General features: G+C 38.1%; 1 protein-coding gene across 1 annotated transcript; it reads left to right on the top strand.

Moving 5' to 3' along the window:
* Positions 1–118,755: 118,755 nt before the first annotated feature.
* On the top strand, positions 118,756–283,205 carry P3H2 (prolyl 3-hydroxylase 2). Its single transcript, XM_060099290.1, has 15 exons — positions 118,756–119,465; positions 233,046–233,198; positions 234,871–235,060; positions 245,306–245,437; positions 247,248–247,390; positions 247,724–247,813; positions 260,101–260,141; positions 261,918–262,012; positions 268,381–268,508; positions 269,066–269,161; positions 269,929–270,079; positions 270,945–271,062; positions 272,022–272,097; positions 276,427–276,567; positions 282,157–283,205. Exons 1-15 carry the CDS (start codon positions 118,992–118,994, stop codon positions 282,247–282,249), a joined length of 2,121 nt encoding a protein of 706 aa, XP_059955273.1. The 5' UTR covers positions 118,756–118,991; the 3' UTR covers positions 282,250–283,205.
* The last annotated feature ends 5,153 nt before the right edge of the window (positions 283,206–288,358 follow it).

Here is a 288,358-nt window from a genome sequence, read left to right as displayed (position 1 = left end):
CTGACACCACCTTCCTATCCTCATACCTTACCACTCTCCTCCTAAATTATCCTGCTCCTTCCACTCTAGACTCCTTGCTATTCCATGACAGAATAAACAAGCTTCTTGAATTTATTGTTTTCTTCCAGAGTCACTTTTCTCCCAGAAGAATCACAAATATCACTGTATCAGAAAAGAATTTTCTGATCACCATATACAAAATAGGCCCTATCACTCTCTATTCCCTTGTCCTGCTTTATTTTTCCTTAAAACATGACAAGCATGGCAGAAAATTACATATTTATTCATGTATTAGTGTATTGCCTAGCTGTCCCACTCTGGAGGTGGGGTATTTATATATTTACATATTTTTTTATGTTTGTTCATAGTTGTATCACAGATGTCTAGGACCACAGTACCTATTCCATTGTAGAGCTCAAATAATAATTAGTAAATAAGTTAAACAAATAAATTGTGATTAATTTAAGGCAGAGCATATGAAACAAGTTGGACCAAAGAGATTCCATCTTTTTATTGTAATTATTATTAGGAAAGGAAACTCTCTTTCTCTAGAAGTTGCTAGATGAAAAGAGTAAAGCCTACAGCCAAAAATAAATGAATAAATAAAGCCAACTCTATGAGGAAAGTAGGGCAGCAAGATGTAGAAAAACAGAACCTGACAACATTATTCCAGCCCCTAGATCCAGCCATACCTAGAGCTAGTTGTAACTCTGGACTTTTCAGTTATGTGCACCAAAAAATTTCTTATTTTCTAAATGCACTTCAACTTGAATTTCTGACATTTGCTTCTGAAAAAGTCCTAACGAGTATAATCCTCAATCTCCTCATACACAAATAGGTAAACTGAGATCTGGAAAAAGGAAGAGTTTTAACCAAACTCACAAAATTACGTTGAAGCCAAGACTTAACTTTGGATCTTCTGAACCCAAATCCTGGTCTTTTTGCACTCTACTGCTTAGCTGCTGCACAAATATATTCAAACCCTCCCACGATCTTAGGTTGTTGTACATTTATAAAACCGCCTAGTATTCAGGCCAGGAATCCTAGGAAATTAAGTAGGTTGAGATGAAGTTCCTGGGCTATTTAATCTTTTTAAATTTAAACTGCTACCTCACTGTAGGGGAGTCCAGCTCAGAATAAAAAAAGAAAAAAATATCTTCTAAAGAAAATATCAGGATTAATCCTCTAAATCTAACTTAAGTTATAGGTTTTCTAGAGAAAGAAAAATTACTTTTATAAAGATTTGTTTTTTCTCATAAGGCTTGTAGCATTCATGCCTTTCCTCCCACAGTTTATTGCAAGTCATAAATCTTTTAATTCCCTGCAACCTGGTGAATGTAACCCAATCATTGTTTCTGTGCACTACTGTGGACCTGACAAACCCCATGAGCTCAATCATGGGACTGTCAGAAAATTATAAGAAAATGTCTAGCTCAGTACCTGGAACACAGCAGATATTTGATATCTTCTATTCCTTACATACAAACATTAACGTGTCTTGTGTAGAGTACTGTAAAATATTGTAGGGGAGTTTTCTTAATTTTTATAATTTTCAAGATCTGAGACAATCACCTCTATTGGATTCCCATGTTTTTAAAATATATCAGAAGATGATTAAAATAAAGTTAGAAAAGAGCAGCCTCCACATTATATTTTGATTTTACTGGAGAAGAGAAAACATGAAATTTTCTGATAGACTTTATGTTTTTATTCTCATATTTATTACTTTTTAATGATTTGTTTAAAGATTTTCAAAAACTTTAATCCATTTTTATAAGCAATGGGCTTTATGGTTTATATTAAACTATTTATTATGATAGGAACAATGTGAGTAAATCCTGAATCTGTAAGAACAAATGACTTTCTCCTTGGGATAAAATTAGATTAAAAATATGTTCTTCAGATGGACATTAGAGATTTTTTAAAATTAAGAGATAAAAGTAATGTTTATTGAATGTATCATTTGTATGAAAATGGCATTATTTAACTCTTGAAGGAGCTTATTTATTCACCAATTTCAACAGGGTGTGTTGAAATTTGTTTTTACTATTAATGGCTTTTGAACTCTCTTTCTTTAAAAAAAACAAAACAACTTAATTTTGTTGAAAGCTTTTTCTGCATCTATTGAGATTATTGTATGGTTTTTATCCTTCAATTTGTTAATATGGTGTAACACAATGACTGATTTGCATATACTGAAGAATCCTTGCATTCCTGGAATAAACCCCACTTGATCATGGTGTATGATCCTTTAAATGTGCTGTTGGATTCTGTTTGCTAGCATTTTGTTGAGGATTTTTGCATCTATGTTCATCAGTGATATTGCCCTGTAGTTTTCTTTTCTTATGACATCTTTGTCTGGTTTTGGTATCAGGGTGATGGTGGCCTCGTAGAATGAGTTTGGGAGTGTTCCTCCCTCTACTATATTTTGGAAGAGTTTGAGAAGGGTAGGTGTTAACTCTTCTCAAAGTGTTTGATAGAATTCACCTGTGAAGCCATCTGGTCCTGGGCTTTTGTTTGTTGGAAGATTTTTAATCACAGTTTCAATTTCAGTGCTTGTGATTTGTCTGTTCATATTTTCTATTTCTTCCTTGTTCAGTCTGAGAAGTTTGTACTTTTCTAAGAATTTTTCCATTTCTTCCAGGTTGTCCATTTTATTGGCATATAGTTGCTTACTGTAGTCTCTCATGAACCTTTGCATTTCTGCAGTGCCATTTGTTACTTCTCCTTTTTCATTTCTAATTCTGTTGATTTGAGTCTTCTCCCTTTTTTTCTTGATGAGTCTGGCTAATGGTTTATCAATTTTGTTTATCTTCATAAAGAACCAGCTTTTAGCTTTATTGGTCTTGCTATTTTTTCCTTCATTTCTTTTTCATTTATTTCTTCTCTGATCTTTATGATTTCTTTCCTTCTGCTAACTTGGGGTTTTTTTGTTCTTCTTTCTCTAATTACTTTAAGTGTAAGGTTAGGTTGTTTATTTGAGATTTTTCTTGTTTCTTGAGATTGGGAAAACTAGACAGCTATATGTAAAAGAATGAAATTAGAACACTTCCTAACACCATACACAAAAATAAACTCAAAATGGATTAAAGACCTAAATGTAAGGCCAGACACTATAAAACTCTTAGAGAAAAACATAGGAAGAACACTCTATGACATAAATTACAGCAAGATCCTTTTTGACCCACCTCCTAGAGAAATGAAATTAAAAACAAAAATAAACAAATGGGACCTAATGAAACTTAAAAGCTTTTGAACAGCAAAGGAAACCATAAACAAGATGAAAAGACAACCTTCAGAATGGGAGAAAATATTTGCAAACAAAGCAACTGACAAAGGATTAATCTCCAAAATATATGAGTGGCTCATGAAGCTCAATATCAAAAAAAAAACAGTCCAATCTAAAAATGGGCAGAAGACCTAAATAGACATTTCTCCAAAGAAGATATACAGATTGCCAACAAATACATGAAAGGATGCTTTACATCACTAATCATTAAAGAAATGCAAATCAAAACCACAATGAGGTATCACTTAACACTGGTCAGGATGGCCATCATCAAAAAATCTACAAACATTAAATGCTGGAGAGGGTGTAGTGAAAAGGGAACCCTCCTGAACTATTGGTGGGAATTTAAATTGATACAGACACTATGGAAAACAGTATGGATGTTCCTTAACTAAAAATAGAACTAACATACGACCCAGCAATCCCACTACTGGGCATATACCCTGAGAAAAACATAATTAAAAAAGAGAAATGCACCATAATATTCATTGCAGCACTATTTACAATAGCCAGACATGGAAGCAACCTAAGCGTCCATCAACAAATGAATGGATAAAGAAGATGTGGCACATATATACAATGGAATATTACTCGGCCATAAAAGGAAATGAAATTGAGTTATTTGTAGTGAGGTAGATGGACCTAGAGTCTGTCATATAGAGTGAAGTAAGTCAGAAGGAGAAAAACAAATACTGTATGCTAACACATATATATGGAATCTAAAAAAAAAAAAAAAAATGGCTCTGATGAACCTAGTGGCAGGACAGGAATAATGACAAAGATGTAGAAAATGGACTTGAAGACATGGGTGGGGAAAGGGAAGCTGGGAAGAAGTGAGAGAGTAGCATTGGCATGTGTACACTACCAAATGTAAAATAGATAGCTAGTGAGAAGCAGCTGCATAGCACAGGGAGATCAGCTCGGTGCTTTGTGACCACCTAGAGGGGTGGGATAGGGAGGATGGGAAGGAGGCTCAATAGGGAGGGAATATGGGGATATATGTATACATGTTGCTGATTTACTTTGTTATACAGCAGAAAATAACACAACATTGTAAAGCAATTATACTCCAATAAAGATGTAAAAAGAAAATTAAAATTAAAAAATTTAATAAAAGCATGTGTTGTTCAGAAAATTTTAAAAAAATAAATTAATTTACATTCTATGTTGAAATTTTGAAGCACATGTTTTCACTTTAACTATTAATACATTGTCCTTTTATACCAATCAGCCTCTCATTCAGCCAAGATTATGAATTAAGTGATCACAATAATCTATGTATAGTATGCGCTGAACACTTACCTAATACTAGCAACTTTTTTTTAAAGTTTTTTTTTAAAGTGAACCAATGTCTACTCTGGCACAGTCATAAGGCCAGCACTTAGCTTTGTAAAGATGGTGAGACATGGTTTGAAACTTCAAGTATCTTAGAGGGCAGTGTTTTCAGCTGAAAAACTGCCTTGGCTAAACAATCCCCCAGACTGGGGTAAATCTTAACAGGAAACAACTCTGAAAACAATATGCAGCTTCCTTTGGTTCTCCTTCATGATTTGCTGTTACTTCCCTCTCAACTAAAAGCCATCTCAAATTTAAAACTCCAGGCTCAATGTATTCCGAGAACTCCAGACTTGATACACAGCTACTTACCCAATAATAGGATGTCTAACAGGAATCTCAAACTACAAAATGGAAAAACCAAATTCTTGATACAAAGCAAACAAAACAGAAACTTGAGAAGGTCTCTGTCTCCTCAGTTTAACTACAACTCTGTTTCTTCAGTGCTCTGGGCCAAAGCCTTGACAATATCAGTGGCCTTATTCTTTATCTCATCCACTCCATCCATCCATTATCAAAACCTGTCAGCTGTAGTTCAAAAGTTATCTCAAATCTAATCACTTCTCACCATCTTCCTCCAAGTCACATAGTCTCTCATTTGGATTACTGATATTTCATTGGTCACTGGGCTTCAATCCTCGTTCACTCACGGTCTAATTTCCACACAACAGCTTGATTATTTAAAACCCAATTCATATGACGTGACTCTTCTGCTCAAAACCATCCAAGGCTTTTACATCTCACTCAGAATAAAATTCAAATCCCACACCTTGACCCATTGCCTGTAAGGCCCTACCATATTATCTGACCCTCATTTACCTGTCTGATATCATCTCCTCTCCCTGGCATATTCTTTGTCAGCCACAATGATCTCCTTGCTAGTCCTCAGTTATGAAAATCATATTCCCAATTGAGGACATTTGCATTTGTCATACCGTCTGAGTAGATAGCTCCTCCCCCAGATACTCACATGGTTTATTCCCTCACTGCATTCAGATTTTTGCTCAAATGTCACCCTGTCCAAAAATCCTCCCTGACCAACCTAAATAAAACAACATATAACCCAACCCCTCATTACTCTCTAACATCTTACCTGCTTTTTATTTATAATTCTTATCATGACATATAATATATATAATATATATAAATATACAATGTGCATATTACATATTTCTATAAAAATAATAATATCTATTTTATATATTATACATATTTGGGGTTTCTTTGTTTATGTGCATATCCTTCATCTCTGCAGTGGAATATAAGCTCCATGAAAGTGGAGAATTTTTCTGTTTTGTTCACTGCTGTATCTCCAGTTTCAATAACCGTGCCTGGCTCAGAGCAGACAATCAAAAACTTCTTGATTAATTAATAATAAACTTTTCTTCTTTTACTTTAACATTGTCATTACAGTGTGCTTCACAGCTTCTTAAAAAAGGAGAATTCTTTATTTCTCATTTTTCCACACTCATTGTAAGGCGGCAGAGATGTAGAATAAAAGATGAAATACCTCCTTAGTTACACCTTTGTAGAACTCCAAGGATGAAGGCTGACAGGAAAGGAGCTGTAGAAATGAAAATGTGAGGACAAAGACAGTGTTTTTCCTTTGTTCAAAATTCTCTTCCACCCAGGACAAAATAAGGTCCTAGAAGTCAAATGGGACAACCCAGCCTAGGCTGAATCCTTTTTCTAGCATCCTAGACAAGTGGTCACCCTATCTACATCCAAAAACAAGATACTCACTGATGCAGGGCCACAGATTTCATAAGTCATATACTTCTCCCAAGTAAGCTCCATCCTCTGGAGTATCTTTCAGAGTTTATATTCCATTTATCACTAGAGAATTTTTCCTGTTAAGTCCCCCAAAGAACTAACTTCCAGATCCTCTTTCAGTCTCAGTCCTAACCAAGTGTAAAATCTGTTATAATTTCTGAAGCTCAACATCAGGTCCTGTTTTCTCTGGCAAGCCTCCAGACCTTGGGGCAATGTTGTCAGGCTTTCTGTAACTGTGATTCAGCTCACAGATCATAGCAAAGAGAGATTGAGAACCTCCCAAGAGAGATTCTTTTATCATGAATTTATACCAGGACTAGATTATGTGAGAGACTTATCAGTGCTGATGAATAGTAAAGCCACTTAACAGTTCCAAAAATGAGAAGCCACCTACTTTAACATGAGCTTTCTTGACTCTAACCAATCAGGGATTCACACTGACACTTAAATAGCTTCATGATTAAGTTGTCTTTCACTTACTACTTCTGTGACATTGGTGAGGTCATTAATTCTCTCTAAGACTTAATTTCCTCAGCTTTACTTGGGAATAATAACTACCTAATTCACTGGGTTGTTGTTAGTATTAAATAAATAGTTATACTTCCTGGTCCTTGTAGTCACTCAGTGACATTACCTACTATTAGTTATTCTTTTCTTGATAATGATATGGGAAAAAAAATGGGATATAGGTTTATCTTCTAGAATTCTTTGCTATTTATCCAGTGAAAGTTCTCACTTAGAAGTGAAAGTAAAAGGTGAGACTTCTTAGAATTAGTATAAAATTTTGTTATTGATCATTCAAATAGAATTTTTATAAAATAGTTTGCAAATATATTTCTAGTAAAAGGTAATCAGGCACTTGAAGACATTCCACTTAAATAATAGTACAATAATCAGATAAAATATTTTTATTCAATTATCTAGACAATTTGATAACTTCAGTATTAATAAACATTTTATTTATTAATAAACATTTACCCTTCATGGGTATCTCAGATATGAGATTGGATTTGGGGACAAATGGGTTGGGTCTTGTCAATGTGATAGAGGGAATCATAAAATTAATTTTTTCCAGCTCTGCAACAAAATCACCAAATTTAGTGTTTTTCAAAGTTTGATGTTCAATCTTCTGGGGAACACTGAGACTTATTCCGGAGTTTTCTGAAATCAAAACTATTTTTATAATACTACTCAGATGTTATGTGCCATTTCCACTGATGGTGAAAAAGCACTGGCTGGTGAAACTTCTGGTACCTAAACATGAATCAAGGCTTTGACACCACAGTGTATTTGTAATTATATAATATTCTTCTCTGCCACATCAGTGTAACTAATTCATCAAAGAATGTCCTTCATGAAACACTAAGAATTATTAATTTTATTAGATCACAGCCCTTGACTACAGGCTTTGTCAATATTCCCTGTGACAAAGTGAGACATATGCATAAAGTACTTCCCTGTCATACTGAAGTGTGATAGCTGTTTCAAGGAAAAGTACTTGTATTATTTGAGTTGCAAACTGAACCAGCTGCTTTTTTCATGGAACACCATTTTTACTTGAAAGGCTGATTGAAAGACAAACTATGGTTAATAAACCTTGGGTATTAGGCAAACATTTTCTTGAAAATAAAAGAAGTGAGGCTGTCACTCCAAGGAAAACAGCTGAGAATATTTGTTGCCAATGGTAAAAATTTGTACTTTCAAATGAAAATGTATATCTATTTGCAACTTGGAAAACATGTATCTGCTATTATGAACTTGATAACTTTCTAGTGCTTAAAGATTTTTTAGGATGTTACCGACAAGGGCTTAATTTCCAAAATATACAAACGGCTCATACAACTCAATAACAACAACAACAAAAAAAAACCCACACCTTAATTTAAAAAATGGACAGAAGACTTAAATAAACCTTTTTTCCAAAGAAGACATACAGATGGCCAATAAGCACATGGAAAGATGCTCAACATCGTTAATTTTTAGAGAAATGAAACTCAAAACTATAATGAGATATCACCTTACACCAGTCAGAATGGCCATCATTAAAAAGTCTACAAGGGCTTCCCTGGTGGTGCAGTGGTTGAGAGTCCGCCTGCCGATGCAGGGGACACGGGTTCGTGCCCCGGTCCGGGAAGATCCCACATGCCGCAGAGCGGCTGGGCCCATGAGCCATGGCCGCTGAGCCTGCGTGTCCAGAGCCTGTGCTCCACAACGGGAGAGGCCACAGCAGTGAGAGGCCCGCGTACCGCAAAAAGAAAAAAGAAAAAAAAAAGTCTACAAATAATAAATGCTGGAAAGGGTGTGGAGAAAAGGCAACCCTCCTACACTGTTAGTGGCAATGTAAATTAGTGCAACCACTATGGAAAGCAGCATGGAGGTTCCTTACAAACCTAAAAATAGAGTTCACATATGATCTAGAAATCCCACCCATGGGCATATATACAGAGAAAATTCTAATAGAAAAGATACATGTACCCCAATGCTCATAGTAGCACTATTTACAATAGTTAAAACATGGAAGCAATCTAAATGTCCATTGTAACTGAATCACTTTGCCATACACCAGAAAGTAACACAACATTGTAAATTATACTTCAATAAAAAAAATTTTAAAGAGTTTTCTTTTTGAGATTGGTGATGTTAACAAAGCTGATTTGTTAATATTGTGGAAAGATGGTACCATTCATTTGGAAAATCTGTATAACTTAGTGAACTAATATTTTACAAACAATCAGTGCATAATATTACAAAATCATGCATGGATAAAATACTGATTCAAAATGCAAGATAGTTTTGATACAATGAGGTTATCACCTCACACCGGTTAGAAAGTCCATCATCAAAAAATCTGCAAACAATAAATGCTGGAGAGAGTGTAGAGAAAAGGGAACCCTCCTACACTGTTGGTGGGAATGTAAATTTGTACAGCCATTACCAATACAGGAACAGCATGGAGGTTCCTTAAAAAACTAAAAATAGAGCTACCATTCCTTAAAAAACTAAAATTGATCCAGCAATCCCATTCCTGGGCATATATTCGGAGAAAACCATTATTTGAAAGGATACATGTATCCCAGTGTTCATTGCAGCACTATTTACAATGTCCAGGACATGGAAGCAACCTAAATGTCTATAGATGGAGGAATGGATAAAGAAGATGTGGTACATATAAACCATGGAATATTACTCAGCCATAAAAATGAACAAAATAACGCCATTTGCAGCAGCATGGATGGACCTAGAGATTGTCATACTCAGTGAAGTAAGTCAGAGAAAGACAAATATCATATGATATTGCTTATATGTGGAATCTAAAGAAATGGTACAAATGAACCTATTTACAAAACAGAAATTGAGTAACAGATGTAGAAAACAAACTATGGTTACCAAGGGGGAAAGTGGGGGGGATAAATTGGGAGATCGGGATTGACATATACACACTTCTGCATATAAAAGGTAACTAATAAGAACCTACTGTATAGCACAGGAAACTCTATTGGGTGCTCTGTAATGACCTATATGGGAATGGAGTCTAGAGGAGACTGGATATATGTCTATGTATGGCTGATTCACTTTGCTGTACAGCAGAAATTAACACAATATTGTAAATCAACTATACTCCAATAAAAAATTAATAAAAAACACAAAATGCAAGATATTCCATTTTATGTACACACCATACGTTCTTTATCAATTCACCTATTGATGGACATTTTGGTTGTTTCTATCTTGAGTATTATGAATAATGCTACAATAAACATGGTAGCGCATCTGTCTCTTTGAGATCCTGATTTCAGCTCCTTGGATAACTACCAAAAAGTGGGATTGCTCAATCAATCTCAATAGTTTGGTCAATTTGCCATTATATATTTTCTATAATGTTATTTGCACCCTGCTCTTCAGGTCCCCAGCTCTGGCAAGTCATCTGATTGTTTCCTAACTGGTTTTCAATTATTTTCCTATGCAGAACATTTGATACTTTTCTTTTTCTTTTCTGCACTGTTACTTTATTAGTCCTGTGATTTTTTTTATTCTTGGTACAGGAATGTAGCTTCTAATAGTTTTCTTGTCAGTTTTCAGAGATTGTATGTAGGTCAAGATGACACTTGGGGGCTTCTCTGATACAACCTGTTTAATAACTCTTAAGTCTATATCAAATTCTCATTCCATACTAGTTTGATAATATTCACATTTCAACTATCTATTCAAATCCGATATATTAACTTTTTCTTTTTCTTGAAGTAAACTTTTTCCCCACAAATTTAGTTAGAGGTTTTAGTGTATGCAAAATGTCAATATGTACCAGGAAAGTGAATTTGCTTGGAATTCAGTGTTGCTAGAGCTAATTAATTGTGTTACTAAAATTAAAAATGAAAGGATCTTGTGATTGTGCTGAAGTGTGCCCTATATTTCTCTGTAGTCCTTTCAGGAACTAGCACAAAGCCATACATATGGTAAGCACTTAGGTAATGTTGATTTATTGGGCTGCAGAGGTACTTTATCATTATAGAGTTGGATTATTTTTAATAAAATTGATTTTGCTATCTTTTTCTCATATTGTTACTAAAGTTAAAATGTTATAAACTAATGGTAACAGAAGCATCTGGTGTCAAGGTTCTGGCTCTGTGTTAATGGTTTACAGGCAACGGCTGCCAAGGGCAGGTCTAGTGACTACTGAGCCCTCTTGTCCTCTCCACTTCACCCCACTTTAATGCAAGGGCAACTGCGTTGGACAAGTCAGCAGCCATTTGTTTTAGCTCAAGAATTCCTCTATACCACACCTTAGTCTCCACCTTCGTTCTGATATGTTGAATTTAAAGCCTTATTTTTGGACTGGCTAATTGTCTCTTTGTAGATATCCTGAAAGTATTTTTCAAGTACTTAACACACACACACACACACACAAACACACACACATACACACACACATCTGGCAATTATTACCATAACTGCTTACTATAGTAGCTGTCTCATTTCTCTAGTGAGTTAATCTTTGTAACTGAATACTGTAAAACAATACTCCTTTTCAGCCTCAAGTGATATCAAGAAGCTGAGTTATTCCATAAATCCTCTGTTCCTTGGTTATATAACTTTCTGTTCTCTCCTTTGCTTCCTGATAGCAATAACCAACAACAATAACCATGGCAACCCATGGCAGCAGCCAATCTCCTTCGTTCTCTGTTGTCTAACTTCTAGCCAATTGCTGACTACCCTTTCTTACGTATTAATAATTGGAGGAACAGTTTGGCTAAACACTCAGGGATTATTTTAAGCATCAGCCTTATCGTTCTGCAGAAACTACAAAACTAACCCAGTCTATGAAAATGGTTGAAGTTGTTCACAGTACTTTCTTTTCCCTTAATTCTCAAACCTAATCTGTCACTAAGTCATGCTGAGGGTTATTTTTTCCTAAATACACCTCAAATCATCTGTTTCTCTCCATTTTCTCTGCCACTATCTTGGTCTAAGCCACTGAACTATTTCAATGTCTCCAAAAAGATCCCTCCCTTCCATCTATTTCCATGTTCCTTGCCAGTCCTGGGCCTATTCTCCTCAGATCAATCCCTCTCTCTTCCCATGTGCTGCTTGACATTGTAAGGAGGCTAACACTTGCAGACTGTGATAACCAGGTTATGGGTCTGCAGACTTTTTGCTAATGGGGGACATTGGCAGGAAATGGGAGGATATAAGAAGGGAGACACCAGCTATTAATATTCCCTGTTTCCTGCCCTACCTTGTGAATCATCTCTGGCATTATCTCCATCACTTCTGGGTTTTAGCTATCATCCCCCATGGTTCCAGCTTCTGCTAGGAGACCCTGGACCCCAAGCACAAGTTTGCCACCTCCTTCCTTGGTCCCTCCAGCCTTGGTGTGTTAGAGAATTCCAGCTGTTACTAACTCTGGGTTACTTTGCTGTTACCTGTTGACTTTTAGTCCACTCCATTTGTTAACTGTCAGCTGACTCTTACCAGACAGGAAATTGTTAGAGAAAAAAATTATACAACTATAGCCAAGGAAGTTTAGGGTTCAGCACTGCTCTCCTACTTAAGACCAAGATTAATTCTAGGGGCACAAAATAACAAAGCTATTATCATAGATTTGTTGCTGAATGTTCTTTGCAAGAGCTAAGAATACAAGCACACCACTGACACTGAATAAGGACTGTTTAGAAGGAAAAATTGGCAACATACACCAAAAACAAACAAATAAATAAAAACCGTGATATGAATTGTTTCCTCCACACATAGACCACTAATGATTGTTTATCATGTGGATTCTCTCTAGCTGTTTAATTTTTTCTTTTTGAATATTGTAATTGGTGGGAGCACCTGCCCCTGGCTAGACAGATGACATGAGGGTAGGTACAGATGCAGCAATACACAAATGCTGTTAAGATGAAAGTCTCCAGGGAGGAGACTCCTTTTTTTGTTCTGTGATTGTACAATTACTGAGCTAAGGGTACCAGTATGTGCTTCATTTTTAATTGCCAGATTTCTCTGCAGTACACACAATTCCTTTTCTGCAGTCTTAGCAGTTTCTCAACAATGCTGGTGGTCAAAAATCCCTGTACAGTCCAAACACTTTGAACCACAGCATAATTTTAAAATATGCAGGGTTTTATCTTATATCCCATGGAAAGCATACTTTGGATCTGGCTAGGTCTCCCTTCCTTACAGACTTAATTTGCTGTAAACTCATTACAACTAAATTAGAAAGAAGCAAAAAGGCCCCAAACTGTATTCAGTTAGAGTCACCATAATGTTTATAATTTGATACTTATGAGGGGAAAACAGTCTTTTTTTAATTGAGGCTCTGATTCTACCACTACCTATCTTCATTTCAAGCTGAGGTTTTCAGAGAAAGAAATGATTTGTCCAAGATGTGCTTTTGCCATAACTTTTCTAGGTACAAGTAAATCAATCTCAGTGTTGCCTCTGGTGTGGTAATACAGGAGAGTGGTTAGAGCATGACCTCTGAGTTTGAGAGATCTGGATTTGAGTCCTGGCTCCAACACTGACCAGCAGTGTAAACTTGGGTAAATTGAATTCTCAGTGCCTCAGTTTCTTCCTCTCTACAGCAGGAATAACAATCAAATTATTGTAAGGATTAATGACATATTTTTGTGAAATCCTTACCACAATGTTTGGTACCTAAGGAGTTTGATATATGCTAGTTATTCTCTTCTCATTATCATTTTTATTCATAATATGTCTACTTATGTTCTATGACTTTTATTAGAAAATGTCTTCCCCCATATCAAAAATATTCCTCTGTCGAGTACGAGGCATAAAATGAGAATCAAGCTTTCTATAATAAATAACTGAATATGTAATGATTTCATTAAGGTCATATGTATAGAATCAAACAAGGAAGAAATTATTAGTCCTCTTCTGCAAATACAGAAACCAAGTTTTCAGGAAGGTATGTTGTTCAAACCAAGGTCTTCTGCTTCCAAAATTCAAGTTCTTTCAAGTCCCCTTTGTGATCTGATATACATGAGAGCAGCCAAGAAAAACTAAACTTTTCTTTCTCATTCTCCCTCCCCCACACCAGGCAAACTCCACCCTCTCAACCAGCCACATGTTTTTTCAACGTTTTTTTCCTCACCATCTCCCATTTGCTCACTTCTCATTTACTGTCTCTTTAGTTCCAAACAACTTGATTCAATTCAGTGAAAGTCATGATAATAAAGATATAAATATCTTGAAGACACAGTCCAGCCCTTAAGAAATTAAAAATTAGACAAGTTCTCAAATGATGATGTCCAATTTAAAAAAAAAACAGTTACCCAAGAAATATAAGAAAGGTATTATAATGTTGCAGAGTTGAAAGATCACATCTTGTTAGGGAATTAAGGAAAGAGATTATGGAGGAGACTTGAAAGATAATATGGTTTCATCATGAACTGTCTGAGCAAAGGTATCCCAGGAATGTCAGAGATATTGGTGGGTAACGTGGAATAGTCTGATTGTGCTTAGGATTCTTGTAAATAGTAGTAGTAACTAAGAGGGAGAAAGGGATTGGAAATATTTTGTGGAATGTTTAGAACATCAGAATGAACAATGTACACCTGATTTGATAGCCAATAAGGAAATCTTTGACAGCAGTGTTTACTATTGTATTTTTATATCTTTCCATATATTTTGCTGCCCAGTTTCAGATTCTAGAATATTTAGACAAAAAACGTAACGACACTCAAAATCCAAGCATAAGATCTATCCAATTCCTCTACTTAAAGTACAGATACTTAGGTTATTACTAAAAGATTTCAGGAATCATTGTTTCTTATGCTTTAAATTCTTTGGGCACAAAAGTAAACATATTCATAAGAAGTGTGTTTTCATAGTTGCTTGGTTTCATTACAAGCCACAAGACATGTCAAAACAAATAACTCAAATCACACCCTCTTGCCTATTGTAAACATAGAGAGAAATTCAAGTGTTTTGGTTCCATTCACCTATAGAGTTGAGGAATTTTTTGTATAGAACTTCAAGGAGGAAAAGAGGCTATGCTCTGCATTGCGTTAGCACGTTAGATACAATACCTATTTTTTTAAATCAGCAATTGAGAGTTTTATAAGTAGTCTCATAAGGAAAATCCAGCTGGCATAGTAAATCCCTGTGGATAAAAGTGGATCATTTATAAACAGCTGCTTTGCAAAGTACAATCTCTTTTCTTCATTCTACCGGCACTCCATCATTAAAGTGAAACAAATCTGTTTTCCTTCTTGCCTTTTTCTTCCCTTGATAATTTCACCAAGAATTTGCAATTTTATTTGCCTTTTCCAGCAATCAACATTTGACTTTTTTTTGGATCTTCTCTACAGGATATTTGTTTATTTCATTGGTATCTATATTCTCTATGTCTTTCATTCTATTTTATTTGAATTTAATTTGCTGTTATTAAAAAAAACTTATTGAGATAGATGAGCTAAGATTGAGTTTTCTGTCTCATTTCTTTTCTCAAATATGAATTTAAAGATAAAAATTTTCCTCTAAGAACAGCTTACCCTGCAATCTGTAGGTTTTGAAATGTCATACTTGTGTTAGCATCCAGTTAAACGCATGTTCTAACTTCCGTTGTTATTTCATTGATCCATAGGCTATTTTAAAGTTCATACCATAATTTTTAAAAAGTAAACATTTTTGTTCTATCTATCTTTTCTTTTTTTTTTTTTTTTTTTTTTTTTGCGGTACTCAGGCCTCTCACTGTTGTGGCCTCTTCTGTTGCGGAGCACAGACTCCGGACGTGCAGGCTCAGCAGACATGGCTCATGAGCCTAGCCACTCCGCGGCATGTGGGATCTTCCCGGACCGGGGCACGAACCCGTGTCCCCTGTGTCGGCAGGCGGACTCTCAACCACTGTGCCACCAGGGAAGCCTTATCTTTTTTTTTAATCATTAATTTCTATTTTAATTGTGTTTTGGTTAAAAGACACAAACTGTGATCTCAGTCCATTGAAATGTGCTGAGATTTGCCTTATGGTATAGAATTGGTCAATTATTGTAAATGCTCCTTCAGTAATTGAAAAAAAATGTATATTCTAAAGTTTGGAGTATAGTATTTTATATGTCAATTAGATCAAGTTTTCATTTATATTTTTCAAAGATTCATTGAGAAATTGACTTTTGTTGTTTTGTTATGTAACTTTTATTTTATCATATGTAGTTTGAGTCTGTGTTATTAGTTGTCTGCATTATTATTTGCATACAATTTAGAATTATATCTTCTTTATAAATTAAGTATTTAATCATTTTGAGGTGACCCTATTTATTTCTAGAAATTCTTTTGTTAAAAATCTTGTCTGATATTACAATAGCTACACTGGTTTTCTTTTAGTTATTATTTGCCTGGTATATTTGTCTCTATCCATCTGCTTTCATTCTTTCTATATCCTTATGTTGTAAACGTGTCTCTTGTAAACAGAATAAAACCTTTCTGAGCTGCAGCATTTGCCAGGTTTTCTTTTTTTTTTTTCCTTGCCAGGTGACTGGAACTAGCCAGCCTGATTCCACGGGGGCTGGACAGAAGCTGGCCTAGACTTTTCTGAAAGGACAGTAACAAGGTGAAAAGTTTTACTAAGCTGTAGAAAGGATTCCATAATTCCATACCTTATAATTTCCATGGATCAGACATGCACAAAATTATTTTCTAAAAATCGTGGTGGAGAAAACCTTCCGTGATAAGTATCAGCTAACTTCAGCACTACTCTATGTTAGATGTATAAACAAACTGATGTTCCGGTTGGAATATTTCAAACATTGAATGCCTCTTTCTTTATAGTTTAGTACTATTTAAAAAATCCAACTTCTCAGTAACAGCTGGTAGGATAAGAGGAGAGTGAAATCAACTATAAAAAGCGTGGCAAAGTTGGAAAATTTCAATGCATCCTAATTGTCACTTATGCTGAGTGCTTAGTCCCTGTAACTTTAACACAAGAGTATTTCCTAAAAGGTCCTTGAGAAAATGCTAATAGGTGTTTTTATGAAAAAATAATGAAAGAAATATCTCCTTCCATAATTTAATTTTATTATGTTAAGAAATATCAAACATATTTTGTATCCTTTCATTATTTAAAATGCAATGCCTTACATGTTTATTTTGAATAACTAAGTTATACAAAAACAGATTCTGTGGCTAAGAGGATAAAACAAAACAAAACAAAATCTTGAGGTTCTCAAACTATGACTGAGTGAAATAAGCAAAAATTCAGATTTCCTCAAAATAAATTAAACAACCATAGCCTTTATTTTTAAAAAAGTGATAATCTTTCCAAGATATAAGCATTAATAATGTTTAGAATATCCTAATTCAAGATTGTCAGCTTATTACTGGGTGGTTCATCTTCTGTTTACTACAATGGATATGTATAAAATAGGATTTTCATGTTAAGTCGTACTCAAACTAAAATACAAAATATAAAATAACTTGAATTCTCTATTCTTATCTGTTATAAAGTTAAAAGCAACTCATTAGAAAAATGAATGTGTATCATTGCTGGCAAAAATTCAGTTGTGAAATCATTTTTAGTTATCCATTGTACCCAAATTGCTTATTATTGCTCATGATTCTCTGTTGGATTTCCATTAATACATTATAACCTTACAAGCATTCCTGTGGTCTGATGAGTTAAGAAAATATCTAAAGTATTGGGAGGCATTTATATATAGGAAGGAAAATAATTATGCATATAATTTGGAATCAGAACAAGATTTAAATCTCAATTCTACTTACTAGCTATATGACCTTGGACAAGGTCCTTGGCCCTTACCCAATGATCTTTATCTTTACAAAGAACACAAAGATGCTACAACTGGGAGCACTTCCATGGATGCTTGGAATTGGAAAGATTATCAAGATAACTATTCCAACACTTTGATGTTTGAATTTTTTTAATATCTACACTTCAGGCAATGCTGCTTGAAGTTCACTGATAGACACTCAAGCATCTATTGAAAGAGATGTAAAGAATTGAAAGAGATGTAAAGAAGAGAGAATATTTATACGTGTCAAAGAGCAAGGTAGGTATTCAACATATTATTCTGCTTTGACAAAAATATAAAATTTATTTTTATTATTATGCTCTGAAGCTCAAGTAAACTAGATAATTGACAGAAATCACTAAAGTGAGAGACTGGATATACAAATAGACAATGGTTAGACCATATATAAAAATAGAACTCTGACCCACTACCTGAAGCAACCTGCCCAGAAAATCAACTTTTTATTTACAAGAAACAGTCCAGGAAGCCAGCCTTCTATAATTAGGACTTGTAGGAAGCCAGATTTTTTCTCTAGTAACAATACAGTAAGCTGAACAGTAATTCTTATAATAATTGACTCCAAATGATCAGGACTTGATTATTAACTGACAACCTCCTTAATACTCCCCAATTCCAACTTAGGATCAACAAGAGAAAGTCAAATATGCACCCCTATATCTTCCCCACACCAACAGCCTCTAATCATGGTACACGTGTAGCCTTTCCTTTTTTTCTACTGTAAAACTTTCCCACTCCTCTGCCTGCCTTTGAATCTTTGCCAAAATGCATGTGACAGTGACTGACACTTTTGCTGTAGCAAGTTCTCGGTAAACAAGTTTTGCTTTTCTCATTTAGCTGGTCTTTATTTATTTCCATAAAATCTAACAAAAACTAGGATTTAAGAAATTATTACATGTGTGCAATAGGCTACATGTACAAGAATATTAATTGTGACACAATTTATGATAGGCAAATGTCCATCAATAAAGGATAAATAAATTGTGGTATAGTTATACAATGGAAAACCTTGAAACAATGAAAAATTAACACATTATAGCTATAAACAGCAACGTGGATACATCTTCCTTTCAGGAAAAGGGGATTTATAATTATTAGAAATGGGCATACATGGGGATTGTAGCATGCCCGCATTTGGTATTATAGACCTGATTGGAGTTACATGGGTTTTTCTCGATTCTCAATCCAGACTCCTCTGCTATAATATATTCCTTTCCCAGGATAAACATCACAATTATTTACTGAACTTAAAGTCTGAGTGTAAGAGTTTTGGAATACGTACAATTTCTGTGTGATTGAGAAAAAAATTCTTTCCTGGGAGCATGAGGTCCCTTTAAAATCTACTCCTAGGGCTTCCCTGGTGGCGCAGTGGTTGAGAGTCCGCCTGCCGATGCAGGGGACACGGGTTCGTGCCCCGGTCTGGGAAGATCCCACATGCCGCGGAGCGGCTTGGGCCCATGAGCCATGGCCGCTGAGCCTGTGCGTCCAGAGCCTGCGCATCCAGAGCCTGTGCTCCGCAACGGGAGAGGCCACAACAGTGAGAGGCCCGCGTATCGCAAAAAACAACAACAAATAAATAAATAAATAAATAAATAAATAAATAAATAAATAAAATCCACTCTAAATTCCTACCTCCAGCCAGGTTTGTGCATCTCCTACAACTACAGCCAGGTTTTTCTGCTCCACAGCTGCTGGGAAAGAATGACCACTTAGCATACTTGCTCTGAGACTCAATTGGATTCCTAATGGAATTCTAGTCCATGAATGCAGCAGGGAAGGAATAAGGAGTTACTTGTTAGAGCGTTACCAGGTTTCTCCTTCACATCTAACCTCTTTCTTAACTCATCCCATTAGGAATAAGAAAAAATATCTCTGAAATTGTATCATAGATGTTCAAGTCTCTAGTCTTATGGGGTAAAGGACAGATGACTTCTGGGGATGTTGGTGAAGATCACGCTGACTTAGGCTTTAAAGTCATAGCAAGTTTTTTAGTTTGTTTAAACATTTTTACATGTTATATGGACTCTTAGAGCTCTTCTCTTTTCCTTTATTTATATTGAAATAATTTTAGACTTACAGGAAAGTTGCAAAAATAGTAGACTTCTCACATAACTACATTCAGCATTCCCTGATGTTAACACCTTAGAAATATATGTATATAAACTGACCAAGTGTATACACACATCTATTTTCATTTCTGTATCTATTTGTGTGTCTGCATGAAAACCAGGAGTTTATACTAGTATCTCTGATTCTAATCCACTATCCCAAGGTTTATTCTAATCTTCCTGAAAAAAAATGGTAAGATTTTAATGGCAGAGGAGCTCTTTACATTAATGTAAAGAAAAACATAGAGCTTCAAAAGTCAACACTACTGAAGGAAATGGTCAGGTTTTGCATGGCTTGGGTGGGAAAAGGATAGTTATCCTGTAAAAAGTTTGCCAGTAGAAAAGGAAGGCAAATATAAAGCAGAACCACACAATTAAACCCATATAAAATATTTATTTGATTTATTATTGAACATAGGACTATAACTTAAACCTACATTCTATTAATGAGTACTTATTAAGAATTTAGTCTCAATCATATAGAAATTTTCTCCTCCTCACCCATTGTTCTCACCTCCCAACTCTACATTTGCTAAACACTCAGAAACGTACAATCTTGCCTCCTAAAATTTGGAATCAGCTAGGTTAAGACTAATTTCCTCTTTCACAATCTTGGCAGCATCTGGGATGTTCTCTGTCAAAATTCCAGGCAGCTGTGTAAAATCTGGTGCTTGGGAACCAGCAGACATGTGAATTAATTGTGTGGGTGCTATTGTTTGGTGAAAATTTACAGGTTTCCCTTTTAAGTTTCAGATTTATAAGCAGCATGAATAATAACCTGCTTGGTATAAGATGGTAATTTTATTCAAGAATACACGTCAACACTGCAAAATATTATTATGCCTTTGTATTGTACATCTCTTCTATGATTTATGTAATTATTACACTTAGGAATATTCACTGACTCTGTTAAGTATACTAGTTTCCTGATGTTTGAGACAGTTTGTCCCTTTCTGTTGACTCAACACTAATACTTTACAATCTGTTGAGCTTCCTACTCTATTCTCCAGGGCTTAAAGCTTAAGGCAAAGTTGAATAAGGTACAGTATATATATGTCTCTTTCTTTTACCATTTCACAGCCAACTTCTGACTTCAGTGCCAATGGTGTAAAGAGCTTAGAAGTCATCACTCCTGTCCTTACAACAAGAAGAAGCTGAACAAATTGAAAATCAATGACTTTTCTTTGACCCATCAGAGAAGTGAGATTGCAGGGCAAACCACCACCCTACAGAGACAGAGGAATTCAGAGAGACACAGCTGAGATCCACTTACCTAGAGCAAAAGGCATTAAAGATATAAACTGATAGGAAAAATTGAATGGTGATTTTGATGAATGCTAGAGGCTGAGTACAGACTACCATGAGGATGTGAAAAATTCAGGCTGCAGTCTTAGAAAGATTCCCACAGTTTTGTGGGTTTTACCTCCAGGAGTCCCATAAAATTATAAAATTAAAGACCCAAGAAAATGGTTTCATGTCTCTGGTGGGGAAGGGGGAAGCTAGGGTATAATCATTGTGAAATATACAAGTATTCTCCATGACAGAGGCCTACTCTCAAGGGAAAAAGACTACCAGAGTTTTATTTCAATTGGGGGAAGGACATGTCTCCAACTTCAGTTCCCTCTAACCTTCCTGTATCACCTGAGGAAATGATGGGCTATATCACTGAAGAAACTATTGTGAAGGTCATCACCAGAGACAAAGACACACTGAAAGACCGAGATTTAATCATAGGATTATAGAATTCTTCCTTTCCCCCACACTTTCCCACTGTACCAACAGTTTCCAGCATTATAACAGATTATAGCTGAAAGAGCTATAAGACAGACCTTCTTGGAGAAAGAGTACTAAGGGAAACCCAAAGTCAAGACAGGAGACAAAAACAAGGATGGTACAGGAATTGGAAGCCTCTGACACCTACAACTACAGCAAATATTAAAAACAACCCAATTCTTAGGCAGATTAACATAAATCATTACAATAAAGTCCTATTTACCTTAATTCCTATTATGTGATATGTCACATCCAGCTTTGAAAAAAATGATATGCCACAATGAGGAAGTGCACAGGCTAAAGAAATAAAGCAAGTATCAGAACAGACTCAGATGTAACACAGATTTGAAAGTATCAGAGAATTTAAAATAACTATGGTTACTATATTAGAAATTTAATGAAAAAAGTGAACAACATGAAAGAACAGATAGGTAATGTAAACAGAAATATGGAAATTCTAAGAAAGATTCAAAAGTAAAAACAGTTATGCCTCAGTATCCATGGGGATTGGTTTCAGGACTCCCCATGGATACCAAAATCTGTAGATGCTCAAGTCCTTTGTAAATGGCATAGTACAGTTTGCCCCCCATATCCACAGGTTTTGTATCCACAGGTTCTGCATTTGTGGATTCAACCAACTGCTGATCAATTCATGGTTGGTTGAATCCATAGATGCAGAACTGCAGTTATAGATGGCTAACTGTACTAGAAATAAAAAAAAATGCTGTAATGGAAATGAAGAATGTCTTTGATGGGCATATCAGTAGACTGGACATGGCTGAGGGAAGAATCAGTGAGCTTGAAGATAGATCAATAAATAGAAACTTCCCAAACTGAACAGAAAAAACAACAACAACAACAATAACAACAACCCCAGAATATCCAAGAACTGTGGAAATTTTTCAGAAGGTTTAACTTGTAATTTTAATACCAAAAGGAGAAGTAAGAGAAAATGGAGTTGAGGGGTTCAAATTATGATCTAGCAGGAAAGGTACAAGTACTTTATGTCTGAGGAAGTATATGAAGATCCACTGTGGAGCCAAGAGGAAACCACAGGACCTTAATGAAACGAAATAAGATTTAACAGATCAGAAATAAGATCAAGAGAACTGATCAGATTTCTTCATTTTTCAGTGTATTCCAAGATCTGAATTTTCCTGTAACTGGGTGGCTGTAGGATCCTCTTACAGTAAGAGTCAGAAGCTCTCATCATGATATTTAAAGGTCATCTCAGACAGGTTAGGGCCACAGCTTTGCAGCTCTGTTTGTGCTACCACCCTGCCATCCACAGTATTCTCTTCTGTTTCCCTTGACTTTTCCCTATCAAACCAATCTTCTCCAGAGACAGAATCACAGCAGGGATGAGGAATAAAAGAAGCTATAGCAACAACAATCTTCTTTGGCCCTTTCTCAAGCATCTTCAAAGTCCTGTGCTTGGTTTATAACACAATCCTGTGCCATACTGTCCAGAAGAGCGCATAAATTTTTCCAATATTATTATGTTCTATATAAAAATTTTCTGTATCCAATCCCCAGCCTGGCTTTCAAGGCCCACTAGGCTAAATGTTTTTTGTTTGTTTTGTTTTGTTTTGTTTATCTAGAAAGTTAGTATAATTAAAAGTTTTTTTTTTATTAGCATTATTGAGAGTGGCTTTTAGAGAAACAAGACTGCAGCAGAACATTCAGGAAATATATAATTAATTCATTTGAAAGTGATGAGGGTCTGAACTAAGACTATGGTGATGTCAAGTAAAAGAGTATATTGATGAACAGGTAGGGACATGGGGCCAAAATGAATGTAGGTGAGAGATAAAGAGAGACACTCATATTTGAGGACTATAAAAACTGAATATGTTCCCTAACAAGGACATATTAGTATTATTGTTTCTACTCACAAATATGAGTAGGACAATTATAAGTCTAATAGGAATAGAGTCTATATTTTAAAGAGTCAGAGATAAGTTTGCAAAAGGTAAGGGAGGCAGGTTACAAAAAGTCACAAAAATTTGACATATTTAAACATGATGCCACAGACAAGGAGAAGCCAATGGAGATTCTTGAATGACATCATGCAGCAATCTAAAGGGTGAGTGGGAGGGGAGAGAGGTTGGGAAGAGAGATAAAAAGCCTTTGCAGGATCTCAGGCTTGGAGTGAGCAGCACTAGAACCAGGTAGGGGCAATGGGGAAGTTGCAGAGGACCCCATATTGATCAAAAGTACATGACATATAACACCTCAGTTTCTCATCTATAAAGAAAAGGTAACAATCCTATTGTCACACAGTTAAACCTCAGAGCAGCAGTATAGAATGGTGGATATGAGTAGAGTCAAAAAACAGACTCTAAGGGTTAAAATCCCAACTCTCCTACTTACTAGCTGAATATCCTTGTGCAAGTTGCTGAACCACACGTGCCTCAGTTTCCTCAACTGTAGGATGAAACTTAAAACAATACCCACTTCATAGGCTTGTGTGAAGGTATATGAAATACATATACACAAAGAACTCTATTCAGCACATAGTAAGTTCTATGCAACTGTTGGCTATAATTATATATATAATAAGTACCTTGCTCAGTACCTAACACAATGCTCAATAAATGATATAGCTTGTATTTTTTAAATAGTTGGAAAAACATATAATAGGTAAGAACTAAAAGCCCTCCTGATTCAATTCTACCTAAGACTCAGCATCTAAGTTTCCCCCTACAGCATCCCTGCCCTGCAGGTATCTAGCCACAGCAAGGAGCCCAGAAAAGCATGTCATGGAATGTGCCAGGACTCCAGGTTAAGATTTGTTCTCTGCTTCAACCTCTCTCTGTCATCTGGCAAATAACCATGAGTCATTGCTCAGTTATTCTCAGTACAGATCATAAAACCAAGGCAGATAGCAAAAGGGCCCTGCCCTTGCATCAGTGGTTGCAGCCCTACTTTCTTGAGTCTGTGGCTCTCCCAGAAGCTGAATAGAATCTGCTTCTTTTCTTTTCCTTGTGCATGTCTTAGGGACACTAGATCTTCCATTCCCAATTATAACCCTATGAAAAATATAGAATTCCATTTTCTTATCTAGATTAAGCAACTTCCTGCTATACTAACTGGGGACAATAAATGTAAAGAGCCTAGAACTTGATAGTTTAAATAATTCAACAAATACTCATTGTGCATGCACCAAATATCAGGCACTGAGAAGATGAGACTAAAAATAAATCAAATATCAATCTTTTTTTCTAGGACCTCAAATCTAGTTGGAAGGATCAATTTATATGAATAAATAAAATGTAATGCAGATAAATACAAAGTATAGAGAGAACACAGAAAGAGGAGCCTGATTTCCTGAAGGTTTGTCAACAGAAATGATATCTTCCTCAGGGTAATTCCCAATCCTGGGCCTCTTACCTCCTCTTCCTTCCCTTTTCCCATCCACATTAAGCTGTATCACTGTGGGGTAGCAAGTGTTGTTCCCATACAGGTGGAAAGATGTCATTTTAGGACTGTGTCCTGATTCTCTCAGCTTGCCAGTTAATGCATGATCTGACTCATGGTGCCACAGGTATTTATTGCTCAACAAGCCAGGTGTGATAGCTCTGGGACATCCAAATCCCACAACCATAATGAAGGCCAGAATTTTCATTTAGTAAACACCTGGTCTGTAATTTGGTTTTGTTTTCTTACTTGATTGAGCTATTGCCTCAAAACTACAGGCTTTTAAAAATACTTATTTTAATTTACATTTTTCTCTAGAAATTGTGTCAGCTTAACTGGCAAAATTTGGAATAAATTTTCCCTCTCTATTTTTTTGAGTGTCTAATTAGATGGGGTATTGATTAAAATCTTCTAATATCTACACAGAAGCAGATCTTGAAATGATTTAATCTGGACCTCCTATCTGATTCTTGAATCAACTCTTCGTCATTCTTACCATGTGGATATCTAGTCTTCTGGTTGCACAACAGTGGCATGCAACTATACTTATGATCAGCCCATAATACTGGGCTTTCTTTATGAGGGAGACTTAGTACTTATTTTGTGTGTTAACTTTTCTCGTTTTTAGAGCAGAGGCCTCATCATAACCATCCTATCATTTTAGTGTTGCACAATTTTCAGATTGTTTTTTCTTGCATTTCCATGATTCTTACATTCCTGTGAAGACAAACTGGTATTATCACATATCACCAGGAGAACAGCCACCTGGATCCCTAGTCCAAGATTATGTTTACTACTTCAAACCATGATGACTACCAAAATATTTTTCAATACCCTCATATGACTGTCTCAAAACCCTTTATCAGCACTTGACTTACAATGTGACAGTTTCCTCAAAGATGAACGTATCATGCCCTGATGTCCAAATTGACTTGTTATACTTCAATGCAGGTTTTTGGAGTTGACTAGAAAAAAAAGGCACAAACTCATTGTACTGTTGTGCTTCACCATCATTGTGAAGAATTTATTTTTTGTTTCCACTATTATTTTTTTCATCTCAAGAATAAACTTGGATCCTCCAAGATGTCAAACCTTTTAAAGAGTTGCCAGAGTTTATTTAGGCATGGAGTCATGTCAAATAATAGCCACAGTTGATTTAATGCCTACTATGTGGCAGACACCGAGCCAAGTTCTTTATACTCCACCTCCCATAGTTTTATAGTTGAGAAAACTAAGGCTTAAACAGTTGAGCAACTCATCCAATAGTAAATAGCAATGAACTTCAGGCTCTGGGATTTAAAACTAGATTTTTCTGACTTGAAATCTTGAGCTCTTAGATCCTATGTTAGTATTTCTTGAAGTAGGGTGTCCAGACCACCTGCATTAGATTACCTGAGGTATGTATCAATAAATCAGTTTCCTGGACCTTTCCCCAAGACTACTGAATGGGAATTTCTGGAGATATGGCCAGGCATCTTCATTTGGAACAAGTTTTCATTTGGACCACTAAGGTTTGAGGACCACTTCACTCTTCTATCCTCCCTCTCAAACACTTGTATAAGGGGGAAGGAAGGCTGTGGAAAATCTTTAGTTTCACTGCACACCATGAGTGCTGTCACATGGTGACAACTGCAACCAAAGGTTATTGGGGCTTGTATACTTTGAGGGGGTTGTACTTGGCTATTTTGACACTGTACAGGATGGCTTGAATCAAGTTTTTGGTACAATTGGAACATGAAGTGTTTTTGCTATTTTCCACATTTATGTTTAGAGATACTGAGGATACATGAAGATTTAAAATCTCAGAACTTCTTGTTTTGTAGCAAGGCTGCCCAAATTTCTAAATAACATCTCTTCTCCCTGTTCCAAAGTCTCTGCAGCTATGTTGTTACCATCCTCCTGGGCTATTCCTGCCATAAGTGCTTTCTCCAAAACTAGATCAAGGGGAACTAGTATACCTCACTGAGCCACTGAGGAACGTTTATTGAAGAGAACAATGTCAGTAAAAAAACCATCACCTTGATCAGTGAGGAAGATATTGCAATGTAGAAGCCATAAATCCTCAAAAACTCTCTGAAATGTACAAAAGGAGGTGCCTATGGGATGAGACATAGGGGGCCATAGTGTCTTCAGGGTCTAGAAATGAATCCAAAATCATACATGAGGGATGTTCATAATTAAGATATTAGGAGTTTACACATTAATTACTCCTTCCTGCCTGACTCCTGCCTCTCCAGCTAGCCCATCTTCCATTACTCTTTTGTGACTCTTCCAAGCTCTAGTGTAGTGAAATACACTAATTTACTTGTTTTGTTAATGCTGATTATGAAAATCCAGTTGCATTTTGGGTAAAGTATACTTTAAAGTAGAGAGTCTTAATTTTCAAAAGCTGAATTAAAGTGGGATATAACTCTTCTGTTTTCATGAAATTCTTCATGGCTTTTGCAAAATAAGCAGAGTGATAGTTGATAGTACAATTTACTTTTCCAATTATTTAGTTTAATATATATATATATATATATATATATATATATATATATATATATATATATATATATATATATATGAGTGTATATCATATATGTGTGTGTGATTAGCCAGTCATGAGGGCTGCCTTCTGTGGGCAGTATTCTCCTCATTTTTGCTGAAGAGACAATATGGCTCAGTTAAGTTAACTGCACAGATAAGGTAATTGCACAAAGTAATGGAGCTAATGCTAGAGTCAAAACAGTAATTCAGGTCACTCCAAACCAAGGGCATTTTCTTCTGCAAGGAATCTCCATGAGAAAAAATTCTTCAAAGAGGGATGTAAAGTATGAATTACCATTGTTATTGCTATACACTATTGATATTATTATGTCTCATGTTGACTTAGGTTCCCTCCTTCTAAAATGCTGATGCCTGTTCCAGGGACTTCATGATAATAAACTGTAAAAGATTTCCAGCTACTGAATACTTTGAGATTAAAAGTTCAAAACCTGCTTGAGGGGCTAGATATTGTTTTCATTTCTTTTCTGTGTGGGTGGTCTGCTGTGATCCCCAAGACCACCAGCACTGTGGGGCTGGAACACCAGCTGATGGTGCACTAGGGAATTAGGCTGTTGTTTGGCCCTCCCAAATAACAGCTGAGCTAGCCAAGCCCAGGTCAGCATACACACACGCACACACACATGCACACACACACACCTGCACCAAGAGAGTTAGCCTCCAACTTCAACTCCACCCACTGAACCCCTTCATCAAAAAGAGCTTTCCTTGCCTTTCCAATGCTCCCAGTCCCATCCGCAGATATCTAGATGTAGACATGCAGGTTTCGAGACCCCAAGGACAGGCTTATAAAAAGTATTCCCAATCCAGCGACCCAAGTTTTTCAAACAGCAGCCTGAGCTTAGGTTTAGGGAATGTACGTGTTCCCCACTGTCTGTCTCTTATCTTGCGAATACATCTACCCCAGAATTAACCTCTGCCTCTCTGCCCTGGGGCAGCCTGTACGTATTACATGCAAAAAAGAATTCCGTCACTCATAATGAAATGCTTCTGTCTGGCTATTTGATATGTGTCAGGTGTATTCAGCAAATCAGAGGCAGGCCTGGGATCTGCCCAGCCTCTGGACTCTAATTTTCATATTTTAGTGTATAGTCTGTGCAGCGATTTTGAGAGAAGTTCTACTTCTAAATACCCATAGAAGTTTTAAAGCCTGTTGCTTTAAAGCAATCCCCTCGGTAAATAATATTTCACAGTCCCCAGAGGGCATGTCAGATTGTTGTACGAGTTATAACCATATTTCAACTTCCCAGGTGAGGAATAACTAGCTAAAGACCGGAGGAGGCACTTCTGACATCTTGGTTTTAGACAAACTTGAATTGAAAAAGATGCAGTTGTATTTCCCTTCCTTTGTTTGCCCCAGTGAACTTTTGTTCCATCAGAACTGTTCTTTCTTCAGAATCTGGCATCTGCTGCTCAAACCACCCCCTCATGCTTGGACACGTTTATGAACTTTTCTCAGAAAGTTCTAACAGTACCTCTCTGGGACATTTTGTCAGGAGCTTTTCCTTGCAGCCAAGTCAATGAATTCACAACTACTCTTTTAGGCATCAGGTCCTCCTTCAGACACTTCTGTGATTGGGGTCAAGGTGATCAATCTCCACTTTTTAAAAAGAACTGGAGGAATTAGGAAGACCTTGAAAAAATAGTCTGGAGCTCATTCCTAGGGCACTCTCCCATAAAAGGTGCAGCTTGGGACCTACATAACTCCATCCTAGGATTCAGAAATTCCTCTGGGAATGAACAGAAGAGGCAATTAGCCTCAACAGGTCATAATAGGAGGCGAAGGGTAAAGGTAAAGAAAGAAAGAATCATAGCAAAGAGTAACAGAATGGAGTGTTTGGGGAAAAAAATAACAGTAAGGGTTTCATCATACAAAAGGAAGGAAACTCTGCCTGTTAAGTAACTATCATGTCTTAGTTCCTCAGTAAAGCACTTTAGTATAGAATCTCATTCAAATCTCCTCTTAGAAAGAAAGTTGAATTGTGTCCCCCCCAAAATTCATACGCTTAAGTCCTAGTCTCCAAACTTCAGAACGTAACTTTATTTGGAAATAAGGTTATTGCAGATGCAATTAGTTAAGGTGAGATCATTTAGGAGGGGCTCAGTCAGGATTTGCTCAAATGAATGGCATTGAAATATTTTTTTATTATACTTTCCGACTTTAGAGGAAGCTTATACCTTGAGAACTTCTTTAAAACAGCCTGTTCGTGATTCCCTGATAGAGCACACTGACCCCATTAGAATTGTATCCTTTCCATAGTCAAATCTGGAATAAAATAAAATGCTGAGGTTTTTATTTTTTCAACTTTAGACATGATTGAGCCCTGAGTGTTTTCCACTACCAAGAATTCCACATAAGAACTTTGATCTGATACATGCACCCCTATGTGCATAGCAGCACTATTTATAATAGCCAAAACATGGAAACAGCCTAAATGTCCATCAACAGAAGAATGGATAAAGAAGATGTGGTATATATACACAATGAAATATTACTCAGCCATAAAAAAAGAATGAAATAATGCCATTTGCAGCAACATGAATGGCCAGGGGTCATCATACTAAATGAAATAAGTCAGACAGAGAAAGACAAATACCATATGACATCACTTATATGTGGAATCGAAAATATGACACAAATAAACTTATCTGAGAAACAGAAACAGACTCACAGACATAGAGAAAAGACCTGTGGTGGCCAAGAGGGAGGGAGGTGAGTGAGAAATGGAGTGGGAGTTTGGGGTTAGCAGATGCAATGTATTATATATAGAATGGATAAACAACAAGTATAGAACAGGGAATTATATCCAATATCTAGTGACAAGCCATAATGGAAAAGAATATGAAAAAGAATATATATATATATATACATATATATATATATATATATATATATATATGTATATATAAAACTAAATCACTTTGCTGTACACCAGAAACTAATACAACATGGTAAATCAACTATACTTTACTTTAGAAGAAAAAGAAAAAATAATTTAAAAGAATTTTGATCTGAGGCTTTTCTACTGTAGGTTACAGAACTCGAGTTTTCCATAAACTTCAAAGAGAAATGGTAAACTCTTCACTATTAAAATATTAGTAACAGAAAATCTTTGCCAAAAACAGAAAAACCCAAAACAAACAAATGAACAACAACAAAAAATACCCATCTCTCCATCCACAATTGCTATTACCCAGAGAGGTTTTAAATCATATTTGGGGGCAATATCTTGCTTTTAGAAATGCCAGTTACTGTTTCAGGTTCTAATAAAATTGTACATGAGGACATTTACCCCAGGATTACAGCAGGAAAGACCCTGGTCTAACACCCTCCTTCAGCACAGGAAAACCTGAGGCCCAAAGAGGGTACCACTCAAAGTCAAGACCAGACCCAGGTGGTATTATTCGTATTCCAGAGGTTTCTCCACTATCTAAACTGCCTTTATATGCTTCTTTTTTTCTTTTTGCAACCCCAGTTTTCATTATGAAAAATTTCAAGAAATGAATAAAAAGAAGAAAAAACAGTATAATGTTATATATCTATAACCCAGATTGGATTGGACAATTGTTAATATTTTGCTACATTTGTATCATCTTTCTTTTTTACTAAAGTAGTTTAAATTACAGATAGCGTGGCATTTTGTCCCTGTTACGCATTTCTAAAAAATAAGGATATTTCCCTATGTAAGCACAATACCATCATACCAATCAAAATCAGGAATAATTTCTTAGCATCATCTAATACCCAAATCATATTCAAATTCTTCCAAATACTGCCATAATTTAAGTTATAGCTGTTTCATCTAACTAGGATCCAGTCAAGGCCCATACATTGCCTTTGATAGTTATGTCTCTTAAGTCTCTTTCAATTTACGATATTCTTTCTCCTAATATCATATTATTTAATTTTATTTATTTAGTTTTTTCATAATATTGATTATTTGAAGAGACGGGAAAGTTATTCTATAAACTGTTCACCTTTTGGGTTAGTCTAAATCCTTCTTTATGGGTATTTGTCTTGTTCTTCTACCCAGCCCCCACCCCCACTCCCTGTGAATTGGAAGTAAGATATAAAGGCTTGATTACATCAACATTAAAATGCCTCTATTTTTGAAGATAGAAATTGGCAGCCATTTCTCTAGTATAATTAACTTCACAAAACCCTGAAGATTGACTTACAAGAGATGGAAGGGAGAATACAGGTAATGCCAGCATGTGGTGTGGAAAGAAGAATATCCCAATTACATGACTGCATTCCAGGATCTGTTATTTAGCTGTGATCCTCAGAACTTGAGTGGATCTAGAGACACAGAGGAATGAAATAAAAACCAGAATATTACTTTCATAATTTGTAATGAGATATGAAGCATTAAACTAACTAAAATGTTTTCCTTGACCAGCCAGTGGTTTCCAAGCCTAGCTGCATTTTAGAATTATCTGGGACTCTTAAAAAAAATACCACCCCCAGAGATTCTGATTTAATTGGTCTTGGGTGGGGACTAGACATTGGTGGTTTTTAAAAGCTCCCCAGGTGTTTCAAAAATGCAACCAGGGCTGAGAAACACTGCTGTAGGTAGATCTAAATCAGAAGCCAATTTCTCATCAGAAAGTTGTTTTGGACACACAAAACCAGAATTTGCCATGTCAGTGATACAAATAAAGAACATCTGCACAATCTGTATCAGTCAGTGGTGTTCAAACTTCTGCATACATAAGAGAAATTGGGGTATACATACTTAAAAAAAAGAAAAAGGAAAACACTGGACCCCTGTTTTCTACTTCACTCTCATCTTTCCCATCCCCTATAAGATTCTGATTAAAGAACTCTAGGGTGGGCCCCAAATGCTGCTTCAAGAAACAGCCAACAGGAGTCTGATGTAGATAATTCATGGTCCCCACACTAAGGAATACTAGTCTACATCCTCTGGGATACAGTTGCTTGGAGGAGTAGATAAGACCTGTGTTGTTCTCAAACTTAAGCTGCATCAGAATAAACTGCAAGACAGGCATGTTAAAACACAGATTGATTGCTGGTCCTCACCCCTAGAGTTCCTCATTCAGTGGGTTTGGGCTGGAGCCCACAGTTTACATTTTTAACAAGTACTAAGGCAGTGGTTCTCAGCCAGGGAGAATTTGCCTTCTAGAGGACCTTTGGCAGTGTCTGGAGATTTATTTGAAGGCGTTATTTTCTTGGAGCAGTTTTAGGTTCACAGCAAAATTGAGAGGAAGATACCTAGATTTCCCAGATACCCCTTATACCACTATCTAATCTCCTACCCACAATATTTTGTCATCTAAAATTTCTCTTTCTAATTTTTTTTCATCTGCCTTTCAAATCTCAAGATACTATAGATCCCTTAAAAAATTATACCTCCAGTTCTTTCTCATTGGAATCTTTACAGATTTTTTACACATTTAAGAGTTTTGCTTTGAAGGTACCTACCCTAAAGCCATCCTCCTTGTAAGTCTCAATCATGGAGTAATTACTAGGTTTTTTTTTCAGGATTGTTTGAAATGTCTTTATTTCTATAGCAATATAAAAATAAGCTAAGGCATATTTATTTGGAGACAATAATAGACTTTATAATAATATTTATTCTTATAATGTCCATGATTTTTTTCTTATGCTCCTTATGTCACAATAGTAATTTCTTAAAGATTTTTTAAAAACTTCTTAAAGTCTAGTGCACATATCTGTGTTATGTTAGAAGAGGATATTAGGTTTTCTGAAACGAGAAAGGGTGGAACCTCATTTTGAAGTGAAGATGTATTTTCATCCAGGCTGGAGAACAAGTTCTACGGGTTTGGATTCAGCCCCTGGGGCACACAGGTGACTTCAAAGACCCACAGGGTTTGAGGGTTATAAACATAACTTACTTACTCCAAAGGGCAGGAGCAAGGCCTGTCATTTCTTTCTAAACCTGAGAGAGATGTTCCCATTCAAATGGTGATTTATTGTTGCACTCATGTGCTTCAGGATCAGAAATAGGTATTATAAAATCACACAAACAAGAAAAACATGATCTAGTAAAACAGACTGAGATGTGCCTAGTAGGAGAAATTGATGATTACACAAATAACTCTAAAACAGGCAGAAAACCCAAGTGCTCTAGTAGAGATATAAGTTGTGATCTGTGGTTATTTGAACAATCACGGGAGGATTCAGAAAGGAATAGCATTGAATGATGCCTGGGATTTGAAATAGTTGAGTTGATAAGGAGCATTTCAGGCTGAAAGAACAGTATTAGCAAAAATCTTTGGACATCTGTAGACAGGTGTAACAATAGTGCAAGAGTTAAAGGTACATCTTGTAGAGCTGCTGGGGATCCAGTGATGAATAGAAAGACTTATGGGGAATAAACAGGGAATAAATAGCTCACTGACTTGAGCTAAACAGAAACAGCCATCTGGGTATAAGTTCTCATTTTGAGAATTACTGACTCTTATCTTAAAGCTCTCTAGAATCTGTTGGTGTCTTTTGTGTTACATCCTAAGGTCGACAGGAAGCGGGTAATATATAGTAAGCCCAGGTCTCTCCACCCTGGAAAGCCCATTGAGTTCACTCTTACGGAAGACAATAAAAGCCTCAACTCTGTATAGGACTACAGTTAGCACACTTGGTATTAGAAAGTTTCCAAGCACAATCTTAGTGTCTTTATTATTCCTTGAATTTTTCATTTTTGGTTTGTTTTCTTTCATTTTTAAATTTTTTGCCCATAGATATTATATTTCATGGAGTGTAGTTAATTCCCCAGTTCTCAGCTGTATATAAATCACTGTTGGTGAAACTTTTCAAACCACTACCTGTTGACTGCTTACCTTATGATTTCTGTGACAAGGTTGGGAATCTTTTAAGAAAGGGACAGCTGAAGGACATCCAACAGCATATTTCAAGCACTTCTAGTACCCAATTGAATCTTATAGTACAAGCAAACTCTGTACTCCAAGGAGCTCCATTGAGACATCCAAAAGAAGCCCAGTCAGCCACTGGGTTTGAGCAATTCCAGGGGTGGCACCCTATAATAGTGGTATCCTGATGATGGCATCAGCCAAGAATGAGCTCCCAGAAAGATCTCAGAAAGTCTGATGTCATTTAAGACCTCAATTATCCAAGTAAATGAAGAAGAATTTCATTTACTTGGATAAAAAAATATGTAAATGTAAAGACTAAAGAATATCCTTCTCTGAAAACTTTTTGAAATAGGCTAATAACAAATTCCCTGATGACAGGGAATTTCCCCCATCATCAGCTTGGCACAGATCCAAAAGGTCTTACTGTGCTACAAAAGGAAGCAGTTCTTCCTCTACTAGTGTGACGTTTCCTGCATTATGAGGCAGGGTTTCATGAGTGGGGTACCGTAGATAAATTAGTGGATCTTTAAGTCAAAAAGGATTGCTGGAGGTCATATCCAATTTCAAGGTGGGTCCTCATATAAAATATCAGAGAGAGAGAGACATGCAGCAAAAGAGACCTATGGTGGGAGAAGCACAAGCATTAGAATCAGGAAGTCCACACTTAAATCCCTCAGCTACCACATCTAGCCATGTCACTGCCTTAACTTCTCTGAGTTACACTGGAATATGGGGTTTGGGAGGACAAGGTACTAACACTGTTTTTAACACAACAGTCTCAAGAATCAAATGCTATAATGTATCTGAAATTGCCTCATAGGCTAGTGAGTCTCGAATTTTAGTATGCATACAAATCACCCAGGATCTTGTTAAAATGCAGATTCCGTGGTAGATCTGGGGCAGGGCAGGGAAGTCTGCATTTCTAACAAGTTTCTGTGTGATATTCCCTTGTGGTTGGTCCCTAGAGACCCTTTCTAATAGCACAGTGGTAGAGAGTGAAGTGTCACATAGTAATTGGTTGTTGTTATTAGCCTATTTCAACAAGTTTTCAGAGAAGGATATTGTTTAGTCTTTACATTTACTTTTTTTTTAATTCACTAAATCCTACCAGAACCCTCCACATCAACCCACACAGCTAATAATTCTACAAAAGCTCACTTAATATAGTGAATCCTGCTCAAAATAGCAATCAACAGTTTCACTGAAGAGTAGACTTATGGGAAAATGATTTTTTCACTCAGTCTTTATGTACAATGATTTCACAGTTATTTCTGTGTACATCAGATATATGGGAATTGTGATGACGCAAAAAATTAAGTGCTTGCTAAGTTGCAAAAGAAAATTGGAGGGGATTTTATTAAAGGATCCCTTGGAAATCAGTATATAATATTTGCATATAGTGTATGTCTGTATAATGTGAACATTTGTGTAATATTTTATATAATTTACCATTTTCAGGACACTTCCACATGTGTCACCCCATTAATCCTTTGCAGAAAAGTAGGCTGGGCAGGTATCATTTGGCCCATTTTACTGATGACGAAACTGGAACACAGAGAGATGAAGGGAGTTGCTCAAGGTCGTGCTTGTACAGTTGCCGCAACACTAAGACAAAGCCCAGTTTTTCTGATTCCTAATTCAGTGATCTTTCCTTTGTCTCCCTGTCCACAGTGCTTACCATACTGACAAAAAAGTTATGGTTTGGTTTGTTGAAGCCTGGTTTTTAGTAAGGTAGCAGCATGTAAAAAGTACCAGACATCACAGAGTTGGTTATTGTGGGTACATTGTCAGCAGGGAGCCCATCAACGTGGCTATCTCTCATAGTGATCAGATGAAAACCTGCTGCAACTCTGAATTTTCACATGATTCATTTGCTTGTTTAATTTCCAGCCAAGAATGCAATGTCTTACTCCTTTTGGAATGTTTACAGATGAGAGTTAGAGCTTTGGGGTGGAGGACAACTTGATTACTACAGTCATCCCAAATGGGTGCTTTGTTTTCTACTCTCAGAAAATATTCTTCTTGCCTTTCTTACTTCCTCTACGATATACCCCTGAGCACTCCATCTCATAGCGATCTCAATCTCTCTTTCCCTGTTTGTGTTAACAAACCTGTGAGTAATGAGGCATTTGGCATCTGGCAACATATACTGTTTTGCCTGTAGTGATGTTTCACTCAGGGGTGTGTGTGTGTGTGTTCCTTGCCAAATGAAATTGAGAATTCTTTGAGGGCGGGGACAAATATGTTTCATGTTTCATCTTATATTAAATGGTGGAAATAAGAAATGGAGGTACAGAATGAAAACTATATTGAATTTGGAGTCAGATTATCTGGATCAATTTCTCATGAGCCATATGACCCTGAACAAGACATTGAAACTTTGGGCTTTTGCTGCCTCATCTAGAAAATTAGAATATTAGTACTTATACTATTGTCATGAAAAGTAAATGAGTTAATATGTGTGTAAACACAAGTACTTTGCAAACTCATAAGAGCTGTATAAATGTAAAGCATGTATTTGTATTTACTTTAAAAATAATGTAGATTAAATCTGAGGAGTCTGCTGGTAAGACCAGTCATATACAAACGTATTTGTTTCACCCCCAAAACATTGTATAACTCTATGTCTTGCTATGCAAAGAAATATAGCCACATGGAAGCAATATTATTAATTTGCTTTTGCAAAAGTGGGAAAGATAAAAGATTTATGAGTCAAGGAAAGTTGATATAATCCAGATGCTAAAAATGTTCATTAAGAGCTGTCAGCACCGTAGTTTCATGGAATCCAGATAGTAGGAGTTAAGTTTTGGCTTAGGAAATTCCCTTTTAAATTCTCATTATTTTGCAGAAATATTAAGTGAAACAGCATAACTGCCAAAACCTCTAAGGGTAGGAAAATGATTCACTCTCTAGAATGAGGATGCTAATGTAAACAGTACTTGCATATCTACCAGCTCTTCTGAAAGTGATTGTAAAACCCAAACCCATCATTCTCTTCCTACTTATCCACTTTCTGCTGGTACCACATCAAAATACTTCCGGTTTCTGGCCCCAAGACCGTTCCATAGCATTCCTTCTCCTCTTTCTTACCCTATCACACACTTAATAATAACTGTTACCTATTTAATACCTGCTAGTTGTTGGGAGCTGCATCAGTGCTCTTTATTGTCTATAACTTTCAAATACATCTTTTAAGAAGGTTTTTGTTCCCAGGTTATAGAAATCAAGATCCCAAGAATCTTAAGTGCATTGCTTACAGTCCTTCTGTGGATCAGGGGACCAGAATTCAAACTGGTAGAATTCTAGTTTGAATTCAAAGAGGCATTTGTCATTCAAAGAATTCAAACTGGTAGAATTCAAAGCACTGTAGTGCTTTGCCCCTGCTCTTACCAATCAGCAGCACTGTCCAAGTCTCAACTTTTTTTCTTTCAAAATGTTTTACATTAATAACCTAGGCAATTTAAAAAAGGTTTTCAATCACTGGGATCTACCTGTAGACATCTTGCAAACAGGTAAAAGATGAACATCTTTTGTCTGGAGGATGTTCATGAAGATATGACCATCCTCCAGACTAATACTTTTTTAATTAAATTGGAGACACCAGATAATATAAAAATAAAGGTATGAATAAGAACATACAACATGATGAACTGAGTAGTGACATTCTTCATATGTAATCAAAATATTTTTTGAATTGTATTTATTTTTTTATACAGCAGGTTCTTATTAGTTATCTATTTTATACATATTAGTGTATATATGTCAATCCCAATCTCCCAATTCATCCCACCACCATTTTTTAAGAAGGGACTGGTTTAGTAAAAAAAAAAAAAAAAAAAACTGGGCTATGAAGCAAAACCCCAGGTTCCAGTCGTTGCTCTATAACTGACTTTCTGTGAGATAGTTGGTAATTATCTTTTCCTCCAAACCTCAGATTTCCCATTTTTGACATGATGAAGTTCTATGAAGTGTGTCACTGATGTACAGCCAACTGTCCTGTGGCATTAGCTTGCCCAGCTTTATCCCCTACCTTTCTACCCACACGTCCTTGTCATGTCTTTCCTCTTTTTCCAGTCTAGCCTTACTCGGCAATTACTATCTTGCTCAGACATACTTTATAATATTAATCTACCACCACAATGCCCATACTATTTTAACTTAATATTATTCTCTAAATTAATTTGCAAAACTTTAGCTTTGTTCTAATTAATCATATCTATGAATTCATACATTTAGAAAAAAATTTTTTCTAATACTCATGGAATTTCATGGATAACCTAAAATTTTCTTTTACCCCTGAACCAAAATCTTGTATATCATCCATTGTAAAGAAATCATACCTTGGGAAACTCAAATTTTCCTTTGGGACTCCACAAAGAAACTTGCTCTAATCTCAGAGAAGACAAAGGCAAGCTGTGAGGGAAAGTCCAGGTGGGAATGGAGCCAGTACCCTTGACTGCCCTCCTTCTCCACCTCTCAGGTGCTTTCTCAATACCTGTCCAATTCACCAGGTTGACTCATTTACTTACTCCATCCTGAAATCTTCTACCACCACTGGGCCTCACATTTCTGAGTCCTTTTGTGTGTCCTATGGGTAGACAAATCTCCTTTCACCACAAACACATAAAAGACAAAAAGACACACTAGGTAGTGACTTAAAATAACATAGTTTTAGTTGTTCCCAGTGCACCATCTCCTTGACAAAGAACGTACTTTCTTAGCTGAACTGCATATTCTCCTTCTGGGTATCAGAACACCCTGAACTGCTGAGCGTGGTCCATCTGACCCTCTTAGAGATCATTCTTTCTTTGGGTCCCTGAGCAGCAATGACCTTGAGCAAAACCACTTTTTTTATTGTTGTTTTGTTTCGTTTTCGTTTTTGTTTTGTTTTTGTTTTTTCCTCTCTGGTTTCTTGACTGTAATGAGGGAGCAAACACAACTGGAAGTTAGACTGAACTGGGCTGCAGTCCTAGATCTACCACTTACTGGTCTTAAGTCATGAATAAGTGACTGAAGAGCTCTATGTCCCAGTTCATTTATGTGTAAAATAGGAAAACAATTTTAAAAAGTGATTTTTATGAGATTTAAATGAGGTAATGTGGGTAAAATATCCAGCATAGTATTTGGCAGCATTCTTATCAAATGTCATTTCCACTTCTGGTATCTGAAACATAGTTATTACATGGAGGTTATTGTTGGTCCTAGTCTGTAAGAATACTTGGCTTCTTTAGGTACACTTAAACTATATTTCTATTTGTGCCCAGTGAGACACACTGTCCCCATGAAGGCCTCTCTACCTCACATCAGCTCCTTTGGCAAGACTGTCATATCAAAAACCTGACTTCTGAGGGACTTCCCATTTTGTTCTTGTGCTTGGCCTGTGGGAAGCTAATTTAAAAGCAGAACCGGGGCTTCCCTGGTGGCGCAGTGGTTGGGGGTCCGCCTGCCGATGCAGGGGATGCGGGTTCGTGCCCCAGTCCGGGAGGATCCCGCGTGTCGCAGAGCGGCTGGGCCCGTGGGCCGTGGCCGCTGGGCCTGCGCGTCCGGAGCCTGTGCTCCGTGGCGGGGGAGGCCACAGCAGTGAGAGGCCCGCGTGCCGCAGGAAAGAAAAAAAAAAAGAAAAATACAAAAAAAAAAAAAAAAAGCAGAACCGATTTGACTTACTCTGAATGTTTAAATGCTTTCTGGCTTGAAAATCCATGATTTTTTTTCTGATAACCTATGTAAGTATTCAGTCACTTCCACCCATAAGAGACAAAATAATTTACATGTTCACTTATTCAAATATTTAGCAAAATGTTGATATTTATCAACAGATATGTAACAGACACAGAGGGGTTCATGATTCCACTCTACTTTGGGTTTTCTTTTCGTGTTTTTTTTTTACATTTTTTTTATTTTTTTATAGAAGTATAGTTGATTTACAATGTTGTGTTAGTTTCAGGTGTACAGCAAAGTGATTCAGTTATACACACATATATATCTATTTTTTTCAGATTATTTTCCTTTTTAGGTTGTTACAAAATATTGAATATAGTTCTCTGTGCTATGTAGGTCCTTGTTGATTATCTATTTTATATATAATAGTGTGTATATGTTAAGCCCAAACTCCTAGTTTATTCCTCCTCCCTTTCCACTTTGGTAACCATAAATTTGTTTTCTATGTCTGTAGGCCTATTTCTGTCTTGTAAATAAGTTCATTTGTATCTTTTTTTTTAGATTCCACATATAAGTGATATCATATGATATTTGTCTTTCTCTGTCTGGCTTACTTCACTTGGTATGATAAACTCTAGGTCCATACATGTTGCTGCAGATGGCATTATTTCATTCTTTTCTAGGGCTGAGTAATACTCCATTGTATAAATACACCACATCTTCTTTATCCATTCGAATAATAACTGCTGGAAAGGGTGTGGAGAAAAAGGAATCCTCCTACACTGTTGGTGGGAATGTAAATTGGTGCAGTCACTATGGAGAACAGTTTGGAGGTTCCTTAAAAAAGTAAAAATAAATCTGCTATATGATCCAGCAATCCCACTTCCGAGCATATAACCAGAGAAAACCAAATTTGAAAAGATGCGTACATCCCAATGTTCATTGCAACACTATTTACAATAGCTAAGACATGGAAGCAACCTAAATGTCCGTAGACTGATCCCAGTCTACTTTGATGTAGGTTTGAAAATTTCCCTAGCAAAATGTAAAAGGAAGATTTTCTTTTATAGTTTTCCAAATTACCACTTGGATGACTCTAAAACTACAATTGTTTCTCCTTATCTTTTACCTCCTACCATCTATCTTCAAATAGCTTGCTTTGCCCCAACTTGTAGTCTCTATTCTGACCAGAAAAATTATTAACCTTCCTAGGTAAACAAAGCAGTTGATTTGTCTCTGGAGCTTACACATATTCCTTCCCTTTTGCGTGGCCTGCTGCCCAAATTCCTGTCCAATGAACAGAGTCGTTTTTCTCCTGACCAATGATAATAGCTGTTTCTTCCATAAAGAGTTTTAAGTGAATCCCGTGTATTAAGTCTATCTCTGTGCAACCACAATTGTGTAAGGGTGTGTCCAATGTTTCTGTAATAGCCTTTGAGTTTTTTGTTTTTCCAACGGGTTTTTTTCCAGCATCACTTTAATTTTAAGTTCCTCAAGAACAAAGATGAGGAACTTTTAATAATTCCTTAATAATTCCACTTCCTTAATAATTTGCCACAAAATCAAAAGCAGTGTCTTCTGCAATGTGAGCCTTTGGGGCATGTGGATTAGAAAATATTTTTCTGTTGGAAGATCTGAAAGATCGTATGAATTTTCTGGGAGACCAGGGTGACAAATTTCATATAATTAAGGCCAGGGCATAAGCAATGTTGGGGGGTCTGATATCTGGACAGCTTAGGTGAGACTTCATCCTTCTTTTTACTTTAAGTGTGGGTATTTGTTTTTGATCCTCTCTCACTACTACAGGCCTTTATTTTTGCCTCCCACTGATGCTGCAGCTACATTAATGGCTATTAGCAGAGAAAGGAGAGAAATATCTAACATAAAATACTAACAACTTGAATGTGCTTAAGAAGTATTTGCTGAGCAAATAATTGAATTACCGGGCTTCTCTGGTGGCGCAGTGGTTGAGAGTCTGCCTGCCGATGCAGGGGATGCGGGTTCGTGCCCCGGTCCGGGAAGATCCCACACGCCGTGGAGTGGCTAGGCCCATGAGCCATGGCCACTGATCCTGCGCGTCCGGAGCCTGTGCTCCACAACGGGAGAGGCCACAACAGTGAGAGGCCCACATACCACAAAAAAAAAAAAAAAAAAAAAAAAAAATTGAATTACCATCACCACTGATTCAGCCAAAAATTAATTTTTTCTTTGAGGAAAGGATGTTCTGTGTGCTGATTATAGAGAGAAAATCACCCTCTTGAGGGGGCGGGAAGGTGTGGACATAGTTCTTAAAAGGAAAGAAAGAAAACCTCTCTTTCTCAAGCCTCCTGCTACATATGTAGTCAGTTGGGAAAGCAATATTTCTGATGAACCCTGAAATCCCTAAGACTGTGGTCCTGAAAACCCAGGCAGAGGGACTAGACTAGAACATCAGCAAGGGCCCCTTCAAGTACAAAACTTCTCTAACATTTTGGTATAAAAAATGTATATAGTTCTGTAATTTTTCTTTTAATTAAGAAGGAAGAAATGAGATAGAAAGAAGAAGGAAGGAAAAGATGGAGAAAGAAACAAGGAAAGGAAAAAAATGAAAGAAGAAGAAATAACCAAAGGATGGTAAAGAAAATTTGGCTCCTCTGAAAGATGAAAGAAAGAAAGAAAGAAAGAAGGAAGGAAGGAAAGAAGGAAGAAAGAAAGAAAGAAAGAAAGAAAGAAAGAAAGAAAGAAAGAAAGAAAAAGAAAGAAAAGAAAAGAAAAAGAAAGAAGAGAAAAGAAAGAAAGAAAAGAAAGGTATCAGCTTTGAGTGATGATTTAAAGTTTTATTAATTAACTATTTATTTAACTTGTGTTCATGTAGCTCCCCCTATGGGCAGAAAATTTGTTTTTCAGATCCTCAAGTCACTGAAGGCTTTTCAAGCAGCAGTTGGTTTCTGGAGCAGAGCTGAGAGGGTTATATTCTCACAGGGAAATGTGTTCTTTGCCATGAATAATAAGATGAACTACTTAGCTTATAAATATTGGAGATCTTTAAAATTACTACTGATTTTATTTTTAAGAGCTACATTAAAGGACCATGTATTACTGAGTCATGGTAATAAAAATTTAACAAATCCATGCATCTAGAGACCATATGAAAATACAATTTTTGTTATGATTTCTTTGGTGTCCATTTTAAGCTTTGCTGAAAATAACCAATAATCATAAATATTTACAACAAAATAACATCTTTTATGGAATTAAGATCTTATGAAGCCATTTTTTATTAGTTAATCCTTCAAATAGGGCAGAATTAAAATATCACCATCCTTCCAAATGCATAAATGTCAAAACTAAGGTATAAAAAAAGACCAGTGTACTAATTTGAATGCAAATTAGTGACTGAGATTCAGGTATCATATTGACGCAGAGCTGAAGAATTTGCAGGTCAAGAATCAATTTCCTTAGGGTCGCAGAATGACAATGTTTTTCTCTGATTTCTGCCTCTGAAAATTATGATGATACATCAAGGTACAAATAAATGACATCCCTTCCATCATGTTTCCCTCATTTTCAGACTCAGGAAGTAACATTTACAATTCTATACTCCTGTCACATTTTACCTGTACCTCTTTATAAGCCTTTTAATATTTATGTGATAATGATTTAATTTATATCTATACTGTGATCTCCACGTGGACAAAAGACACTGTTCTTATTTCTTTGCTGTCCCAAATTTTCACTGGGATGAAGCAGGGTAAAATCAATTAACTAACTATATGTGTAAAAATATACAGTGCCTAGCATAGGATGGTAAAATCCCAAATAAGTGTTTTCGATAAATGAATTGAATAACTGCTGATAAGTGAATAAATAAACCCATGAAGTAATAGTTTCAGCAAAGTTCAAGCGCAAAGCAATTTAAGACTCCTAGAACGAAACATAGGTCAAAACAACATAAAGCAATGTTGTATAAATTAAGTAGAACTCAGTGCTAAAGGAACACTATGTGAAGGTGTGACAGAAATAGGTGTCAGTTTATTTAGAGTGTAGGTCCGATTTGAGCCAGGTTGTGAAGGATCTGGACCAGTAGGCACATTCTTGCACTCAAGCACTATGCAGCATGACCCCATCATTTTGTTGAAAGTCCAAAATTATTCTAAAGAATAAAGGCTCTAAAAAGTTCCACTCTCTACCACTGAGTGAGTCAGTTGTTTGGCAGCAGTCCGTTTTAGCCTTGGATCAACATAATGAATCAAAATATTGCCTCTTGGGCTTCCCTGATGGCGCAGTGGTTGAGAGTCCACCTGCTGATGCAGGAGACATAGGTTCGTGCCCCGGAACGGCTGGGCCCGTGAGCCATGGCCGCTGAGCCTGCACGTCCAGAGCCTGTGCTCCGCAACAGGAGAGGCCACAATAGTGAGAGGCCCACGTACCGCAAAAAAAAAAAAAAAAAAAATGCCTCTTAGTGTCTAATAAATATCTCCATATTAATAGGTCCTAAATCGAACTCTTGATTTCCCATGCCCTTAACTTGTTTCTCCTCTATTTTTTCCTATCAAAGTAAATCACATCACCCCAGACAGTTTCTCAATCCTAAAATCTATAGAGCCTCTCTTCCTCTTTTTCTGATTTATCATCAGGCCATGCTAGTTCTTATCTTCAAAGCCACCTGCTTCAATTTCTACTACCATCATCTTAGTCCAGGCTACCACCATCTTATGCCTGGATATGTTCCCCTAGTTAGTCTCCCAACTTTCAGTTTGTCCATCTCCAACTTATTAGAAATGTGTAATATTTTTTACAAGAAAAAACAAATAGATCAATTAAATGCACCAGCGAGATCAGAAAAAAGACTCATGTATTAGCATTTTTAAATCAGCGAAGAAAGTGTGGACTACTCAAAAATACTGATTATCTATGTAGAAAAATATATTCACACTTAATTTTATTCTCAAAAACAAATTCCAAATGGAACTAACACTCAAATGGCGGTAACAAAAAAAAATTCCAAATTATTAACAAAATTATAGTGAAATTTATCATAGCCTGGGGGTATAAAATCTTCCTAAATAGACACAAAAATAAATGCTTTAAAGACTGATAAATTTATATCAAAATTTAAAACTTGGATATAGAAAAAAGCTATGAATTGCCATGTTTTCTCTCCTAGCTTATATTTTTTTCTCTGTAGCTTTCTAGTTGATTAGTGCTCCTTTTCATTTTTTGTTAAATTTTGAAAGATAAATGTTTTCTTTTCTATCATCTAGTGATGCCTTAAATATCTGACATACACTTTAAACTTATTTTAACAGAATTGTATCACTAGGTTTATCCAACCTCCATGTTGATAATATCTAAAAGTTTACTTCTCCCTTGTCATTTAAAGCTAATTTTTAATCAAACAATACTTAAATTTACTAATCTCATTTACTGATTTCTTTGGTTGTGATTCCTTATTGCATCTTAGTATATACTATTAACTTAATTTTTATTCTTGATAGACTATATTTGTTACTTGCCCTTTCAAAGAGAATCTGTGGGTTATAAACTTTATGAATCGTCTAGGTCTAAAATTGTTTGCCCAGCTAAAATAGGTTAGCTGAGTATAGAATTCTACATTCAAGTTTATTTTATCTTAATTATATGAAGATATTGCTATTTTGTCTTCTCAAAAACAGTATTACTATGTTATTCTATTTCTCATTCCTCTGTAGTTTATTTTTTTATATATAAAATTTCTCCTCAGAAGTGAATTTCTTTCCATTATTTTCTTAAGTTTCATTTTGTTGTTTCTAGTTATGGGTGTTTGTTTTTCTGTTTGTTTTTTAATCTTGCTTGGCAACTAGAGAAACCTTTAATCTTAGGAGTCATGTTTTTTTGACTTTTGGAAAATTCTTGGTCATATTTCTTTAATATTATCTCCCCTCTATTCTCTCCCTTTTTTCCTTCTGAAACTCCTTTTAACTGAATATTTAGATTCTGGACCTATTCTTATCTTTGACTTTTCTTTAATATTTTCGGTATTTTGGGACACTTTCAGGGAAGTTTCTCAGCTCCGTTTTCTGGCACATTTTTTAATCCCTTTGTTTTTTTAATTAAAATACTGTTTTTTATTTACTAGAATTTTTATTTTGTGCTTCTTCATAAGCACCTGTTCTTTATCATAATGTTTGGTTCTAACTCTTTGAAGCTAGTTTTTGGAAGAAGTTACCTCCTTTGGCTCTTTGAGCTTATTAAATATTACTTTAAAATCCTTTGTAGGCTGCATTATGACCTTTACTTCCTTGGTTATATGTTCTTTTGGTGGTTGAGTTTATCTGTGTTTATGTAAAGATGTTGGTGTTACTTAGCGGTTTTGTCATTCTTAGCTGATTGTACAGGAATTCTTTCCACATTCTGTGGGGAGAATTTCTCCTAGTGTAGTGGCTTCACAATTGTGTAGATACTAACCTTGAAGATGGCTTAGCTTTAGATTTGTCTGCTGGGTAGAGGCATATCAGAATTTGTTTCCAAGCAACACAGCCTTAGTTCCAGCTTCATGATAGTAAAGCAGCAGACTCTGTGGTGGTTTCGAGTTTGTTTTTTTCACTCTTTTATTTAATTTATTTATTTATTTATTTATTTATTTATTTATTGCGGTACATGGGTCTCTCACCACTGTGGCCTCTCCCGTTGCCGAGCACAGGCTCCGGACGCGCAGGCTCAGCGTCCATGGCTCACGGGCCCAGCTGCTCCGCAGCATGTGGGATCTTTCCAGACTGGGACACGAACCCATGTCCCCTGCATCGGCAGGTGGACTCTCAACCACTGCGCCACCAGGGAAGCTCTGTTTTACTCTTTTAGAAATACTTCTTCAATTCTGGTTCATGAAACTTTCTCTACTTGTTTTTGAGTGTGGCTAAAAATTTGTTCATTAAAAAAATATGTATATATCATTTTAATGGGTTTTGTGTAGAAAGGAGGTATTTTATCATATTTCTCATGTGCCACCTTGAACTTAAAAAGGAATATAACTGATATTTCTCGTTATAGTTATAGACACAATAGTTATAGGCACAAAGAGCTATAGCAGAGCACATGACATGATGGAGGCTTAACGTGAATACCAAGGGTATGGGATAGGAAAATATCAGTGTAAGAAGGGAAGAGAGAAGTAGGAGCTGTTGTAACTGACTTATACTTTTGGAAAGCTAATGATAATATTATTTAGTATTTACAAACTGCTGTAAGGCAAAAAATGTCTAAGATTACCTCAGCACTATTAATCAGAGTCTGTTAGTATTTTTCTTAATTAATTTTTAATTAATCTTAACCTTTCTTAACAAACATGTAAAATTAAGAAAAAATAATTTAAGTATACAACATTAGCTGAGCAAAATGTGAATCTCTTATTCCATGTACCCTCCACCACTCCTCCATCCTTCCTCAGAGGCACCTGCCACTAATAGATTTGTCTGTGTTCTGGCAGTCCCCTTCTATGAATTGACATTCATACACAGATAATTACATATTTCAAAAACAAATGGGAAACATTGTCATGCAATTTGTCTTTTCAATTAAAATTATTTCTTTAAAAATTCTGTATCATTTCATACAGATGCACTTCTTTTTTAATTATTATTGCATAAAATTCCACAGTATAATTACTCTTTAGAAAAAAGTTTCAGTGCCTGAGTACCCAGGGTTGCTCATAGACTTTCCAGGAACATATGAGAATGAAGAAATCAATTGATTTCCAGATTCTTCAACTTTCCATTGTATTTGGCCCCAAAATTGATTTGCCTGAGAATGCTCCTATGATCAGTTTGGTCTTGTTTCCTCTCTCCACTTTCACAATCAATCAATCAATCACCACTCTCCTATTTAACAGCAGAAAAACATATCTCTCACCAATCCCTATTGTTTACTATGATGTAATTGCCTCAAGATATAGAGCACTTTTGGCAAATCAAAGGACCCTTGAAGAATGCATAGCTTCTGGGGAAAGGGGCAAGGAAAAATAAGGCACAGAAAGTTTAAACATTGGCAATGTAACGTTGATTTCACTCAGGCAACTGGAATAGCTTAGCACTGGAATTCGAAAGTGAGATGGTTGTCCCTGGAACAGGTATTTATATGTCTGTTTGAATTGAAAATGAAGTCAAATATTTTTGACATAAACATGAGAGCTATCTTTGCTCTTTAGATTATATGGCAGATTTTCTCCATAAATTGAGTGAGTGAATTTATAGCACTTAGACTTGGATGAAAATATATTTAAACCATATGCACAATTTAAGAACATCAGAAATCACATCTTTTGCAATAAAACATTATGATTAAAATAAAGTCAATGTCATAGTTTCTCAAAATTCTTTTGAGGAATAAATGAACAAATTTTTTTTTTTAGGTCTCTGTCTTTATTCCTGTCTTACCCATATGTTCTTCATGACATTTTTTTTAAAATTCCATACATATGTGTCAGCATACAGTATTTGTCTTTCTCTTTCTGACTTACTTCACTCTGTATGACAGGCTCTAGATCCATCCACCTCATTACAAATAGTTCAATTTTGTTTCTTTTTATGGCTGAGTAATATTCCATTGTATATATGTGCCACATCATCTTTACCCATTCATCTGATGATGGACACTTCGGTTGTTTCCATCTCCAGGCTATTGAACATGTGTACATGTCTCTTTTTGAATTATGGTTTTCTCAGGGTATATGCCCAGTAGTGGGATTGCTGGGTCATATGGTAGTTCTATTTGTAGTTTTTTAAGGAACCTCCATACCATTCTCCATAGTGGCTGTACCAATTCACATTCCCACCAGCAGTGTAAGAGTGTTCCCTTTTTTCCACACCCTCTCCAGCATTTATTTTTTCTAGATTTTTTGATGATGGCCATTCTGACTGGTGTGAGATGATATGTCATTGTAGTTTTGATTTGCATTTCTCTAATGAGTAAAGATGTTGAGCATCCATTCATGTGTTTGTTGGGAGTCTGTATATCTTCTGTGGAGAAATGTCTATTTAGGTCTTCTGCCCATTTTTGGATTGGGTTGTTTGTTTTTTTGTTATTGAGCTGCATGAGCTGCTTATAAATTTTGGAGATTAATCCTTTGTCAGTTGCTTCATTTGCAAATATTTTCTCCCATTCTGAGGGTTGTCTTTTGGTCTTGTTTATGGTTTCCTTTGCTCTGCAAAAGCTTTTAAGTTTCATTAGGTCCCATGTGTTTATTTTTGTCTTTATTTCCATTTCTCTAGGAGGTGGATCAAAAAGGATCTTGCTGTGATTTATGTCATAGAGTGTTCTGCCTATGTTTTCCTCTAGGAGTTTGATAGTGTCTGGCCTTACATTTAGGTCTTTAATCCATTTTGAGCTTATTTTTGTGTATGGTGTTAGGGAGTGATCTAATCTCATACTTTTACATGTCCCTGTCCAGTTTTCCCAGCACCACTTATTGAAGAGACTGTCCTTTCTCCACTGTACATTCCTGCCTCCTTTATCAAAGATAAGGTGACCATATGTCCGTGGGTTTATCTCTGGGCTTTCTATCCTGTTCCATTGATCTATCTTTCTGTTTTTGTGCCAGTACCATACTGTCTTGATTACTGTAGCTTTGTAGTATAGTCCGAAGTCAGGGAGCCTGATTCCTCCAGCTCCATTTTTCGTTCTCAAGATTGCTTTGGCTATTCGGGGTCTTTTGTGGTTCCATACAAATTGTGAAATTTTTTGTTCTAGTTCTGTGAAAAATGCCAGTGGTAGTTTGATAGGGATTGCATTGAATCTGTAGATTGCTTTGGGTAGTAGAGTCATTTTCACAATGTTGATTCTTCAAATCCAAGAACATGGTACATCTCTCCATCTATTTGTATCACCTTTAATTTCTTTCATCAGTGTCTTATACTTTTCTGCATACAGGTCTTTTGTCTCCTTAGGTAGGTTTATTCCTAGATATTTTATTCTTTTTGTTGCAATGGTAAATGGGAGTGTTTCCTTGATTTCACTTTCAGATTTTTCATCATTAGTATATAGGAATGCCAGAGATTTCTGCGCATTAATTTTGTATCCTGCAACTTTACCAAATTCATTGATTAGCTCTAGTAGTTTTCTGGTAGCATCTTTAGGATTCTCTATGTATACTATCATGTCATCTGCAAACAGTGACAGCTTTACTTCTTTTCCGATTTGGATTCCTTTTATTTCCTTTTCTTCTCTGATTGCTGTGGCTAAAACTTCCAAAACTATGTTGAATAAGAGTGGTGAGAGTGGGCAACCTTGTCTTGTTCCTGATCTTAGTGGAAATGGTTTCAGTTTTTCACCATTGAGGACTATGCTGGCTGTGGGTTTGTCATATATGGCCTTTATTATGTTGAGGAAATTTCCCTCTATTCCTACTTTCTTCAGGGTTTTTATCATAAATGGGTGTTGAATTTTGTCAAAAGCTTTCTCTGCATCTATTGAGATGATCATATGGTTTTTCTCCTTCAATTTGTTAATATGGTGTATCACGTTGATTGATTTGCATATATTGAAGAATCCTTGCATTCCTGGAATAAACCCCACTTGATCATGGTGTATGATCCTTTTAATGTGCTGTTGGATTCTGTTTGCTAGTATTTTGTTGAGGATTTTTGCATCTATGTTCATCAGTGATATTGGTCTGTAGTTTTCTTTCTTTGTGACATCCTTGTCTGGTTTTGGTATCAAGGTGATGGTGGCCTCATAGAATGTGTTTGGGAGTGTTCCTCCCTCTGCTATATTTTGGAAGAGTTTGAGAAGGATAGGTGTTAGCTCTTCTCTAAATGGTTGATAGAATTCGCCTCTGAAGCCATCTGGTCCTGGGCTTTCGTTTGTTGGAAGATTTTTTATCACAGTTTCAATTCCAGTGCTTGTGATTGGTCTGTTCATATTTTCTATTTCTTCCTGATTCAGTCTTGGCAGGTTGTGCATTTCTAAGAATTTGTCCATTTCTTCCAGGTTGTCCATTTTATTGGCATAGAGTTGCTTGTAGTAATCTCTCATGATCTTTTGTATTTCTGCAGTGTCAGTTGTTACTTCTCCTTTTTCAATTCTAATTCTATTGATTTGAGTCTTCTCCCTTTTTTTCTTGATGAGTCTGGCTAATGGTTTATCAATTTTGTTTATCTTCTCAAAGAACCAGCTTTTAGTTTTACTGATCTTTGCTATCGTTTCCTTCATTTCTTCTTCATTTATTTCTGATCTGATTTTTATGATTTCTTTCCTTCTGCTAACTTTGGGATGTTTTTGTTCTTCTTTCTCTAATTGCTTTAGGTGCAAGATTAGGTTGTTTATTCGAGATGTTTCCTGTTTCTTAAGGTGGGATTGTATTGCTATAAACTTCCCTCTTAGAACTGCTTTTGCTGCGTCCCATAGGTTTTGGGTCGTCGTGTCTCCATTGTCATTTGTTTCTAGGTATTTTTTAATTTCCTCTTTGATTTCTTCAGTGATCACTTCGTTATTAAGTAGTGTATTGTTTAGCCTCCATGTGTTTGTATTTTTTTACAGCTCTTTTCCTGTAATTGATATCTAGTCTCATAGCATTGTGGTCGGAAAAGATACTTGATACAATTTCAATTTTCTTAAATTTACCAAGGCTTCATTTGTGACCCAAGATATGATCTATCCTGGAGAATGTTCCATGAGCACTGGAGAAAAATGTGTATTCTGTTGTTTTTGGATGGAATGTCCTATAAATATCAACTAAGTCCATCTTGTTTAATGTATCATTTAAAGCTTGTGTTTCCTTATTTATTTTCATTTTGGACGATCTGTCCATTGGTGAAAGTGGGGTGTTAAAGTCCCCTACTATGATTGTGTTACTGTCGATTTCCCCTTTTATGGCTGTTAGTATTTGCCTTATGTATTGAGGTGCTCCTATGTTCGGTGCATAAATATTTACAATTGTTATATCTTCTTCTTGGATCGATCCCTTGATCATTATGTAGTGTCCTTCTTTGTCTCTTCTAGTAGTCTTTATTTTAAAGTCTATTTTGTCTGATATGAGAATAGCCACTCCAGCTTTCTTTTGGTTTCCATTTGCATGGAATATCTTTTTCCATCCCCTTACTTTCAGTCTGTATGTGTCTCTAGGTCTGAAGTGGGTCTCTTGTAGACAGCATATATATGGGTCTTGTTTTTGTATCCATTCAGCCACTCTGTGTCTTTTGGTGGGAGCATTTAGTCCATTTACATTTAAGGTAATTATCGATATGTATGTTCCTATTCCCATTTTCTTAATTGTTTTGGGTTCATTATTGTAGTTCTTTTCCTTCTGTTGTGTTTCTTGGCTAGAGAAGTTCCTTTAGCATTTGTTGTAAAGCTGTTTTGGTGGTGCTGAACTCTCTCAGCTTTTGCTTGTCTGTAAATGTTTTAATTTCTCCATCAAATCTGAATGAGATCCTTGCTGGGTAGAGTAATCTTGGTTGCAGGTTTTTCTCCTTCATCACTTTAATTATGTCCTGCCACTCCCTTCTGGCTTGTAGAGTTTCTACTGAGAGATCAGCTGTTATCTTGATGGGGATTCCCTTGTGTGTTATTTGTTGTTTTTGCCTTGCTGCTTTTAATATGATTTCTTTGTGTTTAATTTTTGACAGTTTGATTAATATGTGTCTTGGCGTATTTCTCCTTGGATTTATTCTGTATGGGACTCTCTGTGCCTCCTGGACTTGATTAACTATTTCCTTTCCCATATTAGGGAAGTTTTCAACTATAATCTCTTCAAATATTTTCTCAGTCCCTTCCTTTTTCTCTTCTTCTTCTGGAACCCCTATAATTCGAATGTTGGTGCGTTTAATGTTGTCCCAGAGGTCTCTGAGACTGTCCTCTGTTCTTTTCATTCTTTTTTCTTTATTTTGCTCTGCAGCAGTTATTTCCACTATTTTATCTTCCACCTCACTTATCCGTTCTTCTGCCTCAGTTATTCTGCTATTGATCCCATCTAGAGTATTTTTTATTTCATTTATTGTGTTTTTAATTGATTCTTGATTCATCTTTAGTTCTTCTTGGTCCTTGTTAACTGTTTCTTTCATTTTGTCTATTCTATTTCCAAGATTTTGGATCTGGGAAATAGAATCTTGGATCATCTTTACCATCATTATTCTGAATTCTTTTTCAGGTAGACTGCCTATTACCTCTTCATTTGTTTGGTCTGGTGGGTTTTTATCTTGCTCCTTCTCCTGCTGTGTGTTTTTCTGTCTTCTCATTTTGCTTATGTTACTGTGTTTGGGGTCTCCTTTTTGCAGGCTGCAGGTTCGTAGTTCCCATTGTTTTTGGTGTCTGTCCCCAGTGGCTAAGGTTGGTTTAGTGGGTTGTGTAGGCTTCCTGTTGGAGGGGACTAGTGCCTGTGTTCTGGTGGATGAGGCTGGATCTTGTCTTTCTGGTGGGCAGGTCCACGTCTGGTGGTGTGTTTTGGGGTGTCTGAAGACTTTTTATGATTTTAGGCAGCCTCTCTGCTAATGGGTGGCGTTGTGTTCCTGTCTTGCTAGTTGTTTGGCATAGGGTGTCCAGCACTGTAGCTTGCTGGTCGTTGAGTGAAGCTGGGTGCTGGTGTTGAGATGGAGATCTCTGGAAGATTTTCGCCGTTTGATATTATGTGGAGCTGGGAGGTCTCTTGTGGACCAGTGTCCTGAAGTTCGCTCTCCCACCTCAGAGGCACAGCACTGACTCCTGGCTCCTCAATTTGGGATGATTTGTTGTCTATTCATGTATTCCACAGATGCAGGGTACATGAAGTTGATTGTGGAGCTTTAATCCGCTGCTTCTGAGGCTGCTGGGAGAGGTTTCCCTTTCTCTTCTTTGTTCTCACAGCTCCTGGGTCTCAGCTTTGGATTTGGCCCCGCCTCTGCGTGTAGGTTGCCGGAGGGCGTCTGTTCTTCGCTCAGACAGGACAGGGTTAAAGGAGCAGCCTCTTCGGGGACTCTGGCTCACTCAGGCCGGGCGGGAGGGAGGGGCACGGAGTGCGGGGCGAGCCTGCAGCGGCAGAGGTTGGCGTGACGTTGCACCAGCCCGAGGCGCGCCGTGCGTTCTCCCAGGGAAGCCGCCCCTGGATCCCGGGACCCCTGCAGTGGCGGGCTGCACAGGCTCCCAGAAGGGTGGTGTGGACAGTGACCTGCGCTCGCACACAGGCTTCTTGGAGGCAGCAGCAGCAGCCCCAGCGTCCCACGCCCGTCACTGGGCTCCGCGCTTTCAGCCACAACTCGCGCCCATCTGTGGAGCTCCTTTAAGCAGCGCTCTTAATCCCCTCTCCTCGCGCACCGGAAACCAAGAGCAAAGAAAAAGTCTCTTGCCTCTTCGGCAGCTCCAGAGTTTTCCCGGACTCCCTCCCGGCTAGCTGTGGCACATTAGCCCCCTTCAGGCTGAGTTCTTGCCGCCAGCCCCAGTCCTCTCCCTGCGCTCTGACCGAAGCCCGAGCCTCAGCTTCCAGCGCCGCCTGCCCCAGCGGGCGAGCAGGCAAGCCTCTCGGGCTGGTGAGTGACGCTCGGCACCGATCCTCTGTGCGGGAATCTCTCCGCTTTGCCCTACCCAGGTATGTGGGGAGTTTCTTGTCTTTTGAGAGGTCTGGGGTCTTCTGCCAGCGTTCAGTAGGTGTTCTGTAGGAGTTGTTCCACGTGTAGCTGTATTTCTGGTGTATCCGTGGGGAGGAAGGTGATCTCCGCGTCTTACTCTTCCGCCATCTTACCCGGAAGTCCCTGAACAAAAATTTTAAAGATGATAGTCTTCTGATACTCTCCTATTGATGGACTTTTATCATTCCTCACTCAACTGATGCTTCTGAGCACCCACTGTGTGCCGAGTAACTATTTTAAGATGTGGAGGTGCCCCAGTGGATCATAATAAACAAAATCATCCAAGTAACCAAACCAAAACCCAGTCAGAAAACAATCCAGTTGAAGGAGATAGAAAATAAGAACACAACTTCATAAAAACATAAAATATACACTATGTCAGATGGTGATGATAAAGTGTACACTTTTAAATAGGCTGCTCAGGAAAGGCTCAATGAGGTGATATTTGAGTAAAGGCTTGAGATAGCTCAGGGGATATATGAGGAAGTACAGGCAGAAGGAACAGTAAGTGCACAGGCCCCTATGCCAAGGTTATGTCTGGGCATTTTGAAGATTTAAAAGGAGGGTAGAGAGTCTTGAGAAGAGTGATCCAGGAGAGTGTTGGTAGGTGAGGTGAGAAGGGTAAGAGGAGAGAGCACTGGGAGGAAAGAAGTGAGGGCTAAAATTATGTTAAGTCTTACAAGTTATTGTGAAAATCCTGGCTTTTACTCTGAGTGAAATGGGAATCCGGTGGAGGATTCTAAGCAGGAGAGAGACAGGATTCATCATTCTACTGGCTCTATTGAAAATAGACCACAGGGGCATAAGACTGAAAGTTGAGAGACTAGATTAGGAGGCTGTTTTAGGCATTCAGGTAAGAAATGATGATGGCTCAGACCAAAGTAAGAATAGAGGAGGTGAAAGATGATTTGATTCTTCATATATCTCTAAAGTATAGCAATAATAAGATTGTACAAATTACTGACAAGTGGGATGGAGGATATGAGAGAAAGTGGTTTCAAATAGTGACTTCTAGGATTTTGGCTTAAGCTACTGGAATGATGAGGTTTCTATTTATTGAGCTCTAGAAGACCAAGATAAGAACGGGTTTGGAAGACAAGAACAAGAGTTTGTTTTTCAAGTTATGTGTGAAGTGTATATTAGATATGGAAGAGTAGGCAGATGGATGCATGAGTGTGGAGGTCAGAGGGGAAATTTGAGCTAGAAATATAAATTGTCAAGTGTAGAGTAATGGATGTTGAATCAGAGAATCAGACACCAGAGGAGGGTACCAAGGAAGTGAGTATAGATGGAGAAGAGATCTTAGGACCAAGTACTGGGGAACTCCAACAGGAGGAGGTGAGGCAGATGAGGAGGAACCAAGAAAAGGGACTCAGTCTCAGAGGCCATTGAAGAAGAGAGAAAGCCAGGAGAGCATGATATTTTGGAAAGCAAGAGAGGAAAGTGATTTCACTTTAACATGTTCCGCATTTTCAGTATTTTTTTAAAAATTAGGCAATGGACATATATCTTTGTGCACATATGTAAATATTTCCTAAGGATTGATTCCAGAAGTAGAATTGCTATGCTAAAGATGTGCACATTTAAAATTTTTATAGATTCTGCCAAATTGCCTTCCAAAACTGCTTCACCAATTTAATCACCCTTCAAGAGTGTTTGAGAGTGCCTGTTTCCCCATATTATTACACACTCTTGATAATACTAAACTTTAAAAATACATACACATATCTTATTTTGATTTTAACTTGCATTTTTCTTAATGTTAAGTTTGAGCATCTTTTTATCAGTTTATTGGCCATTTATAAATCCTAAGTGAATCCTGATACAAATCATTTCCCCATTTTTCTATTGACCTGTTTTCTTAATGATATGTAGATGTAGAAGCATTTTTATGTTCAGAATGTAATTTCCAGTCTGTCACTTGTTGTTTAACTTTGTTTATGGTGTCCTTCATCACAGAGAAATTGAAAATTTTTATGTAGTCAAGTGTTTCAAACATTTTCTTTATGGTTCTGGGGTTGTGTTTTGCTTAGATTTTCCCCACCATATGTTTATAAAAATTACTGTGCATTTCCTCCTTAATACTTTTATAGTTTGCTTTTTACATTTACCTCTCTAAGCCATAAGGAATTTATACTGGTAGATGGCTCGAAGCTGAAAATAACTATTTTTTTTCCAAATGCATAACACATTTTGGCAACACCGTTCATTGAATACTGACTTGCTCTCTTTCTTCCCACTGAGTTGAACTGTCACTTTAATTAACAGCTGAACTTCAACATCTTTTCATAATTCTGTTTCTGTACTCTGTGTGCTACTCAATGAGCCTACTTATTTATTTCTTCATAATTTGACATCTTTTAATGACTATTATTTTATGATTTTTGTATATCTTAAGCAGGTCCTTTATCTTATTGGGGGGGTATTATTTCACTTTTTTTTAATTTAAATATTAGAACCTATTTGTAAGTGTTCCAGTATACAACAAACAAAAATCTTTTGGGATTTTGCATGGGATTTTGTTGGATTTGTAGCTAAATTTGGGAACAGTATGCATATTTATAATAATAATATACTGCACTTCTTTTAAAAAGTACAGTATACCTTTTCCTTCTTCTGTATGCCTTGGTAGGGTTCTACAACTTTCTTCATGTTAGGCTTACTCGTAGTTAATTTATGGGTTTTCCTAGAATTTTGTGAGGAAGAATATATTGAAAGGGTGCCCAAGAGGACGGCCTACCTCAGATTTGAATATTTCTAGCTCTATTCACTGGCCTCCAATATTCACCTAGCATACACCATAATTAAAATATGTCTTCAGGTTAATTTTGGTTTTGTTTTTCCCAGCTCAGTACTTGTCAATTTATAGATGATAATGTAATAAAATAGACCACTAGATGGCAGAAGAAGCCATCTTTTCTGGACTGGGGTACGCTTTTTTAGAAAAGAAACAACGCCGCTGAGAAGAATAAATTATTTTATAGTCCACAACACACCAGCATACACTGGCAATAATATTGACCTAAAAAAAGTCAATATTAAATAGATCAATGATCTCTACTTCAAAACAATTGCCATAAAATATACTTTATTAAATTATTTATGTAAACATACGTTTTTTATTCTTCCTCGAATTATTCTTCCTTATTCCACTGCAGAACTGTGGGTATTCTGTAGAATTCAATTTTTGATCTTCTGCTTTGCTTTGTTCCTTTTGTTTTAGTCCATCTAAATAACTTATCTACTGCAAGGTTGCAACCATCATTGTCTCTGTGCCCAGAACTCCTGAACTGCATTCATGACTTTGAACTCAAATTCATCCTCAAATATCATATTTTTTTAATAATGGACCGACATGTCCCATAGGCTACCTGAGTCTTTCTCTTCCTCTAGGACACATAGGTTGCTAGCATTTACCTCCTCCAGGGACCTCTTGGCTGATTCGTTTCAAGCAACAAATTGCATCCCATTAGTAGGCTGTGAAATCAATTAAGTTATTTGCATCCAGTAATATATAAAATAATGCAGTAGAAAAATGTCAGAGTGCAATGCCCATAGTAAGGGCAAATATTCATTCTGCAAGATACTTGTGTCAGCTAAATATATGCATCTATATGAATATGTGTACTGGATTGTGATAAAAATGTATTTTTTACTGTGGATCATAGTCAAAAAAGCTTGAAAAAGAAAAAAAAAAAAAATGCCCTAATAGAATCTCTCAGACTCCATCTTACCTAATATAATGGAGGATCCTTAGGTTCCACTTTCCAAAATATACCATGTCACTTTATATGCTAACCCTCGGTCTTTGCACAAATATTGAATATATTTGCACAAATATCCTACTCTATGCTTCTAGGTGCATCAGACTGTGAAATCTACTTAGATGTCTCTTAAAAGTCACAGAAGTCCTAGCCTTTCCATAGGTGCTTATGTATATGAGCTCTCCCATCTGTCCTACCATAATTAGCTTCGGAGTTCCAGCTTGCTGTCTTCTAAGCCTTGCTGTACACTCTATCCTTGCCTGACTTTTTTGGAAGAGTGGGTCTAAACCCTATTCATGCTGAAATTCCATAGGAAGTATACATGTAAGTCGCACTGTCATTTAAAGGTGAACACATTTGAAACTTAACTCTTTTTCTCTGTTTCAAATCAGCTCATATCTTAATTTGTATGGTATTCACAATTTTATCTATCTGTTAATTACTTAGGCTTGAGATCTTAAAATGAGTATTCGGTTAGAGCTTCCCTGGTGGCACAGTGGTTGAGAGTCCACCTGCTGATACAGGGAACACGGGTTCGTGCCCCGGTCCTGGAAGATCCCACATGCCACGGAGCGGCTGGGCCCGTGAGCCATGGCCGCTGAGCCTGCGCGTCCGGAGCCTGTGCTCCGCAACGGGAGAGGCCACAACAGTGAAAAGCCCGCATACCGCAAAAAAAAAAAAAAAAAAAAAAATTAGGTTAGATGATAAAAGCTTTAACTCAGGAGAATATGTCTTTGAATATCAGCTTAACAACTTTTTCTCTGTGTGTCTTTATGCAAGTTACTTAACATTTCCAATTCTCAGACTTCCTCATCTATAAAATGGAAATAATGATAATACCTATGTTAAAGAGTCACTAAGAAGATTAATGGTATAATACTTTCAAAACACTTAACACAGTGTCTGACAAATAGTAAGAAAACAAAAAATGTGGGTTATTGTTTTTAATAGTAGTAGCAGCAGCATCAACAATCCTGAAAGAAATCAACAGAACTCGTCAAGCCTTTGGTATGATCATTCACTTTGGTATGATCTGGATCCCCTTGAGTTTTTCTCCTCCATAGTACATAGCTTAATGTGAAGTACATGGAATGCACTCCATAATAGGGTGTGCCTGGGATAAATATTTTATCTTAATATTCTCTAATTATTCTTTTTAGTTGTGTAACTAATCTTTTAATATTATTTTCCTTAAGTGCTTATATTTGTATTCTATATTAGAGAATCTCTTTTTTTCTAAAAATGTTTCTTATGCTCTACAATTTTGTAGTGAAAATTATGAGATATTAGTGCTGTTCCTTTTTTTAAAATAAATTTATTTATTTATTTATTGGCTGCATTGGGTCTTCATTGTTGCACGTGGGCTTTCTCTAGTTGCGGCGCACGGGCTTCTCATTGCAGTGGCTTCTCTTGTTGCAGAGCACAGGCTCTAGGTGTGCTGGCTTCAGTAGTTGTGGCACGTGGGCTCAGTAGTTGTAACTCACGGGCTCTAGAGCACAGGCTCAGTAATTGTGGTTCACAGGCTTCGTTGCTCCATGGCATGTGGGATCTTCCCGAACCAGGGATCTAACCCATGTTCCCTGCATTGGCAGGCAGATTCTTAACCACTGAGCCACCAGGGAAGTCCCATGTTCCTTTTTTAAAAAAGAGAACTACATGTATGCTTTGCATTTATAGAGATGAGATTAATAAAATCTATTTTTCCTCATTATGAATTCTATGTTTCAAATGTAAAACAGGAAGAGTAAGAGCCTAAATGTTGGAAAACTACTCAACAGTGGCTTGAGGATTTCTTTTCTCAAATATTTGATGTACTTTGGAAAATTTAAATTATCTGGTTCATTGACTGTGATATTGTGATTTATAAGAAATATATATTTGCTCATTTAGATGACCAGAATGTATTTATCATATATATATGTGGTCTTTGTCCACAGTTCTTGACTCACAGCTCTCAAAACTTGGCATTTTCTAAGTGTTGGGAGTGATAAAGGTGTCTTTGTTATGTGAATGAGGTGACTTTTGGAATCCAGGGTTGGAACTCGAGATAGTACCTTTCATCTCCTGGAAAGGGAGAGGGACTAGAGGTTGAATCAATCCACAATGTCCAATGATTTAATCAATCATGACTATTAATGAAGTCTTCATAAAAACCCAAGAGGATAGGATTTGGAGAGCTTCCAGGTTTGTGAACAATCAAGATATGGAGAGAATGGTGTGTACTGAGAGGGCATGGAAGCTCCACGGTCTTTCCCCATACCTTGCCCTATGCATCTCCTCCAGCTGGCTGATCCTCAGTTACGTCCTTTTAAAATAAAATGGTGATCTAGTAAGTAACATGTTTCTCGGAGTTCTGTAAGCCACTGCAGCAAATTATTCGAATGAAAGGAAAGGGGGTTGTGGGAATCTCTGATTTATAAGCCAGTGAGTCAGAAGCACAGATAACAGCCTGGACTTTTGACTGGCCTTTGAAGTGAGGGGGGTGGGCAGGCAGTCTTGTAGGACTGAGCCCTCAAACTATGGAATCTGATGCTATCTCTGGGTAGATAGTGTCAGAATTGAGTTGACTTCTGGGACACCCATCTAGTGTTCTAAGAATTGCTTTTTTTTTTTTTTTTTTTTTTTTTTATTTTATTTTTTTTTTACTGTACGCGGGCCTCTCACTGCTGTGGCCTCTCCCGTTGCGGAGCACAGGCTCCGGACACACAGGCTCCGCGGCCATGGCTCGCGGGCCCAGCCGCTCCGCGGCATGTGGGATCCTCCGGGATCGGGGCACGAACCCGTGTCCCCTGCATCGGCAGGCGGACTCTCAACCACTGCGCCACCAGGGAAGCCCCTAAGAATTGCTTTTTGAGTTGTGGTGGTCCTCATCTTTCCCCCTGTCCTATTGCCCGTATTGGAAATTGAGTCTCAGAACACCAAAGATTGACATTCTCAGCATATTCTGGCAAGAGTATACCTTCACTGTCGCCAAAAATGTAATATGATCTTTGGAGACACTGTTCCCTGTTCTAACCCTATACCTAATTCAGTGCCTGGCGTGTTGCTCAACAATATTTATTGAAGGAATGAATAAACGAATACAAGGAATCAAATCCTGACTTTGCTAATTAATATCCTGACCTTAGTCAAGTTATTTACCTCTAGAACTTAATTTTACTCTTCTCTAAAATATGGAAAGTCTACTTACATTTTTGTGATCATATAAAATGAGGAATTTATGAAAGTGTATGACAGATAGTAAACATGCTGTGTATTGGTTTCCTCCTCCTTTTTATTGTTGGAATAATAAAACTGATTTATCCAAATGCTCAGGTTATTCTATTATAGAGATTTTATAGTTTTGGTAGGGCTACTGTATAGGATAGGTGGTAATTTAAAATGGTAATTTAAGCAGTAAATATTATTGCTAACTCTAGAAAGGATTTCAGACCATCTTATCCTATTGCTTCATTATAGATGAGGAAACTGAGGCATGGGAAAGGAGAGTATCTTTACCAAGTTCCCACAAGTTCATGTCTGCAGTGGAGCTACATTCCAGATTTCTTAGTTTCTCAGCACAACACAAATATTTTTCTTTGCCTCCCCCTCTTCCTCTCTCTCTCTCTCTCCCTCCCTTTACTCTACAAAGCAGCTTTTCCAAGCTGCTCATTGGCCAAGAGGGACCCACTGGAGAAGACAGTCAGACAGCAGGCAAAGTTAAGACATGGCATCTGTTAATGTTTTCTTCTCATGTTAAACATCAGTTAGAGACTTAGGACAAGCCCTCTGGGGAGGCTGGAGTTGTGCAGCTCACATGCAACACTTGCCATTCACTCTGGCCTTTGAGATACTGGAGCACAGATGGGCAGCTGGGGAAAATGCAAGGGTCAGCAGTTAATCGAAGGGCAAATCTGCAGTGTGGTTCAGGATCTGGACATCTCTTCTGAGCAATCAGATTGTGGAATCTAACTGGCTCCATGTCTCTGTATGCCACCGGTATCTGTGTTCAATAAATATTTAGCCTTTGTGTTCATTAAGTATTTAGATATCTTATTAACTGTTTTTTCAAAGTATTTCATATTTACTTGTATTTATCTCCATTATTTATAATATGTGTCCCTAAGTAACATATTAAAACAGTTTTATACATAAAAATAGTTTACTAATAAGTAAACTTCATGTAAAATTTTATTTTCTTGTAATTCTATTAATCTCTTAACTGAAATATGTTTTGTTTATTTAAGCAGCTCCCCACTTCAGATTTTTTCTTCAGATTGCAGAAAAATCTTGGCATCTGGTAAAAATGTGTTTGTAAAAAAAAAAAAGAGACAAGTAGAGTTGATCTCATCATCAAATTTTAACTTTTCAATTTTAAAATAATCAAGTTTTTCATAACTTTAACTGATTTTGAATGAGTAGATACAATCGGTTTTATCTTTTTGAGAATGTTTAATTTCATTGAGAAGTGAAATTTGTCAATGTGGAACCTAGAAAATGGTACAGATGAACTGGTTTACAGGGCAGAAACAGAGACACAGATGTAGAGAACAAACGTAAGGACACCAAGGGGGGAAAGCGATGGTGGGCGGGCGGGGATGGCGGTGTGATGAATTGGGAGATTAGGATTGACATGTATACACTGATGTGTATAAAACTGATGACTAATAAGAACCTGCTGTATAAAAAAATAAATAAAATACAATTCAAAAAAAATGTGACACAGACACTAAGTAAGCAAGTGCTGTTGGGAAAATGGCACCAATAGTCTAGCTCCATGCAGGATTGCCACAAACCTTCAATTTGTAAAAAAAAATACAGTATCTGTGAAGTGCAATAAAGTGAAACAATAAAATGAGGTATGCCTGTGCATTAATCTCACAGACATTATGCTGAGAAAGAAAATGGACACAAAAGAATCACTGTAATATGGATTTCATTTATATAAAGTTCAAGAACAGTGAAACTAAACTAATGAAAAGAATTTTAAATGATTGCCTCTGAGAAGTGTTCACTGAGAAAAAAGCAATTAGGAATTTTCTGGGATGATGGAAATGTTCTATATCTTGATGGAGCATGAGTTACCTGGTTATATGCATTTGTCAAAACTCTGCAAGTTGTACACTTAAGATTTGTGCATTATATTTTATGTAAAGTTTACCTAAGTAAAAGAACTATAAGCAGAAAAAAAAGAAAAATTGAAGCCAAAAAAAGAAAGAGAGAGAGAATGTTTAATTTGAGAAGTAAAATTTGTCAGACTGAAAGAAGTAGAATTAATTATGTTTTAAAATATCAGTCACTCATTCATTCAGTTGATTGTTTATTGAGCATTTCCTATTTTCCAAGCCTTTGCTAGCACATTTCTTACTGTATTACTTGTTATAAAAAGGCTCTATAGTAGGTATTGTTAGCCCTATATTCCACATGAATTAACGGACATTTAAAGGGGCCCATGTCACATAACGAATAAAAGGTAAAGCTGGGATTGAAATCCAGAGTATTTGGGCTTCTCTCATTGTCTCATGATGTCTCAATAAACTAATAACACTTATTCATAATAATGCTGCTAAATAGCACTTACTTAGCAGTGGCCACATGTTAGACATCATTATAGATAGTGTCTGATTCTTTTTTTTCACATTACTTCACACACAGGTAAGTATTATAAAAATCAGGAAAGGAATGTCAGCTCATATTTATTTGGTGTTAAGAGATGCTGATAATTGAATCTCAGTCCGATTGTAAATCCTGTACTAGGGTTTCTTAACCAGGGATGTGAGAATAGAATTCAAGGGGCTCATTAATCTGGAACCAAATAAAAAGCCATTTTCATACTAGTTTTTAACTGAAATTTAACATTTTTTTTTAACAATGAATAGTGACCAAAAAAAGAAAAAAAGAAAAATCACAGTAGCATTGGAGGCCCAAGGCAGCCAAAAGTAGCCAGCATATTGAAAAGGTTAAGATTCAAAAACTTCCATACTTCATCTCACAGAAGTCATTCCTACCATGTGCCTAGCACTGGGTTTCATAAATCAACAGAAAAAAAATTACCCTTAGGGAGCTCAGAGAATTGCAAAGGAAATTGACATGTGAACATTTATATATATATATATATATATATATATATATATATATATATATATATATATATATATATATAGCATTTAAAGACCACAAGAAAGGTGGTGAGAGAAAAAAGATAAAATCACCAACTTTACCCCAAACAGCTCCTCAGGGAGAGAGGCCACCAGGAGACCTTTCTTCAAAGAAGAGCTACTTGAGCTACATCTTCAAGATGAATAGGGACTCACCTTGCAACAGAAGTTCAACAAATGAGTGAGATTTCCTGGTAAAAAGAATAACTTGTGCAAAAGCACTACAATGTGAGAGGCAAGGTGCATTTGGAGAACTCAAAGTAGTTCAGAACAAGTGGAAAGCAAAGTGTATGTCAGCGAGTGTCAGAGACTGAGGCTCAAAGCCAGTGGGGCAACGTCATGAAGATCACTGCCGCAGTAAGGTGCTGAATCCGCGAGCAGAAAAGTCTTGGGAAGGATCTATTTCCCATGAGAATGAGCAGCATGTTTAACAAATAAGTGTTCAGGGCTGATCTTTACACACCTTCATTATTCCCTGACCATAAGGGCTGCTTTGCCTCAAACTCCCTTAAGTATCAGATGTTTGATTTCTTAGAGGTGCAGTGGAGACAGCTGAGGTTGACGGGATGCCCCATAAAGTAGCAGGATCCTCCTAGTGTGGGGTCCTGGGCTCTGGAATTTTAACCAGATGTTTGGACACAGCCTCAGTTTGTTTTCCTTCTGAGCGTGGTTCTCACTTTATCCTGTTCACTCTGACCTACAGCTGGGAACAGAGGCTGGAAACAAGAGGGCTTGCCTGAGTTCTAGGAGACAGAAAAGGAGGGAGATGAAAGCGTCAGCACTTTGAATCTTGACTTCTGTTCAGAGATCTTCCCGCACTGCTCAGAGGGGAGTCCACAGCTTCAGTTGGAAAAAACAAGTGACATTTTCCAACACTGTAGATCAGCGCTGGTGGGACTAAAGTTGGGATCCGATGGGCTTGTCTGCTAGCAGGGGCCAGCGATACAATTTATTACAATGACAGTCATTGGGCCCTTTCTGCGTGTCAAGCACTATGCTAACTGTTTTAGAAACATTAGCTCATTTTTTCCTCACAGTAATCCCATGATGTAGGGATTACTTTTCCTATTTTACCGATTAGAAAGCTGTGTTTAGTGAGGTTAAGTAGTTTCTCAGACTTCACCCTACAGTCCACCTGTTGAAGAGCCAAGATTTAGACATGGGTCTGGCTGACTCCAAGCCCATGCTCTGTAAAGAGGCAGTTTTATGTAGTGGAAAGAGCACTTTTTAAGGAGTCTGGATCTAACGTCTCATTCTGCCACTTAATTTGCCGCGAAATCTCAGTTAAGTCATTTACTCTGTTTCTTGGCTTCCTTATAAGCAAATGATGTACTACAGATATTTGTTGTGGAAACCAAATGAATTCATGTGTATACAAAGAGTTTCTGATGTTGTTAAATTCTACATCAAAGAATTTACATATTTTTATTTATTTCAAAGCCTCAGTTGTTGTACCTATAAATTTGGGAAATAGTGGTCCTGAATAACTCACATGGATGTTGGAAACAACCAAGATGACCTATGAGGAAGTACTTTATAAACTGTAAAGTACTGTACAAATGAGGTAATGTGCAAGCAATCACCTTATAATTCTAATAGGCTGTAAAGGATTATAGTGATTACCGTCAGTTCCTCTGAGACTAATAACAAGTATCACTAGTTAATATTCTTTCACTTTTATTAGGTTCCTTAGATTTCTGTGGCATATATTTTCCAAGTAACTTGGCATAGAACTTTCTCCTATCCAGATCTCCTTCTCCCAGACCCTCTGCCACTGTAAAACAAGATGACAGCAGCATGAAAGTAGCAGCATGTTCTTTGAATGACCTGCCAAAGTCAGAGCCTCATGTATTACATATCTTAAGAGCTGCACATGCATTAATACTATAAAAGAGGTTTTGTGACAGAGACAAATACAAACACCATGAGGTCACTTCTTCCAGAGTATAACAGGATGCAGATTCTTGGAAGGAATTAGTATAAATGTCCTTTTGGAAAATTTTGTCTCTGAGTACAGAACACATTATAAATTTTTCCAGAACCCTCCAACATACAGTACATCAAACAGTGTGCCTTTTCTTTTCTTTCCTTTATTCCCCTCTCTCTTTTTTTTCCGGTATGCGGGCCTCTCACTGCCGCGGCCTCTCCCGTTGAGGAGCACAGGCTCCGTACACGCAGGCCCAGCAGCCATGGCTCATGGGCCCAGCTGCTCTGCTGCATGTAGGATCCTCCCAGACCGGGGCAGGAACCCGTGTCCCCTGCATTGGCAGGTGGACTCCCAACCACTGCGCCACCAGGGAAGCCCATCTCTCTCTTTTTAAGTAGTTCTAGTTTCAGAGAAAGGAGGAACAGCTGGGAGGAGCTTTTAGTTACCAAGGATTTCCAGCATCAGTTTCTGCTCTTCAGATGCCAGTCTGTTTGCAGACAGCAGTTCAATCAGTCCAGAATCAAAATCCCAATCTGACTTTTTCAGCTGGGTGAATAGTTCAATTTTCAGCCCTCTTCATCTGCCAAGGAGGGCAGAATGACATGAAGTTAAACAAATACTGAAGTGGGAATCAAGAGATTTGGGTTCTATTAAATAATTCTACAGATATAGTAGTATGAAAAAATAACTCTTTTAATGATATCTACTAAATTTCTAGCACCACTTGGCACAAGCTCACTAAACAGTTGTTGAATTATAAGAAGTGAGTGTAAAACACTCGGTAATAAGCAAAATTTCAATGAACGCATCACTGCACTGATCTGATCGTGGTATTTCTAGACTTCCAGTGGTGCTAACCATAGTGTGTAACTTGGAACAAGAAAATGACTCCAGAGGAGGTATAAGAGCTTTGAGTTGAACTCAGGTCTGTTGCCTCCACGATACAATGCTGCCCTTATGATGAGTGAATTGGTGTCTCTGAGCCTCAGTTTCCCCATCTATAAATGAAGCAGTTAGATTAGATAATCCCCGAGACACCTTCCAGCTCTGTGAGTTTACTTCTATATAGTACAGCACATAACAATTTAAGAAACTCTAGACTTAGAAAGAATTTTCTGTAAACACTCAATGTTAAGTCCCCACTCCAGAAAAAAATAACATCAAACACACAGGAAATTGTATGATCTCTTCTTACAGACAGTAATGCCATAATTTCCATGGATATCTTATTTGAGAGCTACATATCCAAAACACCAAATAGCTAGTTGCCATCTTTTACTCTCATCCCATACCCTGGGTAATTAATTTTCTTTTTTTAAAAGCCTCAAAGATTGCAATTGTTGATCTTCAGCCTTTTCTTTAGACCAGTGGTTTTCATTCATGACTGCACATTAATGTCACCTGTGCAGCTTTTAAAATGTGAGGATGTCTAGGCCCCATTCTCTGAGATTCCGATTTCATTGGTCTGACTTGATCAAGGTGGAGTCCAGGCATCTCTTTTTTAAAGCTATCCAAGTGATTCTACTAACTAGTCAGGGTTGACTAGAGCAGCGTCTCTTAAATTTTAATGTGCACATGAATCACCTGGGGATCTTGTAAAATGCAGATTCTGATCCCATAGTTCTTAGGCAGGGTCTGAGATTTTATATTTCTAATAAACTCCCTAAACTCCCAAGTTATGTTGATGCTTTGACTCTTGCCACTAGAAGTGTTGTCCATGGGTCAGCAACATTAGCATCTTCTGGGAGAATGTTAGAATGCAGAATCTCAGGCCCCGCCCCAGACCTACTATATTAGGGTTCTGGAGATAAACAGATCCAATCGGAGATAAATACATACAATGAAGTTAATTATAAGGCATTGACTCATGTGATTATGGAGAGTGACATGTCCCATGCAGTAGGCAAGCTGGAGACCTAGGAGAGCTGATAGTATAGTTCCAATCTGACTCGCAGGGCCTGAGAACCAGGATTACAGATGGCATAGTTCTATTCTAAATGGCAGCAAGCTTGAGACTCAATGAAAGCTGATGTTTCAGTTTGAGTCAGAAGGTAGGGGAAAAGCCAGTGTCCCAGCTCAAGGCAGTCAAAGCTGGAGGAGTTCCCTCTAACTCTAGGCAGATAAGTCTTTTTCTATTCATGTCTTCACATGATTGGATGGGGTCCACCCACATTAGGGAGGGCAATCTGCTTTACTCAGTCTACAGATTCAAGTGTTAGTCACATCCAGAAACACCATGACATGCCCAGAATAATATTTGACCGAATGCGTGGATACATGACCCATTCAAGTTGACACAAAAAATTAAGCATCATATCTACTGAATCAGAACATGTGTTTTAATATATTATATATACATATGTATACAAGTAATACACAGAGTATGACAAACACTGCACTGCAATAACAGTTCTCAAAATTTTTGGTTCTATTGACCCCTTTCACATTCTTAAAAATTATTGAGCATCCCAAAGTATTTCTGTTTCTATAGGCTATATCTATCAATATTTCCTATATTAGAAATGAAAACTGAGGACTTTCAAAATATTTATTAATTAGTTTAAATTACAATAATAAACCCATTATATGCTAACATAAATAACATTTTCATGAAAAATAACCATATATTTTAAAGACAAAAAGTTGTGAGAAGAATAGCATTATTATACAATTTTCCAAATCTCCTTTTTTTTTTTTTTTTTTTTTTTTTTTGCGGTATGCGGGCCTCTCACTGCTGTGGCCTCTCCCGTTGCGGAGCACAGGCTCCGGACGTGCAGGCTCAGCGGCCATGGGCCACGGGCCCAGCCGCTCCGTGGCATGTGGGATCTTCCCAGACTGGGGCATGAACCCGTGTCCCCTGCATCGGCAGGCGGACTCTCAACCACTGCGCCACCAGGGAAGCCCCCAAATCTCTTTAATGTCTGGTTTAATATAACACAGGTGGGTACTCACTTATTTCTGAATTTAACATGTGGCAATATTGTATGTCATATAGACCCTGGAAAATTCCTCTCTACTCTCGTACGATAAAGGGTGAAAAAGGCAAATAATATCTTAATATTATTGTAAAAATAATTCTAATTTTGAATACTCCCTGAAAATGTCTCAGGGGCCTCCAGAGATCTCAGGACCACACTTTGAGACTGCTGTTCTAGAGAAAATCTAGAGAATCTATATAATTCCTTCCAAAACAGTCAGCCTCGGATCTCACCAATTCTACTGACATTTGGGGTAATTACAGCACTTTCTGGAGGAAGTCATCCCTTTTTTTCCACCAGTAAAGTATGCAGTACTGTCAGTAGTTTCAAAGACCAATGATTAGAATGCCAGTTTTGAAATTTACTAACCTCCCACTCTAAATTAAGTTTTCTCAACCTCAGCACTCCTAATAATACCTTGAGTGGAATACTTTGCTGTAGTGAGCTGTCTTATGCATTGTAGGAGTTTTCACAGCGTCTTTGACCTCTACCCACGAGGTGCTACCACATCTTCCCTATTGTGACAACCAAAAATGTCTCCAGACATCACCAAACGTCCCCTCGAAGGCAAAATTATGTCTAACTGAGAAGCAACGCTCTAGACTAAGGGAGACAATGAGAGTGGCGAGGGTAGGAGACAAGGTTTCCGGCTCTGATTTCATCTTTTGTGTGGATTGTGGTACATTTAACAGGAACTGGAAATAAAGGGAGAGAAAAGTCTTGAGAGGAAAGACAATGAATTCAAGCTTTCAGTGTTGATTTTGAAATATCCAAGGGCTCTCTGCATGATTAGAACACCGGGTGTTATCAGAGGAACTGCTACCAAAAGAATAGAAACAGAGGTTCTCCAGAGTCACACTATAACTGAGAATGAGAGAATGTCATGTAATTGGATATCAAAAAGAAATTCTTTTCATTTTTTTATTATGTTCCAAGCATCTCATAAGACCTCTTATAAATAGCTGTTATTCTAGCTAGTATGACCCTTTTACTGGTGAGAAACTGTACACTGAGAGAAGTTGAGTAACTGTTCAAAGTAAAAAACTCTTAAATGGATAAGTTTGGTTACACTCTAGAGTCTAAGGGCTTTCTATTACCCCTTTATCTCTCTCTGTCTCTCCTTTCTTTCATTCATCAAATATAAGTGGCTACCATGTTCCAAGAGATATGTATGGTGCTGCTATACATTAGAGTAAAGAAGAGACAGTACAGTCTTTGTCCCTTATGGAGCTTTCAATCTAATAGCAAAATAGAAAATTAAACAAGGAGTAACAATGTGTTAACTGCTATGATCGAGAAATCACAGGGCCACAGGGCCCCATGGCAAGACCATTTATCCCAGTCTCCAAAGGGCAGGTCAGAAAAAGCTCCCTACAGGAAGTGACACTTAAGCTAAGATCTCACTGATGAGTAAGAATTAGAAAAAGACAAGGGGAAAGAATGTTCTACTCTGAGGGAATACTATGTGTGAAGAATTCTTCTCTTAATTTTTTGCTGTTTTTAAGTCTAAATTCTTTTATTTTCTTTACTCTTTTATCCCAATGTCATTTATATCGGTTTGTTAATATATAATTTTATTAAACTACATCATAAATATGTGGTTATATTTTTTGAAAGTACCTTTCTCTGAATTTTAATTAAATTGTACCAGGAAAGGCAGTCTGGAATGGTGAAGCTTTGAAGCCTAGATTTCAAGAGTAAGACATTCAACAAAGCATTTCTCTCACAAATTTTCATTTTCTTCACTTGTAAAATGGAAATGCGCTATTGTAAAGGCCATAAAACATAATATATATGGAGATGCTTGTGCAAATGTAGGCTTTCCATAATAACTGGACTATTATTCTGCCAGGTCAAAGGATCAGCATGAGTAAAGTCATGAAATGTGAGCAAAAAAAACATGTTCAAGAAAGCAAATAATCCATATTAGCTGGAGTCTTGAAATTTGATGCAAGAGGAGACTGAAAACTACATTTAAGCAGTATGGTTGGGAGTCTTAAATACTAGAGGTAAGAGCTTACTGAACTTAATAGGCAGGTCTCCCAATGTAGATTATGCGTCTTTACTAATGACACCAGAGCAAGAACCAGTATTCTCTGGGGAACTCTATAGCATCTGGTAATATCTATAAAGCTTCTATAAATAACAACTGGTTATATGCTGCTGTTTTCACAACTGATTTGGGAGCAGTTTAAATATTTCTTCAGTTTCCAAGTATTCCTGATTTGAAGTTGGGCTCCAGAAAGCTGTTTAACAGATGCAGTAACATTTTTAAGGTATACAAAAAGAAATATAAATGTTAGGCTAAATTTAGAACTATCTTAAAATTTTCCAGACTATGATATGTAGCAGTCCAGCCATGCAGCTTGTGTATGCAAGGGGTGGGAAAGTGAGATAGTCACAACAACAAGAGTCTCGGGGACCAAGCACATGGCCTTGGCAAAGTTGTGCTGAGTGACACAGGACTCTGAGGTGAACGCGGTGATGATCTTGAGAAAGCAACTGTGCTATTGAGTGTTCTGGTCTCAGACGCAGCCAGAGGGTCCTGCTGAGAAGACCTTTGGAAAAAATGTACAGTTCAGGAGGGAGACATTGCCAAGATTCTGAGGCAGTTCTGAGAGGTCTTCTTGAGGAAACCAGAAAGGCATCTACTGTTATATAAAGAGCCTGGATCCAGGAGGCAGAAGACTTGGCTCTGAGGCCCAGCTAGTAACTATTAGCTGAATCTTCTACAAGATACTTCACCACCCTGAGACTCATTTTCATCAGCTGAAAAATGGAATAAAGTTAGAGCCTTCTTCATAAGGTTGTTGTGAGAAAGAAACAATATTGCATCTTAAAACACTTCTATGGAATTTAAGGTATTATACAAAATATAATACATAAAATATAAGTGGCAGACCAGAGAATTCAATTTAAAAAATCTATTAAAAACTGGAAATGATTAATTTTGTTTTAATTTTTTAACTATAAATATGTTTGTGGGGTTTGGAGCACATTGGTTTTCTAGGCTCTAAGGTACCCAGATTTTATCTTGAACTCCTATAGTCCCTTTCCAATGAAATTAAAAGAAAATTCCTATTTGAAAAGCAAGACAAATCTCAACTAAAGACATAATTTAATAATTAAGAAAAGAAGAAAAGAGGAGCATGAATTGATGGCATCGCACAAGAGATTGAACCAAACACAGGGTTAGAAATGCCCAATGTATAGTTCTTGCACAAATTGAGACTTAGTATTTAGGATTCTTTTCCTGATGAGAGAAGGGAAGAGGCTAGAGTTCAAAACGTATTTAAAATTAACATTAGAAGCCTTTCTATTCCAGGGACAGACATTCACTGCTGTACCTTCTTCACTGTGAAATGAGTTTCTGGGACAGTCAGAACATGGAGACATAATGCTTTCTGTCTAGAAGCTAAACGTCTGGAAGCGGATCTTCCGAGACAAATAGAATGAGACATTTATTAAATTTTTGCATACATTGTCAAACTGCGCACTAGAGAGGTTTCACTATTTTTAATGCTCATTAGCGCTCCTAAAAAACGTCCGTTTTCCCACTGCCTTGGGGAAACCTGGGTACTTGCCAACATGTGATATTCAAAAACTTTCTTTAGAGTTTTAAAATCTACTAGCGTATAAACTGTATCTTACTATTATATTTTATATTTCTTTGAACATAGATAACTGAAATTTTGGTCCTAAGAATTTTACTTAATGATCTAAATAAAATTATTTGATCAGTGGGCTTTCACATTCTTCATTTATAAGATATTTACACATATTCTCACCCCCTTGCAAATGATGTGAAAGTGTCTGTTTTCCTGCATCCTAAGTATTATATTTTCCAACCCTCACCTCAAGTCTTAAAAAGAGAAACTTAAAAGAAAAAAAAAAAGAGCTTACTTCTTTTCATTAGTAGGTATTTGAATAAAATTTGGATAAACCTTTCTAAAAATTAACTTACAATAAATAAAAAGGGTGAGAATCAGACTATCTGCAGAATGAATTAATGTCTGGGGAAGATAGGGTGAAGATAAAGATAGATGGGAAGTTCAAGTGGGATTTAAAAGCCAGAACTCTTTTTAAACCAATATACAGATCATATAATAATGCAAGAAGTGTAATTAAGGAAATGCAAAAGTAGAATTAGGAAAAAATAAATAAAACTGACCATATACAACTCATCCCGTGTGCCCAATGACCAGTAAAAGAAAGTTACCATATCTCAGTGCTAGATTCCAGGAACTTCCCTCTTTTTAGGAGCTGATGCCATGCCACTTTCCATCCTGAGCTTATCCCTTGATTTCATTTCCATCTTGTGGCCTCCCTTTTGCCCTTTGGACTTGGCATGGGTACTTGGATTCCTTGGCTTTGAACTTTGTTGAATGCTGAAGACTTTAACTCATACTCACCTTTCCAATGCATTGCTCTTGGATCCCTTGGGTAATATCCTTTGGGCCATAACCTTTCCCTTATTTCAGACCACAAAGTTTGTGTGCAGCATGTACACTGGGGTGCTGCAAGTCTGAGTAAAAGAGGTAATGATGGGTAAAGGTAGGGGCCTTGTAGATGGAAAAGATTATCTGAGCTTTGCATCTCTTTTTCAGTAGTACTTGGACATATAAATACTCTTAATAGTAATAATTATCTGTCTTAGTTCCCGAGCATGACCCTATGTTTTTATTACATGCTATTCAGAATGCAACGGCCTTCAACCACCTATTTACTCAACCAGACCCTTCAAGATTAGAGCTTGAATATTACCTCCTTTATGAAACCTTCCTTGATTTGCCCAGGCTGTTAGTTCTGTTCTTTGTCCTCCTATAGTTGCTTGAAGAAATGAATAGTAAGTGCCTTGTTGTTTTGTAATGTTTCTGAATAAATATGCATCTCCACAGCCATACTATGCATTTCCTCTGCTTCACCAAAACTAGCAAACTTCCCTGCATATAGTAAGCCCTAAGTAAACTCTTCCTAAATAAAAATTTATTGATGCCAGTGAGGAAAGCAAAACAAAAGCTATCACCTTCATTCCATAGAACAGAGGAAGTGATTGAAGTGTAAGAGACAAAGAGGACTGTCCAAGGTCACCAAGCTAGGCAATATCAAGTCTGGGACTCAAGTTCAAATTCTTTGAAACTAATCATGAGATATTTTTCCCTTCAAAATATCATCTTCTAATCAAAATGAGGTAATAGAATACTTAAACATGATAGTCATAAAGAACCAGTGACCCAAAGCTTAGCAGCAGTGCATGAAGTGTTCTGAGTTTCTAATCCCAGAGCAAAAGTTTTTAAGATAAAATTATTCTTGCTTTTAATTAGATCAGAGGAAATATTATATTCTCCCTGAGCTTATGCTCAGGGGTGGGGTAGTAAATACTCAGTTTAAAAGACTCAGGACTTGTGACTTCAAAGAGGTTCCAGACTGGTGAAAAGTTTCACAGATTAGGAAACATTTTTTTTAAGTTGTGCAAGTCAGTTGTCACACATTTATGATTGTGTTCAATTTATAGAATACTTTGTGTGTATTTTAAGTGGAAATTCCTTAGGGTAGCTGTGCAAAGTAGGTTGATATAATATTTTTCCCACTTCTCAAATGAAAAAAGTAAAATACGGAGGTTATGAGCAACTTAGGGGCAGAGTCTTCGATCTTCAGACCTTTCCTTAGGTCACTGAACTGAATAATGGGACAAAGGGCTGTTTCATGGCTACACCTCCTCTTCAATCCAGAATGCTCAGCAGACCCTTGCTCTGTGCAATGGAGTGTATTTATTCAGAGGTATCTGTGGAATGTCCAGAGCAGAGCTGGTGGTCTCACGGTGTGCCTTTGAAGAACAACAGATTTCCAGCTTTCAAAAAACATCCTTACTTTGAGGTTACATCTTCCTCATTATTCTCACGACTACTTCTGTCTACTCCCTGATTCCCTCCTCTTAAATACTCTTTCTCAGTGAACACATACCCACCAGTTACCAACTTAGGTACTGTCTTAGACTAGTTTTCCCATCCCACATCCAACATTACATCAAGCCTGTTGCTTCTTGGCACTCTGCCTCTTGCAGCCATCCTTTCTCCCTTCCTCACTGTGACTTGGGTCAGGTCAGGTCATAATACATCTGTTGGACCTCCATCCATCCAGTCTTGTCCCATTCCAATCCTGTGTTACACACAGTCCAGACAGACTGTTCTTCCAAAACAGAAATTAGACTGTGGCTTTTTCAATGCTTTAAACCTTTTCTGCTCTTTTTGGCTGACCTTTGGCTCCTCTCCTCACCTCTTCACCCTCATTCCTTTCACCCCTTCTCAAGGATTAAGTTTCAAACACCTTAATATGGCTTGGGAGGTTTTCATGATTTGTCCATGTCTTACCACCCTCATCTCTCCTTACCCTTTTTTTGTATTCTATGCTCCATCCAAACTGAGCCACTTACAGTCCCCTGAAGGCACCTTGCTGCTCTTCCATGCTGTTCTGTGGCCGATGGACATGTGACTTCCTCCAGCTGGAACATCTTTTCACCCTGTCCTCCTCTTTATCGCTTCTTATTGCACACTCAGCCTGAATGGCTCACACTTGTGCTTCTGACCTCAGCCGACATGCCAGTCCCTCAGGAAGCCTCCCAAGCCCTGGAAGCTGAGTTAGGGCTCATGTGCTGGGCTGGTTGACACCTGGTGTTTACTTCTAATTAACACACATGGCACCATTTTAAAACTGCACATTTATTGGGTATTTCCTCAATTATAGTCAGCAATTCGAGTACAAAGACTGTGCCTTTGTGCAACTCTACAATAATTGGCATAATAATTACACATAGTAGGCCTTCAATAAATGTTAGTTGAAAGAATAAAGGATCTCATTAGTGAATAGAGGATTGATATCATGGAGGCCTTTGTAAATTCAAGTTGTGTTATCAAGAAAGACTAGCATATTAGCACCTCCCTAGTCCTTACCTAACACACATCACTTTTTTTTTTTACATCTTTATTGGAGTATAATAGCTTTACAATGGTGTGTTAGTTTCTGCTTTACAACAAAATGAATCAGTTATACATATACATATGTTCCCATATCTCTTCCCTCTTGCATCTCCCTCCCTCCCACCCTCCCTATCCCACCCCTCTAGGTGGTCACAAAGCACGGAGCTGATCTCCCTGTGGTATGTGGCTGCTTCCCACTAGCTATCTATTTTACGTTTGGTAGTGTATATATGTCCATGCCACTCTCTCACTTTGTCACAGCTTACCCTTTCCCCTCCCCATATCCTCAAGTCCATTCTCTAGTAGGTCTGTGTCTTTATTCCCATCTTGCCCCGAGGTTCTTCATGACTTTTTTTTTTTTTAAGATTCTCTATATATTTGTTAGCATAAGGTATTTGTTTTTCTCTTTCTGACTTACTTCACTCTGTAGGACAGACTCTAGGTCCATCCACCTCACCACAAATAACTCAATTTCATTTCTTTTTATAGCTGAGTAATATTCCATTGTATATATGTGCCACATCTTCTTTATCCATTCATCTGTTGATGGACACTTAGGGGAGTTTGATCACATTATACAACTTTTGCAAGTGTTTATTTTTGCTGTTTTCTTATTGGGAGTAGAGCTAAAGATTACAATGGAGCTGTGATAAGCAAAGTAGCTTAAAAAATCTTGACATTTGTCTCAACTTTGCCCATGCTCATGCCTTATTCTGGCTTTGTCTTTAGATTTATAACTACTACTGGAACTCCTGGCCAAAGTGTTTTGGCACTGGTTAAATACCACAGTTTTATCAAATGAAAAATGAGTCAGTCTATAAATTAGTCTCTGGTAATGGTTTAGTGGGGCACTGTTCAAACTTATCATGCATAAGAATTCTGGAGAGGCCTGGTGTTTCTGTAGTTCCCACCTTCAAAGACACTTGGGACATGTCTCAAGAATTTGCATTTCTTATAAGTTCCCAGCTGTAGCTGATGCTGGCAGTTCACAGACCATGGCCTAGCACTAGTGGAGCAACAATCAACAGTTATTTATTGAGAGCTTGTAGTGTGAAAGACACAACAGGTAGGGAAAGATCCTGCCAAAATGGTATCTGATCAATTCCACAAATATTTATTGAGTACCTACAGTGCCACCAAGTGCCGGCCTATACACCGGGATTCAGATATTAATATGACACTATCTCTGTTCTCCTAGAGCCCCTGGTGTAGTGGCAGAAATTAACACTGGTAAGAGAGATAGTACATACTATGGTTGTCCACATAAGTGGTTCAGCTCCCCTAGAGCACAAACTAACGTATGTGCTGGGCAAAAATAGGAAAGAAAATTTCAGACCAGAGCATGAAGGATTTTAAATCTCATCTTAAGGAATCTGTGCATGCTTTTGTTGGTCATGGGAAAGCAAAATATTTTAAAAAGGGAATGATATTAATCATTTCTTGGAACACTGATAGCAACTTCTGATAGCAATTTGTATGGTTGTATGGAGGGACTGAGAATGGAGACAAAGACACTAGTGAGGAGGTGGTTGCAATGATTCCAGCAAAAAGTAATGAGAGGATAAAGTGGGGAGTTGCAGTAAAATTTTAATACAAATATATAGTCCCTTTCCAGCACAGCAGTAGAACTCCTTGGGCTTTCTTAATTCTCAGGAATATTTAAGGCCTTGTAAAGTTCTTCTACATCAATTTGTTGGCTCTTTCTTCATGTTAAAGTAAAGAGAAACATCAAGTCTATTTTGTTTATTAATGCATTCCCAGCACATAATAAAGTTCCTGACACATATTGGTGTTAAATAAACATATATTGATTGATTGCCAATCTGGAAAATGTCCTACGTATCATCTAAACTTATCCCTTCATTATTTGTTCACAAATAGTGAAACTGAGGCAAAAAAAAAAAGGAATTGACTAAAAGCATACAACCGGTTACTAGTCAAACTAGAACTAGAACCCACATGTCTTGACTTCCCATCCAGTGCTTTTCAGCATGACACCAAGCCCCAACCAGGCTTCTGTTAAAATAGATATTGTGTTAGGGATAATGAGCTACTTCTATGACCTCACTGTTTTCTGTTTTTCTGCCACGTGCTGTGGCCTGGCAGACAGCAACCTCTTTAAGTCATCTTCCTCCAGTCAATGGCATCCTTGACTAAGATAATAAAATGTGTTTTTCTTCGGTATATAGCCCACTTCAAGTGGTTTGTTTTTCTCTATTCTGTATTTCACTACAAGTTACCACCGCTTAATTCCATAAGCCTTTCAAAAGATGAAAGTAAAGTAGTTTAACAAGCAGTAACTGCTGAGAGAGATTAAATCCTCAAACCACATCCTCAGTTAAAAAATGTATCACATGGAAAAAGGCACCAGAATCTCCTGACTAAACCTTATAAAATACCTCGGTGGTGAATGTTCCTGGTCATGTCTCCAATAAAGCCCCCAATAAATGCATTGTATTAGTCTCAGAATGTGTATTCTGGACAGTATTAGAATTCCCAAAGGGAAATGGGCCAGTTTCCTACTTTTTACAGTTGTCCATCTGTGCAATGCCTTGGTGTTATATATGCTTCACAGTCATATAGAGCTTCTTGTATCTAAGATAAGAAAAAGAGTAAGTTATAATTCCAAAGTCTTAGATGTTGGTTGCTACTCACAGGGTACGTGACCTCAAATTCGCTTTAACTCTCTGAGTTAATTTCCTCATATATTAAAGGAAACAATAATATCTTACAACGTTTAGGGAAAAAGTGTATATGAAAGTACGTTGAAAGTTCTGATACAGTCATGTTTTTAAACATTTACTAAGAAGTATCAGTGTCCACCTGGATCAATTTTATATGGTTTTATAACCATGTTGTAGGGTATAAAGGTGGAAGATCTTTGTTAGTAACATATCCAAGGCTTTCTAGTGTCACCAGCTCATATGTCTATATTTCCTTCTGATATAGATGTTTAGTGCTATAAAATTCCCTTTAAATATTGCTTTAGTAGCATCTCACAAATTTTGAGGATACCTTCATTTTTACCCAATTCAAAATAATTTCTAATTTCCTTTTTGAAATCTTCTTTGACTCATATATTTAGAAGTATATTGATTAGTTTCCAAATATGAGGTTCACTAATTAACATCTAATTTAATTCCATTATTGATAAAGAACATACACTGTAAGGCTTGAATCCTTTTAAATTTATTGATATTGTTTTTTATTGATATGACCCAGAATATAATGTATTTTGGTTAATTTCCTGTGTACACTTAAAAATAATGTACATTCTGTACTTGTTAGGTAGAGTGTTCTATAAATGTTAATTAGATCAAGTTGGTTGATAATGTTGTTCAAGTTTTCCTCATATTTTCTGTTGTTTTAATCTGTAAGCTTATAGTTTCCATCAAATTTGATTATTATTTCTGCAAATATGCTTTTTTGTCCTGCCTTTCTTCTCTTTCAGGGACTTGAGTATATGCAAGGAGCTTGCTATTCTCCTACAGCTCACTGATTCTGAGTCTTTTCTTTTGAATCTTTTCATTTCATTTTGATAGTTTCTCTATTCTTATGACTTCAATTCACTAATCTTTCCTTCTGCTGTATCTAATCTCTTATTAAACCAGAGGATGTATTTTTCATCTCAGACAATGTAATTTTCATTTGTAGAAATTTGATTGGGTCTTTTAAAAATATCTACAATGTCTCTACTTAATATAACCAACATTTCCTCTATCTTTTTGAACATATAAATATAATTATGGTAACTATTTTTTATTTTATTTATTTATTTATTTTTTTTCTTTTTGCGGTATGCGGGCCTCTCACTGTTGTGGCCTCTCCCGTTGCGGAGCACAGGCTCCGGACGTGCAGGCCCAGCGGCCATGGCTCACGGGCCCAGCCGCTCCGCGGCATATGGGATCCTCCCAGACCGGGGCACGAACCCGTATCCCCTGCATCGGCAGGCGGACTCTTAACCACTGCGCCACCAGGGAGGCCCTATGGTAACTATTTTAATGTCCTTTCTAGAAATTCTAAAATCTGTGATAGTTCTGGGTTTTCTTTATGATTGATGGATTTTTTTCTTTATTATATATCATATTTCTTGTTGTTTTTTTTTTTTTTGTATGCCAGGTAATTTTGACTAGATGCCAGACATTGTGAATTTTACATTGTTGGGTGCTTGTTATGACCTGAATCATGTTCCTCCCAAAAAGATACGTTAAAGTCTAACCCCCATTACATCAGAATGTAACCTTATTTGGAAAAAGAGTCTTTACAGAGGTAATCAAGTTAAAGTGAGGTCATTAATGTGGGCTTTAATGCAATGTGACTAGTGTCCTTATTAAAAAAGGAAATTTGAACACAGAAAGAGAAACACACAGAGGGAAGACAATGTGAAGACACACAGGGAGAACACTATATGAAGACAGAAGATTGGAGTGATGTATCTACAAAAAAGGAATGCCTGAGGCTACCAGAGGTGAAGAAAGAGTCATGGAATAGAGTCTTCTCTAGTACCTTCATAGGGAGCATGACCCTGATGACACCTTGATTTCAGACTTCTGGGCTCCAGAACAATGAATTTCTATTGTTTTAAGCCACATAGTTTTTGGTACTTTATATGGAAGCTAGGGAATTAATATACTGCTGGATATTTTTGTATTCTTATAAAGATTCTTGATCTTTGCTCTGGTATGATGATAAATTACTTGGGAACAGTTTGTTCCTTTTGTGTCTTGCTTTTAAGCTTTTCTAAGATTGTATACTGTAGTATTTATTCTAGGGCTCATTTTACCCTGCTACTGAGACAATGCCCTTATTCTGAGCACTCTACACAAAATCTCCATAAATTAGGGGTTTTTCTTGTCTGGCTGTGTGGGAAGAGGCACTCTTCTTGGCCTTCTGTGAGCCCCAAGTACTGTAATAACAGTACTAATCCCTTCAGGTGGTAAAAGAACAACTGTATATACCCTTCACCAGTATTCCCCTATTGCTAATATTTTACTCCATTTACTTTATCTTTGCTTGCTTTCTCTTTTTTCTTCTGATTACTTACTTGCTTATTTATTAGTGGACTCATGAATTCATATTTATTCAATGGTTTATAATTAATTACTGTGTTTAATTATTTTGGTCATCATATTGTACCATATGTTGTCACTGGAATCTCCTTCAAGAGAGTTGCTTCAAGCTAGTTTCTATGTCCCTTATACTTTCTTGAGCACTTTTACTTTCTGGACTAATGAGTTCTTCAGCAGGCTCACTTTGACCTGCCCCAATACTGGTACCATTCATAACTTTAGGAGCCCCAATTCCTGTCAGTGGATATGGTACTAGAGACCAAGATTTATGTACTAAGTGTGCTCATTGCAACTGCTATGTAGAACTTAAATACTTTAGCTTAAATATTTGTATGCTATATCTATATAGATAGTCCATTGAATTCAAACTAAATGTAACCTCCCTGTGGTCACTCCAAGTCCACACTTCATGAATGGAAATGTGACAGAAGGAAGTTGGAGTGAAAAGAAAAATATGTAAACTTTATAACAGTATAAGACCATAGGGATACAATGCAAGGGCTCCTGCCAGACCTCAGGAAGGGTCTATAGAAAGTCTACATTCATTAGCTCCATGTTAAATCTGCTTTAGTCTACTGAAGAGTTGATTTCATCCCTTATTATGTGGGAGGAGGCTGTCAATAACAAGAAGCTCTTGCAGAACCAACTAAACTAGGTAAATTAATTGGGATTTTATGAAAGTTTTTATTCAACATTTGTGAATTTCTTTAAACTCTTCAACATCTTTTTACAGGCCACCATCTTGAATTTTCCCAATGGGTCACTTTTCATTCCATTGTTTTATTGACTCTTGTGTGTTCAAAATTACTTAGAGAAGATATATGACTTGAAATTATTTCATTTCAACCCCATTATGTAAAAATATGCTTTTATGTTTCTGAGCACAATACTTGGGATCAAGGAAGCCTTTGAACAATTGAAGAACTACAGCTAATTGGAAGTAAGTAGTTCAAGGCCTAGAGTGCCTGGCTAAGATGTCTATCTCTTTGCCCTCTAGAGCCTTCAAGGTGATAGGTACTGCCTTTTTTATGGAACTAGAGGAGAATCCATTATTCTTTAATGGGAAGGTATTGGCTGTTAGAGTGATGTGGTGACTTGTTTAATCAAGGATGACTCAGGTTTATTCTTGCTTCCCTGGAATTCTGTACACATTTAAAAAATTAACACATATCTAAACATAACTTTAAGGTTCTATCATTCTGCTAGGAAAGTATTATATTATAATCCAGGAATCTTATATACAAAGTAAATCTATATAATAGCTGGAGTACTTTGAAAGAATTTATAGATTTTTTTTTTCTGGAAAATTAAAAAAGTAAGTTAGAAAAGTCTTATCTAGAAATTAACATTTGGATCATTAATGTACCAACCAATTGATAAGTTAGAAACTGACTATTTATACTGTACATAATTTTATGAACACTTAATAAAATGTCTACAATATTATTAACTTAACTGTTCTCATCTAACAAACAGTAACATGTAAACCAAAATAAAACTTAAGAACTAGGAAGTTTTACTGGGTATCTAAGAGGGACCACATTTTCAACATGCAAACTTATCTGTGAAATTTTTGGTTTTTGTTTTTTCTGGTATTTTATCTTCTTCTATGAGTCATTTGTGACACTTATAAAAACTATCGGGCTTCCCTGTTGGTGCAGTGGTTGAGAGTCCGCCTGCTGATGCAGGGGATGCGGGTTCGTGCCCCGGTCTGGGAGGATCCCACATGCCGCGGAGTGGCTGGGCCTGTGAGCCATGGCCGCTGGGCCTGTGCATCCGGAGCCTGTGCTCTGCAATGGGAGAGGCCACAACAGTGAGAGGCCCACGTAAAAAAAAAAAAAATTAATTAAAAAAAAAAAAAAAACTATCAAGGTCAGTTAGGTAGTCTATTCCCCAGGGAGAATTTAATTACGAAGGCAAAAATAAGTGTCATCTGTTTGAATATCATTCTGCATCCAGAAAAAAATAAGAAAAAAGAAATGCATAAATCACATGGACTTGTTATGATTTGAACTCTTAGGTAAAGTCAAATATTAAAATTGTTATATTCAATTTAATTATTTAACAAAGCTAATACTCTTATGTTTTAAAATAAAAATATAAAAGCTACATTAAAAGTTTCTTAACCTTTCTCATCTATGAGGGAAATGTTAAAGAACCTAACTCCTAAATATTTTAGAATTTATATAAAAGTGACATATTTTAAATCAATTTGAACTCTGGTGGTGACTTGCACAGGTACCTGAATTGCACAGACATCTTGTAAGATTTCCTTATGTCCCCATTAAAAGTTACTAGTGCAGGCAGCCCTCTGTTACCAAGGGCATTGATTTACACATCGAAGGTCATGGGATCAGATCCTATCTCTGATGATGACTGGTTCTGTGATCTTGAGAAAGTCAGTCCAGGAGTCTCAGGGATGTTATGTATAAAATGAAGGAGGTAATTGTATTGGTGCAGGTCCCTCAGACTAGTGTCAGTTCTTAAAATTTTTGTTAGTGCTCTGAGATGGGTAGAGAAATTGAGAGCAAATATTTAAAAACATTCCATCACATTCTGACAGGGTCACTTTACTGCTTTTGGAAACCTGATAAAACATAAGGCCTATATTTTGCTTATCTTTTTTTCTACTAATTAATTTTAATTTTGTTTTTCTAAAAGTATCAATATTTGACAGATGGGTGGTGGAGTGAAAGAAGCAAATACCTGGTCCTTTTCACAGAAACAGAACCAAATGATCCCCAAAATGCCTTTTTGTTCTAATAAAGACTACCACTGTATGATTCTAAGACGGTTCATTAGCAAAATAGCAATTGTCTAACTTTCACTTCCCTCTAAACTAAGCAGTTTATAAGAGCACAGGAAAACACAGCTTTTGCCAGAGTTCTTGCCATTTGCCAACCAATTTTGATTATGAAAGGTTATCTGGGCTAGTCATGTAGTAGTTAATTTGGGCTTGTCCAGACAAAATCAGAAAAGGAATTATAAGGCTGGCTTTGGTATGAAGCAATGAATAGAACATGTACTATGTTTCCAGCTGTTTCAGGAGAAAACTTTAATTCTAGTTCAGGAAGCCATGCCAAATTTCCAAAGGAATCTACTTGTTAGTGTTCAATGCACAAACAGTGGAAAGATATTCTTGATTAAATGTGAGACCATGATGCTCACATACTTTAGTATTCCAGAAATTTAAAATAAATATATAGATATTTATACATTTATGGTGCCTGCTCTGAAATCCATATAAGGTAATCTTATGACTAGAAATAGTGTGTAGACTTCTAATTGGCATAGGTGTGACTTAACAACAACAACAAAATCACCGGACTGGATTTTTTATTTTTTAATTTTATTTATTTATTTATTTATTTATTTATTTATTTATTTATTGGCTGCATTGGTCTTCATTGCTGTGCATGGGCTTCTCACTGTGGTGGCTTCTCTTGTTGCGGAGCATGGGCTCTAGGTGCACGGGCTTCAGTAGTTGTGGCTCGTGGGCTCAGTAGTTGTGTCACACAGGACCTAGAGCATGTGGGCTTGAGTAGTTGTGGTGTGTGGACTCAGTAGTTGCAGCACGTGGGCTCTAGGGTGTGTGGACTTCAACAGTTGTGGCATTCAGGCTCAGCAGTTGTGGCTCATGGGTTCTAGAGCACCGGCTCAGTAGTTGTGGCACACGGGCTTAGTTGCTCCACGATATGTGGGATCTTCCCAGACCAGGGATTGAGCCCGTGCCCTCTGCATTGGCAGGCAGATTCTTAACCACTGCACCACCAGGGAAGTCCCACCAGAGTGGAATTTGAAGACAAGTTCTAGCTCCCATTTCTGCCAATGATACATGATCACTTACCTCTCCAGGACATAGGGAAAACACATGTTAAATGAGAAAATTAAACAGATAAATCTAAAATACCTCCATTTTTAATGATGTGTGTTTCAAAATGATGTTATTTTCTGCTTCTAAAAGAGAACACGGTATTCTCATTTTTATTAGGCATTAACAAGACATTGACATATAAGCCATTAGAAAACCAGAAACTGTTTAATATAACAATAAAAAATCCAATATTTTATTACTATTTCTTTCTAAACTTTGAAGCCTGAAATAAAAATACTTACAATTAGTCCTTTATTGTGAGTGATGACGATGACGGTAACCATTGCCCACAGATAACATGCTGTTTCTCATAGTAGAAATGGGTTCAGGCTGATCCAGTTATGTTTCCTCACCTCTTTCCTTTTTGTTATCAACATTTTGGAGTGACTCGAACATGGGGTAAAAATGGAGCAAAACTACCTAAGCTCAAAAAGAGGATTTGTCTCTAACCTAGATCTGTTAAGCAAGATACTTAGTACCACTGGATGAACACTCTGGATCTTGGTATAAGAGGTGTTGGAGTGTGGTTTCTTCTACCATCCTGATTAGTATTATCACTCTCTGAATGATAACGTTCTCTTTAGAAAATTCTGAAGGGGGCATGTATCACAATCCTCAAATGTCAAAATTAAGAAAGCAATAACATTCATTTGTTTTATATGATTGTCCTTTTAAATGATTTATTATATTTTTAGATTGGAAAGAACTAAGAGGACTTTTAATCCATTTTTAAATTGGTCAATGTCTATGGACTGTTTACATTAGAATTTTTGGTGAAATTTTTAGATTCCTTCTCTTTGCAATATCCCTCCCTCATTTTCTAGATTCTTATTCAGTAGAATCAAGAACTAGGTTCTAGAAATCTGTATTTTTAAAATGTTACCTATACCACATTTTCTTTATCCATGGAGCAACCTAAAAGTCCACTGACAGATGAATGGATAAAGAAGATGTGATATATATATATATATATATATATAATGGAATATTACTCAGCTATTAAAAAAGAATGAAATAATGCCATTTGCAGCAACATGGATGGACATAGAGATTATCATACTAAGTGAAGTAAGTCAGAAAGGGAAAGACAAATATCATATGATATCACTTATATGTGGAATCTAAAAAAATGATACAAATGAATTTATATACAAAACAGAAATAGACTCACAGACATAGACAACAAACTTATGGTTACCAAAGGGGAAATGGGTGGGGAGGAATAAATTGGGAATTTGGGATAAATAGATATACACTACTGTATATAAAATAGATAAACAACAATGACCTACTGTATAGCATAGGAAACTTTCAATATCTTGTAATAACCAATAATGAAAAATAATGTGAAAATATATATATATATATATAACTGAATCACTTTGCTATAACATGAAACATTGTAAATCAACTATATTTCAATTTAAAAAAGGAAGGAAAAAAAGGCTACCTAGTTTGTGGAATCTCTAATCTAGTTCAACCACCCATCTGAAGACTGAATTCCTTATGTGACCCATTCACCAATGGATGTTCGGTATGAAGTGGACCTTTATCTCCGCTTGAATACCTCCCCTGATAGAGAATGCTTTTCTAAATATCACTGGCTTGTTAGAGAGTAGATACTCAGCAAATGTGTGATAAATGACTGAATACATCAAGAAGGAAGGAAGGATTACCAGAATGGAATAAAACTATCTCAAACCAGACTGTACCATCTTTGGGTTTGGACTGTTCATTGAGTGTTAGGGGATTCTTTTTTTGTTTGTTTTGTTTTCTTCATAATTTTCACCCACTATTCTTACCCTATGCCATAAATACTTTAAAAATAAATGACGTAAAATTTTGTCTTTTTAAAGTATGCTTTTATATTCATTATCTTGCTAAAACATCATAAAGAAATATCACATTTTACAGAACAGAAAATGGAGGCTGCTTCAAGAGATTAAAATGTATTGCTCAACATCATACATAATCGGAGAGCAGTAGGTAGTCACATACTCAGCACAGCTAAGATCAGAAGACTTGTGCTCTCTCCACTAGTAATTAGAGCTAATGTACATGTAGTGTTTACTACACTGAGCAGATTTTTAAGGTTTTTACTTGTATTAATTTCGTGAATCTTCACAATAACCCCATGAGGTAGACACACCATTATTATTTCTCTCTTTACCTGTGAGGTGACAGATACAAAGAGGTTTAAATTAACTTTTCAGATATCACCCAACTAGTAAGTGACCAAACTTACATTATTAACTTCTAAGCATGCTATGTTTCCCCAAATACACATATGTTGCCTGAGGTGTATAGATAAAGATGTGTTGAAAAGACAGCCAATTAAACCATAAATAGTAATAAAATCAAGTATTATATTAGCATTTGTTAATATCTTTTTCTTAACTGCTTTCAGCTCTCTTAAGACTATTTTGCCATTCTCCATCACCTGATATTCTGGCCAAGGACCATGAACACATAAAGATTCTTCTGTCAAGTATTTGACTACATGGGATATTGGACATTTAGTCCCAGTTAATAAAGATATAGCTGCTACTTTGCTCTCTAGAAACCAAGAATATATTGTATCAGTTACCTATTGATGCATAACAAATTACCTTCAAACACAATGGCTTAAAACAATGACTTATTATTTTTCATGATTCTATAGGTTGAATGGGTGTTTATTCTGTCCATCTCATCTGGGCTCACTTATGTAGCTATATGCAGTTGGCGGGATGGTTGCGGGATAGACTTAGCTGTCATAGCGGCAATGCTTGGCCTCTCCCTCCACATGGTCATTCCCGCCAGGGTTTCTTTACAGCGTGGTAAAGTATTACAAGAAGTGAGCCCCAGTGCATGAGCCCTTTTCAAAGTCTCTGTGCCATAGTTAATATGGCAGAAAACAACACAAGGACACAGATACGTGGAGGCAAAATTCATGGGAGCCTATTACTGTAACAATCTCTGTAAAATTTCTGTCCCTCCCACATGCAGATTACACTCAACCATACCAAGATTCCCAAATATCATCCAATAATATTAGGCTCAGAGTGCTAAATCTTGTGATCTGCATCCTTTTGGGATATAGATGAAGCTTGTCAGTAGCGGACGAAGCTCCAGTCCAGGGAGCTATTTTTAAAAAAGGAAGTTATCCAACAATAAAGTTACAAAGCCAGGAAAACAGCTATAGACACTCTCAGTCAAAATGGGGATGGGCGGGGAGTGACACAGCAATCATTGTCTCTAAGCAATTCTGAAATACAGCTAGCATGTGGTGTCAGAACCCCCTATTCTAGAAGCAGGGAATAGTTTTTAAATTAAATCCCTTAATCCAATGTTTCCAGTCCAACCAATTAGAGTTGTTCTTTAATCCAATGTTTTTCAGATTCTTTTTATTGAAGTATAGTTGATTTACAATATTGTGTTAGTTTCTGGTGTACAGCAAACTGATTCAGCTATATATATATATATATATATATATATACACACACACACATATATACATATATATACATATATATACACATATACATATATATACATATATATATACACATATATATATACATAACTTTTCATTTTTTTCTTTGTCATATTCAATCCAATGTTTTTCTCTTTCTCAGCTCTGCCTCTAAGACGTCTTTCCTTTTCATCAAAAAATGGCCTGTGTTTGTAGCTGAGAAGTTTTCTCAGCCTACTGCCTACCCATAGAAATTTGAGTCCAAAGACATTTGTTTTTCCTTTTAGACTCTCTTAGTCTCCTTTAATCAAAGTTGGTGGTGTTTTTCTCAGCATATCCCTCTTAAACTTTATACATTTCCCATGAAACTGATTGGATGTCACTGCCTACCCAAAATGCCACATCCACAATTTTTTTGAGAAAAGTCTCTCTCTATTCTTATCTACATGTGAAGATGCTGTGGGACGGTGCCCTTCACAAATGTAAAATGCCTTTGTCTAACCGAGAAAGTACTGAAAACCAAAAATAGAAGCATTTCAAAAAGGAGCAATAACTCTGGTAATGATGCTTCTAAGTTAAATAATATAAAGACAGAACTGATGATTGAATTTGGTTAATGAGGCTTGTTGGTGTCCCTGACAAGTAGTTTCAGTGGAGCAGAGGAATGGGCTCCTGATTAGAATGTGTTGAGGAACAAATGGAAGGGAAGAGATGAGGGCAGCGTGTACAGACTAATTTCTAAGGAGCCAAAAGCATGGGATCTATAAACGTTTGTTTTTGTTGTCTTAAGAAAAAATATATTATAGCAGGTTTGCGATGTCAGAATACTTTGGCAGAAAGTGTAAAATTTATGATGTAGGAGTAATGTCCTTGAGAAGTTAAGAGGAAATAGGGTTCAGTACACAAGTGAAAATCCTGCCTTTAAATAGGAACAGGGATAGTTCATCATTTTAACAGAAAAGATAGCACAAAATACAGATTCTAATGCAGCTCAGGTTTAGTTTGTTGGAGGGAGAATGTCGAATCTCTATTTTGATGGCTTTTTTTTTTTTTTCGTTTTTCAGGTGAATATAAAAAGCAAACTTATATGCATCAGTAAGGATGTAAGAGAGGTTTTCAGATATGGGAAAAGGCATAAACTAGGTGTCCAAAGAGAGGAGAAGGGTATATTGACTCAGGCGGTGTAGTTGGATTGCTCAGTAGCCCTGAGGTCACATCTGAGGTTTGTGTTGTAAATCTAAAGAACAGTATGGAGGTTCCTTAAAAAACTGAAAATAGAACTACCGTATGACCCAGCAATCCCACTTGTGGGCATATATCTGGAGAAAACCATAATTCGAAATGATACGTGTACCCCAATGTTCATTGCAGCACTATTTACAATAGCCAGGACATGGAAGCAACCTAAATGTCCATTAAAAGAGGAATGAATAAAGAAGATGTGGTACATATATACAATGGGATATTACTCAGCCATAAAAAAGAACAAAATAATGCCATTTGCAGCAACATGCATGGACCTAGAGATTGTCATACTGAGTGAAGTAAGTCAGACACACAAAGACAAATATGATATCGCTTACATGTGGAATCTAAAAAAAAGGGTACAAATGAACTTATTTCCAAAACTGAAGTAGAGTCATGGATGTAGAAAACAAACTTATGGTTACCAGGGGATAAGGGAGGGAGGGATAAATTGGGAGACTGGCATTGATATATACACACTACTGTATATAAAATAGATAACGAATAACCTGCTATATAGCACAGGGAACTCTACTCAATGCTCTGTAATGTCCTATATTGGAAAAGAATCTTAAAAAAAAAGTGGATATATGTACATGTATAACTGATTCACTTTGCTGTATACCTGAAACTAACACAACATTGTAAATCAAATATACTCCAATAAAAATTTTAAAACAAACACATAAATAAATAAATAAAGTGAGCTGTAAATCATAGCATACTTATCTGTTTTACTCCAGCTACGTTTGACTACTAAGGTGTCAACTCAGAGTAATCAGAAACTTGGCTTTTACCCAAAAAGATCAATGGAAAGAGAGGTATAAAGAAGTCCCAGAGAAATACATTAGTTTGTAAGGCATGACAACAGTCAGCAGTGGTGGAGCCAGTTGAGAAGATGAGTATATCAGAAAGTTAAATCACCATCCTACCTCCCACTTCTATCACATTCTCACTGCTGTAACCTATTTATAATAACATTATTTTAATCTTAAAATGAAACTGAAAAAAAATAACCTACGAAAATGCATTTTTGAAATTCAAGGTTGCTATTAGAAAGCAACAGCATTTTCTTTCTTTCTTTCTTTTTTTTTTTTTTGGTTGATTACGCTGAATAGAGTAGTAACTTGAACTAATCTGTGCTGAACACCTCCTTGGCTCCAAGATTTCTTAAGTGAATCTTCTCCTTCAAGTGACCATTGTAAAAATTTTTATACGTGGACATTGTGTTCCTGACTTTAATTACAAATAAATTGAAGATCCTGGGTGGTAAATAATTTGCCCAACGTTTCACAGCTAGTAAAAGAACATTATCAAAGCTTTTTCTACACTGCCTTGCATACCCTAAGCCCAGTGCTGAACCTGGGCAAGACTAAGAATATTGCTTTTGAAACGGCCTTTAGATTACCAGTTTCAAATTCCTTCTTTAGAAGAAAAGCACAGACGTTACTTTGAACTCACTAACAAAACCCTGAAGTGTAAGATGGGTAAGGACTTCAACCTCATCATAAGAGAGAGACTCTCTGACTGGGCCAAATGTCAGCAACAAAAATAAGAACCATAAAAATAGTCCGAGGTAGAGCCAAGCACATAACTTGTCCCCAAAGGAATTCTCCAGGAAGCCTGAAAAGGCCAGAGTCCACACACACTTATGGGAGAGTCACCTGGTGCCAAGTTCTGAGATCCTTTGGGATTAGCTGAATTACACCCATCTTCATCTGCTTGGCCTTGAACTACTGATACTTACTGCTCTGTGCCAAATCCTCTATGGATCGGGAACCACATTTGGATCATCATTCCCCTCATAGTCTAGATGACACACAGGAATGTTTTTGAGACATGTCCAAAACATTCCACTCCCTTCACTTTTATTAGTGGAAGGAATTTGAAGGACACCAAATGAGGAAGTCAAGCCCAGCTACTGAGTAATATGGTTATTGTATTCCATACACACAGACAAAGATGGAATTAGTTGAGAGAAATAAAATTTACTTTCAGACGAGGGGTCTGGAACCCAGACAGGTAAAGCAACTTTATAAATAACTCACAGGATGAAAGGGTTTCACTGAGGTAAGTTCAAAGTCCTCTGACATACAAAACAGTATTCTTTCTAAGGTATGGGGATAGTAGGGTGGTAGTTAAAGAAAAAATTCTGTCTCAGCCAGAATGTCACTCCAACCACAAGCACCAATATCACTCAAACAAGTGCTTTCAGGGTCCTTGATGGTTTATTGCAAATTCTCAATGTTCCTGTGAAGGAGCCAATCTGTGTTATTACTCCAGCCAAGGGGACCCACCCTTTGGCAGGTTGAACAGAATCTTAAGGGTGCAGTTATAAAGGGCTCCTGTTTACAGTGGAACCATTCAAGAAAGCCAGTTTTGCTTTGCAAAACATATTTATTTATTCTTTATAATGAAAAAGAGTCAACAGAAGGCTTTCTCCACTGGATGAAGAGCAACTTTTTGTTCTACTTTTCTGGTTATTTTGAGCCTCAATATTGGCTTCTCTCTGGGGTTGCCACGAGCAAGATAATCCTTCCAGCTCTGACCATCAGCTCACCTCTAAAGCCATGAGGCTCTGTTTGTAGTGACTGACATGGAAGAGACTCCATCTAAACATTGTTCATCATCTAGTAATGCATGATGGGTAGCTATTGCTTGTATTCTTATATTCCTGTCTCCCGATTAACATCAATTCAATCCATCTTCCATATCGCCAGCAGCATTGTTTTACTGCAATGCACCTTGGACCCCAAACTTCTTAATATGGCATTCTGGGCTCTTTACTAACTATCCCCAATTTCTAGGTCCATTTTCTGCCATTTACCTCCACAATCCATATGATCCAATCACACAATACTAAGTATTATTATTAAAACTATCTTCATGTTGCATCTCTTTGCCTTTTTATTTGTGCTCTTCCACCTTTCTGAACACCATTTCTTCCCTGCCCTGCTGTAAAAATTATTTTTCCTAGTGGCCAATCGAAAATGTTCTATCCACATTGTAGTTTTTTAAATTCCCATTTATTAACAAAAATTAATATCTTCTTTATATGTCTTTCCATAAAAGTTTATACTTACCTTTATAATTGTGTGTGTGTTTTCTTTATATTGAATAATTGTGTGTGTGTCTTTAGATATTGCGAGAGTCTTGGGAGCATGGACTAAATCTTATTGTCCTTACATTTTCAATTCCTTATATGGTATTTAATAAATTGAACTAATAAAATTCACCACATATTATGAAAAGCACCTAGTGATTGAGCTTTTTGTTGTTTGTATACTTATTTTTGGTTAGTTTGTTTTAAGATCAGTAAAGCCAAATGAAAATGTAGACAACACCCATGAGCCTACCAATCTGATAATAATATATCGTATATGCTTCAGACTTTTAAAAATAAATTATTACACAGCAAGTAGTGCTACAATTCCAAACCTCATTTCCTCCTCCAGAGGCAACTGTTCTCGTGGCTTTAGTGCATATGCAATCTATATTTTTATATCTTTCCTAAATATGTGTATGTATCAATAAATGAAATATGTTACTTGTCTATATATTTAAATATATATAAATATAAGTACTACTACACCACATGTATTCCTTTTCAACTTACTTTTTCATTTATTATCTATAAATGTCAATTCTTAGAGTCAAAGTTATTTATTTTAATTTACATACTGTATTCCCTGATATTAAAGTATCATAATTAATTTAGTCCCTCTTCAACCATTGGGACTATTTCTAATTATGGGTCTTTACAATCAACACTTTTTGAGCATCCTTGTGAATATCTTCTTCTGTGAGAATTTCTCTAAGAGTTATACTTAGAAACGGCATTGTTAAATCATTTTCTGAGAACAACTTGCTCTTCATAGGGATTTCATAAACTAATAGTATATGACATAGTTGTGTTTCCATAATCTTGCCAAACTAGTTTTTGCCTTATTATTCAGTATTATGGCTGCTTTTCTTCCCTTCCAATTTTTCTGGTCCATTAGTAAGTAACTTATGGATCTGATGCCATCCTCCCTGAGAACAATGATTCTCTGAGGTATTCTTCATTCATCTGTTTTTTGTCTCACTGGGGAAAACACTGAAAGATTGTCCCTTCCCATTTTCTGCTTGCTGTGGTAGGTCACTGTAGATAATCTTTACAATTCTACCTTTGTCAAGTAGCCTGAGATCAAAACACCAACAGCAACTATCCTCAGACTGAATCCTTTTTCTTCTCTGCTACTGTGTGGCCAGACTCTTTCCGCTGCTCTCTCTAGTGCCTCACCTCTAGTTCCTGCTTTCGTTACTCTCCTCCACCAAGAATACGATGGGGGCTTCCCTGGTGACGCAGTGGTTGAGAGTCCGCCTGCCGATGCAGGGGACATGGGTTCGTGCCCCGATCCGGGAGGATCCCACATGCTGCAGAGCAGCTGGGCCCGTGAGCCATGGCCACTGAGCCTGCGCGTCCGGAGCCTGTGCTCCACAACGGGAGAGACTACAACAGTGAGAGGCCCACGTACCGCAAAAAAAAAAATTACCATGGGACACTAGTTTAAATCCCTGTCAACTCCCTTCTCTGCCCTAATAGACCTCTAGCCATTCCCCCACTTCTCCATTCCCCTGTTTCGAACAGCCTTTTTCTGACCATAATCTGGCACTCCCACACTGATTAGCTGATTCATCATCTTTTCAGTGTCTGTTCTTTGGAACCTCTGGGCCATGGCCTAGGAACGAAACAAGATTCCCTCTGCTTTCTCCACCCATTTCTAGTCATCAGTAGCAATCATGGCACCTTGCGTATCCAGCCTACACAGGCTCCTGACATATTCATGTCCTGGCAGTTCAGACCCTTATGACTTCCAGGGGTGTTGGTTTTTTAACACCTGGATAAAAAATGTGGGTGGAGTGCACATACCATGGTTCATCTCAGAGCAGGCACTCCCTAGGGGTAATAAATACCTCTGGTAGACAAGTTTCCAGTTACCTGCCACACCCACTGTCCCTAGAAGGAGCAATCTTATATTTCTCATGTCCCAGATTCCTTCTCCCCCTCCTCCCTTACCACCACTGATGGATAGCTGATCAAACATGGCAAAACCACTGAGTGGCCATATATATATGACTTTTATGGCCTGGCTTCAAAAGGTTATCTAGGTCATTGGTTTACCACACACCTGAACATTAGAATCACCTGGGAAATTTCTTAAAAATTTACTGATGTCCAAACACCTCCCCTGAAGATAAACATTTAAACGTCCCAGTGTGGGATGATGTGTATTTTTTTTAATGCCCTCCCTTCCAAATGATTCTAATCACAGTCAGCATTGAGACTCGAGAGCAGAAAACTATCTAAAACACACAGGTTACTGTCTAAATTAACATGACTTTGGGAAAGTCTAGCCCAAGAAGATGAAGTTCCAAGTGACTTTAGTGTTTGTTTCAATAACTACCCTCCGAATCCATTTATCTGAACAACTGACTACTCAACTACTCTTACTCCTTCTCAGGACGATAGGTAACTTCAGTAGGCTCATCAGCAGACTGTTTTCTCAACACCCTTAGAAACCCTTGCTTCTCTGTGTCCATCAACCCTAAACTGTTAAGTCATAAACTTGTTCAATCTCAAGTTGGCTCCAGCATTGAAAGACTTTGAGCTAGACCTCCAAATCCTCATATATATCCCACCCTTTCTATTCCTTTGTTTTGAGATGCTACTGAGCAATAAACTCTCCCTTCTCAAGAGGTTACTTTGGTGGTCATTGGGTTATCTTGCTGGTATTTTCAGAGAATTGATACTAATCTGGGCTAATCTAATTGTCTATCTGATCTAAGAGACACAGAGACCGTTGCCAGCTGAAGGTGCCAGACCTAAGAAGTCATAATGTATATCTGAGAATAATGATCATACTATAATGATCATAATCATAATAATGATTATGTGCAAGATGAATATATCAAGGAAGCTGGATAATAAAGGGGAGAATGGAGCCAAACTGTGCAGAGAGAAAGAGCAGTAGGAAAAATGGTGTGGCCTCTGAGAGGTAGTCTTCTCAGTACCTGGAATTCTACTGCCTGTGAGGCCTGAGTACAGTACTTTATTTCCTCACTTGAAAATCTGTTTGAGTACCTATGATGTTGTGACAAGGCTGGGAAACTGCTTGTGCTTTGGACTTTTATGTATTTACTTATTTTTGTTGCTTTATCAAGAAGCCCCAGTTGTCAGCTCCTGATGTATTAAGAAGGAAATGAATCACTCTCTTTTCCTCACAGATGACAAAGAGCAGCAGTTATATTTCTAATGATCTGACCTCATGTAGTCAATGAGGGTATAAAGTGTATTTTGTGTCGCTAGGTCCTAAGGCTCCATCTGATTGTTGATTAAACGCTTTCTGATTAGTTATTAAGCCCATGCAGGATAAGAAACTGAAGGAGAACTTCTGAAAGAGAAAGTCTAAAGAGGAGGGGTTATGAAAGCAGAAATGGGACAAGGGGACAAGGATGCTTCATGGGCTCCAACCTTTAGAGTGGTCCATAGGTGGTCTGTGGCTTATAACCCAGCAGGACCTGAGGACCTGGAGAAAGATGATCCAAGTGTTCAGAGCTGTTTTCCACAGAACTGACTCTGCACCTTGGCCAGCTGATGATGTCTTAGGAAGAGCTGCCCTAGTGTAAAGAGTAACATCATCCTGCCTGTCCTTCTGATTTAAATATCTAGTCAAAACTGTGAGTGCATTAAATACCCTCCCTGAGCTTCCAGTTTTCATATACCAAATAAGTGTGCTTACACCTGCTGAGATAAGGGGTGAACCTCCCTGAGCAGGACTGAATATATGAGTACATCCCAAGTTGAGAACAGAGGAAGGTGGACCCGCTCCACTTCTGCCATGAAGAATATTGCCCACCCATCCCTCCTCTATTTGAACTAGTTTCTGTTCCTTGGAATCAAAACCTATTACTAACATAATAACCTTGTTGTTATAGGGTATGTGGGAATTTCTAAGGCACAGAATAAAGATTGACCTAAGGCTTTAAAATAACCCTGGGAAAGAAATGTACTCATCTCCACTTTACCAATAATTAAACAAATGTCCCACTTTATAGCTAGAGCTGAGCTTGAATAACTTGCCCAAAGAGAAATAGCAAGGCAAAGGCAGAATGAGTCTAACTCATTCCCCATTTTCCATATTAGAATCCAAACCTTTCCAGGGACTTACCAGGACTTACTCGGACTGAAGTAGGCGGGGTAACAATTCCACAAGAGGACATACCCAAAGTTTCAACATAGCTTCCAGAGTAGTTCTCCATGCTATCAAGAGGAATTCATGGAACATTATAAGGGTTAATATAACTTTATTTTTTATGGCTCAAAACATTTCAGATCTGATGGAACTAAATAAGTGGAATATTTTGGCTTAAAGAGGAATAACACATAAAAGAGCAAGACTTTTCTTCACTATTATTTTCTCTTAATGATTGCTAATGTTTTTAGCATCTGCCTTCTACCATTGAAGAAAGTATCCATTTGAAAAAATGAAAAATATTGAAAAATAATTAAATTATTTTTGAATATCAAGGAAATCAATTTTATTTCTGTTTGGGTGCCTTTCAGTCTCAATTAACCTTATAATATTTTTAAAGAATTAATTTAATACTAAAAATTATTTATGAATCAAAAGAAAAAGAATGTAATTGTTCTACATTTAACTCTGTATTTATTGTAGTCTCTTATCCATAGTCATTATAATTACAAGGTGATTATAATTAAATATTGTTTCTAATTTTATCAGACTTTTCAGTGTTAATACTCAATAGTTTCATCACCTAGCTACTTTGATCAGTTGTGAGTTTCATTTTCTCTCCTTGAGGTTTAAAGCATAATGATCAGCTAGAATTACCCAATAGCAACAGGGAACAATGGCTATCTCTATTTTTTAGACTTATATTTCTTTCAACAAATTACCACATGGGATGATTATAAAATACATGCTTTCCTTTCTGAACACAGCCTGGTATCATTAAACATCTGGTAAGATCCAATGCTTCCTCAGTCTGTTTTTGTTACAAATTCTTATGGTTTTAATAGGAAAATATTGGCACCATCATGTGTAAACTGTGTATGTTTCTGTGATTTTTTAGAGCTTTCAGAGACTTGTTTGCTATTCAGGCTTTATTTATTCATTTGTCTACCTCAGCAGTTGATTATCTACTGACACTATTAAGCAATTCAATCTATTTATTTATTTATTTTTAAACAGATCTTTATTGGAGTATAATTGCGTTACAAAACTGTGTTAGTTTCTGTTGTACAACAAAGTGAATCAGCCATATGCATACTTATGTCCCCATATCCCCTCCCTCTTGAGCCTCACCATCATATATTTCGTGTTCACTTGTATAACCATAAAACATGCTTAAGAAACTAAAATAAATAAATCAAAATCCCTGACTTAAATGGTTATGGGGGAAACCATGCATATAAACACCTATTTATAGGAATGTGATACATGAATTTGAAAACACAAAGAGACAGAACTCACCTAAGTTTTTCTGGGAACACTGAGGAAGGCATGTAACACCGACAGAATAAATTAAGAAAAGCTTGTTAGGGAAATGCCAATTGAGTTAAAATTTTTTGTTTTGTTTTGTTTTTTATCTTTTGAGGTAAAACTGACATATAACGTTATATTAGTTTCAGGCATACAACATAATGATTCGATATTTGTATATATTTTGAAATGATCACCACAGTAGATCTAGTTAATATCCACCATGATATACAGTTACAATTTTTTCTTGTTATGAGAACTTTTAAGATCTACTCTCTTAGCAACTTTCAAACATGCAAAAGGTATTATTGGCTATAGTCGTCATGCAGTACATTATATCTCTATAACATTTATTTTATACCTGGAAGTTTGAAAGATAAATAATAGCATTTACAGAGTTCTTATGACAAGTCAGACATGTTTTAATACTTTACATGTATTAACTCATTTAATCATCACAACAATCCTATGAATTAAATACTACTATTATCCCATTACCTCATTTATTCTTCATTTTAAATGAGGGGGAAATTGCAGAGTGGTTAAATAATTAGCCCTGTGTCATTGGTCAGGTAACACAGGAAATCAGAATGAGATTTTCCCTCTTCATTTTGACTGAGGGGCCAATAGTGTAAATATTGGTTACCACAGTGTAAAACAAACCCCTTCTTAACAACACAATTTTTTTTATATGAAATGATACTAGGGCTATGGAATCTCTCAGGCAGATGAAGAATAAAAACAAAGACTAGAAGAGAAGGTGTGATCAGAGGATTTGCAAAGACTTTTCTTTGGAAACATGTTGTTATGCTCTAAATCTTCACCCCACCCATTTTGGGGGAGGGACACAGTTAATGTTTTATCCCAAACATAGGGAGAAGCCTTTCAAGCCAACCCCTGAAAGAGCTTTGAAATGTGTTCCCCCAAATTGGGCAGTATAAAGCACTATGCCTGCCTCTTTCCACAGAAAGCTTTATCAGATTGCAAACAAGGAATTCTAAAGGACAAAAACAGTCCGGTTTTCAGCGGGGGGGAGGGCCTGGAAAGGGCTTCTGCATTGGGATCCATCACCAGTGGCTAAGGGTTGCTTGAATATTTTCCAAGGTTCAAGTAAAAGTCCTATGAGAGAATGTCAGTTAAGGTCTTCTTGATCCTCTCTAAAAGGGTTGCCTGGAGGGGCAAGAGGACCTCAAGGAAGAGTCTGTGTGTGTAACCTGGAGAACCAGGTGCTGAAGAAAGAATGACAAATACATTTGCTACTTGGAATAGAGTTATCCAGAAAATTTAAATGAGCGATCCAGCAAAGAATGTCTGCAGAACTCATAAAAACTTCACCAAGAGAAAGATTTGGCTCTTACCATTCACCCCATGAATGATAGCCACCCCATGCGGTTAGAAATGTACTACCCTTTATCTTTCCTTCTTTTCCTGCTGCCACTCCGGTAGAAGGAAATCTGAAAATAGCTGGTGAGTGGACAGAGAAGCAAGCAGGGAGGGAGCAGAAAGCAGAAGGACCTTGCCATGCTGAGTCTCCCGCCTTCCCCACTGCAGGCCTTCAGCCTGAAATAGACCCAAACTTGGCTAGGGAACAATTAGCTGCTTTGTCAAGAAGCAGAAATTTGGTTCACAGATTTGGCTAGTATCTTGGACAGAACATTATAACATCTAAATTCAGACTCTATTTACGTTTAAAGTAACCAAAAGGCTATAACCTAAGAATTGAAGCAATGAGACCTATGGATCTGTTATCCAGGGCCTGGGAAGACTTACTCCCATTGATTAAAATTTAAAGGACAGTTAAAGGATCACATACAGTTATGTATCATTTATGTTATGAATTCAACATACGAGTTATACTAGTAAAACTTGAAGTCATTGTTTCCAACTCTTTTAGTCAGTGAAAAAGAGACAAATCTCCAGATGTTCTCTGGGGTAACATCAATTGTAACTAGCAGTAAATTTCCATGTTTCTGTAAGTCTGGTTTTTCTGTCTAAAGTTGCTTTTTATCAGAGAAGAAATACTGAACACTGGACTAAGGTTAGAACAATTCCAATTAAGCCTCTTATACATCTTGGTAATTCACTTAACATCTCATCTGTAAAGTAGGATGAAAATCCCTGCCTTGTCTACCTTATAGTGTTATTTTGAAGAGCAAATGACAATAAAATTTGGTAGTTTACACAAATGGTGTGTATGTGTGTGTAATATGGATAGAACTTATAATACTGAAATAAAGATAAGGGGCAGAACACTATGTACAGTATAAATTTGTATAAAATTTAAAATAACCCCTATACACAAAACAAAAGAATACTACATATTGTTCATGGAGAGATATGTGTATATACATATATGAACATACATTTGAGATACCTGTGAGAATGTGGGACTTCAGTTTTATCCAGAGAATGTTCATTCTTATTTATAAAAATGGAAATATTAATGGTTATTAATACCAGATTGTGAAAACTCAGAAATTTGTTATTCTTTCTGCTTTTTTGCATTTTTGTAACCTTATTTTTATAAAATGCAGAATCACAGAAATACACATAAAGAGCAAATTAGAAAACATACGTGAAAATGTTCGACAAACTGTAAGATGCTATAGAAACATAAGATGATGTTTCTAACCTATTGTAACATTTAATTTTGAGGTTTGAAACGTGTCTAACCCTTTTTTACATTCTATTATACTAAATGACAAATAATAACAAATACCCTGAAATATATGCTTGAGTGAGTCAATAATTGCTGGATGAGAAGTATTTTCTTTTAGTTACAAAAGCGAATATGTGACCTGTGATTTAATCACACCAGGGAGTCTGGGCCACGTAAATATTACTCCAGATGTCTAAGGTGGGCCTCTATTTTTGAAAGCTCTTTCTGAGATTAAATAATTGAAAGAATCTCAAATTTTAAAATTAAATTACTCGTATTTTTTTCTACTTGTAAATGTCACACATAATTTGTGGAGGATTTATTTATAAGAGTGAAATTTAAAAAAATTAAAACAACCCATAATTCCACTTTCCAGAGTTAATAATTTCCTTCAAGTATTTTTTTTTCTATAAATATACAGTTGGTATTATTATTTCATGCATACTTCTGTGTCTTGTTCTTACCTCAACTCTGGTACCTGTCATCCAATTTCCTTGAATGTATGCTTTTACTATGGTATTCAGCATCTGTTGGCACCACTGTTTATCTTACATTCTCCTTTTGATGAACATAAAGGTTATTTTCAATTTGTTAATATTAGATATAACACTCCTGTGAATATCCTTATTTATAAGTATTTCTGCATGTTATTGAGGACTTCTACTTAGAATAAGTTCCTAAGTATATTATTATTTTTAGGCCAAATGTAGAACTTCTCTAAGACACTAGCCAAACTGCTGAAAAATTGCTCCTCTCCCAAAAATTAAAGTCTAGGTCCACAACCCCTTATCCCTAGAGTCATATGTGTTTTGGAATTTAGAAATTTTAGGATTTTAGAAAGATAGTATGTTGCATTCACCTTACATAAGATAACATCCTTCTTTAGGTATAGAGAAACACCTTCAATCAAATACATTAATATTTCTTTAGCAAAATGTATTAATATTCTCACTAAGTAGAATAAATAAAAATTTTCAGTAACCTCATATCAGTTCAAGTCTGGTTTTGCCACCAAATGAGCTATGAAAAGCCTTTGAACTTTGGAAGTGTGGATAAGAGATTGCAGATCCAGATCAATTTATACTCCTTCCCAGAGCAGATGAGAAAAGTAACTCATAGAATTGTTAGCAACTATTATTTTAAAATTTTACCAATTTGATAAGTGAAAATGAAATATGTCAAAAAGTCTAACACTTCTTCGTATGCTATTTATTTGTATTTTCTTTCTCTTGGTATCACTAGGATGTCTTTTGTTCTTTAACATTTGAAGTATTCAGCTTATTATTTACAATAATTCTTTATATTAAAGATAATAACCCTTTGTATATAATATACTTAAAATTTTTCACAGTTAATAATTTATATTTAATTTTAATATTTAAAAATATGTAGTTAAATCTATTAATCTCTTATTTTGTAACTGAGTTGTTTGTTTCTATGTTTCAGAAATTCCTCCTTCACTTATAGATCAAATATTGACATTTATTTTTTCCTATTCCCTCATGACTACAGATTTTATATTTAACTTAGATTCTGTTGGAATTTTATTTGGTATATGTTGAATAAAAGTGAGGGATTTTATTTTCCCTTTTTCTCTATTAAAAATGGAGACTTTTGGGACTTCCCTGGTGGCACAGTGGTTAAGAATCCGCCTACCAATTCAGGGGACACGGGTTTGAGCCCTGGTCCGGGAGGATCCCACATGCCGCGGAGCAACTAAGCCCATGCGCCACAACTCCTGAGACTGCACTCTAGAGCCCGCGAGCCACAACTACTGAAGCCTGTGCGCCTAGAGCCCATGCTCTGCAACAAGAGAAGCCACTGGGATGAGAAGCCCGCACACTGCAATGAAGAGTAGCCCCCACTCGCCGCAACTAGAGAAAGCCCACGCGCAGCAACGAAGACCCAATGCAGTCAAAAATAATTTTTTTTTAATGGAGCTTTTTCAGAGGATTTTTGGAATTCAACCTTGGGCTGTTTGGTGTGTGTGTAAACCACAGCCCTCAGGTGCTTTGATTTTTAATCAGTTTGCTGGAAAAAGAATGTTTAATAACGAAACTTGAAGATGCAGATGTAAAATATTTGCAGATGTAAATTCTCACAATTTGGCATCATTTACAAATATTTGCTTATTTTATCAATTCAAGTTATACTTTATGCTTTGCATGGATTTGATTCAGCTAATAATACAAATTCCAGCTTCACCGAAAATGTCAAAATCAATGTTGATCCTTTCCTTCCAACCCCTACTCTCAACTTGCCCTAATTTTGTGTTTTGTATTATTATTAATATCATCTGACTTAGGTTGAGTTTTCCCAGAAACAGACTCTGAATCAAGGATGTGAGTGCGAGGAGCATATTTGGAAGGTGATTCCAGGAAGAACTGGAAAGGAAGTGAGAAAGTGAAACAGAAAAGGGAAGAAAGCCAGTGAAGGTGTGTTAGGGGGCATAGTACTGCTGTGAGCGATTGAGGCTCAATTCCGCTGGAGAAATCTCACAGAATATACAACATGCCTGAGTTTGTTTATCACAACCAATGGCTAACATTACTCTTCTTTCCATTCCCTCCACCACATCCTACTTGTCGTCTGTAGTGCTATTTCCTAAGCAATTGTAGTAACCATCTCACTAATATCCCCTCAACTAGGGGTACAGGGTCCCCTTACATAATACAATTGTTTCTCATGCTCCAGTCTAATCTTTTGCCATGTGCAAAAGAGTTTCAATAGATGGTACTTCTCTATAAGTAGAACTAAATCCAGGGAGTAAGTGGCCTCCAAAAATTGTTGTCTTCCCTCCTTTCCAGTTATATCTTGCTGCTGCTTCTTTAATTGAATGAAAAATTCTTTAAATTCTATAGTGCTTTACAATTTTCAAAAGTTTCATACACATGGTTTCACGTAGTCCCATATTAATCCTTTTTTCCCTACCCCTATATTGCCCATCCCCCTTCCCTCTCCCCACTAGTAACCACCAGTTTGTTCTCTATGTCTGTGTTTCTATTTTTGTTTTATTCACTAGTTTATTGTATTTCTTTTGATTCCACATATAAGTGTTATCATACAGTATTTCTCTTTCTCTGTCTGGCTTATTTCACTTAGCATAATGCCCTCCACGTCCATCCAGGTTTCTGCAAATGGCAAAATTTTGATCATTTTTATGGGTGAATAGTATTCCATTGTTTATATATACCACATCTTGTTTATCCATTTATCTGTTTATGGACACTTAGGTTGCTTCCGTATCTTGGGAATTGTAATAATGCTGCTGTAAACATTGGGGTCATGTATCTTTTTGAATTAATATTTTTATTTTTTTCAGATATATACACAGGAGTGGAATTGTGGGGTCATAAGGTAGCTGCTTCTTATAACATATGCTCCAAGAAAACTGGGCTCCTTTCTCTTTCCAAAACATGTTCTATGTTTTCTAAAGGTGTGCATATTTTAATACTTTTTTCTCTCCCTGGAATGCCATTATATCTTCCCCATGTTGCTCTATTGAAATCCTACCTGTCCTATAAAGTTCAGCTCAACTACTAGCTCTTCCATAAAGTTCTCAGAAGCTAGAAGTATTAAAGTCTTTTGAAGTTTCTTAAAACAAAAGTCACCTTGTATTAATACTTTGAGTTGTGTTCATTTCTACATCCCCTAGATTGTCCTTTTTGAGGACAGGTCTATTATCTACTCGTGCATTCTCCATTAAATCAGGCAAGTCCCTTGAACATAACAGAAGCATAAAAGATACATATTAAATTCATGCAATTATTATGTATCTCATGAAGGATGAAATAATTTAAAAGAATTCAGAAACAAGAGTTGTTTCAAATATCTAAAGAGATGCCAAGTGAATTCACTTAACTGTTTTCTACTGTTCATCGTGGGGGATGATGAAAACAAATTGATGGAAGTTGCAGAGACCATGGAGATTGAAAAAAGAAGCTTTCCCTGAGTTTTTCATGGTGTATATCAGCTGAATATTTGTTATCTTTCTATTACTTCACTTAGTCATTCATTGGTTCTTTCAGTTGACTAGTCAATTGACAGTATTGGTAAACGTCAGGCACTGTTTTAGTTGCTGGGTACACGATGGTGAACAAAATAACTGATTCCTGTCTTCATAGAGCTTGTGATTTATTAAAGGAGAACAACAAAAACGAAACACAAATATATACATTGTGCTCAGTGCCATGAAGAAAAATGAGAGTGTACTGTGCAATAGATTATGAGAGGGATTTAGTATTGTAGGGGTAACAAAAATCCCTCTGAGAAAGTAACATATAGGTTGATAACCAAAAAATGGGGAGAATTCTAAAAACAGAGAGTAACACGTGGAAAGTATCTGAGGTGTGAAATATTGGGGCACACTTATGAAAATGAAAGGTGGCCAGTAAAAATAGAGAGTAGGAAGTAGGAAGAAATTTACAAGAAGTAAGAAATTTACAAGAAGTAAGACTGAGTTTGTCATTGGCTAGATCATGCATTACCTTGTAGAAAAATTAAGGATTTTGCATTTTATCTCAACTGCAGTAGGAAATCATTGAAGAATATTAAGATGGGGAATGACACAATCATATTTACATGAATTTAATAGATCCTTTTGCTGTTGTATGGAGAATAAATTGGAGAAGGACAATCATGAAAAGTGGGAGACCAGAAAAAGGGCTATTTTGGTTTACCAAGTGACAGATTATGGTGATTTGCTCTAGAGTGGTGAACTGGATTGGACACAAAGGGAATGAGTTAGAGCTGTATTTTTAAATTTGAATAGACAAATATATTTTTTAATTTGAGTGATTAGTTATTGAGTATGAGGAAAACTAGATCTCAAGAATAATTTTCGATTTTTTGGTTTGAGCAACTAGGTGGATATTGGTGAATTTAATGATATGGGGAAGACTAGAAAAGAAAAAATGAAATCGAGGGAAGAGACTTGATAAAGAAATATCTTCTCTTTTTTTTGTTGTTTTTTGGGTTTTTTTTTTGGCTGTGTTGGGTTTTCGTTGCTGCACATGGGCTTTCTCTAGCTGTGCCAAGCAGGGGCTACTCTTCGTCTCGGTGCACGAGCTTCTCATTGCAGTGGCTTCTCTTGCTGAGGAGCATGGGTCTAGGTGTGTGGACTTCAGTAGTTGCAGCACAAACCAGTAGTTGTGGCTCGCGGGCTCTAGAGCACAGGCTCAGTAGTTGTGGTGCACGGGCTTAGTTGCTCCGTGGCATGTGGGATCTTCCCTGACCAGGGCTCGAACCCGTGTCCCCTACACTGGCAGGTGGATTCTTAATCACTGCACCACCAGGGAAGTCCCAAGAAATATTTTCTCTTGTCTAGTGTTACCAGAGAAAATTGGTTGGATTTACCCAGTGGCTCTGTCTTTGTTTTCCCGAGTTTCTCCAGCTTGCCTTTCGGAAGCAAAATTATTTTTCAGAGTTCATCCCTGACCCTTCATTGAATTTCCATTGTGTTTGGATCCGTCTTCAGACTGTAGGTCTGATGGATTCAGATTCAGAACTGCTGACTACCGCATGCTTGTTTTGTTTCCCTGGACATTTTGACCTGTAGCCTAGAAGTAAATAATATTCTCTTCCACAGAAATCTGAGCATATCACAAATGTAATGTAAAATAAAAGCAAAAGCAATTTATAAAGTCTCGTGCAATTGAACAATATTGATGTTTTCAACTTTGAACATCAGTATTGAGAAATTATGTATATGTTTTCTTTGTCCTTAGGAAGTTCTCCTCCCCTGATCCTGCCTGGACTTGTATGAGGGTATGTTGGTTGAAAGTTTGGCCTATTTGAAATGAAGGTTTTTCCAAGTTTCAAAACCACAGCACCTTTCTTTTCTAATGCATTATATGCAAATAAAATCCAAGAGCTCTGGCTGAAGTGGAAGCAGGGATTCCAAAAGGTCTCAAGGACTCTAAGTACCTCTAAGCATCTCAATGATTGCAGTCTAATGATAATTTAAGCAAATTAGCTAGGAAGAGTTCAAACCTCAATCTTGATAAATTCTTTCTCCCAAGAAAAAGCTCTGTCTACCAAAGTATTTTTTCATGCTAGGTTAGCCACGAAATCATTGTATGCTTGTGTGTTAACTTTCCAATCTAGGCCTGGAGGTCTTCAGCTGAATCAGAGATCTTAAAAGCTCTAGATGATCTTAAAAGCTTTTCTCATCCCAGGACATCCTATGAGCTTAACTATTCAAGCTTGTCTCTGTTGAGACTGATGCTCATGATAACCTCTTCAACTTGCTCTCTGAATGGTAGGTCAGTGTGTGATTGTGGGGGGAAGGGAAGGTAGTGGGAAACTTGGACAAGTATGCAGTAGGAGGCTGGTGATTTGGCCTACCACCATCAGAAAGCTAGTTACCAAACTTCATTCGCTGACTTAGTTCCAGACTCACTGTGGGATTTAGGATGAGGGAAATCCCCAGGTCTTGATCTGTTTCATTTTCAGGAAAATTTGAGAAGTTTTGATTTATACTCATGGAAAAAGAATAGAGATTATGAATAATTACATAATTTGATCTGTTCTTAAAATGTTAGATGAGAGACCCTCTTAAGAGGAATGTCACTGCGGAAAAAAATGAATAAATGAAAAAAATTTATCTCTGGCTTTTAATGTCCTTCAGGGTTGTCAGAAAGCCTTTGTCAATTATGGCATAATCTTCCAAGAAAACGGTTATAAGTTTTGCTGATTAAAATGAGGCAGTGAGGAAAAGCTCCTATTTTCATCTGTTCTTTCCTGTTATCCTGCAATAATACAGAAGCAGACTCCTAGAGAATTTCCAATATTGAGTGATAGAATCTGAGAGATCTGGCAGTCTTTCAGATGCAGAGTGTGGAAGTCAGTCTTGTTTTCTTGTGGATATATCAGGAATGAAGTGGGGGAAAAAATAGAGGAATAGGACATTCAATAGTAACTATTTCATATATCCTAAATTTGGGGAATCATTTTGGTTAAGTTTAACTCTCAAAATGCAGCAACACCTTCAGAAAGTTAAGTATATTGTTTTAATAAAATTGTTTCCCTCCTGGCTAAAGTTTTCAGTGAGGGAGATTGAATGGGGTTTTGGAAAAAGAGGAGGAATGGATCGCTTTGGAGTATTCAGTCCCTGGAAATGGATGAGCGTGTGCTAAAAGCAGTCTTAGCGGCTGAGTGAGATTTTGTTTTTCCCTTGCTTTACAATATAACCCAAATCCTTTGTACAGGGAATGCCTAGGAGAACAGACCAGGCAGGGAGAGACAATCTATCATTTTGCATGTGTAGAAGGGCTTTGAAAATGATCAAGTACTACAAAAATTAAGATGATGCCATTTATTAAAAGTAATATTATTATTTATTAAATGATTATTCATGAATCAAAATGAAAACCTCTGACTCATTAGGAGTTTGGCTTCAGTCATTGCAATATATATATCTATATATATCTTTTTTTTTTTTTTTTTTTTTTTTTTTTTTTGCGGTACGCGGGCCTCTCACTGCCGTGGCCTCTCCCGTTGCAGAGCACAGGCTCCGGACGCGCAGGCTCAGCGGCCATGGCTCACGGACCCAGCTGCTCCGCGGCATATGGGATCTTCCCGGACCGGGGCACGAACCCATGTCCCCTGCATCGGCAGGCGGACTCTCAACCACTGCCCCACCAGGGAAGCCCGATTGCAATATATATTTTTTTTTTTTTCTTTTTGCGGTATGTGGGCCTCTCACTGTTGTGGCCTCTCCCGTTGCGGAGCACAGGCTCCGGATGCGCAGGCCCAGCGGCCATGGCTCACGGGCCCAGCCGCTCCGCGGCATATGGGATCCTCCCAGACTGGGGCACGAACCCGTATCCCCTGCATCGGCAGGCGGACTCTTAACCACTGCGCCACCAGGGAGGCCCTGCAATATTTTTAATGATAGTAATTCTTTATCTTTTCAAAGTACACTTGACTCCAGGAAACATCTAAATGTCACTTGAAGTTGATTCTGGAAAATAAGTTAAGGAAGACCCTTTCTTTGTAAAAATTTAGTTTTGATTATAAAATAATATGCAAAATTTCTCTACAAATCCTTCCCAAAGTATTGGTATCATAAATGGAATTAGCATATGGCATCCAGGGTGTCTACTTTGAAGGCAACCAACCATACAATTTATTCTATGTTTATTTTAACAAACAGACATATGGTTACATTTTGCATGGCAGAATCAAAGGTCTGGCAGTCTTTGAGATGCAGAAGTTCAAGTTAGTGTCCCATGTTTTTCTGTAGTTGTATTAGGACTGAAGTGGGAAAAAATGGAGATTTTATTTATTTAACTTACCCCATTGGAACTAAGAAGAAAAAGTTATCTAAAAAGTTTTTAAGCATATATACACATCATATGTATATGAATATATTCTACAGTACCTTAAAAGTTCTGATTAAAAATCTGAAAGTGGTTTGGAGGTAATTAAGTTAAATTGTAAATACAAATTGTCCCTTCCTCCAAAAGTAAATTGACACAAGTCAGTATACTACTTACATTCTGACCTCTTCCAAGGGTAAGATGATAAGGGTGTCAGATTCAATGGAAGAGTGGAGTTGATATTGCTTTTGCCAATTATTTATTAAGTTTTTTCAGTTGAGCCACTTCATCGCTGCATTTGGGTCTTACCTTCTCCATTTATCAACTGGGATGGGAGAAGAGGGTAGCAGTACCTCTACTCATTATTTTCCCTAAGCCCTGGATTCTTTTCATGATTCTTTCCTGCCGGTAAAGGCAGAGAGACAGAAGGAGAATACATATGCTGGATATACTGAAGTTGGAGGTTCCCCAGGGAGTGCGGGCATATGGATCAACTCTTCAGTGCCTGGAATTGTTACTACGCCTCGGGTTACCTCAAAACAATAACTCGTCTCCTGCTCTACTGGCTAAGGCTGGCTGATATTTCAAGGCAAAACCAACAAGCTCTGAAGTAAGATGAGACTTTTAACGACCCCAGAGGGAGCTTTGAAATTTGCTTGGGAATCTAAGTTTAGCTTCATCCCAGAGATAAATGTAGGAAGAAGGGGAGTAATTCTTTGCAAAACCACTAAGAATGTGATAACATGACACTTTTAAAATGAAAGAATCAAAAATTACTTAAAGCTGGAATAGATCTCAGAAGTCCAGTTCCACAACTTCCTTTCCTGACTGGGGGTAAAGGAGGCCCAGGAAGGAATGTCTTGCCTAGGGTATCATGACTGAGCCAGAACAAGATCCAGGGCATTCTGATTTCCTGTCCAGGGTTATATTATGTGCCTGTCTCTTTTGAAATACACTTATTTCATTCACTCATTCAAATAGTGTTTTCTAGAACACAGACAGTGTTAAGATGTAGTAAATCTCTTTCTTCCCAAAAGGCTAAGAGGATGATGTTCATTAGCTGTTATTAAGATAAGTTTCCATTTGGGTAATCTGCACATGGTCAGGTCCTGCTAATGAAAGGTGATTTGGAAGAGAACCAGCAGGAGTGGGCTGGTGTATGAGGCAGCATGGTTAAAGAAACCACAGGCAGGCCCCCAGCCAGGCTGGGGAGGAGGAACAGGTGGTCAGGTAATCAGGAAGCTGGAGTCTATTTTCAGGGGAGCCAAAATGAGTAGTGAAGTCAGAACCTAAAATAGTCAGTTACAATGCATGACAAGGTTTCCAGCAGAGCCACATTGGTGTGTTTTATGGTGAGTTCTGCCAATGCTTTTGTTTGAATGAATTCTTAAAATCAATGTGGTAAGCAAAATAATCTATTTTAAAAACATGGATTTTGGTATTTTAGCTTTGATAATTTTATTTTGATCACGACGTTTTATTGAACAGTTTGAAAAATTCTGCAGAGGATACTTTTCTTTATTCAAAAGGAAAACGAAATTGTTTCTCTTTCCTCTCAAGTTTCCCATATATATATATATGGTATATGTTGCCTCTTTACTTAATTTCCTTTTATTCTATAGTTGGTAGTAAATCATATAGGTTGTTAATCTTTGTGTCTACAAATGAAATTTTCGTAAAAGATGGGGCAATTATGTTTTATAGATATTTAAGATAAAAATTATATATTATTTTATTACTTCAAAAGCAATTTATCCTAGTTTTGCCACAGACAAAGCTATTAATGAGATGTTGAAATTTCTGGGGCTGGCGGGGAAGGACTATACATCTCCTTGAGACTTGGAGAGAACTCATCCTCCAGCAGTTTGGGAGGGCTGCTAATACCTATCAGACCTTGGAGAACAGAACCGGGGAGAAGGCTCAGCAGTCCTGGCAGAGGTACATCTAAATGCTCTCCAGAGAAGCAGGGACGCCAGCACGCAGAGTACCATAGGCTGGACGATACCTGACATGGACATTTTTGGAAATGGTCCAAAAAGAAGGAAATGGTGATAACAGTGGGCAAAGCAGACAGTGTGAGAGAGGCAGGCACCCAGCTCTAGAATTCAGGGTGTCTTAGTAGCTGAGGCTTTATTGCCCAAATATTTGGCTCTTTTTTATTTCCCTGTGATCCCACCAGAAGCTGAATCTGATGGCTACCAGAAGGCTGGAGAAGTTGTCTAGAACAAAGCCTCTGTCAGAAGGTACTAAAAGAAATTCCTGTCTAGAGACCCTAACAGGAGAAGGAAGAGAGCTTCAGGAAAGTGGGCTCTGGACTCACTCAAGTCGTAACTCCCTAACTTATTTGGTCTGTGAACTTTTAACTTTTTCTACCCAAATTTCTTTATTTGTAAAGTTTATATAATCACATATCCATAACTTCTCCCCAACTCCCAACTCCAAGGATCAAATAAAATCACAAAATATTTCCAGCTCAGAATCCTCAATTAGCATTAGCTGAACCTGAACAAAGATAAAAGTTTAATGCTATGAGCGAATTTAATGTAAATTTTTTACCAAACAAATGATACCTTTATATTCCTTCCTTTGCTCTCTACATTTAGCTCTCCATCTAGGTCCCCAACAAAATGTGGAAATTGCAACAGTCTGTTTCTGCTGGAAATTGATATGTTTCATTTTGAAGTGGTCTCCTCCATCCTTTCCCTATGAAGCTGAGGCCAGAGAGATGAGAATACCTACAGTTCTGCTGTAGCCAGGAAAGGCCCCAGTGTCAGCTTGGGAACCAGTCACAGGCCGGGTAAAACAGATACAGAGGGAAGGTCTGACAACAGAATGGAAACACTTTAGTAGGCCAGGCTTAGAAATACAGAATCAGTAAGCAACAGGATGAAATTCAGCCAGGTGTCCAAAAGCAAAGCAGTCCACATCAGGGGTGACTGTAAGAGTCAGAAGGTGGGTACCACGGCAGACCTAAGGATACCGTCAACAAGAACTAGGCACTGGTCCAGACAGCTTACTGCCGTTGGTGATGTCCAAAAGCTGGGAATAGGGGACTGGTTTGAAAATAGCCTCAGTTAGAACAAGCAGGAACAAGCGGGGCCCCATTTCAGAAGAAACGGGGTGATAATTATTCTATTTAGATAAGTAGAGTGTTGGAGGGGAGCCCCTATTCTCCTTATTTGTCATGATAAGAAAATTTCTAGATTAATATTTCAGAAGTTGACCAGCTTGACCTGAGCATAGGCAGGTAGTTTTATTTCAGGGCGTGGGTGGCAGAAGGAACAGAAAGGTCATTTACTGCGTATTAAAACCCATATTCTCCAAACCTGCTTTTTAGCAACAAAGTAATATTTGGGTATTTATTGTTTCCATTTCTGAGTCTTTTCAAATGGTTTCAAAATTGAAGTTGGAAAAAGAGAAGTGATTATCAACCCAAATATCTTCAAACAGGAGAAGACATGGGTTTCAGTTTCTAAATCAGATTTCAAGGGCAGAGCAGGCCAGTTGAGGAACAGTGAAGCTGTCTTTGCCATGGGAGAAAACCTCCTCCAGCTACTACAGCAGGGCTGAGCCTGAAATGTGGTGTTTCACGTGAAGAATTCAAGGATGGAGATGGGAGGGTGGGTCTTAAAGATAGGAAAGGCATGAGGGTAACCTCAGAATGATGTATCACTCAGGCATACAGTCTCATCTCTCCCAGAATTTCTGATGGGTAAGGTTTTTCTTTGCATCCACAAACAGTGATCTGACATCTCTAATGTAGGAATGAATTAAACCTATTTACTCTCATGGTCATGACTGTTTCAACAGGCATTAGATCACCTATCAAGTTGAGTTCACAGTCATGTTCAGCCTCTGTCCAATACATATGGTTTTACACACAGATACACACACCTTGTCCACATTTATTCTGCAGAAAAATTTTATGATTCTGTGACTCTAGCTCAGCAGTCCCCAACCTTTTCGGCACCAGGGACCGTTTTCGTGGAAGACAACTTTTCCATAGACCTGGGGGGGTGGGGGGATGGTTTGGGGATGATTCAAGCACATTACACTTATTGTGCACTTTATTTCTATTATTATTACATTGTACTATATAATAAAATAATTATACAACTCACCATAATGCAGAATCAGTGGGAGCCCTGAGCTTATTTTCACTTGCCACTCACTGATAGGGTTTTTTGTTTGTTTGTTTGTTTTTTGCGATACGCGGGCCTCTCACTGTTGTGGCCTCTCCCATGTGGAGCACAGGCTCCGGACGCGCAGGCTCAGAGGCCATGGCTCCGGGGCCCAGCCGCTCCGCGGCACGTGGGATCCTCCCGGACCGGGGCACGAACCCGCGTCCCCTGCATCGGCAGGAGGACTCTCAACCACTGCGCCACCAGGGAAGCCCCCAAGCAGAATTTTGACAGGGGCTATGAAGATATTTAAGGCCTAGAAAGAGGCAGTGAGGTGCAGTGGGAGAAAGAATAAATAGGCTTCAGTCCTGACCCTGTAACTTGCAAACTAACCTTTGGTAAGTCATCCTTCATTTATAAACCTCAGCTTTCTCACTGGTAAAATTACAGTACGAATGCCTTACTCAGAGAGACCCTTCCTTGCAAGTCAAATGACTACATGTTTGTGAGAAGAACTGGCATGATACCAACCAAGCCCACTGGATAAGGGTGGGCCCACTGGATTCTCCGAATTTCAATCTAAATTGTGTTTTTAGCTTAAATTATTTGGGGAATAATTATCATTCTTTATTTCACTTCTTTTTCTTGTTCAGCTAGAATGTGAGTCTCCTGAGGAATGGAGTTGGAATGCCTCCATGAGAAGAGTGTGGGGACAGAGTGTTTGCAAATGTTTTATTTGATTTGGAATTTTAGAGCTCAATCAGGAATTAAGGTAAGCACAGGGGCAGAGCTATTAAGGCAGTTGGAAAGGAACAGACAGTCCTGGAATGTGGCAGCTCCTGTTTGATTTTAAATGTAAGTTAAATATTAATTTTTCTTAAAAAAAAATCCCTCTTCCTTCCAGGGAGGCCCTTTTCTCTCTCTCTCTCTTATGTTGACAGATTGTTGGTGGCTTGCCTTTCACACTAACTTATTTGGAGGAGAAAAGTCTTCAGGTGACCCTATTTGACTAAGAAAAAAAGTCTTCCAAACAGCTCCCTTGCCGCCACATCAACAGCAGCTAAACAGCCTGGGTTGTTGCATAGTGAGAATTATTCCTTTCATTTCAAGGGAATCAAAGATGTTTGGAGTCAGCAAGAGCCCTGGTTACACATGATCAAAATAAACGAGTGTTAGATTTGCTTATGGAAAGTGTCAGTTGAGTCTATTGCTAAAGTCTGAGTACACTTTTTATTGTTCCCTAAAGATTTTGCAGGAAAGAGAGAAGTCACCTATGGAAAAAACAAACAAACAAACAAAAACAAAACCCCCAAAAAACTAAGCTGATTTGGGGAAAACAAGAAGCATTTGAAGATCTTCCCTTTTCTGAATTCATTCCTGCTGGAGGTTCCCTAAAGCAAGGGGTGCAATGATGATGCTGTTGACTTGTAAACAGAAGTCAAAAGGAAATTCAAGCCTCTGTCAAGATTCATTCCAAAGATAATAAAAAAAGGAAATGATTGAATCCCTTTTAGAGGTTTTGGATGGATTCTCTTGTGCTTTGGCTGTTCTCTGAATTTGTAAGGAATGGAGAACAAAAGTGAAATTGCAGGCTCCCAGTTCATACCCACCTTAGCAGCAATTTCAACATCTTATGCTTCCCATGGCTCCTTTTCTCAAATCATCATTTGTTTCTTTCTTACTTTCATGCATTTTTGTTTTCTTTCTCTTTTAAAAGAATTTTTCAAAGCTACTATCATCCAGTGCTCCATGACATTCAGCATACATGTTTTATACTTTGGTGTATAAAATTAAGCATACTACTCCTGCCACTGCCTATCTATGTGACCTGTAGGCCTAAGTTTCCTCATTTGTAAAATAAGGGAACTGAGTAAGACTTGCAGTGCTCAAACTATGTTCTATCCCAGGGTTCCTCAATTTGTACACTGTTGATAAATTAGGCTGGATAATTCTTTGTAGTGGGAGGCTGTCCTGTTCATCAAGGGATGGTTAGCATCACCCCTGGCCTCTACCCATTAGATGCCTGCAGTACAATTATACTCTCTCCCCTGGTTGTGAAAACCAACAATTGCCAAATGACTCCTGGGCTGAAAAAGTCACTAATTAAAGCAATGGTTCTCAAACTTTGGTGGGTATCAAAACCCCTGGGGAACTTGGTAAAAACATAAAGGCCCAGACAGGATTCAATTACAAAGCCAGGGCCTCTGGGCTTTTTTGTTTGTTAGTTTGTTTTTAAATTAGCTTTTGAATACACAACAAAGTTTGAGTACCACTGTTCATGAGGAATTGTGTTGATGAAACGGTTCTCAAAATATGATTCTTGCACCAAGAGCCTCAGCATCACCAAGGAATTTGTTAGAAATGCACATTTTTGGGCTCCACCCCAGGCTTGGTGAATCATAATCTCTGAGATGGGACCCAGTTGTCTAAGAAATGGCCCAGGTAAAGAAGAAGTGCATTCTTAGTAAACCCAGAAAGACATTCAGAAATGTGAGAGAGGACTTTCTCAACACAGAATTGATACCATTAAGTAGAGTATTGCCTGGAATCAGTTGCTCCACCCTGTGTGGCTTCTGTCACCATATGGTCATGAATTTTGTTCTGGCTCAGCCTTAAAAGGCAGATCAGATTTTCCTTCTTGGGGAGGGGAGATCTGAGGCATGGCACATCTCAGACTCACAAATCCTCTATGCACCTGGGCCCTGACTCATAGACTTACTCTTTGGGCTATGGCATTGACTCTAGACCAGTGGTTCTCAATCTTGGCTTCCTGTTAGAATCACTTAGGGAACATTTAAAAATCTCAATGCTCAGGCCAAACCCCAGACCAATTAAATCAGAATCTCTCAGAGTGAGAACCAGTTATCAGTATTTTTGCCTTCTCAAATGATTCCAATCTTCAAGCACATTTGAGATGCCAATTGAACACTTTCTATAAAGTCAGATAGGGCTTGTACAGAGGGAGAAAAGGTAATAGGACATGCAAAAGGTTTGAAAGCAAATGTCAGTTTGGTAATCAGCATAAAGTTTGGTATGGCTACAACCTGTAAGCTTTTGATTCTGTGCCAGTGCCAATTTGTCCCCTAAGGTTTCTTAGATCCTTCAACCAAAGGCCATCTTTGCAAGCTCCGCATTTCTATAGCACTTTGAATCTAATCTAAAATCTGTCATTTCTATAATATGGTAGATGTTAGACTAGCCCTTATATTATAGCCCTTTCCCCCACAATACTTACTTTGAGAGTAGGTATCCAAAGATATAAATATAATTGACATATATTAAATGATGTGGAAATGTCATGGAATGTAGAGATAATCCATAGCAAAGCATCCTGGCACTTTGCCCTCAGTCCCACAGCAGGACTTCTAGCCAATATGCTTCAAAACCTTCCACAAGTGGATTAATAACTCCAGCCTCCAAAGTCTTTATCTGAAAAGAGAGACAAATCCTTAGAGCAAAAGTCTGGGCAGATGACCTAAGTGCAAATTCTGGAATACTGAACATCCAAAGTATTAAGGACATAGCTCCAAGGTGAAGCTTTTCCATCAGTGGAATAAGCCAAATAAGTGAGGTTTGGTGGAGAAAAGTAATAAGAGCATGATTCTTTGGGGTCCCTTGGAGTTACAGAGCCAAGGCTGTTTACGGCCAGAGTGGTCAAACCCAGCAAAATGAGTGAAGGAATGAGCATGAAACTCTGGCAGCCTCCTGGGCCTAGTGGTGATTCTACAGAAAAACCTTCTTTGGGGAATTCATATCAGCTACACGATAAGTGTTCTTTCCTGTTGCCCTTCCCTCTTGCTCACCATCCCAGTGGCCAGGGAGACTTGGGTGAGATTGCTACAAGCACTAGGAGACCACAGCAATGTTTCCAGGAGGCAGGCTGGAGTCAAGGGTCCAGTGCATAAGCTCTCAGGAATCCTTGTGAGAGTGTGAAGCCAAGGAACAGGAAAGAAGAGAACACCTTGAATCAGAAGGTATTCAAGAGGGAGGAGAAACAGAGGAACAGGAAAGCCTCCAGCTAGTCCTTTGGAGTCTGGCACCCATTTCTGTCAGCTTTCCCAGTCCTAGACTGATGCTCATTGCTTAAGTCCTGGGAGTACTGGATTTATTTTATTTTATTATATTATTTTTTTTTTTGTGGTACATGGGCTTCTCACTGTTGTGGCCTCTCCCGTTGCGGAGCACAGGCTCCGGACGCGCAGGCTCAGCGGCCATGGCTCACGGGCCCAGCCGCTCTGCGGCATGTGGGATCTTCCTGGACCGGGGCACGAACCCGTGTCCCCTGCATCGGCAGGCGGACTCTCAACCACTGCGCCACCAGGGGAGCCCAGTACTGGATTTATTAAATTGCCTCTTTGTTCAACTCTTGCAAAAAGAATTTAGATCTGAAAACCATTTGACGTGTTGGGATATTTGTCTGCCATAGTAGATGAGGAACCTAAGGCTCAGTTGTGCAAGTTTACGGCGTTGGTAAACTGACCGAGGCAGAATGTAAGTACAGCCATTCCAACAATTCTCTGGGTCCTGTAACGCCCTCCTCTGCACAGAAAGGTGGACTATTCACTGTTCCCTTGTCCCTACTCCCTGACCCAATGCGCAGACACACACCCATACAAAGTGGGATGAGAAACAAGGGTGGGACCTTCTCTAAGAGAAGGAGCAGTAAGCAAGCTTTGATTCCAAAGGCCCAGGGTTGAGTCCTTCCTTCGCTTTTTCACAGTCCTATAAACATGGACTAATCACTTTTCTCCTCAGGCCTCCCAACGGGGCCGGGCCCTCTAGGGTTTTCCTCACAGCCGGAGAGAGAGCTTCCATGTGAAGGTGAAGGACGCTGCAAACTGCGAGGTCACGGACAAATTTCAGAAAATGATGAAAGTCCTATCCTCGCTAAGCCGGCTTTTCTTCCTCTCTAAAAAGGGAGTAATCATGTCCATTCCGCAACCTCGAATGGACCCCACGCGTCAGGCTCTGCCCCCCCGCGGGCTGGCCCCCAGCGGCGCTGGCTCTCTGGCTGGCACTGGTGTGTGAGGGCCCTGGCCTCCCGGCGGCTGCAGCCGGGAGCCTGCAGGGCGCGCGCTGAGCGCCGGCGAGTGGCTCGCGGAGGCTCGGGCAGCAGGAGGAGCGTGTGAGCTGTGGGCGTCCCTTTAAGAGCGGCCGTCCGAGCCGGCCTCCGCCTCTCAGTCCGCCGAGCGCCGCCGGTCACCTGAGGCGCCCGGGTCAACCGGCTGGCGGCGGGGCCGGCGATCTCGCCCGCGGAGCCGGGAGACGGGGCCTGGACGCCAAGTGCCCGGAGCCGACTGCGAGCGTGGCCGGCCGGCGCCCGTCCGCGGCGGAGGATGCGGGAGCGTATCTGGGCGCAGCTGCCGCTGCTGCTGCCCTGGCTACTGCTGCCGCCGCCGCTGTGGGGCGGCCCCCCGGACGGCCTGTGCCCGGAGTGCGAGCCCGAGCCCGGGCCTCTGCAGCCCTTCGACTTGCTCTACGCCAGCGGCGTGGCCGCCTACTACAGCGGGGACTACGAGGTGGCCGTGCGCGACCTAGAAGCGGCGCTGCGCAGCCACCGGCGCCTGCGGGAGATCCGCGCCCGCTGCGCCCGCCACTGCGCCGCGCGCCGCCCGCTCGTGCCCCCCGGCGCTGGCCCGGGGGCCGAGCTGCCCTTCTTCCGCGCCCTGCTTGAGCGGGCGCGCTGCTACCGCAGTTGCCAGAGCCAGCGCCTCGGGGGCCCCGCGTCCCGCCACCACGCCAGCGAGGATGTGCGCAGCGACTTCCAGCGCCGAGTGCCCTACAACTACCTGCAGCGGGCCTACATCAAGGTACCCAGAGCGCACACCTCACGCCCCCCGCTGCCCTGGGATGCGCTCCAGCCCTCCCCGCGGCTCCCGTCTCTTGGCCGGCGCGCTGCTCCTTAGAGAGTCAGACTGGGTCTCCTTTAACGGTTCTGTCTCATGTGTGAACCTACATAGCTGGTGCCCCGAGCTCTGTAACCAACACTCGATGAACTTGGGCAAGCCATTAGCTCTTTCGGCATCCACTTCTCTCTCAAAAAGAGGACTGTACTGATAAGACGTTTAAAGTACCCATTCAGCACTAATGTCTGAACATTGGTAGAGCCGGGCCTAGTATAAGTTCTCCTCTCGTTTCATTCCCTGGTCTAGCTTCATCCAGTTTCTCTCCCATCTCCGCTCCCTCATCCCTCCTACAAGTCTGCACCTTTTCTTTGAAGTTTAAAAGAGAGCGGTCTCAAAACAGCAGAGTTAAAAGTAGACTTGCTCCGAAACCCATCCCTCTGTCTTTTCCCCTGCACTTAGCACAAAAAGGGAAGATCAAAGGTTAAAGAGGAGGTATGCATGGAAGAGGTGAATCTGTGTGGGCAGTCTCACTAAAAGTACCTGAAGTGCTGACTCTTTCTCCTTTGATAGAAGGCTTCCAGTTTCTGGAGGTAAGCATCGGACTGAGTTATTCACCACCAGATGCTCCCTCTTTCTGGTTTTATTTTTGTGTATTCAACTTGCCTGAAGTTAGTGCCAGGAGGCAGACAGTGTATATTGACATCTTCCCCACATTCACAGTTTTAAAGATCTACGTGAATGCTTCGGCAGGGAGAATTTAGCCTGTGTTCCTCAGTCTCCCACTCTCACTCATCCATGTTGCTCTGAACTTACACTTTCTCCCCCTTCTGCCTTTCTATGTCAGTATATCCATGTCTGTTCTCCAGCTGTTGGAGAAGTGGCAGCTTTGGGGGTTGGTTTGTCATGCCAGCCAATGGACCAGGCTGCATTTCTGGAGTGGTGAAAATACACACCAGGTGCTGATATTCTAATGTCTTTTGCAGCTCATCCCACACAGTCTCTGAGCTCACAGTTGGTAGGGCTCTCTGCAGATTTGCAGTTTTGGGTAGAGTTCAGGAAATCACAACTGTAACTAACTCTTAACTCCCAGTGCTCTGGCTAAGTTGCTAGATTTAGTATCTTGGGCAAGAAATAAGGAGAAAGCCTGAATCCTTTCCAGGATTTGTCTTCTACTTGCTTGTGCCTCCTGAAGCATTTGCTGAGGCATGTATTAAGTATAAATGCTTTCCTTTAAATGAATGGCTCAGTTTTTTGTGGTCTTAGAGAAATCAGTCAATATCAGGCAGAGAGGGGCCTGTGAGTACCCGACAGCTGACGATATACTAAGCTAGTTCCCAGAGCAGAATGTGGGTGGTCGAGTTTGGTCCCCCTGTAACACTGTCTTCCCAGGAGTCTCCGATGTGAGGTTGGTAGTCCTGCTGATTGTTCTGTCACACATCTTGGGCACGTTTTCCTTTCTCAGGTCTGGAAAAGGAATGCATATTTATTTTCACTCCTATAAAAATAAATAACCACGAGGTAACTCTCAAAATGTGAGTGTCTTTGGTTCTGTAATTACACTTGCTTCACTGCTAATGTTAACATTTATCATTCTCCTACTCCCATCTCCTGGTTGGAGGTCAAAGAAGATGAAGCCATAGGTTTAACATGCCTCAGTTTTTTTTCAGTGAATTGATGACAGGAGATAGTCACTCACAGGTAGCTCTGTGAAGTGAACTATTGGCTGTGGTTTGGTGAGCCAAAGAAGTTTAAGAAGTCCTTTCAAAAATATGTGAGTTCATGTGCTAATTTCTGTTTTACTGGCAATGTTTCTGAGAGCAGAACAAATCTTGCATCTGCTTCCTGTTCACCTCCACTCCGATAGGTACAATTTCTACATAATTGATAATCTCTTAAGGAGGAAATCTTCTTACCCCTTTGGAAATTCATTTTTGATTGGGTTGCAGTTTACAGGAGCATCTTTATGAACATCGAATAAGGTGTTCCCTCCCCGCAAGAGCACCACAATTTTAGCCTTTGCTTGGCTTCTTGGGAATTTCACTCATAAATGCACACACACACACACACACAATCTTCTGAGAGCAAAACAAAACTCTCAAAATAACAGTATCTTTGGGCTCTGACAGGTTTGAATCCTAAAGTGTCCATTCCCTGATGATAGAGGGGTTCCCTGCATATACCTGCATATGATCATGGTACCTTGTATTGCTTACTTACTTTGGACATCAGTGATCCAGTCTGCATTTGAAAAGAATAATCCCGGGCCAGATTGAATTCACTGAGGACTTTGTAGCCAAAATTTGAGAATTGTGAATCCTGTAATATGGTCAGAACTAGCAGACTTCCTAGATATAAGGAAACACATTTATTCTCAGCTAGGGGTTTGCAAACTGTAGAAGCTCTTGGGAGATGCTGTTCCTCCCCCAAATCCCAGTTAGTGAGCTACTGATGGAAGCGAATTCTTTATGCTAGAGTGTTGGAAGGGAAAGATTGAGAATTGTGAAATCTAAGGCCTGTTGAGATGGATTTCTCATTTCACAGATGAGGAAAGGGAAATCCAGACAGGAGAAGGGGCTCACCCAGTGTCACATATGATTTAATTTGATGAATTGAGCACAGGACTGGGAGTCAGGGGTCTGGGCTCTGCCAATAATTGGTCATGCCTGTGCACATCCACTGTCCCGTGGAGTCACCTCAGGTCCCAGGGAATGCTGAGTCCCCAGGGCTATCCTTTTGCCAGATTTGGACAGCTCCAGGAATGAGTCAGTCCTTGTCCTGTGGGGTAACAGACACTCACTGCATTTATCTTAAGGGCTATTCTATAGAATCTTCCTTAAGCCCTGGCATGCTGAGAATTCCTCTGGACAGATACAAGGTGGTAGTTCCACTTAGATCCTATCTACACTTTTTTGTTTAAAGGCAGGGTGAGACTCTTTAAACTTTCAAGTTTTATTATTTCAGATTGTAAGATATAACTCATGATTCACAGCCTAAAACCTAAGATAAAGCTTTTATCAGAGCAGTCTCTGCTCGGAAACCTTCGCTGGTTTCCCCTTGCTTCTGCATAGTGCCCACAGTGTTGAATACAGCACCCCTCAGCCTGGCTGCGCCTTAACTTTACAGACCCAATCTCCTCCCACTCTGCCATCCTTCAGCTAGAGGGAACAATGGATGCTTAATCTTATGTGTCTGACACTTCTGCACATCTGGGTTTATTTATTCTTCTTTGGGAGGCATGTAGGCTCTGGCATGAGATCAATCTGGGATTGAACTTTAGCTCTTCAATCTCTAGCTCTGTGACTGCGAGCAAATCACATAAACTTTCTAATCTTTAATTTCCCCCATCTGCAAAATGGGGAGATAATGGGACCTACCTGATTGGTTTAGGTTTAAGAGAGTATTTATATAAAGCACCGGGGACAGGGCCCATTTCTGTTTCCAGAAACACTGGAGATGTATCTCTTATTATTATTAGTTATAACAGTAGATTTTCCCACTTTCTTCTCTATGTGTTCAAATGGTAAGTGTACTAGCACAAATATACCTATTTCTGTGAGATCCTCTTTCACTCTCTTTGCAACCCCCAACAATCCATCATTTCTCGCTCCTCTGAATGTCCACAGTAAAGAATATGTTCCTCTCATATCATGTTTCACTTTTAACCTTGTTTTGGAGAAATTCATATATTTGTTCATCACTTATGTGAGCTCCTTGAGATCAAGCATGGTCACAGTCATTTTTGTACCTCCTAAAGTAGGAGTTTCCAGATCTGGAAGATCAGCAGATGGATGATTATTATGAATCCCCTGGGCATTAAAAATGTGATTTAAAATTGGAGGTTTAGGTTCAGTAGGTCTGAGTTGGGTCTCAGCATTTATATTCCCCCCAAATACCTAAAACAGGGGGCAGTAGCAGTAAATGCTCAGTGTATGTTGAATGAATGATAGTTTGGTTGCTCGTGTATGAAATATTGTTGAAAAAGATTTCTGTGTGGTGGCAGGAGGTTTTCTCAAATTAGTTATTTGGTTTCCTGGCTGGTCAGTTGGGGGAGAAAGTTATAGAAGGACTGTAGATTGCATGACTTTTCATTCTCTTCTACTTGCAAGTTCCGGCTAATGTTGCAAACTTCCTTTCCCTCCCCCTCCATTTTTTTTTTTTTCTAATTTAATCCTTATTTCCTAAAACTATGCTTCGGAAAATTCTTGACACGCTGTGCCTGTTTTATGTACATTTGTGGAATTTAAACAAATGTAAGCGAGATCCTTTTCTTTTTTTTTATCTGTGAACTTTATAATCAGGAATACTTTGACAGTATCTGTTTTTCTTTCAGTGTTCTAGTAAAAGGAAAAAAAATTAAAAAATAAAAGACAACCAGTGCTGCTTATTTATGTTTTTTACTTAAAACAAGCTTGTCCCTCCATGTTTTGTTTCTAAGTTGGTGCTTTGTGCTATTTGACCTTTGTTTTTCTTCTTAAGATTGGGGGCGGGGGGGGGGGAAGGAAATACAATTAAGTTAGGCAATTCTATCTCCCTCCTAGAGTCAGCTCCCTAAACTTCCTTTTTCTTGACCATAATTTATTTTATTAGTGGTTTCTAGAAAAGAAAAAAAGTAAGTTCAAGGATTTTCCTCACTCTTATTCTGCTTTATCAACTTCTTTCTCTTTCTAGATGAAGGCCTTTAAAAAAGTTTGAAATGTAGGCCACATGACATGTGTATGATATATATTCTATTAGTTCAGAATAAAAACTTTTCCCAAATCCCATATTTAAATCTCTTTTTAACTATATGTAGACTATGTACATTTTGTCCTCAAATTATTTCAAATAGGAAGTTGATTTTTTGTCTTCTTGAAATAGTTGTTTTGAAGTTTCCTAGTGGTTATTTCCTCAAAGGATGAGACTTTTTTTTTTTTTCTTCTTACATTTGGACTTTTTCTTTTTCTTTTTGTTTTTTTTTTTGAGCTTGAATCATCAAAATCCACTAGTCATCATCTTTCTGTCCCACGCCTTAGGAAGGATATCTGGGAGGTTCTTTGTGTAGCCAGCTCTTAGTTTCTGTGTGCTAAGGAGATAGAATTTCTATTGTTTCCTTCCAGGAGGCTGACCATTTGAAGGCCCAGTCAGCTCTTTATCAGTCATCCATTGTGATTGCAAATAGTCAGTGCCACAGCAGCTTAAAATTCATTTAGATGAGGGGAGCACTTGCTTACAGGTTTTCTCCTATCTCAGTCTGGCGAATCAGGTATTCCTTTACAAGTTTTAATAAAAGAAAGTAATAAACTGCTTGTCTCCACAGATCCCATCTCTGAGAACCAAATGCATTCTGTCACGAATATCATTTGCTCAGTGATAAACTCCAAAGGGATAGGTGTGTGGTATTCTTTTGGGAATGTTTGATAAAATGTCAGTTTGTTTCGTGGATGGAGTTTGAAAATTCTGAAAAGTGCATGGGTTCACCTAAAATGAAAACTGATGGGATTTGGTGTAATAATGGTTCTTTTGTATTACTAAGGAATTGAGTAAACTTGGGTGTCTTAGAATCCCAGATCTTAGAGAGTTGGAAGGAACTCCAAGAGAGCATCTTGTTCAACCCTCTCTCTCCAAGTTAAATAATTGGTTTGGGGCAGTGAAGCAGGGGTGAGAGAGGGAGGGATAAGTATTTTCCTTAAGAAATGCAGTCTGGCAAGGGTGAGGAGTGATAATTATTAAAACGGTAAAAATGCTACAGCTTGAAGGAACCTCAGAAATCATGAAGAAGTCTATCCCTGTCACTTAATAGCTGATGACACTGGCCTCAGAGGTTCCATGACAAATCGAGGAGGGTCAGCAAGCGGAACTGGGTTGGAATGTAGATATTTTCATTTATAGTCCAGTGCTTTTTCCAGACTCTGTGCAGTGGGTATTGCTACCTCCTGAGGGGCAGACTGGTGAATCAGTGGTGCCACTGAGAACTGCGGTGGACCTGGTGCCTCCAGAGACAGTGCAGATACAAGGTCCTGCTTCCTGGACTACCCCACCCACCCTGCATTTTCATTCACGTGATATATTGGCCACTTAGCCAAGAGTCACTGTTGTCTGGTGGAAAATTTTGCATTTCTCATTAGGAAAAAATAATTTCTCCTGTCTTTTTTTCCATTGAGCTTTTCTCCTATAATTCTTTTTCTGTCCTTTTATGCATCCCTCCTTTCCTGCTGTCTGACTTCCTAGCTATGTAATTTCCATGAGAGCTGGCCCTCATTTGCCAAATGGCCCAAACACATCTTTAAAAAAATTATTTGTAGTCAGCTTTCTTCATGGTATGTTTCAGTGCCATGTGTATGAGTTTTGGGGTTTAGTACTGAGGAGAGCTGCAGGCTATAGTCAGAAGAAGCTGATTTCACTTGACCACACCCCTCTCTGCTTTACTTTGTTTTCTATACTTATTTCTCTCTTTCTCTCTCTCCTTTCACATTCCGTGTTCTACTAGTGATCTACACAGTGAAATTACATCTTCAAAGGAGAGGGTTGTTGGGATCAATGAAGGGAGGAGAGAAGTAGCTAGTGGTAGAGGTAATGTTAGGGCTTTGGTTCTAATAAAATGAAGGCCATACAGCCTCTTATTTAATTTGCTCCACAGACATAGGCATCTACTTCTATGAAATTCTTTTTATGTCTCTTTTCCCCATATGATCTGTGCATGAGTTGAGCGTATGTTGGGAAAGATATTCATTTCCCTCTCCTCTTGTCTCCCCATCTTTCTGCAACTGCTCCCTGCCACGTTCATAGAACATTTGTGTCCCCATCCTCCCATTTTAAAGATGGGAAAATAAAATCTGAAAAAGAATCAAGTTGTCCAAATGTATCCATCAATTTAATGGAAGAGCCAGGATTAGAATCTAAGAACCCCAATTCCCACCTCTGTGACATTGCTGATGACCACTATTTGTAAGACACACAGTGAAAACACGAACTTAACAAAATTAATTTGACACACATAGCATGCCAGTTACATTATTTGCCAAATGGGATAGACCCTGAAAATAAAAGCTACCTTCTGCAATGTTATTCCTTGCACTACTATTCTGCCCATTTCTGGGAAAAACTCATAAACAGACCCCTGGATTAATGCTATTCCCCCAATAACTCTAATGAAAATGAATGAGGCAAAGAATCTTCTTTGGAAGGGAAATGAAGGTATAAGAGCCAGAAGGAGGGAGATCCAAGAAGTCAGATTTTCCAGAAGTGCAGGGCTATCAGAATGATCCTGCTGGAATTCATTATCTACAAATAATGGGTTGAGTTTTTGTGCAAGTAATGAGACACTGCTGAAGATTACGGTGTAATTATACTGGAACTCTGGAAAAGGAATGGAGAAAAGCAAAAGATATAATAAAATGAATAAATCTAAAACAAAACAGAGAAATTGTTAACAAACCCTGAATCACAGGAAAGTTAATTCAGCCAATTTTGATTTATTCTTTCTGCTTGAATGTTAATTTTTAGTTTTCACTTCGCCAAGATTAATAGGCTTGCACAAAAAGAAAATCAACACATAATTAGGACACCAGACACAGTGAATTACCTTAAAGCCAGATTTGGCTGTTTTCAAAAATGATCTCAAATTATAGTATCAAAGATTAATCCAGAAGACCATAAAAAAATTATTTCCCCACTGAAGTAAGAATTATTTCTTAGTAATATTTTTCAGATTGAATCCTGGATCAACAATCAACATTTGATTGTAGTACAAGGCATTTAGAAATGCCACCAGGGACAGAGACTTTTCACAGACAATTATTGTTTCTATAGGATGATCAAGGGCTCAATTACACAGTGGAATCTGCAGGTATTCAGGTCAGTAGGCATTTAAACTGGAGTTTCTCAACTTTGGCTTATTGCTATTTGGGATGGATAATTCTTTGTTGTGATGGGCTGTCCTGTGCATTTTAGGATGGTTAGCAGCATCCCTGGCCTTTACCTACTCAACAGCAGTAGCAACACACTTCACCTTGCTTCTAAGCTGTGACAACCAAAAATGTCTCTATACATTGCAAAATGTCTCTTGGGGTCAAAATCACCCCACATTGAGAACCACTGATTTAAACATGTAGCCATATTTAAGATAACTGGACATTGACATTAGACATGTACAAATCAAGTTTTGGACAACCCATATGCTAGATGGCAGTATACCCACTGATGAATCATGATACTTATGAAAAAGTTTGGCTATAGTTTCATATCTTTTATGAGGGGAATTCCATTGGAAACAGAACCTCTTTCTCCAAGATGCAAATCACTGGGCTTATATCCCTTAGCTGGTCCTGCCCATGGCTGTGCTGATTCAGTATGTAGGAAAAACCAGAGTATCTGGCTTCTCTCTACTTATTATCTGAACATGACAGGACAGGTTACTTTAGCAATACAAACTAACACCTTTCAATTGTGAACTCCAAACTCCAGAATTAATGTGTTTTTCATTCAACTCAGAAAGTACCCAAACTCAGTCATGTAAAAGTAATCCACTGCAACTCTTGGTTTTCTTGGGGTTAGTTCTTTACCACATATACTCTTAGAAAGCAGCTTGACTCAAACCCCAAATGCCATCTTATAGAAAGCTGGAAAATGGGAAAAATGGGAGGGGGTCAGAGGAAAGAAGAAATGATTGTGAGATTGAGAGAGTCAAAGGGTGTCTCAGTCCTTTTGGGCTGGTATAACAGAAGACCATACACTGGTGGCTTATAAACAACAAACATTTAATTCTCAGAGTCCTGGAAGCTGGGAGGCGAAGATCATGGTGCCTGGAGATACCGTGTCTGGTGAGAGTCTTGCTTTTCTGTGACCTCACATTGCAGGAAGGTTTCTGGAGCCTCTCTTTTTTTTTGTGGTACACAGGCCTCTCACTGTTGTGGCCTCTCCAATTGCGGAGCACAGGCTCTGGACGCGCAGGCTCAGCGGCCATGGCTCATTGGCCCAGCTGCTCCGCGGCATGTGAGATCTTCCCGGACCGGGGCATGAACCCATGTCCCCTGCATCGGCAGGCGGACTCTCAACCACTGCGCCACCAGGGAAGCCCTGGAGCCTCTTTTATAAGGGCATGAACTCCATTCATGAGGGCTCTGCCTTCATGACCTAATCAGCTCCCACATGCCTGCTTTCTAATACCTTGGGGACTAGATTTCAACATATGAATGTTGGGGGAACACAAACATTCATACCATAGCAGAGGGAGGTGCAGAAATAGATGGAGAAAGATGAAGAGATGATAGCAAAAATTAGGTAAAGGAAGGCAAGAACAATAAATCAAAAAGTTCAAGCAGGACCCCACATGTGAAGGGAGTTTACACAAAACAAACATGGGGGAGGAGATATGGGGCTATATGTTTATGCAGAGCTGATTCACTTTGTTATACAGCAGAAACGAACACACCATTGTAAAGCAATTATACTCCAATAAAGATGTTAAAAAGCAAACAAATAAACAAAAAACAAACATGGATGTTGCATCCTCTGAAATCCATGTCTCTGTAATAAAAACAATCATCCGGAAGCAGATGTAGGTCTTTCTTCACTCCTGTAATGCCAAAGGCCCCATACTTGGCTGAGATGTTTCTGCCTTGATACAGCCCAGGGTAGCAGAGCCACTCAGTTTCCTGGTGAAGCAGAGAAGGAAAGAATGGCTTTGGGGCAGATTCCACATGAAAAACAATGAATATTTACCAACTGTTAAGGGAAATGCCACTTTGCCATTTCAGGTTTCTTTGAAATCCTAGGTGTAGCCAAATGTTCCCCATTTCTTCATTTTGCAATAGGGAAACTGATTAAATGGTGAGATGGTATGTCTGAGATCACACAGCTAGTCGGTAATAGAGTCAGAATGTGAATCCAGGTTTTTCTGATGACAAAACTGGAGTTCTTTTTTACTTCTCACACTTTGGGTTTTGACATAAAACAGGCCTATATTCAAAAGAGTCCTGCCTTTTATTAGTTATGTGACATTGGAAAAGTTCACATGTATGAACCTGAGTTTCTTATCTGGAAAATGGGGATAATCATACCTACTTCACTGGCTTCTTGTGAGGAGTTAATTTAAAAAAACTGTTGTGGGCTTACTTAGGTCAGCATTGACACAGAAGTACAGTTGACCCTTGAATGACATGGGTTTGTGCTATGGGGGCCCATGATTTTTTCAGTAGTAAATACTAAAGCACTACATGATCTCCAGTTGTTGAATCTACAGATTCAGAACCGTGAATAAGGAGGACCAACTGTAAATCATATGCGATTTTCAACCACGGAGATGTTGGTGCTTCTATCCCCCCATGTTGTTCAAGGGTCAACTGTACTTATTCCTTGCCTCATAGCTGCTATGGAGAGAGAAAATTTGTAAGGGAATATGAAAGGCAAAAGAATAGATAGACGAATATATCATGATAAACTGAGACGATAATTACATGTACAGTAGGTAGAGAAAACTTGGGGACACAGAAAACAGGAACTTTACCTGCTCAGTTGGAGCTACTGACTTCAAGTTTGATTCTCTAGACATTAGAGCATATGCTTAGCAGTCTCCTTTCACCATCAGACTAAAACAAGTCATCTTCTTAATGAGAACTTGAGACTGCTGTTTGCTGTTTTGAGAAAAGTCCTTTTGCTCTCTCCCCATTACATTCTCCAACCCTCTGATTTCACAATTTCCTGAGACTGTGGTCTCTTCTTTGTATTTTTCAAAAAATAGACTCTGTTCAAACACATTCCACACCTTCACTGTTTCCTATTAACAGATAAGATCTCTTCCCACAGACCAACACATCTTGGGAATTTTCAACCCCTTTAAGCCTCTTCACCACCCTGATCTCAGGTACCCTTGGGAGATGGCCTAGGTGTGGGAATCAACAAACATCTCATCACAGATACCAAAAATAAGACTGCTTCTTGTATAACAGTCAGGCAAATGGAAGAGTAGCTCAAATAAAAATATAGTGAGTTATGAGTCCAGGAATCAAGCAATTTATGCCCTGTCTCCAATGGTAGCACTAATGCCTTGAGGTCTCCATTTGGACAAGGGCACAGTTGGACCAGATGGTTTATAAGAACTCTGCTACCTCTGCCTGAGATTCTAAAATACTTTAGCTGACTGGTACACTGCGAGCCAACCATCTACCTATGGAAAAGAAAAACGATGAGATAAGGTAATGGAATACAAAGCAGTTTAATGGAGATAAAGGAAGTTTAAAAGGTCAAAAGAAAGGAGGTACTTTCAGTGTGTCTGCTGCTAGTTCTCACCTTTGGACAATCAATCATTTTAAAGTAAAGCTTGAAGAAGGACACACTAATGTTTAATTTGGTGGTACTTTAAGAGGTACAAGATAAACTAGGGCACATTCAGGAAGGACAAAAAGATATAGATAAAAGACTCTAAACTATGTTTTATGAGAAACAGTTGAAATAGGGATGAGTGGACTAAATTAAAAAAGAGGTTTTAAAAAGATCGTTATCTGAGACAATTGTTCTTGATCTTTATGGCACCTAGGAATTGAACAAGTAGGCCCAAGTAACAGAAGTTACAGAAAACAGGACCTTAGCTCAGATATGGAAGACTTTCCTAACACTAACAGCTGTGAGATATAATAAATAGCCCAAAAATAAGGTGTTCAAACATAAGTCAGGCAAATGCTTAAACAGGGAAGTTGCATTTAACGTTTAAACATTAAAGCGATGTTGAGATAGATAAGATTTAACATATTTTCCAATCCAGAGTTAATAAGACTCCATGATCTTATGAAATTAAAATGTCTTATACCCACAGATGGTGTATCATTAAAGACTTTTTCATTGGAAAAAATCTTACAGCTTTTTCTCTATCCTGCTTCTTAATTCTGGCTAATGTAATCTTAGACCATGGTCACCAGCACACTCCCTATAAATAACTTACATAAGGCAGAAAAGGAAAGAAAAACAAAATGTGCCAAGGCCTTAAAACACGCATGGAAATACACACACACACACACACACACACACACGGAATATTTAGCAATAACCGTATCCATATGTATGATCTGCATCAGTCCTTTGATTTCTGGCTCAAGTATCTCTGAGATAACATCTGAAAAGGATTTAATTGTATAGTACCAGTGAGAGTTGTAGGTTAAATGAGTAACAACTGATCAGAACAAACATGCTTAGGAATTGAAAGTGGGTGCACCTCTCTTAGCGAGTGTATTATGGTATACCCAGAAAACCCAATTTCATTCACAGAGCCTTGGCGCTGCTATTCTAATTTGCTTCGTTTGTGTGCTATCCAGAGGCTAAACTGAAAACCTTGCCGTATTCCACACTGTAGTTCAGTTATCAAACTTTTTGCCAATATCCATTCTGGTCAGTTTCACATATGAGTTGCTAGGGGGTCTGCCCAGATCATCATATTTAAGAACATTTAAAGGCTATTAAATATTCCTAAAGAATGTTTAAAAAATCCCTTTGTCTGGCTCCATCTCTTCTGAAATTATTTTCTTACTCTCTAATTGGGAGGGGGAGGAGTGCCTGCTCCCCTTGGGGAGGAGGGGAGTATAAGTCCAGGCTCCCTGCCCTAGGAGCTGACCAAAGGCAGGGGGCAGCAAGATTTTTTTCCCCTGGTGTTTGGCTGGAGTTGGGCAAGTATGATCACAGATGTTTCTATTCTGCTATGCCTCGCTATTTCGGCTCTTTAACTAAAGGGAACAAGCTTTGGGGGGGCCTTTTTTGTGTCTGCTCCCATTGGTATGTCCGGGTTGCAGGCAGAGCCCAATCTGGGATATAAGGGAGACAAAAAGAAAACCCAGGAAATTCACCTCTGTGTTCAAGGGGCAGGTCCTTAGCCCGTCTGCCTCTTCATGCCACCGTTCAGAATCTTCCTGTGTCTGTCCGGAGTTTTTAGGTGTGCTCAAGAGAAGGTCTAGGGAGAAATGAATTTACTCTGTCTTGTTCAGAATCAGAAGTCTTCATGCAGATTCTTTAAATGATCTTTAAATTATAGTGATGATGATGACGAATACAATTTGAGTGGACTTTATTTAAAAAAACTCGAGGTAATCTTTGTTACCAATGCTTTACTGCAAAAAGCTACAGAAAAGCCTTTCTGATCTCTAATAAAAATCTCTAGTCAAATCTCATCACCACTTCCACCACAGCTGGGTTTATGTTAATGAGGTGACCTTTGGAAAGCACCTAAGGAGGGGGCTGGTTGCCAGGGGAACCAACGTTGATTGGGGGGTTGGAACTTTCAGTCCCACCAGCTGATTTCCAGGGAGGGGAGAGGGGCTAGAGGTTGAATCAGTCACCAGTGGTCAATGAGCTAATCAATCGCTTGCACAATGAAGCCTCCAGAAAACCTCAAATGAATGGGATTTGGAGGGCTTCTGGATTGGTGAACATGTGAAGGTGCTGGGAGAGTAGGGCATTTGAAGAGGGCTTAGAAGTTCTGAGCCCCTTCCACGTACCTTGCCCTCTGTCTCTCATCCATTTGGTTGTTCCTGAGTTATATCCTTTTATCATAAGCCAGTGATCTAGTGAGTTAAACAAAAAAAATCTCACCACCACTAAATCAAACCTAAGTAGATCAACTGGACTGTGCTATGGTTCATATAATGTTGTTAAGTCTTTCTTTAGAGGTGTAAAAAATCCCAGCCCTTTATAGCTGAGTTGCCACCTGCCTGCCCTTTCACTTATTTATAGGTCCATAGAGGAGATCCCTCTGGAATACTGTGATTTAACTCTTCATAAATAAATAAGTATGTGATCATTCCGGTTCATTTTCCCAATAGGATTTTAATAAAGATTTACTTACCATGTTACATGTGGGAAACCAATTTAATTTAGGGTTTAGAATAAGAAAAACGCTAAGTAACAATTCTCTTTTCTCTTTCTCACTGTCCCAAAATCCATATGACAGTCCCATAATCAATACTTCCTATGTTCCAGATTATTATGTGCAAGTCTTTGACCTCAACATTCACACATGGCTAACATCACTGATTTTTTACACTTGGTAGGAACTTGATACTTGTTTGTTGAAACTGAACTGTCAATTATCCTAAGGCATGAATTTATCCCTTTAATATACTCCATATAGTTAGGCATTTAAAAATGCCACTCTGTGCACTTGGTCATCACTTTTAAAGAGGGCTCTTTCATGAGGGTGCCAAGTTCATAGGTCAGTTTACGATTATTAATGTGAAGCTGGGTCGATGTGCTAGAAACAGTGCTAGTTAGAGTAATGAGTTCGGAGACCGTGGCTCTAACTGTAACTCTGGCACTAACTCTCTACAGTGATAAGATGATGAATTTCTCCTTTCTGGGCTTCAGTTCCTTCACTTATAAAATGAGGTGATTGGAATGTATAATCTTGAAAGTCTCTATTAACTTTAATATGTTTTAATGTTTGGCAGAATATTTCCTTGATAAAACAAGGTCATTAAATGTTAGTAAACTGTGAAACTCTCAGGAATTAATCTGTTTGCACCTCAATATGACCTCAGTAAATACTAGTATCTTACCCTCAACATTAAAAATTTTGATATTTAGACACTAAAATGGTAAGCTTAGGCAATATAAAATACTGAATATATTGAAGAGGAAAGCCAAATAGGCAAGCTTTTTGCAATCAAAGAAATAGTCTTTTTCAGCAGTGTCAGTGTCCTAAAGAAATATTTTGATCTCATCACTCAATTCAAAAACTGTATCTCTCTTTTCTAAATTCAGTGTTAGAAAAAGTGTTGTATTTACTACACACTTCTGCAGATTCCCTTCTGAAAATTTGTAAGCTAATAGTTAAGATTCAATTTTATTCAACATTTTCGTTATTTCCTGTAATGACAAGGACAACGACAATGACAATGTCAAGATCAGGATATAAAATGTCGATACCAACTGTTCTCTATGAATAAAGCAGTTTTTAAGTATCGACATTCAAGCAAGACCTCTTATTTGAAATGTACTTTTTGTTTGCTGCATTAAAAAAATCAGTGCTCTATCATCCATTTGGATTTCAACACATCTTGTTCCAACACACCCATGTTCTGATTCACATAATATTATGAGTTAAACCAGAACATTGAAGTCCTTTTCATGATGCATGGGCTTTCAGTGATAAATGAACAAGTTACTCCTGACTTTTCCCTTACATATGTACCAGTTGACCAGATGTGATTCTTCTCCACTGGATTATCCAACTATACAGTAAAATATAGTTATATCAAAACATATGATAGTAATTGTCCTTCCTCATTGTATCATGTGACATTTTGCAGTCATTTAAAAATGGAATTTTTCCAGAAGCTCATTCTTCCTTCTTTCTAGTCATAATATGTGTTATTAATTTTAGACTCTTTTTTATAAGCTTCTAGGCAGTAGTATTCAGTGTAATTATTTTTGCTATAAGGAGGGTAACTTTGCAAAATGTCTTTTTTTAATCAGTTATATTATTTTTAGTTCTGGTGTTTGTTACTGTTTTTACCTCTACTATCAGCCTTTGGTGAACCACTAAGGAACCATGTATCTTTTTCTTTTTTTTCTTTTTGTAAAATGGTACTCTATCAAAACATAGCAATGATAATACAATTGCAAATTTAATAATAATAAACAACCTGTAAATGTTATAAAGTAAGAAAGATTAAATGCACCTTGATAACTGAATGGTAGCTGACAGAAAACACCCAGAGTAGTGCAGCAAAGAACTTTTATGACCTTAAAAATGTCATGATTATTAAGACCATCATGGGATTTCTATGAAAATTGAAATCTACATTTGCAATTAAATGTAGTTTAATTGAACCTACATTTTCAATTAGTGCAATATACCTTAATGGAATCACTTTTAAGTCTGAAACTGTTGGTGGTCCATATAATAATCCATGGACAATGGATATATTTTAAGAAATACTGTTCTAGAAAGTAAATGAGATGGTGTTTTATGACCTTCCACAAGTTACTTAAAGCCTCTGTCTTTAAAACAGGGTTAAGTCCATAGGGGTGTTGTGAGGATTTCATGACCGAGTACCTGTCAGGCACCTAGAACAGCACCTGGCTCATAGTATAAGCACTCAGTAAAAAATAATTGTTGCTGATGTTATATTATTATCAGTATTATTTTTCTAATGGGCTCCCTATCATCTATTATTCTGTCTTACATCTTGCTTATATAACTTAAGAAGAATTGTGACAACTCTAATTTTCAGAGCTCACCTTCTTAATTTTTAGTTTTGTAGCATGAGATTAACTCTACCGTAGTGTTGTTTAAATCCTAAATGGTATACAGTCTGATTACAAAACAATAGACTGATTCCACAGATCCCTGAAAAAGTCTTTAATTTCTTTGAAACGATTTCCCTTTCTCTGAAATGGGGGATATGCTACAAATATTTACTCTATTTATGCAACAAGTTTACTATAAGGACCCAGGAAGGAATTTTAAAAATGTTCAAGTTCTATACAAATGTAATGTAAAAGCAAGTAATTTCTTATTCATATAAGAATATGTATAATTTGTTAAATTGTTTTATGTCATAAAAATACTATTACTTGTTTATGTATAGCTGATTCACTTTGTTATACAGCAGAAACTAACATACCATTGTAAAGCAATTATACTCCAATAAAGATGTTAAAAAAATTACGATTACTATAGTAATAAAAATTTCTCTTACATTTTTTTTTTTTTTTTTTTTTTTTTTTTTTTTGCTGTACGCGGGCCTCTCACTGCTGTGGCCTCCCCCACTGCGGAGCACAGGCTCCGGACGCACAGGCCCAGCGGCCATGGCTCACGGGCCCAGCCGCTCCGCGGCACGCGGGATCCCCCCAGACCGGGGCACGAACCCGTATCCCCTGCATCGGCAGGCGGACTCTCAACCACTGCGCCACCAGGGAAGCCCTCTCTTACATTTTTTACCACACTAAGCTGCTCATTTTTTTCATAGATAATTTTATTTTATTTTTTCATATTTTTATTGGAGTATAAATGCTTTACAATGTTGTGTTAGTTGTGTTATACAGCAGCTTCCCACTAGCCATCCATTTTGCATTTGGTAGTGTATATATGTCAGTGCTACTCTCTCACTTCATCCCAGTTTCCCCCCCCCCCGCCCCCCGTGCCCTTAAGGCTATTCTCTACATCTGCGTCTTTATTCCTGCCATGCCACTAGTTTCATCAGTACCATTTTTTTTTTTTTAGATTCCATATATATGCTTTAGCATATGGTATTTGTTTTTCTCTTTCTGACTTATTTCACTCTGTATGACAGATTCTAGGTCCAACCACCTCAGTACAAATAACTCAATTTCATTCTTCTTTATGGCTGAGTAATATTCCATTGTATATATGTGCCGCATCTTCTTTATCCATTCATCTGTCGATGGACATTTCGGTTGGTTCCGTGTCCTGGCTATTGTAAATAGTGCTGCAGTGAACATTATGGTACATGTATCTTTTTGAATTATGGTTTTCTCAGGGTATATGCCCAGTAGTGGGATTGCTGTGTCATATGGTAGTTCTGTTTTAGTTTTTTAAGTAACCTCCATACTGTTCTCCATAATGGAGAATTTACATTCTCGTAATATATAACGTATCTCATAATGTATCAATTTACATTCCCACCAACAGTGCAGGAGGGTTTCCTTTTCACCACACCCTCTCCAGCATTTATTGTTTGTAGATTTTTTGATGATGGCCATTCTGACTGGTGTGAGGTGATACCTCATTGTGGTTTTTACTTGCATTTCTCTAATGATTAGTGATGTTGAGCATCTTTTCATGTATCTGTTGGCCATATGTATGTCTTCTTTGGAGAAATGTCTATTTAGGTCTTCTGCCCATTTTTGGATTGGTAAGCTGCTCATTTTTACTTGCACAATGACAACATCCATGCTGGCCATAAAGTTTAATAATATGACCTAAAAGAATTTTTCCGAACGCTTTTGAGCTTACATAAATCAAATACGGGCCGTGAAGATGTAAGAGAGCATATGTAGAGGTTTCTTTTTTTCCTTGAAATTTTTAAGAGCTCTGACTTCCTTTCATACATTCCAGACCCATGCATGCTTTTGTCCCTGGGGGTTGGGGAGTAGGGAGTGGAAGCTGTTGCTTGAAACAACACTTGGAACAGGAATTGTTTGATAAGGCCAATGGTTAGAATATTTGCAGCTTCTTGTTTTGAATTCCTGTGATAACATCAGCTCCCAAAGATGATCTAGCAATCTGTGGGAAGTCTAGGAGCAGTCAAAATTGGGCCTTCAAGTAAGACTTTCTAGATGTGTTACAGGAATTTAGAAAGAACCTAAGGAATGTGAACACGTGAGGGAGGTCAGAGTTGGCCCCATAGTGTAGTAAGTGGGGGTCTCATTACTTTTCAACTGGCATGATCATAGGGCTGAAGTTATGTCAGTGCTATGCCTTCTTAGGGTTTAAAAATTTTTGTTTCTTATTAGTAGCTTGTTTATGAGTCAGTCTCTTATTGACTGCATTATCAAACTGTGCATGAGAAACCAGTATCATTATTTCTGATATTCAAATGCATGGAAAGAATCAGTGTTGGAAAAATCAGAGCAATTCCTTCCTTTAAGTCATGCAGTGTATCAGTGACAGAGTCAGGACATGCATAATATATCCCAGCACTCAAGCACTCAGCTTCCTGAACTGGGTACTCTTTGTTTTTGAGTGGTGACAATTACAATGGAAATGAAGATAATCACTGCTCATGTTTACATCATGCTTGGAAATTTGTGAAGGACATCCATACACACGTCCTCACTTCCTCATGAGAGCCCTATGAGAAGGAAAGCTGAAGTTTCATGATTTGTCCAGTCAGACGCTGAGAGAATGTCCACTGTGACTCACGGGAACTTTTTGTGGACCAAGGCCAACGTTCTTGCCAACATGTCACAGCTGTTCTCTGTTAAGCTTTGGAGAGTTCTTTGTAGCCACAAAACTATATATTCTAATAAGTTTCCATTTCAAGGCCCTCATGATGCTGTTCTTCTGTATCTTTATCTTTTCTGATATGTGGTACTTCTGAGCTAAAGAGATTGTAATTCAGTCATTTGGCCCCCTCTTTAATATATGGGCGCTTTTGGCCCTGTTGGGTGTCTGTGCTCATTGACCTATGACAGCATAGGAGGGGCTGGGTATGAGAATACTGTTTCCAGCCAACAGCTACACAGTGGCACAGCTGAATGTGGGATTACCCCAAAGTTTTTCCATCTGAGATGGAATCTACATCCCACTCTTCTTCCTTGAGCCATCTGGGTAATAGTCCCAACTGTCCATTTCACATAAAAGAAATAACAGTTGTATGCTCCTCAATTATATTTGTCGAGTTCTTGGTTTATGTCTGGACTTAGTTTGTAAATAGTCTACTTGTGCTCAGTGTAAACACTGATGTACAGTGTGGATTCCATTCTTTGATCAGCTGAAGACGACATGATTTTCAGAATCTAAAATAATACATTGAAAGAGATGGTTTACAATTACACGTGGTTTTGTTGTTTTGGTTTCGATTTTGCCTTTCATGATATATTTACATGTCTTTCCCTTGAGCTGTAATAAGTTAGAATAGCAACTTGTTTTTGAGTTTTCCCCTAAGTTGGTATATCTTCATGGACTTAGCCCCCTCTTGTTCTTACTCACTATGTGGCCAAGAGAAATTTCCACTTAAATCCCTGTTCTTAAAGTGTTGGATGGAATTTGTTGTTCTTTCCTATTGGGAATTATAAGCAAAATGTTGAACACTGTATCTTTCTCAGGAGTATTTCTTTATATTTTATAGACTTTGGACTTAAGGTACAAATCAACTTCAAGCTCCTGTGTGTGTATAGCTTTGTAACTTTGGGCAAGTTATTTAATGTCTCTAAGACTCACCATCATCATCTGGAAAAATGAGCATGATAATAAGTCTCAGTTTTCCTGTCTGTCAGAAGAGCAACTCCTAGAAGTATTATGACAATTAAATGGGCTAATTCATATAAAGTGCTTAGATATGCCTAACAAGTCATTAGCATGAAACACATGTTAGCTTTTCTGTTAAATCTAATGGATCACACTTTGGGAAATACTGATTCTATTCTTTTAGTAAGTTTTCAGGTTTGTGGTATTGATTAGGTTTGGCTTGGCTATGGCAGAATTATCTTGCTATAACCAAACAATTGTGGATGACCAGTCAGGAAGTCTGGATATTGTCCCGGTCATTCCCTTTCTAGTTGCATGACTTTGGACAAATATTTTTACATCTTTAATATGAGATTTCTCTTATGGTGAAGAAAAGGAGCATACTTATACTTGGTGTCCTTACTTTTGTAAGATTATTGGGGAGACATTTCTTTGTATTGGTTGTATAAGTATTTTGTATATTGTAAAATACTATGTACATGTGGCTTCTTATTATCCCAGCTTTATCAGTTCCTATTTTGGGCTGGGCAGAATGTCAAAGGAACCTAGTACTCTACTGTTGTTGGTAAATGTACTCAAGCACAACCAAACTGTTACATCAGGGCTGTTGACCTTGAGTCAGCCTTTCCAAGGCCACCATTGTCCTAATACTTATGGCACTGTGCCTAGGTTCTGTGGAAATTGCAGGGAAAACGTGAATCAGTAGGCTGTTTGACTTGGCTGCTAAATTTCGTTCACTGTTTCATATATTAGGACAGATGTATCTAGAATTGTTCTCCTTGCTACCAGCAACCAGGGTCATAGAATTGAAGGATACTGGATATACAAGAGAAATGGAAAATAACTTCCCGAAGTAATGCCTTCTGCAAGAATCCCAAGGCTAGGACTGCAGTGTTGGAGAAAGCGAAATAAGAAATGTAGCTCGAGGCTTGGGATTTCCTGCTTGCAACTCAAAACAATTGTGGATGTAGATGGGAGGATGTGGTCCAAGAGTTAGCTTTCCTGGGTGGAAGGAATAGTATCAGTATTAGATTGCCGTTTAGTGGGTTTTGCAATGTATGTAACCCCAAAGGTGCAGGGAATAGAATAGAGATCAATTTGCCAGATCAGCACATTCTCAACTTTGGTTAAACAGTATATCAGATTGTTAGCCATTGCTCTGTACAAATGTTTGTGAAATTCTCAGAATTATTCTAAGTTACTTTGGTTTATGCTACACGGCACCATTTTTCTTCTCGGAAGCAGAGGTGATAATAGGAAAAGGTTGTGAATTTTTCATCTTGTGAAAGGAAACCTAAATAACTTCAGTAGAATCTTTCAGTGAACAGTATAAACTTAGAGCATTTAATCTTCTATTTTCATGGAATTTTCATTAAAGATTCATATGGTGAATTTTGCAAAACTTATATAAAAGCCACCAATTTTTCAATTATTTCTAATGTATCTACTGCTAATCCTGGTGACAATGATATTAAACCAAACCAAAACAAAAGGAAACAAACAGTCTTTGTACAGTCACTTATTTTGATCCCCACATCCTGTCACATTCTCACCAGTGCTGTCTGCTGATCCCCCTCTTGCCCTTCTGGATACCTTCCTTGATGGCTTCAGCTTCTGGTTTGTGGTTTCATCGCTGTACTTTCTTTTGTCAACTACCAGCCTCTGTGAATTCAGCCATCAGGAGGACATTGCTTTGAGAGTTTTCCCTTAAACTTCTCAAATTTTTTACTTGATTTTGCCCTTCCTAGCTATCTAGTATTTCAGAACTTACCTTGATGTCTGTTCCTCCTCTGTTTACCTTTCTGTCCAAACCAACCCCATGAGCAGCTTCTTTAACTATTCACTTATATAGGGACCTATGGGCATTTGCAATGCAGTAAGAATTGCAGTCACTCTCTTCCATAACTTTCCATCTTGTCAAGCTTTGCAAGGCTCAACCCCTGTTTGTGGAACACTGCAGACTAATGTCACACAGCCATGCCTTTGAGGTCTACCACTTACTGTGTGCTCATAGCTAGGGTTTTAGTGTTGTTTAGCAGTTTTTTGCTGGTGTTGCTCAGTATTTTTTCTGTGAGTTGATGTCCAGAATCATTTATAGTCCCCAGATCTGTAATCCTTCATTCTAGGAATAACTTTATCTCCCACATTACTAAGGCAAGCCTTGATAACAGACGGAATTTAGTGTGGTGTGTTGGGAAAGGAGAAGAGAGGGCACATGTATGAGACATTAAGAAAGTGAAATTAATAAGCATTTATATTGTTTTTGTCAATAGGAAGGCAAAGGTAAAAGAGGGAGATCAGAATTGACCCAGAGATTTGGAGCCTGGGGAACTGATGGATTGTGATTCCATGAACAAAAGCAAACATAAGAAAGAAAGTAGAATAGGGAGAGAGGAAGTGACTTTCCCTTGCCACTTTGTTCCTCTTTGCCCTTTTTAAAAATCTAATTATTTGTGCTTAATTACCTTACATAAAATAGAACAATTTATTGCTTCAAATAAATGAGCTGCCAAAATAAAACGGCACATACCAGAAAGACTAAAAAGATTTCAGGTCCTGGCTTCCAGAAAGAATAATCTTTTTAATAAATCAAGTTTAAGCTCTGTAATGTCAGACAACTAGAACAGCATTCTGTCTTTGGAAAAATGCCCTACGTCCTTTGCCCTTCCTCTTATTTTTAAAAATAGCTATGTAAGTGAGATGCAGCTCTTAATGGGAATATTTTCTAGATTTTTATGTCTTTCTTAAGCACCAGCTATTTTGCTGAGCCTACTCTCTCCTCAGAGGGTTTTGCTTTTTAGCAAGTCAAAGATTGACAGAGTTGGTGCCAAGTGACACATGGCACGGGAGTTGTTTTAGTAGCAAGTTGCCCCTAATATCTACCTACGTGGCCCTTGTGTATTATTTCAGCTGACACATTTCCTCTTTGATAGAAATATAGTCTGGCAACGACCTACTGGGAAATGTGGCTGCACATCCTTGATGACACATAAAGCTCAAGTCAGCTTCTCTCTTCCTTTTCTACTGTGTGTCTCTTTGTATCCCACCTTCCCCACTTCATAGAGAATGTCAAGACACAAGAAACAGATACTGAGTTTCCAGCATCCTTTTCCTCTAGTAATGTCAAATGCCTTTTTCCTCTACCAGTCTATATATTCTTAAAAACTTCATTCTTTTCACAATTATCCAAGTTATCTATTTGTTGGAGGTCTGGCTTCTGCTATATTTCCTTAAACTTTTATATATCGGCATTAAGAAAATTATCTAACATAAATATATATATATAATAGTGCCAAATAGCCATTTACAGACATCAAGGTACATCTTTTTCTAAGTTGTCAGTGGTGCTGCACACTTGTTGTAATAGCACTCTGTTTCTTTTCTTGAACTGGGAAACAGCCTGGGAGAGCCTATAATATTATTTCATTCACTGTGAATTAAGGAGAAGCATGAGATTGAGAGTTTATATTCATTAAATTAAGTTACCATTAAATCAAGGTAACAAATGTGTCCACTTTGTTTTTCCACATGGCCAATGTGACTCTTAGAACCACTTGCATTAATCTGGATGCTTTACCTCAGACCACGAGGCATTCAGCAAACTTAAGCTTGATATTATCCCTTGGCAAACATTACATAGAAGATAAATTTGTCTCTTCAAATAGACTTAATATGAAAATCAACACACATAATTTTAGGATTACCTGCTTTTTGATTTATTTGTGGTTGATATTCCTCTTCATTTGTACAATAAGAAATTAGCTTCAGTATTTAATTCATTTATAGAACAAGCATCATATAGTAAACATAACAGAATGTCTAAGACACAACCTGTCTTAGAGGTTTATAGTTCTGGGAGGGGGTACACAGACACATAACTCAGTATTAAAAATAGTACATGAAAAGGACTATGAAAGTACTCATCAGTGATGTATAACTCTGGGTGAGTCAAGGAAAACTTCTCTGGGAAGTTGACATTGAAGTTATTCCTTCCAAATGAGTGAGAGGCCCTCACAGAGAGGAAACAGGATCCAAATAAGAGGAGTATCCTGTATAAAGCCTTGGAGGTGTCTAAGTGCTCAATGAGGAATTCTACTAGGTATACAGTCCATTTTCTAAGGTAATAGTTGGTAAAGATTTTTCAAATCTCTCATCTGCACAGTGAGAAGTGCTAAATTAGATCTTTAAAATGTTTGCCTTTTTGCCAGATTAATATTTTGTTTTCACTAAGCATTTAACTCAACATATTTAGTGCCTATGATCTGGAAGACCCCAGAAAGAAAGGGAAATGAAAAGGAAACAAATACTATCCTCTAAAGAAATAACCAATTATTTGAGGACACAGCCATGTTTATTTAGGTAAGAAACATGTGTGACCTGATGCATAATGAGAAATGAAAAGATGCTGTGGGAGCAGAAAGGAGGGAGCAGTTGTGAAGACTTACCCACCAGGTCTTCGATGATCTACCTACAGAGAGACTCACTGACTTCACATTCCTTTCACTTTATGGTACAGACACCAGACCACAAGTCCTTTACCTCATCAACCACTGAGACTGTGCCAGGCCCAGAAAGCTTTCCCCACAAAGGCCTCCATTCATCATTTCTTCACTCTGTGACTGAAATGTGATGTGGAAGCAAGCAATACTAGAGCTAAATATGGGGTCGAAAACCCAAATTGCACTAGGGTGGTAGCCTTGTGGTTTCCAAGTCTTTTTTAACAGACCTCACAAATTGGACACCCATCTTGCCCTGCCCAGATTGTTATGACTCCATGGGGCTGGGAAGCCCCAGCATGACAACCAAACACTTGTCTCCCAGTTTCTGACATATTTCCCTGCAAATGTCTCAAAGGCCTCCCTGGCTTATTCCTATAAAAGGTACATCCATGCACTGACAAGATACACAAAGAGGGGAGGTAGAGGATGGGATATAAGGCAAGCATTTGTGACTACTCTCTAGAGTCAGTAGAGAGCATCCACCCAGTCCTGCCTCTGGTTAGGAGGGCAGGGGGAGAAGATCACAGGGAAGGAGAGATTAAGCAGTTCTTGATAATCTGGCCTCAGGACATGGGGGGCCTATCCTGCATTGTTTTTCTTTCATATGACTACTTTGGGATTTTTAATTAACTTCAACCCCTGATTCACTCCGTTGGAAATTTCCCTGGTCATTGTCTGTGGATGGTGCGGGCAGGGGTCCTAAGAGATAAAGGACTAGAGCGTGTGGTGTGATTGTGGAACCCCCAGCATCTGCCTGAGGACACCAGGGGCTGCAGGGAAGACTTCTAACAAAACTAGATCTAGTTCTTATTCCCTCTGGCTCTCATACACTCTGGGTGATCAGGATGGTGTATGTGCAGGGGAGCTGGAGGGTGGTTAGAGGTGGGTCAAATATTGCATGTTCCATGGGTGAAAGGAAGTTCATTCCTGAATATCCCCAAGTATTACAGGGACTGTTTCCTTGGCAGTCATATATGTAAATATGTTATGCAAAATTTTTCATTTTAATAAAAATGAATCTCAATAATTTAAAAAAAATTAGTTTCTTTTTTTTTTAAGTGAGAAGAGATCCAAACACAAGGATCTTTCTTTAGATCAGTCCTTGACATTCTCACAAGCCCATAGCTGTTAGTCAGGGGAGAAAAAACAATTTTCCTTTACCCTTCCTCTGATCTGGTCTCATAGGTTGTGTTAATGTTCACCCCAATATTGCAGTTATCAAGTATAAGCCAAGAGAAGGGTATGATATTAGACACAATTTTTATCCTTCTATCCCCAAGTCTGACTCATTTTGCTGACAGTCCAGCCACAAGAGAGACCCACATGTTTTCTTTACCATCAGCAGTGTAGAAAGAAGCACAAATTTAGTTTTCAGATCAACAAAGAAACATGGAAGTTTTGAGCTTAATGAATAATCTGCCTTCTCTCCCTTCCACCCAAGACATCTCAGAAGCTTCTAATGTAGTCCAATACAGTTCTGTCACTCAGTATTGCCAAGGGATTTTACCCCACGGCATGATTATACAGATGCAATATTAGGTATATTAATATTCTGAGGAAATAACGTTTTAATGATTCCAAAAATATTTAAAGTGGGTATTCATTTTAAGGACCTAAGAAAGAACTCCTTTAAAAAAGGCTTTAACTTTTATGTTTATCAACAACTGAGACTTTAGATCTATTGAAATGAAGATTGTTTCCATGTGTTCCAGATGGAATTTTTTATTTGGTCTCTGTTAAACTTACCTTGACTAAAGTCAAGTTGAAAATCTAGCATGTAATTATTTTTTTCCTTCTTCTTTGCAGCACGCAGGCCCCTCACTGTTGTTGCCTCTCCCATTGTGGAGCACAGGCTCCAGACGCGCAGGCTCAGCAGCCATGGCCCACGGGCCCAGCCGCTCTGCGGCATGTGGGATCCCCCCGGACCGGGGCACGAACCCGTGTCCCCTGCATCGTCAGGTGGACTCTCAACCACTGTGCCACCAGGGAAGCCCCCTCTAGCATGTAATTTTGATAAGAAAAACTTTAATAGTGTAATTCATGTGTTGAGGAGTCAGAAGGCAATCACTTCAATAATTTATTAAAAACTTGGGCCAATGCCTTTATTTCTAATATTTATTTGTCAATGAAATATAATAAGGCATCCTTCTGATTAGTTATCTGGGACACTGTAGAGTAGTCAACTCTCCCTTTAATTTACAGTAATCCAGACAATTTTTGTCTTTCTCTTCTTCTTTCCACTCATGTTCTACCCAAGAATACTCATCAGAAACCAAACTAACAAAACCCCACAAGAATTAGGAGCATTATGGAATTTTATAGATATGAATTTGGAATTACTAATCAATTCTTCAGCAAATATTGAGTTCCTGAGGTGCACTAAGATCTTTAATTTATATTGTAGAGCAGTGTAGATTGATAAGACATTGACCTTTTCCTAAAGAAACTTAAAGCAGGTGATACAGATGTTGAAAGAGGAGTGATAGAATTTGAAAAATACTTTTATAGAGAGGTACATGCAGAGTGTTGTGGAATATGCATAGAAAGGAATTTGTTCTACCTGGTGGCATTTGTCAGGCTGCAACCTTATAAGAGGAGGTGACCTTAACTGGGTCTGGGTAGATGGGTAAGAGTTTGCAGAGTTCAAGTTAGAGTCAATAGCATGGATAATCACATAAGGGTTGCAAATTTACTTACTACTCACATGTGCAAATAAGTTAAAGCTTATGTTCCATAACAGATGTAACCTTTCTCATAAGCTTCTATCCTACTGAGTAGTGAGTGGGCCAGGGGCTGGGCTATGGAGAGGGACTTTAACTTGCCAGTTAATGACATCTCATCCCCTTATGGTCTTGTCTGTTTTATTTTTAATTTTTTAAAATAAATTTATTTATTTTTGGCCATGTTGGGTCTTCGTTGCTGTGCGTGGGCTTTCTCTAGTTGTGTCGAGTGGGAGCTACTCTTCGTTGTGGTGTGTGGGCTTCTCATTGTGGTGGCTTCTCTTGTTGTGGAGCACAGGCTCTAGGTGCACGAGCTTCAGTAGTTGTGGCTTGTGGGCTCCAGAGAGCAGGCTCAGTAGTTGTGGCACATGGGCTTAGTTGCTCCGCGGCATGTGGGATCTTCCCAGACCAGGGCTCGAACCCATGTCCCCTGCACTGGCAGGCAGACTCTTAACCACTGCACCACCAGGGAAGTCCATCTTGTCTGTTTTTTTTTTTTCTTTTTGCAGTACGCAGGCCTCTCACCGCTGTGGCCTCTCCCATTGTGGAGCACAGGCTCCGGACGCCCAGGCTCAGCGGCCATGGCTCACGGCCCAGCCACTCCATGGCATGTGGGATCCTCCCAGACCGGGGCATGAACCCATGTCCCCTGCATCGGCAGGCGGACTCTCAACCAATGAGCCACCAGGGAAGCCCTCTTGTCTGTTTTAAATAACTCAATCTTTTTGGGAAAATGCTCAGTCTTTCAGATTTTCTGTTTCTTCCCCATGCTCCTTTGTAACATAATAGAAATTGTTTCTAAGTATTCAAAAGGGTTTAATGTAACTTCTTGGTATCAGGAGAGAAGATTTCCCCAGATCCTCATGGAGTCCTTTGGCTCTGGCCCCTGGACTGACATTCACTGAGGTACAGTTGGTCCCACTTGACATTTTGGGCAGAAGAGTTCAGATTTATGATTTCCTTAGTCCTAACCATTTATGAAACTGAAATCTTTACACACTGCACTCTCATTGCATCATGACCTCAGGGCTCTGCACAACCATGATTGTATCAAATCTAAAGTTTCTCCTGTGCAAGCTGGAGGATTGGATCCACTTCAGGCTATATGCAGGCTGAGGAAACCAGGAAGGCCTCTGCTGGTTGGGAGGTAGAAGGAAGAGCTGGGCATCTGGGGGCCAGCAGTACCTCTAGGTGACACCCAGGGAAGCCGACACCTCATGCTATGGTACTTAGGTTCTTTCATAAAAGTCTGATTCTTTCTCCAGGGGTTCCTCTCTGCACTGTGCATCCTCTTTTCTCATCCAGGAAGAGACTGTCCAGTGACACTAATTAGAAGACTTGGTGAAGAATAAGAGGAGACAATGGGGTCAAGATATACTAGGAAGATTAGAGTCATACGGATTTAGTTTGAATTTGGTGGATGAGTAGTTGAAGATGACATCAACATTTGTTGCTTGGGTGATGATGTAGTTAGTGATGCCATCAGTCAAAATAAACAGTATAATGAGTTTGGAAGTAAATTTAGTGAGGCTATTTTTGGTAATTTTCTTAGTCCCTTTGGGATGCTATAACAGAATACCATAGATTGAGTGGCCTATGAAACAACAAAAATTTATTTATTAAAAAAGATTTATTTCTCACAGTTCTTGAGGTCCAGCATCAAGGCACTGGCAGATCCTGAATTTGGTTCTTCGATGTTTGTCTTCTTGCCTCACACGGTAGAAGGAGCAAGGTTGCTCTCTGGGGTCTCTTTTCAAAGGGCACTCATCCCATTCATGAGGGCTCCATCCTCATGACCTAATTACTTCCCAAAGTTCCCACCTCCAAAGACCATAATATTGGGGATTGAGTTTCAACATATGAATCTTGGGAGGGAACACAAACATGCAGTCTTCTGCATTAATAGAGAAGGAACTTTATTGAAGTCTTTTTAATACACTTTGCTATACTCAATAGACTATTCTCATCTCTCTTTGCCTGTCCAGGGAAAATGTAAAAATCAAACCATTACATGTTATTAATTTCGTAAACTTACTGGGAACATATAGAAGTGTGGATTTTTAAATTTGAGATCTAAGCAAGGTAAGGACAAAGTTTTCAACAAAGTGAAAATATGCCACATTTTTACAATCCATGTTTTTGGAGGGGGACGTTCACAAACATACTAAGTATGTCATTAATTCAAAAGTCAGTTCTATATGTAAACGTTAGTATTTTCTCCCTCTGGATTTTCTAATCTGTTTCAAATAAAGGGTTAAAAGTAATTGTTACTGAACAATGAACAGGTAAATAGGTAGTCAGCTCCAATAAGAGTAACAATTCTGAAGAGGCATTCATTTACAAGAAACGTGTTTAATCTATTAAATTGTGCAGAGCTACACATGATTAGATAATCTGTGCAGGCACTTGTCTAGCAATTGGGAAATCAATCACTTTCCTGCTATGGCAACACTTCTGTTCTCCATTTAAAAGCTTATATATTTAACTGCATATATCCAGAGACCTGTAGCATCTCAGGGGGTTAGCAAGCTTTAAGTATGTCTACATCTACAAATATAGGTATGTCAACATTTTGGCCCTCTTGGTTATACTAAACCCCCCAGTAAAAACAGCAGACATCACAAATGGTTGCATCATTAGACAATGCTGTGCAGCAGAAGGGTCACTAGGTTCTAGCTCCTTTTCCTCCCCCCATTTACTATGACCCTGAAAAAGCCACGATTCTTTTCCGAGCCTCATTTGTTATATCTGTGAAATGAGAGAGTGTCACCAGGAGCAACATAAGAATGATTCATATCTAAGTTCTTTAAGCCCTAAACAAAGTTCTTTAATCCAAGCCTGCATGTGCTCTCTAATTCAGCATTTGGGTTGAACATAATTCTAATTTTTTTCTCCAATATCTCTATAGTGTTTTTTTTTTAATCTGAATAAAAAACTGTGAGATAGATATTAAGTCTGCTCTAGGACTGAGGAGACTGTGGCTCAAAAAGTTCAGTTGAGAAAAGATTGGAGATGGGGTCTGTTTGACTCCAAAGCTTGTGTGTTTCGTGTTATTTCATATTGTCTCATTAAAGGAAAAATAAAGAAATGGAATAAAGGCAGTTCATAGAGTTGGCATATTTTTATATATTAATTTTTTTAACATTTAATATGATTTTACAACTGCAAGGCCTTTGGCTAGAATAACAGCTTTACTTTTAGCATCCATAATTATTCATTTATTCAATTGGTGTTTGGCTTTTAAAGAGTCTTCACAGTTGAGTTTCCCTCCTTTTCAAATATGCTTTTAGGACTTGTAAGTAAATAACATGACCTAAGACTAAAGGTACATCTTCTGGCCAAGAGGTGGAGAAAATTAGGACAACTTTCTGAATAATTTAGGCACAAAATAATGCTATTTATGTTTTAGATGAAAAATGCTGTTTAAATGCTGTTTTAAGTCGTGGCAAAGGTTGGTTTAAAAAAAATCCTCTGTCATCCACATTCAAAGGGCTAGTAGAGAAGTCTTATTTATGAAATCTTCCCATCCTGAAGCTTGTTAGCTGCAAAAACATTGAGGATGTTTTACTGCAGGATCAAGGAACTGAATAGTGAGGAATGATTCAGGAATTCTAGCTACACACACAGTAGACACAGTATACACAATCAGCTCATTTGAGTCCTAAGCTTCTCATGAATTGATTCAAATCCTGACTCTGCCCTTTAATAGCTGTTTGGCTCGAGCTAAGTCACTGAGGAATCACACTACTCCTCAAATCATCTTCTCATTAACAACTCAATTTGCTTTGACAAATATCTTTTGCCTTTGAGGTAATATTTTTTTCAAAATAATGGGCATGGATCACGTTAAAAGGCTTTTAACATATCAATTGTTACTATAATGAAAACATCCAAATTCCCATTTTTAAATTCCAACCAAGTTTGTGGTTATTGTTTATTTGTTCATTTTTAAACAAGCTAATTATTTTGTCTGAACACAAATACAAGCCCAGTGGGAGCCACAAGGCAGGATTCTCTTGTATGGAGCCCAGGGTTGCTCTTGAGTGCAATTGGCAAAGGGGAAAAAATGTTTGATGTTAATCCGAAATGTTCCTGAAAGGCTGTACATGATTTGAGGATGGATTTGGTCTCTATGGGTGCCTAGGTAATTTTTATACACAGTTGATTTTAGAAAGAACTTTTATTTAGAGCTGCTTTTATGCCAGTGATAGGACAGGCCACACCACAATTACACATTTTTAGAAGGGAGGATCCTTTGATGACAGATGTAATTTCTACCCCCTCATTTTTCCCCAGTTAAAAGATTAACATTTAAAAACCCTTTGAAAATGGTTTGGTCCTTTTTGCACATGTTAATTTTTTTGAGTCTTGAGTATATTTATGCAGGCTGTAGTTTTTATTGGAAAAGAACACACCAGGGAGTTAATCCCTTTTCCTTATCCAAAATAGAAAGGGTGTGGGCTTTCTTCCTTTGATGTAGATGCATGAGGCATACCTCCTCCCTGACACTTCTGATGACTTTAGTGTTTCATGCTGTTCAGACTTGGCCATGAGCATCTCATCTCTTCTCCCTGTCTTTCCCTTAAAATATGTAAAATGTTTTGCATTTCTCAGGCCAAATGTGATCTTGGATAAATTATACTGAAGAAGGAGGACTGCAAAATATTTTCATAAGTGGGTTTTCAAGACTTCAGAAAATAAATTTTGTCTTAAGAGAAAGTGCTAGACACCCTTATTAGCTGCTCAGTTTTGATGACCTTGAGTGGATGCAGGTAAGTTCCGTGATTCTCTGCATTGTGAAATTCTAGTTATATATACATATTCACCCACTTAAACTTGGAGTTATGTTCTTTAATCAAAACATGATTACAATAAAATTTCAATTGTTGTCAAAAAATGTGTGTGTGTATAGTCTCCTCCTGTAAGTAATTCTCCATTTTCCCTTATTATAGACATTAGGATTTGTAGTTAATCCTTTCTGAACATTTCCTCTATGCAAAGCACTCTGCTGAGTACATGCCTTAATATACTCATTCATTCCTCATAAGAATCTTGAGGTAGACATTTTTCTACAAGGAAATCAAGACTGCCTTCTGCACATTCATACAATTAGAAGAAGACAAATTCAGGACTGACATCTGAGGTTCATCTCACAACAAGGCCAGTGTTTTAGCCATTAATTTGTTTAGCCTCTTCAGCTGAGTGCCTTGAGTCTCATGTCTCAGAGTGCCTCACAAATTCAGAACATTTTTAACTCCATGAATTGTAATTTTGTTAGAATGAATGGCTGGGTATTTTCATGTTCTTCCTACCGCTCCAGTCCTATCACTGACTTTTTGAATCCCTTCAGTTTTTCTGCATTTCATATTGTAACTTAGTTTTTGTTCTAAAGTAGAGTTGGTTTAAAGTAAATTGATCATTTTAAAATTTTGAGGAAAATAATGCAATGAAAAATGATAATACCTAGGGTAGGCATAGACACAGTGCTGGCAGAAGTATCACTGTGCTTCTCCTCCAGACTAGAATGATAGGCTTAGAAAGTGTTTCTTGTGTTCTTAGGCCTGAAGAAGAGAAGACGGTCAAACTGGATGGTAGTTCACTTTAGGAATCAGACACATTTCCCTGAAAAAGCCTGAAGGCCATTTTCCCTTTTCAAATCACTCTTTTTCTTTCCACTTATATTCAGTTTCAGTTTTGTAAACATATAGCATACAACTCAATGTAGGAAGCCCTTCTATTTGGGGTCAGTGGTAACATGAAGCTATATTTTTATATATTAATTATATACCAAAGTAAAAAAAAATAAATCAGATAAGAAAGCATAAAGACTTTTATTTAAATGTATAACACTTATCATAATCTAGTCCTTGATAATTTATATAGCCCTGTGAAAAAGATATATATGCTTTTCCTATTATGTAGGAAACTCAGACACTGAGGCACAGAAGTGCCGTTTGTTTGCTTGGTGTCACTGTAAGTATTAGGTAGTTTAACTGGGTGTGAATGTCAGCCAGAGCTGTTCACATGAGCATGGTAATCTAAACCTTGAACTTCTTTTGAAATAAATTATTGTCTGTTTAGGAATGAAACATCAGAATGTTTCTTTTTCTTTAATTAAGAGGTTCTAGAAGGTGTCTGTGAATCTAGCAGATTGGAAGGCCATTATTTTAATTTTGTTCTCCCTAACTTCATCACAGACATTGCCTGGATTAGTGGGTTTTTAAATGATTTTTCCCTCAACTTTTACCCCCACCTATAGTGGAGGTTATAAAAATTGCTCAAATTTCATTCTCTTCTAGGTTTGTCATCAAGATCATCTGGAGACAATGAGATAAACACTAAAACTCTTAACGCAACACCCAAGGTCCTTCACATAATGTAACCTTGCTTTCTTTTCAGCCTCATTGCCCACTATTTATGCCTACAGCTTCTTGAATTCATCATGCTTAGTTATATATCTGTGTTTTTTAAATTAATTTTTATTGGAGTATAGTTGATTTACGATGTTGTGTTAGTTTCTGCTGTACAGCAAAGTGAATCAGTTATACATATACATACATCCACTCTTTTTCAGTTTCTTTCCCCATATAAGTCATTACAGAGTATCGACTAGAGTTCTCTGTGCTACACAGTAGGTTCTTATTCGCTATCTATTTTATATATAGTAGTGGGTATATGTCCATCCCAATCTCCCAATTTATCCACCCCCCCATATCTGTGGTTTTATCCATACTCTTCTTTTTGCCTTTCAAGCCTTAATTCCACCCCCTGAACTGATTTTCAAGACTGTATAGCCAATTACCTAACTAGTCCATGCCTGTAGGTTCTCTATTTGTTTTTTCTGCCTTTACTATAATGTATAACCTGCCTTTCTCTACTATATAATAACAGTGAAGTTATTTATTGAATTGTTTTTTAATCTGAACACTGTCCTAGTCACTTTTCATACACTATGTAAATGGCCTATCATAAGTATCTGACATTGCTATTAACACTCTCCCTCCCCACTACAGATGAGAAAACTGGGCACACAGTTAGCAAATGACAGACAGCATTTTAAATTCAGATCAATCTGCTTTAAATCCCAGACTTTTGACCAGTAAACATACTACCTCAAGTCTATGAATTAAGAAGGAGGAAGTTCAATGTCTTATTTATTTCTGTATACCAGTTCCAAGCCCTGTGCATGGTGTTGGTGGATACTCAGTTAAGGTGGAAAGAGAGATGCACACTTGGCAGTGTCTTTCTATGTCTTTGGGATGTTAGTGGGCTGTCAATCCCAGGAAAACTTGTTGTTAAGGAAATAAGATGTTATGAGCTGTGGGCATATATCTAAAGGGATGCTTGCCAGATCATATCCTAATAAAAATAAATTTTAAATTTATTTATTGCTCACTTGTGCTTACATGTATTAACTTGATTCTTACAATTATCCTTTATGGTAGGTGCTGTTATGTCCCCACGTTACAAACTGGGCTGCTGAGGTACAGCGTGGTTAAGTTGATGTCCATGGTCACATAGCTAGTGAGTGACTGAGCTCAGACTGGAGCATGGTGGGCATTTGGGCTCCAGAGCCCACACCTCCAACCACTGTTCATATGGCCTCCACGCAAACAGTCCTCTCACCATCCTGTACCTTCTAATGGAGAGTCCAAGGGAGCTGTCTGACCATTCTTGCATCCTTTGACTAAGAATATGCAGGCATACACACTGCTTTCTTTGCTGCTTCCCTGAAAGTGCAAAGTCTTTGTTTGCAGGAAGTAAATGATAATCTTATAAAGAATAAATAAAAAACAAACAAAGGACAAGTCTAGATGTACAGTCAGAGCCTAGGGAACTGAGCCTGTTTTATCTTCTCTATGAAATTGAGTGAGGGTGGTAATACTTGACATTGCTACCTCTAACCCTTTCCAGTCTGTGGACATGTATGCCAATTGGTCTTTGTATAATATATGCTCTCTGTCTCGTGGGGCTCTTACTGCTTGTCCTTCTCCTTTGCTAAATTATAAAGCTCCTTGTACATAATTTCCTCTAATCACTTACCTTTAGCAGGTGGTGATAAACTATGGTTGAACTATATAGTAGTAGAAGATGAAACAACAGCAGCTCCCATTTATTGAGATCCTATTAAATGCCAAATGAGTGACACATATTTTCTTGTTTAATAGTAGTAATCATATTAGTTTCAATCAAATTCATCATAAGTGGAAGCAAAACTGCTAAAATAAACAGTTTCATATCCATGACTACTGAATTCTTCCATCTTTCAACAACTGTTTATCAAAGGTTACCAAATATTGGGCCCTATTCTGAGCAATGAAGACACAATGATAATTTAAGAATAAAACAAACAACCTTTGTTCTCTGGACTTATGAAGTTTACAGTTTAGGGATTTTGAAGACTGACCAAGTTCCTCTCCCCCTTAGGTATTTTTCCACCCTACCTACCTCCAAACTCTAGTTCTACTTTATTGTCTCTTGAGGAAGGGGATGGAGAGGGTTCAGAGTAGCTCCTGTACCTCCATTTTAGTTTGAGCTGTGTTGGAAGCAGGTGGAAGGGCCCTCTGTAGATTTGCCTTGGGCCAACAGGAGCATTGTGAACCATCTGAAAATTGCTATATTTAATGACATTTCCCTTTTCCTCATCTCATATTCCCATCAGCTGCAATCAGTCCTCTCTGGGAGGCTCTGATTAAACTTGGAATTTGAATGACAAAGAGAGGGTAAATTCCGGTCATGTCATGATCAGAACTTTGATAGTAAGTGAATAATGACTAGTTTTCACAACCTTGTTCCCATGTTTCTCTTCCTAAATCTGTATGTAAAGGTCATTTCCTCTGCTTATTGTTAAAATTAATTCAATTAATGTAATAACGAATGTTTATGCAGCCTTTATTATTTCAAAACCCTTTATTATTCATTGTATCTTTGGATTCTCACCCAAACTCTGTGAGGTGGATATTTATCATCCCCCTTTTATGTGATGACATAATTAAAGAGGTGATGATGATTCCTAAGTTTACCACTAATAAGGAGAATTCCATGTGTTTGTACTAGACAATATTGCCATTACTCAGAATAGATATCAAGACCATTCTGTTTGCTGATGTGTGTGTGTATTTGAGTGAGAGACAGAAAAGAGATTAGCGAAAAGGGGAGAAGGAGACCTAGCATGGGAGAGAAAAAATGCAGTTTCAACTGATTTTCCAGATCTGAATCCAGACCTCAGATCCCTTTAACGGCATAAAGGTTTTTGGTTTTTCTGGACAGGGAAGGAGCGAAGGAGAACATTGAAAAGGAGCCAGTTGCTACAGATGACTAGGCAGAGAAAATGTTCAGTGTTGCTAGGAGACCAGTTCTGCCATCAGGCTCAGGAATGAGAACACGTCGGATGGAGGGCACTGGGCTGGAATTCATGTTTGACACAAACCATTGAATCACACATGCCAGTGGGGCTGAGTCAGAATCAACCAGAGCTAAAAACCCTCTAAAATGTATTAGAGGGAACTAAGAGGATGCATGAGAAAGTGAGAGAAAAAGACATGAAACAAATAGTTAAAAATCAAGAGTGTTGGGTACAGAGACAATAGGCTTGTGTTTACATGTGCACACATCCCCTCTCTCTTTATCTTTCCCCTTGTGGCTGTAATGAGATGGGGTTGGTTCTATAATATTCATACAAGTACAGCTTTTGTAAACGTGGGAATTATATTGTGTTCTATAAAATTAGGGGGTCACTTTCTCTTTATAGAGAAAACTTTGCTGTGAGATTATAAATTTAGAATCCTAGTGTTCTAGGTTTAGATTCAGACTCAATGGGATAAATGAGATATTAAGTGGTTCAATGACACTTTACTAATGAATCAGTTGAAACTGTACAAGATTAAGTAATTTAGTTAGAGTCACATAGCTTTTTTATAAAGACTGAAAAGTAAAATCCAAGTGTCCTGATGTGTAGGTTAAGTATCCTGTTTTTTTTTTTTTTTGGTATGGGGATATTTTTTAATCTAATGACAAATCATTCACTGAATGATCTGCTTCAATAGCTGATCCTTACACAAAAAAAGCAAACTGCCCTCAAAAGCATTCTTTGTAAGTCCTCTTTATCATTTTAAAAATTCAGGCAAAGTCCTGATTCACCAAACAGTCTTATTTGTAGCTCATTTGAGGTATGGCTTTAGTTCAAAAGGAACAAAAGTCTTTGGCTGCACTTGGACTGTCTGTTTCCATTATCACAAACATCTCTTCCTTTAGCTCACGATTATGAAAGCATCCATACCCCACTGCACCACTGGCTTTGAAAAAAGAAATTCAGTTGCCATCAGCCAAGCCTTAGAAATTCTGGCCCTGCTGTTTGCACTTGTCCTACTTTTTGACCACACTGTAGTTTCTGGACACACAGCTGTCATTTTCCTTCAGTCATGCCTACCAGAGTTGCAGTGGCAGCCACAGTTCCCAGGCCACATGACAGGGTGCCTTCTAGGCCTTAGTGGTTGATGATCTTTTTACTGTCTACATTCAAGCATGCCTGTAGCTGATTAGCTCAAACTTGCCTGGAAGTTGAAAGGAGGCAGATGGTTTGTGGTTCATTGTGAGGAATAAGGTCTTCTCAGAGCTGTTCAAACTGGAATGACACCCAAGTCATTGCAGCATTTCTTATCTGTAGCACTCAGGAGATGGGGTGAGAGGTTAGCCTCAGTGACCTTTCAGATTTCCCTCTAGCTCTGCTGTGAGTCTGTAGGAGCAAGCCCGGGGTCAATGGCTGGATTCACTTTTAATCTTTTTCACATTCACACAAAAAATTGCACAGGTTGTAAGTCACAAACTGCACATCTATTTAACAAAGACTGTTTACCAACATCTGCAGTCCATTCAAAATTCCAAATTAGATACCTGTGTTTCATTAGTGCCAAATTCTGATAATCAACATTTTTACAGGGTTGATTACATGCTACTGTTTATATCATCTTTTTATATAATCATGTGATTTTGCTATTTGTAGTCATGTAAATGCAGTTTAAGAACAGTACAAGAAGGTAGTAACTATGACATGAAGCTGTTACAATAAGAGTTTAAGAATAATACTTATTCTTAAGTGGTTTAAGAACAATATTTATTTTGCTGGAATAATATATGCTCATTGCAGGTAATTTGCAAAATACAGAGAAGCAAAGTACAAATAAGAAATCTAAATCTAAGTAATCAATACTTAGTCAGCTTCATCCCCTAAGCCTAACCATTTGTAACACTTTAATGTATACCATTTCAGATATGCACACACTGCATATTCATGTATACTTAAACAAAATTTGAATCATATTGTGCATGTTGTTCTGTAACTTTTATTAATTATAAAATATAAAATAGACCTCTTAAATTTTTAAATGGCTGTAATGTAACTATTATATGAATATATTATAATCTATTTAACAAATACCTGCTTATTTGAGCTGTGTACAGTTTTACACTCTCATAAATATTGCATGATGCTCATTATTTAATTTAAATATTCATTTGTCATCATTTTTTAAAAATACATTCCTAAGAGTAGACTTGCTAGATCAAATAGTATGCATGCTTTAAGACATTTGATATATAATGCCTAATTGCCCTTGAGAAAGTTGGTATCACTTAATACTCTAAATATAAGAGGCTGAGTATCTGTTTCCTAGAACCACTGCCAGCTTTCTAAATTATACTTAAATAAAGGAAACTATGACTGTTTGATGGATAAAAAGTGCATCTTGTTTTAATATGCATTGTTGATTATTAAATATAAAACATCTTTTAAAATGTTTATTGATCATTGCTTATGCCTTTTGTCCATTTTATTGAGGTATCGATTATTTTTCTTGTTGCTATATAGGATTTACTTTATGACTAAGGATATTAATCCTGCACATATTTTTCTTAGTTTGTCATTGTTTCTTGAATTATCACCCAAACTTAGACGTGAGATCAGAAGATTTACCCAGCATTAATTTGAAATAAATCCTAAATACTAGAAAAATAAATCCCCTTTTTAATCACTCTCAGAGGACTCTCACATTTGCAACTTTTTCTTTTTGATTTCAACATGTGTGTGCCTAGAGAGACCCATGAATAGTACAAGAAGATAGTGAGTATGATCTTTTCTGGAGCAGAAAGTAGTGAAATAGTCCAATAGTGCTTTTAAAAATCCTCATTGGAATAATTTGAATAGGAATTATCTTATTTTTAACTTTTCTAATCAAAAGTTTGGTTACTGTCTAAAACAAATCATGACAGCTAAAGCCAAGGTCATGGAACTTTGCTTAGTTCATCAATTTCAGTGCAAAGATGTCATCCTGGAACACGTTGGTATTTATTGAGGAAATTAGGTACATAGATTTGATGTATCTCTTGGAGGCTCGTGGGAAAAAAATGTTCCAGAATCCAGAATTAGAGCCAAGTTATCTTACTTTCTAAAATTTCTCTAATAAATTATTTTCCTTGATTTAATTTATTCTGTTTTTAAATCATTGAAAAAGATCCAGTGCAGTCTGTGTTTAATATGTTCTGCTCTGGTCAGCTTAAAGACCAACATTTTGGGCTTAACTAACAGAAATTAATGAAGTGAGGGCAACACATAAACATGAAAGATGAAGCTGTAGCAAGAGTCTTGAATTTGAGGCAGGTTTGAGGTAATGGAAATTCCTGCTTCAGGCAGACAATGTGTTTTTACTAAAGATAAGTTTTTGAGAAGGCTGGCTGTGAATATGTCTTGTTAAAAATAAGAATGTTTAATGTGGGAAGGATAAATGACTATGTAGATAGTCAAGATTTATTGTCCCATAAACTCTTGCCTCCTTGCTGTAAATGTGAGCACTCCCTCCTTGGATGGGGTGCCCTTGACAATGCTGGAGAGAAAAAGGAGAGGCAGTATGACTAAGAGAAATCCCCAATACTCTTTCAGAGGACACATGGCTTTTTGTAACTAGAAACTCACTGGACATTCCTAGAACTCAGTTACCCTAAATGCAAGAGAAGAAAGTTGAACCAGATTATTTTTAGAACCCCTTCTACATCTGCTAATGTACTATGACTTCTAAGAGAATGAGATAGAGGTCATGAGATGAGAACAATCCCATCTTGTCACAATCAAGTCCATCAATCCACCAGTTTCTGTAGGTAGATAGACACTGCTTCTTTCCCTCCTATATCAATACTAATGATAATAATAATATGAAAGGAAATAAAATAAATCTCTATACAAAATCAAAATTAGATCAAGATTTTTTACTAGCACCCCGGATCTAGCCCATTTCCTCTAGCCTTCCAAAGGATTTCATGCTTACAATTATCCTTTTTTTCTCTCCTACATCATCATTTTCTCTGTAGTCACTGGATGATTGCCATCAGCTCACAAACCTACCTGAATGCACCCATCTTAAAACAAATAAACCACCTTTGACCTTACTTTTCCTCCATTATTATAACTTTAAAAACTTGTCTGGACTTTCTGTCTCTACTTTCTCTCTCACTTTCCTCAGTACTCATGTTAGATTTCCATCTATACCATGCACTGAAATGGCACTCATAAATGTCCCCAGTGGTCTACACCTTGCTAGAACCGATGATCAGTTATCGGACTTCAACTTCTTGACCTCTCAGTAGTATGTCACACATTGTATCTTGAAACCCTCCCTTCTCTAGCCATTCTTTCCTTCACTCTTGCTAGACTTCCTTCTGTTTAACTGGCTGTTTTCTATCTCCTTTGCTGGATCTTCATTTTTACTTTACCTCTGAGTGTTGGAGTGCTTGGACATTTCAGTCACTGAAGAGATAGGCAGAATTTTAACACATAGGGAGGACTGGGAAAGGAGGAAAAGTGAATGTGTTTAAATTTTATAGGAGAGTTTTCTTTGGCTGGAACTTCGGGTAGGTGAAGAGGAGATTTATTTATAGAAGGAGTTTATAGAATGTCCCATCAAATATGTTGTATCTACTTTGAGACTAGAAAAAGGTTTCTAGGGACTTTGAACCCTCAGTTGTTTTTAACCCTGAAGGTCAGTGAAAAGTCAAAGGATGCTCACACCCAGTGAGATTGGTGAGCTAATTAAGCCACACATTGAAAGTAGCAATTTCCTTTTATTGGAAACCATGGAAACCAAAGTCTTAGCAATGCTCCAGAAGAGAAACAAAAAGTGTGTCACCATAAACTTTCTTGTTTTTCTTGGTATACTCTCTCCAAAGGGTACAACTCCAGGGCCTGGGGCTAAACCACATAGAGGCCAACATTCATTCCTTAATTACCCGAATAGTTATTGAGTTTCTACTGTGTGGAAGGCACTGATGCGTGAGGCTGTTTGGGACAAATATATCAGAAAATAGAATTTTTGTTGAAACTAATTTAAGTGTCACTGATGAAAATACTGACCTCATTAATATGAAGCACTTTTTCGTGGTTTCTCAGGATACCACTGGGCATGGAATTGTATGTGTAGCAAGAGTTTAGAGAGTCATAATAGGGGATTACGTCTGGTCTTTGAAAACAAATTGCAACCTCTTTTTTAAAAATAAAAGTCTTAGAAATTATACTTTAATTTCATTTTTTTAGATGTAAAAGAATCAATATATTGGGCTTCCCTTGTGGCACAGTGGTTGAGAGTCCGCCTGCCGATTCAGGGGACACGGGTTCGAGCCCTGGTCTGGGAGGATCCCACATGCCGCGGAGCAACTAGGCCTGTGAGCCACAACTACTGAGCCTGTGCGTCTGGAGCCTGTGCTCCGCAACAAGAGATGCCGCGATAGTGAGAGGCCCGCGCACCGTGATGAAGAGTGGCCCCCGCTTGCCACAACTAGAGAAAGCCCTCACACAGAAACAAAGACCCAACACACAGCAAAAATAAATAAATTTTTTAAAAAAAGAAAAAAAAAGATAAACTCCTAAATCTCAAGCTTTAACATAATAAACGTTTATTTCTCGTATAAAGTCCACGTGGTGGTGGGGAGTGGTGGCAAGTACTGCTCCTCTACCATCTTCAATAAATGGCTTCCAAAGTAATCCTGGATATTGACATTGGTCAGCCAGCTGGTAGGCAAGGGAAGAGAAAGTGCAGCATTACACGGGAGATTCTTTTGGGTAAACCTGGAAATGACATATCTCTTGTATCCATACTCCATTGTCTATTTCAGTATTGTGACAGTTAACGCAAAGGGGCTGGAAAATATGCTCTAGCTTCGTGCTCAAGGTGAAAGGAAAGCAGGTTTAGTGAACAACCAGACAGACTTTGAAATACTGGCATTGTCTGCACTGATCTTAGGAGACACTGGATTCTTCCATGGAGACCGTGCTCTCCTGGAGACCTTGGACATTTTGCATTCTGGGGCAAGGAGATTTTAGGCATGGAGTCCTCCAACCCTGGTGAGCCAGGCTACCAGAAACCAACAGCCCAGACTCTCTGTGCTAAAGCAGACTTGACCTTGAAGATGAAATTAGCTGAACAGCCCCTTCAGTCTCCTGTTTGTATCTAATATGCCTGCATTACATTTTGAATTTGTTCTGTATCTGAAGGCTTTGTTCTGTGCCTGAATCTTGTCCGGCACAAAACAGTAAGGCTTACTTTATGGTTCTCCAATAGGTCATCCTGCTAGCTCCCTTTCCAGGAACATGCTCAAGATGCTCTGTTAATTTAAAGGAGATTTACAAAATTATACAGAATGACTCAAATTTCATCATGTTAAAATGTGGGCATCTTTGATTTTTAACATATGCACATTTGGACCATTGGATCACTTCAGTAAAGCCTGGAGCTATGCCATTATTTGCTCTGCACCTATTCTTGGTGCCTACCAAAGTGGCTTGCACACCCTGACTCTCAATAAAAATAGGTTAAAACAATAAATACATATGTGAATTCACAAAGACTGGAAATGTGAGATGTTAATGGTATTTATATCAAGTTACAGAATAAGCCCCTGCTTGAACCTGTCAGCTCTAGTCTCTCAATATTCATGTCCTAATATGATTCATTTGTCCATTCAGCCTTGCCCTGTCTCCTGACTCACTCCTCAGAAAAGATCAGAGATAAAATGACCTAATTTTGTTATTGAGAATTTTTATGCTAAAATTATTTTGTTTTACTTTTTTATTAGGGTTGGTTTAAATTGAACTGTTTACATAGATACATAGTTAAATATAAACAATCTCACATCTAACTCATCAGGAAAAAGAGAATGGAGGCTCCTCAATTTCTTTCCTTGCAGAAAATAGTTAAGAAATTAGCTGCTCCTGGGGCTTCCCTGGTGTCACAGTGGTTGAGAGTCTGTCTGCCGATGCAGGGGACACGGGTTCGTGCCCTGGTCCGGGAAGATCCCACATGCCGCGGAGTAGCTGGGCCCATGAGCCATGGCCGCTGAGCCTGCGCGTCCGGAGCCTGTGCTCCGCAACGGGAGAGGCCACAAAAGTGAGAGGCCCGTAACACAAAAAAAAAAAAAAAGAAAGAAAAGAAATTAGCTGTTCCCTTTAAGGCCTCTGCCTCTCTCTTCCCAGTTCTTTCCCTGCAGATCTGGAGTGACAGCTTAAGTTCCAGAGGCAGCTCAGAGGGTCTCTGCTGGTTCACCACAGGCTTCACTCACTCCAAGAATAATATTCACTATAATCACAACAACCATGACAATGAAGAGGAGGAGACTGGACACATTTACATGTCACTGAACACCAGGGGTGGAAACTTTACTGAAGCACTATCATCTGAATCTCTGACAAAACACATACCTGGTATTTAATAGAACATAGAAAATTCAAACAGAGCCTTTCAAACCAAAAAATGCAAAACAGAAGTCTTGGAGGCAACTTCAGATATGACTTTTAAAAATAATTTTTTTACCAAGCAGTGTCTGGTGGAGTTGTCCTATTTAAAGAGAACCATTAGTACTGCAGTCTGTCCCTAATAGCCAAATTCATTGACCTGTGTGAGTTTAGCAAAATATCTATGTCCCAGGAACATTGCCTTTTGGCTTTGGCATCCTGGGAAGTAGGATTCTGTGCTCGGGCTTGAAAATGATGAATTCTGAGTCTCTCCAGGGCAGAATTACTGTTTATGTTTTAATAACCCACAGCTCATGCTATCTGCAGACCATTCGTCACTGACTAACTAGAAGCAACCTGTCCTTTGCCAGTAGCTGCATTCCACACGTGGCACATTTTTCATACATTCTGAAGCAACTTGTAAAGGTAGAACTCTTAACTTTGAAGTAAAACATCTCAGAAGCCATTTATTGGAGAATTTGGTTTGGACCCTGTATACTGGCTTAATAGAAAAATAGCTTGATATAACTTCTTTAAATACATAAAGTAGGGCTTCCCTGGTGGCGCAGTGGTTGAGAGTCCGCCTGCCGATGCAGGGGACACGGGTTCGTGCCCCGGTCAGGGAAGATCCCACATTCCACGGAGCGGCTGGACCCGTGAGCCATGGCCGCTGAGCCTGCGCGTCCGGAGCCTGTGTTCCGCAACGGGAGAGGACACAGCAGTGAGAGGCCCGAGTACTGGGAAAAAAAAAAAAAAAAAAAACACATAAAGTAATGGAAGCTTAGAACTCAACATAAACTAAATTGTCCCATAGGATTTTTATGTGGCTCCCAACTACTCCCTGCCTCCACACTCTCATCCTTGCTCCCAATGCTGGTTTTATACCACTTTAGCCTTCTCTTCTCACCAGTTCATTGTCTCAGGAACTTGCTCCCTATTGAAGTCCTTGGTGATAGTTGGAGTAGAGAATGGGATTTGCAGATATGAGATATTTATATTTATGAGGGAAAAATCACTCACTTTGAAGCAAGATATTATTAGCCCCATTTTACAAATGATAAATCCAGGCCACAGAGAGCTTAAGATACTTAAGATACTCACCCAAGCTAGTAAGTAGAAGAGCTGGGATTTCAACATAGGCAGTGTAGCTTTGCTTTGAAAAGCAAAGCACTATTATCACACATGATAATAGTGCCAGGGTTATTATTAACTGGTAGGTATTCACTGGGCATCTATTAAGCCTACAGTATACAAGTATAGTTTTCCAACATTCAGTGATAGAGCAATGGGTAATACTTCACGCATGGGGTTTCAGTTATCAGAGCTTGCTCTTGAGAATAAGAAATTATTTCATTCATTTATTCAATTTGAATTTGTTAAATGGGACTATTCTTGCAAGGCACTCTGAGACTAGAGAGTTAAATAAAATGATGTTTGCATCAAGGTCTGCAGTAGAAGGGGATATGATATGTCATATACATCTCTTTATGGTACAGGGCACAGGATTAGGAAGTGCCAAAAGACAGGTAAACGTAAAGAGCTATGAGATTCACAGGGAAATATGAAGGTTGAAGGGAGTCCCTACTCCCTTTGTATTTGAGAACAAAGAGATGGTATTCCGGTTGAATTTTGAAGGATAGGTAGCATTTGAATACAATTGATGTAGGGTGACTGTGATGAAACATAAAGGACAGTCCAGGAAGCTGGGGAAAGAATATCCTTCTGTTTGTTGCACATTGAGGAGATTAGTAAAGTATATTATGATATATCATGGAGGACTTGATAAGAGAGAAAGTTCATCTTTCATTTATTGAGTACCTAATATGTGCCAGGCATTTTACATGCTTTTTCTCATGTAATTCTCACAACCACAAATAGTTGTTGTTTTCTCTGTTTTACCAAGGGAAAAACTGAAGCCTAGACAGACTAAGGAACTTGCCCAAGGTCAACTGGAAATATACTAGGATTGGAATCCAGGCTTGCATGGAGCCTAACATATGTTCTTTTCACTCCATCATACCCTGTTTCTTCTGAAGGCAATGAGGAGCTCTTAAAAATTTCTTAAAAGAAGAATACATGAGTCTATTTACTTCTTAGGCATCAGTTTGCTTACTGAGTAGGAAGAAGGCAAGACTAAGAGGTACTGGTGGCCTCAAGCAGGGTATTGGTAGAAGAATAGAGAATAAGAAACAGTCTGTAAGATATTGTGGAATTGAAATCTGCAAGGCTTACTATTATTATTATTTTTTCTTTTTTAAAAAGAAGATGTTGGGGGTAGGAATTTATTAATTAATTAATTTATTTTTTTGCTGTGTTGGGTCTTCGTTTCTGTGCAAGGGCTTCCCCTAGTTGTGGCAAGCGGGGACCACTCTTCCTCGCGGTGCATGGGCCTCTCACTATTATGGCCTCTCTTGTTGCAGAGCACAAGCTCCAGACGCGCAGGCTCAGTAGCTGTGGCTCACGGGCCTAGTTGCTCCACGGCATGTGGGATCTTCCCAGACCAGGGCTCGAACCCATGTCCCCTGCATTGGCAGGCAGATTCTCAACCACTGCGCCACCAGGGAAGCCCAAGGCTTACTATTATTTAGATACAGTAGGAGGGGCTTGGTAAACACAAACTGGGTGAATTATTTCTATCTCTGAGTTCTGTGGTTAAACCCACATTCCCATCACCCTGCTCCTGATCTTTGTAATGCCCGAACTTTCCTTGAGCCTTTGTTCTCACTTCTACCTTACCATCAGAGCTCTTCATTAAAGACATTGAACCATGTAGCAGTAAATAAAGTCCACCCATAAGCTCGTGACATCAACCTTACAATGGAATGTGCAGCCTTATGGGACATCAGTTCTCCCTCAGTTGAGATTAGTACACAGTAAATTCCCAAACACAGCATACTTTGTGAATGATGTCGTGAGGCCCAGGGAAAATAAACTGGAGCAGGGATTCTCTGGCAATTATGGGGGAAGAAAGAAGAAGGGAAAGTAGGGAAAGAAGATGTTTTAGTTTTGTTTTTGATTCCAGCTCAGTCTCACTTTGTAAAGGCTTCATGGTCAGAAACAACAGCATTGGCTGTGCTGAGAGCCCCACCAACAGGAATAAAGCAGGCTTTTGGTGTTACATGAGGGTAATCAAAATAAAGCAAACCATGTAGTCATTCCTGCCACCCCAACCTCCGCTTCCCTACATTTCTGGTGTGCTAATGGGTGGATTTTAGTTTACAATCCACTCTTATTTGAAGTTTTTATAATCAGCTTCTCTCATTTATGAGATAGTGGAACAAAATAGCACCAAATTATACTTTGATGTGAAATCTTTGCTTTGTCCCTTGGGGATATACTTCATCTCAGGAAGTAGAGATCATAGTCTAAATTAGGCTATTGTGAATAAGATACAGTATATCATTCAGTTACTTAAAAACAGAGAAATGATGACTTGAACAAAAGCACGAACAACTACTAAAAAAAAAAAAAAGGAGTTGGAATTAGAGCAAGTAAGAGGGAAATACTTCCACGAGTCACTGACTGCTAAAAATATCCAGAATTTGTTTCTTATTTGGCATTGATGGTCCCTCTAATTCCCACAAAATTAATAGGTGAGCTTGAATAGATTTTGTGTTCATTTGTAACTTTCAGAAACTTGGTAGCTTTGGCTGTTGAATGAGTTACAATTTAGATATGAACTTCCTTACAAATCTTAAACATAATTTAAAAATAGATACCTAGGGCTTCCCTGGTGGCGCAGTGGTTGAGAGTCCGCTTGCCAATGCAGGGGACTCGCGTTCGTGCCCTGGTCCGGGAAGATCCCACATGCCGTGGAGCGGCTGGGCCCGTGAGCCATGGCCGCTGAGCCTGTGCGTCCGGAGCCTGTGCTCCGCAGCAGGAGAGGCTGCAGCAGTGAGAGGCCCATGTACCGCAAAAAATAAATAAATAAAATAAAAATAGATACCTAGATTAGGATTTAGCCATATGCTTTATTTGTAGTGGCAGGCATTGTATTTTTCTAATGGCTACCTCTTTCCCTTAACCTCCACTCATTTTAGGAATTTCTAAAGCAGTGAATTTCAGTAAATTCAGTGCCTCCCTCCAAAGGCTGCTTGAAGACAAACATTTCCAGCTATTTGTTAAAAAACTCAGGTATTTCTCAGGCATTGTATTAGATTGAAGCAAAATGTTCTCATCAAAATGTTCAAAATGCTTAAGTGACATATAAAACCTATTTTAAAAAATTCTTGATTTTGGCCAAAACCTTAATATCTCAGCAATCCAAGATTATTACTTTCAATTTCTTTATTAACTTGTCAATTGGTAAAAATTTCTTATCTTTTCTTTTAAAAATGGAACCACAACTCAGGGTTAAGTATGGTTTCTCATAGTTAGGTTTTCACAGGGTAACTTACTTAGAATCATGATGGTACTCCTTGGCCTTACAAAATCTCAGGTTATGAGCAAACACCCTCACTTTCGCAGTGTGAGAAATAAGAAGTCAGACTTATAAACCAGTATGTGCTGTGAAGAGAGCATGGTTAGGCTTCTTGCAGGATGCAAAAGAAAGTTCAAGAATATATTTGTTCTGGTCCCTTAGTTGGCATTCAGTTTTTTCTTTCTTTCTTTCTTTCTTTCTTTCTTTCTTTTTTTAAGATTTACTTTTATTTAGTTATCTATTTATTTTGGCTGTGCTGGGTCATAGTAGCAACATATGGGATCTTTTAATTGAGGCATGCGGACTTCTTAGTTGTGGTTCCGTTTTGTTTGTTTGTTTGTTTGTTTTCCACATCCTAAAGACCTCCCAGAACCAGGAGGCCTGCATTAGTGGGCGGTGGCCAGAGATGTTGGAAGGTGTTGGCGGCAGATACAGTGGAGGTGAACGGTTCTGGGAGCCGAGTAGAGCAGGGAAATGAGGATATGAGGATGAATAAGAAAATGTCATTTTTTCCAGTACTGACAGTTCACAGCTTTCTCCTTCCCTTGGTCTTTGCTTCTTTCAAGATGCCACTATGGCTGGAGATGCAGAGGAAGTAAGGGGCTCCATGATGGAAACCAGTGACCTTTTCAATTTTCCATTTTCCAGTGTTAGAATGACAATTATGTGCTTTTGACACTGCCTCGTGCAGCTGTGCTGAGAGTGCTACTGTCCGGTGCAGCTGAGCTCGGAGTCCCTTACTCCATCTTTCTGTGATACATTAGCCAAACACATCCTGAGCACCTGCGATGTACATCAGCTTTGTAAAAGTGGAACATACACAGAACTGCCGCTCAAGGAGCATACAATCAGTGGAGCAGACAGATGTGAAGACAGATCGTTATGTTCTGTGGCACAGGTTGGGAGATAATGAGGCATGCCCACAGGGCTACCGAAGCTCAGGGTAGGAAGCCACTGCAGCCTCGCCAGCTGCCACGAAGCAGGTGCCGCCTGTCTGGGCCTGCTTCCTCTCTGGCCCGGCTTTGTCTGAGGGCAGTCCTGGGTACCAGGAGGCAATCCAGGAATGTGGTTATCAGGATGGAACTTCCACAACTGGATGTGCCTTCTTGGTAGCTGATAATAACGTCCTCCTTCCCCAATCCATTAAGCGAGTGGGACAGCAGGGGAGAAAGGATGCCACAGTGTATCACTACAAAAACTCTCCAGCAGAAGCCAGTTGATTTCTCCCTGAACAAAATCTGACCTTTGTTTGGTGAATTTCCATTTTCTCTGTGCTTTCTCTGCTATTTTCCCGACATCCTTTCATTATCTGGGATGGAACACTGTGACCCTTTGCAACAGGGTTAAAATAGCAGTAGCTCAAATAAAGGTTGACATTTGCTGACCTTTTTACATAGTTCCTGTAACTTGTTGCCTATATCAGCAAAGCAGGGGGCCCCTTCTCTCCCCAGCTTCCAGCATGTTGTTGAACCTGTCAAGGCAGTAAGTCTCTTTTGCTCTTTTAAGTTGATATAAACAGGTCATCCTTTCCATTCCTGGTCATTCCCCTTCTTGCCCTCACTCCCACTCTGTTACCAAGTTTTTCCAGCATTCTTGGGATCATTTACTCCCCATTCCATCTCAGAACTTTGACCCTGGTTGAAACAACAGGAGTTTGTCTCTTGTAGTTCCTGTGGATCCCAGCAGATTTCGCCTTGGTTCAGGCACACTTTTACCTCCTGGAGGGCCATCAGGACCCATTATCTTCACTGTGAAATTAAAAAATTGACTCATAAAATATTTGATAAGTGCTGCTTACCTGTACACAGGAGAGTAGGGCATATCCCTATCTTATTGGAAAAGGATTAGGTCTTCAAAAAGGCAATTATCAGAGACAAGGACTAAAATTTTCTATGTACAAGGCATTGTGCTGGCTCCCTAAGTATATGTGTAGAAGAATATGCACTCTCCTAAGTTCTATTCAGTCAAAAGCTGCTGAGGGGATCTTGGGAATTTCCATGCCCTCCGTTGTACGCTTTTATTTTAGGGGAGGTGCTGCTGACAGGATAGCCTGTCATCCCATTTTTGATCTGCCCCAGCTGCTTCTCTATCTCAACTACCCGCATCTTCCATAGCCAGATCTCAGATTCTTTTCTCATTTCTGACTATTTCAGGTTAAAGGTCAGCTATGCATTTGTGCTGGGAGTGACTGAGAAAGAGAAGGGAAGAGGGGAGAGGAGCCTCTAATGGTGATCCCCCAACCCCCATGTCTTCCTTATGCTCTGAAAGTAGTTTTGTGCCTCTCCTTTCATCTCTCTCTTCACTCCCATGTTTTTATGGAACGATGCTCTTGATAGCCAAAGGTTTTTTTTTCTGTTTGTTTTCTGAAATGTAGAGGAAGTTATATTCTGCCTAAAACAAAGACCTCACCCCACACCATCTCTATTTGCCCCACCCTTTAGCAACTTTGGTTGAATTTTGTCTCCTACAGGAGGATCTGTGAAGTATAAAAGCATGGCAGCCTCTTTCTTCCTTCTCTGCATCCACATCGTTAACCTAGATAGACACCTATGGGAAATCCTCAAAGGACCAAATGCCTGTTTCAGATGGAAGAGTGATGCAGGATTCTGTTCCCAGGGGACAAGACAAGGGCTAGCGCTGATGGAAGGAGGCCTCAAAAGAGAGCTGTGAGGGAGCAAAGAGTTTGTCTAGGGCCTGACTAAGGATCAGAACTAGTAGGTTTCACATATTTCCCTGGGGACTTGGCCTTCTCTAGCTCTTACTCCAAACCGTGAAAACCAGTGCTTCTCAGACTTTCATGTGCATACAAATCACTTAGGCTATTTTGGTAAAATGTGGTTTCTATTCAGTAGGTTTGGTGTGAAGCCTGAGATTAGCATTTCTAACAAGTTCCCAGCTAGCTGATGTCTTTGCTTCTGGTCTGGGGATCACACCCTGTGTTGCATCACTCTAAGCTACCCATCACTACTTAAAAGGCAGCAGGATAAGAGGAGATTTAAAGTCAGATCTTCCAAATATTTCCAAATTGATTTATAGGTAGTTCTGTCTCTTTCTGTTCTACATCACTTTCTGTTCCCCTGCATCCCTCCTCCTTTGTCTGAAGGTTGGCAGCAGCTTCATGGGTTCTCTCCAGTATAAATGAACCCAGGTTACCCTGGGATGAAATCACATTTTCCAAAGATGGGTTTCTAGGCTGTGGTGAAGGCAGAGAGTCTGTCTGGGCTGTTAAGGCCTGAGAAGTGTAGCCTGTGTAAGACAAAGCAGGGTCTGGGCAGGGCATGGATTTGAGGACATTCCCCAGGCAGAGGAAGTGGGGAAGCCTGAGCAGCTGCATGTGCTTTTCTAATCCAGTTTCCTGGACTCATGGAAATAGACTCTGTGCTGGCATGTTTAAGGCATCCAGTGGCCTGGAGCTAGGAAAAAGTCTCTGACATTTCTGTTAGTGCTTAGAAGCTTGATTATGGGTAAGACTCTTAAATATGGATGAATTCATCCAGATTATTACCCACACCCCAGTGAAATAATGTTTCCTATTGATATGGCTTTTCAGAGTGTGATATTATGATTTATAAGAAATATGTATTTGGTCATTCTGATGACCATAATATATTTCTCATATATAGTTGGTGTTTTTCCAGGGTCCTGATTCACAGCTCCCAAAACCCTTGGAATTTCCCAGGTCTTTTATTATGTTAATGAGGCGATTCTTGGAAAGCCCTAATGTAACCTAAGGATGGGAGCTAGTTGCCTGAAGAACCAACTAGGTTATTAGAGGATTGGAATTTTCAGTCCCTGCTCCCACCTCTCCTCCAGGATGGAGAGAGGGGTTGCAGACTGAGCTCAACTGCCAATGGCCAATGATTTAGTTAGTCATGCTTATGCACTGAAGCCTCCTTAAAAAAAATAAAGGGCAGAGTTCTGAGAGCTTCTGGGTGAGAACATGGAGATGAAGAGAGAGTGGTGTGACAGGAGAGGGCACAGAAGCTCTGTTCCTCTTCCCATCTACCTTGCCTGGGACCACTCTTCCATCTGGCTGCTCCTGAGTTGTATCCTTTTAAAATAAATCAGTACTCTAGTGAATAAATGGGTTTCCTGAGTTCTGTGAGCTGCTCTAGCAAATTAATCAAATCTGAGGAGGGGGTTGTAAGACCCTCTGTTCTATAGCCTGATCCATAGGACACCAATCCTACAAATCAGGGCCCCACCCTAATGATCTCATTCAACCTTAATTTTTTTCTTAAAGGCCCTATCTCTAAATATAGCCACACTGGGGTTAGGGCTTCAACATATGAATTGGGGGTTAGGGAGGGGAACACAAACATTCTGTCTACAACACAACTAAACATACAAATAATACCTAATTACAAAGTATGACACATGCTAGGAAGAAGAAAGATATAGGTTCTTTTTAGAGCTGTATTACCTGGAATTGCTTTATAAAGATTATTTTTATTATTCACCAAAAGTATCAATCAGTAAAGCCAGGAGGATAAAACTGAGAATTTTATTGTATTCTGTATTCCCTTTTTGGAAACCAGAGTCTATTTTATTCATACTTGCTTCAATACCCACATAATAATCTTTGAGTTCCTTCAAGAGAATGTGATAGTTTTGTGAAATATAACTATGACCATTGTCTGACTCTTGAAATGCAATTAGTGGATACCTTACACATCTAAGTACTAGGCCTTTTGGTATTTAGTGAAACTAGAGAAAGAGAAAAATAACACTTTGTATCTGGCAAGACTTTCTATCCCAGAATTTTGCTTACATTTGGTTTAGCATCTAAAGGTCCTTGTTATAAGATTTGAAAAATTGTTTGTTATCATGGTTGTTATTCAAGTAAAAGGGGTGTAATTAAAAACACATTAATGTGAATTTCAATTTTTCAAACTCAGATTTAGAAAAATTAAATATTACGTCACTCAAAAATCAACTTGAAAATGTTTAGTTTTTATCCAAACTAAAACAAACTTAGATAAGTAAGAAGGAGACTACTGAACATGAGACTGTTTGTTATGCACACCTTGTTATTATTCCTAACTTTAAAATGCCCCCATTAAAGCTTGTTTATGGGCACAGAGGTCAGCATTCTCATTACCATGGGATGCCCATGTAGAAGAATTGTGTTCAGTTTTGGGCTAACCATTTAAGAAGAATATTGTAAAAGGAGAGCTACTCAAAGTGGAGAACAAGATGGTAAGGGGCATACATCTCTGTAATGTGAAGAAGGGGGAATATTAAGATTAGTTTCCTTTATTCCCACCCATAACACTGGGTGTGGTGGGGAGATTAAGGCAGTACCTGATTGTGTCTTCATACAACTGATGGCCAGGCAGGTAGAATCCATGTGGGGCTACAAAACTTGGATTCATAGGTGAGAGTTTCAGGATCATAGGATTTGTACAGTGTGAGAAAGAAGACTATCCTTAGACGAATGGGCTGCTCTGGGTAGGGGGAGGGAGAGATGTTGGCCTCTCTGTAGGAATCCAATCAAACCTTGATAACTGAGTAAAGATATCATACATGATAAAGATAATCCTCATGTCAAACAGCTGACCTGCTAGCCCAGTATTTTCTGTCTCAGTTCTGAGATTCTATGACTTTCTCCCTGCACCTCCCTCAAGACCCCAAAGATAAGACAAAGTTGAATATCCTTTCTGGTATGAGTTCTCAGGTCAGTTTGAATAGCAGGTGATGACTTTGCTAGATCTGAGAGACAAGGTCAGTCCACCTGCAGATTATTCAAAATGTAGGTTCCTCGGATTATGATCTTCTTTTGAACACCATAATTACATAAGCCAGATACTGTCATCACCTAAATCACTTCATTGATAGTAAATTAGGCATTTGGAAACTAAAGTATAGGTGGGGGTGGGGGCATCTGATTAGGTATTGTTTCAGTGACCTCAATGTTTAGCTAGTGACCTTGGAGTGTAATGCTGTGTAGTGATTAAGAGCATAAGATAATAGAGTCCAGTTATAACCCCCTACATATATAGTCCATTGATTTTTAACTAAGGTACCATGGTAATTCAATGGAGAAAGAATAATCTTTTTAGCAAAAGGTGATGGAAAAATTGGATAGCTATGTGCAAAAAACTGAAGCTCAATCCTTACCTCACACCATATACAAAAATTGACTCTAATGGATTATAGACCTAAGTATAAGAATTACAAATATAAAATTTATATAAGAAAACATAGGTGAAAAATCCTGGCAACTTTGAATTTGGTAGTTATTTCTAAAATAGGGAATGGAATGCATAAACTATGAAAACAAATATGAAGAACTTGGACCCCATTGAAATTTATAAGGATTGCTCTTCAAAAGAGCAATAAAAAAGTAATAAAAAAGTAGCTGGAAAGACAGACACTGTAATAAAAAGGTAGCTGGAAAGACAGCTGTGGCCCAGGGGAAATTATTTGCAAAATATGTATCTGACAAAGACATATATCTAGAATATATAAAGAACACTTACAACTCAATAATAAGAAGATAAACCAATTAAAAATAAAAAGCAGGAAAAAATTTGAACAGATACTTCACCAAAGATGATATATAGATGGCAAACAGGGACTTGAAAATATACTCAACATCATTAGAGAAATTAAAAACTGGTACCTGAATATTTTTAGCAGCTTTATATGTATTGTTAAAAATTGGAAACAAATGTCCATCAACAAGTATATGACAAAACAAATTGTGGCATTGCCATACAATGAAATACTGCTTAGCAATAAAAAGGAATAAACTATGATATGTTCAAAAACATAGTTGAATCTCTGTGTTGGCTAAGTGCAAGAAGCCAGATTAAAAAAGTATATGCTCTATAATTCCTTTTATAAAATTCTTTATAAAATTCTTTAAAAATGCAAACTAACCTATAGATTAGAAAGCAGATCAGTAGTCTCAAATGTACAAAGGGAAAGAGAGGGATTGCAAAGAGCTGCAAAGAAATTTTTAGGGGTGATGGATATATTCCTTATCTTGATTATGATAGGCATTTGTGGGTGAATACATATGTTAAAATGCACCAAATTGTGTTCTTTAATATGTGTAATTTATTGGTCACCAATTATATGTCAGTAAAGATTATACATATGCATGTATATGCACACATGTACTCATATACATACACATATATATGCATACTCACATATATACACTTTCATTACACTTCCATGCACACAGTCACGTGTTCTTAGTCAAATGAATAACCTCTCTGCCTTCAGTTTATATTTGTCTAAAATGGTGATATAATGTTTTTCCCTCAAGAAGAACAACAATGCTGGGCACAGAGCAAGATCCCAAAAAATGTTAGCTAAAATTATGACCCTGTGGTAATAGTTCACTTCGTTTTAAATCTTACTGATTTGTTTATTCTGCCTGTCAGTTTTTCTTTTATTTTTGAGAATGTCTGTTACAAGGAACAAAATTGTGTTCCCTCAAGAACTATTTTCTAGAGGGTTTTTTGTTTGGTTTGGGTTTTTTTTGTAAGATCTGACTTGTGGAAGCATGAGCAGAAAAAGTTGTGAAGAAGCCTTGTGAGATGGCATTCCCGGGCCTGAGAGGGGAAATCCTTGTGCTCAGAAACTTTCCATCCTCCTCCACAGCTGAAATGCCTTCCATGGCTGAAATGCCTTCCTCAGCATTTCTGTTTGAACGCCCTTTCTTGGGGGATCCTAACCCAGCTGCAAGATTTCACTGTGGGCTGAAACCGGGCAGATTAAATCCCGGGGAGAAAAAGTGATTTGAAAGTAATATTTTTTTCTTAAAATGACAAATACGTATTGCAGATATTTATTATTTTCTATGTTGCAATTAAATCATTGGGAATTTTACAGATGAGTGACTTTGTATGGCCTAAGACAATTCAATAAGACACTTGAATTTGCCAAATGGCAGTTTTCCTTTGTTTCTTTTAATTTTTTAAGAAAAAGTAGACTAAGCTATATAACTTTTCAAAATCAACTCTTCTTTAGGTAAAATCTTATTATTGCAGCTACTAAGTACCCAGGATTTTTATCTATTTGGGTGGGTTTTTTTTGTTTTTGTTTTTATCTGAGGAGTCTAGTGGTACAGAAGATTGAGCAAATTATTTAACCCTTTCATACTAAAGTGCATTGTTTGAACAGAGTGAAATGACATTGTTTATTTTAATGCTATAAAATTCTATGTCACCTCTTTTGCCATTCCCTTTTTTATTTTTTTTTGCGGTATGCGGGCCTCTCACTGTTGTGGCCTCCCCCGTTGCGGAGCACAGGCTCCGGACGCGCAGGCTCCGGACGCGCAGGCTCAGCGGCCATGGCTCACGGGCCCAGCCACTCCGCGGCATATGGGATCCTCCCAGACCGGGGCACGAACCCGTATCCCCTGCATCGGCAGGCGGACTCTCAACCACTTGCGCCACCAGGGAGGCCCTCCCATTCCCATTTTTTATAAAGAAAAAACAAAAACGAAAACGAAAGCCTTCCTGTGTACTGGTTGCTTATCATCATGACTATGGTGATTTTTTTCTTCATTTGTTTCCTCACTCTCCTGTCATTTAAAGTGACCTGTCAGCTATTGACAACCTACTTCATTCAGATCCTAACCTGCAATTACACCAGCTGCAATTAACATTGTCTTATTCTCACAATATTCATAACATATCAAATTATATGATGGTACTGTTATTGATGACATAGATGGTGAATTAATAAGAACTACATTATCTACAACTATGAGATTGGCTACCTGGGTTTGCAGACCAGGAAATTGCTACAGATTAATATCTTAATTTCAGAAGGCATTTGACAGTGTCATATTATATTCTAATATTCATAACCAGCTAGACAAGTTTTTTCTGATTGGTATCATGTGGCTTTGTAAGAGCTTGGAAGGATTTACGTGGTGTCAAATAATGAATTAGTATTAAACTGGAAAGAAGACTTTGATAGTAAGTGCCAGGATACTACACCCCATTCTCTTAAAATGGTAAAATGTGCATGAGACTGAGGTAAGATAACTGAGAAAGGAGAACCAATTTATTATACAGAAGAGTTTCTGTGATGGAGGGCAAATGAAATCTAGCAGACTTGTGTACTCCCAACATTCCTCAAAAAACTTGTACATACATTCCTGCGCTGCCACAAAATTTATGAGAAGGACTCACAAGCTTTAGTAAATTAATAGGAATCAATAAGATATGTCTTCTAGACAAAAACTAATAAGATCTAGGACTTCATCTATTGAAACATATCTGAATTTGTATTCATTTCTGGTGCCTTCTCTTAAAGAAGACATTCAAATAGAGAGGATTAGAGCATGTCATTTAACACATTCATTTAAGAACTGGAGCTTTTTCCTGCACAATAGAAAGCTGTGTAGGAATATAATTGTTGCCTTCAAATACCTGAAGATCTATCATAAGAAAAAGGTATTGCATTATGCCTGTTTTTATTCCTCCAAAATACAAAACCAAGAGCAGTGTGGAAGTTATAGGGAAGTAGATTATGGTTCAATGTTAAAGAAATTATGTTTGACTTAGATGTTTTGTAGACAGAATGGACTTTTTTTGGAAAGTAGTGGTTTTCTTCACTCAGGAAAAATTCAACCAGAGCCTGGACAAATATCTTGGGTTAATTTAGATTAGCATTTCTCACAGCATGCCCTGAAGATCACTACCCTCACAAGATAGTCCACAAGACTCTGAGTCAACTAGCTTTGAGAGAGACTATGTAGGATATTGCTCCTTGAATATTCACAGTGTGCATCAGCATATTAGATGCTCTGAAAGTCCTACATTAAAGAAACCTGTTTAACTTTGTGTAACCCATCATTTCTCAAATTAATTTAAATCCTAAAAATGTGTCACATTTTGTGGAACAAATATGCTTCAGAACACATATGGAAAAATGCATTGGAGGAGGGAGACCTGACGACTTTGATTCCATGAAACCATTCTCTCCATATTTATTAACACATTCACATGTCAACTAACACTTGTATTTGTGTGTGTGTGTTTCCTGTGCTTGTGTATCAGAGAGTGAGTTTTTTTAATATAATTTGTTAGACTTTGGTTTAATTCGTTTTTATTGAAATATAATATTTTCTGCATAGTAATATAAAAGTACCAGGTATACAATATAGTGATTCACAATTTTTAAAGGTTATTCTCCATTTATAGTTATAAAATATTGGCAGTATTCCCCATGTTGTACAATATACCTTTGTAGCTTATTTTATACCTAATAGTTTGTACCTCTTAGTCCCCTACACCTATATTGCCCCTCCCCCCTCTCCCCACCACTAACCACTAGTTTGTTCTCTATATCTGTGAGTTTGCTTCTTTCCTGTTATATTCACTTGTTGTTGTATTTTTTAGATTCCACATATAAGTCATGTCCTGCAGTATTTGTCTTTCTCTGTCTGATTTATTTCACTTGGTATCATGCCCTCAGAGAGTGAGTTTGAAGGCATGCTCATATATAACTGACCAAATTGAAACACAATTGTCTCAATGGTTAATAAATTGATAGCATGATGAATAAATAATCCTCTTAGGATCCCAACTGCCTCAAAAAGACTACAATTCTCCACTTTCCCTCAGAGAGGTCATGAAAGCCAGTTATAGTCACCACACATTATCAACTGTTCATCAAGAGGAAAGTAAGCCTGCAACTCCAGAACTTTTTTTTTCTAATTTCCCCTCCCCTCCTTTGCAGTTTAGGCAAAAAGCCAATTTATTGAGTGTGGTGAGGGAGGGCAGGAGTAGATGTGAGAGGATACAGGGTTGAACCACAACTTAAACATCTGGTTTTATTTATGTGCAAGCACCATGCACATAGCTTAATTAATGTGACTGAAAATAACCGTGTGTCTACAGAAATGTTGGGTAGGCCTTATGTATGTATATTTCTCTTTCCTAAACACCGATCCTATGCTCCTTATGGCACTGTCAAGATTTAGTTATGAGCACAAGCTATGAATGTGCATAGCAGTTTCTTTGTCTCTTTTCTGACTTTTTGGGCTTTTTCCCCCCTGTAGTTTTCTTTCTAGAAAACTACTACTTTGGCAAGGGTTGAGGACTGAGTCATGGGCATGCCTTTACTCACGTCTTCTGTAATTTGAAGCCAAAATCTGAAGCAATTTCCAATACTGCTGTTTAGCTCTTGAAATGCTAATCACACATATATGCACACACCTGCAAAGCTATTTTTTTTTGTTGTTCCTCTGGAAGGTTCTAGGACTGGGAGGACATATAGATAGAAAACAGTAAAGAGAATCCCTTTCATGTCTCTTGCAGGACTTTTTTTTAAACTTGTGAGTGATTTAATACTGATCAAGAAGAAACAGTGTTTCCAAAATATGTTGCAGCTGATCTCCAGCTGTTGTCCCTATAGTCCAATCAGATAGTAAGTCTTCAAATAGGGTAAACTGCTGCAGGAGTACATGTGTATGAGTATTTTATGTAAATATTATATAACATACTTTTAGCCAAAGAAATGGAAAATAATAACTTTGAAATAGGCCAAAGATATAATATCAAGCTTATGTTTTCCTTTCTCTGTCTCTCACTCTCCTTCTCTTTTTAAAGTATTTAGTTATTAATGTCAGAGTCCATCAATAACCTAAGTAAAAAGGATCTCTAATAAAATGAAGGAAAATCTGGAGTCATTATTTCCAAACCGTTTTTCTTAAAATTAGCAGAAGCCATTTTTCAAATGAAAAGTCTTGAATGATTTTGATTTTAAAAAAGAAGACAAATATAACAATAAATGCAAAGATTTATTGGTAAAACTGTGTCTCTTCTGTGTCCTACAGTCCATGAGGTACCTCCAGAAACTTGGTGTGACAACCACTACTCTAGAATATGGGAAACCATAAGACCCGTATGAATCAGGAAGGATGAAATAATCTCTCTGTGATTAAGTGTAAGGCAAGTCTAGATCAATAGCCCAAAAAATTACCTCTTGTTTTTTGTTTGTTTGTTTTGCGGTATGCAGGCCTCTCATGGTTGTGGCCTCTCCCGCCATTGTGGCCTCTCCCACCGTTGTGGCCTCTCCCGCCGCGGAGCACAGGCTCTGGACGCACAGGCTCAGCGGCCATGACGCACGGGCCCCGCCGCTCCGCAGCATGTGGGATCTTCCTGGACCGGGGCACGAACCCACGTCCCCTGCATTGGCAGGCGGACTCTCAACCACTGCGCCACTGGGGAAGCCCTCTTGCTTTTTAATAATATGGCCTAGCTTATATTTTGTTTTTTTTAGTGTCATTGCATTCCAAACCAGGGAAACATAAAGACATATTCTTAGGTCAGATGTCCCAAACAATGCTATGCCTCAGTATCATCTCAAGCTCTATAAAACACAGGTTTTGGGCTCACAGACCTAGAAGGTCTGAATTGGTAGATCTTATGTTAGGCTCTGGCATTTGCATCCAAAATATTAAAATAAATAAATTAATAAAACCTACCTAGGTGAGTCTTTTGTTCCCCCAGGTTTAGGAACTACTACTGCTCCCCACAAAAGGATAGAATCGTAAAGTCATTGGATTTTCAGTCCAGTGCAGTCAGTACTTTTGATTGCCAGCATGATGCTGATACTAGAGATCAACGATGGAAGGTCTAATCTATCCCTTTATTCTTAAGGTCTATGATTTTTTTCTTTCACATTCTAGATCATTTCAATTCTGTCCACTACTTTTTTCAATGTCTACTATATGAGATTTAAAAAAATAATAATAAGGCAAAAGTGTGCTCTAAAGAGGAAAATGGATTCAACTATCTAGAATAAGAAGTGTGTTACCTTAAGTACCAAAGTGGAGGCAAAACACAATTCTATGAGAGCTCAGTGGAATTGACTGTGATTCGAAGCATTAGAAGGATATGAAATAAGTGATCATTGAGTTCTTCCTTGGAATATGAGTAGAATTCTGTGCTGTGTCAACGGGGATGGGTTCAAAAAGGGGTTTAAAGCAGAGAAAACCTAATGAGTATGAATGGAAGTTTGTAGCTTGTTAGGAGGTGATGAGTAGGCTGATGTAGCTCCTTGTCAGAGAAGAGCAGAAAAGGTCCTTAAGAGTGACTGTAGTCAAGTTTGGGTTCTTCTTGAAGGTCTCAGGCAGATGCACCATTACGGAGGTGGTGAACATTTGGGAGAACAAACTGATACCCCAGGAAAATGAATGGGATATGGCCGTGTTAGACATGATAGAAGGAAGGTTTGTATTAATGTTGAAGGAATCCAGGGATATAAATAGATGCAGTTGGGATGAGGATACTTAATTGACATTGAGCTGGTGAAACTGTGGTGGGTTGGGAAGACTGAAGATGCTGTGGGTGTGAGAAAGTGTATGGTAGGCATGGGCTCAACCTGATAGTTCTGATGGGTCAGAAGATGGCTGGATGATGTGATAGGGACATCATACTTACTCTTAGCCACAATGATTTTTAACTTCAAGCAAAGTATATTTATTTTAAAATGAAGGACACTTCTTGGCTATGCAGTTCTTAAAATAACTTGAATAGTTTTTCCTCTTTTAATAATATGTGTTCACTGTCAAAGAAAAATAAAGGATAGAGATGAATAAAAGGAAGTAACTGAAAATTATTAGATTTATTATTAAATCTCAATGCCCAAGGATAGTCGTTGGTAACACAATGAGGTATTTTTCCAAGTCTTTTTTGTTTCCAACTTATGAGCATTTGTTTCAAAACTGGTATCACCTTGCTAATACTTTTTGTAACCTATATTCTCTACCTCCAATATATCATAAAGTTTTTCAATATTCTTAAATCTTCTTCTACAACGCTAATTAGAATGGCTGAGTAGTGTTTCATGATATAAATTACCCCAAATTTCTTTAATTCACACTAATGATAGGCATTTGGTTAGTTTAATCCTCTTTTTGTTTTATTGCAAATTTTACTGAGGAAAATCCCTTTATATGAATTTTTTCATTCATATCTTATTGTTTCTCATCTGTCAATGAGATTTACAGTAAATTCTAAAGTAAATTCTCATCTGTGAGGTTTTTGTGTTGAAACATTTATTCTTAATTCTTTGCCATCACTGGTCACTGTGATAAGGTATCAGGGACTAGAGTGACCCTCACACCCAAAATGGGTGAGAGCCCTGATTCTGTCTTCATCATCATCTACCATGATTTCATGTGTTCAGAACAATGGAATTTTGAATTTGGCCCCATTATACAAGTTGACTCTTATTCTTTTCCTCGTCTTCCACATAAATAAATCCATTTAGTGTGGTCATAGAGTGAAAGAATTATGCTTATCTTTACCCCTTTGGTGTTTGGCACAGATTATCTTTAAGACATTACTTCAAAGTAAGTGTGACAGGATCAGTGAGGTTCAGTGAGAAAAATAGAACCAGATATATATTAAGAGCTTTATTGTAAGGAAATGGCTTACATGATTGGGGAGCTGGCTAGTAAGTGTGAAATCCATAGGACAGGCCATCAGGAAGAGCAGATGTGAACTTTTGGTCATGAGCTGAAGCTGCCACCTACTGAAGAAAGTTATTTTTCTTTAGGGAAGAAGAGATTCTCTTTTTAAGGCCTTTCAACTGATTGAATCAGGCCCACTCAGACTATCTGGGATAATATCCTTTACTTAAGTAAACTGATTATGGACATAAATCACATCTACAAAATACCTTCACAGCAGTATCTAGGTTAATGTTTGGTTGGGGACTGTAGCCTAGCTAAGTTGACACATGAAACTGGCCATTACACTTCTGCAGTTAGTTTTCATTCTCTCTGGGTGTCTGTCTTTCTATCCCTCTGTCTCTCTCTTTCTCTCTGCTATAATTGGAACTAAAATTTATGAAAGAATTTTGGGGCAGGGGGATGGGCAAGAATAAAATCTAGTAAACAGGAAGCCAAGTTAATGGAGAAAATAATATTTTTTTTTTTTTTTCTTTTTGCGGTATGCGGGCCTCTCACTGTTGTGGCCTCTCCCGTTGTGGAGCACAGGCTCCGGACGCGCAGGCCCAGCGGCCATGGCTCACGGGCCCAGCCGCTCCGCGGCACATGGGATCCTCCCAGACCGGGGCACGAACCCGTATCCCCTGCACCGGCAGGCGGACTCTCAACCACTGCGCCACCAGGGAGGCCCTAGAGAAAATAATATTTTTGTTGATTTTTTTTTTCAGATGCCTTTTCTTACAATGACAGCCCTATTTTTCCTTGCTGAAGGAAAAACAAGTATAAAGATCTTAGCTGCTTGGAAGCTCAGATCTAAGTGTAAATTGCATTAATTTTAATTGCATTAATTTTCCCATCATTTAGCAATAAATCCAAGCTCCTTGGCCTGCAATGCATTAGATGATCTGGGCCTTTTTTGCTTACCCAGCTTATTAAGTTCCAGACAAAACAGCATTTTTTCTTTTTTTTCCTCAAAATGCCGTAGAGCTTCTCCCAAGAACCTTTGCTCTTTTCTCTTTGCCTTGAACACCTTCTCCAAGTCCTCTCTTTCCTGGCCTTGCTATTGGCATCTCAGCTCAAATATTACCCCCTCAGAGAGGGCTTCCTGGCCACCCTAGCTAAAGGAGTCCCCTCATCCCCAAATTATTTTATCCCGCTATCCAATTTTAATTTTTATATTGAAAAGTTATGTCTATAATAATCTTAGTGATTTAACAGTTTTCTTAGTTATTATATATCTCCACTTTATCTGCATCTTTTGGAGAACAGAGACTTTTTGTTTTCCACTAAATCATAGTGACAAGAGCCTTACCTGACATTTAGTAGAGCTTTACTCCATACTTATGGAATGAATAAATGATTCCCAATTTACTTTCCAGGTACAATTAATCACTCCTTTCTGTATTTTTTTGGTCTTTCCTTCTAATACTATCTTTTCCTTTTATATACATTTTTATTTTAAGTTGCCTTACGATAAATATTATTTTTGGAAGTTTTATGTGTATACACTCTGTTGATAAATGTGTGCCTTTGCAGAGGTAATCAAGTGTCCCTGGTGAGGTGTCTCATTCTCCACTCCTGAGTAGAATATAATATATCAACCTCTTAGAATTCTCACTGGGACCACAGGGAGGAAGATGTCAGAACAGTATGCTGTGTGTGATGCATTCTAGGAAGCCTCATGGCAGCTCTAAGGGAATTGGGAACCGAGGGAATGCGCCTTGGCTGAAATTTTCTGTATCATTCCACCACACTGACTCCTATGAACTGTAAAATTTCTCCCATTTGGCATCTGGTTCAGCCGAAACTAATATGTAATGTGTCGTGATTATGAAGTGTGGTGAGAAGGTGGTGAGTATCTAGGGAATAACTTCTACCTTTAGCTAGTGCTGAGGAAGGATTGGCTGATGATTTTCAAGATATCTCAAAAAAGGTGTTGGACACCTATTCATTCCTTTGTGCTTTTATTTTAAAAACATTTTTTGACCCTGCATATACTTTAACAGATGTGCAATATGCTAAAAGTAAAATAATATGTAAACAATTTTCTTTTTAATGTTATACTTATTTGCAAAGAATTTATTATTACCTAGGAAACCCTGTAAAGCAAGATATTTCTGTTGTTTTGATTTGATTTCTCTCTGGAATTCATCCAGATAACATTCCCAAACTCCAATTTTAGTAATAAAGACCTGATTTTAAGGCAGATTTGCTAGAAAAGAAAAATTTTTTACTTCACTGTGTGTGTTCAAAAAATACCATCATTTTATGGGCAGATTATAATTTCAAAGTTTGAATATCATAGTTAGCAGATATTTTATGAAATATGTTGTACTTTATTTTCTCTATTGCCTATATTGTTATGTGGTAGGAGGAACGTGAATTTATGTAGATTATCAGGGTATCATTAGCGCAGTTTTTGGTAATGGATTAATGATTATGCCCACTCTAAGAATTTCTTAATTGGAAATGTGTCACATAGAATTTCACCAATTCCTACTCTGATAGTCATAAAAGGGTGTATAATAGAATAGATAATATATACCAAGAAAAATAGAACTCAGAAGAGAAAATTATAATTTTCATGATTATCAAAAAATAATATTTGTGCTTTATGATTGTTCTTCTGCAGATGTGAGTGTTCTAGTTTCAGAAGGAGAAAGTTTCCCCAAATGTCACTTGCTTTTATGAAGTCCCTTGTGCAAGAATGCAATTTTCTGTTTGTACCTCAATGCGCTAAGATCACCTACATTGTCAGTATTACTTGAATTATGAAATAACTCTATTGTCTGGATTTTTTCTTCCCAGAAAACTTTACCATCACAGATAAAGTCAGGTTACTCTATTTAAATATGCTAACTATTTAAATGATTGACCTTGACCCATAGTCAGTAGCTTTGCTAATGTTCATAAATTACAAAAGTAATGTCTTCTCCAGCTGAAGTTGGTTAGTAATAGTTAGTAAACATAAAATAGTAAATGAGAGGAATGTTACAAATGGAGGTCCAACTAGCAGCACGTTATTTATACAAATTTTTGGACCACCTTTGGACAGGATAAAAAAATCATCAAATGATTAACCACCTCCTGTTTAGATGGGCTGCTTCATGTCATCAGTAGCATGTCCTGTCCTACACTGTACATGAAACACAAGTCATATTAGTTGCCAATGAAAAAAAGACAGGAAATTCACTTAGCTCTAAGAAATGGGAAAATTTAACTTGGAGGGAAAGATAACATGGGAATTTGAGAGCTGTGTTCAAGTTTTGGAATGAGTGTAAGGAAGAAATAAGGTGAGACTACTTAGAAATGCCTGGGGAAGTCAGAACCACTCCAAATGGGAGGATTTTACAAAGTCACAGTGCAGCACAGTCAAATCTAATCCAATGAGCTCCTTATCCCTGAAGGAGATCACATAGAGCCTGGACAGTCCAGTGGTGGTATAGATACAGACATACAGGAGGAAATTGATTAGAGTTTTTATAAAATCCCAGATTTGTTTTAAGGCATCATGCCTCCCTCAGGCACTGCCAGTTACTGAGTATCTACTAAATGAAAATTATTGTCCTAGAAACTAGGAAGAGAAAATAAGCATAAATTATATCCTAGTTAAACTGTAGACAAGCAAGTAAGAATCATAGAGGCTTAGTACTTTGCCCAGTAGTTGATAAAACTGAGATTCAAAGCCTTATTGACTTCAAAACTTTTTTGGTTGTTTTAATTTCTTTTCCTTTTCCATCAAAAATGAACTTTCTGACTTAGCAGTCAAATTAGTTATATTTCCTTATCTCCCTCCTCTTCCTGCAGTTGCTAGAAAACTAAAAGGGAGACTGTGAGTACAGTGGAAAGAATATTTTAGTGAGAAACCTGAATTTTAGCTCCGATTCTGCTATTGACCCTTAGGACCTTGAACAAACCCTCCATCCTCACCCCATTTATCCCTGAGCTGCAGTGTCCCCTTGAGAAGATCAGAGAGGGTGGCCTCTGTGCTTCCTTTCAGCCCCGACACCATGTCACTCTGTGACTTCAGCCTCCTCCACCTAACCCTGGGAAACATTGCTGAGGACTTGTGGAACATGTCGGCTGGGGGTTGATCATCATCATTCTCATTATCATTTCTAATCATGACATAAACACTCGGTTGATATCAAGAATAGGATAAGGGTTTGATAGAGGTATAATATTTTCCCAGTAAAGATCTTACAGGTTGCCATTCTCCCTTCCACCAGCATAAGGTACTAGTTCAAGAAGAATGAAAAGTTGCTGAAAGCTGTGAATTACCCGTAGCAAATCAGCCCTCTTTCCACTCACCACTCTGTGGCCTCATCGTTTGCATTTGTCTGTGGGATCCTCATGGCCTTCTGGATATTAGAGACACTAGTTCCTTAATTTTGATTTGTTACTCTGGTTCTTAGCAGGTGAGAACTGCCTGCATTTCATGAAGGCATGTAATAAGTCTCAGATGAGATCTTACTATAGTTAACTAGAAATGTGATAAATGTAAGACTCCATCTTCACACACACACACACACCTCTATTCGTTTATAATAGTGATATTATAAAAGTGATTTTGGAATTCTGTTTCCTTCCATATATTTCCAAGCACTTTCTTATATTTCTTCTTTCACTAATAGGCCATGTATCTGGTTCTGTTCTGTTACTGGAGATTATTTTAGGGGAAAAATATATAATGACTATCTCTAATGGTTAAATTTCAAATGAAAATCTCTACCTGCCTTCATTTTTAGCATTAGAATCGATCAGCCTTTTTTCCTACTCAGGCTTTCTACCAAAGTGTTCTTTTATTTCTGTGAAAAGCAAACATAAGTGTTCACCAGTTTTCTCCAGAATGTGGAGCTCTGGGGATAAATTTTCACTGCCTCTTGTTACTAAGAACAGTCAACATGCTGGAATCCCACATACCCTTAAAAGGTAACAGTAACTATGCCAATGTGAAATAGGAACCATTCCTTTGAATCCAGGCCAAAAGGTTTAGTACACTAAAACTGGGACTGGAGATGATGTGAAATAGAAAATATGGTATTTTTATTCGTAGGTTGTTCTGAAGGAAGTTGCCATATTAATCTTTAAAATCATTCCTTAAATATGATAATCTCTTACATTGCTATATAGCTTTAGAGTTTGTAACCTACTTTGATATATTTTGATATATCCCACAACACTCCTGTGAGACAGATGGCCAGGATATATATATATATATATATATGTATATATATGTATATGTATATATATATATATATATATATATACATATATATATATATATATATATACATACACACACACACACACACACACACACACACACACACACACACACACACACACAATGACATTCATAGGATGTCCTGACAAGGAGATAAAGTAAACAAGTGAAAAAAATTTTTGGAACCATATCATCTGATTCCTAATACTGTACTCTTTCTGCTGTCTACACTGAAATTTTGTGGACACGTGCAATAAACTTTATGGACTGGATCCGTTTTTTAAAAAAAGCATCAAATACCCAGTGATCCCCAGCCCCCAACACAGTACATAATCTGAGATTCCTATTCATGTCTACTAGGTTAGTTACGCATCAGAGGACTCTACTCCAGATGGATCTTCAACAAAATAAATAACTTTATTCCTCCCACTCGCTCCACTGCTCCACCATTGCACTGGGAAAATAGGGGCCAGTTTACTGTCTTTAGAGCACCTAATTGCCAGATGACATCCAGGCAATTATAGACTTTAATCATTAATGTATTTCCCTTAGAGGAATGTGTTTTGTGTGTGTATGTGATTCTAAACTGTAAAAAACTAGGTAACCAAAATGAAGTAATTACTTTCTGATATGTTGAGAAATTTTAAAAAGTTGAACTTCCTATGACCATGAATTTTTAAGTTCTGTTCATGGTATTATGGTATTACTTTCCACTCAACAATTCAGAATTGTCCTTATGGCCAATAAAGGCAGATTGTCTCTCTCTGTCCTTGGGGACATATAAAGCCATATAAAAGCAATTGGGAGAAATTACTTAATTTAAGTTTTAAAATGTTAATGGAGGGTAAACAGTGACCAAACCAGATGCTGAGCTATTGACCTAGGTCTTTGGGGCCTTTCACGTTGCAGAATAACTGTTACTTCCTTTAAGCATTTGCAAGTCAGGCATGGAAACTTTTAAGCAGGCTCTGACAAAAGTGCTGGTTTTCATTCTGTAATTGCACTAAGTAGAAGCCAGCTGTGAGCCTCTCAGGACCCTTTATTGGACTGAAATTTTAAACATTTTGCTGAGTAGGCAGTAAAGTTTTCTTCTCTTTATTCCCACCCTCTTGGTGAAAATGCACTCTTAATAAGCTGAAAGGAAACGGGGTATGAAAATAACAAATGAAGAACTTGTGTTGAACACAGATTTTAGTGCTTCCCTAAAGGTCACACAAGCCACCAAATGAAACTTAATTTATGACAATTACATACGAGCTGTGTGTAGATACTCAATATCTACACATGGACCACATATTGGTTACATATTGGTTACATATTGGACCACATATTGGTTACCTCAGTTTTTGCATATAGTATGATAGAAATATATCCAGTCTATCAGCAAGGCCAGTAGCTTTCCAGACAATAATTCAGTTTGCTCTGAGTTGAGGCTACTTTGTATAAGGTCAACAAACTAAAAGATGCACAAGTCTTAAGTCAAAATCATCACCACACCTCAAAAAATGCTACTTTCCATGTTCTTGATCATGAAGATGAAAGCATTGCCTTCATGGAGAATGGATATGATGGATATGACTTTTTTTTTTTTTTTTTTGGTTCATACATCAGTTGTCCTTGGATGACCATTAAGATCAGATTCATGTCTAATGAAAAGATGATCCAGTTGTAGGTCTTGACTCTGATGGAACAGGTTGATTTTCCAGTTATTCTGCAAGTGACAGATTCAGTAACCATTAGTTGGCATTCTCTCTTACAAGCCTGAAATCACCTTTTTTTGAACTCAGGTTTGTGGATTAAATGAGCTACGTAATCATTCGTAGACGCAATCATGCTATAGACGCAATAAAAACTACTTAAATATTCTGTCAGTGCCTTGCAAACATCCCCATCCCAGATCCTTCAAATCTCCCCTGGAATCTATGTTGCCAAATGTGCATTGTCCCGTAACTGGTGATCTCCTGCGTGCTTGTGATAAACTGTAAGGTAAATTTCTGTGGTGCCAGTTACTATGGGCATCAGTATACAAATGCTGTGTCATTACATGCAAAAGGATTATAAGGCTGAATATACCTTTAAGAAATGTCTAATGCAACCATAGTTACCTTTCTCATTTCTCCACAGTCCAGTGAGTTTTTGTTCTGTGCCTTAATCCTAGAGTGTACAGTAATCATTTTAGCTATATCACATAAAGGAAATACAGGGAACAGACAGGTTAATGCGTTCATTTTATTTATTTCATCCATCCAACACCTACAGGATGTTCTAGACTCTGAGGAGAAACAAGAATGAATAAGTCCTGGGACTTCCCTGGTCGCACAGTGGTTAAGAATCTGCCTGCCAGAGCAGGGAACATGGCTTCAAGCCCTGGTCCGGGAAGATCCCACATGCCATGGAGCAACTAAGGCTGTGCACCACAACTACTGAGCCTGAGCTCTAGAGCCCATGAGCCACAACTACTGAGCCCACATGCCACAAGTACTGAAGCCCGGGTGCCTAGAGCCTGTGCTCTGCAACAAGAGAAGCCACCACAGTGAGAAGCCCGTGCACCATAACAAAGAGTAGCCCCTGTGTGCCACAGCTAGAGAAAGCCCACGTGCAGCATCGAAGACCCAATGCAGCCAAAAATAAATAAATAAATACAAAAATACATAAATAAAAAAGAATGAATAAGTCCTATTTTCTACCCTTAGCAAGTTCGCTATAAGTAGAAAATCAACTCAAATAATCTCTCATATTGATCCCTCCCTCCTGTGAGTCCCCATGCTATTTTGGAGGCCTTCTTGGAGATATAGTGTAGTCTATCTTTAGAATGTTATGTGTGTTCCTTGCATGCTTCTTGGTGGACTTGGAACTCCTGGAAGCAAAGACTGTGTCTTCCTCATCTTTGTATCCCTGGTTCCCACTATTATTCCTAGTGTATATTAGGAACTTACACGTTTTAAAAATGAATGAATGATCTGATGATTTTGCCACTAACAATCTATAAGACTTCTAACTAGTAATCTAGTATCTCTGGGGACTGTTTCCTCATCTGTGAGGAGCTGGGGATAATGCATGATACATCTTATAAAGTTATGATATCAAAATTAGATGCATTAAATTTTGCAGTCTGTGAAACACTATACCAATGAAAAGAATCACTCTTATTAAAATGGAATACATGCTTTCATTTAACGCTCAGCTGCCATTTAACTACACCTGGCAATGATGTTTGAAGGGATCTCAGGGGCCTTACTATTAGTGGAAAACTCAACCATCATACATCCCATAAAATTTTCCTTCCTTATAATGCTCAATTGTTAAAAAAATTTAAGTAGGTTCTAATGAAGCATACTAAGTATAGCTTATTCGTCAAACTCTTAACCTCTGTCTTGACCATAAAATATGAATTATTGTGGTATATGGCTCTATTCAGGGTATGATAAATGCTGTATGTACTTCGGGAGGAAACTATAAGGTATGTTTCTGGCTTGCCTTGAGGAAGAAATAAATGGCCTATGCAGTCACTTCCATCTCTGGTTTCAATGATTAATGCATCCTAGAGGAACAACTTTCTTTAGGCTGCAATGGCAGTTGTTATCTTTATTCCATCCCTTGAGTTTTAGAGGGAATGTGAACTGAAAAATATTTAGCTTTTATTTGAGATAACTTTTTTCTTTGACTCCTGCTTGTGTCTTTTACATTTTTCTTTCCATTCTGGAGTTAGTTTTTCTTGTGCATATCTAGGTTTTTATCTAGAGGGACACGGGAGGTGATAGAGATAATGCCGGGCTGTGCCTAAGGTTTGGAGGTAGAGCAGATGCTCAGGAGGCTGGGAGAGACCTCAGCAGCTCAAGTGCCAAAAGGTTCTGTTGTCTTACCCTGTTACTCACTCATGGCCTCCATGAGGCTTGGGACCAATCAGGATTCCATGTTAGTGCCAGGTCTTCACTTGCTATGTCGTTAGGTACAGTGGCTAAGCATTTTGTGAAACCATTTGAGTGTGTTTTGCATTCTTTCATGAGATGTTAGTCAGGTGTGGCCACAAGAGGGGACAAGAAAGAGGTTCAGGAAGACTAAATTTATTATATTCACAGCTTCTAAAGAGAGGCACTGCATGCCATGAGGGAGTCATGTAGTGGGAGCATCAATGGGGCCAGCTCAACCAAGAAGCTGGGGTGGCCAAGAGAGAAAGAGGACCCATGGACAAGTGCCTTTATTGGGGGTCAAGGTGGAGTACATAAGCAAAAGGCACAAGAAGATTTTCTGGGTGTGTTTGAAGGTCACTAAATCACAGTCAGGGGCAGGGAGGAAAGGGTACTTATGACAAGGGCCAGCCTTATGCCACCTGTATAGAAGCTCAGGGCCTCTATTTATTTACTGCAATGGGAATAATCCATTGTCTTATTTTTTTTAAATCATGATTTCATATAACAAACATTGAATGTCTGCAATATATGGCATCAGAAGAAAAGCAAAAAGCAAAACAAACAAAAAAAAGAATTAGACACAGCATCCACAGTTAAATTGCTTATGATTTGATTTTATCAAAATGCCTTACTGTAGACTCATCAACATTCATACTTCAAATGACTAATGTGCGTCAGTAGTTTAAAATAACCTTAAAAAGCATGCTGATTAATAACTATATGAAGATAGAAATAATAGCAATACTATGCAAATGCATAGGATACATAGGTACGGGAGATTGAGGTATTGAGACTGAGGGAAAAGGATTGATATTAAAAATCCATTTGCTAAAATCTCAAATCACGGTATCTTATTATTTTCTGAAGATTATATCTGGAGCAGTGATTTTTCCTCAGAGTCCATATTTTTATTGAGGCTTGGGGATCTATGAAATCCATAATATTGTATGCAAAATTGTGTACACATGAGCATCCTTCTGGGGAGAAATCTAAAGTTTACACTAATTTCTAAAAGTAATAATCCAGTAATATTAAAAATCACTAATGTATATTTGACTTATAATTTACTTCTCCTTTTAGGGAAGACAGTGTGTTTGGTGGAAGGATCCTAGAATTAAGATGGAAAGGCATAAATTATAGTCCTTAATTCTTTCCTTTCTACCTGTGTGACTTCAGAGAAATTAATCAACTATGGTGTCTTTATCTTTAAAATGGGCAGATACTCCATTTTCACCTGAGAGTCAAATAAAATGGGTTATGTGACTGGCTAAAATAAACAATAAAAAATATACCACATAGAGATTATTACTTTTATCTTAGGTTATTTGGGCTTTTGCACCTGCCAATCCATGATACTTTTTTTTGTTAGTTAAAAATTTTATTATATTACCAAGTAAATATATCCTTCCTACCTTGCCAATGTTGTCAACTTAATTTTTCAAAAAATGATTACCGAGTTCACAGATTTTCCATGTTTTTGAAGGCCTTTGTTTTTAAATGAATCAATGTAAGTATCTAATACACCATGACAACTGCCTAGTCTATATCATAGTAAGGGCAGGAGCAGGGTGACCACTGTGCTAGTACAGAGCCGGGGATATCCCTAGCCTGTGTCAGATTCTACAAAGGAAACTTGGAAGAACTACTTTTGTTTTCTTTGAATAAAGGTCAATGGTAGGTTGAGTGAATGAGGTTGAGGAAGAAATAGAAAGAATAGAGATGCATGTTTTTTTTTGTTTTTTTTTTTTCTTTTTGCGGTATGTGGGCCTCTCACTGTTGTGGCCTCTCCCGTTGCGGAGCACAGGCTCCAGATGCGCAGGCCCAGCGGCCATGGCTCACGGGCCCAGCCGCTCCGCGGCATATGGGATCCTCCCAGACCGGGGCACGAACCCGTATCCCCTGCATCGGCAGGCGGACTCTTAACCACTGCGCCACCAGGGAGGCCCGATGCATGTGTTTTGACATGAGATTTTGAGTTGAATTCCCTGCCTTATCTCCATGCGATCGTAAGTTCTCATATTCTTTCTGAGACTCAATGTTACTATTTTAAAAATGGAGATAAAAAAGAATGATCTCACAAGATTATAGTAAGCATGATGCAATTATATCTGTAGGTTGCAGCTTGTCAACTATAAAGTGATATACTACTTTAAATGTTGTTAGTCATTAAGGAATAATCATTTCAAGACAGTTCCAAAGTGCAAAATGATTAGATCACTCTCTTGGCATTTGTTCTGATGGGATTTAACTAGTATTTTATTTATTTAAATATATATATTTGAATATATACATATATATACACACACACATATATATGTAGTCTGTGTGTACTCATTATTTACTATTTGTTTGGGTACACGTGCGATAAGTAGGCTGCATCATTAGTTGAGAGCAACCTTCTCAAGTGGGAATCAAAGATGACATAAAAAGCAGTGAGAAGGAATTTGGAAGAAAAGGGAGAGTCATGTGGTAAAAAAGACAGAAACTGCCACTTCGTATTAGAGAAGAACAGAGGTAGGAAGGAGGTGGTAGTGACCGCTAGGACTTTCAGAGGTAAATTTTGTTCTGAAAGTGGAAAAATGGGAAGCCAAATGATAAAGAAGTATAACAGTAGCAGAGACAGTGATTGTAATAGAATAAAATTATTAGTAGGTAGTTTCCAGGGACTCTTCACTGCAGTTTCCCATCTATGACAAACTAAACTTCCTTAACAATTGAGCACATATTCTGCTTATACCTTTTGTTCCCTTCTCCTACTCCAAATCTCACTGCTAATTAGCAGCACATGTTAGGGGAAGAAAGCCCGGGAAGACATTCCTACATGAGATCTGGGTTTGCTTCAAATCTCCCAAATACCCTCAAGCTCAACAGATGGTTCTTGCTTTTGTTTAAATAAGAATAACTTTGAGGTATCAATAGTGCAACACCCCAACCCTGCTGCCTTTTAGTGAAAATTAAGGCAAAGGGCATGTTAACAATATCAACAAAATAGCAGAAGTAAAAGGGAAACCCATAGGTTCCTTGATGGGTGACAGAGAATTGATAAATAGATCATAGCTGGTGGATCAAAACGGAATGACAAAAAGGATGTCCCCCAAAATGGAATCAAAATTTCAAAATAGAGAATAAATTAACTGTTTAAGACTCTGTAATTTTTAGTGAGTTAAAACTTTACCTATGTAATAAGCTTTATGTTCAGATAAAATGTGATAATGTTTATAGGATGTTATATTGATTAACTCACTCAGTTCCTAAATACAGTGGGATGGGTGGGGTGTCAATTCTTCTCATACTCATTTTATATATAATGAACCAGAGAAGTTAAAATGTTCTCCTAAAGTCATGCAACAAATAATGCAGGAGTCAAAGGTCAAATGCTGGTCCTCTGATGCCAAGTCCTTTGTTTTGACAACTATTCCTAATGTCTAAAGAAGCAAATTAGAAACAAAACAAGGAGAAGGAGAAAGAGAAGAGAAAGAAATATAATTCAGTCAGATATTTTCAAATATCTAAAATGTATTTATTTTGAATTTTCATACAGTGAAATTCACTTTTGGTGTACAGTTCTATTACTTTTGACAAATGCATAGAGTCAAGTAATCACTGTCTTCAAAATTAAGATACAGGGCTTCCCTGGTGGCGCAGTAGTTGAGAGTCAGTCTGCCGATGCAAGGGACGTGGGTTCGTGCCCTGGTCCAGGAAGATACCACATGCTGCGGAGCGGCTGGGCCCCGTGAGCCATGGCTCCTAAGCCTGCGCATCCAGAGCCTGTGCTCTGCAACGGGAGAGGCCACAACAGTGAGAGGCCTGCGTACCCCTCCAACAACAACAACAAAAATTTAACATACAGAGCAGTTCCATCACCCCGCAAAATTTCCTCATGCTGCCCTTTTATATTCATCCCCTCCCTTGCCCCCAGTCCCTAACAACCATTCATCTCTTTGTTCCTCAAGTTTTGCCAATTCAAGAATGTCTATAAATGAAATCAAACAGTATGGAGCTTTGAGTCTAGCTTCTTTTTGTTTTCAAATTTTTTATATGAGTGCTTGGAATCACCTGGAAAATATGTGAATATTTCCCTATGTTTTTGTTTATATCTGAAACTGTGAAATCCTGTAGAAACCGCTGAATTCCTGTGTTTATTGTGAAAGATGATGTCCAAATTCTGAGGCAAATCATTGTTCATATTATACCACTAATGGCTGTACCTAATATACCTAGAGGGAATACCAACACAGAAAATGCAAGTCTGGCTGTCAGCGTTTTTGAGTGTCACCATCATTACTAAATCAGACTTTTGACTGAGATTATGAGGAATAATTATTGATATGTGATTAGGTATATCAGCTACCTCTTTAATAATCCCTCTGCACAGCACTGTTACTTAGAAGTCTATGTAAATTCCTTTACATGCTTTTACATCATGCCGAGTCTTATGTTGCCACTTGATGGGGAAAAACATTAAATCTTTTTAGAACATTTTGTTCGGTTTGAATATTGCTTTAAAAAGTATTTCATAATATGAGCTTGAAATTGTAGGGAGAACTATGTTAGGAAATCAACTATGTACCCAAAAGCAGAAAACATGAGCTTCCCTGGTTGCCAAGGGAACTGTTGTATGCAAATTTCTGTTTATTGAATGTTTGACTATAAAAGAACAAAACTGTTGAAAGGGGGAAAACCTCTTTATCTTGAGTGATAGAATATGAATATTACTCCGTCCTGCTTGGGGAAAGAAACATAAACATGGGATTTCAGGCTAGATGGGCTTCTGCACTCTTTTGTAAACTCCTTAAACCATAGGGTTTGTTAATTCTTGTTTGTAATTCTTTGTTTCTTATGTAATTGAGCTATTTTTTCCCCAAGAAAAACTTTGCAGTTTATTTTTATTGATAGCATACAACACTTTTTATTATGCTTTCTTCCCCTTTAGTTACATGGTGACTTAATTCTTTTTAACTTATTTTGAGTAAAATATTAGAATTATAGAAAGCTTGCAAAAATAAGATATCCTTTACCCAGTTCTCCTAATCTTATCAACTTACATAACCATGGTACATTCAATTGTCAAAACCAGGAAATTAACATGTGATGCCATACTATTAACTACAGACTTATTCCAATTTCATCAATTTTTCCAGTAATGTCATTTTTCTGCTCCAAGATCCAGTCCAAGATCACACATTGTATTAGTTCGTATGTCCCTTTAGTCTCTTCCAGTTTGATAGCTTCTCAGTCAGTATTTGTCTTTCATGATCTTGGCACTTTTAGTATTGGTCAGCTATCTCTAGTCGAACTTTTAAAATGCTTGTTACAAATCTTAGCTGAAATTATAAATGCTTATTACCAACCTTCATTTGTTTCTTTGTGAGTTACAGGATCATATTTATTAGAGTTTTAGTGATTTTTGCTTAAAAGTTACAAAAACTCCATGTATATTAAGATGCTAACATTTGTTTAAAAAGATTTCTCCCACATGATTATGTTATTAGGTATACATAAGGGTTTATTTTGGTTTTATTTTTTCTAGTTTGTGTATGTTCACATTGACAAGCTTTTCCTACTGATGTCTTCCATTATAGAAATCAGAAATGTCTACAAATATTTTATTCTAGTTGTTTTATAGTTTATTTTAGGGTATTTAGTATTTTAATTGATTTGCAGTTTACTTGTGTCTTCCATCACTTCTAAGCATAATAAAATCATCCTTATGTAGGTATAAGAAATATTCACATGTATTTTATTTTATTTTTTCAAAATCTTTTTTTTTTTTTTTTATAAATCTTTACTGGAGTATAATTGCTTCCCAATACTGTGGTAGTTTCTATTGTACAACAAAGTGAATCAGACATATGCATACATATATCCCCATATCCCCTCCCTCTTGAGCTCTCTCCCACCCTCTGTATCCCACCCCTCTAGGTCTTTGAAACGCACTGAGCTGATCTCCCTGTGCTATGCTGCTGCTTCCCACTAGCTAACTACTTTACATTTGGTAGTGTATATATGTTGCTGCTACTCTCACTTAACCCCAGCTTTCCCCTCCCCAACCATGTCCTCAAGTCCATTCTCTATGTCTACGTCTTTATTCCTACCCTGCCACTAGGTTCATCAGTACCTTTTTTTTTTTTTTTTAGATTCCATATATATGCGTTAGCATATGGTATTTGTTTTTCTCTTTCTGACTTAACTTCACTCTGTATGACAGACTCTAGGTCCACCCACCTCACTACAAATAACTCAATTTCATTTATTTTTATGGCTGAGTAATATTCCATTGTATATATGTGCCACACCTTCTTTATCCGTTCATCTGTCGATGGACATTTAGGTTGCTTCCACATCCTGGCTATTGTAAATAGTTCTGCAGTGAACACTGTGGTACATGTCTTTTTTGAATTATGGTTTTCTCAAGGTATATGCCCAGTAGTGGGATTGCTGGGTCATATGGTAGTTCTATTTTTAGTTTTTTAGGAACCTCCATACTGTTCTCCATAGTGGTTGTATCAATTTATATTCCCACCAACAGTGTAGGAAGGTTCCCTTTTTGTCACACCCTTTCCAGCATTTGTTGTTTCTAGATTTTTTGATAATGGCCATTCTGACTGGTGTTAGGTGATACCTCATTGTACTTTTTATTTGCATTTCTTTAATAATTAGTGATATTGAGCATCTTTTTATGTGCCTCTTGGCCATCTGTATGTCTTCTTTGGAGAAACGTTTATTTAGGTCTTCCACCCATTTTTTAAATTGGACTTATTTATTTATTTTTTTGATATTGAGCTCCATGAGTTGTTTGTATAGTTTGGAGATTTATCCTTTGTCTTTTGTTTCATTTGCAAATATTTTCTCCCATTCTGAGGGTTGTCTATTCATCTTGTTTATGGTTTCCTTTGCTGTGCAAAAGATTTTAAGTTTCATTAGGTCCCATTTTTTTATTTTTGTTTTTACTTTCATTACTCTAGGGAGTAGGTCAAAAAAGATCTTGCTGTGGTTTATGTCAAAGAGTGTTTTTCCTATATTTTCCTTTAACAGTTTTATACTGTCTGGTCTTACATTTAGGTCTTTAATCTACTTGGAGTTTATTTTTGTGTATGGTGTTCATTAGTGTTCTAATTTCATTCTTTTACATGTAGCTGTCCAGTTTTCTCAGCACCAGTTATTGAAGAGGCTGTCTTTTCTCCACTGTATGTTCTTGCCTCCTTTGTCATAAATTAGGTGACCATATGTGCATAGGTTTATCTCTGGGCATTCTATCCTGTACCACTGATCTATATTTCTGTTTTTGTGTGAGTACCATACTGTCTTGATTACTGTAGCTTTGTAGTACAGTTTGAAGTCTGGGAGCCTGATTCCTCCAGCTCCGTTTTTCTTTCTCAAGATTGATTTGACTATTCAGGGTCTTTTATGTTTCCATACAAATTGTAAAATTTTTTGTTCTAATTCTGTGAAGAATGCCATTGGTAGTTTGATAGGGATTGCACTAAATCTGTAGATTGCTTTGGGTAGTATAGTCATTTTCACAATATTGATTATTCCAATCCAAGAACATGGTACATTTCTCTATCTCTTTATGTCATGTTTGATTTCTTTCATCAGTGTTTTATAGTTTTCTGGGTACAAGTCCTTTGCCTCCTTAGGTAGGTTTACTCCTAGGTATTTTATTCTTTCTCTTGCAATGGTAAATGAGAATGTTTCCTTAATTTCTCTTTCTGATTTTTCATCATTAGTGTATAGGAATGCCAGAGATTTCTGTGCATTAATTTTGTATCCTGCAACCTTACCAAATTCATTGATTAGTTCTAGTGGTTTTCTGGTGACATTTTAAGGATTTTTTATATATATTATCATGTCATCTGCAGATAGTAATGGTTTTACTTCTTCCTTTCCAATTTGTATTCCCTTTATTGCTTTTTCTTCTCCGATTGCTGTAGCTAGGACTTCCAAAACTATGTTGAATAAGAGTGATGAGAGTGAACATCCTTTTCTTGTTCCTGATCTTAGTGGAAATGCTTTCAGTTTTTCACCATTGAGTATGATGTTTGCTGTGGGTTTGTCATATACGGCCTTTATTATGTTGAGGTAGGTTCCCTCTATGCCCATTTTCTGGAGAGTTTTTGTCATAAATAGGTGTTGAATTTTGTCAAAAGCTTTTTCTGCATCTGTTGAGATGATCATATGGGTTTTATTCCTTAATTTGTTATTATGGTGTATCACATTGATTGATGTATATATTGAAGAATCCTTGCATTTCTGGGATAAATCCCACTTGATCATGGTGTATGATCCTTTTAATATGTTGTTGGATTCTGTTTGCTAGTATTTTGTTGAGGATTTTTGCATCTATGTTCATCAGTGATACTGGTGTATACTTTTCTTTTTTTGTGATATCTTTTTTGGTTTTGGTATCAGGGTGATGGTGGCTTCTTTGTAGAATGAATTTGGGAGTGTTCCTCCCTCTGCAATTTTTTGGAACAGTTTGAGAAACATTGGTGTTAGCTCTTCTCTAAATGTTTGGTTGAATTCACCTGTGAAGCCATCTAGTCCTGGACTTTTGTTTGTTGGAAGATTTTAAATTACAGTTTCAATTTAATTACTTGTGATAGGTCTGTTTATATTTTCTAATTCTTCCTAGTTCAGTCTTGGAAAATTGTACATTTCCAAGAATTTGTCCATTTCTTCATGGTTGTCCATTTTATTGGTATATAGTTATTTGTAGTAGTCTCTTATAATCCTTTGTATTTCTGAGGTGTCACTTGTGATTTCTCCTTTTTCATTCCTAATTTTATTGATTTGCATCCATTTTATTCTAGATTTTTAAAATATATAATTTGAAATGCATTTTAGTGCCTATAACTCTTTACTCCATCTGCAGTTTATTATTTAGTTTGATCTCAGGCTAAGGTCAAAGTGATGTTTTCTAAATAATCAATAGTTTTTTGAATATCATTAACTGAATTCATGTGCTATTCTCATTGATTGGTATTGCCTCATTCTTACTATATTAAGTTCCTTTATATTCTAAGATCTGTTTATGGGCTATTTAATTTGTTCCACTGATTTTCTGTCCAATTTTCTCTCACTAATAGATTATTTTCATTACTGTGGCTTTATTATAGCAAATTTGCCCTCATTGCTTTTGATTTTCAAAATGTTATCTCTTTGATCTTTTCAGTTTTTCAAGGGAACATCAGAATCATTTGGTCAAGTTTAAGAGAAACTCATTGTTTTTCTGATTATTTAGATATTTTCTATCTTTTGGTGAAATTTTAGTTTTCTTCAAATAGTTGTAATACATAACTTACAAAAGTCATTGTTTTAAAGGTTTGCATATTCAATCTGTAGATGTTATCTTTTATCTTTATATATTTAAATTGTTTACTAAAGGAATACAGGAAAACTAAACATTTTTGTATTATCTATTATATAACTACTTGATTGAACTCATTAAATTTAACAGTTTAGCAAATTGTTTTTGTTCCTCAAGTAATGATAAATTTTGTCTCTTTTTTTATAAGTTTTTGTCATATCTTGATTTATTGATCAAAATTCCAGAACAGGGTTAAATAGCACTGTGGATAATGATTCTCTAATATTTTGTCATTAAACATGATTCTGAGTCCAAAATTATGTTGAATTCAAGACACAGATCAGATGCTTTAATGAAAAAAGAGAAAAGAAAAAATGGAAAGTCACCAATTTCCTATTGCCTATTGGCATTTCTAAAGGATTATCAGTTGTGAAGGACTGACCACAATTTGACATGTAAACATACAATTCTCACCAAATGAAATTGTCAAGTTGGGGGCTATTTAAGAATAAATATGGGTAACAGTTTGCAGTTTTTAAAAATCCCTGGATATTTTTGCTCCCCTAAAACTTTCTTGTTAGTAATTATCAGCAAGAGATTAAATAAGGTTTATCTCTGATACAAGGGCTCCATGGTTAATTGAATCAATAGTCTCAGCTGCTGGGATCACCAGCTTCTGGTACTCAGTTATTGAGAGCTCCATTAAATCAAATAACACATGTGAGATGTCAGCAAGATGCCAAATTCACAATAGATACTCAGTAAATATTAACCACCCTCACTCTGTCCTTAAGAGGTAATAAAATATTTACTTAAGAAACACAGGCCAGCTTTCTAGGAGTTGGCAAGAACCTAATAGAAATCAAAGAGACCTGTAAATGACATTGTGAGTTAGTGGTAACTTCCGGCTTTCTACCTCCATCTTGGCTCCTGGAAATTTCTTGTTGCTTTCCTCACTCTCCTCTCCCTAGACTCGCTTAGCCCAAGTCGTGACACATTATCATTTTCTTTTCTTATATCGTCAGAGATGTGTTTGGGCTTTTAAAGAATTGACTTTGTAAGGAAACTAAGAGAAAACCCAAACAAAACCCCAAATAATAATAACGTCATAATAGAACACAGGGTCTCCATTCTAAGAATCATAGAGTTTTAGTTAATTCTAGGAACATTCACTGCATATCACACCCTATGCAGGGCACTACAAAGAATAAGCCAAGACACCTATGGTCCAAAAGACCCTTGGTTTGAGCTATGGCTGCTGATCTGGGTGCACCACCATGAGAGCTTCTCAGCATGGAAACATCTAGCAAGGAACATCCCCTTCAAGTGTGTCAACTGAAAAGAAGAGGTGGAGTTTCTGGACTCCAGGGCTTGGCTGGGATAGCTCTTTAAACATGTATCCCTGTTCCTTCCAATTCTGACTTTACAGTAAACCCCTAACCCTGACTTTGTGCTCTGTTAAAGTAGGACACAAACGGATTAATTCTGGGTATTCTGGGTGAGAGTGGCTTTCCTATTCTTTTGCTAAATATGGTAATTATCCCTTTAAGGAAAGGGCTAACATTTATTATTTGTCTCTTATTGGGCATGGTACTGTAAATTTGGGTTTCAAATCATGGAGGATATGGGGATTATCAGTCACTCTTCTGGAAATGGAGGGAACTTGTTGCTAGCAATAGGAGAGACACTTCAAATGAAAAGCCAAGGAATGGAGTGCAGAGGGCTCAGGCAGCAATATAGGCAAAGCAGGGAGCAGAAGCCTGGTCTTAGAACTGTATTCTGTGATAACAGGGAGGAGGGTGAATGCTCAGACCCAGAACAGAGGACGTCCTGTGTGCAAAACACCTGTACCAGCATCCAGTGGGAAGATGGCTACATGAAATTCTGAGCAAGGAATGATTGGAAATTAGTAGTTTGAGTCCATTACTCATTTAAGGGTCAGTAATATTAACAGCATCTACTTTATTTAGAGAGCTACTTAATTTTATCTTACTGAAAATACAAGAAATATTTACAATATAGGTTAAGTAATGACTTCCTTCTTTATAATCTTATGTTTCATTATATGGACATAATTTATGTCCATATAATCTCCCATAATTTATGTCTATATAATCCTATGTTTCATAATATGGAAATAATTTCATACTTTTCAGGTACCCAGCCATTCTTCCTCTCATTAGTTATTTTACATAGGGGTGGAATTAGCTGGCTGTGACACCCTTTTCTGGTTGTCCTTATGGATAGAACACAGAGGTAAATTTATAGCATCTGTACTTCAGAGTACGGTATTATCTATTTGGGGTTTTCTCTCTCCAGAGCTAAATGGCAAGGAATTAGACACCATAGCTTAAAATCACATGCCTCAGAGCCAAACTGCCTGGGTTGGAATTATGTTCTCTCTTATTTCCAACTCTATGAACTTGGGCAAGTTCCTTCTACTTTCAGTGCCTCAGTTTCCCCATATGTAAATGAGAATGACAATAGTACCTACTTTATAAGAGTGTTATGCAGATTAAATGAGTTAATGTTTGTAAATCACCTAAAACAGTGCTTGGCTTGTAGAAAGCCTAATGTTTTAAGTAAAATTTAGAGATTTTCCCCCCTGCCTAAACTTTTAATTTTATAGCTTTATACACCCAGTAAATTTTCACAGAGCTCCTAATAAGGACCATGCATTTCACTGATTGAAAACCAGACTGCAATATTAGAACAAGTAGTATCTGTATGATATGTTCAGTTTACAAAGCTCTCCTCATTTCAGTTTAATTGTTATAACAATACTATGAGGAAGGCATTATAAGAAGTCTAAAGAATCTCATTTTTAAGTAAATAGGCTAACAGAAAGGAAGTCAATGGATGGATGGATGGATGGATGGATGGATGGATGGATAGACGGGCTGGCTGATGGATAGCCAGGTAGATAGGCATCTGATAGTATGAATATTACAAATTTGTACAATTTAAGCTTTAAGTATGGACTTTATTTTTAAAAACTGGTTGAGAAAATGTTTACATAATCTAGGAATAAAATATTTGCAGAGAAGAGGAAGCTACCTTTTAAAAAAAGGAAATTATAAGTGAAAAAAAGTGTTTGTTTTGGATTTATGCATTATAGCAGTGTTGAAAATCCCCAAAAAAATCAAAAAAGGAAGACTTTAAAAACAAAGTGAACCAGGCCAATTGAATTTCACTTTCCAGGCTCAAGAAATGCTAAAAAACAAGCATAGGCAGAGGCAAATTATTATTACTTTAATGAGCTACAATGATGCATAAGAAAGGGAAACACTTTTGTACTTTCTGATGTGTTTACTTCTCCACCAGATTAAAACATTTACATAAATGGTGTGAAATCTCTGAAATTGCTCGAATGTTTTTTGTTGTTATATTAATTTTTCAATCCAAATTTTTGATTATTTGGAAACTTTTCATGTTGGGTGTTCTGTGAGCATGGGTTTCCAGAAGTCTGTAGTTAGGCATTATTTAGACTAAACATCTGGAAGACTAGCATAGTATAAGTCAAAGATGGTTAGTTAGGGCCTTGGGGATGGAGTTTTCCCAAGTGACTTTGGGAAAATCATTTCTGTTTTATGGTTCTCAGGTTCTTCTTTTATAAAATTGTGGGATTTGGACTAAAGTATGCCTAAAAGCTCCTTGCAACTGCAGAACCAGCCAGTTTTCACCCCAGCATTTTAACTAGGATTTTGTAGACATTGCTTTCTTTTGTTTTACATTTTTGACTGAGTTCACTCCTCCTTGGAAAAATGACTCCTCAGGAAGCCTTTCTGAAAGGCCAGTTAGTCTTCAGGCACTTCAGCGGGCTTAAAATAATCAACTTGTGTCTGTGGTAGCTGCCCAGCCAGACCACACACAGGAAAAATCACCCCACCCCTGGATGGCCTTCACACTAGAGACCCACACTTAACTGTGACCCTATTTAACTTTGCTGTGTAGCTGGGACTGATCAGACATAGGAGGCTTTCATGAAAGGGGAAAGCTTTGACTTTTAAGATGAGACCTGGAGGTCAGGTCTGTTCAACCATAAAAAAGATGCTTATGAGGGAAAGTCCTTGAAGGACTCATCATGGTTTCTTTGAAGTTACGGCTGATACTATATTTGGGGATCCAGTAAACTGCTTAAATTAAAAAAAAAATAAAAACAACGGATAAGATGGTTGGATTAAGATGGAAAAGAAAAGGCAAACTTGGCTCTTAGGAAAGTTCTCCCAGTGTTCCCCAAAAGGAATATTTTGGGGATTGATTTTACTTTTAATTGATTTTACTTTCTCCCAAATCTCTTTGACTTTTACATTATCCGGATGACCCACTTGCATGCTGACTTCATCTGGTGCGTGGAGACATGTGATACAGGTTTCTTGAATCACTACCTTTGTTTGCACTAGAAACCTGATGTTGAAGGCTTAGTCTTTCTGGAGGTGGTGGTCACCACAGTTAATGGAAGAAACTTTGAACTAATGTCATAGCTTCCTACTTTGTTACAGAAGTAGACCAACTGTGAACATTTCTAATCAAAGTCCTCAGGCTTGTGCCACCTCTTGCAGCCAGCAATCATGACTACTGGCAGAATTGTGTCCACTGGGCAAGGCATGTTAAATTTCATTCTCATCATTATCGTTAACATTCACTAAATGCCTATCTGTCCTAAATACTCAAGATAACAAGAAAATATGGCAAGTTCTTGTCATCACAATGGAGAGAAGACATACTTAAATAGAAATAATTGCAGCAACTTCAATTGTGGGTTTGCTGGTGTATGTATTTGTGTATGTGAGTTTTAAGTAACGTCACATAGATTTTTCTATTTGTTCCTTACAGCAACCCCTCGAGGTAGACCATGCAGGAATTATCACTGCTATTTCATTAATGAGTTTATTCAAACTAGGAGGGCAGTGTGGTGACTTGTTTGAGGTTCTCAAAATGGAAGACAGACCCAGCTCATCTGTCTTCTTACAACTACAGAGTGTCAAATTAACAATACAATTGACCGTAGAACTTTGAACTGCATGGGTCAACTTATACTCACATTGTTTTTAATAGTTGAATCCCAGGATGCTGAACCACAGGTATGGGGGAACTGCATGGAACGCTGACTATACAGTTATATGGGATTTTTGATTGTGTGGAGGATGGGTCCCCAACCCCTGTGTTGTTCAAGGGTCAAGTGAATTGGGAATGACTGTAAGCATCCTGCCATTTATGGGTGTAAGGATAGAGGGACATTCTCATGTAAAACTAAATCATTAAATCATTGAACCAATGCCACTGAGTATTTTGACCATTTCTCAGTTCCAGAAACTAAGCTTAACCTCTCCAACCATTCTGAATATGAAATTCTCATATTGTACTTCTGGATTAGAAAGAAATACCTTGCATTTTGGCATAAAAATAGGTGTCTATTCTAGGGAAAAACATGGTTAAAGTAATATCAGTGTCATTAACCTCCATTGCCTGAAAGGAGTCTGTATTCACAGACTCTGAGAGGGCCAGTTCCCCGTGGGGATTTTTCTCTTCTGTTTGTCTGACTAAACTTTCCTTAAATGCCAGGTCAAAGAAGTGACTGTATTGAATCTTCCCAGTTACTGAATGAATGGCAATTCTCTTGACTTTTTGAAGGGAGGTCTTGGTCCAGCTAAGTCTAAATTTCCTTGTGTGTTCTAAGTCTCCTGTGTGTATTTTGGATAGGAACAAGTGGTATAGAATCCAGTGGTTTCTTCCTACATTAGTCACAGTGGCATTAAGGTTTCTGCATCTATGTCCATAGTAATCTGGCCCATTACCACACAAGGAGCTTACAGACATCTGTATTAGAGGGAAAAACAGAAATATTTAGTCTGTCCTAGAATAGTGAACAGTTTAAAGAGAGGAGTGTAACAATCCAGTGATAACATGTGGAAATATATCCACAACCACTTATAATTCATTTTCTCCTTATGCCTATAGTGTGAAGGTAAACTACCAGTGTGAAGTAGTAGAGTTAGAAATACTTGAAATATTTAACATTTAAGCCTTGTTTTTCTCATCTGTAAAAATGAGATTATTACCACTCACCTTATAGTGATGTTAAGAAGACTTAATGTGATATTATATTTAAAGTGTTTAGCACAGCAGTACAATGCATGGTAGCTATTACTATTATTATTATTACCATTATCATTATTATTTTGCAGAAATGTGCATCTGTGTACAAGTGAGATTGAACTGGTGAGAAAATGTGAATAATTTGTTTAGCAAAACTAACCACAATGGCTAAGAAAGTAATTTAAAGTAGATGTCCTCTTATTAGAAATTATTTTTGCTGAGTAAAATAACACTTCCTTTTAAAGTTTCATATAATTCATGAGCAGCTGCATGTAAAAGCTTTCATAATAAAAGGATAAATTCATAAAAGGCTATGGAATTGACCACTGTGTCTTCACTCACCTGATAACTCATGGGAAAGATCAGCTAAATGCCTTCATTTTCACTGACTTGTTCGAATCGGTTATACTTAGGGTAACATGTATGTGTATATATGGGGGAATATGTGTCTATGGCATTACAGAGTTTTCTGTGGCATTAAAGCACTTTCTGCCCACTTGGGACCAATTTTCACCATTCCAATGTCCCGAATAATTTGGCTTTAATCACAAAGACAAGATCATTCAAGTGAAAGAGAGAAACCTTTCAGGAGATAGACTGTGGAGTGTTATAATGTTCATCTGTTTGCTTGTGAATCCACAAACAAAGCTTGCCTCCTGTTCCAAGACTAGCAGGGGCTGTAGCATCAACAGCACTCAACAACTCATACCACATGTATAATGCATTGTGGCTTAGGGGTGTAGCTCCATGGCAAACACATAACTGTGTACTGCTGGCAGTAAATGTGCTAAGGAGGAAGCCAGAGGAGAATTTCTTGTTAAATCCATTTCCCATTAACCAAGCTGCCTCTGGGACTTGTTTTGGTTATTGTCAGGAGTCTGATATATTTACCATGCTGTTACTGGCTCCATAGAATCAACAAACCTTTTGCATCCCATGTGTGTGCTATTTAGCCTCTAGAAATAATACCTCCTTTTGAAATATTTTTTGGGATGATTCCCAAACTTTGGTAACTGGAGAACCAACAGTAAAATAGTTTTTTTTTTCTTTCTTTCTTTCCTGAGAGAGCAGCTGAGGTGGCTTAAATGTATACTTGTAAGTAGAATTTCACTTCACTTCTCAAGCCATGGCTGCCTGATTTATGAAGGAAAAATAAATGACATTGCTGTATGATATACTGCTTCCTTGAACAAAATTCTTTAGGATACAGAAGACTACTTCTGACTGACAGGATAGCTGGAAAGGGGCTAAAGAACAAATTCAAGGGAACACACAGAGAGAGGATGGGGCAGGTCCCATGATAGAGTGTGCTGCCACCCATCTGGCTTCAGATCTAAGATATCAGTAGCCACTGATAAAAAATATTCTTAAAGGAACCAGATTTTTTACTGAAGGAACTCATTGATTTTGTACACACATTTGAAGGACTACCTTAGACCTATTTGGAATGGCTGTGGCTAGTGGATTGAGTTGGTAGAAATTTTAAGAGAGATTCTAGTCAACATAAGAAAGGACACTAGAATGGCCAGAGCTGTCCAAAGCTGGAATGGGCTGCTTTGGAAGACTGTGAGTTTCCTGTCACTGGAGGTATTCAAGAAGAAGTCACATGACCATTGACAGAAATTTGCAGAGGATTTAAGCACCAGAAGAGAGGGTGGAGTTTTGGCCAAGTGACTCTTATGGTCTTTTCCATCGCAGAGATTCAATGGAAAAAGCAGTGGGAGTCTAGTAAATTTATGTTAGATTTGTAACTTATGAACTTGTCATTCTTTCCACAAATCATATTCCTGATGAAAAAATAAGATACATTGAATAAAAATTAAGCATTACTGTTCTTCCCATTAAACACACCAGGCAACTAAACTAAGACAGATTAGGATTTACCACACACTGAAATCAGCAGAAGAACAGGAAATCCCACCAGTGAACTCTGTTGTGGATTTCTTTCCCTTAGGATAAATGAGCCAGAGATAGAGTGACTGATGATTGACTAAGAGGATTGAGAGAGAGAACAACAAACTAAAGAGCAAGTGTATTTACTAGAGACCTACCAGCATGCCTGAATTCCCAGGGAAAACACTCATTCAAAAAGCAGAATGTGGGCTTCCCTGGTGGCGCAGTGGTTGAGAATCTGCCTGCCAATGCAGGGGACACGGGTTCGAGCCCTGGTCTGGGAAGATCTCACATGCCACGGAGCAACTAGGCCCATGAGCCACAACTACTGAGCCTGTGCATCTGGAGCTTGTGCTCCACAACAAGAGAGGCCGTGATAGTGAGAGGCCCACGCACCGCGATGAAGAGTGGTCCCCACTTGCCACAACTAGGGTAAGCCCTCGCACAGAAATGAGGAGCCAACACAGCAATAATTAATTAATTAATTAATTAACTCCTACCCCCAACATCTTTAAAAAAATAATAAAAAAGCAGAATGCAAATTCCTCTCCTTGCTCCCTCCCACCACACACATACACACAAACTTCTCTATCCAGATTTTTCTAACTGCTTACTTCCAGTGGACCATTCATCTCCGGTCCTATCCTTCAGGCAGAATTTAAGGCCAGGCAAGAATATAGCCATTATGATTTGTCCGAAGTGGTTCTCCATAGGTACTGGCTGAATACTGGCTCATTCTGGGAATACCCAAAAGGCCAAAGTAGTGAGGGCTGCAATCTACCCTCTGTATCATGGGCCCAGTGAGTGCAATGATGCTAAACTAAACCTGATCCTAAAGATACCAGTTTAGGAAAGATCAGAAATGTGGGACCCATTCTCAAGTAGATCTTTCATCTTGAGGAGTAGGTCTAGGCTGGTCAAAAGGGGATGAGTAAGACAGACAAGGAGAGTTCATCGTGAACTCCTACCTGGATAAGTGCTATTTCTACTGTGGAATACAGTCTCTTATTGGCATGAAAGGAAGGTCCTGGGATGGGAATGAATTATTCTTCAGTGAGTAAAGGGAGGGTGAGCCAAAGGGTCTCTGGGTAAGGTTTGTTATATACTGAAACACTCTTAAAAGTTTCTAAAAGGGATTAAGTTGATTATACTATTTTTGCCTTTCATTCTTAAAATTTATATGATCTAAATATGTAAAGACAGCAAGCTAGAAGTCATCTTAAAAATCACCTGGCCCGGGGCCTCCCTGGTGGCGCAGTGGTTGAGGGTCCGCCTGCCGATGCAGGGGATGCGGGTTCGTGCCCCGGTCTGGGAGGATCCCATATGCCGCGGAGCGGCTGGGCCCGTGAGCCATGGCCGCTGGGCCTGCGCATCCGGAGCCTGTGCTCCGCAACGGGAGAGGCCACAACAGTGAGAGGCCTGCATACCGCAAAAAGGAAAAAAAAAAAAAAAATCACCTGGCCCAACCTCTTCATTTTACAGAAGTGGCAGATTCAGATATATTGATTGGCTTACTTAAGTTTACTCAGCAAGTTGCCAGAACTAGAATCCATGTCTCCTGTGTCCTGGTCCCATACTTTCTTCATTACCTGAGTGTCTCCTTCCTCACAAGTCTAGTAAAGAATTTTCTGCAGTTCTGAAGACATCAGCCTGAGAGCATGTTGCTGGCTATTGTGAAGAGTGATATAGATCAGAATGATAGATAAAGAAGGCTCTCATGCTAAGACCAAGGCATTGGAGAAGCCACAAGACCCCCATGAGTGGCATAGAAAACAGTGAGCCCCTCATTTTGACTTAAGCCACAGAGGATGTTGTGGGCTTAGGGTTGGTGTCTACATTCATTCTTTTGAGTACATTCACAATGAAAATCTCTCCTCCAGCCTAATTTTTCACTCTCCCCATCATCAACCTCACCTGCAGCCAATTAGAACTTCTTTGTCAATACATAGCATGCTTTTTTCAGTTATAGTTACTTCTCCTAGAATACATTTTTCTATCCATTTTCAGCTGTTAAACCCTATCCATCTGTCAAGGTTGAACCCAAGTATCCCTTCCTTTATGTAGTTTTACCTCTCTTTCCCCAGGGATATGCTTTCTCACATAACCGTACCTCTTGGTCCCCTGTCTACTTACTTTTCTCTCAGAAAGAATAAAAATTATTTGGATACAACTGGAGAATAGAATTTCAATGAAAAGAAAATTCAAAAAATTCACCAATTTCATGTAGACCTGAAATAAGTATTTATTCATTCACCCATTCATTCTTTTAGTTTAACAAACCTTTGCCGAGCACCCACTCCTCATAGCCAAATCACGCTTTTCCTCAAAGACCAGCACGTATTATATTCTTCACATTATCTCTTCCTAATTCCTCACCTGTAAGTAATAAGTGCTCCTCATAAATCAGCTATCTATTGTCTATATTTTGCCATCAAAAGTTTTTTTCTCCCTAGTAGACAGTAAATTCCCAAAGAAGTATTTTTCTTGAGGACAAATACAAAGAAAAAGATAAATAATTTTTTCCTATTTTTACAAAATGTGATCAAATCAGATTTGCTGATATCTTACCCACACCAAATTCTTGGTCTCAGTGCAATATATCATATGCGTAAATGATGAAGTGATGATTTAATTGACTCAATTTTCTTTTCTCATAGAGGATTTTGAAGCCATCAGCATTTGGCAGCCAAGACCATTCCATTTACCCTCCAGTTCTGGAAAATATATTTGAAAACCCAGCAGCATGCAAAGCCAGGGTTGTTAAAATCATCATTTCCCTAAAGGATGTCAGAAATCCTAAGGGAAAATATTTACAAGGAAAATCTGTCTTCTCTTTAGAATTTACAGGTTTTATTTGTATATTTTTCTCTTCTTACATGTTTCACCCTTGCCCCATCCCATGTGACAAGAAGACAGACCTGCTTGTCTTTCCACCAATGAATCTGTCATCAGGCAGCTGGCTGAAGTCTATGAGTAAATGTCTTTTAGTTAGTCAGTTTGCTAACAGATCTTCATCATTATCATTAGTTTATTTTTATCTTTAAAAATTGCTCAAGAATGACTTACTAGTTCCAGTTTAACCAAATTCCTTTCAGAAAACAGTTATCAGGAGAGTGCTATAGTTTTTAATCATCTTCCATAATTTGAAAAACTTGGGGATAGAATAAATGCCACCAGTTTTGAGTTAAGTGTTCTGCATAACCACATCACTCTTTTTTGGACTTAATTCACCACCTGATTATTGTTTATCTACTTTTTGTAGCTCTCACAATGCTGTCATCTCTTACTATGTTGATATTGATACATTGCGATGGACACACTCATGTCCTGTGTGCCTATCACGTATAATTGGTGGCTAGCCTACACTGACACATTAAGCAAAACTCTCCAGTGTTTGATCAGTGGACAGCTACATGAACAGCCTTTCATCCAGTTACTGAAAACCCAAGATGTGCCAAGGAGGGTTAATCACCAGCAATGTAATAGCCAATCAGAGCCACATAGAGACAGAGCTCCTTGTGAGTTGACTATACCTTCAAATTAAGAGAGAATATTGTTCTATTTTTTCTATGGATACATCTTTTTTTTTTTTTTTTTTTTTTTGGTACACGGGCCTCTCACTGTTGTGGCCTCTCCCGTTGCGGAGCACAGGCTCCGGATGCGCAGGCTCAGCGGCCATGGCTCACGGGCCCAGCCACTCTGTGGCATGTGGGATCTTCCTGGACTGGGGCACGAACCCGTGTCCCCTGAATTGCAGGTGGACTCTCAACCACTGCGCCACCAGAGAAGCCCTGCATCAATTTTTTTAACTTGCAAAACCTCATAACTTTCTGTATACTTGTAAACAACAACATCTTCGGAACTCTGCCCCAAGAGAACCAATGGAGAACTCAGGCACGTCAATGGATGATTGTAATGCCTTGAGGGAGGCACTATGAGGGAATGATGTCTAAGAAAACAACTAAAGATGAGTAAGAAATAATTAGGCAAAGATTTGGAAGGACATTTTTTCAAAAAAAAAGAACATAGAAATTCAGAGAGGAGAGAGTAAATGGAACTGAGACAAAATCCAACAGGACCATAGCTGAGATAGCGACAGAGAACAGTGAGAAGGAAGTCTGGGCCAGTAAACAAGGACCAGTTAGGCAGGAGCTTGGGAGTCACTTAAGGAATATGAATTTATCCTCAGACCAGGGGGGAGCCTTTGAAAGTTTCAGTCAGGGAGGGATAAGATCAGACTTGCATTTTAGAAAGATTATTCTGGCTTCAGTGTGTTAAATAGATTAAGGGGAACAGGAGTTCACAAGAAAGTTCCCCACAGCTGTTTGCCTTTGTGCATTTAAATATGATGCCCTTATGCACACAGGAGTGTTCATGCACACACACACACACACACACACACACGCACAGCTTCTCAGAATTTCATTTGTCTTACTTAAATTCTAGAAATCAAATTCACTGATGGTATTAAAAGAGCTTCTTCCAAGATTAAGTCCTTCTTTGACTAGTATACTTCTTTTTTTCAGGAAATCATAATAAACTTTGACTTTTGCTTACTTTCCCATTTGACTTCCATTTCTGTTTCTTCATAACACAGCTATACCATATATTTGTTTTTGAAAATTAGAAAACAAGATGAAAAATAGAGATTAATTATTAAGTCCTAAGTTAAGTTCCCTGACTCCACTTGAACACAGCTGCTATTAACATCTGGTGTATAAAATTTTTTAATGAATTTATATTACAAAAATGGGTACATACTATTCATAGTTTCATCCAGTCTGCTTTTTTCTTTCAAATGTATCATGAGCATCTTAGCATGGCTCATTAGTCTCAGTGAGCATATAATACTCTACCAAATAATTATGCTGTGATTTAGTCCATACATATTGTTAAAAACTTCACTTTTAATTTGATCATGTCAGAGTTAGTATGGAGTCTTAGAAACTCTGCTTTACAAAACTGTGATGACATTTCCCAGGCAGACTTCTCTGTCTGGTTCTCTGGTATTATGAGTTTTCAGCATTTTTCAGGAACTTTACCAGCTAATTAAAATAATACCAGGAAAGTATCTTCCCTTTGGGAGCTTTCTGCATTAGGAAAACTTTTTGGTTACAATAAAGTGAAAGAGGATGCTTAGATGAAGAGTTTTGATCAAACTCCTTTTCAGAATGGGAGGTTTAAGTACCATAAATAAAAACAGATGTACCATTCCAGAATGCCTAGAAGAAAAGATTCATTTCTCTTGAATATTTTGGTCTTATCCTAAGAAATTATAAGGGAAACCAGGTATTTTAATTTTCATTTGGAACTCTATTTTTTTCTTAACCCTGTTTCCCACCCTGTTTTAATGTCAAAACTGGCCTACCAAAGTAATTTCATGATACTCTGATGGCAAGAACACTGAGTTAAAAGTTACAATGCCCCTAATTTAGTTGTTAGCATTGTCATTGATCAGCTTATCACTTTGGAGAATACAGCAGTGAAATGAGTTCTGGTGTAAGACATCGTTGGGTTTAAAGTCAGATTAAGATACTTATGCTTTTTAGTTTTCTCAATTGTAAATGAAGTTATTGATTCCTACCTCACTGTTATTTTCATTTTAAAAATGTTATATATTACTTTGCTAAGGCTTGCATAAGAGAATACCACAGACTGTGGGGCTTAAACAGCAGACATTCATTTTCTCACAGTTCTGGAGACTAGGAGTTCAAGATCAAGGTGTCTGCAGGAATGGTTTCTTCTGAGGCCTCTCCCCTTGGCTTGCAGGTGGTCACCTTCTCCCTGTGTCTTCACATGGCCTTTCCTCCATGCACCAGTGATGTCTCTCTCTGTGCCCTCATCTTTTTTTCTTATAAAAACACCAGTCAGATTGGATTAGGGCCAGATAGGCCTAATCTGAAAGGCCTCATTTTAACTTAATTACCTCTTTAAAGGCCCTATCTCCAAATACAGTCACATCCTTAGGTCCTGGGGTAAGAGTTCACCTAAATTCACCTATGAGACTTCGGGGATACAATTCAGCTCATAAACATGTGGTCATACATATAAGACATTTATTTCACGTCTCTGGCATCAATAATAGTAGTAACTATTATTATTTAGCTTCTCTGAGCTTCATTTTTGTCACTGTGAAATTGGGACATTAATATCTGCCCAGCTTACATATGATAATGACTTGAGATTAGTTATGTTAAATTTCTTCGTAAAATAAGTGGTAGGAGACTGTTGTTTATCTTAAGTACTCACATGCATACTTACTTTCTTCCCTTTAAGAATATGAACATTTGCTCTGAGCTTCTTTTTCACTAGAGCTTGGAGTAGGAAAAGTAGGATTTAGGATCCCATTCCTCTCCCTTTTACTCTTATAGGTTTCAACATCTTCACTTCCTGAACAGGAAAGCACAAGGTTAATAATTGCAATTCATATAGCCTTTTCTATAAGACTTCAGTCTGCTCACGTGGGGCATGAGGCAAAGATTAATAAAAGTGTAACAGAATCTCTCTGCCTCACTGTCTCTGAGAGGAAGCAAGTGAGAATTCCTTTAGTGCCTCATGGGGGTGTTTTCAAATGAAAAGAATGAACCCTGCTTATATTATTTTGTAGCAGGACCACATGTTCTGGGTAAAGAGAGCAGAGATGGCAACTCCCAGATGGAAGGCTATGTTCATTTTAATAACTTGGCTGGGATTTCTTTCTGATTGAAAATTGGACTTGCAGTGGAGTCTTTAAAAGGCTTTCAATCTTTGAAAGCCTTAAAGAGGCTTTAGACTCACAGAAAGTGGGTCTTCCAGCAATGGGAAATGTGGCAGTTTAGCACTCTGTTGGCATGCCTGACCAGCTGTAATTTTCAGAGTGTGATTATGTGGCTTGGTTCCATAATGCTAGGGATGAAAGGCCAGGTTGAGACCTGACTGGATGGAGTAGGGTACACTGGCCCCTGGAGCTCAGTGGGATTGATCTAAGCTGCCTCACTACAGACTGACCTAGTATAACCTAGTAACCTAGACTTACTCCTTTCCAATGAGACTGAGATGTTTCTGGAAGCGAGTTTCAAAAGATTCAAGTCACTCCATTTGCTCTGAAAGTTTCAAGTGTTCCCCCAAGTGTGATACAATATGTGCTTAGCTTCAAACCCATACCACTTTGTCCCCAACCTACTTTTTAAGTGTTCTTACATATTATAAGCCACTCTCAATACTCATACTTCCAACAAGCTAATCCTTACATATGGATAACACTTTTTATTGGTGTCTTACCAATTGTGAGATGCCCTTCCTGGTGACTCTGTCTGTTGAAATTCCATCCATCTTTCAGGTTCCATTACAAATGCCATATTCATAATAAGATTTCCGTGAAGACTTTCTAGACCCAAATCCACCTATTTAGAAGTGCTTTTTCCTACTTTGAATTCTTACAGTATTTGTTTTTACTTCTCTTCTCTTAATCATACTCAACCCTGAATTATAGGTATTTGTCTGATTTCCCACCCCGTCCCACAGATTACTAATAAAAAGCAGGAATTAACTCACATTCCTCCCTATCATCCCCACCCACCCAATACCCAGCATAAGACCCTCATTAAATGTTGGTCAGGTTGAACTGAAAGACAAAGTAGAGCGGCCTGAACCTCAGTTTCCCTAGAAATACAAACCTTATGTTATGCAGACAAAGTGGGAGGATTGAACTCCATATGTGGAAGATCATAATGGCAATCTTTTCTTAGTATAAACCAAACATGTAGCTGCTAAACTCTGCCACAACATAGCATTTTAAGGGGAAGGAAACCAATGTAAACCCACAGTATGTGCAAAGTTAAAATCAGAAACCCTGAGGTGTTTTTTTAACCACTGAATATAATTTTATAGTCTATTGATATGATTTTTCTAGGCTGTGGTTCAATTCAAACCAGTCTCTTCATTTGAACCCAATGCTATAGTTCTCTTCTGTAGTCATTAGCAGCCACTTTTTAACTTTAATTTTGCTTACTCTGGGTGGCATGGAGAAAACTATTCTTTTATGTCTTTTGGAGGGATATATTTTTGGGTGTAACTTTTTTATATGTACTTATCCAAAATGGTACATTCTTTATTTTCCTGTTAAATAAAAAGGATTAGCCACTTAGTCTTAGATGCATTGAAGTAGTGAAACACCATTAACTTTGGAATTAGAAGACCAGGTTGTGGGATCTAGCATTTCTATCAGGATTTATGTGACCCTGAGAACAATTTTTCACTTTATATTTTAGTTATCTTATTCACATAAGTATTCGAGGAGGGAGTCTTACACCAAATGATGTCTAAGGACGATTTCAGTATTTGCATTTTGGGATTCCGGGATCACTTATGTAATGATTTTACAGTTAAACCATTCTTTCATCAGTTAATGAAGTTTACCCACAGTGTGGGTTGTTATATTCATACCAACAAAGTAGAGTCTCAGAAGGCTGATTAGTTCCTTGAGTCACTCTGAAAAAGGAAGGATGGTTCTTTGGTCAAAAAAGTTTGAAAAATGTAGAAAAAAAAATCCATTTATAGAAATGAACTATCATAGTAGCATATTAAAGATTCTAAAAATCTTACCCTATATAAATTTAATTTTAATACAGTTTATCTTGTCCTTAATTAACTATAAAAACATTAAAAAATAATAACTCTCGTGACCATCCAGGGGAATACACTTCTTAGCAAGATAAGGGTTAACCACAGACCCAAAGGCATTTTCCCTGCACTTCTGGGTTGCTCTGAGTTACTTATACTAATTGATCATGGCTTCATCCTTGAAAGTCTTCTCTTTCTCTGGACCAAAGATCCCAAGTGTGCCTTAGGTGAAGACTTTGCCCAACTCTTAATTGATCAGTTCTCCAGTCAAGATTCTTCACTGCTAAGGAGATGTATTCTTTTGCATTCCTCCCATTATATCAAACACAGTCAAGTTCAAAATGAAATGATTATTTTCTTCAACCCACGACAAAATTTTGAAATCACCTAAAAATACTGATTTACATTGCTCTTTCAATCATATTCCATAACTGACTGGCTTTGAAATTTTAAGGATGTCCTTAATTTTTACATTTCCTTTGACTAATGCAGTGGACAGAATTGTGTTCCCCCAAAATTAATATGTTGAATCTTTAACTACCAATGTGATGGCATTTGGAGGTGAGAGCTTTGGGAGGTTATTAGGTTTAGATGAGGTAATGAGAGTGGGGCACTCATGATAAGATTAATGCCCTTATAAGAGTAGATACCAGAGAGCGGCCCACTACATATGGGGACAGAAGGAGAAGGTGACCATCTGCAAACCAGGAAGAGGACTTTCACCAAAGCCTGGCCATGCTGGCACCCTGATCTCAGATATCCAGACTCCAGAACTGTGAGAAAATAAATATCTCTTGTTTAAGCCACCCATTCAATGTATTTCATTATGGCAGCCTAAGGTGACTAAGACAGTCAACTTACTTCTTCTTTATGTGAGAAAAAAATTACAATGGTTTCCAGGAATTTTGCCTCTTCTCCAGTCTCCCTTTACTCCCAGTTTATCCTACAAACACCAGGCTAACTTTTCCACAAGAGAAAGAATATCAAGTTGGTTATGTAGTGCCATTCTTATACTCTTCCCCCTGCTGAGAAATGAAATGTATTTCAGACTTCTGGTTTCTGGTTCTGCATATAAGGAACTTGGATGTTGCCATACCATCCTAGCAACAAGTAAAGAGCTAAACAGACTGAAAAATCAACAACTATTCTAGGATCCATAAAAGAGGTTGAGACTATAGGGCAAACCACTGCTCCCAAGATTGGAGAGATAGACAGATGTATACATCTTGGCTTATGAAGCAGAGACTAATGAGGAGAAACCACTGAGGAGACCAGTGCAGGGGTAGGAAAACATAAACTGTAATTGACAAATTGCTTTAGGTTCAGTATGGACAATTCTGAGAGTTAAAAACTCCAGTGGAGGACCCAATCATAGAGAGGCACACTCAATAGTGTGAAATTTACCTCTAGAAACTCGACCAGGTTCTCACAGTAAATATTAGAGAAAAATCCCTTTGTGCTTCCTGCAAGGAGGGGGAAAAGGAACCATTTTGAAGTACACCAGAGAAACTTTGCTCTTCTTAACAAGGCTTACCCTCAGGAGAAACTAGCTAACCAGAACCTAACTTGCTGTAGTAACATCAGAGACTAACTGACCTGGAGGAAGGGATCTGCAAATTTATGAATTTATTTATTAGTTCTAATTTTTTTTTGGTGGAGTCTTTTGGGTTTCCTATATATAGTATCATGTCATCTGAGAATAGTGACAGTTTTACTTCTTCCTTTACAATTTGGATGCCTTTTATTTCTTTATTTCTAATTGCTATGGTGAGGACTTCCAATACTGTGTTGAATAAAAGTGGTGAGTGGAAATGCTTGTCTTATTCCTGATCTTAGAGGAAAAGCTTTCAGCTTTTCAGGGTTGAGTATGATGTTAGCTGTGAGTTTGTCATAAATGGCCTTTATTATGTTGAGGTACATTCCCTCTATGCCTGCTTTCTTGAGAACTTTTATCATAAATAGATGTTGAATTTTGTCACAGGCTTTTTCTGCATCTGTTGAGGTAATCATATGATTTTTATTCTTCATTTTATTAACGTGGTGTATCAGATTGATTGATTTATGGATGTTAAACCACGCTTACATCCCTGGAATAAATCCTACTTGATCCATAGTGTATAATTCTTTTAATGTCTGTTAAATTTGCTTTACTAATATTTTGTTGTGGATTTTTACGTCTATGTTCACCAGGGATAGTGGCCTGTAATTTTCTTTTTTTGTGGTGTCTTTGTCTGGTTTTGGTATTTGGGTAATGCTGCCCTCACAAAATGAGTTTGGAAGTGTTTCTTCCTCTTCAATTTTTTAGAATCATTTGAGAAAGATAGGTATTAACTTCTTTTTAAATGTTTGGTAGAATTCACCTGTGAAGCCCTCTGGACCTGGACTTTTTTGGGGGAGGAGTTTTTAAAATTACTTTTTAATTTCATTACTAGCAAATCAGGCTATTCACATTTTTTATTTATTCATAATTCAGTCTTGGATGATTGTATGTTTCTACATACAATGGAAGTTACCCATTTCTTCTAAGTTTTATTATTTATGGGCATATGATTGTTTGTAGTATTCTCTTATGATCCTTTGTATATCTGTGGCATTCATTGTAATTTCTCCTCTTTTATTTCTAATTTTATTTCTAATTTTATTTCTTTGGGCTCTTTCTCTCTCTCTCTCTCTCTCTCTCTCTCTCTTTTTTTTTTTTTTTCTCTTGATGAGTCTGGCTAAAGATTTGTCAATTTTGTTTATATTTTCAAAGAACCAAATCTTAGTTTCACCGATCTTTTCTGGTTTTTTTTTTTTGTCTATTTTATTTATTTCTGCTCTGATCTTTATGATATCCTTCTTTCTACTAAATTTGGTCTTTACTCGTCCTTCTTTTTCTAATTCCTTTAAATGTACATTTAGATTGTTTATCTGAGATTTTTCTTGTTTCTTGAGAGAGGACTGTATGACTACAATCTTCCCTCTTTGAACTGCTTTTGCTGCATCCTATAGGTTTTGGACAGCTGTGATTCCATTTTCATTTGTCTCAAAGTATTTTTTTATTTCTTCTTTGAATTCTTCATCATCCTATTTTGTGTTTAGTAGCGTGTTATTTAGTTTCCTTTTTTTCTTTTTTTTTTCAGTTTTGTTCTTGTAGTTGATCTCTGGTTTTATACACTGCCTATCAAAATATCAAGGGCGATTTTTACAGAACTAGAGCAAATACTCCTAAAATTTGTATGGAACCACAAAAGACACCAAAAAGCCAAAGCAATCTTGAGAAAGGTACCAAACAAAACAAAACAAAACAAATGTTTCTGAGCTTGAAATTATACTACAAATCTAAAGCAACCAAAACGGTATGGTACTGGCACAAAAACAGACATATAGATCAATGGAACAGAGTAAAGAGCCCAGAAATAGACCCATATAAATATATTCACTGATCTTTGACAAAGGAGTGAAGGCAATACAAGGGAGCAAAGACAGTCTTTTCAAAATGGAGCTGGAACAACTGGATAGTCACATGCAAAAAAAAAACAAAAAAACAAAAGAAAAAAGGAATCTACATAAAAAATTATGTCCTTCACAAAAATTAACTAAAAATTGATTAAACTGCACAAATATAAAAATTCTAGAAGATAACATAGATGATTTTGGATATGGCAGTCGCTTTTTGGATACAACACCAAAGGCACCATCCATAAATGGAATAACTGATAAGATGGGCTTAATTAAAATTAAAAGCTTCTGTTCTACAAAAGACAATGTGAAGAGAATTAGAAGACAAGCAACAGACTAGGGAAAATATATTGGCAAAAGGCACATTTGAGATAAAGAATTGTTACCCAAAGTATACAAAAAACTCTTAAAACTCAAAAATAAGAAAACCAACAACCCAATTTAAAAATGAGTAAAGACCTTAACAGACACCTCACTAATGAAGATATACAGATCGTAAATAAGCATATGAAAAAATCCTCTGCATCGTATTCCATCAGGGAAATGCAAATTAAAGCAAAAATGAAATAATACTACACAACTATGAGACCAATATCCAGAACACTGACAACATCAAATGCTGGCAAGGATGTGGAGCAATAAGAACTCTCATTCATTGCTGATGGGAATGCAAAATGGTGAGGCCATTCCAGAAGACAGAATAGCAGTTTCTTACAAAACTAAACTGCTCTTACTACACCATCCAGCAATATCATTCCTTGGTATTTCTCTAAAGGAGTTGAAAACATGTTAGCACAATAATCTGCACCCAGATGTTTATAGCAGCTTTATTCATAATTTGCAAAACTTGGAAACAGCCATGACATACTGCTCATAAATACTGACATACCTACAGTATTTATTCATACTGTAGGTGAATAAATAAATAAACTGTGGTACATCAGACAGTGGAATATTACTCAATGCTAAAAAGAAATGAGCTATCAAGTGAAAAGACAGAGAAACCTCAAATGCACATCACTAAGTGAAAGAAGCCAATCTGAAAAGTCACAATACTGTGATTATAACTATATAACATTCTGGAAAAGGCAAAGCTATGGAGACAGTAAAAAGATCAGTAGTTGTCAGGAGTTGGGGTGGGGGTGATGAATAGATGGAGAACAGAGGATTTTTAGGCCATGAAAATGCTCTGTATGATACTATAATGATATATACTTGTCATTATACATTTCTCTAAACCCATAGAATGCATACTAGCAGTAGTGATTGCTATGGTCTTTGGGTGATTATGGTGTGTTGATGTAGGTTCCTCAGTTGTAACAAATGTACCACTGTGATTAGGGACGTTGATAACGGGAGAGGTTATGCCTGTTTGGCAACGTGGGGGTATATTGGAAATCTCTGTTTTTCTTCTCAATCTCGCTCTGAACCTAAAATTGCTCCAAAAATAAATAAATTAATTAAGTCTTAAGAAAAACATTTTTATACTTACCTCAAATATTGTAATTTTTATTTTTTGAATTATTTTTGAAATGAGACAGGGGTGATTTTCATAACTACACTCACATACATGCACACATAGATATATCTGAGTCTCTTTTTCCAAAAATAAAAGTCAAAACACCTCAGTTTAGTGTTCAAAGGTCCCCAAATTCCAGCTGCATTCAACCTTGCTTTCCATTACTCTGCAATCTAGTCCTTCCACATGAGCCAGTTCAGCCAAATTACTATTCTATAAAAACATCTGAGTCATTCCTATTTCTTCCTGCTCACCTTATTCTGCATCTGAGACATCCACATGTTTTCTATTCTTCAAGATCCAGTCTCAGTCCTCAGTTCTCGATGAGGCCTTTCCTGTACCTTCCAGGTTCCTGTGGTTTCAAATTTCTCTCAATTTCAATAGCACCGTGTTGACTGTAACTCACTCTGCCCTCTAATCCTGTACAGACTTTGTTCTTGATATTAATAGTCGGGTAAGTCTCCTTGCCCTGTTGGACTGTATTTAATAAAAGGTCAAGAACTATATTGTAAATATTTTATATCCTCAGAGAACATCTATCACAGTTCTTTCTATGGCAGAGGTGAGCAGGAAACACTTGTTACATGAACCAGATATGCATGAACTCACCTCTACTTTGAAATCACAGGGATTAAAATCCCAAATACATGTTTGTGAATGTTTTAAGAAAAGATGTAGATTCTAACCATAGCCTTGCCACTGATTTTCTATGCGGATGTTTTATCCACTGTAAAGTGAAGCACTAGTACTTTATGATTTAAAGGGCCTTTCTAGCCCTGGTTATCTTGGTTAATGGAAGTTAATTTTCAGAAGCAAGTTCCACCAAAGTAACAGAAAAATGTTCAGTAAGTAAGCAGATTTTCTCCCAGCTTTAACCTCCTCAGAAATTCAGGTGGACTGGAACTTCTTTCCAATACAGTCTATTGACCGAGGTATTGAGGAAATGTTTGGGTTTATATTTAACCTGTGTATATGGCAGGGATATTTAATTTACAATACAGCCTAAGGTTATTGCTGTGGCTGAATGTTTCACAAAGTACAGGTGTGATGTCAGAGGAGCTTAGGAAACATTGAAAGAACTCTATCATCAAAACCACCTCTTTGGGCTTCCCTGGTGGCACAGTGGTTGAGAGTCCGCCTGCCGATGAAGGGGACGCGGGTTCGTGCCCCGGTCCGTGAGGATCCCACGTGCCGTGGAGCGGCTGGGCCCATGAGCCATGGCCGCTGAGCCTGTGCGTCCAGAGCCTGTGCTCCGCAGCGGGAGAGGCCACAACAGTGAGAGGCCCGCGTACCGCAAAAAACAAAAAACAAAAAACAAAAACAAAAAACAAAAAAAAAACCTCACCTCTTTAATAAGATCCTGCAGCCTGTCAGGTTAAGAGTACCAATTAGTCATCCTGATGGGTTAAATACCTGAAAGGACCTTAGTTTCTTCTTGAAGTCCCCTTCAAGAGGGGTCTTTGGAGTGAAACTCCTTTTGGCTTGCAGCCATGGTGCTTTCTTTTACATGAGCTGAAGTGAAGGTTTTGAAATACTTTTTGAAGTAAATCTCCCCACCCTTATAAGAGCAAGAGAAAGTTTATATTTCATAGAGGAATGTGGCATATTTATACCAAAAAGGTACAAGTGGGAAAGCGTTTGATTTGCTTGCTTGCTTTTCTTATATTTCTCACAGTGGAATGGTTTGGGTGGAATGTTAAATTTGTTTCATAAACACAAAATGGAAGGGAGACCAAAATGAAAAGAAGATGGTAGAAATAGTAATGATAGCATTTTTCTATATGCTCACTAAACCCTAAAGCCCCTCCCCAAAACATCAATTTTGGCAAGCTATCTCCAGCGTTATCCTAGGACTGTTACAATTTTTAAGAAGGCAAAGCCCAGTGTGTTACTTCTTTTCCCTGACACATATTCCTTCATCTGTCCTGCGCTCAGGAAACGTGGGTGCTTATGAAAGAAACAGGAACTAAACCCAAACTTTGTTTCTCAGTCCTCGGTTCTTCCGCTCCTTCTCACCTATGACGAGCATTTTATACCCATCACTTTGTTATTTCACAAAACAATGTGGCTGATGTACAAAAAAGTTTTGAAAAGCTTTTTATATTCTCAAGAGCAGAAAAATCAGTGCCAGATCTATATTAAGCTTTTTCGCTGCTGATTTTTAAAGGGTATCTTAGAAGCAGAAAGCCCCAATCTAGTTTATTTGCCGTTTTGCAATTGTATTTGACAATAAATTCAAATGATTGCACCTTTGTACAGCTTGGTGTGAAGAATGTGATCTGGCTGCTGATCGCTGAGGAGATACAACTCTGGTAGTGAGCAATTAGGCTGTTGGCTCTAGCAAAGTGATGGCCAGCTAGAACTTTTTAATGGGTCACTAGGGATAGACAACATTCATCTCCATTTGTCATAATGAAAGCCAGGCAGAAGCTAAGCATGCGTGAACAGTTAGAACAACAAACTTTGTTTTCATACCATCAGGTTCATTAAGGGCCACTCAGTCTGTGCCAGCACTAGCTTCCCCATGGTGCCGTAGCTCATTGTTTGTATTATTATGTGCTCTTGTAAATAATGATCAACTACTTTTGCACTGGGCCCGGGGTGAGGTATAGGGGTTCATCTTCCAACTTCTTGAAGAATTTTGTAATAAGGATTGTGTATACACTCAATAAATGATCATTTTTATTATTTTAATTCTTATTAGTAGTATTGTAAAGTGCTTTGCAATCTACACAACAGTATATGGGTGTAAATTCTTGTTAACAAGCTCACAAACAAAATTATGCTCACATGATATGGCGGTCACAAAGGAGAGTACAATTCTGAGATCATAAAGAGGGACATTGGACTTCTATTTATTTATTTTTCAAAATCAGACACAAATAAGATTCTTTACATGTTAAAGTGATGATTACTGGAACAGTCATGGGATGTTGGCAAAACTGAACATGAAATGAGTGACAGCCACCTTCCAAAGACATTTTTAAAGAGGATGAAAGCTGTGTTTCGAAAAACAGTAGCAGGAAACAAAGGTCAGAGAGGTCTTCGCCTAAACTTTCTTTTCGGTAACGTTAGTCATTCTCTGACACCTCAAGGGAGACTTCTGGACAATACCACAGAGGTTAAGATGCCTTCCCAGTTGTTCAGTCTTACCCTGTCCTAATGTTTAAAACCAAAAATAACAGTAACATACCAATAAACTGTACACTAATTTCATTTGATCCGTGGCAGATATGACTTGCTCACATTCCATCACTGAGATAGTACTCTCTCCTTACCCGGCAGCCATCCAAGTCTTTTCTGTTCTCTTGTTAGGACTTAGACAATACACAGACAGCCTGAGGGACTGTGTCCAATTAAGCACACACATATTTTTTGGCTAATACTTTGAGTTCCCTGTTTTTTTTTTTCTTCTCAAAAACTCAAGGACTTTTTGTTTTAAATAGTCTCTAATATGAAGTAGCACGTTTAAAAGTTTTGCTCCTTCACTTTAGTGTTTTTGTTACCCTGAGATATGGTTTTTCTTTAGATAAGAAATCTTCCTGAAAGCTTAACTGATAGAATCTGTCGTTCCACTGAGTTCATACGGGTAAACTCATTTGACGGTGGCAAGGCACCATCAGTGTTTAACGTTCAGTTGTAAACATCAGATTAAAACTTAGAGCGTTTAGAAAAAACGGGAGTCTATTATTCAGGCTCAGGACAGTAAGTAATTGAAGAAAAGGATACAAACAGTTGGCAAAAGAGAGTGCTTTAAAAAGATGTGTTTCCTTTCCAGCTTACTCCACAGAGAAAATGTTACTCTTTAAATATGTCATTTCTCATCTAATCCTTACCAAATAGCATTTTGAAAGCTACAAATATTTACTTATAACCATGACTACACTTTAGACTAACATTCTGTAAATGCAAAGATAAGTTAATTTTCTTCATTTAGCATGAACAACTAATGTGTGAATTACTATGTGTTCTTTTTTTTTTTTTTTTTTTTTTGCGGTACACGGTCCTCTCACTGTTGTGGCCTCTCCCGCTGTGGAGCACAGGCTCCGGACGCGCAGGCTCAGCGGCCATGGCTCATGGGCCCAGCCGCTCCGCGGCATGTGGGATCTTCCTGGACCGGGGCACGAACCCGTGTCTCCTGCATCGGCAGGCAGACTCTCAACCACTGCGCCACCAGTGAAGCCCTATGTGTTCTTTAAAGCTAAAAAATTCTAAATTTTCTCCCTTGCCATGTAGGAAAGAATTTAATTACTAGAAATTTCCTTTACTACAGAGGTTTATCTTTTGAGTAAATTGCACATTTTCTGTATCCAAAAGAACTTTGAGTTACCTTGTGAAAGCAATTATTTGTATAATTAGATTTTTGAAATGGGAGCAAAAACAAAAAAACTCAAAGAAAAAAATGGAAATATACTAGCTTCACTTTGATATACTATAAACCAGCATGATACAGTTACAGTAAATGAAAATACAGTTTAGTTCTGAGCTTCCTTGTAGTCAAGATGAAAAGGACAACACAGTCTATCATGTAGTCCTCAATGTCTGGTGAAATTAATTTTATAAATTAATCAGGAAAATCAACCAATTATTTACTATAACTGAATTATGAAAAGAGCTCAATATATGGGGCTTTTTGCAAATTATATTAACAACATAAAGGACGGTAACATCGCCAGAAGTTATGGCATAAGAAGGAAAAGTTATTTTTCATATGGCTATTTTTGGACTCTCTAAAAATCTGACTCCATTATATGGAAATGTTTAGGAATTTCCTAAGATTGAATTCTCATGAAAAAGCCTGGTCATTACATTTGGAACACTGTAATTTGTAGGATTTAGTTTAATTCAGTAGTTCAAACAAACTGTTTCCAAATTTTGTTTCAAAATTGGATGGGTCTTTATTTTAACAGTATTCTCTTTTTTTTTTGGCCGTGCCATGGCTTGCAGGCTCTTAATCCCCCAAACAGAGATTGAACCTGGGCCCTCGGCAGTGAAAGCACGGAGTCCTAACCACTGGCAGTGAAAGCACAGAGTCCTAATCACTGGACTGCCAGGAAATTCCCAACAGTATTCTTTCAATATGTTGTTCAGTTATTTGAAGTTTATTTATTTATTTACTGATGTGGTTCTGTGAAGGAAAATTAACTTAGGGTTGACAAAAATTTGAGGTAAATTTGGAGACATTAGCAAGAGCTGAAGTATCTACAAAAATGTTGGGTATTGGGTATCACCATTAATAAAAATAGTCCTCCTGCTTCATAAAAGAAAGTTTTTAGCCCATGAATTTTTAGTGTTCAGGCTGATGTACATGCTGTAATCTGATGACTTCCTTCCCCCTGCATCTAGTGTGATTATGTTGCTAATCAGAACTTAAAAATTCTGCTGTGGCTTAGAAACAGGATGTCTTCACTGTCTATTTACATGTTTGGCAGTTGGTAAGAAACTTCATATGGGGTTAAAAATTCTTTAAAGTTGTTATATTGTGAAATTTAAGTAAAGAGCCAAGGCAAAAATATAGCACTGCATGAAACTAAAATGCATGATATTGGATGAATTCCCAAAGTTAGGGTAGGGAAAGTAGAGAAAGAATTCCTTTCCTTATTGAAAAAGTCGTTTGAGTACAAGAATGGAAATTACTTATTTCAGCCTTGATGTTTTATACTGGTTGTATAAAAGCCTTCAGAAAATGGAATGTGATCTTAAATATTCTCTTTCAAAAGGACGCAGTGTTCTTTTTTTTTAACATCTTTATTGGAGTATAATTGCTTTACAATGGTGTGTTAGTTTCTGCTTTATAACAAAGTGAATCAGTTATACATATACATATGTTTCCATATGGATGCAGTGTTCTTTACATGTTTTAATGTGTTTTAGAATTAGTCCCTTTCCGTTCTTGCACATGTCTTACAAGCTGTTCTAAACTCATACTCAAAATATTTGAGCTTCATATTTATACTAATTCAGAAGAGAGGGAACTTGTATATCTTTCCTAAAATAAATTTGGAAATTTTAGAATTGTTTCCTTTTGGGCTATGTGTCCGCCTTCGGAATTGAGAAACTTTGCTATGGCAAGGATGGGCAAAAATGGAAAGGAAGAGAAAGGAATGGAAGAGGGAGGGGTGAAAAATAGGGGGCAAACCTATGCTGTCCCATTTTTATTTTGTGATGTAAAAGCATTACCTCTGACCTGGATTACTGCAGTGTTCTCCTGCCTGCTACCAAAGATCTGTTCTCCACACAGCAGTCTGAATTATCATTTGAAAATATGTATCAGGTAATTAAAATTCTTTAATGATTTCCTCTTGCACTTAGAATAATGTTCAAACTCTTTACTGTAGCACACAAGTGATTGTTATCCAACTTCTCAAATCTCTCTTCTTAGTTTCTACTCTGCTTTTAAAACATGTCAAACTTTTTCCATTTCAGGGCCTTTTTGCTTGACTTTCTTTTGCCTGGAACACTCTTCCTCCTCTTCTGTTCATGACTGGATTTCAACATTTAAGTCTCAGCTCAAAAATCACATTGCAGAGACCTTACTTGACTAATTTATCTAAAGGAGTCCTGCTTTCACCCAGCCCAGCCAGCTCTTACTGTATTGTTTGTTCATTTATTTCTTCATAGCACTTAGTGCAATCTAAACTTATTTTCATTAATGATTTATTTACTTGAGGTTTGTCCCCTTGGAAGAGACTGTAAACACCTGGAAAGCAGGGTTTTTGTCTGTTTTGGCCATGTAGCTATTCTCATCGACTTTCAGACTTTCACAGTGCCTGGCATGGATTTAATGCAAAATAAATATTTGTTGAATAAATGAATGAGTGAAATAAATAATTTGGTATGGCTGGAGTACTGAGCCTGTGTTTTCTTGAATGGGCGATGGTAAATTATAAAACTTCTAGAAGTTTTTCTAGAACTTTCCTGGGAAAAGTTTGCATAGTGGTAAATAGGAGGAAGTTATGCTAGAAAGATAGGGCAGGGGTCAAATCCTACAGTTTCCTGAATGTCGTGGTACATAGTTTCTGGAATCACCTCTGTGGTCAATGGATACCTATTGACAGTTTTTAAGTAGTCAATGTACATTTTTGAAATGCTCCTTTATTATTCATTATGGAAAACCATTTGTGTGTCAGTAGAGTCTGGTTCACTCACCAGTTGACTGAGTAACTTCCAAACATCAGCAGGGTGTTGATTTAATCAGCCTTTTTTCATGCAGCATGGCTGGCAGGAGAAAATTTTTGCCTTAGTTCTTCACAGCCTGAGATGAAATGAACCAGTGCTTGTTGAAGGCATTTCTTACTCGGTAGAGCAGCAAGCTCCCCCAAAGCATGATACCATCTTGTTGAATCATTCCCCTTTCCTCAGTTGTTCTTTATTTTACAATTTACTTTTCTAATGCATAGAGTTACCCTCACATTAGAGTTACCTTCTCCTGTGATATGTTTTAATTTGGTCTGGTCTTAAAGGAAATCCAGTTTGAAGCCTTTTTTTTTTTTTTTTTTTTTTTTTGCGGTATGCAAGCCTCTCACTGTTGTGGCCTCTCCCGCTGCGGAGCACAGGCTCCGGACGTGCAGGCTCAGCGGCCATGGCTCACGGGCCCAGCCACTCCGTGGCATGTGGGATCTTCCCGGACTGGGGCACGAACCCATGTCCCCTGCATCGGCAGGCGGACTCTCAACCACCACACCACCAGGGAAGCCCCAGCTTGAAACCTTTAAAGGCAGTTAGCTTCTTGTTTGTTTCAATGGAGTAGCAGGTAGATCCTTCCTTAGCTGAAACCTAGTACTTATACAGCCTTATAATAATCTCCATCTAATATTACAGGCTTATATGTAGCACACACATGTTCACCTGGACTTTTCCTACCACTTCAGATGTGTGTATCTAATTTCAAAAATGGACTGCAAAGATATCAAGCTTCCAGTTAAAATGATGGCCTGTTTTATATATAATCTCTGGCAGCCAATTCTAGTTTCCTGAACTGGTTCACACTAATTTAAAAGCCAGTTCATGAATAAGTTTTATGGATTAACCTTAAGTCATGGAATCTTCTTTATATTTATATTGGGGAACATGATATTATGTTTAATACTGGGTTATAAATGGGGAAAGCACCAAGTAAGCAAAAAAACAATGTGGTCAAATTTAAGAGAAGGAACCAATTTGTCAGTGTTGGCTAACAGTTTTCAAGAGCTACTGAATCACATTCATCAGTGATAATCAGTATTGGAAGCTCTCAGTGTGAATGATGACTTTAGAGATGTTGTTATTAAACTTACATCCTTCTAGTCTATTATAGCTTATGAAGCACACTCACATGTAATATACCTTTTGATTTATGTGTAAATGTTTGCTTCTTATAATTTATTTTTCTCTTTTCTTAGACATATCGTAGACATCATATATATGTAAAGTAGATGGAAAACAAAAAAATAAATAAGTGGGCTTCCCTGGTGGCACAGTGGTTGAGAGTCTGCCTGCCGATGCAGGGGAAGCAGGTTTGTGCCCCGGTCCGGGGGGGTCCCACATGCCGCAGAGCGGCTGGGCCCGTGAGCCATGGCCGCTGAGCCTGTGCGTCCGGAGCCTGTGCTCCGCAGCCAGAGAGGCCACAGCAGTGAGAGGCCCACGTACCGCAAAATAAATAAATAAATAAATAAGTCATGTGGTCCCTATCCTCAGAAAGTTCTACTAGGAGTAACAAATATACTTAGGTAGGTGCCACATATGGCAGAGTATGATAAGTGCCAGTAGAAGAACAGGGATACAATGATATTGCAGTGCTTGACTGTAGTTTTAGGGTTGAGAAAAAATTTCTTAGAGAAGGCAAGATTTAAGCTTGGCCTTATAGGATATGTTAGATTTCAACAAGAAAATCCAAGTGTCAGAGGATCTCTAGGTCAGTGGAACAGTCTGAGCAAAACATGAAGATAGGAAAGTGCAAAATTTATAAAAATTTATCTATTTTCGTTCAATGTTAATGGCTGGTGTTATAAAACTAGAGCGTGTCAGTAGTAACGTGTTGTGTTCAGAACTTATAGTTTGGCCCTTAACTGGAGGCAGTTTCCACCAACCGCAAGTACCTCACTATATCCTCATAAATTATGTGTCTGTGGGAGTTGTAGACTATACATGCCCAGCATTAATGAGAGTATATTCAGATTCTTGAAATGAATAGATCTTATATAAATTGTATCCTTTTTTTTTAGGGTTTTAGTGATTTCTGAAGCACATTTATATATAATACACAATTAAATCATTCCAAAATCCTATGTAGTAGGTGGTGGTATGGCGGTTTCTCAATGGAGAACCAAGACACAAATGTTTAAATGACTTTTTCCAGGCTCACTTGATCAGTAAGTGTAGACACCTACCCGATTTAGAACCTATTCATTCTCCTCTATAGCTATATACTTGTCACTATGTAGACATCCATACAACTCATATTTGTCTGTGTTGGTGTATGAGAAATTGAGAAAATTTAAGGAAGAAACCAGGAATTCAAAATTAATGATTTTGACAGCAAAAATAATTCTGAAACCACAGAATGGAGAACAAAGGTAAAAGTGGCAAGGAAAGCTGATTTCAGGCAAGATTTAATGGAAGGAAGGCCAGTAGCTAAGAATATGCAAGTTAAAAAGAAAAGGAGAAGGCTTTACTATTATTAGACAAAGTTAAGGATATCAGATCTTAAAATAGGGCAGTTTATGTTTTCTGTAGTAAGGGATAAGATTCTTTATACATCATGAGAAGGCAGTGACTGGGAACTCAGGAACCTACTGCTACTTTCTATTTCTTACTAATACTTGAGTGTCCAGACTATCAGAAGGCTAATCAGTTGAATCTTATATGCCTTCCATGATTTTATATTTATTTGTTCAGTAACAGTGAGTTTTATTTCTTTATACTTCAAAATAGACCAAGCATAATTTGTTTTTCACCATGATAATGACTAGTACTAGTGTGAATATTTACTTTTCTGAAATGAGGCAAAAGGTTCTGTCTATAGACATTCTCCATGAATAAAGCATAGGGCAAAATGTATTAAATCAAGTAAATTTAATTACATTTTGTTACCAAAAAATGCATCATTGCACGTTACATGGAGAGCAGCTTATTAAGTGGTTTAAGAGGAGATTTATAGTGTCTTTGTAGTTTATTAAAAATCCTTCCTTTTATATTAATGAGAATCCAACTTGTAAGTTTGGAATCAATTTCTCAATCAAAGGAATGTGGTATAACATTTTGTGTGCTGTATTTAGCATCTCTTCTGGATTGGAAAAATTTATTCCTTTTAACTTTGTGTTCTTCACATTCTAAAGCCTGAAAACAGATTTGGAGGAGTGGGAGGTATCCCTAATCTCATCCTTCAGAAAGTCACAGTTTATTCTTCCATTGTCAGGATTAAAGGCAAAAGTAACAAAAAGAAAAGAAGAGAAAATAAAAGACAAAAATATTGAAAATGTGAATTAGAGGTGGCACAGCATTGGCAGATTTTAATTTTGATCAATCATAAGACAAACAGAAGCATGTAGATTCAATTTCCCAGAAAACACAGATGGCTTAGAACAGAGGGAAAAGAAAACAAACTTGGAACAAAGCACATTTATCCATTTTCACCAATGCCAAAATACCCACATATCATTTTAGGAGCACTGCTTATTAACCTCTTGCCCTTTAGTGTGGAGGCTGGGTAGGGTGAATGTGAACTAGAACTCAGCCCTGACACTTTCTGTCTGTGAGACCTTGGACTGGTACTGAACCCAGTTTAGAAATATTTGCCTTCATTTGATCCTCTTTTTTTCTCTTTATAGCTTAACCAGCTTGAAAAGGCAGTGGAAGCAGCACACACATTTTTCATGGCCAACCCTGAGCACATGGAAATGCAGCAGAACATCAAGAATTACAGAACGATGGCGGGCGTTGAAGACCTCCAGCTGGTAGATCGGGATGCCAGACCACACCTGGTGAGCTTTGGGGACCCTGTCCTAACCATGAGGAACTTAGTGCTCCTAACTTTCAATGGACAAAAAGCAAATTCCTATGAATGGATATCTCACATTGATTCCAACGTCTAATACAGTATCATTTTTACACTTTCAGAGTTCCCAAGATGAAGTATTGTAATTCAGGGTTGAAAAATTGAAAGAAAAAGAAAATTAACTTAGAAAATCAGTATGATATGGTGAAAAGTAAGATGTGACATAAATGTCTGTAACCCTCTCTGAGCCTCAACACCCACTCCAGCACTTCAATTTTACCCACTGGAATTGAAGCCCATGTGAATTGCTCAGGGTCACACCACGGTCCCAGCAACCAGTCCAGTGACTTTTTCCACAGTACCTGTATTTTTCAAATTTTGATTTTTTTTTTTTTTTTTTTTTTTTTTTTTTTTTTTGCGGTATGCGGGCCTCTCACTGTTGTGGCCTCCCCCGTTGCGGAGCACAGGCTCCGGACGCGCAGGCTCCGGACGCGCAGGCTCAGCGGCCATGGCTCACGGGCCCAGCCGCTCCGCGGCATATGGGATCCTCCCAGACCGGGGCACGAACCCGTATCCCCTGCATCGGCAGGCGGACTCCCAACCACTTGCGCCACCAGGGAGGCCCAAATTTTGATTTTTTTAAGCTACATAATTATTCCTTTAAATGAAATCTTCCTTGAAATTCACAGTGTGTTGAAAGGGCTTCTTTTTCAATTGGATACATCACCATTCTCAATGTGTGGCCTCCAAGAGGATTGAAGAAAAGGCTAAGAGAGGAAGACTTTAGATGAAAGTCTTTTCTCCTTTTTTTTTTTTTTTTTAAATGAACTATGTTCCCTGGAGCCACATTATTATGATGGTTTTCGTGCTCTTGTACATTGGATGTCTTAAGCTGAGTGCAGTTTAGGGGATCCTTTCTAATTACAGGAAGGTACTTCTTTCCTTCAATGCTGTGATCTGATCTGTGACAAATCTGTACTATACACTATGTAAGTGGCTAACAAGTCAACTGCAAACCAACTGAATGCACAAATCTTAGTGCTGGTACTGAAATCTATTCAAAATAGTCATCATGATCTCAAAGTTTGTTTCAAAATTTACAAGCATCAAGTGTCAATTAAAACTGAAGATGAAACATTAGTGAATGTTGAATTCTCATATTTTAGGTGTACTTCCTTTTTAGATTTTTTGGTTCTCTGCTAATTTTACCATACTCTTTCATTTAAATTTCTTACACACTAACTTTGTTTATGCAATTGAAATAAAATTGCAGTATACACACACACACACAAAAAAGAAATATTTGAACCAGGCCTGGAATTGAGTGTCACATCCACCCACATCCATCTTCCTGCACTTTGTTGCATGGCCCTACCTGCATTCAAAAGGGTTAGACAATATAGTCTTGAGTGAGCTCAGGAAGAAAATGAAATTGATTGATGCCACAGCAGTAGGCTTGCTCAGTCAGTCCCTTCTCATTTACAATTAGTTGAAGCCAGGGAAGTTTCCCTTTATCTCCCAGTGCAATCCTTCTTTATCTTCCACAGTGCAAGAGTCCCACACCCACCTACCTAAGTGATCCAGAGTCTGCCTGCATTTTGCCATTCAAGTGCCCCTTAGGTGCTCTTTGAAAAAAATGTTTCTCTGTTTCTTTACAGGAGAGTTACAGTGAAGGAGTTAAACATTATGAGGCAGATGACTTTGAACTAGCTATCAAGTACTTTGAACAAGCTTTAAGAGAATATTTCAATGAAGATATGGAGTGCAGAGCCCTGTGTGAGGGGCCTCAGAGATTTGAGGAATATGAGTACTTAGGGTATAAAGCTGGTCTCTATGAAGCCATTGCAGGTAAAGTTTATTTTTCCCTTGATTTCCTGATTATAGAAATACTACATGCCATCTGTAAAACTATTCCAAAAATGTAGAAGTATATATTGTAAAAAGTATAATTGTAAAAAAATTCTCATATATGTATCCCATCCTCTCTCCTGTGGATTACTTTCCCTAGCTTAAATTTTGTTGACTATGCTTCCAAACTTTTTCAGATACATACATAAATATTTAGGTATTTATTTATAGTTATTATTTCATTTTTATAAAAATAAGACAACACTGTAAATATTGATTTTCAGTATATGTTTTGTTTTTGTTTTACTTTATGCTTAACAATGTATTGTGGACTTCTCATGTAAGTACATGTAGATCTACCTTATTGCATTATATGGGGAAAGCATAATTTATTTGACCAGTCCTTTATGATGAATACTAAGGAAGTTGCAGTTTTTTCTTATGATTAATAAGTAGTAGTGAATACCTTTGTATAGTCTTCTTCTATTACTTAAATGAATATTTGGTTACATATGGGAATTTAATATACCACAATTTAAAATAGTACGTAAAGTTCATTATACATTAATGGGGGAGGTTGACTAGTTAACCATGAATGGTGGGGACTGAGTTCTCCACTGCATATGAAAAAATACATGAAATAAATTCTATTATATTAATAATATGAGTAAAAATAGAACTGTTAGAAGAAAATGCAAGAGAATATTTGTATAACAGTAGGAAAGCTCTTCTTAGCATGATGAAAGACAAGAAATTTTAAGTAAAAGATAGATTTTACATAAGATTTGTAAATATAAAAGATACTTTAATCAAATTGATTTATAATAACAAGTGGAAAAAGTTGCAGAATGTTTACAGGAAAACAGTTAATATCATTAATACTTAAACACAGACTGTGAATTATTAGTAGTACTGGTAATTCATTTCTTATTTATTGGTAGTAATAAAAATAAGCAAAATTTATTTAACAGTTAAAATATACAGAGCATTTTATATAGTTATATCTCTTTTAATCCTATAAACAACTCCTTGTAGGTATTGTTATTAACCCTCTTCTCCCCTTTTAAATGAGGAATTTAGACCTCAGAAAGATTAAGTAATGGGATTAAGGTGAAACTGGGAATCAAACCTAGGATTTTCTCGCTCTAGAGCCCATACTTTGAAGATCTACACAGTTGAAAAATGGGCAAAGTTTATTTATTCAATAATAAACGTTTAACACATATTTGTTGAGTGCATATTGTATTCCAAGTTATAAAACATGAAAAACAATGTTCAACTTCTCATATACTCATAGAAATGCAAATTAATGAAGTCAGTTTTCTTTCCCCAACTTCCAATGTTTTCTGTCTTCATAAAAAGCATCACTCACCTAGTAGCTCAAACCAAATCCCTAGAAGTTATCTTTCAATCCAACATTTCCTTCAATTCTTATTCCCTTCCGACTTGTTACCAAACTTTGAAAGATGCTACTTCCTAATAGCATTTGAGATTTCCTGGTTCCCTCCACTCCTTTTGCTACCACCCTGGTTCAAATCAACACTATATTTTAACTAATTCACTGTGATAGGCTCCTTGCTGGTCCTCATGTTCTGATCAGGTTTTACTCTGTAAGCAGACAGAACAGTTTTCCAAAAAACAGAAAGTCTGCTCATAGATATGCTGAATCACCCCCCTGTCACGCCACTGGCTTCCATTGCACTTGAAATAAAACCCAAAACCTTTAACAAGGACTTTCATGACTGCATACTAGTGTTCATTTTCATTCTCTCTCTTTTTCTATCCCTTTAATCCATTCCAACTGTACTTATTTTAATTCCTAAGATACACCAGGCTCATTTCCACTTACAGACTTGAAAATGTTGTCTTCTCTCACTTGGTTATTACCCTATCTTGTTAAGTGCTTAATCCTCATTGCCTACTTGTAGTGACTGGCAAATAGCAGGTGCTTAGTGAATATCTGTTAAATGAATGGGTGGAAGGAAGAAAGGATGAGGGAAGGAAGGAAGGAAGGAGATGATATATCCATCAATCACACTGCAGAGATTAAAAGGGTTAATAATACTCTATATTTGTGAAAATATAGGTCTTAAATTGTTGAGATTTTTTTGAATTTTATTTTATTTATTTTTTTATACAGCAGGTTCTTATTAGTTATCCATTTTATACATATTAGTGTATATATGTAAATCTCAATCTCCCAATTCAACACACCACCCCCCCCCCCCGCCGCTTTCTCCCCTTGGTGCATCTGTGTCTCAATTTCTGCCCTGCAAACCAGTTCACCTGTACCATTTTTCTAGGTTCCACATATATGCGTTAATATACAATATTTGTTTTTCTCTTTCTAACTTACTTCAGTCTGTATGACAGTTTCTAGATCCATCCACATCTCTACAAATAAACTAATTTCATTCCTTTTTGTGGCTGTGTAACATTCCATTGTATATATATACCACATCTTCTTTATCCATTTGTCTGTTGATGGGCATTTAGGCTGCTTCCATGCTCTGGCTATTGTAAATAGTGCTTCAGTGAACATTGGGGTGCATGTCCCTTTTTGAATTATGGTTTTCTCTTGTTATATGCCCAGTAGTGGGATTGCTGGGTCATATGGTAATTCTATTCATAGTTTTTTAAGGAACCTCCATATTGTTCTCCAAAGTGGCTGTATCAATTTACATTCCCACCAACAGTGCAAGAGGATTCCCTTTTCTCCACACCCTCTCCAGCATTTGTTGTTTGTAGATTTTCTGATGATGCCCATTCTAACTGGTGTGAGGTGATACCTCATTGGAGTTTTGATTTGCATTTCTCTAATAATTAGTGATGTTGAGCAACTTTTCCTGGGCTTCTTGGCCATCTGTATGTCTTCTTTGGAGAAATGTCTATTTAGGTGTTCTGCCCATTTTTGGATTGGGTTGTGTGTTTTTTTAATATTGAGCTGCATGGGCTGTTTATGTATTTTGGAGATTAATCCTTTATCCATTGATTTGTTTGCAAATATTTTCTCCCATTCTGAAGGTTGTCTTTTCATTGTGTTTGTAGTTTCCATTGCTGAGCAAAAGCTTTTAAGTTTCATTAGGTCCCATTTGTTTATTTTTGTTTTATATCCATTACTCTAAGAAGTGGATTAAAAAAGATCTTGCTGTGATTTATGTCAAAGAGTGTTCTTCCTATGTTGTCCTCTAAGAGTTTTATAGTGTCCAGTCTTACATTTAGGTCTCTAATCCATTTTGAGTTTATTTTTGTGAATGGTGTTAGGGAGTGTTTGAATTTCATTCTTTTACATGTAGCTGTCCAGTTTTTCCAGCACCACTTATTGAAGAGGCTGTCTTTTCTCCATTGTATATCCTTCCCTCCTTTGTCATAGATTAGTTGACCATGGGTGCGTGGGTTTATCTCTGGGCTTTCTATCCTGTTCCATTGATCTATATTTCTGTTTTTGTGCCAGTACCATATTTCTTGATTACTGTAGCTTTGTAGTATAGTCTGAAGTCAGGGAGTCTGATTTCTCCAGCTCCTTTTTTTTCCCCCAAGACCACGTTGGCTATTCGGGGTCTTTTGTGTCTCCATACAAATTTTAAGGTTTTTTGTTCTAGTTCTGTAAAAAATGCCATTGGTAATTTGATAGGGATTACATTGAATCTGTAGATTGCTTTGGGTAATATAGTCATTTTCACAATATTGATTCTCCAATCCAAGAACATGGTATATCTCTCCATCTCTTTGTATCACCTTTAATTTATTTCATCAGTGTCTTATAGTTTCCTGCATACAGGTCTTTTGTCTGCCTAGGTAAGTTTGTTCCTAGGTATTTTATTCTTTTGGTTACAGTGGTAAATGGGAGTGTTTCCTTAATTTCCCTTTCAGATTTTTCATCATTAGTGTATAGGAATGCATGAGATTTCTGTGCATTAATTTTGTATCCTGCAACATTACCAAATTCATTGATTAGCTCTATTAGTTTTCTGGTGACATCTTTAGGATTCTCTATGTATAGTATCATGTCATCTGCAGGAAGTGACAGTTTTACTTCTTCTTTTCCAATTTGTGTTCAGTTTATTTCTTTTTCTTCTCTGATTGCCGTGGCTAGGACCTCCAAAACTATGTTGAATAATAGTGGTGAGAGTGGACATCCTTGCCTTGTTCCTGATCTTAGATCAAATGCTTTTAGTTTTTCACCATTGAGAATGATGTTTGCTGTGGGTTTGTCATATATGACCTTTATTATGTTGAGGTAGGTTCCCTGTATGTCCACTTTCTGGAGAGTTTTTATCATAAATGGGTGTTGAATTTTGTCAAAAGCTTTTTCTGCATCTATTGAGATGATCATATGGTTTTTCTTCTTCAATTTGTTAATATGGTGTGTCACATTGATTGATTTGCATATAGTAAAGAATCCTTGCATCCCTGGGATAAATCCCACTTGATCATGGTGTATGATGCTTTTAATGTGCTGTTGGATTCTGTTTGATAGTATTTTGTTGAGGATTTTTGCATCTATATTCATCAGTGATATTGGTCTATAATTTTTTTTTATAGTATATTTGCCTGGTTTTGGTATCAGGGTGATGGTGGCCTCATAGAATGTGATTGGGAGTGCTCCTTCCTCTGCAATTTTTTGGAAGAGTTTGAGAAGGATGGATGTTAGCTCTTCTCTAAATGTTTGATAGAATTCTGGTCCTGGACTTTTGTTTGTTAGAAGATTTTTGATCACAGTTTCAATTTCATTACTTGTGATTGGTCTGTTCATATTTTCTATTTCTTCCTGGTTCAGTCTTGGAAGGTTATACCTTTCTAAGAATTTGTCCATTTCTTCCAGGTTGTCCATTTTATTGGCATAGAGTTTCTTGTAGTAGTCTCTTAGGATGCTTTGTATTTCTGTGGTGTCTGTTGTAACTTCTCTTTCATTTCTAATTTTTTTTGATTTGAGTTCTCTCCCTACTTTTCTTCATGAGCCTGGCTAGTGGTTTATCAATTTTGTTTATCTTCTCAAAGATCCAGCTTTTAGTTTTATTGACATTTGCTATTGTTTTCTTTGTTTCTATTTCATTTATTTCTGCTCTGATCTTTATGATTTCTTTCCTTCTACTAACTTTGGGTTTTGTTTGTTCTTCTTTCTCTAGTTCCTTTAGGTGTAAGGTTAGATTGGTTATTTGAGATGTTTGTTGTTTCTTGAGGTAGGATTGTATTGTGATAAACTTCCCTCTTAGAACCACTTTTGCTGTGTCCCATAGGTTTTGGATCGCTGTGTTTTCATTGTCATTTGTCTCTAAGTATTTTTTTATTTCCTCTTTGATTTCTTCAGTGATCTCTTGGTTCTTTAGCCACGTATTTTTTATCCTCCATGTATTTGTGTTTTTTACATTTTTTCCCCTTTAATTAATTTCTAATATCATAGCATTGTGGTCAGAAAAGATGCTTGATATGATTTCAATTTTCTTAAATTTCCTGAGGTTTGATTTGTGACCCAAGAGGTGATCTATCCTGTAGAATGTCCCGTGCACACTTGAGAAGAATCTGCTGTTTTTGGATGGAATGTCCTATGAATATCAATTAAATCTATCTGCTCTATTGTGTCATTTAAAGCTTGTGTTTCCTTATTAATATTCTGTCTGGATGATCTGTCCATTGGTGTAAGTGAGGTTTTAAGGTCCCCCACTGTTACTGTGTTACTGTCAATTTCCTCTTTTATAGCTGATAGCAGTTGCCTTATGTATTGAGGTGCTCCTATGGTGTGTACATATATATTTATAATTGTTATATCTTCTTCTTGGATTGATCCCTTGATCATTATGTAGTGTCCTTCCTTGTCTCTTGTAACATTTTTTATTTTAAAGTCTATTTTGTCTGATATAAGAATTGCTACTCCAACTTTCTTTTGATTTCCATTTGCATGGAATATCTTTTTCCATCCCCTCACTTTCAGTCTGTATGTGTCCCTAGGTCTGAAGTGGGTCTTTTGTAGATAGCATATATATGGGTCTTGTTTTTATATGCATTCAGCGAGCCTGTGTCTTTTGGTTAGAGCATTTAATCCATTCATGTTTAATGTAATTATCGATAGGTATGTTCCTATGACCATTTTCTTAATTGTTTTGGGTTTGTTTTTGTAGGTCCTTTTCTTCTCTTGTGTTTCCCACTTTGAGAAATTCCTTTAGCATTTGTTGTAGAGCTGGTTTGGTGGTGCTGAATTCTCTTAGCTTTTGCTTGTCTGTAAATCTTCTGATTTCTCCATTGAAAATGAATGAGATCCTTGCTGGGTAGAGTAATCTTGGTTATAGGTCCTTCCCTTTTATAACTTTAAATATGTCATGTCACTCCCTCTGGCTTGTAGAGTTTCTGCTGAGAAATCAGCTGTTAACCTTATGGGTGTTCCCTTGTATGTTATTTGTCATTTTTCCCTTGCTGCTTTGAATAATTTTTCTTTGTCTTTAATTTTTACCAGTTTGATTACTATGTGTCTCCACATGTTTCTCCTTGGGTTTAACCTGTATGGGACTCTCTGTGCTTTCTGGACTTGGGTGGCTATTTCCTTTCCCATGTTAGGGAAGTTTTCGACTATAATCTCTTCAGATATTTTCTCGGGTCCTTTCTCTCTCTCTTCTGCTTCTGGGACCCCTATAATGCAAATGATTTTGCATTTAATATTGTCCCAGAGGTCTCTTAGGCTGTCTTCATTTCTTTTCATTCTTTTTTCTTTATTCTGTTCCACAGCAGTGAATTCCACCATTCTGTCTTTCAGGTCACTTATCTGTTTTTCTGCCTCAGTTATTCTGCTATTGATTCCTTCTAGTGTATTTTTCATTTCAGTTATTGTATTGTTCATCTCTGTTTGTTCTTTAATTCTTCTAGGTATTTGTTAAACATTTCTTGCATCTACTTGATCTTTGCATTCATTGCTTTTCTGAGGTGCTGGATCATCTTCACTATCATTATTCTGAATTGTTTTTCTGGAAGGTTGCCTACCTCCACTTCATTTAGTTGTTTTTATGGGGTTTTATCTTGTCCCTTCATCTGATACATAGCCCTCTGCCTTTTCACCTTGTCTATCTTTCTGTGAATGTGGTTTTTGTTCCACAGGCTGCAGGATTGTAGTTCTTCTTGCTTCTGCTGTCTGCCCTCTGGTGGATGAGGCTATCTAAGAGCCTTGTGCAAGTTTGTGTTGAGGTTTTTTAGAGGGATAATTAGGAAATATCTATCAAAATTTAGACTAAGAAGTAAACTGAAAATCAATGTGCCTTCTTTTATCCTTTTTTTTTACATTTTAGAAATATATATATTTCCATACATTTCAAACTGATCACCACAATAAATCTAGTTACAATATGTCACCATACAAAGATATTACATAGTTATTGACTATATTCTCCACACTGTACATTTCATAACCATGACTTATTTACAACTGGAAGTTTGTATGTCTTAAGCTCCCTCACCTATTTTATTCCTCCCCCACCACCTACCCCTCTGGCCCAGTTGTTCTCTATATCTATAACTCTGTCTCTGTTTTGTTATGTTTGTTCATTTGTTCTGTTTTGTTTTGTTTTGTTGTTAGATTGCACAGATAAGTGAAACCATATAGTATTTTTCTTCCTCTTTCTGACTTATTAGCATAATACCTTTTAGGTCCATCCATGTTGTCACAAGTAACAAGATTTCATTCTTTTTTATGGCTGAGGGCTGAGTACTGTTCTATTGTGTGTGCACATATATCACATCTTCTTTATACATTCATCTATTGATGGGCACTTAGACTGCTTCCATATCTTGACTATTGTAAATATATTATTTGTCAAGTGATTTATTTGCTACACATTCAATTACCCAAGTTCAACTCAATTCACTTAAAATCAATACAGCATTATTGGGGATTTTTTCCCATAAGGTTTTATTTTGTTGGGCCTCTACCAGAGCCATTTACTTGCAGTTTTGTAAACACTGCTCATTTGAATGTCACTTTTATGTGTGCTTCACATTTCAACTGCTGAATATTTCTTTAACTTAATCTTTTATTTGAGAATGGGCAGGCTTTTCCTTTATTTCAGTTTACTATCTTGTAGTTTTTTTTAAGGATAGGTTCCCTGCTTTCATTCCCACATTCATCTCTATACCTACCAATGGCCACTGAACAGCTTTGTCAAATGTCCTAGATCTGGTTTAAGAGAATTGACTGACAAATTCCCACAAATTAACATTTCAAAATTTTCTGAGGTCACCACAGCCTGTTGGTTGCTGGAAAACAATAGAAGTCTCCTAAATCAGGCTCCTAATACTAACACAGCTACCACCACCATCACCCCACTTCCAGTAAATAAAAGTGATAAAAAATTCATAGTCCCTCAAATTTAATCAAATATTATATGTTACAGGAATATGGTAAGTCTTCTCAGGAATTTGAAGCATATCCAATTCATTATGAGATGGAAATCTTTAAAAGTATTCCCATGCGAGTGTCTTGAATCTCAAACCTATTAAAACATAATAATTTCACAATAACTTTTGTTATAGAAAGGAGACAAGGAATACAACTAATAAAAAGGGATATCATTCCTCTAACTATGTAAATTCCTGCCTGGTTCAAAACTATTCTCGATTAGGAGTCCAGCTTTTAAAATACGGAATGTATTTAGAAAGCCAGAATTTTTTACTTTTAGAGTTGGAAGAACATTACCAATTGGAGAAAACTACAAATGGCTTCTGAATGCAGTTATTTATTACCAGCCATGCTTAATGAAGCCCTAAAGGATATCATTTTGTCACGTTTATTTTGCTGCTATTAATGTCTTACTTTGAAAAATACCTCATTCAGATTGTGGATTCCTGTTGGGTGTGTTTTCCACCTTTTCCTTTTGCTTGTCATTTGGAATTAGTAGTGCATATTAAAAGGTAAAGAGGAAAGCAAATGGCCAGCGAAACTAGGAGAAATGCTTGAGAGTTGTTTGTTGTTTTCTTAAGAAATAAAATAGCTAGCTATTTATTTATAACATGCTAATCAAATAAACATAACCCATTCTTCTCCTCATGTCTTCCAACTGAAATTAAGAACCAATGTATGATAGTGATCCTATTAGCTGTACTATATTAGATTGAGTTAGCTAGGTTTTAAGAGAACTAGCACATTTCCCTACACGGCAGGAAACAGATATTTCCTTTCTGTTGTGTTTTGGGGGTCCCTCTTTAAGGTCATCTAGATACAAGCCAAACTCTGCATAATAGAAAGCCTTTTGAAAGGAGGCAGTTGTGGATTAGACTGTACAGTCATGAAGTCGGGTGGTTTTATCATTATTCTCAAGAGAACTTGCTCTGCACAAGCATGAATGGACTATTCTCTTAATGGAAAAGACTGCCTCTATCTTCATTGTAAAAATCAGAGTCGGGGCAAAATGTAAGAAGGGTTTTCTTTCTGGGACATTAGCCACTTGTGTTTCCTCAGCTCATGCTTGTATGAGATAGAACCCAGAGCTAAAAGGAGCATGAAAACTCCTGCACTTCAGGATCCTCGCCTGTTTGCAAGTGAGAAGAATGGGAACAAAGAAAGGGGAACAAAGAAAAAGAGGCAAAATCCTTCTTCAAGTTCTTTAGCTTTCATCCTTCTCCTATTTTACCAGTCCCTTCAGTATTAGGATTTATAATGTCCAGGTGATAGACTAATTTGTAACTGGGTAGAATAGGTTCCTGATCAATAGATGTAAAGGAATGTTGTTTTTATTTCCCCTTTAGTAAAAGTGGCTTGAAAATATTAACAAGGAAAAAGAGCATTGTGGTTTCACTTCTCTGCATGAACTCCCCACGTACATGGCAGTTCCTTTTTCTCAACCGGTCCTTAACATAACTGGGATCTGAACTTCCCATCCTGACTCCAGGACACTTCAGTCCATCTAAAGTCCAAAAAGAGACCCCCAAGTTGTTAAATAAGAAAGTAATCTACTCATCTGGGCATGGGTGGGATGAGATGGCTTATGTCACTTTCAGGAGATGTAGAAAAAGAATACACAGAAGGAAAGAGTGCTATACATTTAGAATCTACTAGTAATTAGTCTAGTGATCACTGGTTAGGAAGCCTTGGCGAGTCACTTACTTTCTTTGTGAAAAGGACTTCTGATCATGAATGAGGATAATAATGATATCTCTCTAAGAGTGTATGGTGAGGTGAGATGCCCTGTGTAACTGTGTTTCTCACTTTGAAGTGTGGACATTGAGCAGATGAGAGGTACCCACTTCTTGACTCTTGTTTTTCAGATCACTATGTGCAGGTGCTGGTTTGTCAGCATGAATGCGTGAGGGAACTTGCCACCCGCCCTGGCCGCCTCTCACCAATCGAGAACTTTCTTCCCTTACATTATGACTACCTACAGTTTGCCTACTATCGAGGTAAAGCGTGGATTATCTGTGAAAAACTTTGGGGGGAAGGGGTGTGGCTCATCACAACAGACATCGAATTTTTGTGGGTTAGTCCTCTGCCTTCCTCAGTTGTAATCAAGCTACGGGGGTGTATGCATTTTCTCTCTCACCTCACATCACTACAGCTCAGAACAAGAGCAGAAGGTGAAACCACAAGTGGGCAAATGTTGTGACAATGCCCTGAAAGTTATACTAGATTGATATTTTATGTGATTTTTAAATTTAATTTTTCGATTTAATTTGAAAAGATAATATACTCACAGGTTTAAAGACTAAATATTTAAAAAACCTCTCTCTCTTTCTTTTCCCCACAACCCAATTTCATGTCCTAAAATCCACAGTTTCTCATTTACCCTTCCAAAATTTTATACAGAAACAACACACACACACACACAGTGTCTCTGAATTATTTTACCTCTTACACATAGAAGATAGCACATTATTTACACTCTTCCTCACATTGTTTTCTTCACTTAATGATACATATCAGATTGTTTTTAGTATGTTGGACCTATGAAATTCCCTTTTGCTTGGTCAAAAATCGTCAAATTTTGGCAGTTTTATATGGTTCAATCTAGTTGTTTCAGTACATAAAGATCCTCCTCATTAATTTTTCTTTATATCTAGATATCACCATACTATAATTTATTTAATGTGTCTCCTTACTGATGAGCATTGTGCTGCTTGTAATATTTTACTATTACAATCAATGATCAAATGAATAATATTTCCTGTATGTCATTTACATTTGCATGTAAATATCTATAGGATAAATTTCTGGAAGTACAGTTGCTGCATCAAATGGTTTATTTGTTTGTAATTTTGACAGATGTTGCCGATTTTTTTCTCAACACGGAGTACACTTTTCATTGCACAGCAACAGAATATATTATCAAATTTTAAATATTCCCAAATCATTACGTGAAAATTGATATCTCAATAAAGTTTTTTTTTTCTTTTACCGTACGCGGGCCTCTCACTGCTGTGGCCTCTCCCGTTGCAGAGCACAGGCTCCGGACGCACAGGCTCAGCGGCCATGGCTCACACGCCCAGCCGCTCCGCGGCATGTAGGATCTTCCCAGACCAGGCCACGAACCCGTGTCTCCTGCATCGGCAGGTGGACTCTCAACCACTGCGCCACCAGGGAAGCCCCTCAATAAAGTTTTAATTTCCATTTATCTCATTGAGAAAGAAAGAGTGAGCATCTTAGGTTTAAAAGCAATTAATAGAATTTGGATTGCTGAAATTGGTCTTAGATATCATGTTTTCAAATTCAGTACAAAAATCAGAATTAACTTCAAAAATTCTACTCTGTATTAAATAATGTAAGTTGCCAGCAAATATCTTCAGGTGGAGCCTTTGATAATTTGTTGCAGCATAGCAGACCGAAGTTAGTACCTTTGGAATACCTGAAATCCTGTCCTTCTTTTCATCTACAACTATTTCTGCTGCTTCTACTCAACCTCACAGCATCATCCCTCTTTTCTTTTAATTTTTATTTTATATTGTAGTACAGTTGGTTGACAATGTTGTGTTAGTTTCAGGTGTAAAGCAAAGTGATTCAGTTATACATATACATATATCCATTCTTTTTCAGGTTCTTTCCCCATATTGGTTATTACAGGGTATTGAGTAGGGTTCCCTGTGCTATACAGTAGGTAGCATCTTCCCTCTTACTGATCATTTCATGCTGACTCTCATGGACATGTTGACATATCTTTTAAAAATTTTGTAGACCAACCTAGGCTGACTCTAATGCCCCAACTCCTGGGTTTTTCAGTTGGCGAATATGTGAAAGCCTTGGAGTGTGCCAAGGCCTATCTTCTACTCCATCCAGATGACGAGGATGTCAGAGACAATGTGGATTACTATGAGAGTCTGTTGGATGACAGCACTGACCCAGCATCTATCCAGGCCAGAGAGGTAAGACCCATGTTCTGAGAAGAAACTCATTATTCTGCTCAGTGCTCTGGGGAGAGTTGGTAAAAATATAAGACTTCTCTTAAAGATAGCTAACAATTTAGTAAAAGTTCTAGGACTCAGTTCTTTGCAACTTTAATTAGTAATGCTAAAAGTGTGTTTTTCACCTATGTGCTAGCTTGTGAAAATCTACAGAGATAGAGACATTTTTTGCAACTGTGAATATTTTTTTTAGCTCATTTGCTACTGTCTAAAGAAAATTATTTCCACTTGAACATTAATCATACCTTTTAATTGTTATTTAAGTATACATTTTCTTTTTTTTTTTTTTTGTAGGATTTGGCGATGTTTGTGAAGCATCATAAACTGGAATCAGAACTAATAAAATCAGCTGCAGAGGGTCTGGGATTTTCATACACTGAGCCGGTAAGAACAAAGAGGAGAGAGGAAAAGGTCTTTAAAGGAACTATTCGGTGAACTTCTTATTTATGATTGTATTGTCCAGCCCCTTTTGTTGAAGATTATAATCCCCTGCCTTTTGTAAACAAACACTGGAGGGAGGGTGTGTTTACCCTGTATATGTGATGAACTGTAAAAGACTAACAGATTTCCATGTCACTGAGAGCTAAAGTCAAAAGCAAATATACTTGAAAAGGAAAGAAATGTTTTGAATATGATATGTTTGCCTCAAGATTGTTTTATTTCCTAATATCTGTATGCAATATTTTGTATTTTCTTTAAACATTTCTCTTAAACATTTTAAACAATAAAAAGACTTCAAAAGAACAGAATCAGTCACAATCGTACTACCTATCATGCTGACTACTTTTTTCCACGTGTCTCTGTTGCCTTCTTTTTTCTTATTTTTTTGGGTTGCATTGGATCTTGCTCTGTGCAGGCTTTCTGGCTTTCTCTAGTTGTGGCGAGCAGGGGCTATTCTTCTTTGTGGTGCGTGTGCTTCTCATTGAGGTGGCTTCTTTTGTTGTGGAACATGGACTCTAGGTATGCAGGCTTCAGTAGTTACAGCACACAGGCTCAGTTGTTGCAACACACGAGCCCTAGACCATGTGGGTTTCAGTAGCTGCAGAGCATGAGCTCAGTAGTTGTGGCATGTGGGCTCTGTAGTTGTGACTCATGGGCTCTCGAGTGTAGGATCAGTAGGTGTGGCACACAGGCTTAGGTGCTCTCCAGCATGTGGGATCTTCCTCGCCCAAGACTCGAACCCATGTCCCTTGCACTGGCAGGTGGATTCTTTTTTTAAAATTTTTTAAACATCTTTATTGGCGTATAATTGCTTTACACTGGTGTGTTAGTTTCTGCTGTATAACAAAGTGAATCAGTTATACATATACATATATCCCCATATCTCCTCCCTCTTGTGTCTCCCTCCCACCCTCCCCATCCAAACCCTCTAGGTGGACACAAAGCACCAAGTTGATCTCCCTGTTCTATGTGGCTGCTTCCCATTAGCTATCCATTTTACATTTGGTAGTGTATATATGTCCATGCCACTCTCTCACATCGTCCCAGTTTACTCTTCCCCCTCCTCGTGTCCTCAAGTCCACTCTCTACATCTGTGTCTTTATTCCCCCCCTGCCCCTAGGTTCTTCAGAACCAATTTTTTTCTTTTTTAGATTCGATATATATGTGTTAGCATACAGTATTTGTTTTTCTCTTTCTGACTTACTTCACACTGTATGACAGACAGACTCTAAGTCCATCCACCTCACTAAAAATAACTCAGTTTTGTTTCCTTTTATGGCTGAGTAATATTTCACTGTATATTTGTGCCACATCTTCTTTATCCATTCATCTGTCAATGGACACTTAGGTTGCTTCCATGTCCTGGCTATTGTAAATAGTGCTGCAATGGGCTTCCCTGGTGGCGCAGTGGTTGAGAGTCTGCCTTCTGATGCAGGGGACACGGGTTCGTGCCCCGGTCTGGGAGGATCCCACATGCCGTGGAGTGGCTGGGCCCGTGAGCCATGGCTGCTGAGCCTGCACATCCGGAGACTGTGCTCCGCAATGGGAGAGGCAAAAACAGTGAGAGACCTGCGTACTGCAAAAAAAAAAAAAAAAAAAAACAATAAATAAATAAAAGTGCTGCAATGAACATTGTGGTACATGTCTCTTTTTGAATTATGGTTTTCTCAGGGTATATGCCCAGTAATGGGATTGCTGGGTCATATGATAGTTCTATTTTTAGTTTTTTAAGGAGCCTCCATACTGTTCCCCATAGTGGCTCTATCAATTTAATTCAAACCAACAGTGCAAGACGGTTCCCTTTTCTTCACACTCTGTCCAGCATTTATTGCTTGTAGACTTTTTGATGATGGCCATTCTGACTGGTGTGAGGTGATACCTCATTGGAGTTTTGATTTGCATTTCTCTAATGATTAGTGATGTTTAGCATCCTTTCATGTGTTTGTTGGCCATCTGTACATCTTCTTTGGAGAAATGTCTATTTAGGTCTTCTGCCCATTGTTGGATTGGGTTGTTTGTTTTTATGATATTGAGCTGCTTGAGCTGCTTGTATATTTTGGAGATTAATCATTTGTCAGTTGCTTCATTTGCAAATATTTTCTCCCATTCTGAGGGTTGTGTTTTCATCTTGTTTATGGCTTCCTTTGCTGTGCAAAAGCTTTTAAGTTTCATTAGGTCCCAGTTATTTATTTTTGTTTTTATTTCCATTTCTCTAGGAGGTGGGTCAAAAAGGATCTTGCTGTGATTGATATCATAGAGTGTTCTGCATGTGTTTTCCTCTAAGAGTTTTATAGTGTCTGGCCTTACATTTAGGTCTTTAATCCATTTTGAGTTTATTTTTGTGTATGGTGTTAGGAAGAGTTCTAATTTCATTTTTTACATGTAGCTGTCCAGTTTTCCCAGCACCACTTATTGAAGAGGCTGTCTTTTCTCCATTGTATATTTTTGCCTCCTTTATCAAAGATAAGGTGACCATATGTGCGTGGGTTTATCTCTGGGCTTTCTATCCTGTTCCATTCATCTATCTTTCTGTTTTTGTGCCAGTACCATATTGTCTTGATTACTCTAGCTTTGTAGTATATATAGTCTGAAGTCAGGAAGCCTGATTCCTCCAGCTCCATTTTTCTTTCTCAAGTTTGCTTTGGTTATTCGGGGTCTTTTGTGTTTCATACAAATTGTGAATTTTTTTGTTCTAGTTCTGTGAAAAATGCCAGTGGTAGTTTGATAGGGATTGCATTGAATCTGTAGATTGCTTTGGGTAGTATAGTCATTTTCACAATGTTGATTCTTCCAATCCAAGAACGTGGTATATGTCTCCATCTGTTTGTATCATCTTTAGTTTCTTTCTTCAGTGTCTTATAGTTTTCTGCATAGAGGTCTTTCATCTCTTAAGGTAGGTTTATTCCTAGGTATTTTATTCTTTTTGTTGCAATGGTAAATGTGAGAGTTTTCTTAATTTCACTTTCATATTATTCATTATTAGTGTAGAGGAATGCAAGAGATTTCTGTGCCTTAATTTTGTATCCTGCTACTTTACCAAATTCATTGTTTAGCTCTAGTAGTTTTCTGGTAGCATCTTTAGGATTCTCTATGTATAGTATCATGTCATGTGCAAACAGTGACAGTTTTACTTCTTCTTTTCCAATTTGGATTTCTTTTATTTCTTTTTCTTCTCTGCTGTGGCTGAAACTTCCACAACTATGTTGAATAAGAGTGGTGAGAGTGGGCAACCTGTTTTTTTCCTGATCTTAGTGGAAATGGTTTCATTTTTCACCATTGAGAGCAATGTTGGCTGTGGGTTTGTCATATACTGCCTTTATTATGTTGAGGTAATTTCCCTCTATGCCTAGTTTCTGGAGGGTTTTTATCATAAATGGGTGTTGAATTTTGTCAAAAGCTTTTTCTGCATCTATTGAGATTATCATATAGTTTTTATCTTTCAATTTGTTAATATGGTGTATCACATTGATTGATTTATGTATATTGAAGAATCCTTGCATTTCTGGGATAAAACCCACTTGATCATGGTGTATGATCCTTTTAATGTGCTGTTGGATTCTGTTTGTTAGTATTTTGTTGAGGATTTTTGTATCTATGTTCATCAGTGATATTGGTCGTAGTTTTCTTTTTTTGTGACCTCTTTGTCTGGTTTGGTATCAGGGTGATGGTGGCCTCATAGAATGAGGAGTATTCCTCCCTCTGCTATGTTTTGGAAGAGTTTGAGAAGGATAGGTGTTAGCTCTTCTCTACATGTTTGATAGAATTTGCCTGTGAAGCCATTTGGTCCAGGGCTTTTGTTTGTTGGAAGATTTTTTTAAATTTTTTTTGCTTTATAACATATTAAATCAGTCATACATATACATATGTTCCCATATCCCCTCCCTTTTGCATCTCCCTCCCTCCCACCCTCCCTATCCCACCCCTCCAGGCGGTCACAAAGCACCGAGCTGATCTCCCTGTGCTATGCGGCTGCTTCCCACTAGCTATTTACCTTACGTTTGGTAGTGTATATATGTCCATGCCGCTCTTTCACTTTGTCACAGCTTACCCTTCCCCCTCCCCAGATCCTCAAGTCCATTCTCTAGTAAGTCTGTGTCTTTATGCCTGTCTTACCCCTATGTTCTTCATGACATTTTTTTCTTAAATTCCATATATATGTGTCAGCATACAGTATTTGTCTTTCTCTTTCTGACTTACTTCACTCTGTATGACAGACTCTAGGTCCATCCACCTCATTACAAATAGCTCAATTTCATTTCTTTTTATGGCTGAGTAATATTCCATTGTATATATGTGCCAGATCTTCTTTACCCATTCATCCGATGATGGACACTTAGGTTGTTTCCATCTCTGGGCTACTGTAAATAGGGCTGCTATGAACATTTTGGTACATGTCTCTTTTTGAATTATGGTTTTCTCAGGGTATATGCCCAGTAGTGGGATTGCTGGGTCATATGGTAGTTCTATTTGTAGTTTTTTAAGGAACCTCCATACTGTTCTCCATAGTGGCTGTAGCAATTCACGTTCCCACCAGCAGTGTAAGAGTGTTCCCTTTTTTCCACACCCTCTCCAGCATTTATTGTTTCTAGATTTTTTGATGATGGCCATTCTGACTGCTGTGAGATGATATCTCATTGTAGTTTTGATTTGCATTCTGTAATGAGTAAAGATGTTGAGCATCCTTTCATGTGTTTGTTGGCAGTCAGTATATCTTCTGTGGAGAAATGTCTATTTAGGTTTTCTGCCCATTTTTGGATTGGGTTGTTTGTTTTTTTGTTATTGAGCTGCATGAGCTGCTTATAAATTTTGGAGATTAATCCTTTGTCAGTTGCTTCATTTGCAAATATTTTCTCCCATTCTGAGGGTTGTCTTTTGGTCTTGTTTATGGTTTCCTTTGCTGTGCAAAAGCTTTTAAGTTTCATTAGGTCCCATGTCCATTTCTCTAGGAGGTGGGTCAAAAAGGATCTTGCTGTGATTTATGTCATAGAGTGTTCTGCCTATGTTTTCCTCTAAGAGTTTGATAGTGTCTGGCCTTACATTTAGGTCTTTAATCCATTTTGAGCTTATTTTTGTGTATGGTGTTAGGGAGTGATCTAATCTCATACTTTTACATGTCCCTATCCAGTTTTCCCAGCACCACTTATTGAAGAGACTATCCTTTCTCCACTGTACATTCCTGCCTCCTTTATCAAAGATAAAGTGACCATATGTCCGTGGGTTTTTCTCTGGGCTTTCTATCCTGTTCCATTGATCTATCTTTCTGTTTTTGTGCCAGTACCACACTGTCTTGATTACTGTAGCTTTGTAGTATAGTCTGAAGTCAGGGAGCTTGATTCCTCCAACTTCGTTTTTCGTTCTCAAGATTGCTTTGGCTATTCGGGGTCTTTTGTGTTTCCATACAAATTGTGAAATTTTTTGCTCTAGTTCTGTGAAAAATGCCAGTGGTAGTTTGATAGGGATTACATTGAATCTGTAGATTGCTTTGGGTAGTAGAGTCATTTTCACAATGTTGATTCTTCCAATCCAGGAACATGGTATATCTCTCCATCTATTTGTATCATCTTTTTTTTTTTTTTTTTTTTTTTTTGCGGTATGCGGACCTCTCACTGTTGTGGCCTCCCCCGTTGCGGAGCACAGGCTCCGGACGCGCAGGCTCCGGACGCGCAGGCTCAGCGGCCATGGCTCACGGGCCCAGCCGCTCCGTGGCATATGGGATTCTCCCAGACCGGGGCACGAACCTGTATCCCCTGCATCGGCAGGCGGACTCTCAACCACTTGCGCCACCAGGGAGGCCCTATTTGTATCATCTTTAATTTCTTTCATCAGTGTCTTATACTTTTCTCCATACAGGTCTTTTGTCTCTTAGGTAGGTTTATTCCTAGATATTTTATTGTTTTCGTTGCAATGGTAAATGGGAGTGTTTCCTTGATTTCACTTTCAGATTTTTCATCATTAGTATATAGGAATGCCAGAGATTTCTGTGCATTAATTTTGTATCCTGCAACTTTACCAAATTCATTGAATAGCTCTAGTAGTTTTCTGGTAGCATCTTTAGGATTCTCTATGTATAGTATCATGTCATCTGCAAACAGTGACAGCTTTACTTCTTCTTTTCCGATCTGGATTCCTTTTATTTCCTTTTCTTCTCTGATTGCTGTGGCTAAAACTTCCAAACCTAGGTTGAATAAGAGTGGTGAGAGTGGGCAACCTTGTCTTGTTCCTGATCTTAGTGGAAATGGTTTCAGTTTTTCACCATTGAGGACGATGCTGGCTGTGGGTTTGTCATATATGGCCTTTATTATGTTGAGGAAAGTTCCCTCTATGCCTACTTTCTGCAGGGTTTTTATCATAAATGGGTGTTGAATTTTGTCAAAAGCTTTCTCTGCATCTATTGAGATGATCATATGGTTTTTCTCCTTCAATTTGTTAATATGGTGTATCACATTGATTGATTTGCATATATTGAAGAATCCTTGCATTCCTGGAATAAACCCCACTTGATCATGGTGTATGATCCTTTTAATGTGCTGTTGGATTCTGTTTGCTAGTATTTTGTTGAGGAATTTTGCATCTATGTTCATCAGTGATATTGGCCTGTAGTTTTCTTTCTTTGTGACATCCTTGTCTGGTTTTGGTATCAAGGTGATGGTGGTCTCGTCGAATGAGTTTGGGAGTGTTCCTCCCTCTGCTATATTTTGGAAGAGTTTGAGAAGGATAGATGTTAATTCTTCTCTAAATGTTTGATAGAATTCGCCTGTGAAGTCATCTAGTCCTGGGCTTTTGTTTGTTGGAAGATTTTTTATCACAGTTTCAATTTCAGTGCTTGTGATTGGTCTGTTCATATTTTCTATTTCTTCCTGATTCAGTCTTGGCAGGTTGTGCATTTCTAAGAATTTGTCCATTTCTTCCAGGTTGTCCATTTTATTGGCATAGAGTTGCTTGTAGTAATCTCTCATGATCTTTTGTATTTCTGCAGTGTCAGTTGTTACTTCTCCTTTTTCAGTTCTAATTCTATTGATTTGAGTCTTCTCCCTTTTTTTCTTGATGAGTCTGGCTAATGGTTTATCAATTTTTTATCTTCTGAAAGAACCAACTTTTAGTTTTATTTATCTTTGCTATCGTTTCCTTCATTTCTTTTTCATTTATTTCTGATCTGATTTTTATGATTTCTTTCCTTCTGCTAATTTTGGGGGCTTTTTGTTCTTCTTTCTCTAATTGCTTTAAGTGCAAGGTTAGGTTGTTTATTCGAGATGTTTCCTGTTTCTTAAGGTGGGATTGTATTGCTATAAACTTCCCTCTTAGAACTGCTTTTGCTCCATCCCATAGGTTTTGGGTCGTCGTGTCTCCATTGTCATTTGTTTCTAGGTATTTTTTAATTTCCTCTTTGATTTCTTCAGTGATCACTTCCTTATTAAGTAGTGTATTGTTTAGCCTCCATGTGTTTGTATTTTTTACAGCTCTTTTCCTGTAATTGATATCTAGTCTCATAGCATTGTGGTCAGAAAAGATACTTGATACAATTTCAATTTTCTTAAATTTACCAAGGCTTGATTTGTGACCCAAGATATGATCTATCCTGGAGAATGTTCCATGAGCACTGGAGAAAAATGTGTATTCTGTTGTTTTTGGATGGAATGTCCTATAAATATCAATTAAGTCCATCTTGTTTAATGTATCATTTAAAGCTTGTGTTTCCTTATTTATTTTCATTTTGGATGATCTGTCCATTGGTGAAAGTGGGGTGTTAAAGTCCCCTACTATGATTGTGTTACTCGATTTCTCCTTTTATGGTTGTTAGTATTTGCCTTATGTATTGAGGTGCTCCTATGTTTGGTACATAAATATTTACAATTGTTATATCTTCTTCTTGGATCGATCCCTTGATCATTATGTAGTGTCCTTCTTTGTGTCTTCTAGTAGTCTTTATTTTAAAGTCTATTTTGTCTGATATGAGAATTGCTACTCCAGCTTTCTTTTGGTTTCCATTTGCATGGAATATCTTTTTCCATCCCCTTACTTTCAGTCTGTATGTGTCTCTAGGTCTGAAGTGGGTCTCTTGTAGACAGCATATATATGGGTCTTGGTTTTGAATCCATTCAGCCACTCTGTGTCTTTTGGTGGGAGCATTTAGTCCATTTACATTTAAGGTAATTATCGATATGTATGTTCCTATTCCCATTTTCTTAATTGTTTTGGGTTCGTTATTGTAGGTCTTTTCCTTCTGTTGTGTTTCTTGCCTAGAGAAGTTCCTTTAGCATTTGTTTTAAAGCTGGTTTGGTGGTGCTGAACTCTCTCAGCTTTTGCTTGTCTGTAAACGTTTTAATTTCTCCATCAAATCTGAATGAGTTCCTTGCTGGGTAGAGTAATCTTGGTTGCAGGTTTTTCTCCTTCATCACTTTAATTATGTCCTGCCACTCCCTGCTGGCTTGTAGAGTTTCTGCTGAGAGATCAGCTGTTATCCTGATGGGGATTCCCTTGTGTGTTATTTGTTGTTTTTGCCTTGCTGCTTTTAATATGATTTCTTTGTGTTAATTTTTGACAGTTTGATTAATATGTCTTGGCGTATTTCTCCTTGGATTTATTCTGTATGGGACTCTCTGTGCCTCCTGGACTTGATTAACTATTTCCTTTCCCATATTAGGGAAGTTTTCAACTATAATCTCTTCAAATATTTTCTCAGTCCCTTTCTTTTTCTTTTCTTCTTCTGGAACCCCTACAATTCGAATGTTGGTGCATTTAATGTTGTCCCAGAGGTCTCTGAGACTGTCCTCTGTTCTTTTCATTCTTTTTTCTTTATTTTGCTGTGCAGCAGTTATTTCCACTATTTTATCTTCCACCTCACTTATCCATTCTTCTGCCTCAGTTATTCTGCTATTGATCCCATCTAGAGTATTTTTTATTTCATTTATTGTGTTTTTAATCGATACTTGATTCATCTTTAGTTCTTCTTGGTCCTTGTTAACTGTTTCTTGCATTTTGTCTATTCTATTTCCAAGATTTTGGATCTGGGAAATAGAATATTGGATCATCTTTACCATCATTATTCTGAATTCTTTTTCAGGTAGACTGCCTATTACCTCTTCATTTGTTAGGTCTGGTGTGTTTTTATCTTGCTCCTTCTCCTGCTGTGTGTTTTTCTGTTTTCTCATTTTGCTTATGTTACTGTGTTTGGGGACTCCTTTTTGCAGGCTGCAGGTTCGTAGTTCCCGTTGTTTTTGGTGTCTGTCCCCAGTGGCTAAGGTTGGTTTAGTGGGTTGTGTAGGCTTCCTGTTGGAGGGGACTAGTGCCTGTGTTCTGGTGGATGAGGCTGGATCTTGTCTTTCTGGTGGGCAGGTCCACGTCTGGTGGTGTGTTTTGGGGTGTCTGCGGACTTTTTATGATTTTAGGCCACCTCTCTGCTATTGGGTGGCGTTGTGTTCCTGTCTTGCTAGTTGTTTGGCATAGGGTGTCCAGCACTGTAGCTTGCTGGTCGTTGAGTGAAGCTGGGTGCTGGTGTTGAGATGGAGATCTCTGGAAGATTTTCGCCGTTTGATATTATGTGGAGCTGGGAGGTCTCTTGTGGTCCAGTGTCCTGAAGTTGACTCTCCCACCTCAGAGGCACAGCACTGACTCCTGGCTCCTCAATTTGGGATGATTTGTTGTCTATTCATGTATTCCACAGATGCAGGGTACATCAAGTTGATTGTGGAGCTTTAATCCGCTTCTTCTGAGGCTGCTGGGAGAGGTTTCCCTTTCTCTTCTTTGTTCTCATAGCTCCTGGGTCTCAGCTTTGGATTTGGCCCCGCCTCTGCGTGTAGGACGCCGGAGGGCATCTCTTCTTCTCTCAGGACAGGGTTAAAGTAGCAGCCTCTTCGGGGACTCTGGCTCACTCAGGCCGGGCGGGAGGGAGGTGCACGGAGTGCGGGGCGAGCCTGCAGCGGCAGAGGTCGGCGTGACGTTGCACCAGCCCGAGGCGCACCGTGCGTTCTCCCAGGGAAGCTGCCCCTGGATCCCGGGACCCCAGCAGTGGCGGGCTGCACAGGCTCCCGGAAGGGCGGTGTGGACAGTGACCTGCGCTCGCACACAGGCTTCTTGGCGGCGGCAGCAGCAGCCCCAGCGTCCCACGCCCGTCACTGGGCTCCGCGCTTTCAGTCGTGACTCGCGCCCGTCTGTGTAGCCCCTTTAAGCAGCACTCTTAATCCCCTCTCCTTGCGCACCAGGAAACCAAGAGGGAAGAAAAAGTCTCTTGCCTCTTCGGCAGCTCCAGAGTTTTCCCGGACTCCCTCCCGGCTAGCTGTGGCACATTAGCCCCCTTCAGGCTGAGTTCTCGCCGCCAGCCCCAGTCCTCTCCCTGCGCTCTGACCGAAGCCCGAGCCTCAGCTTCCAGCGCCGCCCGCCCCAGCGGGCGGGCAGGCAAGCCTCTCGGGCTGGTGAGTGCCGCTCGGCACCGATCCCCTGTGCGGGAATCTCTCCGCTTTGCCCTACCCAGGTATGTGGGGAGTTTCTTGCCTTTTGGGAGGTCTGGGGTCTTCTGCCAGCGTTCAGTAGGTGTTCTGTAGGAGTTGTTCCACGTGTAGCTGTATTTCTGGTGTATCCGTGGGGAGGAAGGTGATCTCCGCGTCTTACTCTTCCGCCATCTTACCCGGAAGTCTGTTATGTTGTTGGAAGATTTTTAATCACAGTTTCAATTTCAGTGCTTGTGATTGGTCTCTTTATATTTTCTATTTCTTCCTGGTTCAGTCTCAGAACATTGTGCTTTTCTAAGAATATGTACATTTCTTCCAGGTTGTCCATTTTATTGGTATATAGTTGCTTGTAGTAATCTCTCATGAGCCTTTGTATTTCTACAGTGTCAGTTGTTACTTCTCCTTTTTCATTTCTAATGCTGTTGATTTGCGTCTTCTCCCTTTTTTTCTTGAGGAGTCTGGCTAATGGTTTATCAATTTTGTTTATCTTGTCAAAGAGTCAGCTTTTAGTTGGCAGGTGGATTCTTAACCAGTGTGTCACCAGGGAAGTCCTCCATGTTGTCTTTTAAACGTTCTTCATATGAAGACATCCCTTTTGTAGAAGTAGTACCTCTCTATATATAGATTTCTATTTTTATTGATTGATTTTTATTTGGGGTAGCATAAGCAATTTCTATATCTTTACAGCTTTCAAAATTATTTTTAGCTACATCTATAGTTGACGTACAATAAATAAGTTAATCCTTTTCCTGCTGTTGAACATTTGTCTTACTTATTTTTGTTTTCTTGTGCCCAGATGAATGCATTAAGCATTTTTCTTTCTACTGAACTATATCCATAGGATAAATTCCCTGAAGTGGGTTAACTCTGCCATCAAAGTATATGAGAAGTTTTAAAATTTTTGAAATATTTTTTCTAGGAGAGTTTTCTGGTACTAATGGTTCATAAAAGTTTATGGTTTTACCATCAACATCTCAACAATGAGAAGCAACATCTTGAACTCATTCATATGCCTAATATATTATGTACAAAATGGTGCACCACTGTTGTTTAAATTTGTATTCCTTTGATTACTAGCAAAAATCAACTTTTCACAAATTATTATTAAGTATTTGTCCTCTCATTTGGTTTACCTGGACAAGTATTTTATTCATTTATCTGTTCATTGCTATATAAGTTCTTTATATACTGTACATGTTAATAGTTAATATAAAAAGCACTGATTATAATATATCCTATTTGTAACACATTTTTTGTCTCTTTGTTAGTTATGTTTTTATTGACACATTTTTAAAATTAGGATACTTTTAATGTACATTTCTAGTGTAATATTTCTAATATGTTTATATCCGGTATTACTATTTTTGAAAGTTATGTTATCCCAAATAACCCTAGGGAAAATAATCATTTACTTTATGGACTTATACAGATGATTAACCAGACTGGACTTTTTGTTTATTTATTTTATTTATAAAAGTGAAAGGAGTTATACTTAATTATCTTCTAAGTGTCTTCTTGTTACCAAATTCTAAATCACTTTCTTAGACAAAAGGATGGATGCCCAGGCTAATTCCATGCTATTTTTAAAATCCAGTTTGTCTTAGCCAAAATTGCACCAACCTTAGCCTTCTTTTTTATTAAAATTTTAAAATAAATACCATATTATAGCTTTATATAATATGCAAGTTTTCTAATATTTTAGGTCTTTTGAGTGTTTTATCTTATTTCTGTACATGGAATTTTAGTGACAAAACTACTGAGTTTTTTTTTTTTAATTTAAAACAGAATTATTGGATTCAATATGGAGGACGACAGGATGAGAATCAGTAAGTTCTCCATTTAGAATGTTTATTTGTAATGAGAAGAAATACTTAGAATCATATTTATTATAAAGAACTTGGGCTCTATGAAATAGGCAAAAGGATATAATTAGAAGAGCTCTGAAATGGGAATTAGGAGTTCTTCATTCTGGTCCCAGCTCTTCCTCTTATTTCCAAGGCACCTTAAATAATTTATCTTCCTCTCTGGGTCTCATGCTTTTCCACACATCAAGAGGTTGAATCAGGTGATCTCTAATGGCTAAATGTTCTGTGACTCTAAATCAGAGAAAGTTGGATGCTGTTTTTGATTTTTTAATAGGAAAAAAACAATTAAATTATCTTTTTCATGCTAAATTTTCTTACTGCATTTATTTGAAAGCATCAAGCTCAGAAAGTTTTACAGCAAGCTAAAATATTAAGTGTCATGAACTCAATCAGAATTGAAGAAAACTCAATTTTTTAAATGATAGATGTCAAAAGTCAGTTTAGATGTTCTGAGCATTTCAAGGAGCCATAGAATCTTGGAGTTACACGTTTGAGGTTGTCAACTGAAAAAAAAAATGCACTCTAAAACTGAGAGTTATGTTTTATTCAGTGGATTTTCTGAAGACTTCAAGCCCAGGAAACAGCCTCTCAGATGGCTCTGAGGGACTGCTCCCAAGAGTTAAGGGAGGAGCCAGGATGTATAGGAGTTTTGTAACAAAAAGCAGACAGTCAGAATAGCAAAATATTACTGTTAATTAAAGAAAACCAGACATCCCTAGTTAATTTAGGGTTTACACTTTTCTATGTATGGGAAGATTTCAAGAGCCTGGGATCATTGAAATCATTCCTTTGATATGCACCTCAGCTCTCTGGGGTCATTGTCCTGTGTTTTCCCATTCTGAGTCCCCTCAGGGTGCACCATTGTGGGGAGGTTGCAGTGCCTGACTGCTTGATGGTGGGTATCCTTTTCCCATCCTCAGTTCCTTCAGGGCTCACCATCAGGGGAGGCTGTAGTGGCTGATGGCTTGATGGTCACAACATCCTTCATTTACTGATATGGCAGGTGGCATTCTTAGTCCACAAGATTTTGAGGTCCAGGTTATTATCAAAATCAGAAACTGAGGCCCTGACAAGGCAAAGGACTCAGTATCTCACTATGAAGGACTGGCAGATCCAGACCTTCTTATTCAAAATCTTGTGGTCTGTCACTGAGCTTCAAGGGCTCAACCCCTGGGTGACCTCAAATTATTTCAAGAGATCCAAGAATGTATATGCATATTTGGATTTGCTCAGTTTGTATATATTGAAAGGGTATCATGCTATTGTGTGTGTTCACAAGGTTTGACACAAACTCATGTCTTCTATCTTGGAATAGTTGAGAACCACTACACTCGGACATGATTTATTTCAATTCAACCATCTTTCAGTGATGCGCTTTATTCAACACTTATAATACAACACTCTGAGCATTGTAAACATGCACGTGATCATTGTTTCATGCTCTGTTGGTACTCAAAGTCTAATCTCAAGGGGTTTACATTATGGATACAATGAACTGCAATAAAGGTTGCTAAGAAGATTTAGAGAAGTGAAATAGAGCACACTCATTGGGAAAATAGAGAAGAGCTTCATGGAGGCAATGGCATCTAATTTGATCTTGAAAGAAGTGGACTTGTGAACCACATAAATATACAATATGAAGTCATAGACTACCTGAGTAAGGTATCCTTTGCCTTTGAACATTTTTATTCAATGGGATATTGCTATTTCAACTTTTTTTTTTTTTTGAATGGGCAGGGTTCCTTCAGGAGTGAATGTGGAGGGGACAGCAATTCATGGATTATCAACGCGGAAAAAGTCATCACCCAAGATAGAACGAGATCTAAGAGAGGGTAAGTATTATTGCACTTTTACTCTTAGAAGGAGGGGAAGGGGAGGCTGGGACTTGGCCAGTTCTTACCCATATCAGGGCAGAACCCATTTTCACTAAAAAATAAAGAATAGGACTAAACTACTCCAGTTCATAAAATTCTGAAAGCAAGTCTCAAAAATAAGAATGTCTCAGTTGTGTATATCACTGCTTTTGGTTTTCAACAAAAGTGCTACCAAATTCACTCACAGGAGTCCTGTGAGCTAGGCAGGGACTGTATGATCATTGCCATCTTCAGCTGAGTACCCGAGGCTTGGAGAGGTTACCTGGCTTACTTCTCTCACTTTGGAGGGGAGTGCTAGAGAGCATGGAATAGACTGTGTATCGGGGAAACTTGAAGAGACAGGTAACACGGGATATTAGTTAACTTAAGATCCTTGAGGCACATATCTGATCAGGGCTTAGAGAAATCAGTAGAATTTAGATTAGATTGACAGAAGTGTGGAGGGAACCATTCAAGTGGATGAAACAAAGGACACAAAAAGCTCAGAGATGGAGACAGCAGGATATTAGATGCCTGTTTACATAACCTCAAAATGACTGGAGTCATAGGTGGAGTGTTGCCAACGTAGGTTTTAAATAGAGCCAAACATTCTTGTAATCATAACTTATTAGCAAGTGTAGTACTAACAACAGTAGTAATCCTTAACAATTATTATTACTTCTATATGTTTTACAATTTTCCTAGCAAATTTATCCACAGTTCATTTTAATACTGGCAGTGTCTCCTGTGAGAAAAGTGTCCCCCACTTCACAGGTAAGAAAACTGAGGCTCACAGAGATTTAGTGACCTATCCAAAGCCTCAGAGCTTGTAATAGGTTAAGCAGGCTTTTGAATCCAAATCCTTTTTTCTGTTCTTCACCTGATGATGGAACATAGCAGTGTCTAGATATCTGAAATGTATCCCCTATTGATTAAATAATTGCAAGATAAGAAGAGGTTTTTAAAAAACCTTCATTGAGAATAAATACAGTCCCCCTTTCCCCAACAAGAGAGATGTCAGCACATTCCTCTAGCTGATTTGAAAACTTCTGGCTCTCTGCAGCTCTCACATTTCCCAGCCCTTTCCTTCCTCAGCTTCCAAGTCAGTTTGAGGCAGTAAACAGGATAATATGCTCATCTAATCTGACCTGGACCTCAGTTTGTAGTCACAAAGCCCAAGCTATTTTACAAGTGCCAGAGAGCTTCATGGTCAGCCAGAGTTCAAGTTGCTTTTTAAGCTGAGAAATCACCCAGGAAGTAGATGCCAGTAAGCCGGCACTTTGCTGTAAACATTTGGGAAGCTCCAGGACAGTTGCCAAATTTCAAAGCATTTTTTTCCTGGCTACCAGGGGATCTGATGTCCAGCAAATGACTAAGAAGGCTAATGGGAAGAGTAGAACAGAAAACTACACAGGATGGAGAAAGGTCATGATTGACTGGGTTGCCAAATTCTATCATTTCTGCCATTGAATGGGCTAATGAATCATAGGATGTTCCCTGGGAACCTACTGGAAAGCCTTCTGTGCAGTCACTAGAGATCAAAATATGGTCTAAATTAAGAACAGTGGTAGACAGAAGCAAAGTTCCTAATTTGAAAACACTTTCAACATCTTAGTCTGGCTGAAAGCAGATGTCAGGGAGGCAAGAAAGGATGCGTGCTTCCAGATTAGAATATATTTCAGCTTTTCTCATCTTCCACAAAGAGATTTCCATCTACTCTGTTACCTAACAGTATTTAGTAGTATTCATACTGGATGTCTCCTGAGCATTAAGATGGGAGTGACTCAGGGCTACTGCACCCCAGAGCGACTCCAGTCTTTGGAATATGCATGTCATCTTATTAAAAACATCTGTCACTTATCCATTCTTCTTTCAACCACCAGTTTTCCAAAAGCCCTGCTCGGTAATAATCCCAGAGTCAGCAGGGATAGAGTAGAAATAACTTTGAACTTGGAGTCAGGAAGCCTATCTTAGTCTGATGTTCTCCAGAGTGATGGGTAACTAGAGACTCACTCTCTCTGATCCTTATGGTCCTTTACTTGTAACAGAAGGATAGCAACTCTTTGGAGAGGATGAATATGAAAGTCTTTTGTAAACTGTAAAGGGCAGTGCTCATATAAGGGCTTGTTAGCACACTCCCGTCGTAACTTATATGACCTTGTCATATTTATGGTAAAATATATCTTCTTGCCATGAGCCATAGGCAGTGAACACAAAAGAGCATTTTCCTGTAAGATTCCTCTTTATTGCAAATGTAGAGTCAGAGCCAGGCACATACTTTATGAATGAGGGAAGAATTAAGTTGTTTAACTAAATCTCCTTAGGCTGTGGTTAAGAGTTGGCTGAAGCTGTCAAATCATATCCCAGGAGCCACAACTTATTGGACTACATTTTTATTTTTATTTTAATGTTTTTCTCTGTCTGTTGTGCTACTAGTCATTTATAGGCTGGTAGACTTGCATTTTTGAATGACAGGATTTATTTTTCCTTTTCTATTTTTGTTTTCCTTTTGGTTAGTGGGTAGGTAGTTGCCTGTTTTTTGTTAAATGGATATGTGGGAAACCTCTGTATGAAGCTCTGGGTTTAGTGGTGGTTGTGCGAGCTACATGAAAGGCAGATGTCTAGTACAGATTCTGCCCAAACCTGTTAGAATTTAGGTATTTTAGACTCTGTGTTGCTCTCTGTCCCTTCACCTGATCTTTGTATATTGCTTATGCCATGGTTGGGGGAATTGTCAATATCCCAGTAGCTCTCTTTTAAATATAATCCATTATGCCATATGCTTATTAAGATATCTCATTCAAACTTAACACAATATACCAGGCATATTTTAACAATTCAAAAATGATCATCATAATAATGGAAAATACTTATACAGAGCTTAAGCATGGTAGGCATTTTTCTGAATGTTTTAAAATAACTTTTGAAGACATGTTTTGAAAATAAACTAATATATTTAAAGTGATACACTCTCAATATAGAAAATGAGAAAAACATGGCAAAGTACAAACCAACCTAGTCCACTAAACCCTTGATCTGTCTTCCATTTCTATTCGAATTTTATACTAGAAAATTCTTTCCAGTGAACGTACAAGTATCTTGTCTTTCTTGTTGAAGGAACATCTCCCTCTATGTTTCTGAATGGAAATGGAATATGCCATTCACTTTTGAATATTTGAGGGAGAGTCTCAATGTGGCTATGGATCTTAACTATATAGATTAGAGCAACCTTTACCAAACAAACTGTGTTTTTTGTTAAGAGGTCCATTCCATGCTGTGAAAAAATTTAGCACAAAGGTAGCAGCTTACAATAACATACGCTTACTATCTCACAGTTTCTGTGGGTCAGGACTATGGGGGTAGCTTAGCTGGGTCCATTGCTTCAGGGTCTGTCACAAGGTTCCATCAAGTGTTGATCAGGGCCGACGTCTCTTCTAAAGCTGGGAAACTATCTTCTTCCAAGCTCAGATGACAGAATTCAGTTCCTGAAGGCTATTGGACTGTGGTCCTCAGTTTCTGGTTGACTATTGGCTGGAGGATGCCCTCAATTCCTTGCCGTGTGAGCCCGTCCAGTACAGCCACTTGTTTCATCAGACTATAAGCTGAGAAAGCAACAGACTGAGTCAACCAGCAAAATAGGAGTTGCAATGTTATGTAACCAATCAAAGACGTGATATTCCATCACCTTTGCCATATTCTATTAGCTACAGGCAAGCACCAGGCGCCACCCACACTTGAGGGAAGCAAAGTACACAAACCTATGAGTACCAGGAGGTTGTGACCATTAGGGACCAACCTAGAGTCTCTCTGCCATAAGAAGGAAGGAGGGAGGAAGGAGGGAGGGAGGGTAGGAGGGAGGGAGGGAGGGAGGGAGGGAAGGAGGAAAGAAGCGGAAGAGGGGAAGGAAGGAATGAGGGAAGGAGAGAGGAAGCATGGAGGGAGGAAGGGAGGGAGGAAAGAGGGAAGGAAGAAAGGGTGGGTATTGTGTTTATTTAAGGGTGAGAACTGCTGCATATTATATTGATATTTAGGATATTCATAATGTCTGTTCACATATTAAAAGTTCCAAGAAGTCCTCTTAAATTTTGTTTACTCTAGTACTTCCCAAACATATTTGATCAATAAACTCTTTTTTCATTAAAAACTTTTCTGTAGAACACAGTTTGAAAAACATTGAATTGTAGGAGATATATAGATATAGATATAGATGGATATAGATAGAGACATTTATGTATGTATTTTCTGTTCATCCAAAAGATTGATACTAAAACTGGGAGCTTGTGGATATATTCCTGGAATCCAAGAAATTCTGTATTTATAAATTTTGATGGCCATTTAAAAAATTAAGAGGAAAAAAAATTAAGAAGGGCAACTAGTGGGTCATCTGAATAACCACTTATAGCTAAGGACTGCCATGAGATTTCATACCTCAGTGGGTATGGATGCAGTTACCATCACATTGGCATGGGTTAATAACACTTCAATGGTCAAAGACTAATAAGAATTGAAATAGGACAAACTTATGAATAATGTATTAAGACCAGATGAAGGCCAAAATTCATCATGGTCCACTAAGATTTCACAGTAGTTTCAACAGAGAAAACTTGTAGTAGAATGAGTCATTACTCACCAAGAGCACTCTGAGGAATGCTGGCTCAGAAGAACCAGGGCCAGATCACTCATTAGAAAATTCATGTGGAACACTGCTTTTTAGTTTCCACAAAATAACATTAACCATTTTATTAATATTGTTAATTTGAATTTAGCTGGTTTTATGGTCTTGCTTTTATTTAATCTTGTAAATTGGTTTGGGTATGACAGTTGTATGAAGCTATAAAAATAAATACTGTACTTACAGTTTTTTGATTGCAAACATGGAAGTAAAACTGCAGTACAAATAATTTGTCAGCACTGAAGCTTCTTAGGGAACTTTTGCTTTAACACATAACCATACACTACTCAAGATTGAGAAACAGTCTCCCATTATTTTAATATTCCATTAATCATGGGCTGTAGTAACTCTTTTATCCCAACTGGACTAATAACATTCAGTGCTGTTCCCTAGTTTGACTAATCTGTTTTAAAGCCAAAGAGTAGACATCCACTTCAGTTGTCTCCTTCTCCTTCAATGATGTGTTTTAGACCAGTGTGCTGGTGACCATTGCCCAACTGAGGAGGATGGGAGGAGCCCTCCTCACCCCCATGCCCTCCATGGTGAGCTGCTCTTGTTGACAGGCATAAGGTCCTTTAGGAGGAATATTATAAAGAGGAGAAAAACAAGTTTTACTTTTCTATTCAGTTTTCTGGTTCAAGGTGTTTGTACTTTGCTACATTGGAAGATTTCCTCACCATCAGAGGCTTTGTCCTTCACTCCTATTCTCTATGAGGAAAGAACCATGTCAGGTCTAGATTTTGTAATTTTGCCACCTAAAACATAGCCCCAAAGCATAATGCTTTGAAGAGCCAATATGGAGCTAATTTTATAAAGTTGTAAGCTCTGTCCAGTGAGGGAGCAGGTGCCTACAGGAAACTCCCCTGTGGGGGAGATTATATATACATATATATATATATATATATATATATATATATATATATATATATATATATATATATATATATATATATATAATTTGCCCAGAGAGCAGAGAAAAAGAAATATTCCAAAAGTCAGACCATCCAGAGTCAGTAGATGGTGGAAAGAAGACTGGGAAGGAGTCAGGTGACTTGGTTATGACTGTCCTGATGGGCATTTATTCCCTGAGTTACTTGGTGAAGGTTTTGCTCTGGATACTGCTGGAACTGAGGACACAAACATGCCGTCAAATAATTTTTTTCTCTTTCTTTCTTTCTTTTTTCTTTTTTCAATTGTTTGGTTGTCCTGCTATCTCTTTAAAAAGTCTTTACCGAACGTGATGTCATGTCATCCAGTAATTGAATGAGATGTTGTGGCAGAGGTAGGAACCCAGGGCTGCGGAGAAGGGAGGGGCCCACTGCTGAGAAAATTCTGGAAAGTCTTCACTGAGAAGAATCCTATGAGATGCCCAGTCTGTTTTGCAGGAGCATCCCTGGAATCAAGTGAAAAAAAATAGTTTATCAATCCCCAAATCCTATACAAATGTAATACATTAATTACAACATCATGGGGAAACCTGGTAGCCAGACATCTGCCTTTTTCTTGAATCCATATTGCGTTTCTCAGGCTTCCAGATTTGTAATTTGTCTTTGCACTCCTAAATATTCGTGAGGAAACTGACTCCTGAACTGCACATTGAAAGCTGTTGGGTGTTCTGTGCTTCCCACCTTGGGGACAGAGGTAACAAGGACAACAATGTGTTTTGTCCCCGCAGGTGGCCCTTTGCTCTATGAGAACATCACGTTCGTCTACAACTCCGAGCAGCTGAACGGGACTCAGCGCGTCCTCCTGGATAACGTCCTGTCGGAAGAACAGTGCCGGGAGCTACACAGCGTGGCTAGTGTGAGGACCGGGACGCCCACTGCGCTGGTCTGGCCTGAGCATGGAAGAACTTTGGTCCTGGACTTACTTGGAGCCAGGAAACCAGGCCTGAAACGTTACTTTCTTTAGGACAAGGACATTGATTGTGGAGGCACTTTCATAGCCTTTGGGTTGGGGTGATTGTAGTTTTGTCCAGCTCTGGACATAGCTCTTGGGTCTGGAAGAGCTAGAGGCTTAATTCCTAGGACAACTGTATCCAGCATGTGCCCTGCCTATCATATAAAGTCGCTGGAAAAGTCTCTTTATTTTTATCAATAATTAATCAATATGTTAATTATTTATGTTCTACCTATTTCTACAGAAAGTGGTGGCACCATTTTATAATGAAAATGCGGGGTGAAAGTTAAATAAAGATCCCTCTTTTGGTTGGAAAAATTAATGATACTGAATCCTAGAATAAAATGGAGATGGTTCTGAGTATTGACTTTGGTTCTCAGCTTTCTGGCAGTCAAGGAAGAAAGGGAGATGTGATGAATTCATAATCCTCATTAATAAAGCACCTTGTATTTTGCTTCTAGGGAATCATGCTTGTTGGTGATGGATACAGAGGAAAAACTTCACCCCATACACCCAATGAAAAGTTTGAAGGTGCAACTGTCCTGAAAGCACTCAAAGTAAAACTTAACTTCTTTTGGATTTGAATTCCTAATTGTCAACCCAGGATCTTCTGGGAATGGCAGATACAGGGAAGAGAAGGGTTTAAGATATAGACCTAACAGGTCATTGAAGGGAGCAAGTATGAAATGGCACCTTCATTGTTTTTAATCACTCCATCATTCCTCCATTTGGTTATCAATTGATCAAACTCTATTTCCTAGATTTGCATCTGACAAATAATACACAACCCCCTTGTCCTCAAGAAGCTCAAGATCCAATGGTGAAAACGTACTAAAAAAATTATCAGTCTGTACTGTGAGAGGTGTTTTTTTTTGTAATTTTATTTAATTTTATTTTATTTGCGGTACGCGGGCCTCTCACTGCTGTGGTCTCTCCAGTTGCGGAGCACAGGCTCCGGACGTGCAGGCTCAGCGGCCATGGCTCACAGGCCCAGCCGCTCTGCGGCATGTGGAATCTTCCCAGACCGGGGCACGAACCCGCGTCCCCTGCATCGGCAGGCAGACTCCCAACCACTGCGCCACCAGGGAAGCCCTGAGAGTTGTTTTTGTAGAAGAGTGAGGAAAGTGTTTTGAGAGAAGAGGAGAGGAATAATTAGCTTTCAACTTTCCCTCATTTTCCTAAACCAAATCCACAAGTCTGTAGTAGTATTCCCACGAGCCAACGGAGAGATGAGCATCCTATATTGGCTTAATAAACCTAGCATCTGGTTTCCTTAAGCATTCCAATCAACCCAGTGGTTTCTAATGTTCTTCTTTTTCTTCAGTTTGGTTATGAAGGCCGAGTCTCCCTGAAGAGTGCCCGTCTGTTTTATGACATCAGCGAGAAGGCTCGAAAGATTGTCGAATCCTATTTCATGCTGAACTCAACCCTGTATTTTTCTTATACACACATGGTCTGCCGCACAGCCCTGTCTGGTGAGATTCCAGAATCTGAACGTGTTCCCTTTTACCCACAGTGAAATGAGAAAGAAAACAATGCAGAACAAAGCTCTATGAACATGTCAGTCTAACGGTTCAGAAGGGTTCTACATTTCTAAAACAAAAGCTTACTCACTCTGATTTTTCCCTTCCCTCTTTTCCTACTTTGCTGGTCCCCTAAAGTATTAGAAGACCATCACGCTGCCTATTTTCCCTTTCAAATCCATTTCTTCTGTTTGCTACAATCACACAGAAGAATACCTTTCTGCTCTAGGTTTCACTTTTCAGGGTTCAAGAACATGGAAATTACAGTCACCATTATGCCCACCAGCATTGAGGGGAAGCATAGAAGATGAAAAGGATTGTTGAAAGAAATGTTCTTAAAAAGGCAGAGACCTCCTCATTCCCTGGCATCACTATTTTTTTCTCTACATCTTCTCTTCTATACCCTCCTGAGGAGGAGGGGAGAGAGAATGTCACAGAAGTAGACTTTTCCACTTGTGAACCTTCAGCTGCATCAAATCTTTTTTTTGACATTTGCATTTTATCCTCATCCTTTGACTGCCCCACACAAAGTACAGCCCATGAAATGCATGGACTTTCTGCATGTATATTTATATCAGAGAACTTTTATAGCTGAAGAGACAGGTGTGACTTGCCTACAGTTTTTTTACATCAAGTTCATATCAAAGCAGGACCAGAGTCTCTTCACGGTGCTTGCCCAGTGTTCTTTAGCCTGCTCTGCCTTCTGATCCTCAAATTTTCAAGGGGCACCAGCCATGAGAGAAGACAGATTGCCAGCTTTGCTCTTGGAGGTTGCAGCATTCAATTTCTCATGCTTCCCTGTTCCCTTTTCTGGCAGGTCAACAGGATAGAAGAAATGACCTCAGTCATCCCATCCATGCTGATAACTGCCTGTTGGATCCAGAGGCCAATGAATGCTGGAAGGAGCCTCCTGCTTACACATTCCGGGACTATAGGTACCGCCAGCATCTGATTCAGAACCAAGCTTTTTGCCCAACAGTTATCAAAACCCCATGGAAACTAAAAAGCTGATCTGTTTTGCTTGTCATCACATTCATCTCGATGAAGCAGAAATGCTCAAATAATCTTCTGAAGCAGCTGCCACAACTGAGAAGTGACTTCAGCATATCATATTTTTATCTTAAAAATCCCTGTACGATTTGTTGCATCTTATTCCACAGAATGCCCATTTTGTTTTAATATAAAAAGTAAAGTTTATGGGTTGTTTTTCTCACTTGGCTTTTATTTAAACATATTCATTGTGGTATATGTATTAATATCTCAGTCTGAGAACACAGGGTGTGCATCTCAGCAGGCATAGGGATCTCATCACATCATTTATCTATGTCTGCATTTTGTAAGTAAGAAACTGAAAACTCAGGACAAAAAAGTTTTCTTTTATTGAATGATATTTTACTGTGTAAAGAGTCAGGAGTTGTAGTCATCATGTATATAGTGTTAATTATTACTACACTGTGCTCTATACAAACATGTTTATTGAGTGCCCCCTATCTGCAAGACTTGGATACACCCCTTAGATCTCTCCAGCTACTTAACGGAAAAAATACATCCTTTTGAGTTATTAGTATAAAAGGAAAGAACAGAGTTTTAGATTCTGTGGGTGAGATCAAAGGGCTAGATTAAACCTAGCTAGGTTTTATTTGGAGGAGGTGAAATGTGAGATGAAGTCTGACATATAATTAAAACTTTAACCTGGGTGGAATAAATAAATACTTCAGGGTTATGACCCTACATCTGATCTTACTCTTGAGGGTTAGGAGGGTCAATCATTTTAATGTTTAGTTCAGAGGAAACTTACTAATCAGGCTGGTCAGTTCATGCCCAGTCTGCAGTATTCTGCGGTGATGTTGTGTAGGCATATAAGAGTACAAATTGCTTCCCTTTCTTCTTACAGTGCTCTCCTATATATGAATGATGACTTTGAAGGAGGAGAATTCATATTCACTGAGATGGATGCCAAAACTGTGACCGTAAGCAAGCCTATTCTTGCAAACTTATCTAGCATTTTTAGTCTCAATTTTGCCATTTTCCAAAGACGGCTGGATTTCAAATATTTCTGAGCTTGAGAATTCATGAGGTGGAGAGAGATCCAGTAAATGTATACATTATAAAATGTTAGAAATGGAATCATCAATAAAAATCTTCTTTTCCTTTTTATAGATGGGTAATTTAAAGAATATATATTAAGGATCATATAGTTAGTTTGTGTTAGACTTCGAACCAGAACCTATGTCTTCTGATTCTTTGCCAAATAATCTGATGGGAACCTAAAAACACCTATTCTTAAATCACCCACGACTATGACAAGTCAAATGACTCTACAGATGGCTTTCAAGTACCCTGGTGCTCTGTATGTTTAGGTGAGCATTGGCTTCCATACCCCTCATTATCCAAATTGTGATATGTGTGTGTGTATATATATATATATATATATATATGTATATATATATATAAAATTCTAATGGTAAGTAAACCTATACTTGGAATTTGATATATACACATTCACACAGACACACATGTGTTATATATTCATACTTTGGATGAGATTCTAAACACACCTTCGTAGATCAAAAATCAAAAGTTAAACTCAACCACCATCTTCCTAAGCAAACTAATGCCTTTGGAAAACCAGCCTACTGAACACATATAAACAATATAGCCAGAATCTTTGGTTTTTTAGCCGAACAGCATATGCTATGGTAGAAAAAAGAGGTTTTCTGATTGAGGAGATAATTGAATTATAAGTAGATTATGAGATATCTCTTTTCTCTATACAAAATCAAAACAGTTGAGACATGTATGTGATAAACTTAAAGGATTTTGCATTATATAAGCTATTTCCACAACTTTTTTTCTGAGTTTATGTCTTTCCCCTCATATTTTGTACCCTTTTCTTGGTCTCATTCATGGCATACTACCAGGGTGTAAGCAAATGATATAAAAACGATGTATTACTGGATTTAAAGGGAAAACCTATGGGAATTCTGGTTAAAATTGTCCAGAAACATTGATATAATTAAGAAAAATATTTCATACACTTTAATATACTGTATATTTAAAAGGTCATGATGCCCCCCACTCTCTCTTTTTTTTTTTTTTTTTTTTTTTTTTTTTTGCGGTACGCGGGCCTCTCACTGTTGTGGCCTCTCCCATTGCGGAGCACAGGCTCCGGACACGCAGGCTCAGCAGCCATGGCTCACGGGCCCAGCCGCTCCGCGGCATGTGGGATCTTCCCGGACTGGGGCACGAACCCGTGTCTCCTGCATCGGCAGGCGGACTCTCAACCACTGCTCCACCAGGGAAGCCCTGACCCACACTGTTTTTTTGTAAAAAGCTTAAATATTATCATGGGAGTATTTTGATGCTTCATGATTTGGGAAATTAAATCAAGACTGATGATCCAGGCTCAGTTTAAATGCCAATACAAAAATATCAACTTTTGAAAAGCCTCTGTACAGAAAGCATTTGATTTCTGAGCTCTGCTAACAGGTTCAAAACTGCTTGAATCTCACACAATTGGAAAGAAAATCAGGCAGGTGGTTGAAAAGATTTATTTGCTTCTACGCCATCTAGTGGCCATATTTGGAAATGTTCAATGTTTGAAAATAAGTAAGGCGGGAATATTATTGATATGTATGAATCATTAATTCATACTATGTATGAATCATTAATTAAATGAATCATTAAATATGTGTGAATTCACCATTTTTTGAATGCAAATTAACTGTAATTCTGCTTTTTAAAGATGTGAAAGCAGATACTACTCCCCTTTAAGAGATTTATACTTTTAAGATAAAGATGCAGCTATTTTTAAAAGTACTGAATCTAACCACCACCATCCCCTAAAAAAGTAAAAGAAAAACTAATTTAAACAATGTTTTAATGAAAAAGCTCCAAGTTGAGAGATCTATTTTCAAAAATTCGTTCTACTTCACATTAATGCATATGGTGGAGTTTGGGGAGTATTTTGTAGATAATTAAAATTCTTAGTTAACCAGTGCCAATAAGAAAGAGAAGTGGATAGTTTTCCTTTTCAGTTTTCCCTCCCTTGATTCTGGAGGGAAAATTGGAGCAGGGAAATGCCCCAGCTTTGTGCTATGCAAGGAAGAATAATCTCCTAAATTCTTTACTTTGGAAAAATCTGGAAATTGTATGATTACTGAATGGTAGCAGAAGATTTACATTTATTCAAGGCAAGTACAGCACACAGCCTTCTCTGACTTTAATCATCAGTCACATGCAAATCAAAAGGAATTTTCTTTCATCATACTTGGAAGAACCATGGATTATTTTCGACAGCAGCATATTTGTGAAACATGGATATTTAGTTATTTTGGTTTCTCTATGCAAGTTTGAAAAAGATAAAATCCAATGAGTTCCATTTGCTTCATGAAAAACTAAATTCAGTGGGGCTGTGTTCCAAACGTATGTTTACAATCATTTAAACTTCAGAATACATTTTCCCTTAGAAACAATGTCCTTAGTGGAGCTTGTTTATTCCTCCGCATACCTGATATATGAGAGGTGATGCTCTCCATTTGATAAGATTAGTCCTTTGTGACTCCACATACCTATAACCAATCCCAACTGCTTCAGGCAATTGATAGCTTCTTTTCCCAGAGTTCTTCATGTGTACACATATTTTCAATTCTTCCATCAGAGACAAAACATTAAATTGTTCCCACAGCCTCTCTTTAGTATTGTAAGATGTTGATGCCAAGACTCTAATCACATACAAGCAATGGCAAGCACATGTGGATAAGTAAGCCCTTGACCAGCACCAGGGAGTGAGCAGCTCAGAAAATTTGAAATTAGATCCTAAAGCCATGCGTATAGGAAGGCTTTCTTGTCCTGCTTCATATGTCTTCTAGTATTAATTATTTTGCTGTTTCTGTGTGAAAATGCACAACAAATTCCTCCTCCAGAAACACAAAATTGGATTGATGCTGAAGGCACCAGTAACTAGGAACCTAGATTTACATCAGAAAGTCACTTTGATAAAGCTGCTTGAGAAAAGCAACTCTCTCTAGCAAACACAAATCGTGAACAGAAGAGTAACCCAGAAAGTGACTGCTTTTCATTGCTCTTCCTTTTAACACATGCACACACCCCCCACACACACACACACCTCAGGATCTTTGACTACTCCATTTACCTTTGACTTTCCACAAGTTTGTCACACAGTCTGGGAATACCTACGTTAAGTAGCATCCAAGGACTTCAAGAAATCTTCCAAATATTCCTCCTGAAGTTAGCAGTGGAAAAACTTAGCCATCCCATTTTATGGTGAAGGGGACCAAAGGTTCTTCTAATGGTCATGTATCAAGTCAATTCAGAAAATAGCTAGTTAGAACTGGTCCATCTTATCAAATAGTACAACGATTGGTGCCACTTTCTTGCTTTTATTTCTAAGCTGTACTATGGAATAAGTCAGGTTTCTGTGTTTCTCAAGAAAGAAAAATGAACTTTGCTTAGAGCAGACACTTTATTCACGGAAGCAAGACCCCTAATATTCCATTGCTTCAGCTTACTCAGTTTGGAGAGCCTGCTTGTTTGATCTAATGCTCTGGCTCAGGGCCCCCAGCAGTGCCTCTTTCCCTTCTACCCTGTCCTACCTAATCATTAGTGGACAGCTCCATCTGAGCCAAGCTTGGAAGGACTGTGCCCATCATTCCAGAACCCTGGAGGCCATGGAATTGGTCACCTGAAGGGGTGGTGTGTTCTCATCACTGGAAGTATGAAAACATTGGCTAAGGACTACTGGGCAGGAATATTGTAACAGGAATTAAAGTATCACATGGGATTAGACTTGACTTAAAAAAATTTTGTATTATGAGAAGTTCACAAACCATAAATGCACAATAAGGAATTAGAAAGGGTGCATCCATGGAACCACTACCTAGATCAATTATAAGAATTTACCAGCACTCTACATGTCCCATTGATTTGTTTTTGTCATTCCACAAATATTAAATATACATCTACTTAGGCCAGATGTTATGCTAGTGCTAAAATTAGAGATGTGAATTAAAAGAGAGAGTCTTTGCCTTCATGGAGTTTACCAGCCACCAACATAATATGTATTGAGCGATTACCATTTGCCATGGACTGTGCCAACCGTTTTACCTGATAACTTTATTTTCTGAATTAGGTATTGTTTTGACCTTATCTTTGTTTTACAGATGAGGAAATTGAAGCAATTTTTGACCCCAGGACTCCATTAGAAGGATAGAGAAGGGGGATTGTAGAAATGTTAACAGTATAGGAATTGAGAGTCAAATTTTCACTCTCTTTCTCAGGCCTCTATAAAACCAAAGTGTGGGCGTATGATCAGCTTCTCATCTGGAGGAGAGAACCCGCATGGGGTGAAGGCAGTCACCAAGGGCCAGAGGTGTGCTGTGGCCCTGTGGTTTACCTTGGACCCACTCTACAGAGAATTGGTGAGTTTCTGACCCACCCAGAAAGCCACTGAGACATGCTATAGACCTGCTTCATGAACTGATTTATCAGAAAAGTCCTTTGGGTTGATCCATAACCCTTCAGGGATCTTAGAGATCATGGGGAAAAAAACAAACCAAAACCAAAACCAAACCAAACAAAAACGTCTACAGAAACCTTTCTGTCTGGTTTCCAACACTGGCTCTGTTTTCTAAGCAAGAACAAACTTTGTTAATCAGATCCATGACCTAGCAATTATGCATTTGATGTTTGTAGGATGAGTTTGAGGAAAAGAAGGGCTATGAATGCAGTTCTTAATCAGATGGGTTCTTAGAAGTGAAGGTTTGCAGAAATAGACATCATGGCGATATTTGGCAGTCTCTAATTAGTCTTGAGTTTATTAATAAACTGTAGCATCAAGAGAGAGGAATCATTTTTTACTGGTCACTGGGAAGACTGATTTGTTTTCTCAACAAATCCTTAAAAGGTTCACTGAATAATTTATGAAACATAGGCAGAAGAAGGTGAGGAGACCTGAAAGTTTATCATTTACTACTATTAAATTAAATGTTAAAATATTGTTATTATTCTATTGGAAGTAGCTAAGGATGCTTAGCCTGGGTGATAGACCATGATCATATCCTTCTGGACGCTGTGGGAAGAGATTATGGTGTCTAGAGATTATGGTGTCTGTCTGTGAGGCTGCAGAGGGATGAATTAAGACCTCTGGATACAAGCCCCTGGGAGGAAAATCTAAGCTCAACATAAGGAATAACTTTCTAATCGTCAGCACTATTTGGTGGACTTGTCTTCTTTGGAAGTATTGAGTTTCTTGTCACTGGATGGCTGCAGTCAAAGCCTCAGCAACTGCTTGGCATGGAACGCTGAACCTGAACCTGAACCTTCATGGCAAGGGCTAAACCGGACGACTTCAAAGTCTCCTCCAGCCTTGAGTCTTAATGAAGCTATGAAATTCTAGTCTTGAAAATGGCATTCTAACCAAATGTCCTCTTTACATCCCTAAATTGAATCCAATTTCATCAGAAACTTTAAAATGAGTTTCTCTTTCTCATATACTTTTTGCCCTCAAATCTGACTCAGTTTTTAGGCCATATCCCCTAAGCATTCTTTCATATATTCCACAAATGTTTATGGAAGATCTACTATGTGCCTGGAAAACTCCACTAGGCAGGCCCTGGGGGTACACAGTTGAACAAAACATAGCTTTGGCCACGAGGAGCTTAGAAAGTCTGTAAAGCAAATGACGGGGAGAAAACAGCAGTCTGCGTTTGCAGGGGGATAGCAAGGAGGACTTACGTATATCAGCGCAATCCTAAGAGAGCAGAGGATGATAGCCAGGCACAGAAAGAGTAAAGAATGGTCCTGACAGAAGGAGCTGAGCAGGGAGAGATCTGAAAACTTCACTGGGGACTGAGCAGTCTCCTCCACCTGTAATTCCTCTCTCCTCCTGTGTCTCCACATCCAAAATGTCAGCGTTCCTCCACATCACTCCTTCTGGACTAAGGAACCTAGCTAGGTACCTGAGTACGCAGTGCAGCTATCACATTGTTGAAAAATTGCCTCGCCCTTTTTTCTCTTTAGTGTTTAATTCAATAAACATTTAACCTGTTTTATTATTCATTACCTCAGCCCTCTCTTCCAAGATATTTTTTTTTATATCAAAATAAGCTAACACAAAGATCTCTTTGAGCCTTGCTAACCTGGAGAGTAGTGTTAGGAAAATTCTTCAATCTCCAGGCTGTGGTGACATCTAGTGGTCACAGAAGAAAATGACCAGAGCCTCTGAGGCAACTGCTAGAAAATCTTGCCTATGACGTGGTTACCAGACTTTGCTCTACACTGGAATCAATTGGCGATCTTTACAAAACTATTGACATTTTGTCTACCACCCTTGGAAATTCTGGGTTAATTGATTTGGGCTGTAACCTGAGTGTCAGAAGTTTTAAAAGCTCCCCAGGTGATTTCAATGTGCAAAAGAACTTCAGAGTCCCTGAGTTAGGCATCTGCTCTCAGGTTGAATCCCTGGGCAAAGAAAGCCTGCCTATCAATACATCATGAGAACTGGCAGACTTCCATGCTCATGATAGATTACTTTAAAGGCACTGAATTCTCAAGGAGTATATAACAACATATACCGGTAAGGATGCCCAATATTAGAAGCTTGAGTTCCTTGTATAGAGAGACTTGCAGCTCTTAAACATCTTTCCTTTCAGGACGTACATGACAACAGTCTCCTCTGCATTCAGATTGCAACATTTTGTATCTACATCAGTTTGCTAATCAGCAAGATGTTCTCCCAAGATGGATGAGTATAAAAGTAATACTCACCCATTTTATTTGGACATCAAGACAGTTTAGTTTTCTGTTATTTAGTATATATGGTCCTTGTAGGTGCCTTTTGGTCAACATCATGCTCAATTACAAGCTCTTGGGTACAAGAGGCTTTGTTTTCAAGTCATAAAATAGTTCTTTATATAACTTGCTATGCTGGACATTGTGCTAGGGACTACCTATAGGACATACAAACTAGATAAGACATAACTTTTATTTTCAGGGAGTTTAAAGTCAAAATGAAGAGATAATACAGGGGCCTGAGTAATAAAAGCATAGCAAAGTTCAGTAGGAATTATTAGATGCAAACATGTATGGTGGGGACTTCCCTCATGGTCCAGTGGTTAAGAATCCGTCCTGCAATGCAGGGGGACACTGGTTCAATCTTTAGCTGGGGAACTAAGATCTCACATGCCGCGGGGCAACTAAGCCCATGTGCCACAAGTACTGAGCACATGGGCCACAACTAGAGAACCTTGTGTGCCGCAACGAAGAGCTGGCACACTGCAATGAAAGATCCCGCATGCAGCAACTAAGATGAGACACAGCTAAAAATAAAATTAATTAAGTTAAAAAAATGCATGGTGTTTAGAGGATAGAAAGAGGAAACCAGGAAAGGCTTCATTGAGGAGATGGCATTTGACATGAGCCTTAAAAGATGAGCATGATTTCTTTAGGGAGAGACATTTTAGACAGAGACAGCCCTTCATCCACTTCTGTATTTATTCATCAACTATAATGCTCCTTTGCCAAATGTCCGTAGCTTTTCTGGACACAGGAAATACAACAGTGACCAAACATGACAAGACTCCCTGCTTTCATGGAGCTTACCTTCTAGTGAAAAAAGACAACAAATAAGTAAAAGAATAAATAATTAGGGGATTTTCAGATAGTGAAAAATGATGTGTGGGAAAGAGAACAAGGCAACTGACCTGAGAGTAAAAAAGAGCCAGGGGTGAAGTGTGAGGGGCCTCCAGACAAGTGACAAGAAGAAGCTAACCATGGTAAAGGCCTTGGGAGGAATATTCCAGGGGGAGAGGAGGTTGTAAAGGCCCAGAGACAAGAGGGAGCACAGAACAGTCAAGAAGCAAAGAAAGCCAGGGTGGCCAGAACAGGGCATGCAAGGCGGAGAGCGGGCTGAAAAGAAGACACAGAGGAGGCGGCGATCAGATGGACAAGCTGCTCAAGAAATATGAGTTCTACTCTAACTATAGAGGGGACGCCATATTCCTTCCTCACCTCGTCCAGCCCCAGGAGTTACAGGAGAGGAAAGATTACTGTAGCTAACACGTCGTAGACTAGAGTCATGATAAAGACGGTGAAAAGATGTGGGCGATTGGAGATGCCATTTGGAGGTAGACCAGCTGGGCCTGTTGAAGGATTGGTGTGGGGATAAGAGAAAGCATAGGATGCAATGGAAGCATCCTTTAAATCCTAGGGGCACTTAACCTGGACTAGGATGAGGAAGTCCTTCTCAGAGTGCTGCATTCAGAAACCTTGGGGTAAGTCAGGAAGGTGGAATGTAAGGTGAGGCGAGAGGGGAAGACAAGGTGAGCTGAAGAAGAAAGAAAAGTCAGAGTCCTTATAAGCTCATCAAGAAGGTCAGATCTGGAGGCTTCCCTGGTGGCTCAGTGGTTGAGAATCTGCCTGCCGATGCAGGGGACACGAGTTCGAGCCCTGGTCTGGGAAGATCCCACATGCTGCGGAGCAACTGGGCCCGTGAGCCACAACTACTGAGCCTGCGCGTCTGGAGCCTGTGCTCCGCAACAAGAGAGGCCGTGATAGTGAGAGGCCCGCGCACCGCAATGAAGAGTGGCGCTCGCTTGCCGCAACTAGAGAAAGCCCTCGCGTGGAAACAAAGACCCAACACGGCAAAAATAAATAAATAAAATAATAAACTCCTACCCCCAACATCTTCTTTAAAAAAAAAAAAAAAAAAGGTCGGACCTAGAGTGTGGTGCAATGGGAACCCAAGTGAGGGTTGTGAGCAGTGAGCAGGAAAGGGTGGAGATCATGATTCAAGTGCAAAGAGTCCATCAGAAGCACGTGGGGGGTGTGTGAAACAGATCAATTGGAGGCTGCCGCAGTAACTGAGTTAAGAGATACTTGAGAAAGACAAATACCGTATGCTAACACATATATATGGAATTTTAAAAAAAGTCATGAAGAACCTAGGGGTAAAACAGGAATAAAGACACAGACCTACTTGAGAATGGACTTGAGGATATGGGGAGGGGGAAGGGTAAGCTGTGACAAAACAAAAGAGAGGCATGGACATATATACAGTACCAAACGTAAGGTAGATAGATAGTGGGAAGCAGCCGCAGAGCACAGGGAGATCAGCTCGGTGCTTTGTCACCGCCTGGAGGGGTGGGATGGGGAAGGTGGGAGGGAGGGAGATGCATGAGGGAAGGGATGTGGGAACAGATGTATATGTATGACTGATTCACTTTGTTATAAAGCAGAAACTAATAAAAAAAATAAAAATAAAGAGATAATGAGAGTGTAAACCCATAGTCCTCAAGCAGGAGCTATTTTGCATCCTATAGGGCACATTTGGCAACATTTAGAGATACGTTTGGTTGTCACAACTTGGGGCCAGGCATGTGCCACTGATTACCTGTAGTAGGCAGAAGGCAGGGATGCTGCTAAACATCCTACAATGCACAGGACAACCCACCCAACAGAGAGTTATCTGCTCCAGGACGTCAGTCGTGCTAAGGTTGAGAAACACTGGCCTAAAGTAAGGCAACAGTATGTGCACTAAAAAAAAGGGGGGGGCAGAAACAGGAGGCAGAACGGAGAGGACTGGTGATTTATCAGATCCAAGAAACCTTGGTCAGGCTTTTGGGGCAAATGGGGGAGCAGTGGTGGTCTTTACTGAGAGAAGAAATATGTGAAGAGGACCGAATAGGCCTGTGGGAGAGAAAATGGTGAATTCAGCTTGAACACTGACCTGGAGACGTGAACTGGAGATCTCTGTGGGACCGCAAAGTAGCAAGGGAAGTCAGCAGTTGAATATACAAGATTTCTTGGCAAGAGAGAAATCTTGGAAGGTAACTGCTCAGGACATAGGGAAGTCAAGAGAAGGCACCTGGGTAGGGATGGAGATGAGGTTTCATTCTTAGCCAGATTTAGCACCCATCCATGTACAGATGGATGCCTGGAAGTGTTGAGGAAGCTTCTGCCACTGATTATTATGCTTGTAACAGCAATGTGTAAATTGTCTTTTTTTGCAGGAGCGAATACAGGCTGATGAAGTGATCGCGATCCTGGATCAAGAACAGCGAGGGAAGCACAAACCAAATATCAACCCCAAAGATGAGCTATAAAAATGAGAAAAAGAGTATTCTATCAGATATTTATTTAAATTGTTAATCTTATGAGAACCTTTTTATTTTTGTACAGAGCCACGGTATAAATTAACAGGTTAATATGAGTCACCAGATCTCCCTTCTGTGCCTAAGGATGCTTGCTTTGCCCCTCTTGGTCTTTGTGTCTTGGTTTTTCAGCAGGTCATCTCTCAAAGCCCAGTCATGTCCTCCCCACCACACACACACACACACACACACACAATTCGTTTGCTGCAGATCCTAAAACTCAAGCAGAAGGAGTAAGTCCATTCTTAGTGAAACAACAGCTCCCAGACATGCCCACGTCTAAAGTTAGTGTGTGATTTGGACTCAGAAGGCCTTCCTGGCTCTGTGCCTTTCAGCCACCATCTCCCCCAGGGCTGATGGCCATGAGTTTGAGTCTGAGGAGTCTCTGGTGAGGTCAGAACTGCTTCAGGTATTGCTGGCTTGAGGGCCCCCAAGCTCTGAAAAGGAATGACTCTGATGAGGACTGCGTGAGACGGGGGAGCTCAGCCTTCCCAGGGCCTGGGTGGAGTTTGTGACTCTGGTGTTTTCAGCAGAGAGCACCCTTACACTGGAAACTTCAATTTGCCCTCCAACTGGGTGCCAGAAAGGACTGCCCAAGGAGTTGTGTCTTTAAACAGGTTGTACAGGGTTTGAAGTGGAATGGTTCTTCATCCCAGTGACTTCGGAAGGAAATCTTTAATCCCACCTGAATCAGGGCACCATGGCCACGTTGCGTGAGAATGGGGTCCACTGTTGAGAAGGTGTGTTTTGTTCTTCAGGAAGAGGAAAATGGATTTCTGATGGATTCCACTCTCCATCTGCATATATTTTGGGGGCCCCTTCCCTTTGGTGCTCTCCAGCTCATGGATTTTAGTGCTTGTATCTGATTTTTTAAATAAAGGGAGCCTTCTTTTAATATTTGGCATTTATTTTTCTTCTCCCAAATGTTTCGTTTGTCTCTGGGTAATGGTTTTGTGATCCCTCAGGAGCTTTGGGGACCACCCGGGGTAATACTGGGCCATGGCTAGTTTTGCTGGCAGGTGCTTGGGGGCTGCAAGGAAGGTGGGGGCATTACTTCTGAAGAAACAGAGATGGTTAGCAAACAGGTGTTAACCCAGAGAACATCTGGTCCTTGGTGTGAATTCTAAGGAAGACACTGCAAAGACAATGTTTTGGGGGGTGGGGACTGAGGTTGTTCTAGCCGAGGGAGTCTGCCCCACTAACCCATGGGAGATCATCTGCCTCTGTGATGGGCAGTGGTAAAGGTTGTAGCCCTTAAGAAAACCAACAGATAAAAGCATTTTCTTAAAATCACATTTACTTTCTGCCATTTATGATCTTGGGTAGTGGTAAGAACGTTCATCCTTTGAGACTGAAAAATTGAGTCATAATGATTTATGTGCCATCCGTTTTTCACCCAACCTTCTGGTTTCATTTTCATCATGGGACAGAGAAAAGAGCATCAGATTATAATCCCAGCCTGATCAATTATGCTCTGCTGTGTGACCTGGAGCTACTCTCTTTCCCTTTCTGGGCTTCAGTTTCCTTCTCTGAAAATGACATCATTGGCTGTAATTGTTTCCAAAAGCCCTTCCTTTTGCTCTAAATACAAAACAAAGCTAAAACAAAACAAACCATAAAACTGATTTTAGAAATATTCACAAATACAACCAAATTTACTTCTACCAACTTTTTCAGAATTGTGAATGGGTCCATTATGTGTATGTGTGATTTTAAAACTTGAAACCTAATTTTAGGGCTGAAAATCCCTGAGCTTTGGAAAGGGAGGTTGCTATTTGTCTGCTCTCTTACTGAGAAGCATTTGCTGGCACTCAGATTTGCTGATAGGAGGTTCTGGCCAAGGATCTAATTTCTGTTTTCTGGCAACAAGGTGTCAACAAAGAAATCAGTCTTTGGCTCCTTGCAGCCCATGCTTCCTGGATGCTCTGGGCGCTCTGGGAGAGGCTAGGACTCCAGCACTGACTGCCATTCAGCCCCACAGAGAGTGAGCAGAGACCTCAGTAGATGGGCATTGGGGTAGATCCCCATCTTGTTTCCTTGCTGACAACACAGAGTCATTATTCTTGTTTGGCAGTCTACCCATGTCCGGTTCTACCTGGGACATCACGTATACGCTCAAGCATTTATGTTTAATTTAATCTGCCCCACATCAAACCATACACAATTTCATTCAAATATTAAGGAGTGTCATCAGATGATTTTTAAAAGATCAAGCTCATAAATTGCAATCTATGTGATGTCTAGTCCCTTGTGTAGAAGGATGGGAAAGCTCATTAGAATTTTTGTAGTTTTTAGAGCTCAAGGAGGTCATAGAAATCACAATTCAATTCTATCTTTCTGTCTGGAAGGAAAAGGAGGCTCAGAGGTAATAAAAATGATTGTGTGGTTCCAGAATTTAAGCAGGAAGAGCCAGGGCTGCTGAATTGAGTTACACAGGAATCCAGGCACAGGGCAGCATCCGCTAGAGGAAGGGGTGCCTTTTTCTATTTGGCCCCAAAATGCTACTTGCTCATCAATCCACAGACCTGCAGGACTGTGTCATAAGGGGTGCCTTTTTCTAATTCACTTAAAAGTACTGTATGTGCTTGAGGCAGCCTAGGCTAAGAAGCCCAATTTTTATGAATCCCAGTCTAGGACTCTTCATCGATATCACTTGGAGAACAACCACTTGTCTTGATGACTATCTCTTGTGTAAAAAGCCTGCAGTGTTTTTTTTTTTTTAATTAATTAATTTATTTTATTTATTTTTGCCTGTGTTGGGTCTTTGTTTCTGTACGAGGGCTTTCTCTAGTTGCGGCAAGAGGGGGCCACTCTTCATCGCGGTGCGCGGGCCTCTCACTGTCGCCGCCTCTCTTGTTGCAGAGCACAGGCTCCAGACGCGTGGGCTCAGTAGTTGTGGCTCATGGGCCCAGTTGCTCCGTGGCATGTGGGATCTTACTGGGCCAGGGATCGAACCCGTGTCCCCTGCATTGGCAGGCAGATTCTCAACCACTGCACCACCAGGGAAGCCCAAAGCCTGCAGTTTTACAGAGTTTTCTTTTCACCTGTATTGTTGTATTGAATGTTTATACGCAGAACAGGTTCTCACACTAGGAACCCCAGGAGCTGTTCCAGCCCCAGATTATGATGCCCATTTTGCAGATGAGGAAATGGAGAGCAGTGAAGAGAAGTCAGAGCCTGTGGTCCCTGGGCTTGGAGTGTCCATGTCTGAGGCAGAAGCACAGTCTTTTGAACAGGAGGGAAGAAATAAAGTGCCAGCTTGTTTGCTCCCAGGCATACTTAATATAAAAATGGCACATTCATGTAAAGAACAGAGTTAGGTTTTTATAAAATCTTAACTTTTTCTCCTCCTCTGTTTTCCTGCTGATGTGTGAAGGCGTATCTCCTGTGCTTATCTCCTCTGAGAGGTTTTGATTATGGTTGCCTAATTCAATGAAGCAAATACCTGGTGCCTGACCCTGCTTTTATGAAACTCACAAAAGGGACGAAGGGAAGAAGGTTCTAGTCAGGTGCCATTTTCCTCTCCCTCCAAGGCAGAAAGAATCTGGAACTTCAATTTCTTCTTGAGAAAACCCCGACACAGGACAGAGTGATCTCCTTGCATGTATGAGACACGCAGTCTTCATCACTGCTTTGTGCATAGCATTTTCTGGCACTTCTTCAGCTGCAGAGAAACCATGGAATGAGTCAGTACCATTTAATAATATATACCTATGAGTTTTAATTGAAGTACAAATGCTGAATTATTTCACATAAGACAGCCACGGGGAACAACTCGCTCACTGACGTCAAGAAAGGAGGTAATGAGGGCCACCTCACTAGTTCTTGATGCCAAAGAATGAAACATCCCAAGGTGACTGACAATGGTTTGGCTGAGAAGTGAGAAAAAGTTGAACTGTTCCCACATCCAAAACTCTTCTGGGAGACAGGAGCCACTTGCAGAAACTCCCAAACTGCAAGTTTGATTGAGCCCATGGTTATGATCCCTGGCTAAACCCTGCCAAGAAGCCTGTGATGTGAAGTGACCTCCCGACACAGCCCCTCATCCCACCCACAAATCTTCTACCCCCAGATAATTTGATGTTTCCAACATGAGACACAAGGGCCCGTTCTGTTTTAGACCTGGGCGATTTCTTCAGGCACACTGAGACACGTAACACCCACCACCGTTGGAGCTCACTGCTGGGTTGGAGCTGCAGGCTCTTGCTGTCAGAGTCTCCTCATTCCCACATCCCCGGGTAAATCACGGTGTTTTCTGTGCCTGCTTCTGACCTCGGAGGCCAGACAACGTCAAGTCTGGAACAATCTGATCACTGATCTTGCCTTGCTCTACGATGGATGGCATCAGCTCTGTGAAAAGCTGGCTTTTCAGTGACTCACCTCTGAATCTATGGAATTTGAACACAGTAGTTTATTGAAAGATCTTATGAAGAGCCCACCAGAAAAATAGCCAAACACAATGTTCCGGCCCCCTCTTCTCCTGAAACACATTGCTAGGGAGGAAAATCTGAATGCACTGTTAATTCAATATACAACTCACCTTTTCTGGTCACTTTCTATGATACACCTGGAGAGAGGGTGAACAAGATAAGTCTTGCCCTTTCTTTCCCTGTTAGGTTGCCGGAGGTTGAGGATAGAGCAGAGTTTGACAACATTTCCACCTTAATAGTCCTTCTCTAAGCCATCTTCTGCTTTGGAAGGGCCAACCAACTGCCTTCTTTATCCGAGTCCTCTCTTGAAATTGCGAATTGGGTGTCATCCATCTTTCTGGGAACTCTTGCCCTTGGTCCCTCTTGTCAGGTTCAGGTAACTTCCCTCATGACAGAGGTACCTAAAAAGGCCCTGGAAATCCTATCTAGACCCCAGTTAAACACTCCTCCTTCTTCCCAAGCTGACGTTGTTACCTCTGAATTACTATCTGATGGTGGGTGGGGATCAGACAAGAAGGATTACCTGTTATGTCTCATCTTTTTCCATCTGTAAATCATATATCCCATTGTTTCAAAGGGTTGTAATCATGGTTGGCATTTATAAAGTTTTTTTATGATCTTGAAGCACTTGGCAGTCATATGTAAGTACATAATTATCTTAAGAGACACATCAGTGCAATCTTCATTTTTTAAACAGAGAAAAGGAACAGGCACAGCGAAGAAGGTATATAGGAAAGCTCTGGTCATTTTTGAATTCATTCCTTAGACGGTTTGTTACTTAGTAGTGGGTTTAGAGAGGGATTCCAAAATGAGTATGATTTCATCCCTTCCTTTAAGAAATTCAAAGTACAGTGGAAAAAGTAGATGTAAACTGATGAAAAATATAAAATGAGGTAAGTGCTTTGACAGAAGGGTTATGATAGAGGCAGGTACAAAAAAAAAAAGGCCATGTGAGTTCAGAGAAGGAGTGGCTGGAGAGAGGGAAGGCTTTGCAGAGAAGGTGGCAGTTAAGCTGGGTCTTGAGTGTCTGTCTGTCACCAATAAGCAGAAATGAGCCACAATGTCCTCAATTGAGAAAGTGGTTGAATTTGAACTCAATAGTTTCTTGGGTTCTAAAATGTTAAATTTTCAGAAAAGTTGGAGAGTTTATTTTACAGTTGGTGTTTTGAAGGTGAGGTGGGGTAGGATCTTTACTACGAATTTTTCTGGGAAAGCATGTTAATGAATGCTGTGAAAATCCACATGAATACCAATTTAAAAGTTTTATTTTATTCCCTTGGGAGGAGGTTTATTTAAGTGGGTGGAGTGAAGTCGCTGAGGACCAGGCTTCCTGCTGAAAAGCAGAGCCCCAGCCGGCATCAGAAAAAGCTGAGGGGAACCCCATCATTCAGGTGCTGGGCGGTGAGCTCACCCAGCAGCACTGCCCCCTGCCAGTGGGTCCAAGAAAGCTTTTATCCCATATGCCCCAGGGCCAGTCCATTCTCTCAAATTCTTACACTTTCATCTTAGAAATAGGAATAATGACAATATTCCAGCCCATCTGATGATATTCAGGAGTGCTTTCTGCAAAGCCTAAAGCATCTGGTAAATCAGTCAAGCTTATGGTGAAACCCGAAAGCTGTGGAATGTTT

This window comes from Mesoplodon densirostris, chromosome 5 (genome assembly GCF_025265405.1).
Source record: "Mesoplodon densirostris isolate mMesDen1 chromosome 5, mMesDen1 primary haplotype, whole genome shotgun sequence".
NCBI classification, from domain to species: Eukaryota; Metazoa; Chordata; class Mammalia; order Artiodactyla; family Ziphiidae; genus Mesoplodon; species Mesoplodon densirostris.
The sequence above is the reverse complement of the archived record's forward strand: the minus strand, read 5'-3'. Positions and strand labels throughout refer to the sequence as shown.

Bases quoted from the DNA above. Each gene is read 5' to 3' on its own strand.
- P3H2 (XM_060099290.1), top strand. From the start codon at position 118,992: ATGCGGGAGCGTATCTGGGCGCAGCTGCCGCTGCTGCTGCCCTGGCTA. The intron at 247,391-247,723 runs GTAAGACCCATG...TTTTTTTTGTAG, and splicing joins CATCTATCCAGGCCAGAGAG to GATTTGGCGATGTTTGTGAA. The intron at 269,162-269,928 runs GTAAAACTTAAC...CTTTTTCTTCAG, and splicing joins CTGTCCTGAAAGCACTCAAA to TTTGGTTATGAAGGCCGAGT.